The 288,358-nt window shown below is 44.9% G+C and overlaps 1 protein-coding gene and 1 long non-coding RNA gene across 9 annotated transcripts; both read left to right on the plus strand.

The window, feature by feature from the left end:
• Nucleotides 1-25,318: 25,318 nt before the first annotated feature.
• Mdr49 (Multi drug resistance 49) lies at nucleotides 25,319-203,594 on the plus strand. Of its 8 annotated transcripts, none has more exons than XM_076520292.1 (19): nucleotides 25,319-25,574; nucleotides 67,219-67,317; nucleotides 71,799-72,204; nucleotides 74,235-74,453; nucleotides 79,384-79,689; nucleotides 153,282-153,415; nucleotides 161,526-161,595; nucleotides 162,270-162,354; nucleotides 163,276-163,469; nucleotides 164,281-164,529; nucleotides 169,546-169,959; nucleotides 172,077-172,500; nucleotides 178,269-178,472; nucleotides 182,684-183,035; nucleotides 183,782-184,009; nucleotides 184,987-185,936; nucleotides 189,064-189,465; nucleotides 190,409-190,555; nucleotides 198,763-203,594. In XM_076520292.1, exons 6-19 carry the CDS (start codon nucleotides 153,304-153,306, stop codon nucleotides 198,964-198,966), a joined length of 4,035 nt encoding a protein of 1,344 aa, XP_076376407.1. In that variant the 5' UTR covers nucleotides 25,319-25,574; nucleotides 67,219-67,317; nucleotides 71,799-72,204; nucleotides 74,235-74,453; nucleotides 79,384-79,689; nucleotides 153,282-153,303; the 3' UTR covers nucleotides 198,967-203,594. The 8 variants fall into 8 exon arrangements, with proteins under 8 accessions (XP_076376407.1, XP_076376411.1, XP_076376414.1 ...); XM_076520296.1 differs by having other exon boundaries at nucleotides 71,804-72,204; XM_076520294.1 differs by lacking the exon at nucleotides 25,319-25,574 and adding an exon at nucleotides 54,959-54,979.
• LOC143259174 (uncharacterized) lies at nucleotides 130,308-148,621 on the plus strand. The gene is made up of 2 exons (XR_013032992.1): nucleotides 130,308-144,786; nucleotides 144,881-148,621. It is a non-coding gene; the product is annotated as an uncharacterized LOC143259174 (long non-coding RNA).
• Nucleotides 203,595-288,358: the final 84,764 nt, after the last annotated feature.

Below are 288,358 nucleotides of genomic sequence, written 5' to 3' on the forward strand. Positions count from 1 at the left end.
TATCGAAATAGCTGACAACAGGTGCGATAAGGTGTCCATTAAGGAAACTGTTATCGTCCGTCGAAGTTGCTAATTAATTATACAACTTTTGCTAACTCGCGTCGGCTCGATGCGGCGGCGCCCGGAACAACTTGTTTACGGATGATTCTCTCCGGTAAATTAGTCCCGCGGTATTCAGATAGCGCGCGGCGAGATTCAAAAAATCGTGCGAACGTGGATCGATATCTGCGCAATCGGTGTTGCATCATTCGAGACCGGCGATCTCGATGCCGCACGGAAAATCGAGCGAGCGTCGTGCGCTGCGAAAAAATTCTCGAGTCGCGATAGCCGTTGATTACGACGAGTCCTTATCAGGGGCGCGTCAATGGCACAATTCATCCGGAAACGTCGACGTGCACGCCAGGCACCCCGGCTCTGACCCTGGGACCGAGTATCGATCTGAATAAATTAAATAATTTGCTCGAAGTAAGTGGAAACGATCCGGGTTATCTTTGGGTGGATCGCTCAACCGGTCGAATTCTCGGCGGAAGGTTACTTGGTCAGGCGAGAACAGAAATTGCGCACTGTTGAGCGAAACGCTTTTATTTCTTGGACATCGTTGATCGAAATTTTCTACCACGGATTCGCGAAGTCTTTCACCCTTTAGAGACAGAACCCTTTGGATTTCTAAATCTAAAATAGCTTTTCCGAACTTCGGTACAGTAAATCCACCCTAATTGACCCTCAGCTCGTACACGAGAAAGGGCAATTAGGGAAGGGGAGGTATGGTTATTTATTTCTTATTTTATGTATATTATATATTTTATTTTATATTATAATATATTATAATATATATAATATAATTTATATTATATTATTATATATATATATAATATAATTTATATTATATTATTATATTATTTTATATATTACATATTTTATTTTTTTATTATATATATTTCTTTATTTTTACCGATTGTCAACAACTATAAAAACTACACGCAAGACTCGGATATTCGATAATCGATATTTTCGATTCCAAGCCGAGGGTCAATTAGGGAGAATTTAGTGTATCTCTATTTTCTGTGATTTTTAATCTAATAAATGAGTAAATCAATGCATTTTACCCGTTTAGAGAAATATAACAAATCATCGTGATATCGAATCGAGTCCTTTTTCGCCACCCTTGTAAAATGAGATTTATTTGAAAAGCGAAATTACTTTCCGTAGAATCCAATATGATAGGAAACGTTCTGTTGACGGAGCCTGAGATAGAGCGGCACGGGGATCTTATCATTCGATACGAAACGAGAAAAGATTTTAATTCGCGGCAGTAAAACGCGAAAGTGGTGCAAATAGAAACACGAGTGGTACAAGGAAAATTGGTTGAAAAATTACGATAAAGATAGATAGATAGATAGATAGATAGATAAATGTAGAAACTTCGGCCGATAGTTCCCGTCTCGGTGATCATTTCAGCTTGGACTTTTATTTCTTTTTAACAGTCTTTTCGCAACGACTTTCCAATCGACTTTAATTTCGATCACCTTCACAGTTTTCAATCGGAGGAAACTTCGATCCAGTTGGAGTATAAGACCAGACAACGTATATTCAGTTACGATGACACAGTCGCTTCTCGATTCGAAATTGTTAACGATGTTACATTAGCGATGTTACACCGCCAGGTTATTTTTTAATCAACGACCAGAAGAAGACGAAAATATTGTCGGAGTCGCTTTTACACTTTTCTCGGTGTTAAAACCTATGCGCGATAACTACGGACTGCTGGTTTTTCACGCATTCGCAGCAAAAATGGACGAACGAGACGGGAGCCCCCGAAAATAATGTCCGCAATGCTAAACGTCGTCGCCGGCAAACATAAATTCCGTGTTAATCTTCGGGCCGTGCATCCGCGGCAGGAATTCGAAATCAAAGGCCGCGCCGTCGTTTCGCGCCGGCCCGATTCTTTATTAATCAGATAGCCGTTAGGGTCGTCCCGGCGAGCACGGAGGAAGCCCAAAGCTTTGGCTCGAATTAGCGAGCATGCTAAGGAGCGCTCCGCGGCGAATTGGCTACGTGACGGGACTATCATGGCGTCCGATTCGGCCCGGGGGTTGAAAAGAGCCACCGAAGGGGCTGGAGCAACGGAAGAGACAGGGATTAAGTTCCGTCGATACAGCGGGACACGTTATTACCTGGCCGGGAAGGACGGCGCGGCTCGCAAGAAGAATAGGGAATTAGGCTGCCGGATCCTGAATTAATCTGAACGAAGGGAGACCGAGCGCGAGATTTAAATGGGAACGCGAGGGAGGGGGGGGGGCGATTTGTCGTCGGAGGCGACGCCTCCTTAATCGGTATATCGACTGCTCGACCGCGGCCCTGACAAATTGTACATTTTCTCGAACAATTGCGGCGAACAGAGGGTAAATCGAATTACAGTTATTCTTTCGGCGAGCTCGATGCGGTGCGAATTTAATATATACAGTAATGTCCCTCTAATTGACGCTCAGATTGCGCACAAAAATGGACAATTTGGGAAAAGGAGATACGATTATTTATAGCATTTTAATAATTGTTGACCAGCTGGTAACTATAAAAACGAGCTGCAAGGCTCGAATAACCGTATCTACTCTTCTCAAATTGTCCATTTTTGTGCACAATTTGAGCGTCAGTTAGGGAGACATTACTGTACACTGCTCGAGAAGATTATAACGTAGAGAAATTTTCGATAAAAAGATCGGTCAACTTCGACCGACTATAACTCCGCCGAAAATCATCGTAGGACGATGATTCTTTTTCTAAATCGAAGCTTGAAACCTTTACTTTAAGACGCTGTTTCTAGATTCTAAATTCGATACTCCCTCGCCGTTGCAACCCTTCAAATGCGAACTTATGTTTGTCACATTAAAAATCTTGATCTTGCCAAGTTTGACGAAATGCACGAACTTTGTACAATTTTTTCCGGAGATGCCATTTACCGTGGAACGAAGTTCGATCCTTCTCCTTTCATTTGAAACAAGAGAAACTTGGCTGCGATTTTTTTTCGCGAAGTTACAGGACTTTAAAGTAACCCTTGCAGTCTACGATGATTCCTCACGGAGTTTATCTTTATAATATAGTAATGTCTCCCTTACTGACGCCCGGATTGTCCACAAAAATGGACAACTTGGGAAGAGAAGATACGATTATTACAGCCGTCTAGCTCGTTTTTATAGCTGCTGAGAATTGGTAATTATAAAAACAAGCTGCAAAGCTCGAACAATCGTATCTCCTCCTCCAAAATTGTCCATTTATCGTCCGACGATAACTCCGCCGAAAATCATTGTAGGACGATGATTCTTTTTCTAAATCGAAGCTTGAAACCTTTACTTTAAGACGCTGTTTCTGGATTCTAAATTCGATACTCCCTCGCCGTTCAACCCTTCAAATGCGAACTCGTGTTTGTCACATTGAAAATCTTGATCTTGCCAAGTTTGACGAAATGCACGAACTTTGTACAATTTTTTCCGGAGATGCCGTTTACCGTGGAACGAAGTTCGATCCTTCTCCTTTCATTTGAAAAAAGAGAAACTTGGCTGCGATTTTTGTTCGCGAAGTTACAGAACTTTAAAGTAACCCTTGCAGTCTACGATGATTCCTCGCGGAGTTTATCTTTATGACATAGTAATGTCTCCCTAACTGACGCTCGGATTGTCTACAAAAATGGACAACTTGGGAAGAGAAAAATACGATTATTAGAGCCTTCTAGCTCGTTTTTTATAGTCGTTGACACTTCGTAACTATAAAAATGAATCGCGAGACTCGAATAATCGTATCCCCTCTTTCCCAAATTGTCCATTTTTGTGGATAATCCGAGCGTCAATTAGGGAGACATTATTGTATATTTTTCTTCTTCCCAAGATTTCTTTCCCTTTCAATGCGAGACCATGTTTGTCCCATTGAAAATTGCCAAGTTCGACTAAATGCACGAACTTCCTACGATCTCTTTCGAAGATGCCGTTCGCAGCCGAAAGAAGTTCGATTCTTTCTCTTTTCATTTAAAATAATGTAAACGCGGCTGCGATTGCAACCACGATCCCTTTATCTGACGTTTCCGAGGAACGTCAAATATAACCGTGTGCGGCCGATTGCAGAAGCAACGAATGCGACGGGAGATTTCGCGGCTCGAAAGCGGCTCTGTGACAGTTCTTCGGATTTTCGTACGATTTCGTGGACGGAGCAATCGATCGATAATCGCGAGATGGAATCGCGGATGTATCCGACGGGGGGCAGCCAGGACTCGCGTCGTTTCTGATTGACCGTGCACAGCCAAGTGTAATCTCTGCGGATCGCGGCGAAGTCCCGGTGGACCGTGCCAGTTCAAAGTATACGTCGTCCACCTTTGATCGATTACCGATTCCATCGATCCCTTTGTTCCTCGTTCCACCGCGTCCGATACCGTGTCGCTACCGCTTCGGATATGCCATTGGTTCATTTACGGTTCGACCTGGTTCGTTTTTGCTGCGGAAAACGATCACACGACTGGGAAAAGAACGCGTGTGCACCGCTTGTTTAATTTACGATTTCGATCAGCTTTCCATCGACGTTGATATTTCTGTTAGATTTTGCATAGATCGCAATTTTGAATACGAAATTTTATCGTACCCGGAAGTAGCGCTCGATAAATGAGCCGTTTATTTTGAAAGTGGCGTAAGTCACTTTACCGTAATGAAAAGCGGTGATTTTTTAGTGTTTATACTGAGGGCTCAGAAAAACTAAACTGAAAAGTATCGACTGTCCCCTTGACTGACTCGGGTCTCTTATTTATATTACGTCCCCCAAAAAGGCCACGCCTGTTTTGGGGGACTCGCTGTCTTCTTTTACCCCCGTTTAGTTTGGCGGGGGAGACAGCCATCGATGAACCCTCGCTGTAGGGGCGCGCTGGCCGTTCGGCCAGGTAGCGGTACGCGGCCGGCGGCTTTCTCCGCGACCAGGCATGCAGTACATCTGGCAGTGATAAAAAATAAAGAGACAAAGGAATTTCCGGTTCTTGCAAACGTCAAGGACGTTTTCTCTCCGTCGACCCCTTGACATCTGCAAGCGGACAGTTTTATGGTTATTACGGTCGCCGACCGTGTGCCGCTACAATACGAAATGATTTATACTGAGAAAAATATCAGTATGCTGAGATAACGAATACAAGTAAATCTTCTCGAAAGTTAGCATCCATATTTTGAAACGTGTTAAAACGCAAACCCTTAAATATATCGACTTCGAAACAAAGTGACTTATGCCACTTTCAAAATAAACGGCTCAAATCTGTATTTGCAAGGAGAAGGAGTTGTCGGAATTTCGTAAAATTTAGGTTCGTAGATCGATTAATACCGGAACTTCTAACAGAATTACCTTGAAATTATGTGTCGAACAAATGGACAAATATTTATTTTCCTGAAGATGATTCGCCGTTCGAGGAACAAGCGATCGGTAGACCGCGCGGATTTTACGTGTTAACGGCAAAAGTGAGTAGGTCAAATACATTATTACTCGCCCGTTACAATTATTAAAAGGGAAAAAACATTTTCTCGCCTCTTAAAACAAACTTCGACAATTTTTATTTCGCACGAAGATCCGCAGTCCAGCGAACGGAACTTTCGTCGACGATGTTTCGAAGGTGAGAAAGTAGCAGTCGCAAAGGAAATTGTTTGTGTTGGGATTATGGAATGAAAATGAATATGATTCTAATACTTTGCTTAAAAGGACTTTATTTATTCTCTTTAATGAGAGAAGGTATATGAGCGAAACCGATCGAGCGATCAAACTCTACTAACTGTCCGGTAAGAAGAAACGCTTCTTTTATACCCTTTTTGGGTTCGTCGTGTCCACCAATCAGAGACGTTTTATTTGTCGCGTCTTACATTGTATACGTGACGGTTAGGGCACGAAGTACATCAAAAGGTACCGGCGATGATGTATCGCGGCATCTAATATATACAGATTACGTCACCGTCGCTGCCCGCTGACGGAGCCGGCGAAATGTAAAACGATATCTTAACTGAAGATATCTTACTAAGTAAACTATAGATTAATTTTTGTTCGAGGCTAAAATTTCAACAGTTTGTTTGTTTGTTTTTTTATGAAATCGAACAGTTTGACCGGGAGCCTGGTCCGAGCCAATTCCGACGAATTTCCGGCGGCAATAATTAAACTCGAATTGCTAGGCGCCGCCGATCGGCCGGCAACAATCGTCATGTTAAATAACGCGCGGGCCCCCCGAAATGCATTATCTATTATGAACAGTCGTTATTAATAATTCAATATATATCGATAATTCGTGCGAGGACGCCGATTGTTCGACGCCGGTGGAAATAAAACGGTCCGCGGGCGCGACGGCCATTCCGCGTCGCTGACCCCGTTCTAATCACGGCCGCTAATGAATTGCTAAATAATCGCGGCGCATCGAGCATCGCGGCGCTCGCACGTTATTGCGAAATTTCGGGGCACAGGACTTCGCCGACATTTAAATCACTGATACCGGGGGCGTGTTGCTATCTCGATGCAACGACGGACCCCGCTGCGACCGAGCCGACACGAACAGTCGCCAGGTACAGTAACGTCTCCACAATTGTCGCCCAAATTGTGCACTATAATAGACAATTTGGGAAGAGGAGACGCGATTATTCGAGCCTTGCGGTTCGTTTTTTATAATTACCGATTGTCAAGGTTGTGTCAAGGTTATGTCTTTGACATTGACCTTTGACCTTGACATAACCTTGATATAACCTTGACATAACCTTGACATAACTGTAAAAACGAGCTGCAAGGCTCCAATAATATTGGGTTGGCAACTAAGTAATTGCCGATTTCAGTTACAGATGTCTCTCACTCCCATTTTTATGATATCCGTAAATGTTATATTATACAATTATTATTATTATTATTATTATATTATTTTTTATTATCCGTGAATGTTAGCAACTGGACAAATTGAATGCAGCGGTCAAGGAAAAGCGACCAGAATTGGTCGATCGTAAAGGTGTCATTTTCCAGCAGGACAATGCTAGGCCGCACACGTTTTTGTCCACTCGGCAAAAATTCATGGATATTGGTTGGGAATTGATGTTACACCCACCATATAGCTCTGATCTTGCGCCATCGGATTACCATTTATTTCGATCCCTGGACAACTCCCTTCGTGGTAAAACTTTTAACGACGATTACGCGTTGTAAAATCTCATTTAACTCAGTTTTTGGCCGAAAAGGATCAGACTTTCTACGAGCGTGGAATTTTCAAGTTGTCAGAGAGATGGCAAAAGGTCATCGAACGAAATGGAAAATACATTACAGATTGAACTTCGTTCCAAGTAAAAAAAAAATATTTTATTTCATTGAACAAATCGGCAATTACTTAGTTGTCAACCCAATAGTATCTCCTCTTCCCAAATTGTCCATCTTTGTGGACAATCTGAGCGTCGATTAGGGAGACATTGCTTCAGAATATGTTGCGTTAACAATTGTGTTAACACAAACCAGTCAAAGCGACCGGTTTCCGATTTTTGCTTCTATAATTGCTGATACTATGAAAATGATTTTGTTAGCAATTTTTGTACGAACTTCTTCACTGAAGCATTTATTATAATAATAAAAATTGTAGGAAGTTTAAATCAATCCAATCTCGTCATTGTTACGAAACAATATCGGTTCTAGCGTTAAACGCTAAATCCACAAAGTATAGCGTACTCTGGTTACTTTTAGATACAATAATTATCATGTGTTTATTTTGCAGCGAAAAATATGGGCGCGGAATTAAATGTCGGATGAAAAGAAATCTGATGGACGATCAACGATAATTATTAATAATATAATAGTATTACTGTAATTATTAATATATTAATTGTACGATAACGTTAATTTATAATAATTTATAACAAGTGACTTGATTAACGATTAACGATTATAACTCGTCAGTTATAACGAACAGATTATAACTAATTTATAATAATTTATAACAAGTGAATTGATTAACGATTAACGATTACAACTCGTCAGTTGTTATAAATTATTCACAATAAATAACGAGTACCAATAAATCGATGACGCGACGCGATCGTTCTTTTTAAATCCATGCTCGAGAATATTTTCGAAACTTCGTTCGACGAATTTCTACGATTTCGTGTCCTCTCGCTCGCGCTCGCGTTTCTCGTTTATACATATATCCGTAGATCCCGTAATTCCCGTGGCCGCCTTGTTCCACATGCACCGGGGCCAGCTTCGATCAAACTGGATCCCTTAATCTTTCAACTTCGCCGAGCCATTAACGGCCGCACAGTTTCAAACTAGTCCGCGGAATAGACAAATTATCCGCGTTCTTAACGACGCCGGACAGAATGATGGATCGATGATCGGCGTCGCTTGACTACGCGCCGCTTGACTACGTGTCGTAACGATATCAATTTGCCATCAATTTACACGTAATCGATGCAAGGGATGACGGGTAAGGCGCCGCGGTGACGGGAAACGTCCGCCGGAATAGATCTCGCGAAGTTTCCGCGTCGCGTAAAATTGCCCGCGCGAGAAATATGTATGCACGTATGTACGTAATGCATTTCGCTCGTTTATTTCGCGCAAAGTGTGTATATACTCGCCGAATGGATTCGACGATCACCGAGACATCCTCCGCGATCGACAAATCGACAAATCTTCGACAATCTTCTTTTCGCCGGTTCATTTCGGTGACGCTTACTCATTTACAGTCGTCTCGGAAAACACGTTAACGCCTTTTTAACGCATTTTAAGGTGCAAAAACTACCTGCTTTTGCTTGAAATCCGTGGAAAACTGCGATCTTCGCGATCTCTAACAATACACTTGCGGAGCACAAAAAACAGCTGTTTTGTATTAGTTTATAAAACGTTTATAGAAGACGTTTACCCTGATTTTTAGCAAGTGTCATAGCAACATTCGCCGCAAGTAACATGTAAATTGAATAAATAACTCATAAATGTATCTTTGCGATATAAACGATCGTAAATTAAAGAATTAGTAACCCGCCATTTTGTCGGGTACCGTGAATCTAGTGTTAATCGATTACAGCTCGTGCCCAGATCAAGCGATTTCGATCTACAAAGGGCATTCTTTAAATTTTCATTATGGGCTCGGATAAATAAAAGTTTAAAAATTATTTTTTAACACCTGCATCTATGCACCCTACCTCGATATCGGGCGATCCAGCGAATACAGAAATGTCTCCCTTACTGACGCTCAGATTGCGCACAAAAATGGACAATTTGGGAAAAGGAGATACGATTATTTATAGCATTTTAATAATTGTTGACCATCTGGTAACTATAAAAACGAGCTGCAAGCCTCGAATAACCGTATTTACTCTTCTCAAATTGTCCATTTTTGTGCACAATTTGAGCGTCAGTTAGGGAGACATTACTGTATACTGCTCGAGAAGATTATAACGTAGAGAAATTTTAGATAAAAAGATCGGTCAACTTCGACCGACTATAACTCCGCCGAAAATCATCGTAGAACGATGATTCTTTTTCTAAATTAAAGCTTGAAAGCTTTACTTTAAGACGCTGTTTCTGGATTCTAAATTCGATACTCCCTTGCTGTTGCAACCCTTCAAATGCCAACTCATGTTTGTCACATTGAAAATCTTGATCTTGCCAAGTTTGACGAAACGCACGAACTTTGTACAATTTTTTCCGGAGATGCCATTTACCGTGGAACGAAGTTCGATCCTTCTCCTTTCATTTGAAAAAAGAGAAACTTGGCTGCGATTTTTGTTCGCGAAGTTACAGAACTTTAAAGTAACCCTTGCAGTCTACGATGATTCCTCGCGGAGTTTATCTTTATGATATAGTAATGTCTCCCTAACTGACGCTCGGATTGTCAACAAAAATGGACAATTTGGGAAGAGAAAATACGATTATTAGAGCCTTGTTTTTTATAGTTGTTGACACTTCGTAACTATAAAAATGAATCGCGAGACTCGAATAATCGTATCTCCTCTTCCCAAATTGTCCATTTTTGTGGACAATCCGAGCATCAATTAGAGAGACATTCCCGTAGCAGGATATTTTAAAGGCGAATCGCGACGGGGTAAAAGACTTGTCGCGGCGTTTCGAATGACCTATCGCCGGGGATATTCGGCCGTGGCGGGTGGTCGACCTCTCGGGTCGGTCCATTTTGTTAAAATTCTGCGGGTGCCGAGTTCAGAGTTATCGCTAGCGTTATCCCACGGCAGGAAGGACACCGGCCTGAATGCAAGCAAGCCCCGCTCGCGAAACTTGGGAACAACTGTTGTCATTCGCAGATGCGCGCAGCGGCGCGGCGACGACGCCGCCAACGACGACGACGACGATAACGACGACGTTCTTGGAATACACATTTCTGCTTTGGCTTGAACGGGAACGCGAGAAACCAGGCTGCGTGCTGCGTTGGCAGCCAGCTCTGCCTCGAAGCCAGCTGCACGGCTGCACCAGGCTTTTTAACCATGGAACGGTCGCGTGGGGTGTTTCGCGCCCTCAAGATTCTCCGCGAACGAGAGAAGATCTGCGGCAACCTCGAGGATCCTAGGCGCGCAATTCGTCGCCGTTAAAACGAATGCACCTTGAGGAACGATTTGCTCGGGCCTCGTTTGACCCTCGGCAACGTCTGCGCGGCCGATCGATCAATAAGCGTCCTTTGACGGAGCAAACGTCGGGGACGCGAACGTTGATCAAGGGGGCTAATCGAGGGACCATTTATCCCAATAAGGTGGCCGCGGGAGCCGTTCGATCCTGCCGGCGACAGACTTCTTCGGATCGAGCGTTTTCACCGTCCTCGATGATTTCCGATCACCTCCGACGACGTCTCCCCCGTTGTTGCTCCGACGTCGAGAAGTCGTTAAGGGCTCCGTGTCGCGGAGCAGGAGGACACCGTTCCGCCGGACGCGGCCGCTCTATCAACGTTTCTCGAGCACCGTCTCGAAGATATCCCTCTTCATCCGGCCGGGGCAAGTTCGACGGACCCGAGAGGGTTAATCTCCCAAGGGTTGTTCCGCACGGGTCGTTGGCCCGCGCGGAAACGGCGCGGCGAGACGGACTCCGGAATCCCTCGATCCGCCAGTCGAGATCCCGCTCGTCCTCGAGATCCTCGGGACATTGGATTCGCGGACATTGGTTCTCGCGGCGGCCATGCGGCGCGCTCTAATTCGTGGTACACGGGCAACTTTTCGACGCGATCGAATTGATTCGGACGAAACGCCGGAAAACAATGACCGGGCGCGGGACTGGGCTGCGTCATGCGGCGGTTTATCGATTCTTCAGAAATCGTTTCGTGACCGTTCGAAAATCTATGCACGGCTGTGAACGCAGAAATAATCGCGCGATTTGCATGGTATATTTAATAATAATAATTATTATTATTTATGTAGTCGCGTGGGTAAGGGTAGAAAAATCCTTCGTTATGGAAGATCGTACGAGAGTGCGGATAAACAGAAAATACGTCGCCAGATATAATACGATCCAGGCTCTCGACATTCCTGGCTTGAATCTCTCGCGAAAACATAGATATTTCCCGGATCGGTCGGATCTCGCGATCGTTATCTCGGGGCCCGCGACATTTCGCGCGCGGTTCGTCAGCCGGCCGAAAAATGACCTCGGCAATTACGTCCAAGGGGGCGCCGAGGGTGCGCCGAAAATGTTCCGCGCGCAGCCGGGAAACTTCTCCGGCAACGAGGCAAACCCGTATTTCCGTGGAACGAGGCGCGCGGCGCTGGCAAAGTCGAACGGGAATCTACGAGAAGCAAGGGTGGCCGAATAAATTCGGCCGGTTTCAATTTCCGATAGTAATGGCAGCGTCGTCGTTGCCGCTGCCACCCTCCGGCCGGCGGCCGCCCCTAACGCGAGGAGCCCCGAGCCGCGTTTATTCTCGTTTCGTTCCGTATGAATTATTCGTACGGACCAGCGATTTCGCCGCCATAATTTTCGTTCGGTTTCTGGTCGCAGCGCAGCGCCGCGCCGCTCTCGTGCACACACGATTCCGATTCCCGACACCACCCCCGTCGCCTGTTCTCCCTCGCAGAGCCTCGAATTCGATGAAATTACTCTTAATTAAGGCCGGGGCCTCCTCGTTCGCCCAGACCGGTGACGAATTTCCGCTCGGCCGCAAGGAGAATAGGCTCCGATCTACGAAAAACTCCATTTTCTCGACCGGTCGGGATCGATCCTCGTGGACGAATATCGGCATTCCTGGCCATTCAACGGTCCAAATTAACGAGGCCACTTTCGTTTATTTCAACGACGGTCGCGATAATACGACGAAGAATTTTACGCGGCAACATTTTGTTGTAACATTTGGTACACGGGGTGGACCACGTGGCGGGATCGGCTTGATTTATTCTGCGGCTCGATCGGACATTTTTTCAAATAAGATAACGTGGTTTAAAGGAGACGCGGTTTAAATCTTCTTCACGCCACTTTTTTTCCTGAGTCGTCAAGGATTTTTATGGGTAAAGCTACAATTTCGTTTTTAGATTCGGTAAAAACTGTATGTTATGATGCTCGCCGAATTCGTCTCAGCGTCTCCTAAAAGATGGGTACTAAAAAATTGTAGGTAACTTATGAAAGATGACCTTGAAGGTGTCCTTGAAGGTGACCCTGAAGGTGTCCTTGAAGGTGACCCTGAAGGTGAACTTGATAACTCCGGAGGGAAAAAGGATTGGCCAAAAATTTGGCCCAATCGTCTTAAAGCTCTCCTTAAATGTTACTTTAGCTCGACAAATTTCCAATCGAACCACGAAATAAATTAAGCCGATCACGCTTTGTGGTCCACCCTGTACAGTAATGTCTCTCTAATTGACGCTCGGATTGTCGACAAAAATGGACAGAATCAACAACTATAAAAACGAGCCGCAAGGTTCCTCGATTAATCGTATCTCCTCTCCCCAAATTATCCATTTTAGTGGACAATCTGAGCGTCAGTAAGGGAGACATTACTGTATTCACAAAAATGGACAATTTAGGAAGAGGAGATACGATTATTCGATCCTTGCGGTTTATCTTTATAGTTATAAATTGTCCATAATTATAAAAACGAGCCGTAAAGCTCGAATAATCGTATTTCCTCTTTCCCAAATTATCCATTTCAGTGGACAATCTGAGCGTCAGTAAGGGAGACATTACTGTATTCACAAAAATGGACAATTTAGGAAGAGGAGATACGATTATTCGATCCTTGCAGTTCATTTTTATGGTTACGATTTGTCAATAACTATAAAAATGAGCCGCAAAGCTCGAATAATCGTGTCTCCTCTCCCCAAATTATCCATTTTAGTGGACAATCTGAGCGTCGGTAAGGGAGACATTGCTGTAGATCTTTGCACGATGCATCACTAAAATTCAAATATCTTCTAAACGACGAGGTATAATAATCGACTGGTATAATAAAAAAAAACATATGTTTCCATTTGAAAAAAATAACCGCTCAACCAGCGGTTAAGAATCCACGCTGTAAACCAGCAGCTGCAGCAGCAGCCCTGTTTCGTGCCCGGTTCGCTAAGAAACCGGTCGGAGGGAATCCACGTAAACGGTATCGCGTGATTAGGGCACGTCTTCCGGGCTCCCGTCCGACGGAATATCGTGCAGTGTCGTCGGTTTCCGTCGGAATCCGCGGAGAGCAATTGAATCGGGCTGGCCGGGATGGTCGCGTCCGACTGATAGGGGAGGATCGTCTAATTAGATCAATCCCGGGGAATGTGTCTCGAGGTGGCTTCAACGCGTACGCTCGGCTATCCATCACTCCGCTCTTGAATAGATCGCCGAGCCGAGCAGAGCCGAGCCGCGCAGAGCCGCGCAGAGCTCGCCGAGCCGGCCGTCTAATTCAATCCCTCTTTAACGAATCCTGCCTGAACTATAACGATCCATTTTAATCGCCGCCTCCCTTCCGCCTCCTCCCTCACGATTCATCGGATCTCGATCGCATGACTTGGCAAGGCTGCTCGAAAACCGACCGCGTCCCGACGGCTCTCCGACTGCACCGGGTGTCTCCGGGAAACCGGTTCGATCCGCTCGCGGCCAGGCGACGCGACTCGCGTCTAATTTCGACCTGGCGCACCTTGTCAGAATCCGCTCGGATCGGAGCGGACACGTGGACCGTCGACGATCTAGCGACGCGACGCGTCCTCGCAATTTTTCGCTGCGTATCGCAACTCGACGTTGTCCGTCGCTGGCTTCACGATGCCCGAAAACCGTCGAAATGACGGGTTAACTGTTTTATTAGACGTTAATTGTTTTATTAGACCAGTCGCTCTATCGTTTGTACGACACTCGAGTGATCTAGTCCAGTTCGAAGAAAGTTATGGCGCTTTTCTCTGCTAAGAAGGGAGCTTTTGATCGTGGAAATTTCATTGCAACGTCTCGAATGGTTCAAAAGTTAGAACAACGTGTCGCTGAATCTTTCGATCTTGTCCACCGTGCGACTTCCGGCGCACGCGTCGCCTGCCCCCACTCCGCACGCGTGACTTATTTCCCTAAGAACGCTGAGCCAAAGTCGCGCGCCGGAAGCCGCCCAACGCTGCCCAGGATTCGGAAGTCCGCGCGGTGTATCTCTCTAATTAGATCGATCCTCGCAGGTGGATTTGTCCGGCTGTAACCTGCGCAGGGCCGCCTAACGATCCATCATGGGCCCGGTAGGTATTCGCCGTTTAACCCGTGGTTCGACGACGGGGACGGGAGCATCCGAGGGAGCCCCGCTGATCAAGATTAATCGTATGCAAATTACTCGGACGCCCGCGGCAAGATCCCGCGAGATTCGGGCACCTGCGACGAAAGATCGGATACTTCCACGGGTGGCCGACCAGATTTTGGTAATTGAAAGGGGCCCGGGCCACCACTCGGAATCGTTTCGCCGAATCTCCGAACGATTTCCATCGTTCGACGTTCCGTGCGTCGTCGGTTTTCAGGGAAGAACCGCTGATTCGGGGGATAATTGATCGTTGAAGATAATTGGACGCTGTCTTTTCGATGCGTTCCGAAGTTTTGATACGGAATCATATTTGGTAAGAAAGTGTTCTAACGTTGCAGCGCAGATTTTGTTACAGTTTTCTTACTTTCCTTTTCTTTGCTCTTTTTTCCTTTCTTTGTCCTTCTCGACTCTCTTTTTATTATTATTATTATTATTATAATACATTATAATCTTTGTTGTTATTATAATATATTCCTATCTTTTTTATTATTACAATATTTTTTATAGTAATTATTATTATTATTATTATATAATCTTCTAATATATTATATAATAATATATATTAAATACTAATATATTATAATAATATATTAGTAATTAGTATTAATATATTATATAATCTATCTAATATAATCTTTGTTATTATTATAATGAAATATAATATTTATCACTATTACAGTCTACTATAATCTTTATTATTTTTGTAACAATCTACGAGTCGAGATCTCAGTAGGTTAACGCACACGTTTGTGCACACGGCTGACATTTCGCTGCCGCGTTTATCTAATAAGAATATCTCCGAGATAATAAAGAGTTCGTTTATTTATAACGACATCGATTTGCCAGCACCGTAAACTACCATCACGAATATTGCTGCTCCATCTTAACAGGGTAATCTTCGCTAACTTCGTTCGAAGAATATTCGCTGCCGCGGCGAAGTTAATAAGGGAGAAATGGCCTCGGAAATGATCGCTAATACCAGACTGAAAATATAACTTATACGACATCTCCTAGCGTGCAGAGAGCAATCGAACAAGAGATTGTTAAGAAAGCGAGCATAACCGTTCGTCGTGCCGTGGCGATGCAGAGTTTGTCACAGACGAAATAAATTTAACCTTTCATGCGATTCTCGCGAGCTTCTTCTTCGATCCGACCCTTTTCATCCTGGACAAGACAAAATGGGCGCCTAAATGTTTCGTCCTCGTTCGTCGATTGTTCGATTAAATCGACTTCGAGGCTCTTTCCCGTTTCGCTTGGCTCAGCACTGTCCTCCAGAACCTCGTTCTACACGGCGAGGTTCAACGCGATCGACCCTTTCACAGGATATTTCGACTCGTCGGTGCAAAACGACGAAAATCGTGCGTCTCATCCGCCTTGACAAAAAGTGAGCCAACCGTTTCAACCTGTCAGCGACAACGGCGATAAAACGCGGACATATTTGCAGCCAATGTGAGAACATTCGAAAGAAGTTTCCGTGAACCGGTCGTTTCTTTCGCGCGCGGTTTGCGAATAATCCTTCGCTGTCGCGCTGGGTTAGAATGACCCACGTTTTATCGTATACTGAAATAATAATGTGATAATAGTAATATTTATTTGATCAACGGGAGCAAGTCGGTGCGTTACAACGGTGCGACATTAAATCGCGCAGGAAGCGAGTTCAAAGAAATAAAGAAAAAATGAAAGAGCGAGATTAACAATTGATTAAAAATATATAGTAAATTCTGCTTAATTTTCCTTCAGCTTGCAAACAAATCTGGACAATTTGCGAAGAAAAATGAGCCGCGAGGCTCGATTAATCGTATCTCCTCTTACCCCAAATTGTCCATTTTTTTCTTTGTACTTGGAAGCGAGATATCGAGTTCTAATAAAGGAAACGATGCTCTGGAACAGGGGTGTCAAACTCAAAAGCTAACTTGGGCCAAATAAACGATGCTTAACTTTAGGTGGGCCGCAAAAAAAAATCAATGTTCATAGAAACAAATATTTTTATTTTGACTGGTACATTGTAATAAACATATATAAAGTTAAATTATTGTTCACGTCCTGATACTTGACATCAAAAATGTTCATCTCGGGCCGCGAGTTTGACACCCCTGCTCTAGAATGATCAAATTACATTCTCAAATTTTTGGGTCTCAATAGCGTCGCCAGTTTTTCAGCGACAATCTTTTCAAAAATTATGTGACTCGCCTGCTTCGTACAGGAAGTGGTAACAGCGAATGAAAAAAATTGAAACAAAATAAAGACAATAAATTAATAATAATAAATAATAAAAATAATAAATATAATATAAATAATTATATATAATATAATATAAATAATAATAATAAATAATAAACAATAAAAAATAAACAAAATAAATTAAATAGAAAGATTCGATACGTCCTATTCGATAAATACGAATAAATGGAAAAGGCACGGTGGTAATCGACAATCGCTCTCATTAACTGAGAAAAATCAGAAAATTCGCTCGCAACGAGCGGCAATCTGTCATCGTAAAAATGGGCGTTTGCCAGTCCCCTTAAATAAATGAAACTAAACCGAGTAAACCAAAAAACAGAATACGCGATGTTAAACGACCGAAAGTCTCGTATACGTTCGATCAAGAAAAAGTCGGCCGCGCTCGTGTCTCTGCTTGATTATTCTAAATACGTCGTTGATCACCGTCAACGATTACCAACGTACAATAAATTATGTGACGCGAATCATCGTGGATCGACCGAACGGTTCGCGCGCGCGGATCGTATTCGAGCAGCAAAGAGTTCGGATAACCGAGATTCTGGTGCCGCTAGTAACTTACCGGCGGCAGATCGTGCGACAAAAAGCGAGAGAAAAGAAAGACCCGGTAAAAGAAAGAGCGCGCGATCGCGAAGCGCGCGAGATCGGAGCGGCTCGACCGGAAAGGATCAGCGAGCGCGGAAATCGGTTCGCCGGGCGGTTGCCATAAATTCGGGAAGGATGCGGCAGGGCGGCTGGTTCGGGCATTTCGCGAGTTATTTCGAGATAACGATATCGGGCCGGCCGCTAAAAATAATGATCCCGCGCCGCGGCGTGGCCCGCGCGCGCTTAGAAGCGGCGGTCGCGCTTGAATTATTTCGCGAGCGCCGCGCCGGTTCGAGGAAAGCGGTCCGGTCCGTTCGGTCGATTTTATCGGCGGCGAAAGCCGCTTCCGAAAGAAAAGCCCCGGCGTGGCCGGTGATTTAGTAAGTTGAAACTCCGTTCCGAAGGCAATCTGCGGGGAATCGGGTTAAACGCGCGGGACTGGCCCGTGATAAATGAAACACGTATTCCGGACGGAGCGTGCGGGAGGTCTTAACTTTTCACGGGGATGACGCCCGCACCGCGCCGCGGCCCGCCATCCCCCCCGGCTTTGATCAGTTTTCCGTTTCCCGGCGCGGAATTAGCGCTGGAAGCGCCGCGCGCCCCAGGAAATGAGAATCGCGACAGCGCCGCGAGGAAAAGGAACGTTTCAAACGATCCTCGGTGAGCGAGCGCGCGCGCGGTTCTCATTTTTATTCGCCCCGTGAAATCGCGCGACGCGTCTAAACGCCGGGCTATCCGCGCCTTGCCGCGCCAACATTGCGTAACAAGGATGCAACCAGTGTTGCCAGTCTGCCGGCTGAACCGTGACGACATCGACGCTCGGATCACGTGACGAGATAAGGCGCGGCGAGTGGGGGAAGCCCGACTGCTGGCGTCGACTGGCGACAGCGTCGCGGCACTACGTTCCGTTTCGCCGAAGCTGGCGCGCTGTTACAATTACAGCAATGTCTCTCTAATTGATGCTCGGATTGTACACAAAAACGGACAATTTGGGAAGAGGAGATATCATTATTCGAGCCTTGCAGCTCGTTTTTATAGTTGTTGATTTTGTCCATTTTTGTGGACAATCTGAGCGTCAATTAGAGAGACATTACTGTACAGGGTGGACCACAAAAGCGTGATCGGCTTAATTTATTTCGTGGTTCGATTGGAAATTTGTCGAGCTAAAGTAACACGCGATTTAAGGAGAGCTTTAAGACGATTGTGCCAAATTTTTGGCCAATCCTTTTTCCCTCCGGAGTTATCAAGCTCACCTTCGGGGTCACCGCAGAAATAATCGCGCGATTTGCATGGTATATTTAATAATAATAATTATTATTATTTATGTTGTCGTGGGTACGGATAGGAAAATCCTTCGTTAAGGAAGATCGCACGAGTGCGGATAAACAGAAAAAAATATCGAAATAAATCGAAGTATATATATGTATATACAGTAATGTCTCCCTAACTGACGCTCGGATTGTACACAAAAATGGACAATTCGGAAAGAGGAGATGCGATTAATTCGAGCCTGGCGTCTCGTTTTTTTACAGTCACCGACATTCGGTAAGTATAAAATCGAGGTACCAGCCTCGAATAATCGCATCTCCTCTCCCTAAACTGTCTATTTTTTTGTGAACAATCTGAGCGTCAATTAGAAAGACATTACTGTATTTCTAATTGAATTGTCGGAAGCATCGTCAATGTCGCGATCGATCGAATCGATCGCTTAAGATTTACATTTCACATAGCACAAGAAAATTAAACGCCTGCTCTAATTAGTTTCATAATGTTCATATGCAAGCTTATGGCCACTTGAATCGGTTCTAGTGAAGAAATGCAAAATAAAAAGGGACAACCAATACAGCAATGTCTCCCTAACTGACGCTCGGATTGTACACAAAAATGGACAATTCGGAAAGAGGAGATGCAATTAATTCGAGCCTGGCGTCTCGTTTTTTTACAGTCACCGACATTCGGTAACTATAAAAACGAGGTACCAGCCTCGAATAATCGCATCTCCTCTTCCAAAATCGTCCATTTCTGTGGACAATTCGAGCGTCAATTAGAGAGACATTACTGTATCACAAATTACACGATGTTTATAACGATTCTGTGCTCTATTCGACAACTTGTACAAACATATATTTTCCAAGATATATCACCTAGATTTATTAATCTTCTTTCCATTGTTCCCAGAATAACACGCATTATATTTAATTAAATCGTAACCGCGGCCCGATGGTTAACTAACGTTACGGCAACCCGTCCGGACGACATTCGTTACCTCGAAAAAGTCCCATTCCCTTGTATTTTGTCCGCGGATCGAGCGTTTTTGCACGTCGCGCGGCGCGGCGCGGCTCCCTTGTCGACGCCGCTGAATATTTCATCGCGATAACGGCATTTGGATTAACGATTCTCCTTTTTTCCACCTCACCTTCCATTTCTCTTTTTTCCCCACCCCCTCTCGTTTCTCTGCCCGCGGCCGTTTTATTTTGTCGCGCGCGCGCGCGCGTTATCCGCAATCTGGTCGCGCGGGGCCGAAACCGCGCGGCCTTCTTTTTTGCCGGCGTTGTCGCAACGGCGACGCGTACAACGGCCCTCCTGTAACTCGTCCCGGTGTACACGGAGCTTTACATTTAATTACGAACCGTGTCGCGGTGCGCACGGTTGTTCCGCGAGATTCGTGGTTGCTCGCAGTCGCGGCGCTTTTTCAGCGCCGAGGCTCGAACGCCGAGCCGAGCGAAATCGACGCGCGACAGGACGTCGTCTTCCGGGGCACCGCCGTTTTCGACGAAGTCCGTCGCAGCGATCGAATTGCCGGTCTTTACGTAACCACAGATCCACGGAGCTGTGTTCAACGGAATTTTACGTAAGTACATATGCCCCGCAGCGATCCGCGATAATGCGAGATCCACGGCCGCGGAGTCTCGCGACCGCGCGTTCTCCGTACGCCTAATGTCTCTTTTTCTTTTTGTTCTTTCCATCTGGTTCAGCAGGTTTATTCTGTTATTCGCGGTCTTGCCGCGCGAATAACGCGAACCGTAAATGACACAAATATACCAGAAATAACGCAAACCGTAGCGTATTTTATGGCGATTGAAATGACGTTGACCTGACCGAACCCTGACCTATCCGTACCCTAATCCTGACCTAACTCTGATGTAATCTTGAAGAAAGGTTATGTAATAACCTTGACCATGATCTATCCTTGCCAAGCTCAGCTAACTCTGTCGTAGATTTTAGTTTTTAAAAAAAAAGCGGTTCAAAATATCTTGGAATTCCGGATAATAATAATAATAATAATAACCTATCTGTACCCTAATCCTGACCTAACTCTGATGTAATCTTGAAGAAAGGTTATGTAATAACCTTGACCATGATCTATCCTTGCCAAGCTCAGCTAACTCTGTCGTAGATTTTAGTTTTAAAAAAAAAAGCGGTTCAAAATATCTTGGAATTCCGGATAATAATAATAATAATAATAACCTATCTGTACCCTAATCCTGACCTAACTCTGATATAATCTTGAAAAAAGGTTATGCAATAACCTTGACCATGATCTATCCTTGCCAAGCTCAGCTAACTCTGTCGTGGATTTTAGTTTTTTAAAGAAAGCGGCTCAAAATATCCTGGAATTCCGGCATATTCGTCGGATAGTATATTTATACTATCTATCTATATATCTATATACTGTCTATACTATACTATAGTATTTTGATACTATAAAAACTTAACATAAGATCTGATTGTTCAATACGAAATAAACAAGAATCTTTTGCTATGAAATCATACAATTGTTTCATGCAGGCCAACGCGTCTCTGTATTTTCTTTGACAAATTATTAAGGCGTTTTGCTCGATAATTTGTTAGCCTAAAAATTATCTTTTTATGCAACACGCGTTGCAATTTGCATTGTTGAGTAAACAATGTTATCTGGAGCGGCGAACAGCGATTAAAAATTACTATTGTCGTAGGACCAACGATAGAGCTATATTACCGTTGATAACGATAGCGTTAGAAAAGATTTCTTGGTCGCCGAGGATCGTGTATTCGTTCCGTGTAATAACAGGAATTTGTTGGTTACAAAGGGAGCCGGAATAGTCGTGAATAATTGATTCGGCTGGAATAAAGTCGATGCATATTAATACGCGAAAATCTATATTTGCGCTCGAGCGTTCGCGACCGAGTCATTATTTTTTCCTGGTTTCTCTGTTCGTATTTTCGATTACAGTGACCCGCGTGTTTGCGCGTACGCGTCCGCTGTCTACCAACGCATACGTATCACGCACACACACATACGCGCGCGTGCGCGCACACATACGTATCTTCGGCGCGGTGCGCGCCGAATGTTTCAAGTTTTTGCAATAGGAAACACGTGAGATATTCGCCTGTATCGTGCTGTATTTAGTCACGGTAAATGTATCGCTTTCTCGGCACGAGAAACGTTAATATCGCGGCATTGTTGATAACGTTGCACGCGAAAGAAGCCGAAGCGTACGGCCTTGTGCAGCTGGAGAAGTTATTTCGACGGAAAGCATATTTTTACGTAATCGATAGACCGTGTAGATTTCATACGTATCAACGATGAACATGAGCGAGCGAAATTTCAGCCGGTAGAAAGATTAAAACAATTCGAGAAGCTCTGTATATTCCATGACGGCCGAACGCGATCGATGCAGAACATTTTCGTTTTACGGCACGATTATTGTTACCGGACTGCGGACAGTTCGTGCCAAATGAAAAGTTCTTGCGTCGGTCGCATGAAACGGAAACTGCCTGAACATTTAGTCCGCTCTTGAATCATTTCGACGACTCACGAATTGTTCGATTTCGATAAATAGGTTGAATACGGAAATCGATCTAGCGGATAGTTCTTTATTTATCGCTCGATACGATTTAACAGTGAGAAGGCATGTGATAATGCATTTTGTCTTTTCTAATCGTTACTTTTTTTTTACCAAGTTGAATCGTGTCAGTTAACGCAAACATCTCGTAAAGAGGGAGCATATTTTACACCTTCTTTAATGAAATAAAAGTTCTGATCTGAAAGTTGAAACAGTGAAAAGTATCAAAAGTTATTCCCACGACCAAATATAATTCGATACAGATAATATAATCGTATTTAAAAATTTTTCTAACGGTAACACTGTTTCGTTTTTCATCCGCCGAATTTTCTCATAAACGCGCGAAACCGCCGCAACAACAATTTGCAATTTTTATCTTCGTCTACGATCGCAGAAACTTACAGGCGAACGTACGCTTTCGTTCGATTTCTCGGGAACGTTCGCGAGCGTGTACTGTACCTCTCGCACAATTCGCAACAACGTGAAACGTTAACGATTCCGGCAGTGCTATAGAAAAGGACGCCTAATCGTTCGAGGCGATAAGACGGTGCGTTTTGAAAACTGTTGTCGCGATCGATGCGACATTGGTTTCGCGCACGGAACGAGACGTCGTTACGCGCGCACGTACCGAAACGATTACGATCGGACACGCACGAAACGCCGTGACGACGCCGCGTTCCTCGCGACGATTCCTTATAAATCATCGTAATCGCGAGGCCAGAACGAGAATCGGTCGCTTCTCGTTTCTGCTCCCGGCCGGAATGCAATCCGACGACGCCAGCTTGCGTTATACAGGGTGCCCCAAAAATGTCTCGCAATCCGAAAGTGACGGGTTCCTCGGGTCATTCGAAGCAACTTTTTCCTTTACAAAAATTTTCTCCGAGCCACCGTTAACGAGTTATCAACGAAAAACAGCGACCAATGAGTGGCGAGCTCGGCTGGCGCGAGGCGACCGAGCCAATGAGCGGAACTGGGCTTCGCGCGCTGGTTGGCTGGGCCGCCTCGCGTCAGCCGTACTCGATTCTTATTGGTCACTGTTTTTCGTTGATAACTCGTTAACGGTATCTCGGAGAACATTTTTCTAAAGGAAGAAGTTGCTCCAAATGATCCGAGGAACCCGACATTTCCGGATTGCGAGACATTTGTATAATTGCACGCGAATGCAGGCCTGCGAACTGCCGAATTCGCGACTCGCCGATTATCGGACGGCGCCGTTTTTTCTTCTTTTTTTTTCGACAAAACGACGCCTTCTTTCCTGGAACGCCGAGACCGTGGCGATGGTAATAGGCCTCCGAGAATCGATTGCGCCACGCTGGCTCGGCCGCGGCCGCGGCCGCGCGCCTTTATCGGCGACGGATCGCACGATCGGGTCGAATTTATTAGCTCCTCGAACGATTATTTTCTCAGGTATCGGCGCCGCGCTTTTTCCATTCGATCTCGTGCACCCGTCCGCCGCCCGCCGATTCTCTATCCAGATTATGCAATCGCGTAAGTGGATAATTGCACGTGCCGCCCCGATTATCAACCGACTTCGTGCAAACGGTCTCTCTCTCTCTCTCTCTCTCTCTCTCTCTCTCTCCGCTGGCTGCTCCGACAAATTATCTATACACCGAGCTAAACATTTTCTTCTCAAATTGGTACGCTCGATGAAGGCCCAAGATAGCAGTCCGATCGATCGTTCGTGGATTGGCAACATTGGATCCGACCAGCTATTAGCAATTACAACTCGCTCGTCGTTGCTACTAATTTATAATATTATAATTGGATCGAAGGTAGTTTGATCGACGATCAACAATCAGAAGTTTATTACAAGTCAATTTATTATGCATGAGTATTTTCTCTCGAAGTTATTCTTTCTGGCCCATTGTCCGGGAAATAAAGTTATCGGATCTTTTCATTCAAGAGCGTTCAAAGGTCGTTCAAAGGTCGTCGAATTCGTCTTGACAAAAACAAAAAAAATAAAACAAACAACTAGAAAACGATTCGCTCTATGAACCGATAAATTTCGCGCCGCGACCGATCGATACCTGGAATAGAAAATGATCTCGACAGAAGAAGAAAACACGAATCATGATATACAGGTTGTCCCGAAATCATGGCACTTCCGGGAAATTAGAGATTACTGAGGTGATTCGAAGCAACTTTTTCCTTTTCAAAAATGTTCTCCGATGCATCGTGAACGAGTTATCAACGAAAAACACTGACCAATGAGAGGCGAGCTCGACTGACGCGTGGCGGCCCAGCCAACGAGCGCGCGAAGCCCAGTCCCGCTCATTGGCTCGGCCGCCTCTGGCCAGCCGCGCTCGCCTCTCATTGGTCATCGTTTTCCCTCGATAACTCGTAAACGGTGCCTCGGAAAAAATTTTTGTAAAGGAAAAAGTTACTGCAAATCGCCTCAGGAACCCCTCATTCCCCGGAAATACCATAATTTTTAGACAGCCTGTGTATTCTTAACCTCGCTCTTCTAAATCGACAAGATTCGCCGAGGATGAAACGAGCAGCCTGCGCGGAAAACGATTCGCTCTACGAACCGACAAATTTCGCGCAGCGGCCGTTATCCTCCGGAGATCAGTCCCGAGTCCCCGGGGACCCAAGCACCGGACCGCCGGCGTCCTGCCGATCGAACAATTGGCGGCGATCGCGCCGAAGTTCCGGAGAGCCGAGTATCCCGGGAGCATCCTCGCTTTCGAATGCAGTTCTTTGTCGGTCGCGTGCACCGTGCACCGTGCACCGTGCACACACACACACACACACATAGAAGGAGAATCGGGAACCGAGGATCGCGCGCGAGAGCGTTCGTCGGTCGTCGTGGTACCGTCGCGTCGAGCAGACTATAGAGCACAGAGCTCGCACACAGAGGCAGAAGAAGGCGCTTGAACAGGGCCGTCACACCGACAGACACAAGGGAACGAAGCCACGCAACATGGCAACCGTGGCAGGACGTTGACGATGGTTATACGTAGAAGTTCCAGTGGCAGGGGGTCAGTGTAAAACGGCCTTCTGCCCGCAACGTGTCGAACGTCGTCCGGTGTGGAGAGCCGGGAACCGATTTCACGCGGATCCCGCAGCCTTAGGGGCATCGTCGTCGTCGTCGTCGTGCGAGAAACGAGTTTCACGGGGCCCCAGCCAGAAGATCGGTGGTCCCCTGCAGCCCGGATAGATTCGCCGAGCTGCATTATCGCCGCTTACCGTCGCTGATTCATTCTCGGCGAGCCCTCTTCAAGTCGACCAAGGTAAATCGCGCTCAGTCCCCGGGGAACGGGGACCGTGCCGGGGAAAAACGGCGCCAACGCGAGAGAGAGACCTCGAGATTTCGCCGAGGCCCACGCGATCGGTAAACGATATAGACGCCGATTCCTCGCACTTTAGAAATTCCTTCGAGATCCCCTCGGCCCGCCGTCCGTTCCCGGACTGGCTAAGCTCCGCTCCCGAGAGCGATCACTTTCGACGCAGCCGCGAGATAGGCTGCGACCATCTGCAATCCGCATCGGCAGATATCTTCGCGGCCGGTTCGCGGTTCAAGCCGTTTCTGCCGTTTTCTGGAAACGTCCAGAACCTTCGTCTCCCCGCCCGTCGTCGCTGGATAGGTGCTGCAGCACTCGCTTCTCGTTGCCACGCGCTCCGGTCTACGCAGTTATTTCTGGACGGAAACGCTGCGTTTCTTCGGCTGTTGCTGCGTACAGTCGTTCGCGTCCATGCCACGCGCATCTTTGCGGAAAGTTCGGCTATGCTGAACGGTCACCGCCGGGGGAACAAGTTCAATGGAAATGTATTTCCTCTCTCGGTACAGCTTCGGCCGTTCGAATCCTCGGGTCTCCGCGATTTTGTATTCTATGAGGTTCTATTGTCGATGCCCCGGATCCCCGGCTTACGTCCTTTTAAACATCGGGCTCGCTACCTGAAAACCGATTCCTTTGACGATTCTGCGGGAACATCCAGGTGTATGGGATCGCTTCGAATTTTAGTTTCTTCGACGCTGTGTGTTTGCATCAGTTTGTATTGCGTGTGATCGGTCTTTAATTGTTGCGATTTCATAGACGGTAGGCGATTTTTACAGATTTTTATTCAATTTCCACCCTGATCTGCTTCGGAGACATTTAAATTAGAAGACTTAGCTTAATCTACGACTTCAGAAATTTTCAGTAAAAAATTTCACTTCGTTTGAAAAACAGTCTGGACTTGGCAGTGTGTAAACTGGAAATAAATAGTTTTGGTCCCCTAAGGGTTAATTTCCATTTGCGATTTACGTAATTATTTACTACGTCAGCTGCGATGAATGCATAAAATCCGCGGTCCAGTAATTATATTCGCAAAATTCATTCGACGCTCTTTACGTAAAAAGAAAAATTGTGGTACAGTAATGTCTCCCTAATTGACGCTCAGATTGTCCACGGAAATGGACAATTTGAGAAGAGGAAAAACAATTGTTCGAGCCTTGCAGCTCGTTTTTTATAATTGTCGAAAATCAGTAACTGAAAGATCGAGTCGCAAGGCTCGAATTCGCAAGGCTCCTCTTCCCAAATTGTCCATTTTCGTGCACAATCTGAGCGTCAATTAGGGAGACATCACTGTATCATCTTTCTATAAAAGCGCGTCTCCGCAAGCGACTCGAGCGACAATTGTCGAAGAGGGTACGCGACGCGGCTCGCTGCAACCCCCGATTCTTATCTGCTTCCCTGTGCAAAGATTCGCTGCTTTTCAGAACCACGGCGATATTTATCTTCGCGATTTATCTAAACCGATAGCTTGCTTTTCAATGTCGTTGTAATTTCACGGGACCCCAAAATGGATAACTCTGTTCGTACCTTTTACGGTTTACATTATTTACTTTTGACATTTATTTTTACATTATTCAGTTTCCATTATTATTATTATTTACTTTTATCGATATTTATCGATGAACGAATTTCCGCGGGCATCGAGCGCTGACCTCTTCTGGTTGGCGACCCTGGCTTGTGTCACCTTCCTCCACCAACCGGTTCGATCGGCATTCTTCTAAACTCTAAGCGACCAGAGTCGCGAGGATTTCGCGAGTTTTATAGTTCGCCAGGAATCTCCGCGCGTCGTTGCCGATCGATCGGACGATTGTTGACTCTCGTGTCTTCCTCGAAGATTGCAAACAACTCTGGAATTGTTTGCAGATTGTTTTTCATCGTGTGCGGATCGCCGATAGCTTGTCGACGGTTGACGGAGGTGTGTAGCATCGCGTGATTTTTTTTGCTTGAACGTCGGATGAATCGGGATTATGACAACGTTGGTGGTTTAATCTCGATTAGCCGGAGTTGGGCAGGAAGTATAGTAAATTCTCTCCAATTGTCCTTCGACTTGTAAGCAAAAATGGACACTTTGGGATGAGGAGACACGATTAGTCGAGTCTCGCGGCTCGCGTTTTTATATAGTTACCGATTTCTACTTTATTTATGACTTCATTTAGACTTTTATACTTATTACTTATACTTTAGTATTTTTACTTTATTATACTTTATTATACTTTATTATACTTTATTATTTTTACTTTATTATACTTTATTATACTTTATTATACTTTATTATACTTTATTATTTTTACTTTATTATACTTTATTATACTTTATTATTATAGATTTTATAGTTACCGATCGACAACAACAATTGGGGAGAATTTACTGTCATCCGATTAACGATCAACGATTATAACTCGTTAATTATTGTAACTAATTCGTGATAATTTATAATAACAAAGTAATTAGGCAAAATGTAATCTGATTCATGATTTACGATTATAACTCGTTAGTCGTTATAAATTAGTTGCGGATTACTGTTTTTTACCCAATTCTACCCCGAACTTCACTTTCTTTCACCTTTCAACCCTCGAACGGCGGATCTTTTCGACAACGATACGAACCGCGTATACTTATAATTATTTATAATTTCGTTCGTCATATTGTGGCGCGTTAGTTACTCCGCGAACCTAAACGAATCGCGTAAAAATTTAAATCGTTTCTCATAAACCGGACACTCGAAGAACAAGGTTTACGCTCCGGGTCGAAATGGACCCTGCCGTTCGGTGGAAATATAGAAGATTGCTATATCTTCGTCATATATAATCACGAGTGACGTGATTGCACTTTGTCGCCTGTGTGTCCGAAGTCCTCCGAGTTCCACTATTTTTGTTCCGCGGCCGTCGAGTCGACCGATGCGAGCGGGAAGAAAGGAAGTCGTCCCGTGATTTCTGACCCGCTTGTTCCCCGATCGCCGCATTGGCGTCGCTCGCCACAATTTGGCGAGCTCCCGCGGATTTCGGAAAAACCGGCGACAAGTAGCGTTTGGTTCTGCCTGCGGACTGAATCGTGGTTCGGAACAATTTGCAGAGAACTTGTAAATTGAGTGCGGCGTACACGCGAGATGTACGTGTGCCACCCGGACGTTCGATGTTAAGCCGCGTTTCCGCGGCTTAAAGTTATTGGATTAAGGTCTTCCGTATCCTTTGCCGCACTCCAATTAATTCGGCTGCGATCCCGATTCTCCGCGAAGTTGTTATTTCGCGACGGTAACGGGAAGTCGCCGGCTCCCGTGCTCTCGTTGCGTTGTCGTTGCTGCGCGCGCGGTACAGTAACGTTCAAAAACACTTGTACACGATTTAGGAGAGAGAGGAGAAAGCGAGAGACACGGAGCGACGCTTTCGTAATCGTTGTGCGGCATTTCCTCCGTGATCGGAAAGATCGAGCGCAGGTAAAAGCTGACGCGTTTGTTTACACAGTAATGTCTCCCTTACTGACGCTCGGATTGCCCACTAGAATGGATAATTTTGGAAGAGGAGATACGATTATCCGAGCCTCGCGGCTCGTTTTTACAATCGTGGACAATTTATAACTATAAAAATGAACCGCAAGGCTCGAATAATCGTATCTCCTCTTCCTAAATTGTCCATTTTTGTGAATACAGTAATGTCTCCCTTACTGACGCTCGGATTGTCCACTAGAATGGATAATTTGGGAAGAAGAGATACGATTATCCGAGCCTTGCGGCTCGTTTTTATAATCGTGGACAATTTATAACTATAAAAATGAACCGCAAGGCTCGAATAATCGTATCTTCTCTTCCTAAATTGTCCATTTTTGTGAATACAATAATGTCTCCCTTACTGACGCTCGGATTGTCCACTAGAATGTATAATTTTGGAAGAGGAGATACGATTACTCGAGCCTTGCGGCTCGTTTTTATAATCGTGGACAATTTATAACTATAAAAATGAACCGCAAGGCTCGAATAATCGCATCTCCTCCTCCCGAATTGTCCATTTTTCTGGTCAATCTGGTTAATCTTAATATCGCGACGAGTCCACGTTGAAACGTGCCGAATTCCGTGCGGTCCCAAATACGGCTCGCAACAATCCACCGCATTACAAAAGGATAGCCGGTGCATTAAAAGCCGATTAATATTCGATACGAACAACGCTAATAGGTGCGCTGTTTAACGCCTCCGGCGACGTTGCCGCGTTTACGCGCAGCGGTGAACCTGACCCGTTGAAACATTCCGAGGCCCGCAATAACGAGTCACATAAATTATGCTAAACCGCTGGCGATGCGCATAAATCGGCATATTTCTTGGAAAGTGTTTCCATTTCCTCTCGAGTTTTTCTATGCGCGTCGTTATCGAGAAACGATCGACAGTCATTTTCGCGAGAAATTGCATAAGCTATTGTAGAACTTCCGAGGAGCAGCGGCTGTCGGCGCGAAGGTTATGGCATAAGGGTTAATTAGATGCAATGAAATTCCTGAATTTGTCACCGACCCGTGTCCGCCGGCTCAGATGAAGCACGCGGCCGTGTAATTTATCGGGGTCTTGTTTTTGACGCGGGCCTATCGGCTACCAGTGACACACATCGCTCGCGCGCGCGCGCGCGCCCGCGGAAAGTATTAAAACTGGCCGGTATAGCCGCAGTCTGTAACAATGACACATTTGCAAGTGACGCACACTCGTGAATACGATAGCGATTCCCGATAGCGGCTGAGGTTTCCATGCAGGAGCCGCTATCAACGGTTCCGTGAATTCGTTTCCGGGACACTTGTTCTTTTCGCTGGCGAGCCAAACGTTGCGGAAACCTATCCGCGGTATGCTGTTTTTATTAGCGCTGCACATTCGGTCACGATCCGCCTCGATGGAAATGTTGGATCATTTAATTGTGTAATGTACGATTGTTCGGATTGCAAAGTATAATAAAGTATTATATATAGTATAATATATAATATATATAATATATATATTTTATATACAGGGTGTCCCAAAAATGTCTCGCAATCCGGAAATGACGGGTTCCTCGGGTCATTTGAAGTAGCTTCTTCCTTTGCGAAAATGTTCTCCGAGGCACCGTTAACGAGTTATTAACGAAAAACAGTGACCAATAAGAATCGAGTACGGCTGGCGCGCGGCGGCCCAGCCAACCAGCGCGCGAAGCCCAGTTCCGCTCATTGGCTCGGTCGCCTCGCGCCAGCTGAGCTCGCCTCTCATTGGTCACTGTTTTTCGTTAATAACTCGTTAACGGTGCCTCGGAGAAAATTTTTGTAAAGGAAAAAGTTGCTTCAAATGACCCGAGGAACCCGCTACTTTTGGATTGCGAGACATTTTTGGAACACCCTGTGTATATATATATGACTAATAATAAGAAATATAAACGCTAAAAAAGAACTTAAATATAATTTCAGTAATTTCAGTAACCGCGAAAGAAAAAATCAGGAACCAGTAATTTCGACTTGTTTGGTAGTTTTAGTATTAAGATAACAAAAAATAAGATTAGAATAAGAGAAATTGAGGACGAAAAATTGCTAGTCGTCGGAGCGATTGAACCAAAAATCGTCGTGCAATTTTCCATAAAAGCGCGGCAACGAGAAAAAAATGCTGGAAAAAGCGTGTTTCGCCCCAGTGTCCCTTGCCGCGCGACTTTTCCAAGCGGCTCGCCGATGCCGGGGATGGGTGTCGAGGGCGGGAGATTCGAAAAGGAAGCCGTCGGGGGTGGTTTTATCCGCGCGGAAGCAGAAAATCGATATTTCTGGCACGGGCAAACCGGCGTCGCGTGCACCGAGCGATTCTTGGGGCAGAGCCCGCGATTGAAACTCCGCTTGCGACTGGCTGCGTTACCTGACGTTTACCTGCACAGGTAACCTGCGTTGGCAGGTCAAAGCCGACTCGAAAGCGCAACGGAACGAGGAACAGCCGGCGATCGCAGCCGAGTCCGTTTCACCCGCCTCGGCTGGTTTCGGGTTCGTACTCGGCCCGGACCGACCCGGCTTGACCCGGTTCTCCCGAAATTTAAATTCCACGGAAAATTAAATATAATTTTAATATTATATTATTAATATATATATATTATATATTATTATTATATTAATATATATATATATATTATATATTATTATTATATTATTATATATTATTATTATATTATTATTATATATTATTAATTACATATAATTTAAATTATCGGCCCGCGTAAACATCGCGTCGCCGGGAGCGAGACGCGGCCCAAATAGCGGGACTCGGTTCACCCTCGAATCCGATACCGTTTCCGGTCCGCTGATTTCCACCCCCGAGAGATTTTCCCGAGCGAAAGTCCGCGCGCGGCCGCCGCGCGTTGCCCGGAAATCGAAAGAAACCGCAGACGTTTTCACTCGACAGAGGACATTTTCTTCGAGACGTCTTCGCGAGTCAGCGACGCGCGGACTCCTGGAAGCTTCAAGCTCTTTTCACGCCGGATACATTCTCGGGCTCGCCGGTTCCGCGGATTCCTGCGGTTTCGGTTAGGATTATTCCGAGAAAATGGTCCGTTCGGCCGGTCCGAACGATTATGGCGATTTATCCGCGAACGAAGGTGCTGCAGCACTCGGCGGAATGAAACGGGAGCTCGCTGGATCTGCTAACGCGTAACGCGCTGAAAATCGGTTCACCAGTCGCCGGTGAATTATTATTATTATTTTCTCTCACAGTAACAAGTGGTTTATTCAGTCGATATATAAAGTTATTATCATTATTATTATTATTTTTATTATACAAAGTTTTGAGGAAACAGGATAAAAATCGGTTCACCAGTCGCTGGTGAATTATTATTATTATTTTCTCTCACAGTAACAAATGGTTTATCCAGTCGATATATAAAGTTATTATTATTGTTTTTATTATTATTATACGAAGTCTTGAGAAAACAGGATCAAAATCGGTTCACCAGTCGCTGGTGAATTATTATTGTTATTTTCTCTCACAGTAACAAATGGGGTTTATCCAGTCCATATATAAAGTTATTATTATTGTTTTTATTATTATTATACGAAGTCTTCAGGAAACAGGATCATCTCCGACCGTTCCTGCGTCGTATAATTACGAAGCGCGCCCGCGAAAATAGAAAAGGCCCGATCGCGGATTGATTAAATCGCGTCCAATCGAGCGGCGTTCTAAAATCGCATCGCGCGGTTTAACCCCTTAACTTGTACGCTCGAGTTAATTCGAGCGCGCTAAACAAGCTAAACTGTGCACACTCGAGATCATTCGAGCGGCGTTGTATTTTATGCTGCTACAATTTTTCACACTCGAGTATAATCGAGAATTGAAAATAACAATGTGAAAGCGAAGAAGAAAAAATCGTTTTATTGATATTTATCATTTACATGGGATTGTAAGCTGTAACACATATTTATTCGAGAATAAGATATAGCCTTTTTCCATGGAACAAAAGCACAGTATATCAAAATTCTCCAGCAAAAGAAAAGTTGTATCAGGGCCCGTAACGAATGAAAACCTTCGAGGATGTGGATTTGGTTGGATATTGCTTATCTACTTCCAGTCAACGGCTATATCTTCTTCTGTTGTTCCAACAATGTTCTAAATTGTGTTTTTTACATTAAAAAGATTGTTTTTTTTTGGCCGGTTTTTTCCAAAAAAACTATGCGTTAAGGGGTTAATAAAGGCTGCTAAGAAAAGACCCGTTGCAATTTATCGATCCGACCAGCCGGTCCCAAAACGAGGTTCAACGTACCGTGCGCAGCCTCGGAGCATCAATCCAGAAAACTCGGTTTGATTAGACAGTTACGATCAATTTGTACTCGTTCCGATCAATGCCGGGGATCGGTTTCGCAGTCTTAACGACGTCGATCCAATCTTCTTCGTGTGCAGCAGATCGCGGCGCGCACACCGGTTCACCAGAACGAATTATCCTCGCCGTTCAGCTTCAGGTAGGAGAACATCATCGTACCTTTGGCTGCATAACGCTTTCCTCAAGGCCTGGTCGCCGTGGCGCGGCGTGACGTCAGGTCATTAGCCGACTCGACAGCGTTGTTTCTCGATACAGAAATCAGACGCAGGGATGGACGATTCTTCTTTTTAAATTAAATCTTTACCCGCTGTCTGCGAGGTCAGGCATCGTGCTCGCGTAATAGCAAAATAAAGAAAAAAGCATTTTAATCACTGTCCAGCAAACTGGTCCCTCTGTTACTTAAACAAAAATCAAGTCGTTCGGTCCGATTTTAAAGAAGTTCGTTCCGTTGCTTCGTGAAAATTAGATTAGTTTTGCGAGAGCAGATTTTGTTAAGTTTTCGTTACAAAATTTGCTCGAACAGTGGTACAATTTATTCAAGCATTTTCCATGGAAGTGTCTCCGAAGATTGCAGAATTGCAAATTGTTTCGCACGTGATAGGTTTAGCGATAAAAGTGTACGAATACTTTTGCGAGCCACTGTACATATCGAATTTGCGCCTGTCTCTGCGAGTTACCGCTTGCAAAATTTACCAACGAGTATTTTTCTCGAAAAACAGCCTACTCGGAAGAATCAATCGATACAGTAATGTCTCCCTAATTGGCGCTCGTTTTTATAGTTGTTGACAATCGATAACCATAAAAAACGTGCCACGAGGCTCGAACAATCGTATCTCCTCCTTCAAAATTGCCCATTCATCGACCGACGATAACTCCGCCGAAAATCATCGTAGGACGATAATTCTTTTTCTAAATTGAAGCTTGAAACCTTTACTTTAAGACGCTGTTTCTGGATTCTAAATTCGATACTCCCTCGCCGTTGCAACCCTTCGAATGCGAACTCATGTTTGTCACCTTGAAAATCTTGATCTTGCCAAGTTCGACGAAACGCACGAACTTTGTACAATTTTTTCCGGAGATGCCATTTACCGTGGAACGAAGTTCGATCCTTCTCCTTTCATTTGAAAAAAGAGAAACTTGGCTGCGATTTTTGTTCGCGAAGTTACAGAACTTTAAAGTAACCCTTGCGGTCTACGATGATTCCTCGCGGAGTTTATCTTTGTAATATAGTAATGTCTCCCTAACTGACGCTCGGATTGTCCACAAAAATGGACAATTTGGAAAGAGAAAAATACGATTATTAGAGCCTTCTGGGTCGTTTTTATAGTTGCTGAGAATCGGTAATTATAAAAACGAGCTGCAAAGTTGTTGACGATCGATAACTATAAAAAACGAGCCTCAAGGCCCGAACAATCGTGTCTCCTCTTCCAAAATTGACCATTTTCGTGGACAATCCGAGCGTCAATTGGAGAGACATTACTGTACAGGGTTTCTCCGGATGCAAACGCTTGCGCGACGTGAAATCGATTCGATCCGCGACCAGGGGACGGTACGGAAAAATTTCTGCCGAAGCCTCGGCCGCCGAACTGAATGGAGCGTATCCCCGGCTCCTCCACCAAACCTATCTCAATGTCAACAGCCTCCGGCTGACCTGTTCCGAGACCTCCTCCATTTTTAAATATCGTCCCGTGACCTGGAACACTGTTCCCAGCTGCCGCGCGGTAATCACGAGTATATCGTAAACAAAATCAATTTTCCATTAATATAGTTATATTTTCGTACTATTGGCGACTCGGTCGTATTTGTGTGTTCGGCGAATGTAATTTTTAACATAATTTTAGACGTCGACTAATTGATGATGAATTGTAAATAACGGGGAAAACAACAGCGTCGTTGTCGATCGCAACAAACACGAGTCAAATGGAAATTTCTGTCTTTGTTTAATTATTGCATCGAGCCGGAAATAATACACGTTATTATTATTATTATTATTATTATTATTATTATTACAATCTGTTTATATTTTCAAGAAAAGTGTTAAAAGTGTAACCGTAAGTCAGGAAAGCTATTTTGGATTTAGTGTTAAAATGGCGTCGAGCGCCGAGAGTTAATACAGAGAAACAATTGCGGTGAAATCGTCCGTCATAAAAAATTAAGATCAGCAAAACGCGAAAGCTAGCTATCGAAAAGCGAAAAGTAACAAATCGAGATAAAAGTTATCCGAAATAAGTATGCGATAAAGTATCGAGCACGCGAACGTTTGAACGAATAAAAATCCGCTATCACGGAGGAAATAATCGTTTCGTCGAATTCGATTTCTATTTCATCGGCCACTCCGTTCCACCGCCGTTTCGAAAAAGACACGCTTGTAAGTTATAAATGCCGAAGATCCGCACTCTACTAACAATAATGGAGCGTATCCGGTCTGAAGGAAGTTCCGCCCTCGATACCACCGTCCCTTTTCCCTATAAAATTTACATGACGCCGTATTTACGATCGATAGACTGCGGATTTACTACATTTACGACAAAACTGACTCTATAAAACAGGCGACGGCAACGCTTTGCCATCGCTTTCGATGCGTTCGAAAGACAAACAATGTAAACAATTTTATAAGCGAGCTTCGCTAGTTGCAATTACATTACAAAATCTTGACATAACCTTGACTAATAATATAAACAATTTTATAAGCGCGAGCTTCGTTAGTTGCAATTACATTACAAAATCGATACACTTCGCTTAGAAATCTCTTCCACGGTCCATACAATGACATAATTCTTTCTTTAATTTTAACACTTCGAAATTGAATTCTTTTTTCCACGTATTGCTGATAGTACAAATATTACTCGAAATGAGATCAATCACGATGCAATTGAATAAATATTGGAAGAATCTCGCCGATACGTTGAACAAATTTTCACGTATAAAACATTAGAAATGAAAAAGTTAAGTCGCCGTTTTTATTCTAGCATTGCAATGCATTCATAGTAATCTATACCGGCATGATGGCCGCTGCCTTTCCAGGTAGTTTCTCTCTCTCTCTCTTTCTCTCTCTCTCTCTCTCTCTCTCTCTCACTCTCACTCTCGCTCTCACGAGATGTCAGCAACTATAAAGACAATCCCCGAGGCTCGAAGAATCGTGCCTCGCTATTCTCAGATCCGCGCGTTTCGATTCCAGCCTCCGAGCATTTCCGAGAGAAATTTCTGTAGTCAGCGGTTGAACGATCCGGCAACACCGTAAATCGGCAAAAATTCCAAGTTATACGGTTCCGAACGTCATCTCGGCCGAGAAGGATTCGTAACAAAGAATTACTGTCGTACGGGAACAAGGCTGCCGTAGTCAGCGGACGCGCGAGGAGCATTGGGGAAGTTATGGCAGGGAAACGCAGCCGTCCTCGGCACGCAGGTAAACGAATCCGATCACCCTTTCCTCGCGGCTGCGGCGCGGCGCGGCGCGGCGGCCGGGACACGTGGACGTCATTTATCTGTTCATTGTCATTCCCGGCGGATGAATGGCCGCATATTTTCCTCGCGAACCCGTTCCCATCCATCCCGCGGTACGTACCGAGGAAAACGTGTATCGCATGGGAACACGGTTTCCATGTATCATACATAGTACATGCCGGCATAGTTCGAGGGGGCTTCGGGGATCGGCTGGTTGTTCGACGGCATTGTATGAGTTGTTTCACGCGCTCGCGGAACGTTTTTGATCGACCGAAAGCAACTGTCTCTCTCACTCCTCTCTCTCTTTCTCTCTGTTTCTCTCTCTATTTCTCTCTGTTGCTCTCTCTATTTCTCTCTTTTGCTCTCTCTCTCTTTCTCTATGTTTCTCTCTCTTTCTCTCTGTTTCTCTCTCTGTTTCTCTCTCTCTATTTCTCTCTGTTTCTCTCTCTATTTCTCTATTTCTCTGTTCCTCTCTTTCTCTCTATATCTTTTTCTCTTTTTACTTTCTCTCTATGTCTTTCTCTCTATTTCTTTCTCTCTCTCCTCCCTATTTCTCTCTCTCTCTCCTTCTCCCCCTCTCTTTCAGTCTCTCTTTTTCTCTTTCTCTCCCTCTCAGTCTCTCTTTTCCTCTTTCCCTCCCTTTATGTCTCCCTTTTTCTCTTTCGCTCTCTCCCTCTTTTTCTTTCGCTCTTTCTATCTCTCTTTTTCCCTTTCTCCCTCTCCCTCTTTCCATCTCTTTTTCTGTCTCTCTGTCTCTCTCTTTCTCTCTCTCTTTCTCTGTGTGCCTCGGCCTGGGCGGCGCGGTGCGCAAAAACCGGAGGACGGAGAGACGGTACAAGGGGGGGGGGGGCAGAGTGCGACAGAGATTGAGATAGAGATAGAGAGGGAGAGGGAGAGAGAGAGAGAGAGAGAGAGAGAGACGCGTTCGTTCAGACCTTGTTCACGTGTCGGGGCCATCGGAAAGTTCCGAGATCTCGTTCCCGAGGCGTTTCATTTGAATGCGGATCGTGGCACGTCGAAAACTGCTCGACTCTTCGGAACTCTCCGATGATTGATACATTGAAAGCAGAAACGCCCGTCGGGGACCGACACCTTGTCGAGACTTTCGGGCAATCGGTGTGTCCCCGACGATAATGGAAACGGTTTTACGCGCATTTTTACTATTATTCTTATTCATTGATAAACGTGCTGCAATTCGCGTTTAAAAGATCGTTGGGATCGGTAGAAAGATCGACGACGTTGCGATCTATAGTAAATCGACTCGTTTTTTCATAGTTGTTGATAATCGGCGACTATAAGAACGAGGTGCAACGCTCGACTAATCGTATCTCCTATTCCCGAATTGTCGATCTTTGTGTACTAGCTGAGAGTCAATTAGGGAGAATTTACTGCATGTCGTACAATTTTCGAACAATTGTTACTCAAAAGCTAGCAACACTATTGAGACCCAAAAATCTTGAGAATATAATTTGAACGTTCCAAAACACCCTTTCCTTTATTAGAACTCGATATCTCGCTTCCAAGTATATTGAATTAATCGTTAATTTCACTTTTCCGAAAAATTGAATGTTGGTCGTTTCGACGTTGGTCGTAGCGTGACAGCGGAGGGTTGAATTTAGACAATAAATCGAACAGACCGAATGTAGACGATAAATATAAATCTTCTTAGTCTTCCCGAAAGAAATTATTACGATCGAGAACGTTCTAATTGTTGCAACCGCGATGATGCCGGTGCGCGGCAGGGCGAAGGAGGTGCATTGGCAATTTTTCATTTCGCATAACCGGTTCCGCAGAATTTCGTGCGCCGGTGGATAAATTGTCTAATTGGCAGTGGTCTCCCGTAACGTTTACTGCACGGCGGTAACGAAACCCGTTCCGCTTAATTGAAGAACATGGGACCCATCTCCATTTTAGCTTGCCGGTCACGAGAACGCGATGGCGGTAACAAAACTTGGAGAACGAGCCAGTTTAGCGTGTCCCATTATCGTCGATGGTTCTTTCTACGGGGGGCCCCCTTTACAACGACCCCGTGAAATAAGCAAATCATCCTTCGTTGGAGTCGCTTTGAACAGGTTCGCGTTTAGTTCGCGAAACTAAATCGGTTTATCTTGCTACAAATGATGAAGGCGGAACGATTCTATCGGTGTTCTTCGTGGCAAAGCAAAGGATTTGCTTCAATTCGACTCGGAGATATTAAAAAACAAAATACGTAATTTGGAGATGTTCTACGCTATTTCGTAGGAAACTGTATTATTTGCATAATGCAATATTGATATTCATCTTCAAATGTATAATATTGAGATTCTATAATATCTATTGTATTTATATAGATTTATTTTTTATATATATTTATATTTATATTTGTTTTGTTCTATTATACTATATAATATTTTATAATATATATTATAATAATTTTTGGACACCCTGTGTAATATAATATAATAACATTAACACAATAATATTATATAATATATATTATACACAATATTATTGTGTTAATGTTATATTATATTACACACAGGATATCCAAAAATTATTATAATATATATTATAAAATACTATATAATATAATAGAATAAAACAAATATAAATATATATAAAAAATAAATCTGTATAAATGTAGATATTATAGTATCTCAATATTATATAATAACATTAACACAATAATATTGTGTATAATATATATAATATTATTGTGTTAATGCTATTATATTATATTGCACAGGGTGTCAAAAAAAAAATTATTACAATATATATTATAAAATAATATCTCATTATTTCCGAAAACCAAATAATTATCGGGAAGATGAAACTTTAAACGTCATCATTTAGACGTATCTCGGTGTCGCGTTGGAGCAGCTGTTTATTTAAGCGACTGTTTACGCGGGCCGACGCGGGTTCCGCGGAAAACGAATGTGTGTCAGGAGCATTTCCAATGCATACGTACGTCCCTCGGATGCTGATCGACCGTTTCCTGTTGCATTATGTAAAAAAAATTCTCTTTGTCGCTACTTCCCGGTATTTGTAGCGTGTACAGATGTAATACACGATAGGCGTATAGTAGACACACGCTCTTGATTGAACCGGTTGTACGCGCGGACCGCAGAGGCGCGCGATTAACCGGTTAGCAACCGATTGTTCAGTTAGCACTCGGCCGGCCGCAGGTAACATTGTTACGGTTAACCGAATGCCCACGCACTACCGTTAACCGGATAATGCTATTTAACGAGTTACACTGGTTTTTCGTCGGGCTCTTCTGCCAAGTATAATTGGATCTTCGGCACGTAAATCTGCTCGCGTACAAATTGCGTGCAAACGCTCTCGGAGCAGCACGCCTTTCTGCGGTTTCGACGGTTCGTCGTCAAAATCCGATTTCTTTTCTCCGCGCAAACGGCTCGCGTATCATTGTTGCAATCGATTGCGCCTACAAGCCGAAATCCAATTATGCTGTTTTCTGGATAACGCGCGCCATTGTCTTCGCGGATTTCAATAAGTGAAACTTCCTCGTTGGCGATCGTTTCTTGCGCGAAGAAGAACGTTTATTCGCGACTGGAAATCTCCAGTTGAATGAAAATTGGATGCAATGATGGGACGAAACGCGAAATATATCAACCAAAATCGATCGAAAATCTAAAATAATAGATTACCCAAGCGGAAAGAAAAGATAAATGAATAGGACGCGAACAAAGTTGGGTGAAATAAATAGTTTGAGAAAGTGAATCATAAAAGATAATAGTAGCGAATATGAGGAAGAATTTATTGTACTAATTAATTAATAATTATTTCTAGAAATCCTGGCCCTTGTCAAATTCCTTTCGTTGAAATTTGCGACCAATTGACAACCCACAAGAGCGAACTGGTTTCTATTGTTTAAGAAAGAGGAAAACCTTGAAAAATTGTTATCACCAGCGTGCCGCCGTCGGAAAATGAGAAAGCCTGCTTATCATAAGCGACTCGCCGCATGAATAAGCGATGTTGGACCGATCAAAGCTTGCTCGGCAAGCAGCAACAGCTTTAGAAGTTCTTCGCCGTTCGAATATTAAACCGAGTTACCGTGTTTCGCGTCCGGTAAATAGGAGATAATCGAAATGTTCTCTCCAGCGCGATCCTCTCTCTCTCTCTCTCTCTCTCTCTCTAATCTCCTTAACATGTTTAATTGGTTAGCACTGCTACGCGAATTTTCGGACTTCCTATTTGCTTGCATCGGCCGTGTTAAGCTTGTTCGCCGCGTAGCCGCGAAATCGTTCGGTTTATTGGAACGATGAGCAACGCCTTATCGCGAGATCGTTGATAAAATTCTACCAAAGAGGCTTTGCAGAGATTTTCGTTCGCGATTGTACAATACAATTTATTAAACAGACAATTCGGCGAAGCTGTTTGCACGCGCGTGTTTGAAAAAGCGGCGACCGATTAAAACGCGCGAGCAATAAGAGCATAATAATGTCTCCGTAACTGACGCTCGGATCGCGCACAAAAATAGACAATTTGGGAAGAGCAGATACGATTATTCGAGCCTTGCAGCTCGTTTTCATATTTCTTAACAATTCGTAACTATGAAAACGAACCGCAGGGCTCGAATGATCGCATCTCCTCTTCCCAAATTGTTCATTTTTGTGAATACAGTAATGTCTCCGTAACTGACGCTCGGATCGCGCACAAACATGGACAATTTGGGAAGAGGAGATACGATTGTCCGAGCGCTGCATCTAGTTTTTATAATTGTTGACAATTGGCAATGTTGGCAAGAGCACTCGAATAATCGTGTCTCCTCTTCCCAAATTGTCCAATTTTGTGGACAATCCGAGCGTCAATTAGAGAGACATTACCGTACATTCGGATACAGCGGGTGTGTATTTATTTTGGTGGCGAGGGGGAGGGGGATATTAGAGCGATTAGCGTTACCAAGGAATTTCTAAAAAATTATTTTCAAAAATATATGATTTGTCGACACGACGGAAGAATTGAAAAATGATGGTTTTTTTCAATTTTTTTCATCCGAGCCTGTAATGAAAATTGTAGAAATGCGTTTCGCAGATCTCGGTAACTGCGAGCAATCGAAGATCGCGAGAATCGCAGTTTCACGGTTCTAGAAAAGTCCGTTCCGTCTTAAAAGTTGTACGAATACTTTCCACGCCACACAAAAAACACCGCTCAGTGTTTCTCGCTGATAACTCGTAAACGGAAGCCGCCGATTGCATTTTCGCCAAGGGAAAAGTTACCGCGAATAACCTCGTTAATCACCCCTTTCCGGGTGTTAACATAATTATAGGGCACTCTGTATGTATAAGGTTGCAAAGTAAAGCTACGCTCGCTCTGTATTAACGTAATAAAACGAACATGTTTGAACGTATACGTAATTGTGCGCTTCGCGCGGAACGCGTTGCAACGAACCGCCTGCTGATAAGAAAAAGAAACCAGAAAGATTACGCAAACCACGCTGTTCCATCATAGAAATCCAACGAGAACCTATCATTATTTCGGGCCAATGTACGAGCGTGTTAGCGATTGAACTCCTCGAGCGCCGATTAAAAAGCAGCACATTTTTCTTTCAGACAACGCGAGAACGCTCGACGGAAGTTCGCTTGTAAAGCGAAGGAAAATCCGAGCGATTCGAGATCGTTTCGCGGTTTTTCAGCGGCTCGATCGTCCGCGATATCTTGTTGTTGAAACGTGTTTCTCGAGACGTCTAAATTGGCGAAATTATCGTGGAGTTCGCGGCGGACCGTTGCCGGTCAATAAAATTCCAGTGGTCTCGCGCGCGCATTATCGGCGCGGCGATTATGTATTGTTACGGCGACTTGCCCGAATCAAGTCGCTGTAATGTGAAACTGCCCTGTTGCGAACATCTCCTTAAAGAATAATAGAAGACAGGGGTTGCCACGGAAGTGTGTTACCAACGGACAATCGAAGTGTCGAGATCGGACCGTCGAACGATCAACATCCCACTTCTGAAAGATCTGAATTGTAATTGTATCGAGTTGTGTTATAGTTAATATTCTTGATTGTAAATAAAATGCCGCGACGCGAGAGAAATGGAGTAATTCGCAACGGTATGTATATTTCGGATCGGGCCCGCGCTTCCGCCGCAATATTTCGCGCAACAACGAAAACTCGTTCGCGGGCCGGCCGCGATAGACCGGGTCCGGCACTCGTTCGCCAGCAAATTTATGTATATCCCGTGTTTCGACGGCGATGCATCATCTCGGCTCCGTGACAAGTAATTAAGCGACCGTTTCGCTGGAAAATAACGCGGGCGTCGCGCGGCCCGCGCTTTGATCGCGGCAGCGGCCGCGCCCGCGCGCGCGCTCGCGCGTTTAATTTGATTTTTCAAACGGCCGCTGCGAAAGGAATATATTAATGGCGACGCGATTACCTGCCTCCGACCCGCCGTAATCGATTCCCGGGTACAATTCACCCGTGGCGATCCCAGGAACCTCCGGGAAAATTGCGGGCACGCTATACGGCAGCCTGCGGAATCAATTCTCTCGTGTCGAGCCGCCGGCGGCGGCGCATTTTTACAGGGAATTTGGAAACGAGGACCGATCGCCGGTCTTAGATGGATTTACGACAGGGTCTCGGGTAATCCCCGAGGCCTATAAAGAATGAACCAGCGAGACTAAACGGACCTGGCGACAGCTGCCGGCCACGTTGGGTCTTCCTTCCGGCTATCGGGTGTCAAAAGGCTGTTTATCGAAAGAGAGTACAGTAATGCCTCTCTAATCGACGCTCAGACTGTCCACAAAAATTTGGACGATTTGGGAACAGGAGATACGATTAATTTGGGTCTTGCGCCTCGTTTTTGTAATTACCGATTCTCAACAACTATAAAAACGAGGGCGCAAGACTCGAATAATCGTGTCTTCTCTTCCCAAATTGTCCATTTTTGTGCGCAATCTGAGCGTCAGTTAGGGAGACATTACTGTATGTTCGGGGCAGTGTCGGGCATTTTTTCGAATATTCTCGATGAAATATTTGTCCAAAATAATTATCCGAATGAATTCTTTCTGGTCCAAGATTTTATTCGAAACACAATTATTCGTTATTCGTAAGATATTATTCTATCCATTTATTCGAATAATTCTTCATTTTTTATTGGAATAATTTCTTCTTTGTATTCGAACAATTCTTCATTTTTTATTCGAACTATTCTTCATTTTTTATCCGAACAATTCTTCATTTTTTATTCGAACAATTCTTCATTTTTTATTGGAATAATTCTTAATTTATTATTCGAACAATTCTACATTTTTTATTGGAATAATTTTTCTTTGTATTGGAATAATTGTCAATTTTTTATCCGAACAATTCATTTTTTATTCGAACAATTCTTCATATTTTATTCGAACAATTCTTCATTTTTTACTGGAACAATCCTTATCCGTATTTTTAAACATCTTTAACCCGTCCCGATCGTTCAGCGCTCCTCGCACGTTCGCTGTTAATTTCTTTGCTCGTTCGCAGATGGCTTGCATGTTGTTCTTGAATATACATATGCATGTGCATTCTGGCTCCGACTTTTACACTTTTCTAGACCGGAGTAAAGGTCGTGAATATGCAAGCGATGCCGTTGCGTAACGCGTCGAAACGTCATCCATTAACAGACGTTTTTGTTTGCCGCGATGAGACTCGAGCCTCTCGCGTGTATTTACACGAATTATCGTAATCTTGAGGTTAGATTTCTGACGATAGGGAACTGCGATTAAACGACTGCAGCTTCGCACGGAGAATTCTACGATTCGTTTTTACGTCGCGTGTCGCGAAACGCGCGTTCTGGAATCAAATTAATTATACTTTTAATTCTCGATCGTTCGGAGTGGATCGGTCTTTAATTCTTGCGATTTCATAGCCAGTAGGCAATTTTTACAGATTTTTATTCAATTTTTTTCGCCCTGATCTGCTTCGAATATATTTAAATTAGGAGACTTAGCTTAATCTTCGACTTCAGAAATTTCTCGCGTTTTAGCTAGGAAAAATTGTGCAAATATTTCATCCGGCAAGCTTGTTATTGGGTTGGCAACTAAGTAATTGCCGATTTCAGTTATAGATGTCTCTCGCTCCCATTTTTATGATATCCGTAAATGTTATATATTATAAAATTATTGTTATTATTATTATTATTATGTTATTTTTTATTATCCGTGAATGTTAGCAACCGGACAAAGTGAATGCAGCGGTCAAGGAAAAGCGACCAGAATCGGTCGATCGTAAAGGTGTCATTTTCCAGCAGGACAATGCTAGGCCGCACGCGTCTTTGTCCACTCGGCAAAAATTCATGGATATTGATTGGGAATCGATGTTACACCCACCATATAGCTCTGATCTCGCGCCATCGGATTACCACTTATTTCGATCCCTGGACAACTCCCTTCGTGGTAAAACTTTTAACGACGATAACGCTGTAAAATCTCACTTAACTCAGTTTTTGGCCGAAAAGGATCAGACTTTCTACGAGCGTGGAATTTTCAAGTTGTCAGAGAGACGGCAAAAGGTCATCGAACAAAATGGAAAATACATTACAGATTGAACTTCGTTCCAAGTAAAAAAAAACTTTTTATTTCATTGAACAAATCGGCAATTACTTACTTCGCGCACGAGAGTAATTTCAATATTTATTTTGAAATTGCTACTTCGTCGCTCGTTTATTATACGTAGTCCTTGGTATTCGCCGGTCACGGGGACACGTGACTTTTGTATAACCGTTTAAAAATCTCGGAAGAATGGAAGGTTAAATAAATTCACGAGCCTCCTCGTTAAGCTTTTTCCACGGAAGGAATGTCGGCGAACGGTAAATTGACTTTATCGAGGTCAGTTGCGAAAGAAGTCGCGGAACGGCATGTTAGACCAATGGTAAAAAAAAGCGCGACCGTCGCGCGTCATCCGAAAATTCGCTAATCCCGCGATCGAGCACTTGGCACGCGGTCCGCGTGCGAGCGTAATTCGACGTGCCCTAAACTAAACGGGCGCGATACATTTTCGGCTACGGCGGCGAAAGACGACGACGACGACGACGACGACGGGAGGACTTCGTTATCTCGACGGGGAACGGAGCGGGACCGTCGTTTAGCGGTAATTGGAACTTACGAGGCGTTGGTCGTAAATTAAAAGGCTCGCGACGAAGAACAAACTGCTTGTCATTTTCGCGACGAGCAATAAAGGCCGTTACCATTTAAGGAGAACGCGAGGATGCGACGCGAATCTTTCCAAGAGCCGAGCCGACCCGCCTCGAATTCTTCGGCTGCTCTCGACGCGATATCGTCGACCAGTTTTAGCTGCGTTCGACGAGTATACTCGTCGCGGAGGAGCGATAAAACTTGTTCAATTGGATCCTGAGAAACAGAAGTTTATTAGAAAAATGTTTCTACCGATGATCATTTTTCTAAATCGACGAGATTGGCGTGATGCTGTTAAATTCTTGTAGTATCTTTACAGTATGAAAATACGTCTCGTCAATTTTAGGCAGAATAAAAATTGCCTGCCTCAATTATAAGAAATGGTCGATGGAAATAAATGTTGTTCTTAAATGCTTGTAATATCTTTACAGTATGAAAATACGTCTCGTCAATTTTAGGCAGAATAAAAATTGCCTGTCTCAATTATAAGAAATGGTCGATGGAAATAAATGTTGTTCTTAAATGCTTGTAATATCTTTACAGTATGAAAATACGTCTCGTCAATTTTAGGCAGAATAAAAATTGCCTGTCTCAATTATAAGAAATGGTCGATGGAAATAAATGTTGTTCTTAAATGCTTGTAATATCTTTACAGTATGAAAATACGTCTCGTCAATTTTACACAGAATAAAAATTGCCTGCCCCAATTGTAAGAAACGGTCGACGGAAATAAATGTTATTCTTAAATTCTTGTAATATCTTTACAGTATGAAAATACGTCTCGTCAATTTTAGGCAGAATAAAAATTGCCTGCCTCAATTATAAGAAATGGTCGATGGAAATAAATGTTGTTCTTAAATGCTTGTAATATCTTTACAGTATGAAAATACGTCTCGTCAATTTTAGGCAGAATAAAAATTGCCTGCCTCAATTATAAAAAACGGACGACAGAAATAAATGTTATTCTTAAATTCTTGTAATATCTTTACAGTATGAAAATACGTCTCGTCAATTTTAGGCAGAATAAAAATTGCCTGTCTCAATTATAAGAAATGGTCGATGGAAATAAATGTTGTTCTTAAATGCTTGTAATATCTTTACAGTATGAAAATACGTCTCGTCAATTTTAGGCAGAATAAAAATTGCCTGCCTCAATTATAAGAAATGGTCGATGGAAATAAATGTTGTTCTTAAATGCTTGTAATATCTTTACAGTATGAAAATACGTCCCGTCAATTTTACGCAGAATAAAAATTTCCTGCCTCAATTATAAAAAACGGACGACAGAAATAAATGTTATTCTTAAATTCTTGTAATATCTTTACAGTATGAAAATACGTCTCGTCAATTTTACGCAGAATAAAAATTGCCTGCCTCAATTATAAGAAATGGTCGATGGAAATAAATGTTGTTCTTAAATGCTTGTAATATCTTTACAGTATGAAAATACGTCTCGTCAATTTTAGGCAGAATAAAAATTGCCTGCCTCAATTATAAAAAACGGACGACAGAAATAAATGTTATTCTTAAATTCTTGTAATATCTTTACAGTATGAAAATACGTCTCGTCAATTTTACACAGAATAAAAAATGGCCTGCCCCAATTGTAAGAAACGGTCGATGGAAATAAATGTTGTTCTTCCTTTAATAATCTCGAGATCGGTAGAAAATAGTACGACGATATTCTTAAATTCATGTAATCTTTCCACAGTTTGGAATTTGACTTGCTCATTTTTGCCGTAAACGCGTAAAATCCGCAGTCTAGTAATAACACGGCCGAGAAACGACGAGGGACCGGATCGTGTTGGGGTGCTTCAAGGTTCCCCTTCCTCCGGTCGCGTCGTTCGCATGCAAAAAAGAACAGGAGAAACAGGGATCGACTGGGCGATCCTCGAGCGAAACGACCGCCTTTGCCTTGGATCAACCACGATCGACCAAGAGTCTTGCTGCATCCGAAACAATTCCGTTCGGATAGTCATTTTAGCGAACTCGTCGTGGAGGAACGATGATGATAATAATAATAATAATTGTGGGACGAGGGATCTTAGCCAGTCGGTCACTGCTCTTCAGCATCCGAGGAACAGGGTCGTCCCGAACGACGGTTGTTTTATACGCGATTCCGTTTCTTATTCGAGTAATTTTGTAATTTTTCGAAATTGCAATTTTCTTCTAATTATTTTAGCCCTTTACATTCGAGTGGCGACTCTGGGGCGCCACTAAAAATTGCTATACTATATACTATACTATATATATACTATACTAAATAATAATATATAAAAAATAATATATAATAATAATAATATAATACTATAATAGTAATAGCATCGGATTCGTTTATATCTAAAAGACTTGTTAAAACTGCAAGTTTTGTACTTGCCAATAAGCTTTCATATGCATAAGTCGCAATAAATCATATAAGAAAGATTGTAGATCAGAAAATATGTTTAAAATATAATTAAAATAGCTTCCAGTGCAAAGGCTTAAAATTGCGATTTTCTTCGAAAAAATGTTTTTCTTCCTCCAATTTTCTTCTTCCAATTCTTCAAAATTGTAATTTTCTCCCAGTTCTTCAAAATTGTAATTTTCTTCCAATTGAACATCCCACTAATTTTCTCAGAAGCTTCGATCCCACGTTAACAATGTTTATTCGCCTACCGCGGTGATCTCTTTGTTACACAATACGATAAACGAGAGAAACGTTGCGACAAATGATTGCGGATACGATGTGACATAATAAAGTAAAGAGACGGAAATCCAGGTGTCTGGAGATAAGCGTTATTCAAGGGTATTAAAGGCGTAACGCGACGGAAAGAGAAAACGCCGCTTTGAAAACCGTGCTATAAAAATTAATAGAACCGGTCTAAATAATTTACGAAATATGAATCGAATTTGATTCGATTCGAAGGTGGGATCTCCTCCGATGTACATACATATACGGCGGACTAATTTTCGGGTTTGATTCTCTCCCGTTTAATTCCATCCCCCGTAAATTAGTTTGCGTTCGCGCCGGCGACACGCAATCTGGTTATTAATCACGATTCGGCGAACGACTCGCGGATTCTAAATTGAAAGTTGGACGTAGATAGCCGGCTGATAGCCGGTCATTTTCGTTTTACACATTGAAAGCCTCCGCGCGTTGCCCGCGGAGAACCGAATCGCGCCGGCCGTTTTATCGCCGCGAAGATTTTACAATCTGCTCGGTGTCACGCTTCCAACTCGCCGCGTTCTAGGCGACATGAGTCAAGGATGACCCATACGGTCACCGAGCGCGGTGTAACGTTTCGATTAACTGGAAACGATGACTCGCGATTCCATTTCGGACGAACGCGACGCTCTGTTCCAGTCGTTTCCCGCGATACAATATCGCGAGCGTATAATTTAGAGCGTCGATGCCGATAGAAACTTTATTATAGAACGATCGAATCAATATTAAATTACGAGGACTCCGCGGCACGTCGTTTCATAAACTGAAGCTAAAATCAGCCCGCGGTTGTAATCAGGTTATCCCATTAGAAAACGTACACGGCTGTCTGTCCTCCAATTTAATTAGAGATAGATTAATCCACCGTTTACCCGAATTGGGCGCGAATGTTAACACTAAAGCTACCACGGTCGATATGACCGATTTTTTATTTTATGATACTGCAAACTTTGGAGACTTCTTCGTGGAACATTATTGAATAGATTATATTATTGAAACAAGCCTCGTAATTAAAACTTTACAAAATCCGAGTGAATTCTATCTTTTCACTCTTGTGGGTCAATGCACGCTGATCATCGTTACAGATCGGTTGGTTTAGCGTTAAAGAAACTAAATTGTCTACGCAATTGTACCGTCTCCCTAACTGACGCTCAGATTGTCCACAAAAATGGACAATTTGGGAGGAGGAGATGCGATTAATTTGAATCTGAAAAGAGACATTACCGTATTTCTAATTGGTCGGAAGCATCGTCGTTGTCGCGATCGATCGAATCGATCGCTTAAGATTTACATTTCATAATGTTCATATGCAAGCTTATGGTCGCTTGAATCGGTTCTAGTGAAAAAATGCAAAATAAAAAGGGACAACCAATACAGTAATGTCTCCCTAATTGACGCTCAGATTGTCCACAAAAATGGACAATTTGGGAGGAGGAGACACGATTGTTCGAGCCTTGCGGTTCGTTTTTATAGTTGCTGATAATCGGTAATTATAAAAACGAGGCGCAAGACTCAAATTAATCGTACTTCCTCTTTCCGAATTGTCCATTTCTGTGGACAATCTGAGCGTCAGTTAGGGAGACATTGTTGTATTATCTATGAATCGTGCAGGCTCCAATAGAAACGTTTCGCTCCGAGTGAATTTGTCCCGAACATAAATTTCCGCTGCCGCTTTCGCTCTTAATTGCCCACTAGAAGACGTATAAATTCGTTCGATACCGCCGGTTCATTGCTACACCATGATCAGCGGCTGTACCCTCTAATCGACTGTCAAATTCGGGCAAGTGTGACTCGCAAAACATTAATCTCCGAATTGCTCGAACAGTTAAAGCCACCGTTAAAGAAATTAAATCCACCCGAATTAACCATCAATTGTCCGAGCGTTAATGGCGAACATTAGCGGCCGTTTCTGGCCGGCTTAACTATCGCAAGAATTACTGGACCGCTTCAGCGCTCGTTAACTAATTTCGTTTAACTAAACGAACGATTTATTTTCACAAAATATTGAGCTTCGTTCGTTCGGTATTTTCTTCAGCTTTTCAATAAGCTTCGCGAAGAAAATTACGCGAATTCGAATATAAAAAGAATCGAAAGAATCTTTGTGGTATTTCAAGAACTTCCGTCTCTTATGTGTTTAATCTTATAAACGATCGATTGAACTGAAATAAAAATTAATTAGGTGCATCTTGTAGGGATAAATAAAGGCACAGTAATCGGTCATTCCAACTGGGTCCACTACCCTAGGCGAGGCGTCAACCTGCAGAAACGTTTAACGATCCCTCGGATCGTGACAGCGATCGATCGATCGATCGTCGAAACGTCGCGCGAACACGCCGAGCCGCAGCTCGAGAAAAATGCAGAGCGCATCCGTCGGCTGCAGATTGCACCGCGTGCCGCGGCGCGGGTGCGTTCCGCGACGAGCTCGCCGGTGATTTCCGCCCCGAGGAATCGTATCGATTCAACAAGCCCTCCGCTACCCTCGAGAGAACTCTATCGATTTCCCGTTGCCGGTTACCTAAAATGCCGGCGCGGCGTCGCCGACGTTTCGATAAGCGCCTTCCCTGAAAGGCTCCCATCAATTTCTGCGGATTAAGCGGCGTTAAAATGAAACCTGTCACCCATCGTCCGGTTTTGCGTCGTTCCGACGTGTCCTCGTGACGGGCCGGCCCGCGGACTAATTGCTCGCGTCTCTTTCCGCGCGATTTTTTAGCACCGTTACGCTCGAATCGCGTGCCTCTGGCAAACAGTTTCGTCGAAACTGTCCAAAACCGAGCACGGCGACGATTTATTTCACACGGAATTTCCCTTGGCCCCTGTAACGAAGCGTTTTAACAGCCCCGAGGAATCCTGATGATATGTGTTCCTGTTTTAAAAAAATTATTCCATCGTCGCTGGATCCCTCTTGCCGGATCACGGTTTTCGTTTAACCCATTGACTGCCACGCGAATTTAGCGCGTCTTGCTCTGGGTGCCGCGGTTTTATTTTAAAGATATATATATATATATATATATATATATATATATATATATAAAAGATATATATATATATATATATATATATATATATATAAAAGATATATATATATATATATATATATAAAAGATATATATATATATATATATATATATATATAACATGAAGTTTTACAAAATATAATAATATTAAGTTACCGATACAATATTGCAATGGCATTTACAGTATTTTTTTTTATTGATAAGCAATATGTTCTCTATACTGTATTCATTTTTCATTCAACCTTTCTAGTAGTTTCTAACTCAAATAGCCATTTGTAGCCAATCTAAACTTGCAGCACCCACTACGAGATATCTCGTAGCTGGCAGTTTTGGTACAGACGCTTGTTTTTATATTTCTTGACAATTCGTAACTATGAAAACGAACCGCAATGATCGAATAATCGCATCTCCTCTTCCCAAATTGTTCATTTTTGTGGACAATCCGAGCGTCAGTTAGGGAGACATTACTATATTATAAAGATAAACTCCGCGAGGAATCATCGTAGACTGCAAGGGTTACTTTAAAGTTCTGTAACTTCGCGAACAAAAATCGCAGCCAAGTTTCTCTTTTTTCAAATGAAAGGAGAAGGATCGAACCTCGTTCCACGGTAAATGGCAGCTCCGGAAAAAATTGTACAAAGTTCGTGCGTTTCGTCAAACTTGGCAAGATCAAGATTTTCAAGGTGACAAACATGAGTTCGCATTCGAAGGGTTGCAACGGCGAGGGAGTATCGAATTTAGAATCCAGAAACAGCGTCTTAAAGTAAAGGTTTCAAGCTTTAATTTAGAAAAAGAATCATCGTCCTACGATGATTTTCGGCGGAGTCATCGTCGGTCGAAGTTGGCCGACCTTTTTATCAAAAATTTCTCTACGTTATAATCTTCTCGAGCAGTGTACAGTAATGTCTCCCTAACTGACGCTCAAATTGTGCACAAAAATGGACAATTCGGGAAGAGTAGATACGATTATTCGAGCCTTGCGGCTCGTTTTTAAATTTCTTGACAATTCGTAACTATGAAAATGAACCGCAAGGCTCGAATAATCGCATTTCCTCTGGGAAGACGAGAATGTCAATTTTTGTGGACAATCCGAGCGTCAGTTAGAGAGACATTACCGTATACTCGTCGTCGCTTGGTTCTCGCTACACACATAGCTGCGCGCTCTGGAAAGGAGGTGCCACAGCCAACTGGTTAAAGCTAAACCCGCCACGACCCCGTTTTACAATTATAAAAATTATAACGATCGATTTCGCCCGCGACGGACGTCACGACGCCGCTCCGCGCGCTCTGCTGCTTTCGTTCTAAACGTTTCTTTTTTGGTCGAATCGCTGCGAACGGATGAAAGATCGCGTTGGAGGCAGCAACATCCTGCGCACACAGTTCCTCGACGAGCCATCCATCTCGAAGATTATTCAGCCGAAGTGACTTGCCGCCGGGAGAATGTTCTCTCCAGTTCGATTCAACCGTAGTTATCCTGGATTCCGGAGAACTCGGTTTCCACGAAGGTCGTATTAAGTGGATTTATAGCAGCCAGATGGGAGCAATTAGATAAAACAATCTCATCGCGTTCGACGTACAAGGTCGCGCTCGACTGCGGCAGATGGAGATCGGCTGGAAAGCTGGTTCGCCGGTCGACGGGTACCAGATAACGGTTAGCCGAAAAATAAACAGAGTCAAGAGTATTCTAGACGCCTGGTACATTCGAAACCGTCGCTGAAACGAAATGTATGTAATCCCGGTGCCTTCGACGAGTACCTACCGTTTTCATCATCCCTTTTTAGCTATCTTATTTACCGTGGACGGATCGTCCAAGCACAAACAGGCTGCCTGAATTAAACGACACAATCTTGGATGGTAATCGAGCGATTTATTCTCCGATAAACATATTTACTAGACGATAGTAAATTCCCCATTTCCTGCAAACAGCTTCAACGCAAGCGTCCGCGTTATCGCGAGGCAACAACGTTTCGCTCTAGAACCGTCGTTCGGCAACGGAATAATTTATCGTCGAATAATGATTTGATAATTTATTAACTAGTCTTGAATGCGGACCGTTCGACGAGGATGAGCCTTGAATATCGATGAACGACCTTGGGCGATCTTCGATGATCAATTGTACTGTGACAAATGAACTCGCTGCGAAATTGTCTTTACAGCTTGTTGAAAAAGAAACTCTAGCCGCGGACAAAAATTAATCCATAGCTTACTTACTGTAAACTGAACTGTAAACTAGAAACTGTATACTAAACTGTATATTATAGATACCGCGATACATCATGGCTGGTGTCGTTAGAGCACATCGTGTTCCGACCGTTAGTGATCCCAGTTGGGTTCCTTAGGTCATTTGTAGCAACTTCTTCCTTTGCAAAAATGTTCTCCGAGGCACCGTTAACGAGTTATTAACGAAAAACAGAGACCAATGAGAGGCGAGCTCGGTAGGCTGGGCCGCCTCGCGTCAGCCGTACTCGATTCTTATTGGTCACTTGGTTTTTCGTTAATAACTCGTTAACGGTGCCTCGGAGAACATTTTTGTAAAGGAAGAAGTTACTTCAAATGATCCGAGGAACCCGTCATTTCCGGATTGCGAGACATTTTTACAATATAATGTAAAACGCGATGAATGATCGTCTTGGATTGGTGGAGAAGACCACACCAAAAAGACCACACCAGCAGGCGATTTTCAGTCGCCGGTCTCTTGTTGAATTTCGTCGCTCAGTCATTTCGTATATACACCTTCTCTCGAATAAAAGTAAAAATAACACTTTTCAGCAAAAGAATTAATATCTCATATTCATTTAAGAAATAATCCAAGCCATAATCCCAATACAGCTAAACCAGAAATCTTCTTTGACCATCTGGCTGAGACACTTGCGGTCTTCCAAGCAAAATAAACACTTCCCGGCTGTAAGAATCACAGTTCAAACGCGTGGACCGTTTTAATATGGAACACCCTGTCGTATATAGTTCAACGACAGCTTTAAATCGAGGAATTTTTCTGAAATCGAATTTCGACACCCATCGCGGATTTTTGGCGCATCGATCCTCGAGTGCTCGCCGTGTACTAATCGCGTCGGTCTGGTGCACGCGGAAGGGCAGCCCGTCCTTATTAGCATGGCGTTGCATGTGTGTGTGTGTGCGTGTGTACGGCGACGACCAGAAAACAGCCGGTGAAAGTCATCGGGCAGCGTAGTCGCGCCGGTGCTTCCGAACGAATCGTTTCTTGCCTGAAATCCTCGCGGCCTATCGATCCCCTTCAGGATTCGGCTTCCTCGGCCATCGAGCGGCCGACAGTTTCGTGCTCATCGAGGTGTGTTTCTCTTGTTTCGAACTTTCCGTCGTTCACAACGGTTGCCCTCTGTTTTTCCTATTTTCCTTCTCTTCGATTCCGTTTTTGTTGTTGGAACACGTTTACGTTAGCGCTGCGGCAAAAGCTACGAGTGCATTACACAGAGCCGACGACGGAGATGCGGTAATAACACAGTTTCGATCGTTTCTCATTTCCATCGTTTCAATTATTCCGGTTTCTCGGAGATCGAACATTCTGGAGAAGAATAGTTGTTAACGTCGAGCTTTAGATAGATAATATGGCATGTGGAAAGTGCGTTGCTGTGCTCGCTGCGGCAACGTTAACGCTGCCGTATAATCGCGGAATAATCGCAATATTTAGACGCCTGTTTAAAATATAATAACTTTTTCAAGATTGGAGGATTTATGTTTAAGCCGGAAACAATTAAAGATAGCGAAAATCGCGGTATTGCTGATACAGCTAGAAATTTTCGTTGGAAGCTAAGACAAGAAAGTTCAAAGATATTATTCTTTTATAGTCTTTGACATTTTCCAATCGATTGTTATTTTTGCAAACATTGTTGAATCACAACTGGTCAGTCTAAAATGTGAAAAAGAAACTCTAGTCTTTTTTCTTCAATTTAGAAGAACTTGTTGGGCGTTGAAAGTGGTTCGAATATTATTGTTATTCACTGTAAAACAATAGAATGTGCTCTCGTCGTTGCTCCTATCGTTTATTGCAGCTGCGACACAAGCGTACCCTAACGTATCAGGCGTCTAACCCCTGAAATTGCTTACGGATAATTAACCTAGTCAAAATAAGATCAGTATGCTTCGGTGTAGATTGTGTTTTCCTTGCTTGTAGTATTTCGTATCTTGCTACACAATTAAGTTCTCGAATGAAAATATTATATATGGTTTATATATGGTTATTATATAATATTATTATAATATAATTATAATGATATATATTATTATAATATTATTATAATAATATAAAATATTATTATAATATTATTATAATAATATATAATATTATTATAATATTATTATAATAATATATAATATTATTATAATATTATTATAATAATATATAATATTATTATAATATTATTATAATATTATTATAATAATCCCTGTATATTTCAAGAGTTCATTAAACATTATGGTCAGCTTAGAAATAATATAAGCGGTAGAATAATATTACCGTAGAACGTTGCTACGATTGCTTAATATTATACACAATGGAATTGTTGAAGACTGTACATCAACTTCGGCTGGTTTCTTGAAAATTCGAATCTCAATCACGGGGCAACGGTGCATCTGCTCGTAGAACCGACGATGCTCCCTTCCTCTGACAACTTGTGTTCGCGTCCCCGTCGGTAGCTGTCCTCTTCGTGTCACACTTAATGCAAACATAACACTGGGAACGTCTAAATCACCGTGGTTCACTCGAGCAACTTTGACATTTCAATTACACGATAATTAACGCATTTCCATTGTCTAATCGAGGAGCACTCGATGAAATCACCTTCTCCAGTGCTGGCACGGCCATTTCTAAATCTCCGATCACGTGACGTAAATATCGATAGATCGACAGCTTCCGCTCTCGGAGTTTTCCCGGCAAAATTGTTGTGTCACGTGTCCGGTAGACCAAAATGGCGGAGTGTTAGCGAGAAGGGTGTCTCGTGCTGCTCGATTAAATGATCAAAGCATTATTTGCATCGCGTTAAAGAAGTGTCGAAGCAGTTTCTCTAAACGGGTTAAGCGTTTGGAACAAGTGGAAGTGGTGTTTGTGAAAGCTGGATCGATATCGTCTTGCCGTCGGCTAACTTGCCAACCGTGTTGTTTGTTCTCTTTGCGGATTACGAAGGAACAGAGTTACAACAAGAATGCGCATTTTACGCAGTTGTCGCAATTAAGACGAACGCGAAATATTAAATACCGTGTGGAAGGAAGAAGATATATTTGACTCTACTTTTTAAGGTAATCGTGGTTGAATTCTTTTCATGGAAATTTTGTTTCGTTGTTTAAAAGATACAATTTTGGTACAAATGTTAAATGATTATGTTTAAATATCTGCATATTGTAGAATCTTCGTTGATGCTCGAACAATGTAATTATTTAATTATAAGACTGGAATAAATCCTCCTCTCTCTGTCTCCTTCTCTCTCTCTCTCCTTCTTTCTCTTCTCACTCCTTCTCTCTCGTTGTTTCTCTCTCTCTCTCTAACTTCTCTCTCGTTTTCTCTGCCTCTCTCTCTCTCTGCCTCTCTATTTCTCTCTCTCTCCTTCTCACGAGGTGTTGGCAACCATAAAGGCGAGCTCCTCTCTCTCTCTCTCTTTCTATTTCTCTTTCTATTTCTCTCTCTATTTCTCTCTTGTTCTCTCTCTCTCTCTCTCTCTCTATTTCTCTCTCGTTCTCTCTGCCTCTCTTTCTCTCTCTCTCTCTCTCTCTCTCTCTCTCTCCCTCTCTCCCTCCCTCCCTCTCTCTCTCTCTCTCTATTTCTCTCTCTAATTCTCTCGTTCTCTCTGCCTCTCTTTCTCTGTCTCTATTTCTCTCTCTCTCTCTCTCTCTATTTCTCTCGTTCTCTCTGCCTCTCTCTCTCTCTCCCTCTCTCTATTTCTCTCTCGTTCTCCCCGCCTCTCTACATTTCTCTGTTTATGCACGGGTAAATTGCTTCGGCGCGAACGATAATATTCGCTCGAGGGACTCGAGCGTTCGCGAGCCTTCGCCTCGAGTTTCGTCGCGTCATAGGTTTTCGGCAGGCGGGACGCAGCGATCCGCAATGTTTACGAAACGTCAGCAGTAGCTGATGCTATCCGAGAGACTGGTTCGCAGCGAATCTGAAAATTCGGTTCGCTCGGGAGCGCCCGAAATCGAGGACGAAAGTGTAGGCAGTATGTATCGCGGACGCGATTTCCGCGTGCCTCGCCAGTTAGAATAGCGCTACCGTCGCGTCGCGTCGGCGCTTCTCGTCTATCGAACGGTGACACACGCTCCTCTTCGTCCCCTTTTTCATTAAGTTTTTATGGTTAGCTCGCGTTCGAATCGACGCCGTAGGTTTCGCTCGTCGAACGTATTTTTCCCCCTTTAATATTCAAATCTCGCGCGAGATTTATTAATACGTTGCACGTCGCAAGTTTACAAAATATTACGGAGTATCGAACGCACCAAAAACACAGCGATCGATTGCATACATATATAGGGTGTCCCAGAAATGTTCCTCAGATCATTTGAAGCAACTTCTTCCTTTACAAAAATGTTCTCCGAGGCACCGTTAACGAGTTATCAACGGAAAACAGTGACCAATAAGAATCGAGTACGGCCGACGCGAGGCGGCCCAGCCAACCAGCGCACTAAGCCCAGTTCCGCTCATTGGCTCGGTCGCCTCGCGCCAGCCGAGCTAGCCTCTCATTGGCCACTGTTTTTCGTTAATAACTCGTTAACGGTGCCTCGAAGAAAATTGTTGTAAAGGAAAAAGTTGCTTCGAATGACCCGAGGAACCCGCCACTTTCGGATTGCGAGACATTTTTGGGACACCCTGTATACGTATTAAAGGATAGACAGTAGGATACAAAGGAACGTTGCGCTCCTATTATATTCGTCAATTTCAATTATTGAAGCTATAAATATCGAGCGAGCTGATTCCGTCGCGGATTTCATTCGATCGAATCGTTGCTGGGAAATTAACGAGAGCTCGCCGCAATGTTCCCTAGTCACCGTGTGTTTTGTAAAGCGAATAATTGTAGCGTCTGCACGATGGGGATCGTTCGATTCGATTGTCCCGTTTCAATTGGGAATTTATGTAGCCCGTGGAAGCTATTGAAAAATTGTAAAAGGCGAGTGCTGATAGCGAGTTTAGCGAGTCGGTGTAACACTGACGCAGAGCGGGTAGATACACGCGTCGTCCACCAAAAAGAGCTTTCTCGTCACCGCCTGAAAATGCGAACGCGGTTTATTCCGGCATGACAATGGAGAGAAACGCAAAATTTATTTCTTGGCGAAATGCGAGGCCGGCTGAGCGACAGCACAAAGGTGCTAGTTGGTTAAGCTAACGGGCAATGGAAAAAAAAGAGCAAAAAAAAAAAGAAAAAGCGGAGACATGAATTCTGGGCGGTATGGACAGGGGGGGAGAAGGACGAGCTGACGGACCAAGAACAATAGACCGCATCAGCAATACGCGAAAAAGGAAAAGAACATGTTTCGCGCGCGTCGCGTATATACAGTGTGGCCCGTGAAACACGCAGAATCTTTCCCGACTCGAAATCCCACCGACGATCCACCGGGAAAGCGAAAGAATTGCGCGTCAAATGTGTTCGATCCGCGAGTCGTTTTGTTTTATCGATTCACCTCGTGTGTTCGGTGTTCTTCTTCGCGGCGATGGAATTTCAATTTACAAGTATATACATATATGTGTATATTCAAATGAACCGCTCGGCCGTCTTCGAGTGCTCTTGGACTTCGCCGCGTTTAATGCCGTTCGCGTATCCGTCGACCGAACACGGTCGTTTCGCGATGCAATTCTCGAATGACTGTTACCTCTTTTTTTCCTCGCTTGCAGACCTTCGAGTCATAACCGGTAAACGATAGTGAATGAATCGTCACGCGAACGTTTTGTCGCCGGTCCGCGCGTACCGTCGCCTTGGACAATCGAATGCGATTTATCTTCTCGCGGAACGGCCGCATTCGCTCGTAATTAGTATTATTGTAATAATAATTATGATAATATAATATAATATATATAATATTATATTAATAAAATAATATTAAAATAATATATATAATAATAATATATAATATATTATATATATAATATATATAATATATTGTATATATTTAAAATATTAATATAATATTATTATTATATAATATTATAGCCTGTGTGCTCGGCATAAGGCACGATGACAATAATAATTCGCTATTTTCGAAAAGCAAATTATTATTGGGAAAATAAAACTTCGAATTTCCTTTTTCTTTAAACTTCGTTATTTATGGAAACTGGACTAGGTGACTCGAATCTTTTGATAGGGTTTCTTTAAATTTTTGTTATAGGCTCAGATAACAAAGTTAAGAAACGGGAGCTTTTTATTTTCCTTTTGTCATCCTAAATAATAGCAAAAAATTAAAATAAGACACTTTAGTCATTGTCTAAGACCACTAATTAGACCACTAATTTTTTTAGTGCTCTAATCCCGCTAAAAAATTCAAGCCACTTCAGTCAGTTTAGTTATAAAAAAGTTATAGCATTTTAACCCTCGATTTTGCGAGTATCTGTATCTCGGTATTGAATTAGAGCAGCGAATTGTATCGATACGTCGTCCGCGGGTTAATCAACGCGGCAGACGCTTCTCGGCTCAGGAATCGAAGTTGCTCCGATTTTTCCAAGAACCGCAGAGGTTGTCCGACAAGGTCACCGAGTAGGAACGAGGCCTAAGGTCCGCGAGTCGGGCATTTCGCTATGGTCGCGGATCGATCGGCCGGCGACGCGGGATCGGTGTGCGTGCACCTTTAAGCACACAGCAGGGAGATAGAAGATCGATCGTGGGCCGAGGTCGACGTACTCGCGTTAACTCGAACTTTCATGGAATTTATTGTCCTGTTCGTGGAGGGAACGATCCGCTCGCGCCGCTCGGATACTCGGCTACTCGAATACTCGGATACTCGGATACTTTGATACTCGGATCGGACGCGAGCGAGCGAGCGAAGCGGTCGCCGCGGCTCCGCTCGATTCCGTTCGGTTGATTGAACGGCCGGGGAAGGTCAATTAGCGGTAAAGTTCATTATGAAATGAGATAAAGCCGGGCTGGTGCCGGGTTCGCGCCGCTCTGTCCATAATTCCGTGCCGCGCGACCCACGAACCCCTATCTTTCCTGCGAATCCCGCAGCCGCGACTCAAATCGACCGATTCTTGTTTCATCGCAGGCCTCGCCGTCGTCGTAGCGTCGCCAGAAAGAGAAATCCTGCTTCGTTGCGATCCTATTAAACGTCGACGTTTCGTTGTTCAGAGGTCGAAGGTCCGGTTCAACAAGACGACGTTTTCTTTTGGTTGTCAAAAAGCCAATATTTAACCCTTAACCTTTAACTTAATGCCGCCGATACACGCGGCAGAAATCAATAAAACCGTAGAATCTGGCAGAGGAAACATTGGAAGAATAGGCACGATTGTTTCGATGAAAATGTATCAACGAAGTTTTATTTAAAAAATGAACATCTCTTCTCTATATTTGATACAAAAATTTTCAGTAAAAAGTTTCTCCTCGTCTGAAAAACAGTCTGGACTTGAACTGGAAATAAATAGTTTTGATGCCCTAAGAGTTAAAATATTGAAATAAATATTTATTCATAATATAATATACATATAATAATAATAATAATAATAATAATAATAATAGTAATAATAATAATAATAATAATAATAATAATAATAATAATAATAATAATAATAATAATAATAATGATAATAATAATGATAGTAATAATAATAATAATAATGATAGTAATAATAATAATAATAATAATAATAATATATACAATTTTTATTTTGTACGAAGGTCCCTACTTCACCGATTAAAAGCGACGGACAGCGGACTCCGTTTCTACGAAAGTTTCGGCGCGATCTCAAAATAATAAAATATGACATTTCGATCGGCTCGGTTCGCTGTTTTGAGAAATTTGGCGAACGAGAGTGGTATATTATAGTCGAGATATCGAGCTTATCGCGCACGTTGGCAGAGATACACGGTTCGGCAAAGGGGACCGTTCGCCGCGTTCGGTTTTGCGGCCGGAATTCGCCGTCCGAAATCGGCGACGTGGCTGCGTATACCGTTTCCCTTGAAAACCAGATATTATTCGACGGCCGCGGATTACGTTACACACGGAATTCCACGTATCCGGATACCTAGAGCGTGTTATTTTTATCGGGAATTGCCGGCGTCCCGATCGCGCGCTTTATCTCCGAGCCGATATACAGGCCGGCTTTCCGATAAGATCAAGGTTCCCGGGGCTCGCGATCGATTCGCCTCACGAAAACGTGCATGCGGCATGATTTTACAATGATTCCGGCTGCCCTACACCGTTTGCCGCGTGGCCGAATGACGCATACCGGGGAATGATCGATGCCAGTGTCGGCGAATCCTGGATATTAACCCTTCGCGGTCGAGCGGCGACTCTGAGACACCGTTCGAAATTGTTGCACCGTGTTTAAAAATAGTCGTTGAACCATTTTCAAATTTTTAAAAAATTGTTTAAATACTGTTGAAAGCGTAATTGTTGCACCAGTCACAACATTCAATTTCATATGCACAAAATGCATCAGGTTATGCAGGGCGTACATCCTAAAGGTCGCACCGATTTTTTAGGCATTTGAACTAATCCGACAAAAGAAAATGTTTGGAATAAAAGTGAACGAGCACTTCGAGGAGAACGAAGCGCGATGATAAAAATGTCGAGAAAACTTTTCATTCAAAGTTTATGCAAAATAGAAATTGTCTGCACGAATTGCAAGAAATAGAGACTGTAACAGCAGGTTCATTCTTTCATTAATCCTTTCAATGAATTGCTGATAAAAGATTGGCATTTTTCAATTCCTTCGATCTTTACAATAACGACGCAATTATTGACACAATCGTAACTACCAACAGGTTATCTGTATTTAGTAAATTACGTTAAGTCTTCGTAACGAGTTTGTCGCGTAACGCGATAGAGAAAGGGGTTAACTGTAATGGATCCGAGGGAACTTTTGCGCTGTGTCCAGAACGGAAGGACGTTCCGTTTTCAGGCTGGAAAGAACGCTCGCGACTTTCGCACTGTTAAATGCGGGGAACAAAAAGAGTGGCATTATAAAAGAAGAAGAAGAAGAAGGCCGGGGCAAAACGTTGAGACTAAGAGGAAAAGAAGTTGAAACATCGGGGCGCCTTCTTGGGCGCAGCGGTCGCCGATGAATTCATTAAAAAGTTCCGCAGGAGTTTTGTATCGGTGTCCGCAACTTTTGTAAAATCCTCGAGCACTAATGTTCTCGCCGTGGAAAGAGAGAAAGAAAGAGGGAGAGAGCGAGAGAGAGACAGAGAGAATGAGAGAGAAATAGAGAGAGAGAGAGAGAGAGACAGAGAGAACGAGAGAGAAATAGGGAGAGAGAGAGAAATAGGGAGAGAGAGAGAGAAATAGAGAGAGAGAGAGGCAGAGAGAACGAGAGAGAAATAGAGAGAGAGAGGCAGAGAGAGAGAGAGGCAGAGAGAACGAGAGAGAAATAGAGAGAGAGAGAGAGAGAGAGAGAAGAGGGAGAGAGAGAGAGAGAGACAGAGAGAACGAGAGAAAAGAAATGAGTGAGAGAGAGAATGGGCGAGGAGCGATCGAGGTCAACGATCCAAGAGAAAACAAGCGGTGGGCGTATCGCGTAACTCAATCGCGGAGAGACACTCGAACGAGGAAATCGCGAGCTTTTTCTTTTCGCTCGGTCTTCTTTTCTTGTTCAGTCTGGCGTCCGTCGGCCAGCCACTTTCTCCCGGTGCGACTTCGTGCCGGCGACGCGCACAATTTTCGAGCGATCGCCGGTACGATCGGCGGCGGCCGGCGCGAGAGGATCGCGACATAGCCGAAGCAATTAAAAGGATAACGCGCGCCGGGATATCGACAGGGGCGGTATTCGGGATTCTGTCTCATTAACCGGACCCGTAAGTGTTGCCGCGAAAATTCGGTTCCACGGACTCGGCGAAAGGAGAAGCGATCCTGCCCGACAATTCCGCGACGTTCTTCTCGTGTTATCGTTAAACTGCGGAGTTCTGTGCTAAAATAATACCTGCACGCGTTAGTTGCCGAAATTTTGATTCTTCTCTCTGCAATTCCACGGATTTATTCGTGCAACGAGATTCTAGTCTTTTCACTGTTTTATGGTGTCTTTGTTCGATTTTGACGCAACTACAGAATCTATATATTTATTCGTTAATAATGATTAACGAATGCAGAATCTATTTATTCATTATTAATTATCATTGTTTGGAATTATTGGAATTATTTATCATAATTTGGAATCTAGTTATCGTTTAAGACTAGATAATTTCTAGTAGATTTCTGGTATAAATTTTCTTTACAGTGGATTTTTAATATAAATTTTCATTGCAATTGATTTCTAATGTGAATATTCATTGCAATGGATTTTTAATGTAAAGTTTGAGTTCAATTGGATTTAAGTAGGGGTAAGTTTAATTATAACGGCTTCCGGCGGGAGTTTAAATTGCAACAGATTTTTAACATTTCAGATTGCAATAGGTTTTAATAGATATTTTAACCACCGTGTATTATTCAACGTAAATTCAGGACGTGATACATCCTTTATACAGTTCCATGCAATCTTTTCGAGGTAATTGCAGAAACGTTGCTGTTTCTCAAGATACGTGCATCAGTGACGTAAGGTCGATGCTATTAAACAATAACTTCGCGAGTGTAAGAGAAAGCGTACTCTACGTGCGAGAATGCTGCAATTTGGATCCCAGCAGATATTCCTCGTCTCGATTAGATTTCGACGACTTTCCTCGTCCCATCGAGAGAGCGAGTCGCGTTTCAAACAACCCGATCATATTTCCGCGATCGAAAAGAAGCCGATACAAAATCCGCTAATTATGGCCGCGAGAAAATTGATTTTTCGGGTAAAATATCAGCCTATATTACAATATATTAAAATATCATTCTACAATCCCCGGATCACGGCGCGTCTCCGAAAGACTCTCGACGTCCACAGGGTGTCGCAAAAATGTCTCGCAATCCGAAAGCGGCGCGTTCCTCGGGTCATTCGAAGCAACTTTTTCCTTTACAAAAATGTTCTCCGAGGCACCGTTAACGAGTTATTAACGAAAAACCGTGACCAATGAGAGGCGAGCTCAGCTGGCGCGAGGCGACCGAGCCAATGAGCGGAACTGGGCTTCGTGCGCTGGTTGGCTGGACCGCCTCGCGTCGGCCGCACTCGATTCTTATTGGTCACTGTTTTTCGTTGATAACTCGTTAACGGTGCCTCGGAGAATATTTTTGTAATGGAAGAAGTTGCTCCAAATGATCCGAGGAACCCGCCATTTCCGGATTGCGAGACATTTTCGGGACACCCGGTAGAAAATGCTGCCTCGCGAATTTCGGAAGGCCCGGGGCGCTGGTGTTCCTCGCTCGAAGCGAAACTCCGTTCCCTTTTTTCCTGCAGTCAACGTCATCGTCGCCGCGCGTCTTCATCGTCGCCGTCTTCGTCTTCGTCGTCGTCGTAGCCGTCGGGGAAGGGAAAGTTTCGAAACGCCGCCGCCACCGCCGCCTCCAGGTGATAGGGAACTGGATCCGAGTGATTGATAACGACGATCCTCTTCGTATCGCGGTGCCCGACGTGAAATATGAGCCGGCTCGAATAAAATTCCCGCCTGTTACCATGGGAAGGCCTCGTTCGCCTACGACTTCAACGCCCCGAAACTGCCTAACGAACTTTAAAGGTCTTCCGCGACCGCTGCCACTGGTGAAACCCCGTTCAACATTTCCTGTTCGTTCAAGACACGACGAACAACTTGATTGGCTCCGGGCACGTTTCGCCGCGGGATTTTTCCAGCGGAGGACCGTGGACTGGAAAAGAACCGGGCAGCGCGTGCGTTAGAGGATGATCTCTGAAGCACATTTTTTTTTTGTTTTGATTTGTTTCGTGTCGCGTTTGCATAAGCAGCAATTAGGGGACCACTTGTGGCATTACGAGCTGTAGGGTTACACGTGGCTGTAATGTATACGGTGGATTGTATATTATGTTATGTACGGTGAACGCTCTCTGGCTTCAATGTTATCGTCTTAATCTCGGTTCCTTGTGTTACTGTAATTGAATGTAATATAATTGAATGTAATATAATATAATTAAAATTAATTCGATTTAATTTAATCTAATTCGATTTCATTCAATTTAATTTCATCTTATTTAATTTAAGTTAAATTAATTTCGTTAAGCAATTTGCATTTAAGCATATTCTTCTGATATAATGAATGTCCTGAATAGGACGCAACTTTTGCTCGTGTTTGTAAGCTGTCTAAGGATTCTTTCACGGTATTGGACATTTTTACATTTTTTTCTGATATTGTTCTGCCACAGATAATCTATTAGAAGGTGCTTAATCGTAAGCTCAAGTAATTACAAGTAATTACAAAATGGTTCATCAGTTTTCAAGAGCAAATACTGCTGATTTATTTTAACATATCCTATCCTTTTTAAATTCTAGTCACAGTCTCAGATAAGAAAGCTAAAAAAAATTCTAGTTTCTTAATTTCACATCGTCGTTCCAAGGAATAGAAAAATTTAAAAAGAAGTATTTCAGTCATTGTCTAGTAGACTCACCCCTCTGTCACTAATATGTCTCTGTCTAATAACAATTCAAGTCATCTGGTCCAGGTTGATAAAAGTTACTATAATTATTCAATATTAATTGCACGTTAGTTAATAATATCCTTGTACCATGTCCATTTCCCATTGCACGTATTTTACGCGATTACCTTTGCCTTACAACATATTATGTTGTATATTATGTTATGTATATATTATTATATTATTATATATTATATTGTTATATTATTATATATTATATTATTATATATTATATATTATATATTATATATTATATTATTATATTATTATATTATTATATATTATATTATTATATTATTATATTATTATATTATTATATTATTATGTATATTATGTTATGTATTGCCTTACAACATTAAAATGACGCCCCACTTCGACACGAACACGAAGCGTCATCCGAGTGCAAAGGGTTGATAATAATACTAATTCCACCATACGCCAATGCATAACCTCGACCGTGTTCGTACGAATGCAACGGCAGAGTGCGAGAGCCTGCCTCGATAGGTCCCCTACGGTCCCCCGGGGGACCGACGGCGCTTAATTGTTCTTAAACACGGTCTGCTCGTGGAATTCGTGCCCCGGCGAGAAACGCGGGGGATAGAAAAGAGTTAATTAGACGGTGATCTCGGAATCGAGTATAAAGCCACGTTGACGGGAACGCGGGGACACAGTCGTGGCCGCAACGTTGCACGCGACGCACGTGCGTCGATTCGACGACTTCGCGATCGACCGAGCTTTTATTCATTGTCTCCCGCCGTTGCTGTTCGCCAAAAAATAAAAACAACCACGAACAAAAGTAAACACGGATTCGGTGCGCGTCCCGTTCCCGCCACCCTCCTCCCTCATCCGGCAGCGGATTTATTGACACCGGTATTTTTCTGTTTGTATAGACCGCCGTGCTCGTTAATGGCTGCCAGGGTCACCGGCTAGAGGCTGTTTAGCGAAGTTTCGTGCTGCTGGTGCGATAACACAGCCCGTAACCGATGAGTGTAAGTACAACTCGTTTGCGGTAATTTTTAACGCGGCCTCGGCCCGCCCGAGCGAGCTGTTTGTCTCTCCGTTCAGGATTATTCGACGATGCTCTCCGGGATGCCAGCCGCCCGGATTCGCGAGCTCGTCGCGTTCCGCTTCGAACAGTGCCGTAGATTACAGCACAGATTATCTCATCTGTGCACGCTCCGACAATTCGCCGTTTCTGGCGATCGGGCTGCCGAGACCTTTTTACGCGAATTCGAGCAACTCGGAGATTACTCGCGGGACCTCGTCTCGGGACGTTCGAGGCTTCTCTCGCGGATCGAATCGAGTATTTAACCAGTTAGCTGTGTCTTCCTTTTTTAGGATCCAGTTAAATTTTATAAAGTTTCATTTTGCACAAAAATCCGCTAGTTATTACAGTTAACCGCAGTTAGCCGGGGCGAGTTCTTTTAAAAACACGGCCTCGAATTTAAATCGTCGCAGGGGCGAGGATGCGCAGGAGTTGAAATCCAATAATGCTGTTTTAAAGCAGAGATTTCAAGGTTCAATTTGAAAGAAAAGTCATCGTCCTACGATGATTTTTCGCCGAGTTATCGACGGTCAAAGTTGACCGATTATATCGAAAACTTTGTCCACGATGTATACAGAAATTTCTCCCTAATTCGCGCCGTGATCGCGCACCGAAATGGACGATTTGGGGAGAGGAGATTCGTTTGTTCGAGCCTTGCGGTTCGTTTTTATAGTTGAAGATCGTCACCAACTATAAAAATGAGACTTAGGGAAAAATTACTGTGTACATCGTGGACAAAGTTTTCGATAATAATTGGTCAACTTTGACCGACGATAACTCGGCGAAAAATCGTCGTAGGACGACGATTTTTCTTTCAAATTAAAGCTTGGAATCTCTGCTTTAAGACAGTATTATTGGATTTTAAGTTTTACGCACCCTCGCCACTGTGACGATTTAAATTTGAGGCCGTGTTTTTAGTATATTTCGTCTCTTCCCAAATTGTCGATTTTTTTGCGCAATCTGTGAGCGCGAATTAGAGAAAAATTACTGTACTCTCGCGAAGGTCTCCGAACGCATGTAATTAATCCTCTGTCGATTTCCTCGGAAATTGTTAATATTTCGAGAATCTCGATGAGAAATTGATTTCTAAAGGCTTTCGTCGCGTTTTTTACGGTCGTCCGTGACATTTCCGCGGGACGAGTCGCGGTTAACTGGCTTAACATCGTCGGGAAATCGGTCACCGTGTGTGTGCGTGACGCGGAAAACCGAGGGACGACCGATCGGTTCGGTCAACGAGGCTGGCGCGTTTCCCGCGGTCGGACGCGTGTTTTTCCGTGATCGACGGAAACGCGTTCGGGAAACCCGGGCTCTCGTGTCTTTTCTCGCGAGCCGAGTTACCCCGGATCGAATTAAACCGAGCCGTCGAATTAAGTCCAATAAAACCGACCGTCGCGTCGACTCGGTTCTGCGTCCGTGGCACGCTCATTTGGACGCCGCTGTTAAACGATCGGATTCGGCAGGGAAATTAATTAGAGCTCTCGAGCGGGGTTCCGCGTCGGATCGGACACCGCCACGCGGCATCTTTCGACGATCCGGGCGAACACGGATTCGAGATTCTCGGTAAATAGAGATTCTAAACATTCCTTCTCGAGCCTCTTGTCAAGCATCTGCAAATGATTTTAGTTCTTTGGATTTTTATGGCGATGTAAAATGGCTGTGTCAAGAGGGGTTTTTTTTATCTGGGGATAATTCAATGTATTTATTAATATAATTCAATATTATTATTAATTATTATTATTAGTTATTATTATTATTATATATTATAATATATTATTATATATTATTATATATTATTATATATTATATTTTATTATTATTATTAGTATTAATATTCACGTAATAGAACGGTTGCCGAATTAAAGTGCTAGATTACATTTTTATTGAGACCCACGGTAAATCATTTTGCATACGGTTTACTTCGGACTGGGTCGATTAAACGCGAAACCTATTCGGACAACGGAGAATTCTAATATTGGAGGCATTTTACATTCGTAGATATTGTGTCGCTGCCATTTGCATACATATTGTATCGCAGCCGTTTACGTGGAGCGGCAAATTTGTGTTGAAAAAATTTGTTTAATGGACCTTCGTAACGAGGAAGCGATAAAATTATTTACTCAAATTATTAGAGTCGTTTGCACGGAACTGCAACATTCTGTCACGATGCTTCCTGCGGTGTACACAATTTTACAACGAAAACGAGAGAAACGTGTACGCTTTGCGGTTAAATTGTTACAGCCGTGTTCGCACGGAGCTGCAGCTTTGCATTCGAGAACAATTTTTGTATCGAGGATACGGAAAATAGCGAGCGACGAAGTTATTACGCAGCCGTTCGTATAATAAGTTCGCGAGTTTTCCTCGAGGCGATCGATTTTGAACCAAATCGATTTTTATACTATTCGCTGAATGCACATTTCGCAACATTACCCGTTACAAGGCCGGAAGATACACTTTTACTCGCTTCGACTTGAATAATTTGATAAACCGCAGATACAAGAAGCACGCTTCCTCGAGATGCATTCGCGTGGAACAATTGAAAGGCAAGGCGGAAGTTTTTCCGCGTATCTGATATAATTACCAGCGATTTATTCTAAACCGTCGCCGCGATAAGAATATTCAACGAAATATGCGTCATCCTTATCGACGGCCTTGCGGCATTTTTAGTAACGTTAACCGGTGCTTATTTTCGGCCGAATTGGGATCGAAGCGTTTCAAGAATTTAGTGGAAGGAGAACGACGTCGATTCCGGTTTAAATCGTTAATTTCGTCGAAAGATCGTTCCGTTATTCGCAGATACGCTAATTTCACCGTTAAATAACGCTGCGACAACGCGTTTTTATTAGGGTTGTCAAGTATGAAACGGAGCAAAAACGAGAGCTTCTCCGACGGTGGCGAACTTGCAAAAATAAGTCGCGGCGCGGAATGGAAGAAAATTTATTTCGTCGGAGACCTTTCGCTCCCGGAAAAAGTCTCGAGACTCGCGAAGTAAAAGTAGAAGTAGAAGCGGTAAGCCATGGACAGAGAGGAGTTCCGATTGCTACTCGATAGCTCGCAATTTAAACTCTCCTTTCTGCAAAACGAACTACATTTACCCCGTTCTTGTCCAATTTAGTTTTTCCAAGCGCGGCCAATCGGCGGACCGCGAGCCAACGCGGAGAAATAGAAACTCGTGGCGCGACGATTCGATGTCGGCACAGCCGTACGTTTCGATATTAAAATATGTTGCTAGATCGCAAATTTCCACGCCTTTGTGTTGAACGCGAGAAGCGCGTTTATTTAAAGTGCTTACACGATTGGCCGACAGTTGCGTCGTTTTCATTCGCAAATATTAAAATGTTGCGATCATCCGCGCGTGCAGTAGGGTAATTTAAGAGTAACAAGCAGACACTGAACGTCGTTCGTCGTTCATTTCGTTCGATGAGAACGCGAACGTGCGACGAACGAGAGACGCGATCCGACGAAATCGATGCAATTCTAGTTTCAATATTAACTCCTTTGATCTTTATGAAAAGTTTCATGTGCTATGATTTTTATGTTATTTACGATACGAAATGTTGCACAATATCAGATATTTTTCCACGTTCTCGGTTCGCTGCTTAAGATATTGAAATCGTAAAGTCTTTCGTTCGAATTTCTCTGCAAACTATCCAGAAAAATTCACAGTTCGATGATTATTTAAAGCGGGGCTCGGAATTAATGGCACGCGGCGCATGAATCGCCGAGAGCCGCGCCTCTTTGGCTGGTGTTTTCAGGAGAATAAGTCACGCGAGGAGTGGAGGCAAGCGATATTATGTCAAGGTTACTAACTATAATTACTGAACTAAAATTCTAATTAATATTAATACTTAATAATAGTAATACTCTTAATAATATTAATACTATAATATACTACTACTATATAATATATACTACTACTATACTACTATAATATTAATTAATACTAATTAATATTAATACTTAACTATAATCCTATAATTCTACGATCGCGACGCGACTGCGATCGCCACGCCGCTGTGAGCGAGACTCCCGGCGCATGCGTCGCTTATCCCCACTCCTCGCGCAACATATTTCGGAGCACATTAACTCGGAGCACCTCGGCCGCGTACCGCGGTCAAACTATACGATCACTTAGGCGACCGCGGAGAGCGAGACGCGGGACGGGAGCCAGAAGGCGTGGCCGGAGCGACTCGAATGCGGGGTGCCGGGTAATTCCGAGGCCCGACTCGGAGCGACACCGAAGCGACCGTCAGAGATCTCGTGGCGGTCGATACGTAATCGGGGACGCGCGTAAAAAAGGCGCGCGAGAAAGAATCGATAGGGAAGAGGTTGGATAACGGCGGCCGGTGTGCTGCAGTTATCACTTTTATTTACGATGATCGCGACGATAATCGGGCCAGTCTTAACCGGACGCTTATCTTCGGACAGGTTAGATCGACGGCCGGCCACATGGTGAAGCAGAGGAGGTTCATCGGCAACACTAACAACAAGATGATCAACATACGAGAATATTTATAGGCGGTTTTAGGCGTGCGACAAAGTAAACACGCTCTGAACGGGATCGATAGCGATCTGCATGTCGTTGGACATCACGGAGAAGGAAGATCGAGGAACCGAGGAAACCGCCACCGCGGCCACGTACATCGATAATATCGTTCGAAGTGAATCGGTTCGAATCGTCGACGTCGTGTGGTGAATTTGGTGGATTCGACGATCCAGGAGGATCCAGGAGGATCGAGCGGCGCGTGTCACGCGGCCGTACAGCTATGGTCAGACCGTCACCTGGTTTCCTGTTTTACGTAACAAGCCGGGAACGCTTGATTTTCTCGCGCAGGTGAGTGCCTGGAACGTCGTCGATCGATCGATCGATCGATCACGTCGAAAATCACTCGTTTCCTCTCGAATCGTTGCGCCACGATCGAGCGAAGTTCTTTTTATTCGCGACGATCTCTCGGAACTTGCGAACGTGGCGGCGCGAAAAAACGTGGTTTCGCGAGCTTCGTGTTTTCGTCGATTCGTCGTTCGGGGCACGGGGTTCAATTCGCGACAGTGGATCACCGGAAACAATTCACGATGTTATTCGGGCGACTTCGAGAATTTTTGCCGGGATAATCTTGTCAACGAGTTGATGGAGGACCGGTATAGGTCGGCTCCGCCGACTGATCCGCCGTTTCTCTGTCAAACCCGATCTGTTTTCGCAGCTCGTCGACGACCCACGCGCTATCTTTATATAGCGGGGCTTGAAAAATACCAGGTCATCGCGCGCAAATATCGCGTCGCCTTTGCCCGGGAAAGCACTAGAGAAAATTCGCGTTGTTCGCGGCGCGGTCGTTTCCTGGCTTCGGCGTTGCAGCAGCGGGCAGCCGGTGTTCGTCGAGCCTAACGGCTATTAATATTGTTCGCAATTCGGCGGGAACACATGCAAACGGTAATATCACGCTCTGGAATGCCAGATACGATGGCTTTTGTACTTGAAATTCGACGTTTGGGAATTATCTCGTCGATCTTATCGAAGTTAAATAGAGCCGACTTGCAACAGATTATGTGTGTGTGGCAGGCTATTTTAGACAAGTAGATTTACCTGTTGGCACATTCGATAGATGTTACGAGTTTGTTCGCAAGAAAAGTTTCCGTGAAAAGCACGCGATCCTTCGGTCTTTCTGTAAAATTTAATTTAATTTGTTTACAGTAATGTCTCTCTAATTGACGCTCGGATTGTCCAGAAAAACAGACAATTTTGGAAGAGGAGATACGATTGTTGCAGCATTGTGGCTCGTTTTTTATGATGATCGATTGTCAACGACTATAAAAACGAGCCGCGAGGCTCGAATAATCGTATCCCCTCTTCCCAAATTGTCCATTTTTCTGCGCAATCCGAGCGTCAATTAGGGAGACATTACTGTAATATGAACGGGACAAATGTCCTTTCGATTTCGCGACAAAAATTCAACGTAATAACAATTACGAGAATAATAGAATAATATGAAAAATGAGAATGTATATGAAAACAATATGAATAAAATATTCTTCCGATAACAGTACGTAGTTGATTTTTATATTGATTAAAATCATCAATGAAGAAGTCAATGTGCAAGTGTTAGTCAATATTCTTCCGATAACAGTACATAGTTGATTTTTATATTGATTAAAATCATCAATGAAGAAGTCAATGTGCAAGTGTTAGTCAAATCGAGAATCCTATTTTCACAGATCATTGTAGAGAAAAACGAGAGACATTCAAACTCTGTGGATCCTCGTGAAAGATCGCGGATCGATAAATTAGTCAACTTGGTAAAATGACATTTTTATTAGGAGGACGTAAAATAGATCATGGTTTCTGGATCATGTTTTTTTTAAAGAAGGTTCACATTTTTCTAGCACAAAGAAGTACATCAAATTTAAACAAGAATAAAAAGATGAAACTTTATTTAAGAACATCAACGTACCATTTTCTACCGATTAAGATGATCAAAGGAGGAATATAAAATTCATTTTCATCGTCTCTTTTTTAGAACTGAGACGGACAATTGTCTTATTCCGCCCAAGCATCCTCTGTGTCCGGTCGTAAAAAGGTGACACGATGCTCGTAAAATTCCGCGATTTCAAGTACAGTTGCACAATTGTTTCGGCGAACACTTGTTACCGTGTCGCGCCGCTTTCGAAACTTTCGATCGTCACGATTTCTTCGATGTAACAGAAACTTCTCACGAATTGCCTCGCACTCGTGCGTCGTTCAGCGACGAGTTTACCAACCGGGTTCATAAGTGCGAAGCGCGCGTTGTCCACGGGGAACAACAGCGAGTGATTTTCGACGGTGGAATAAATGTTGCTCCGACCAGCGATTCTAACGATCGATCCTTTCAGATCCAATTTATCAGGAGGTCGCACAAGGACCGGGTTTAAACGGCCGTCGGCGGAAGCGTGTTGAAGCGACAGGAGGAAAAGACAACGCTCTCTCTCTCTCGCTGCCCGGTGCGGGAGATATGAACCGCCGGCATTAAGCGCGCCGTTTCATTGGGATCGATGCAGCGCAATCGTTCACGCATCGGCCGTGTCAGTGAGCGATCGTACACCATCCGACAGGTACATCTGCCCGTCCGGCGAACGAAAGGACACTTTCTAAAACGAGGGATTAGGATTTTTCGCGAACCCGAACGGAGACGTCTCTCGCTTGCTCGTTGCTCGCCGTCGATTCCAGCGAAAGTGGTCGCGCTTCGAACGCGAATTACGCGATCGTTGTCGTACATTACGGTAATTTCTCTCAGAAGTGCTCGGAGGTCGGAATTGAAGCCGGCAAATCCGAGAATACTAAGTCGCGAGGCCCGAAGAATCGCGACTTAGTATTCTCGGATCTGCCGATATATTGTTTTTAAATTCAGTCGGCAAAAAATTATTGTACAATAATCTATACCGTCTAGATCAATTTGAGAAAGTCTCCACTATAATCTCCCTGAATCATTTCCAATGAAAAATATTTTTCAATTGGCAAAAGTGAATCTTCCACCTTCGGTTTCGAAGGTGGAAAATCTCTGCATTCGAACGTCTCTCCAGGGTCTGAAAAATTTTTCCCACGATTCCGATTACCACGATCTTCTAGATCAGAGTCTCCTCTTTCGAACGACGTCAAAATTTTCGATCTACGATTTTGTATTCCTTCTTTATCGCGGTCCGAAGCGACCAAGGTCGACGCTGCGGAAAATGAATTTTGACAAACTTTCGATTTTAATTGCAATCCTTGTTAGCTGACTTTTTTATTTCTAATTTTTTGCCAAGATTCGAAGGCAACTCGGAGGCCACATGTCACGGTTCCCAGCAGTAAATTACATAGGCGTAGGACTAGCACAGAGAAATTTGCAGCCACCCGAAATTTGGCATTTCCGGGAGAAATTATTGTATTTTCTTGGCGCTGTCCCGCCGAAAGTTTCTCTTTCGTCGAGAAGAAAGATCGAACAGAGTCGAACGATTTCACGAGTTTTTCGGGAACTTCGTTGCACCGGGTAATTTATAACACGTGCCCGGATACTCCGGAGATGAATATATATTTATGGAAATGCTCGTCGTCGACGTTAAAGCGCTCTCGACTCCTTAAGAAACTTTCTTCGGGAGAGTATTTATGACGCGATTTCGATCTTCCCGTTAAGCCGCCCGTGAATTATGCTCGCTTTCTGCCGAACGTTCTTGACGGGCCTGCCGCGATACAGGGGAGAACCGACACCCTGGATTTCCTGGCTGTTGCGCAACTTTTTTTTGCGCGCGTGTCGAGTTTTATTTATTCTTTTAACACTCGACGGGCGTAAACCTTTGTGCATATACAATGATCGTGAACGTACAGGAGTACAGTAAAAATTGTCTGCAATTGTCCCTCGGCTTGTAAATAAAAACGGACGATTTGGTTCGTTTTTATAGCCGTTGACAATCGGCGACTATAGAACGAGCCGCGAGGCTCGAATATATACTAAATTGTCCATTTTTGTTTGCAAGCTGGAGGACAATTGAGGAGAATTTACTGTACATGCAGCAAACGAACGAGAACGTTACCGAATACAGTGGGATAAAAAGGATAAAAAGGATAAAAAATGTAGCATAAAAGAGGAGAAAGTACAAATAAAGGAGAAAAAAAGATACATACAGGAACAGGGAAATTGTTGTAGGTAGACATTAAGAACTTAAGTAAGTCTGTTTTAAACGATGCCGTGTTGCCAGTGAGGAAGCCAATTTTCATAGATCGTTTGATAGCTAAACCAGCCGCTCTGTTAATTGACAAGACACTTTAAGTGGCAATGGACACTCGGAGCGTCTAGATGGAATGTTATAAAGTTGATCAAGGCTGTTAGTCTAGGAACATTCTTCTTGCACGATTTTATGTAGAAAGCTAAGGTGTAAAAGCTACGCTGTGATTCATGATCAGTGGAAGATACAGTAATGTCTCTCTAATTGACGCTCGGATTGTCCACAAAAATGGACAATTCGGGAAGAGGAGATACGATTATTCGAGCCTTGCAGCTCGTAATCGGTAATTATAAAAACGAGACGCAACACTTATTGTATTGGTTGTCCCTTTTTATTTCGCATTTTTTCACTAGAACCGATTCAAGCGGCCGCATAAGCTTGCATATGGACATTATGAAACTAGTTAGAGCAGGCGTTTAATTTTCTTGCGCCATCTGAACTGTAAATCTTAAGCGATCGATTCGATCGATCGCGACAACGACGATGCTTCCGACAATTCAATTAAAAATACTGTAATGTCTCTAATTGACGCTCGGATTGTTCATATAAATGGACAATTTAGGAAGAGAAGATACGATTATTCGAGCTTTGCGATTCATTTTTATAGTTATAAATTGTCCACAATTATAAAAACGAGGCTCGAATAATCGTATCTCCTCTTCCCAAATTATCCATTTCAGTGGACAATCTCAGCGTCAGTAAGGGAGACATCACTGTATTCACAAAAATGGACAATTTAGGAAGAGGAGATACGATTATTCGAGCTTTGCGGTTTATTTTTATAGTTATAAATTGTCCACAATTATAAAAACGAGGCTCGAATGATCGTATCTCTTCTTCCCAAATTATCCATTTCGGTGGACAATCTGAGCGTCAGTAAGGGAGACATCACTGTATTCTCCAGAATGGACAATTTAGGAAGAGGAGATACGATTATTCGAGCCTTGCGGTTTATTTTTATAGTTATAAATTGTCCACAATTAGAAAAACGAGGCTCGAATAATCGTATCTCCTCTTCCCAAATTATCCGTTTCAGTGGACAATCTGAGCGTCAGTAAGGGAGACATCACTGTATTCACAAAAATGGACAATTTAGGAAGAGGAGATACGATTATTCGAGCCTTGCGGTTTATTTTTATAGTTATAAATTGTCCACAATTATAAAAACGAGGCTCGAATAATCGTATCTCCTCTTCCCAAATTATCCATTTCAGTAGACAATCTGAGCGTCAGTAAGGGAGACATTACTGTACAATGAAACCTCGTCTAGTTCGCTTTCTCGTCGCAATATCGACTCGATGTTCGAGGAGCGCAGTCCTTGGAACTGTAAACTGCGTACCGTTTGCTTAGGAGACACTGCTAGAACTTTATAAACGATGCTACGGATGATTCTGTCTTCAAGATAAACTCGTTGGAAACGGACGAACAACGAAATGCCGATTCACGCAACACAGATTAGATATTCAACTTCGGGGGCACACAGGCGCCGCATCGTTGGAAAAGTTTCGAACGTTTCTCGCCGCTCGCGAGCAACGTCGAGGAGGCTCGAAACTTCTACCAACAATCCGGCAATAATATCAGGTCATTCGATAAGTAATGTCGCGACTCCTCTTGCTTGAAATCATCGATGAGGCAACTGTTTGTCGAAGATACAGGCGTAGGAACGATCAATGGAAAGAGCACAACGATGGAAAAACGCGATTACGATCGCGCGTCGCTCGTCGAAAGTCTCCGCAGAATGAATTATGTTCGCGCGAGGAAACAAAATTAATAACGCGCGTCGTCGGTTTGCGCAACGTTTCCCGGAGACTTCGGAGCGATTGAAATTAAATTGTTTTCCTCTCTCGACGATGCTTCCGACCAATTAGGAATACAATGAGCAGTAATAGCAGCTGTTTTATGTCGGTTTCGATGACATTTTCCGCGTGCACGGTCGATCGTCGTGGTCTACGAAACGCGTAGTTTAAATTTCCGTTTAAAACAATTGAGTAAATGCGAGTCTTTTATATATTTTTTTTTGGCATTCCAAGTGATCGCAAAATTATTTAAAAAATGTATCTTAATCGTTGTGCGGTGAAACAGTTCTTCTGACATCTTCGAAAGCTTCGAGTGATTCGGTTTGAGAAAAGTTATTGCGGTTCTACGGTACTTTCAAATACGTTTTCCAATACGTTCAATACCTTTTTTGTACCTTCTTTTGTACTTCAATACCTTTTTTACGCACTGTATGTACACGATCTTTCGACAATACGTTGCGATTAATTGAAGAGAGATCGTCGGCCGTGTTCCGTGAATTCGAATTTCAGCGAGCGTGCGAGCACAGCGAGCGCAGAGAAGCCAGGGATTTTCCCTGAAAAATGGAAACTGCGAAAAGGAATACGCCCGTCGGTATTTCACTCGCGCGCGCGTTCCATTCGCGCGAAGCAATATGTGCGTGGCGGCGAATGGCGGGGCGGCGGCAGGCCTTCTCCTCTAAATATTGGTTAACGTCGAGTGTATTCGAGAGTGCTTTGTCATCATTTAGCGACAAGTAGATTTGAACCGGCGAGCGTCATTCCGCGCCGTCCTCGTTCTACCGTTCCACGGGCGACCGGCTCGCGGATATTCCGCGCGGATCAATCGATAATCAGCTTTAAAAGGAAATTCGACTCCTCTGTTTACGAACCCCTCCGACGCCTCCACTTGTCAGCGGATCGGACGGTTTTTCCCGTCAACATCGAATTTTCCGTGTTTGAACTGCGAGAAAAGATCGCGATCCGAAATGTTCGAACCCGAGGCGCGAACCGAGCCGGTTAAATCCCCTCTTCGCGAGTTCGCGAAACCCTGAATCCTCTCGTTAAATAATTCTGGCTTTCTTGTCGGCTTCTCCTTCGCAACCGTTCGAATAATTTATTATTTGGAGCAAATATTCGAGGCTCGATCTTGGAAATGTACGCCGACAAATTTCAACCCTTCGCTGTCACGCTGGGACGAGGTTAATTTAACAATTAATTGAGTACACTTGGAAGTGAGATGTCGAGTTCTAACGACGGAAACTATGTTCTAGAATGTTCAAATTTTTGGATCTCTAGTTTTTTTAGCGAGAATAGCTTGAAAATTGCACGACACAAGTGCTGCGCGTAGAAAGCGTGACAGCGGAGGGTTGACGATCGAAGAAATAATTTTCCCAGATCGTTTCTGGCCCGATAATGAATCCGTTTCGCAACGGTTCCCGTGCTCCCGCAGGAAATTATTCGAAACGTTTGAATAGCAGAGCTAACCGGCGGGGGAACTTCTGTTGCAGGTTCTTTTTTTCTAGGTTTTCAGCGTTTGTGGTATTTGCGGAAGAGACGTGGGTCAAGCCAAAGTAAACCAGTGATATTTTTATGCAGTATTTTTCTTCCATAATTGAAGAGAATAAGAAAAGAGAGACGAAGGGATATAGAGGAAATCGTTTGATCGAGTCGTACCGAGAGCGCCGACAAACGGGGGGATAAAGGAAAAGAGGAGGAATATTTTATTGAAACGAATAGCTTACGTCGCATAAAAGAGAACCCCTGATTTGTTTTTACGACTCGAGCGCCGACATCGGCAGGTTTTCTTCAACATGGTAAGTACGAAACCACCGAGATACACGTAATTAGTTGTTTAAGGAGCTGTTCGAATTATTAGACTCCGTTTAAGAAGTAAACGACACACTTGATTTTTCAGAGATAATACCCCAGGGAGGGTTCTTTATCGTCATTTCCCTGCTTCGAGCATCGAATTTTGCTAAAATACTTTAAAAGCGAGGTACATAAATGGGAACGCTTAAATATTTCCACTAATTATGGAAAAAATGAAGGTAAAGTTGCGCTATTCCGAGTGCCACATGCAGTGTGACAAGAGTTTTATCTCTAGGTCTTGTCTCTGCGAGATTCAGAGGTAATTCGTACGTTTTAAAAGGAACTTTATGCTTCCCTTTTTGACGTTCCTGTGAAGTATAACAAGTCTAACCATTTTATCTCTCGAGATACTTTGTGTCCGAAGCGGAAGTATTTCACATTTTCAGATATAAAAATCTGGAAATTAAATGATCAGAGTAGATCAGGGGTGTCAAACTGAAAAGCTAACTTGGGCCAAATAAACAATGCTTAACTTTAGGTGGGCCGCAAAAAAAAAAGAATCAATGTTCATAGAAACAAATATTTCTATTTTGACTAGTACATTGTAATAAACATATATATAAAGTTAAATTATTGTTTACGTCCTGATACTTGACATCTCTTTTCCGATACTATCTTCCCTATTTGGGGAGAAATTTGATTGGCCGAGACTATTTTCAAAATTTCTAATCCACATTTCTATTTTATTTTTACTTCGCGTCGGATACATCGACTGGGCCGCAAAAATGTTCATCTCGGGCCGCGAGTTTGACACCCCTGGAGTAGATAGTCTTTTTATACTCTACAAGGACATCCGGGAAAGGACAAAAGGTTTCATTAAAAACAGAAGACCTTGAGAAAAGACTTCTTTATCACCGTCACCGAGTGTGCCCCTCGAAACAGTGCAACTGTAACAATTAATTTTTCCATACAACCAAGAGCAATAGAACTATTTAAACGTTTCTCCACTTTTATGCCGCGGCGATCAGCTTGTTCGGCTCTTTCAGCCACCTCGATGTCGATCGAACGCTCGCTATTGTGGATTATCGTTGAACGGCCTTTTGCCCAGCGATCACAGAGTCTAATAATTTGCGCACCTCGGTCGAGAACCGTCGAGAGCGCGGATCGCTCGAGAATCGTGGAAGATTTCGCCGGGGTTCCAGGCCAGCGGTCGCTTGCGACGTTCGCGTAAACGCCATCGCTGGAAGATGAAGCGGGCTTTAATTACGCGGAAAAGTCACGGGGCTCTCATCGGAGCGTTCAATTTATATCAGCGCGGACAGCGTCGCCGGTTGCGCAATCGTTTCGCCGCGGATCGCATCGACGCCGGCTCCGGTCCATCGCGTTTAATTATAATTAACGGACTCGATGGCGCAGATTGATCCTCGCGCATCGTTCCCCGACGATCGTCCGCTCATTCTGTTACATTTAACAATCGTAATTGGCGTCCGCGCTCGGCCTGGAATAAGTTCTCCCAGCGTCAGGTTCGCCGATCCCCGTTCTCGTCGATGCTCCCTCCTCTATTTTTCGCCGAGACAATTAATCATTTCGCGAACGATACGATTATCAGCGAAACAATTACGGCGATTTATTTGCACGTGTAATGAGGCGATTATGCCGATCGAACGGTTATCTAAGGAAATTGCACGATTAGAGGCACGGCTCTCGTTGTGTTCTTCATCGAATCCGACGAATTCGGATTTTGACATTAATTTGGAAAATTAATTTGGAAAATTAATTTAGATGTGTGACAAGTGCAGATGAAATTTCGATGGTCGCGAAGCTGCGGCGACAAACGACAATCAGGGAGGGATGATTATTTATATATGATTATATATGATATATATATGATTAACATTTTTTTTGCCCCATTCTGTGATCGACTCTCAATGATTTTATAGCATCAGGAATTGTAACGATAAAAAGATCAGACACCAGTCATTTCTACCGGTTTGATAATTCTAGTGTTAACTAGGTTTTAAGAAATTCATAATTTAAATGCCCAAGCGCAAAACAGCGAAACAGGATCGCGCTAATTCTGTTTTATGTCGTAATTCAATTTCGCGATTTAATTAAATGGTGTTTCAATTAAATAGTAATTTAACCACGTTGCACATAATACAGTGACGTAATTCGAACCTTTCGGTTCATTCGGTTGTTAATTATTTTTAATCACGAACGCGATTAAAGTACAATATAATTGAAACACAGTTCTTCGAAATTACAGTCCAGGTCTTCGATGAAGCGAGATACATTTTTATGTTTTTCACTCCTCCGCGTAATTCTCTTCTCTTATCGCCTATTAATTTCTTATCTTTTTACTTCGCGATTCTAATTCACTTACACCGTAATTCGTCGATCAGTGTAATTTAATTACTTAGCATTTCGTAAATCCACTCCTATCGCAATCGCGAATTACAATCGTAATTTAAATAAACGAAGATCCGTCTTACGACTCGATCGAATTATAATTAATTGAACTATTTCGTAATTACAATTCCTCGCGTAATTCAAGCGAGAGATTCCGCGGATCTGCGCGGCGATTCAAAGCGATGCAAAGAATTTCAAACTGCTGCTTGTAGTTTCGCTGAAAAATCCGCGGCCCGGCAAAAAAATTGCCGAGTTTCCCGCGAAACGAGCAGCTCTAGTCCCAGCTCGAGTCCCTAATCGCGGGCATCATGGCTTGGGCTCCTGTTTAAGACAACCACGCGAGCATCGGAAAGATATCCGCGTAGATCGTTCGCACCTCGCGACTTCGAAATTCCGACGACGGAAGATGGCGTCGGTTGCGGTTTCCGAATGGTTCCCGCTCGTCGCGATGCTCTCGCTGTCGCGGAAATGCTCGCGTGTACAGCGTGTTCACGATCCGCCGGCGCTTCCGGCTGATTCATTGGTTAATTTGAGCGGCCGCGGAATTCCGGCGCGAATTCCTCCTCGCCTTCTCCCCTCGCACCCCTCGCTCCGCGCTTCCGCCGGTCCAACGTCTTACCTTAGCCCGCCACCAAGAAAGTTACAGTTATTAGAATAGCCGTAGGGGCGTCGGATAATTGAGTTTCGTTGTTGTTGTTGTTGTTGGCAATCGACCGGCAGGAAGTTCGATACTTCTCGAGAGGCCACGCTTTGTTGTTCCGTTCGAGGGAAACCCCATCGCCTGCCTGTGATTCGCCTTTGAAGCTCCACCTGAACGATTGATATCGTTACGGGCTCCTAACTATCCGACGTATCCCCCCTCCCGCCCCCTCGTTCCGTCGGATATCTCGACGTGTCTCGCGACCGATCGACGTTTTAGCTGGACACAAACGTTCGTTCGACGATCGTCCCGAGTTTTTCCAGCTGCGGTAAATTCTCTCTAATTTTCTCCTTCGGCTTATAAATAAAGAGATCGGCAATTTGCGAAGAGGAGATACGATTGTTCGAGCTCATTTTTATAGTGGCCGATTGTCGACGATTATAAAAACCAGGTACAAGGCTCGAATAATCGCATCTTCTCTTCCCAAATTGTCCATTTTTGTTTACAGAATAGAGAAGAGAATTAATATAAATAAAAATAGTAATTATAATATATATAAATAATAATAAGTAATTATAATATATATAAATAATATATATAAATAAAAATATAATTATCAGCGAGAAATTAGGGAGATAATTAGCGATTAGCAGGGATAATTAGTATCATCTAGCAGAATTCAGCTTTTAAGCGTTTTCGATTTATTAACGAGGAACGCCGACCAATAACAGACGATCTCAGCTGGCGCAAGGCGCTCATTGGCTAGGCCGTCTCGCGTCAGCTGATCTCGTCTCTCATTGGTCACTGTTTTTCCGTTAATAACTCGTAAACAAAGCCGCGGATTGCATTTTCGCCGAGGAAAAAGTGACTTCGAACGACCTCAACAACCCCTCGTTTCCCGGAAGTACCATAATTTCAGGACGCCCTGTACAATGACCGATGCGATCGACCAGGATCTCACGTTGCTTTTATCGCAAGCACAGTCCGTAGCGTGTTATTCGACCAGCAGAATCGTGTTACGTCATCATTCTACTTCCGATGAATGCGTATCGTTCAGCCAGATCGTCGATTCGTCAGGCGGTGCGGTACGAGACGTTTCCGGCTCGCCGTTCCAACAGCCATTGTTGCAACAGCCCCGACCTGGAAGGGGCGGATTCGCGGGAACTCATCGGAAGTTTGCGTTCCTTTGTCTGTTTTCTCGGCGAAATCGTATCGGCCGCGGAACTTTTTCCTCGAAATTAACGGGTTCGAGTTGCTGGCAGGCGCGCGCGGCGCGGCGTGCACGCAGCATCCGGTGCACCGGGAGAGCGGATCTGACGTGCGAAAACAAAGCAAGAATGTTGCATGTTCGTTCGTTCGTTCGTTCGTTCGTACGTTCGTTCGTTCACAGCTACGGCTGCGGTAAAATCGAGTCCCAGAACGCGGCGCGGGGGCTTTCTCTTTGAGCAGCGCCGCGCTGGTTGCAGCCTCCTGCGTCTCTGCTGCACCGCTCGCTCGTTCTACCTGCGCCGCGTTTTCATTGCATTCTAACGGTCGTTTTCTATTGCCTTTGCGTTCTTCTTTTCCGAGATTGTAATCCCGGGATCCCGGCGTAACTGACAGCGGTGTAATTTCATCGACGTTTATAAGCGTTCTTTGGACCGCTTTCCTTTTTTTTTTTTTTATTGCGAACCTGTTGTCGCGTCAAGTTCTCCGCATCTTTCAGCGTTTAATCGATTCGCGTTGACATTTTCGATTTACTTTATTTACCCGGAAACCTGTCGATAGAGAGATTTAACCACTTAGCCGAGGCGCCTCCTTTTCAAAGCGCGCACCTGTGTGTGTGTCGCGAGAATCAAGCGACGACGAGTATAAAATATTGGATCGAAAAGACGATTTTATTTGATGAAATTAACCATTTTATTACCGATACTTATTTATTCACTTAATATCAATGTGTACTGAAAATACATGACAAACGAAAAACGCAGGAGAAGACAACTTCTCCGTTTTCTCTTCTAATCTTATTTTTATAACAATGTAAACTCCTTCGCGGAGAATCGGCCTCGAAGTATCTTTACGCACGACGAGTATACTCGTCGAACACAGCTGTCTGGTTAACAGCTGAACTCTGTCCAACAGAAGCTCCATAATTTTCTTTTAGAATAATTTCTATCAAATAATGCGACGTTTCGCGTATTAAATTATTGAAAATTCTTGACCGTCGATCGATTCGAGTGCGAAAGCACTGTCGACAGTCGTCGCAAAATGCGAGCAACAACGAGTCCGCTCAACAACTCCGTAAGAGCGAGAATCAGAGGCTCTTCTAATTAGCTTCTCGGGCGAGCTAATGCACCGCGTTTCCGTTGACCAATTAAACGGAACACGGTCGATGAACCGAGCGACGACGCGACCATATTATTAAGAAACACCTTGAAAACACTGGTCGCCGGCGCACAGGAGAGAACCGTCTCTCTCATTAGCATAACTTCGGAACGATATCCAATGGGAACGCGGTTCGGTCGCTCGGGGCGACGGATTTGCTGTTGCGCTCGAGATAAAATATCTAATTAACATTACGTCTGGTCCTCGCGAAACGAGACGGACACGCCGGCTCGCCACTGTTTCAGGAAACGACGCGGCGCGACGCGACGAGGACGCGACGAGGACGCGATTCGTCGAGAGTCCGCCGGCAATTCTTGTTACGGAAGATAAATCGAGCCTCTCCCGGCCCCGATGTTAGGTCTCTTAATTGCGTGTCCCCGGCTACTTATTGCAACGCGGCGGAAGAGAGAGAGCATCGCGCGCGGGCTGTCTCGCAATTAATCGCGTTTCGGTGGCCCGTAATTTCGAGACGACGTCTGAGAAACTCGAAACGGGAGGTCTTCATTGTTACGACGGCTCCTGGAAAGCCCCCCGCCTCTCCTCTAAAAATATCTGCCATCCGTCTAACGATATTAAAAGTTAGCGGTGTTACAGCTGTTGCGACTGTCGTGGCTGTGGGACGCGTTAAAGCGCGCCGCGATTTTGTAATTCGACCGCGACTATTAAAAATACTACCACCACCGACGAAAAGTATTTTAAACCGCGATCACGCTTTCGAAACTGGACCGAACAACAATTGGATCCTTTTCGAGACGTTAGAGAGACCCGCGAAGACGTCGCATCTCCGGGAAGGACACGAAAAACTATTGAAAACGCTCTCGCTTTGTAACATTTTTATCCGAACCTGCAAAAATTTTAACGGACGCGTTTCGTCCAGACGTTTTCGTCCGTGAAATTATTAATTATACGCGGTATTATTAATCGTGCTCGTCCATGAAATTATTAATTACACAGATTCCGGAAATACTTTATCCGTCGGGAGCGCGTTAACAATTTTATCAGCGGCGGAAAAAGATGTGATTTCGAAAACGCGCATTCTGTTCGAACTGCAACCGCGCGGTTCAACCCTTTGCACTCGAGAGTGGTGACCCTGAGGCACCGCTAGAATTGTTATACCACGTTCTAAGATCATTTTTATATCATCGAAGCTTAAATTTGAGACATTATTAAAAGTGTAACCGTTGTACGAATCACGAGACTCAATTTCGTACGCATAAAATGCACTTTGTCCTGCAAACTGGAAATACTGTAAGTCGGAAAAATTATTTTAGATTTACAGTTAAAACGGCGTTGAGTGCAAAGGGTTAAACGTCGTTCCCGCAGTTTCGTTTGAACGATCCACCGATTCGAACGTACAAAAACCGTTCCGCGCGGAATCAGGGGGTGGACTTGGTGCACGAGTCGTCCCGAAAAATGACATTGCCGGTGCATTTCTCTCTCGGTCGCGCGCGCGCGGCGTCATAATGAAGCGGCGCGAATCGCGCGAGCCGCGTGTTCCGTGTTTATTATTTCTGGTTCTGTTGCCGCGGGTATATACGCCATTGAAGCGGCGACGAGAGCGAGCAAGCGAGAGAGAGAGCGAGAGCGAGAGAGAAGCGCGCGACAATAAATGCGCCGGAAATGAGGCCGACCCCGATCCGAAACGCAAATGAACCCGAGCGAGCGAGGCAGCGTGTCGGGGCGCGACCACGTGGAAAACTCGCGTGCGTCGACGGTTTTCCATATCTCGGCCGCCCCCGCGTTTTCCGGGCTGTGCGCGCGATTAACTCCGGCCTGGCCCGGCCCGGCCCGGCGCGGCCCGAGTCGAGCCGCGACGAAGAATAATTAGCGGCGATGCTGGTCCACGGGACCGGTATTAATCGGTTCGGAAGTAATAGATGTAGCCACGGCGATTTACCAGCCCGGAAAAAAAGATCGAGCAGCCGTGACGCCTTGATAACGCCGTTTAATTACTCACACGAACACGCGCGCACACCGTCGAGCTGGACCCAGGCCGGTGCTTCGGCGAAAAAATGAGATCGCCGCGATTGCTTCGGGAAAGAAGTTTCTGATATTGTCGGCCACTGTTCCTTTATTAGCGCGTTGTCTATTGCCTGGACTTTTCCGGGTCTGTAATCCGATTACGTATTATTCGCAGGCGGCGGATTGTCGATATTTACGATGCCATGTTCCGGGCTCGTTTCAGAGCTTGGAACCTTCCACCTTTGTCAGCCGTGCTGCGTTTTTTGCTGTCGCGTTTTCACGTGGCACGGTCGCGGAACGAGTTACGTTGATATTTAAGCATAATTAACTTTATTAGCTTTGTTATATTTGTTCATCGTATAGGAGAGACGTATTAAATTCTTTCATTTAAATTGAAGTAATCTATTTGTTCGTATCAAACGTTGTAAAAGACGGACGGTTCTCGAAGCACCGCAAAAATGATTTGAATCTTTTGATGCCGACGTGTAAGCGGCGAATAATTATCAAAGTTACCGTATTTTCGTAAAGCCGGAGAGGTGCCCGAGATTTCCCGCTAAAATTCCGGACCCTATTTCCGTCGTAAAATTCTCCCGCAACCCGAAGCCACCGTGTGGACGCTAAAATTCCCCTTAAAATTTTTGTGGACCTTGAAATTTCCATGGATCCGACGGTTTCTGTCCGCCACAAAATTCTTGGTAGGTCTTAAAACCGATCGTAGAGGCGCCGGAAATTGGCTCGAATTTATCTTAATCGTAGGACGACTAAAATGGTTTAGCGGTCCAAACATTATGCATCGAAATTTTCGTTAGATTTGAACTCGTTGGGTTTCGTGTCTTCGGTAACTTCTTTTCAACGAAGAAGCAAAATGAAAATTGTCTGCATTAATTGCCGGACGTAGCAGTCGAGCACGATATTCTTTTTTCCTTTGATAATTTTTCATTTTAATAATTTTGATCATTTTACTCGTTTTACTCATTTTACTCATTTCGCTTTTTAATAATATGTTCAAATTAATACATCGACCCATGTACTTAGTTTCTATCATCCTCTTCGTCGTTTTAACCCTTATGGGACCAAAACTGTTTCCAGTTCACACACCGCCAAGTCTAGACCGTTTTTCAGAGGAAGAGAAATTTTCTACTGACAATTTTTGTATCAAATATAGAGAAGAGATATTCGTTTTTTAAAAAATAAAACTTCGTTGATATATTTTCATCGAAACAATCGTGCCTATTCTTCCGATGTTTCCTGCCAGATTTTACGGTTTTATTGATTTCTGCCGCGTGTATGGCGGCATCGGACCGTTAAGGGTTAAATCGCGCCTACTCATTTCTGCCATAAGCGCATCAAATCCGCGGTCCACCGATAATTCCTCGAGAGTGAACAGCAAACAAACAATTCGAGTGAAAACAAGCCCGGTTTAATCGGTTCGCGGTTCAAACGGAGCCTCGCTCCGTTTCAAATCAACGTCCCAGTTTTCGCGGACGATCGGGACTTCGAGTCGTCGAATCGGCTTCTCGGATAGCGTCGCCGATAAGTTGGCACGCGGGTCGAAACAAGCAATCGGGAGAAAGATCTTCGGCACCGATAGGGTGCGAGACGCATCGCCGGTCGAGGAAGTTCGACGAGACAGAGCCTGCGAGGACAGAGAGAAGTCGAGGCTCTGCGGCCGCGGATCTTGATTCTCGCTGTTCGACCGCCCCCCGCGCCGCCCGCCACTTAGAAAACTTGGCGCTGATGCTGAAAAACACATCTTCGAAATATCAAACTTCCGGCTTAACCAGCTTTCTGGATATTAAATGCTAAACTTTGAAGCCAGTTCGCGAAAGACTTTTCGACGGCGGCGGCGGCCGAGGTCGGGGCCAGAAGTTCCCGAAGATCTCTTCTAACTTTTCGAACCTAACCCGTCCCGTGTCCGCCGGATTTCCACTGAAAAATATTTTCGGTGCCCGAGGCGTTTCGTCTATAACCTCCGACCAATTAAAATGGAATCTATTCCGCGTCCTATTAGGCTATCACGGGCTGGACGAGATTAGGCTACTCGTTCCTTATCGGCGCTTCATCCGTTTCTCTATCGCACGCTTGTACAGTAATTTCACCGGGATTTGCCGAACTTCGGCATTCTGGGATTTACGCGACCGATATTGCTACGTAATTTGCCCTGTAATTTATCGACTTCTTTTTCTTTTAATTTTAACATTTTAAAAGTGATTCTTTTTCTGACATATCGTCGATAGTTCTCTGATTAAAATGAGACCAAACATGATATTGTTCGGACAAATATTTCTGATTACTGGAAATTAGATCAATCGCGATGCAATTGAATGAATATGGAGTAAAGCGTGTTGCGTTTGGTCTCATTTTAATTGGAGGAACCTCGGTGATATGTTAACAAAATTAGAAATAGAAAAGTTAAGTCATCGTTTTTATTCTAGCATTACAATATATTTATAGTAATGTACACTGGCATGCTGGCCGCTGCCTTTCTAGGTAGTTTCGTTCTCTCTCTCTCTCTCTCTCTCTCTCTCTCTTCCTCTCTCTTCCTCATTCACTCACGAGGTGTCGACATTATAAAGGCAAGCCGCGAGATTCGAAGAATCATGGCCTTACTATTCTCAGATCTGCGTGTTTCGATTCCGACCTCCGACATTTCTGGTAGAAATTACTGTATTTTATTCTCTGCACCTTCTAACGGTTAGTAATCGCTTAAAAATCGAAAAGATCGGCAGCTGACAATCTCATAAGAAACTGTTCAAATGCGACGATAAAGATTAATTCTATTAATCAATCTAACAAGTTATTCGAATCAACGTGATTGTAACATGTTCTTCCAGAATAATTATTCAAAGTGAAATTGTCGAGCTTCGTTTGCGAATAGTTTTCTAGTAGATAAAGCATTGAGGCTTGATGCGAGCGGTCTCAAAAAATTCCTCGGAACTCGTTTTTTTGTTTGTTTGTTGATCGGCTCGCGGTCTGCTCTTGTGTCCCGTCCATTTCATTATCGTATCAGGAACACCGGCCAGTGGGAAAATTACAGGGCCGCGATAATTCGGCCGATAAATTTTTCGGGGTCAACCACGAGACCGCGCGATACACGGCCGAGAGCGGATCTCGGTTCGGGCTATTTCTGAATTACTCGACACGGTTTACGAAATCCTCGCTGAAAACGTACTCCGCTGTATTTTGGGAGCCACACCGGGGTTTATTCGACGCCGAGGAAACGCTGGCGTTCGCCGCGCCGCGTGGCGAAGACGATGTTCGAAAATGTTCTCGTTCCCTCGCCACGTTTAACGACGTCCAGACGTTTCTCTTCGCGGACTGTTCCGCAACCGATCGCCCTCCTGCTGAAATATTGGGAGAACGAGCCACCCAACAAGAGAGCTCTCTCGCTCGATTGTTTCACAATCGAATTAATCATTTTGGACCGGCGATGCTGCAGTTGTATGCTTTATTTGCTTTACGTACACGGATAAAAAATACGTTTTTAAAATAAAGGACAAACATCGATATTAAAACGGACAGAGAATCAGCGTGTCAGCAGTCGAGCAAACAGTTTCCGCAAATTCGTTTTGAAGCTCTCTCTCTCTCTCTCTCTCTCTCTCTCTCTCTCTCTCTCTTGCTATATCGGCTGCAAATACGGCTACTTTTTTATATTTCGGTGATGTTACTAACAATGTGTACAATATTTAGCATTATTTGCTCGCGAGATTGAACGCCGGCGGTGCAAAGAACGGTCTCAATTAAATCATTTTTGAGATACTCGAGGATCGTTTATGCTTGTCGGAGGTCACGATTCAACGTTGATAAATTGAGATAAAGTTACAGAAAAGTAACATGATAGGTGCATCAAAATTAAATTAAAGTCAAACGTTAAAATGAATGCATAATAATGCTAGAATAAAAACAATGGCTTAACTTTTTTATTTCTAACTTCTTGCCACGGTTCGGAGGCGATTCGGAGGCCACGTGACACGATTCGAAGGCAATTCGGAGGCCACGTGACACGATTCGAAGGCAATTCGGAGGCCACGTGACACGATTCGAAGGCAATTCGGAGGCCACGTGACACGATTCGAAGGCAATTCGGAGGCCACGTGACACGATTCGAAGGCAATTCGGAGGCCACATGCCACGATTCGAAGGCAATTCGGAGGCCACGTGACACGATTCGACGGTCACGTCGCTCGCAGCTCCGCGATTTCTCTTACCTGACCGAACCCTTGTCGTCGACGCAGCAACAAGTTACATAGGCGTAGGACCAGCACAGGGAAATTCACAGAGACCCGAAATTGAGCATTTCCGGGAGAAATTGCTGTTCTCCGAAAGACACCGATCGCGTCCGTCCGACATCGTTGACAAGGCCAAAATCACGGTGTCGCGATAGACAGACGACAATGTGCACGACGGACGGCGAGAGCGTCACCGGTTTCAATTAACCGGCTCATAAAGAGCGTTTATGGCGAACCGTTTCCATCGCGCTGCGAGCCACCGATTACACCCATGCCGCGTCTCGCATGGCTATTTCGAGACCGGCGTAGGATCAACGCGTGGATTCTTCCGACGGCGAGGCGTCGTTAAACGATGTCAATGGAGCCCGACCCGCGACGGATCCCTCGCGATCCGTCGATCCCGTCGATCCGCACCGGAAGCGCCCCGTCGCGCGTCGCCGTCTCGGACGGTTCGCGTCAGGGTCCGAGCTCGTCTGGAAGACGCTGCCGAAGATCGCTGATCGAACTGTCGTCGAGTTCGAGGTCCCGAGGTCGATCCTCGACGGCTCGATCGCTCGGGATTGGCCGGGGGACGGCCGTCGGGACGCGTTCGACCTTCTATTTCCGTCGACGATCGCGTTCCCTTCGACGCGCGTTCGATTCTCTCGAACGATGGAACGAGATATTCGGGCTGACGCGACCAGGATGTTCGGTTTCTTGACGTTTGCGAAGCATTCTGGGAAGATCGGGAGGTAGATACTTCTCTGTCGTCGTTACCGAAACACATTTCTCCCAGTGTTTCATTCATAAAATCTGACTGGGACTCGTAAGTCCCAATTTTCGAAATCGTCGCACGGCTTCCAAAATCGACGCGCAATTGTCCCCAGCTTGACGATGTCGATTTCCAGTGGAAAGGTAACTGAAACGTCGATAGAAAAAACTCGAGTTGCAAGGGTTAAATACGATGCCGATACTCGGAGAAGTTTCGTCCAGGTTTTCGAGGCTGCGAGAAGCCTTCGCAGCGGTGTTCTCCGGGGACACGGTCTGCCAAACGGTTGAAGACCGCTGAGATTTCGCGGAAGATGGCTGGAGATGATTAAAAGGGAGCGGAGGTGGCTGCGAAGGTGCAGGCGGACGGTTTGGACGAGTGCAGGGAGATGAAGGCGGCCGAAGAAGCTGAAGAGAGTTGGAGAAAGTTCTGGGTAGGCGAAGACTACGTCGGAGATGATCAGAGATATTACGGCTCGCTTGAGAAACTCCGAGAAGGTTGGACGTGGAAGGGGATTAGAGATTGCCGAAGATGAAGACAGTCGAAGTAGGCCGCGGGTTTGAAGACAGGCGTATCTAGGAAGAATCTGAGAGGAAGCTGCGAAGTTACGGCAGGCAGGACATCGAAAGCAATCGAAGAGAGTCGAAGAGAGTCGAAGAACGGTGTATAGGACGCGGAGCAGAATCCAGCAGGAACGAGATAAGATATTGCAGATAACCCAACGTTCACGGAAAGAAGGTGAGAAAGCAGCATAGGACATATGGAGGTCATCGAAGGTCATCAGGGCGAAAGAAAGAGGTCATCTAAGAGGAAGCTGCGAAGTTATGGCAGGCAGGACGTCGAAAGCAATCGAGGAGAGTCGAAGAGAGTCGAAGAACGGTGTACAAGACGCGAAGAAAAATCCAACAGGAACGAGATAATATATTGCAGATAACCCAACGTTCACGGAAAGAAGGTGAGAAAGCAGCATAGGACATATGGAGGTCATCGAAGGTCATCAGGGCGAAAGAAAGAGGTCATCTAAGAGGAAGCTGCGAAGTTATGGCAGGCAGGACGTCGAAAGCAATCGAGGAGAGTCGAAGAGAGTCGAAGAACGGTGTACAAGACGCGAAGAAGAATCCAACAGGAACGAGATAAGATATTGCAGATAACCCAACGTCCACGGAAAGAAGGTGAGAAAAAAGCGTAGGACGTATGCAGGTCATCGAAGGTCACCTGGGCGAAAAAAAGAGGTCAGCCGATGGGGATTCGAGGAGGTTCGGAGGCTGTTCCTTGCTGAAGAGGCTCCAAGAAGGCCAGAAGCGTCCGAGGAGGTTCGAAGTAGGCTAAACAAGAATTCAAGGTAGTCGGAGAACGTTAGGGGCAGGCGAAGACGAGCAGGGTACTGTTTCAAAGGATCTTTCGAAAGTTCCTGAAATGTCTAGCTCGACAGAAACCGACCGATCCTTCCGTCCACGCGATTCTATTTGTCTTCCTCGAAAAGCGAAAACAAAAAGTGCACGCCGCGCCGCTCGTTTAACTCGCGTTCCGCGGACTTCACTGTTCGACCGTCTTTGCGGACCTGGACACCTTAAAGAGATCTCGATTACTCGCTGGAAAATCCACGAATCTCCGGATCCGCGAACTCGCGATTCCGGAAAAGAACGAAGGAACCGTCGATTTCGCTTTCAAATTCGTCGAATCGGAGATTGAATTTTCGTGGGCAGTTTATGCTTTTCGCTAGCCCTGTTCGATCTGACGTGTTTTTAGATTGTAATTAGACCGCGGATCTTCATGAAAGATACGAATTTCTTGCGTTAATTTCAAGAAATCGGAGCCAGACGGATATTTCATTCTTTCTTTCGTAGTTTCAAGTGGCTGAAACAAGTGTATTGATATTTTTCAATCGTTTCAATTCTCTCGCCGTTTCAAGTTGCATTTCTTTATTTCTTATATACTTTATTTCTTATTATTATACACATTAATTTCATTTCTCGCATAATCATCGAATAACAAATGTGCAACTGGTCAAAATGGCCGCCACGGTAGGTTCGCTGTGAACGACGAATAAGCGCTGATCAGCGAAGCCGTGGAAGAAGAAATCGCGGATCAAAGCGGTAACGAACGATTATGTACACTTTTTAAATGATCTCCGCACGTTCCGACAGGGAGTATTTTCCCGCGAGAAAGCATTTTCCTCGATAATAGAAACAATTTCGCACCGCACAGCGCGCGCGCGCGCGAGAGAGAGAGAGAGCTAGAACTTCCGCAGATATTCGCAGAAATTGCGCCCCGGGCAGACGCGTTTCCCGCGACGCAGAGCAGACACCGGCGAGAGGTTCGTGCTCGCTGAAACTTTCGAGAGTGCATCCGTCGATGGCGATCGCCCGCTTTTCGACTTTTCCCGGATTTTCCTGGCCGCGTCGCGCGAGAACGAAACAAAACGAGCGGTCTTTCAGCGACGCGAAAATTGTTCGGGGCGCCGTTTTCACAGCCGCGCGGCTTCCACTTCGCACCTTTTCCAGTGTTCTCGACCGGATTCCGCGGGTTCCCCGCCGTTTTGTTTGCCGTCCTTTGCCCGGAGGGCGAGCCCTTTCCCTCTCCCCGCGCCCCGCCGCGCCGCCTTTTAAATCGCGTTAAGCGGCCGCCTCGCGATTTATTCGCGAGCTCTGCGCGTTGCTCGAGTGGAAACGAAAACTGGAAGCGGCAAACAGAGAGAGAGAGAGAGAGAAAGAGAGAAAGAAAGAGAGACAGAGAGAGAGAGAGAGAGAGAGGCTTGCCAGTCGGTCGAGAGGAACGGCAACGAAATCGAACTCGAAACAATAGCGCCGCGCCGCCACGAGGCTCGTTCAATCCGCGAACCACCTGCACTCTTTGTTCAACAACACTTTTACCTGCGGCGAAAGTGGTCTTCAAACGTGGAAACACTTTTACCTTCGAGATAACACCGACCGTTCGCGCATTATTACGAATTATTGTTCCACGGTCTGCGCCTTCGATGGTCGATACATTTTCAATCTTTCGAAAACTTTGTTCGCCATTGTTCGACTTTGTTCGGCATTGACTCGAGCCTCGGACAATTCCGAGCTTTATTCGACAATCTTCCAAAAACACATTCTTCAAGATGTTACTCGCAGACTTATTAGCCTTTCTATGTCGCTGTTCCCAATGTAACGGCAATTTAGTTTATTTAAGTATCTTTAATATTTTTTAAATATCATATCTAAACAGTTTGCGAGGGTTAACTCTACGAGGGTTAACACTACGAAAACTGTTTCGAAGAAATCTGTTCCAGACGCCGATATTTCTGTCTCTTTTCAAGAAATAAATAGAAAGAATTTTTATTATTATATTATATTATAATTTTTATTATATATATATAATATTATATAATTATATAATAATTATAATTATAATTATATAAAATTAATATATAATTATATAATATTATATATATATAATAAAAATTATAGATAATATTATATATATAATATTATATAATAAATAATTCAGGTCGATATAAGAGCATTTTTTATCATGCCATATATAGTGCAGATCTTTTTGCTCGTGCGCTAAGACGCGTTTATTTAAACTAGTCGGTAAAAACACGAGACGAATGAAACACTTCTGTCAACCCATTTAATATCTAATAACGAAACTTTCAGTCGCCTCGCGGTTTCAGCTTGCCCGGAAAAGTTTGACCTAATCCTCGTGCGTTTATCTGGCTTAAGTTTCGTCCATTTTGTCGCCGCCAAGTACACATGTACTCCGAAACGTTTCAGTTTTTTTTTCTTGCTCGCGGTGTCAGATGAATCTTCAAATAATCGCGTGCGAAACAGGGAAACGAGCGACACATTATCTCGGGACGATTCGCGCAATTGTTTTCCCGGTCGTGTACGAAATGAAAGCGTCCATTGAAACCCCAACGGACGCGCACTCGCGCGCGCGCGGGCGCTTAAAGTTTCGACTACAGGTTGGGTGCACGACCGACAAACTTTTCATAATTCCACGCGGAAGTGTTTAACCGAAATTTCGTTTACGCGCGAAGCGCACGGCCGCGACAATGGAAGCGGCGAGAAGTCACTTACGCGCCACAAAAGCTCGAATCCATTTTTTCGCGGGCGCGCGGCGTATCAAATTTAGGCGAGTAATTCGGCCAACGTTTTGACACGCAATTTCACCCCGGCGAAACTACGCGGCCGTTAGAAACCGTAGAATTCCACAGGAAGCGATCGCGTTTCCCGCTCGCTGCTCGCACGGCGAAATTTCCTTTCGTTGCGATCTAATTACGATCACAAAAGCGGCGGCGTTACCCCGAATTTCGGAAGCGAGATTCGCGAGAACGCGTTTGCCACGCGTCCACGATTTCGCGTTTCTCGATGTTCACGCGCGATCTTTAACCCCTTGCCCCACGATTTCGGTTTCAATAACGCGCGCCGCGAACAACAAGGTCGGTCACGCGTCGAGTCTTTTCACGGTTGCGCGGAACGTCTGAAGTTCTGCCAATCGCATACGTCTTACGGAATGCAGATACGTGTCTGAGGTGCAACTCGTTTCATTTTGCAAGCTGTTCGATTAATAATTAAATAATAATAATAATAATAATAATAATAATAATAATAATAATAATAATAATAATAATAAGTAATTTCGAACGGATTATTGGTGAACAGGAAAGGTTTATTAGTTTGTGTTAGTTTTAATAGTTTTAATAGTTTTTACAGTTTTAACAGTTCTAACAATTTTGAGAGTTCTAACAGTTTAAAAATTGTATAAGCTGTAATAGGTATTAATTGCAATTTATAATAATATATTCTAAATTTTCATTAGTTTTGGAAACCAAATTATTATTGGGAAAATACAACTTTATATACCTTTCTCTTTAAATGATATTGTTTAGGTATATAATGTATAATATAAAATGTCTATAATGTATAATATAAAATATAAAAGAAATGTCTATACGCATATTATACGTATACAGTAATGTCTCTCCAACTGACGCTAAGATTGTGCACAAAAATGGACAATTCGGGAACAGGAGATACGATTAATTTGAGTGTTGCGCCTCGTTTTTATAATTACCGATTCTCAGCAACTATAAAAACAAGCTGCGAGGCTCGAATAATCGTATCTCCCCTTCCTAAATTGTCCATTTTTCTGCACAATCTGAGCATCACTTAGGGAGACATTACTGTATTAACTGAGCCGTCCATTCGCCAAATCGATTAATTCCGTAACTCTTATTTCCAAAAAGAAAAGTTAAAGTTTCGACTCTTTTTAGTCGTCCGAACGGTAATGCGTTACGAAAACTAGCGAGAAGAAAGGATTACAGTAATGTCTCCCTAATTGACGCATAGATTGTGTACAAAAATGGACAATTTGGAAAGAGAGGAGATACGATTATCCGAGCCTTGTAGCTCGTTTTTTATAGTTGTTGACAATTCGTAACTATAAAAACGAATTTTAGCGGTTTAAGCGGTTTATTTTTATAGTTATAAATTGTCCACAATTATAAAAACGAACCGGAAGGCTCGAATAATCGTATCTCCTCTTCCCAAATTATCCATTTTAGTGGACAATCTGAGCGTCAGTTGGGGAGACATTGCTGTATTCAGAAAAATGGACAATTTAGGAAGAGGAGATATGATTATCCGAGCCTTGTAGCTCGTTTTTTATAGTTGTTGACAATTCGTAACTATAAAAACGAATTTTAGCGGTTTAAGCGGTTTATTTTTATAGTTATAAATTGTCCACAATTATAAAAACGAGCCGCAAGGCTCGAATAATCGTATCTCCTCTTCCCAAATTATCCATTTTAGTAGACAATCTGAGCGTCAGTAAAGGAGACTACTGTATTCAGAAAAATGGACAATTTAGGAAGAGGAGATACGATTATTCGAGCCTTGCGGTTTATTTTTATAGTTATAAATTGTCCACAATTATAAAAACGAGCCGCAAGGCTCGAATAATCGTATCTCCTCTTCCCAAATTGTCCATTTTTGTGGACAACCTGAGCGTCAATTAGGGAGACATTACTGTATTAAATTTATTCGATTAATCGCAGCTATCTCGGCAGCTATAATGTTTCTCCTTCTTAATTCTCTTTCCCTTCTGTCATTTTTCTCCTGTTTTCTCATAACACGACCACTTGTTAAAGATTCAATGAAGCTGCGGCAGAAAATGCCGGCAATCGGCCGACGGAGTCCGCGAAAATAGGTGTTTCGTTCCATTGTGCGGCGCGCCTCGGTCCCGCGTTAACAACCTTGCCGCGGCAGCGAGTTCCGAACGAGCTTCAGCCTGATAATTGAAAAGTATTCGTTACATACAGTTCGCCGTTTCGAATCGGTTTGTCGGCGGGCCGGGTTCGTAATCCACTTTGGCCCCGGGAACTTTTAATACACGGCCGGCACTCGCCATTAAGCCGCGTAAGTAGGAAGTCTGGGCCGCGGGCCATTCGGGTCTCAGATTCAAATTCTGAAACACTGGAACCGGCGTAACGAGGCCGCGGCTTTTAAAAAATAATAACCGCCCGCCGGTGGTTTAACTTCCACGGAACTTTTTTCCATCCTCCGCGACGGAGAGAAAGAGAGGAGGGAACCTTACTTAAGGCTGCTCCTTTTCTCGCCGTTGAACGCCGCCGCCGCCTCGCGACATGGAAACGGACACAATTATAAATAATGGCGCACCGTCGCGCGTTTCTTCTAATCGTTGGTCAGCCTTGCCTTCGCGAGCTTCGTCGGGTTATCGTCGAATTTATTTGTCGCGACGGCGAAAGCTGGAATTCGTTTGTTCGCTAAAAAATGATTCACGTATGGGTGCCGCGCTCTGAAAACGAGGCGCCACGGCTAAAACCGGTTGAATAGAATTTTATCTGTATCGATAGCGTTTCGATTATATACTGGAAATACGTGTAATTAAAATTAAATTATTTAGTATTAGTATTAAATTAATTAGTATTAAATTAAATGCGTGTAATTTGATTTTTACTTGTACGATATCGAAGGAAAATTGAATAGGAATGTATACCTGTGTTGTATAATATTTTGACATCGTTAACAATCGCATGAACACTTCCGGTATACTTTAACGAACTCATTCGATTATTATCGAAGCTATCGTAAAGCAGGCTGGGTGCTGGAATTGGTCTGTTCGTCGTGTTAAAAATCATATGGATATTCTCTTCGTTTGCAGTGCAGCCTCTATTTGCATATTGTGAACGGAGAATTACATCGAAATTTATCTGCATCGATAACCCCTCAATTGAAAATCAATTCAACCGTAACGGAATTTTTATTTGCACGAGAGAACATCGAATAGAAATTCGTCTGCGTCGACAGCGTTTCGTCGTTGTAAACAATCGTACGAATATTCGACTTTCGCGAAACGATCGAAATATGTAATGCGATAATTTTCTTAGATCTCGACGCATTTTCTCGATTCTACTTCGACCGAAACACGATCCACCGGCCGAGCAGAATTACGCCTTCTTCGTCGCCGTCTCGAAATTAATTAGTGAAAAATAAAGCGAGAGCTCTATCAAGCTCAACGTTTTACCTTGTGTACCGCACCAGCAATTTCCGGCGTGGGAGCAAGCGGAAAGCTAAAAAGGCAGGACGGCCAGATCAAATTCTCAGCAGCAGCTGCGCCCTAATATCTGCCAAACAGAAAATTACGGCAAGCATTTTTCCCGAAGCTGCAAAGTCGAGTCGATTAAACATCGTGCCGCGCAAAGCGTCTCTTGCCCCGGGCACGCTGCATGAATTATGCAAATAGAGACGCTCCGGGTCTCTTCACTCGAACGGGAAAGATAAGTGAAACGAACCTTTTAATCTATTATGCGTTCCGAACAATTTTACGGAATTGACGCTTCTCGATACGACACTGCGATTCTGTGTTTCCTAGAAATTATATTTATTTGTTTATTTATTTATTTTATATGTAGCATTTTCAACAAACGCCATCTCTTTTTTTACAAAAACCGATATTAATGCAGTCAGAGAATCAGCGAGTCGGCAGTTAGGTAAACAATTTATATAAATTCGCTCTGAATCTTGTAATATCGTAGAATCTTGTGTAATATCTGAAAAATTTGTCTAGTTTTTGTCGTCATTAACAATATTTGCAATATAAATCTGTCTATTTTGTCTTTGTTGTCATTAACAATATTTGCAATATCTAACGATATTCACACGCGAGATTGAATATATCGGCGACTCGAAGAACTATCTTAATTAAAACATTTAAAAAATATTCAAGAATTGTTTATGCTCGTCTAAAGTCAGGCTTCAACGATGATAATTAAGATAATGTTACAGAAAAGTGACACGGAAGGTGTACAAATATTTCAAAGATGTTTGAAAAATAAAAAATGCTTCTTTCGATCCGTTCAAAAATCATGTAAAAATAATATCTGCAAAATGTTTATCAAACTGTAATCTCTAATTTTCAAGAAAATCAGAGATCAACGTGTCGCGAGCAAAGATAAATGTTCAAGTAAATCGATTGAAACACGGTGAACGATAAATTCGTCGATCAACGATTAAAAATGGCGGCAGTTCTGCAGCGGGTTCGCGTGGAATTCGTCGTCGATGGCCGTCGAATTACGAGCTCTCAGGAATCGTCGCGTCTCGCGCTCATAAATCGCGTAGCAGAAACATTTATCGCGCGATCGATCGTCAATCGGTGGACACAAAGGCATAATCCGTCGGATTGGTTGGTAAACAGGTCGCGTAAGTTCGGAACGCGCGGACGAACAATCGGCGGACCGGACCGATCAGCGTCGGCCTAATCGGTGGCCGGTTTACAAAGGACCGGTCCCCGTTTCACCGCGATCAATCCTTCGTTAGACTTCTCTGTCGGTGATTTACGAGTTCGAGCCTCTCTCTGATCTCCGCTCGGTCGGGTCTGACGGGCCTTTCCGACCCGAAATCCAGCGACCCTCGCGTCCCGTCGCCTCGAGGAACTCGCCAACGGTACTACTCGCACAACAGAAATTGATTTGTCCTCGTGGACTTTGCTGTCCGACCGCGCGGTCACCGACGATAACCAGAATCCCCGTTGGAACCGCATTGCTCGTGCGATCTTCCCGATTATCCCGTAATTCAGCCTTTGGCACATCATCGACCGTCTAATTAGCAGAAACACTGGTCCGGATAATACGAAGTCTCGTCGTTCTTATTTAACTTGTCGGTGCGCCGCGGATTTCATCGGAGTTCATCGAAGAATTCGGTGCGATTCGAGAACGGTAAAACGATTGAAAGAACAGTGGCCCGTAAAACCGAGATTTTTGCGATCTTTAATTTGCTGTAACACGTAGCAACGTGAACCGATTTCGATGAAATTTTCAACGTGCGTACAAGTTACCGAGATCTACGAAATACGTTCTTTAAATCTTCGTTACAGGCTTGGATAGAGCAGTTAAGAAACGAGAGATTTTTATTTGTTTTGTCATTCGAAGGAAAATTTGAGAAAAAAAGCATTTCAGTCGTCGTCCAATAGACTAGTTTCTTTATTATCTAAAGAAAACAGTTTTAAAATAATTATATTGCGTTTTAAAAGGTGTTCGAACACTTTTTTGTGTTCACTATACATCAATCGTGCGATTATTCCCGGCGAGAGCTTACATTTTCCGCATTCCAAGCAAAATTTAAGAAAAAGGAAAGCATTTCAGTCGTCGTCCAATAGACTAGTTCCTCTATTACCTATAAAAACAGTTTTAAAATAATTATATTACATTTTAAAAGGTGTTCGAACATTTTCTTGTGTTCACTATACATTAGTCGTGCGATTATTCCCGGCGAGAGCTTACGTTTTCCGCGTTCTAAGCAAAATGTAAGAAAAAGAAAAGCATTTCAGTCATCGTCCAATGGACTAATTCCTCTATTACCTAAAAAAAACAGTTCCAAAATAATTATATTGCGATTTAAAAGGTGTACGAACACTTTCTTGTGTTCACTATACATCAGTCGTGCGATTATTCCCGGCGAGAGCTTACGTTTTCCGCATTCTAAGCAAAATGTAAGAAAAAGAAAAGCATTTCAGTCATCGTCCAATGGACTAGTTCCTCTATTACCTATAAAAACAGTTTTAAAATAATTATATTACATTTTAAAAGGTGTGCGAACACTTTCTTGTGTTCACTATACATCAATCGTGCGATTATTCCAGGCGAGAGCTTACGTTTTCCGCGTTACATCGCTTTTTCCCCCCTCGCTCTCCCCGTTCTCCGCGTTCACCGCGGTTTCTCAGGTTCAAGCGCGAGCGATCGGAGATTAAGCAGACGTCGACGATCCCTCCAAGAATACCGTGGCTCGTCGAAAAGAATCGGCGAGCGGAACGTCGCTCCGGCCCCGTCGTCGCGTTAATAATCAATGAAGCGAGTGATCGTCCGGCGCGCGGCCGCCCCGCGGCTAATTAATATCCTCGTAAATAACCGAGTGTCCCACGGTGAACCGCGTTTATTTATGGTTCACCGACGCCCTATAAATTACAGACGTTCCGTTAATCGCGGCACGCACCGTTCACGCAATCTTGTTAAGTGATTACAAATTGGCCGAGGGGAGGCGCCGGCGTAAAACTAGCGCCCCTCGCTCGCCGCGATCCGACGGAGAAAGCGGAGCGAAATGGAAGGAGAAAGCGGGATCGGGTGGCTATATAGTAAATCTCCCCCTCTCCCCCCTGCCACGAAGGAGAATCGTTCGAGGAGGCGCGATCTTTATCGGCCGATGTTCAACCGGCACAAACGGCCGGGATATTAAAATCGTAATTTCCGCGATGTTCCTCTCGCACCTCCCCCGCCTTTCTTCGGCGCGCCCTTTATCGCCGCGTCTCGTCGCTTTAAATAAGATACCGTCGGCTTTCCACTCTGCTCTTGCGAAAACGAAATTAAACGGTTCGCGATCGCCGCGCCGAGTTTACGAGCGACACGAGTCGACCGCTCGATTGCTTAATTCGCTCTTTTGTCGCGCGTCGATTAACGTTCCAGCTGGCAGTGCTCTCGCGTTCGAGAGAATCCCGTGCACAGATTTGAAATTCGTTTCTCGTGCTGAATTTATTCGGCTGAATTATAGACCGATCGAATGAACCGTACATTAGAAATTATACGGAAATTAAGCAGTCTATAAACTGCATCAAATTTTTTGATATGCGACAAATTTTTGATAATACTCGGGCCACTTCGATCGGCGATATTTGCGCGATAAATCGTCGTAGGGTGATGACTTTTTTCTTAAATTGAAGCTCGAAATCTCTACTTTGAGACAGCGTTTCTGGATTTTAAGATCGATGCGCCGTCGCTGCTGTAACTCTTTAAATGCGAGGCCATGTTCGTCGTATTGAAAATTGCCGAGTCCAAAAATTTGTCTGTGCTTCGGTAAATATTGCACAAATTAGCATGTGCGGATAAATTTACGTCGATACAAACTTGACTAATCAATGAAGGATCGCACGAATTTTCAAAGAATTAATTCGGCTCAGAGTTAAACATCGATCGATCAACACTGAATTTCCGTCGATCCTCTGAAACGATCGTAAACGTTGACAGAGTCTTCTCGTTTCGAGAAAGTCAATTTACGTTTGTCGTTCGTCGCGAACTCTGCGCCGTATAAATGAGAACTGTCCAGCGATCGACGAGACCACGCGGAAGACAAATCGCCGGAGAATTCTCGAAAGATTCCTGCAATACTTCCCACGCGACGCGTTGAGAAATTTCTTAATAAAACTCGAGCAGAATTTCTTGGCGAACTTTTATGCGGCTCCCCTAGAATCTTCGCCTAGAATCTCCCAGAATCCGCTGGAATTGTTCGCCGTATAATTGTGCCTCGTGGAATCACGTTCCCCCGCGACCACGTGCGCATGGAAATTTCTCGCGGCCGCAGAACTCCGAGGTTGCAGTTCGCCGCGGCTCTGATAACGGTGACGCGTCGCAACTAGGAATGCCGGCTATTCTTTTTTTTTTATAAGCGATTACGTAACCTTAACCCTTTGCCGTACGATTTAAGTTTCAAGAACGTGCGCCACGGACGACAACGAAGCGAAGTTGAAGTTCTCAGACACGATAATCGTTTCTGGCCCGATTATCCGACCGCGTCTCTCAGACGTTGTTGCAGGACAAAGAATTGCGTCCTTCAGTCGAGATTGAAACATTGTCGGTTGATCCGAATATTTTCGCATTCTCACATATTTTGTCTTCTCTCGAAAGATGTAATCTCGAGGTTTAGTGCTTGCAATACTTTTTAAGTTATATACAGGGTGTACCATAAGTTACTCAAAATCGGGAAACGAGCCGAATCGGAGAAAAATATGCAACCCGACGCGACGCAAACCCGAAATATCGGATACCCGTCCACCTCTAATTGCAACCTGCGTAAAAACCTCGATCTAACCGCGAACTCAAAGAAAACCATCGGAAGGAGCAAACTTTTCCACGAAAAGGCGTAATTTTCCGTCCCGTGGGATCCTCGCGGAAGACCGCGGGCGGCCATATTGTCGGGGATTCCGAGTCCCCGTTCCAGAATGCTGGTGCACAGAGGCAGCATTTTGGTCGGCGGCGGTGCGCGGCCAATTTTAGGGTGATTCGGGGTCCATTGCTCGGCCCGCAATCTTCCCGAATGGATTCCAATTAAAACGGCCGTGTCCGAGGGGGGGTACGTACGGCTTCGGCCGCGGCCCGCGGCTTCGGTTCAAAGAGAGAGTCCCTCGGAGATCGCCGGATCCCCTCGTATCGCGGCACGGCGCTTTCATAACTGTTAATAGGAAACAATTGCCGTCTCTCGATTAAATTCCGCTGAACTATTACAGGCCTCCGCGTCGCGCGGACTCTCGTCCTCCGGTCCCTGAGACGACTGACCTCTCCGTCGCGCGACCCTCGGCATTTCCCAGCTTCTCGCGGACTCCCCCGCATTACCGTAATAATCAACCGGCCTCCTTCCGAGGCGATTTCGTGGCCCCCGGGCTCTCGTGATTTGTCGTGCCGGCGACAGGAATTTCGCGATTCGAACTTCCGCTCGCCGAATCGGCCGGCGAATGTCCTAGGGGGTTGAAGGGGGTGTACTCTAGGTATCCTTGCAATGGCGAGTCAAATTTTTCCGCAGATGGCTTCGTTCCTGGCTGAAGCAGGGGCGGAAGTTCGTCGATCACCGAAGCAGAGTTTAGTATAGTTGGTGGATGAAGTATTCGCACCCCCTTTTAAAATGGAATTACTTTTTCATAATTGGGAGAAGTGGTCTGTACTTTTTTGGGTGTTAGAGGCAGAATTGGGCAGCGTTCGAATAAAATTTGATTCGGATAATATATAGAATATATTCTTAACATAAAATTTTATTCGAATAATATTTCGAATAGATTCTTCGAATAAAATTTTATTTCAAGAATATATTCGATATATTCCTAAAATAAAATTTTATTCGGATAATATGTAGATTGAATTCTTCGAGCAATATTTTAATTGAAGAATACATCGAATATATTGCTGAAATAAAATTTTATTCGAACAAGATATGCGTAGATAAAAGCATAATTATATATTTATACATTTATATAGTTATATATTCTATAAGTATATAGAAGTACGAGTATATTAATTTTCAGTCTAATATATTTATATATTTACATAGTTATATATTCCATAAATATATAGAAGTACGAGTATATTAATTTTCAGTCTAATATATTTATATATTTACATAGTAATGTATTCTATAAGTATATAGAAGTACGAGTATATTAATTTTCAGTCTAATACATTTATATATTTACATAATTATATATTCCATAAATATATAGAAGTACGAGTATATTAATTTTCAGTCTGAACGTTCCAAGCACGCTCGAAAACGCTCATAATAGTTATAAATTGCACGAAGCAGACGCTAGACGAGGAAGCATTCGAAAAGAGGGCTCCAGGCCAAAAAGAATTAGGAAACATTCGAGTTCTATCTCGGTCGGCGCACGTTCCGCGCTACTTCGAGTGCCGATTGCCGCAAGTGGAGAGGAGAATACGCTCATTAGTTCTGCGGATGATCGATCCCGGTATCGGCATTCGAAGCGACAGTTTTCTGAACGCGCCATTGACGAGCACACCGACGAGCACGCACACGGCCGTGCCCGTTGCATTTGGGAGCATCGCCAAGGACCGCTGTCGAAAGGCGCTGCTTTATTTCCGGTGCTCGCTCGTCTTAATTATTCGAATACTTATAATTAGAATTTTTCGGTCGGTTCGACGACGCCGCAATTTCTTCCCCCGCGCGACGGTACGTGACATTTAAACCCGTAGAAACTTGGCATACGCTTGTTACGCGAGCGCTGATACATTCGCGCGAGTTCAGTTATTCGGAGAAATCGATGCTGCGTTATACAGGATGTACCAAAAATGTCTCGCAATCCGGAAATGGAAGGTCCCCGAGGTCGATCGAAGCAACTTTTTCCTTTACAAAAATTCAATCCGCGGCTTCGTTTGCGAGTTATCAACGAAACAACGCCGACCAATGAGAGGCGAGCTCGGCTGCCGCGAGACGGGCCAGTCAACGAGCGCAGGAAGCCCGGTTCCGCCGATTGGCTCGACCGCCACGCGTCAGCTGCTCTCGCGCCTCTCATTGGTCACTGTTTTTCCTTAATAACTCGTTAACGGTGCCTCGGAGAAAATTTTTGTAAAGGAAAAAGTTGCTTCGAATGACCCGCGGAACCCGCCACTTTCGGATTGCGAGACATTTTTGGGACACCTTGTATATTTCTTGCTGCTCTCGCGCCTCTCATTGGTCACCGTTTTTCGCTAATAACTCGTAAACGAAGCCGCGCATCGCATTTTCGCCGAGGAAAAAGTTACTTCGAATGACCTCAGGGACTTTCGTTTCCGTCTGTTCCGCCGCGATACTTGAACTTGCGGCCGCGGGAACGGATCTGACGCGGAGCGATCGTTGCGACGACAAAATCTTGCTAGCTCCTGCTTCCCAGATCATCGACAGATTACTCTCGTTGCGCATTCATCCGGCTTGTTTACCCGCCGGTGGTTAATTGCTGTTGGTCCAGGGTCTTGTTCGCGTGTTGATTATCCGTGTTGGTCAGTGTCCGTAGGTTTGTTGGTCGACGTTATCCGCACCGGCGGCAGAGTAATGTCTTTACAACGTCGTGATCGATGTGCAACCACCTGGGACCGATGAAATTGTCCCCTCGACTGTCGTCTTTACGCGTGCTTCTCCAAATCGTATTACACCGGTTCACTGTTTTCTGGAAATGGGAACTTGTTACAGGACCGATCTCGATTGCATTCGACTGCGAAGTCAGTCTCCGGGAAATGGGATCTCCCTACCGAACTCGTAGCTTTACCGACTCGTCCGTTCGGTAGAAATTACCGTTTCTTAGTCGTTGCTGCACCTTTCTTGTTATTTACTGTTCTTGCTATTCTTGTTCAATTTCAATTAGCTCCAGGCGACAGTAGACGTAGCCTAAATTGCTCATAATCGAAGTTACTTGTCTTCCTTAATTAGTGAAAAATAGTCAATTAGTTTATAATAATATAAATTATCAAAAATTAAAAATTGCTTAATAATTGAAGAAATTCTGTAAATTTTATTTATGTAATAAAGCTTTATCTTATTGGTACATATGTTCTTATAATTGTTTGTTATTTAAGTACCTTGAGATGTAAAGTATAATACTGAGAATATTATGGTAATCTTTAATTTTTTAATATTTATAAATATTAAGTATGTCAATTTTATATTGAAAATATAATGCACTTATAAACTATATGAAAAGAAATATTAATGATTAATTCGCTTAGAATGAGAATCAAAAGTTCCTTTCTATATTTCTTTAACTGGAATATAAAAGCAATATAATTATTAACAATAATGTATCTCTAATTTGGTTTCAATTGAAATAAGATATAAGTCTTAATTTAACTTTGAAATGCAATTCTAATATAATTATATTAGAATTATTACATTAGAATTATTATATTAGAGATATTTATTAGAGATATATTATTATATTATATATTATTATATTAGAATTATTATTAATTATTATATTATTATACAACCTATAATAATAATTGTATATAATACGTATTTATTACCACGTTATAGCGCAAGGGTCAAAGGTCAATTTCGCAACCCCTGTTTTCCAAGTTCTCGCGCATATTTCCATCGTTTCATATAATTCGCGCATTCTGCGAACGATCCGAGGGTGCGCGGGCCAGTCATCGCCGGTTGCGAGATCATCGACGGTATCTCGTCGACGGCCGTTATCACGATCGCGCGAAATTTCTGCAGTTCGGCGAAGCGTCCGCAGCTGTCGCGGAACATCCGCGTGGACGCGTGACAGGCGTGACTGCGCGAGGATCGCGAAACATCGCGCGTCGGCACACGGGTTTTCCGTGAAGCAAGCCGAGCCGAGCCGGGTCGGCGTCGCGTTTGGAGCGTTCTTGGAAAATTCCTCTGGCGTCGGAAATGGGTCAGTGTGTCCGCCGCGAGGCTGAGGTCGAGTTCTCGTTGCGGCCGAGCGCCGTGCATCTGCATTCTGCAGTGGCCGAAATCGCGACGCGCCGACTGCGGGCCGGTGCAATCGATGCAGGGCCGCAACAAGCACGGTGGGCCAAACCGGCGGGCAGCCACCTGCAAAAAGTTGCGGAAACCTTCGAATCGTGGCAGTTGCCTGTCGCGGCGCTCTCCGTCTTCCGTTCGTCCGCGGCCTCGAATCTCGACGAATCTCCGAACGAAATGCCACGCGCGCGAAACGATTCTTTCTTTCATCGTGTATCGTCCAAACTTTTTTGCACAAGCATAGACAAAAATTTGTGCAACGCGAAATCCGCGAACATTAATCACCGACTGGACGAATTTAAGGAGATCGATTTTTCTGCGACGCGCGAAACAGAAGTCTTCGAATTTCGAAGCGGAGAACAACCGAACGAGATCGTTTTGCAACGTCGTCGAATGAAAATGAAAGTCGTTTAAAAAATGTGATGTATAATAGCTTTGTGTGCGAGTTCGAAGCTATACGCCCGAGCTAATTTCATTCAGAAGCCCGAAGGTTCTTTCGAAATGCGGTGGAATGGCAGACTTATAAATTGGAGGACGGTCAATACAACAGTGCAAATTGGCCTCATAAAATGACATGAGTTATAGGACGATCTAATAGAACGGTTGGCAAACACGTGCACTTTATTATTACAGGAGCGAGAGAGCAGTTTTAGCGATTGCTAAAAGAAATTGCTAGAATAGATGGAATCGAGCGAGAAGATAAAATGAAATAAACTAAAATAGGATAGGATAAAATGACCGAAAATAAAGTAAACTAAAATAGAATAGAGCGAAGTACAATAAATTAAGCTCAAATAAAACACAATAATTTATACGCAACGAATTTGAAACGATACTATTATTAATACTATTAATAAATACTATTAATGCTATTAATAAATACTATTAATGCTATTAATAAATACTATTAATGCTATTAATAAATACTATTAATGCTATTAATAAATACTATTAATACTATTAATAAATACTATTAATACTGTTAATAAATACTATTAATGCTATTAATAAATACTAGTAATGCTATTAATAAATACTATTAATACTATTAATAAATACTATTAATACTGTTAATATATAAATACTATTAACACTATTAATACTATTATTAAATTATTAAACTATTATCAGCTATTAACCCCTTGCCATACGTTGACGTGTCTGAAACGTGACAGAGATTTCTAGGAAGAGCCAATAAATATAAATTGTCTTTTTTCTTAAAAATTATTACAATCGAGCTTTAAGATCCGAGATTTAGGAACAGTGCGAACCGGAAATTAAGTAACAAGAAAACCTAAAAGTCTCGATACGTTCGGTCCGTCGTGTTTGGCCAACTGTGTACACCATGTTTATGCAGGACGCTGACGCTGACGCTGACGCTGACGCTGACGTCGCTTCCCACGGCAGAAAACTCGGAACCGATATCGATACATTTATCGCGGATCGTTCTTCGCAAGTAAGCCGATCTGGCCGACGCGACGCGTCGCTTCCGACTCGTATCGCGTGGGAGAGACTCCCGAGGTTAAAGGCCATTCCTGATACAATGACCGTAATTTTGTTTGTTGATGCTACGGGGAACCGTGACGGTCCTCGGGTTAAGCCCTCTCCCCGCGAGGGAGCTGTAAACACCGGGTCTTGCTTCCGTGGAATATCTTGCCAGACACGGGAAAATAGTAGAAAATAGTCGCCCCCTCCCCCCGAAAGCAGGCGCGCGGTCGTGTCGGCGGCCGTCGTTTTCTATTAGTCCCGAGCTCTGTTTTTACTTTTATTACAGCACGGTTGCATCGGATTTGTCTCCGAATCTCGCCGCGTATTTTCTTTTCGGAAGCCCGGTGGCGCACTTCGTTTTCGGAATTCATTTTCTTAGCTTTCGCCGCACCGCTGATATTGCGTGTATTTATTTAAAATGGTTATCCGAAAATAATAATAGACAGAATAATAATTCTGTCGGGTTCCTCGGATCATTTGGAGCAACTTCTTTCTTTACAAAAATGTTCTCCGAGGCACCGTTAACGAGTTATCAACGAAAAACCGCGACCAATAAGAATCGAGTACGGCCGACGCGAGGCGACCCAGCCAACCAGCGCGCGAAGCCCAGTTCCGCTCATTGGCTCGGTTGATAACTCGTTAACGGTGCCTCGGAGGAAATTGTTGTAAAGGAAAAAGTTGCTTCGAATGAACCGAGGAATTGTATAAACATTTTTCTTAAATTATTCTATCTGCAATAAATTCTCCTTCATCCTTTCTTCAGCTTGCAAACGCAAGTGGGCGATTTGGGATCTCTTTTATAATTGTTGACAATCGGAAACTGTAAAAATAAGCCGCGAGACTCGAATAATCGCATCTCCCTTGTCCAGATGGTTCATTTTTGTTCGCAAGCCGAAGGAAAAATTAGGGAGAATTTCGAAATCGAGCCTTTTATTCTTTAGAATTCTCTAGAATTCACGATTCGCGCCGGGCCGCGGTGTTCCGTGAAATTTCTGACCCTGCGAGTCAGCAGATCGAGCTCGGTAGGGGCGCGCGGAGGGTCGCTGAGGGCCGGCGAAGCGATCCTTCACCGGGCTGCTGCCCGGAAAATATTTCATAGCGGACTTATTGCGAGCAGAGCGGACCCGCAACCGGCGGCGGATGAATATTAAGAGCCCGGCCGGGAAGTCTGCGGTATCTCGGATTTCGAAGGCGAGAGTCGGCGAGACCGCTCTCCCGATAGAGGGCCGATTTAATCCGGCCGGAAACCGGTGTCTGACAAATCGGCCGGATTATATCCATTCATCAGCGAGCAGGCCGCAGTCTGTTTGCGCGCGTTGCGCTCCAGCAACCCACATTTATCTCGTGCCAAGCCTGCGCTTTCGTATTTACGGCGCGCAGTGTACGGCTCGCCGCGCCGCGGACCTCGGTCGCTCGCCGGACGTTTCTCTCTCCCTGCTTTCGTTTTTTTTCCGGCCGCGTCGCGATCGATCGATCGAACCTCGAGCCTGCCTCGGCCGAGATCGCGATCGATTCCATATCCGAGCGAATTATTCCGTATCCCCTGTCGATCGATCGCTCGTCGGCGAGCTGGCTGACATGTGCGAGCGAACTTAGGTTGCTGGGCCGGCTTTATCGGATCGGCGGACGTCATCGATTGCTATTTTTGCGTCGAGTTCTCGGCACACGTGTCTCGCGGAGATTCGCGGATCCTATCGTTCGGCGATCTATTGCTGGCACAGCGTTATCGAGTTTAGGTTTTAGGCAGTTTCCCGTTGGATCCGCGGAGCCTAGTTTTCTCCCCGCATTTTGCACGAAGATGATGCTTGCATCGGGATCGGATATGTCCCTTTCCGGCTTCTTCTAGACATTCGATCATAGTACACTTGGTTAAAAGTGTTCGACCACCTTTTGAAACGCGGTAAGTTTTTTCAAACTGGTCCAATTGACTTCAAGCTTTCTTTGGCATTAACTCTTTCAGGCACATTTCTAGATCAAGATTTCTAGAACATTTCGATCCTCGAAATATTGCGGTATTTTAGTCCCACCCTGTAACAACAGATCGAATTGAATTATTATTATTTTATGTTTTTATACCATGCGATTCCTTTGTTAATAAAAATATACCATTTCTTTCTTTTTTAATTTAAAACGCGATAAAATTTCTGTGCAACGTGGGCCTATTTTATTTTCTGAAATCCCGTGCCTTAAAGAGTTAATTCGTAGCGACTATACTGTATAAATATAATGTATAATTTCATTTGTTATTTGAAAATTCTGGTGTGCAAAGATTACATTTCAAGACGCGAGTCAAAATCTTCGAAAATGGGACTTCGATACGAATCAAATGCAATTTCAACCCCTTCATTGGCAACAGTTATCATACATTGTTATCATATAATTATCGTATAATTATCATACAATTATACAACATGGGACTATTTTATTCTCTGAAATCCCGTGGCCCAAAGAATCAAAGGAACTGGTTTGTTCCGACCTATCGATCAACAGTGTCCATAATTTCGAGTTCGATCGACCTACGAGTCGTCGAACGCGCCTCTTCCAGGCAGAGAACGATCCACCCTCTCCTATCAACGTACCCCGAACATCCCCAGGAACACCGGATTCCGGCGAAAAGGAATATCCGCAGCGTTGACAGCAGTACCCATCGATCGCGGGCCGATCGTCGGCAGGGGATCGGACGAACTCTCTCCGGGCAGCTCGAATCCGAAGCGGTGTCCGCGTATTCAACAGCGTCACCGAAAAGAAAAGTGTTTGGCAAGCGGAAACGGGGACGTCGATCGTGGAAACAGGCTTGACGCCTTGTCGTCGGACGGCGGAGCGGCGTCGTCAGTCGCGAGTGTCTCGCCGCGCGTCACCGCGGCTCGGGCTCGGCTCGGGCTCGGGCTCGAGCACCGTCGAGCCGTTCGTCGGACGTCACCGTTCCGAGCCTCAGGGGCGTCGCGACGCCGCGGCGCGCCAGGCGGATCGGGAAATCGCGAGAGAGAGAGAGAGAGAGAGAGAGAGAGCGAGAGAGAGAGAGAGAGAGAGAGAGAGAGAGAGAGCCGCAGTCGCGTCGGCGGTCGGCGGCAGCCTCGTTCCCAGAATTTCGACGATATCCGGCTCGCGCCGGTTCCCGCTGGCTCGCTTCCGATCTCTCGGCTCTGCTCTCGAGGCGTCGCTCGGCGAAACGGCGTCGTCGACGTCGACGTCGACGTGTCGCGTCCCTTTTCGACGAGTCGCGTCCGCTTGGATCCGAGGGGATGAAAAAGAGGGGACACGGCGTCGTTGCGTAAGCGTCTGGACGCCGAGCCGCCGTTGCGTCAGTCGTTCGAAAGCTACTAAGCATCGCGGTCCACGAAAACTCGAAGCCCGACACACACCGAGAGACAGAGAGAAAGAGAGAAAGAGAGAACCGGCGGCCGCTGCGAACGCGTGAGTCTCGCCGATCCGGGCCGATCCGGGCCGGCTCGATCGGAACCACGGGCCACGAGAGGGGGATCCACCGTTCCACGTGCTCACGGGGTTCCTGCGCCCTCACGGCTGCTGGCTGGGTCTCCTCGGCCGGTTCAAGGTCGCCGCGTCCGACCTGCTCCCCCGTGTCCCGGACCTTGGCGCCGCGGGATCTCAAGGTCAATGCCACGGCGTCGCCTCGCAACGGCAACGGGCCGCCCAGCCGTCTCCTCAGCCTCCTCCGGAGATATCGGGATGGTTTTATGGTGACACGCGTCTTTAAAGGGACCGCGTCGAATCTCGCGTCCTCTCGATCCGTCGATCCGTCGATCCGTCGATCCCCGACGCGTCCACGCTACGCTTATCCGACCACCGCGCGGTTACGTAAGACGCGCGCTCGTTGCTCCTCGACACCGAAGATGATCCGCTAGTTCTCGAACTTGGGTTTTTCGGCGGATTTTCGTCGGCGCGATTGCTAGCCGAGATCTACGGCCAGATTAGATCCGAGATGGATAGGTAGAACACGTGTCGTCGACGGCCGGATCGTCGATACCGCGTCGTCGTCGTCGTCGTCGTCGTCGTCCCCGCTTTCACGATCATGTCGGCCACTCTTCTACAGTGTTCCACGAGTTCGGTGTTCGGCTACCCGGAGATTCGAGGTGTTAGTTTTCCACGTATATGTGAATCGATGGCCAGTTGCTGGAACCCGCCGTTTCAGGCGCTGCAGGAGAACAACGTTTCGGAAGTGGTGGTAGTGGGTGCAAGGTCGTTCACATAAGGGTTGATATTCCCGTCCCCACTCTCTTTCCTGGAGCCGCTCGGAATTTTCTCTTTGCTTCTTCCCTCCACGCGGTACGCTCGTCGACCATGCTTTCGCCGCGGACGAAAATTTTGAATCGATTAAAGATGACAGTCGGGTTAATTTTGTAGCTAAAAAAACGTAAATTCCTGTGCGAATGCATCTAATATCGATACGATTAATGTCTTTTTTTTATCGATTAAAAAATCTGGTTTATGCGAAATAGAAACAATCTGCTTCGTCTCGGAAGAACTTTATTAAATTGGTCGAAAAATTGATAAATAATGCTTGAGATGTTTCGATGCTTGTCACTGATAAACTGAATTTTATGCATTAATTATAGCAGCGATTTGTGCTACGCTTACTTTATATATTATTATATATATTTATTTATGTTATTATATATATTATTATATATATTATTATTCAATTTATTTCAATTACGCTTTATGCGATTGCGAACAAAAATTAGTCGACTTAAAATTTTCGACTCGAATCGATAATATTTGTGTAAAGCTTGATAGTTTAACGAACGCCTGTCTTGTTAAATTGAAAGCACGTATTACGGTGAAGCATGTAAAACGTTGTTTATAGTAAAATTAACCCTTTGCACTCGGAACAGATTTTGCAAACATCGTGATATTTCGTTGCACAGAGAGTCGAGTTGAAAGAAAAATCATTATGCTCGAAAATTGTACAGTAACTGACAAATAAAATATTTTATGTTGTTATTTATGCATTTCACGTTATGATCGCATTACAGTACAGTGTCGCTATATCGGCGACATCCGAGTGCAAAGAGTTAACATTTTTGTGCACACTATGCAACGATAATTCATTCTTCAAAATGTGATAACTTTTTTTGGAGAACTATTTATTTAGACTGAATATTTTTAAATAATAGAGCGAGACCAATCTGCTAGGCCATAGCTAGAATGCTTTCTTTAAGGGTTGCTACTGCTTAGAATGCCAAAAAATAAAAATAAAAAACTCTTGTTTTTTAACTCATCTATCTGAGCCTGCAACGAAAACTTGAACAAATTCTTTTGTAGATCTCGATAAGTTCTATGCACGTTAAAAATTTCACTCTCATTTCTCGAGCACGATTTCTCGATTTTTCGACCACGTCTCTCAGACGTGATTGTAGGACAAAGGGTGTGAGCGTCGATTGAAAGTAAAAAATCCACGAACAGAGATTTCAGTAAATCCTAATAAATTAAAGGGGAACGAAGTATCAAGGTATCGGTTCTGCACGCTGCGGCGTCGGATGCAGCGGTCCGCTTTAAGGTGGCGCGTCACTTTCCAACCTCGAATTTTTCCCCGACCCGGTACCCTCGTTAAACGTTAGTGGCCGAGTTCGTCGCAATGACGCAGGTTCGCCGGGTGCTCCGAATGTTTCCGTCGACGGATCGGCGCGGCGCATCGACGTTTCTGCGGGCTTATCGACCGAGACTCCTCGATAAAACCGGCCGCGGCCGATCGTGCCGATTCGCGAGCCTCGTCGCGGACACCGCGGTTCCGCGAACGTCGACGGAACAACCGAGATTCCGTTGTCTCAGAAATTGCATCTTTTTTCCCCTGGATCTCGCGACGTCTCGCGGCAGTGCCGTTCGATCGAAGGAAGACGGATTCTCGTCGAAGTTTCGAAGAACTCCGCCTCGGAGCCGATTCTCCATTGTGTTCTCCTCGCACGTGGCCGATGTTCGTCGATATCGTGCGAGCAAATAATAATAATATCCGGAAGACGTCGACGATTTTTTTGACATTTTCCCAGCGCTTCTGTGCTCTACGGATCGTAGAATTTTTCGTCAGTTTACAGTGTCACGTGTCCGAAGTCTGTAATTAGATGCACGTACCGGGGGACCAGTTCTCTCTGGAAATATTCGGATGACGCTATGTTTAGCCCGATAATTGGTTTCTTTTCGTGCCTAGAATGTCGATAGACCGGACCTCCTCCGGTTTACGAGGCAATCTCGTTGATTCGGTCGGGTAATAACAGCGTAGGGCGAACGCTAACTGAATTTTCACGTTTCGATCACCGCCAGCCGGCTCCTAACTTTCGTCGTTTCTTATTCTGTGATCGTAAAAGCTGCGCGGATGATTCTTACGCGAAAGTGTTCTTTAAACTCTTCCGAACGCGACGATGTACACTTTTCCAACATTATAAACATCTGAATATCTTTAAATAATTTAAGAAGAGACGCGTGTCCGAGGAGATTGGAGCGTCGGAAGCGTCTCGCACTCTCTCTTTAAAAATTATTTACGCGCGTTTAAATATTTACAATCTAACCGATATGTACAGCGTTGTATTCGGGAGAGTTCGCAGAATCGTTTCACGTAAAAATCGTTCGTATATCGTTCGTTATCGAGACAGGAAAACATATTTAAAATCGAGAAACGTCGAGCACTCGGTTTCCGTCGGACGGAAAGATTATGCGAACGATAGCGGATTAGGCGATTTCGACGGTACCAGAAACGATCGTGGATTGCGAAGTACTATCGGGTAGTATCGGGTCTAATTTTAGAGGCCGGGTCCTGTGTGAATCGTCCGGTATTGTGGCGCGCACGATAACGAAACACTCGAGTTGGCGCTGCGTTAACTGTTTTGATCGGTGTGGTAGTACTCGAAACGAACGCGACGATTGCGTATGATTTTCTTGTCTCCGACAAGCGTGGACGACAATTAGAATTTTGGGCGTTATTCAGGACACAATTGTTGGACCACGGTTAAATCTGGTGACCATTTAACGCGATCAGCGTCGAGCCAAGTTTCTTCTCTTCCCATTCATTGTTGCGCGCATCGTGTTTGTAAACAGAACCTCGGCGACGTCTTGCGACGCTTACGAGACCAAAGGGGTAATCGAACCGAGAGGAACATTTTGATTTAACCGGTTAGCTGTGGCGCCTCGTTTTCGAGCGACGACGAGTATGCTCGTCGAACGCGGAGCAAGCGCCGCGGTTAAAATATTGGATCGAAAAGACGGTTTTATTTGATAAAATTCACAATTTTATCACCGATATTTACTCATTCACTTGACATTAATATATACTGCATACGTAATGAACGAAAACCGCAGGAGAAATCAAATACTTGCGAAAGTTACAAATTCAGATTTCGCGATTCTTTTCTAATCTTATTTTTATAACAGTGTAAACACCTTCGTGCAGGCCTCGAAGTATTCGAAAAATCTTGAAATTCGAGAATATGTTTTTATTTTCACTGAAATTACAATTTAAATGGCCAATGATCGCTGCTTTTTACGCGCGACGAGTATACTCGTCGCGACAGAAAATACTGTCATTTCTTCGTGACGAGTATACTCGTCGAGCACAGCTAACTGGTTAATTCGAGCACGACGAGGTATTAGAAAATTGAACCGCTCGTGAAACAAGATAGTTGAGAGTACTCGAGTTTAATTTGTTCTCCATAGACTCGTCCGATGAAATTCACAGCCTTTACGCGAACTCGATGGAAACTTTGTCGAAGCGTAGGATGTGTAATAAGGATTATCTGAATACAATTGTATCGAGCCATCGGGTCGATCACGATTGGATAGACCGCGTTTCTTCGAAGCGGTCGCCGAAGAGTCCAATTTTGTTGACCAATAAGTCCCCCGCGGCACTCGACGCGTTCCGTATTATCGATAAATCTACGGCGATTGTCTCGGTGTGTACGCTTTCTCGCGCCATAGATAATCGGGCTTAAGCCGGAATATATGCAGTATCATAGACGATAACTCGATAAGACGTCACGATATATAATGAGTAGCGAAATGAGAACGGCGGCAATCTATCATGTAAAACCATTATTTCGTACAGATTGCATTACTTGCAAACCCGTCGGAATTCCCGTTGTTGTTTAGCCGCGAAATCTGTACGCGATATCAAAGCTATCCGGGATTATATAGATAACAAATGTAAATTTTCCCCGAGTTGGTAGCGTTAGGCGGGTTTCGACTCTCGTTTGACAGTGCTTGTTTTAACATCCGGGTATCTGCGCTAATATTTACTTTCCCGACGTTTACACACAATGATGCAAGTTCCCAAAATACTTGCGCAAATCGGATCTTCCACGTCCGATCGTTCTTGATTAACCCTTGCTCCCCTACCCTTGACCTGACCCTTCTTTTCTCGTTCTCATAATTTCAGTGCCTATTTTGATCGTTTCAACGACCTCGTATCATATCGTTCTGTTTTATTTTCCTAATTTCTATTTTATATTTAAATATATTGATCGCTCACTTTATCTTCAATTGTATCTTCTCTTTACTCGTATCATCTCTTTTCCTTTTTCTTTACTTATTCTTTGATATGCTAGTTGTACGGCATATTCTCATATTATAACACTGAGACTGTTTCCCTTTGATCAAATAAATATTATTTTTATCATTATTATAATCTTGAAATAACCTTGACCGCTCACGTTATCTTCAATTGTATCTTCTCTTTACTCGTATCATCTCTTTTCCTTTTTCTTTACTTATTCTTTGATATGCTAGTTGTACGGCATATTCTCATATTATGACACAGAGACTGTCTCCCTTTGATCAAATAAATATTATTTTTATCATTATTATAATCTTGAAATAACCTTGATCGTTCACTTTATCTTCAATTGTATCTTCTTTTTATCCGTGTATCATATTTTTTCCTTTTTTTTTGCTACTTGAACGACATGTTCTCATATTATAACACAGAGACTTTCTCCCTTCGATCAAATAAATATTATCGTTATAATAAACTATTCTTGGACAGTCCAAAAAGACCGTCCAAGTTGCAAAAGACCGTCCAGAAGACTCGACGGAAATCCAACGAACTCCAGTAGAAAACAAGCCGCGGCAAACCCAAAACAAACCATCGAAATTTATCGCAAAAGTAGATAAAGATCGTCCGAAAGAGCGTCGATTATCAATCGCGACGCGACTTTCCAAAGCGAACGAACGCCCTGAAACCGCAACAAGCCCGAGAGAATCGCCGAAGAACGATCGCGGAAGCGATATCGATGACGGCACACCTCCGCCGTGCTCTAAAATCGATCGTAAACCCGCCCCGATTTCAGGATCGTTCGAAAACATTGAATGAAATCACCGTAAAGCACGCCGAACCGTAGCAAAAGCTCCCCACCACCCGTATCTCCGAAAAGCATCGTCGAAATCTCCGTTGCTGACCCGAGGAACCGACTCTATCTCGTTCCGAAATCGATCGTAAAAACGATCCACGTTCCACGGTTTTTTCCGAAACGTTAAATCGAACCGAAATGCGGCCGAACTCTAGCGGGCCGCAATAAACCGCGGCGAAATTCCGAAAATAATCGTAGAAAACAGGACAGGCGCGCTCGCGCGGCACCCCGAGGAGAAGTCCGTCCTAGCTTCGGCATCGATCGTAAAAGAATTTACGTCTCGCGACTCGCCGAAACGTTCGATCAAACCCGCGCACGAGGCTCTAGCGGATCGTCGTAAAGCGTGGCGAAACTCCGAAAACAATCGGGAAGATCGGCGTCGGCGGTCCCGACGGATCGCCGCGATCACCGCCGCGATCTCGCTCCGGGATCGATCGCGGTGCACCGCCGCTGTCCGGCAGGAGGGCGCGAATCGACCGGGTCACTCGGCGGGCTCCGATGAATAATTTATAAATCACCGAGGCGACGATCATCGGGCCTAGGATTCGGTGTCACGGGGGGGCCGGTGGGCCGCGGCGACGGCCGCCACGACCGGCTACGAGGAAGCCCGGCCGCGAGTGAATTCCGGGAGCCAGCCTTATCTCGTTGATGTCACCTCGAGCGTATAAAAGACAGGCTCTTTCGACAGGTGGCTTCAGTAATTCGTACTCCCGCGAGGAAGCCCGTGCCGGGACCGATTCTGTCGGCCGCGTGTGTGCCATCCCCAGCTCGTCGTCCTCGTCGTCAGCGTAGTCGTCAACGTAGTCGTCGGCGTAGTCGACAACGTGATTTACCGGTGATCAACGTCGATCGCGTACGCATCCATCGTCATCCCCCTAAACGACCGCAGCCCGAAGCAAGCCCGAGTCCGGTCGGTCCTCGTCGTCCATCGTCGTCGCCCCTGGCGAGTCCTTCCGCTCGAAAGGTAGACAGCCTGTGCTCCCGTGCACACGACCTTCGGAGACTCCGCGCACTGTCATAGTGACCCGCATAGTGACGCCCGGTGAGGTCGCGAGGGACACTTATGAAGGGGTCCGTCAACGCACCGAGGCCCATCGTTGATCAGAACAGATATATTTGGGATAACGACTGGAAGCAGTAGACGCTGACAAGGTACGTGTCGTTGAGACCCCCCGGTGCCGTGTTCCTAATTAGTGACAGATCGTTCATTGTAACCGAGGCGACAATGACCGTTCGACTCGCAGTCGAGATCGACCGATGTTTCCGCTGCTTCTCTGTTTCTTTTTTCGTTTTCTCTGCCTTCTCGCGATCTCCTGTTTTCGGAGAAAACGTGCGAAAAGCGTGGACACTTTGTTGCTTGATTCTACTTTTGTGTCGTCGATTTCCTTGCGCTGTCGAACCGAGGAACGTTATTATTTATTAATCGAACGGGCGATAAATTGTTACTAGACTGCGGATCTTTGTGCAAAATAATATTTGTCCGTATCAATTGCAAAACGTAGGAGGATCTTGTTTTTATTGTAAATAATTTTTATAAGTTGTAATTAACATGTCTTTGGTTTATTTTAATTTTATCATAATTCTATGTTTCGTTTATACATTTTCCCCTTGAATGAATAAAATTCGCAGTTTCTTTAGACTGCATATTATCATTATAACCCTGTATACAGTGATTCAGTTCGAAATTCAATTAGAAATTCAATTTGATATTGAATTCGAAATTCAGTTCGCGAAATTCAGTTCGCGAAATTCAGTTCGCGAAATTCAGTTCGAAATTCAATTTGATATTGAATTCGGAATTCAATTCGAAATTCAGTTCGAAATACAATTCGGAATTCAATTCGGAATTCAGTTCGAAATTCAATTCGGAATTCAATTCGAAATTCAGTTCGAAATTCAATTCGGAATTCAGTTTGAAATTCAATTTGATATAGAATTCGATGTTGAATTCGAAATTCAGTTCGAACACAGCATCACCGAGATTACATCTACGAATTCAATGGTTCCATTTGAACCCCGGCAATTTCATCGTTCAGTTAGTCGAACGTCGTAATACTATAAATGTTTGGAACACGTCAAATAGTAATATCTTAGCCCTTTCGTTACGGTACCGAATCCTGCTGTAGTACAACGTGTACCTGCCGTATAATATTGTAACCCCTTAACTACTCTCGGATAGCGGGCAAAGGTATGAATCGCGAACAGAGGCGCAAGGTTCGAAGTTAGTTCGAAGCCGGCAACGCGAACGATGAATCAGGGGCAAACCAGAAAATAGACTTCATCACGGGGATGAGTTTCGGAGAGCTCTGGTCGGCTATCGTTGTTGCGTTACACTCGGAGAGAAGATAGGAGGCGAGCGTGTCTACGCCGATTCACTCTTGACGGTTGTTGCTCTCGGATACGAGAGGTAGAACTCGCGGGGAGATACACACTTCGAAGTTTGCCCTGTGTCAACAAGTTGCGTTTAGATCGAGATCCGCGGTTTAAGGCGGAACTCGAGTCATTGTTAGCCGAACGATCAACGACAGCGTCTACGTAATCGCTTTCGGCCGGAGTTCGGTGATTTATTAATTTATGGGGAGAACCGACCGAAGAACTTCGTTCCGTTGTTGTCTTTCGCGGCTTTTAGGTTCACCGCTTCTACCGTTTACCGTAAACACCGGCGTTAGAGCGACTGTCGGCATTCTACGGAACGCTTTGTCGCCATTGTCTGACACGCGCGAGAATCCGACTTCGCGTCCGACTTCCCGTTCCGACGAGTCTATGCGGATAAACTCGAAAAGACGATCGAAGAGAGCGATGTTAAAAATAACGGCGTCGGGGACGAACAAGCGTTAATTGTTAGATACAGCGAGTTCGATGTTCAACGAGCTTCCTATTGCCGTTGCGAATAGTCGACGACATTTGAGCCGTTTATTTTGAAAGTGGCATAGGTCACTTCTTTTTTTTTATTTAAATGAAAAGATACCGTTCAATTGTAATTAGTGTTACCATTTTGTCGCAGGGGTTACTGCGACGGTTTATATAAAATAATTCGAGAGAGTTTTTTTGGTTTTTATATAACGAGAACTTTAATATAACTTGTAACAAAAGGCGATGAGGTACAGTGTGTAGAAGGTAAAGGTAAACGAGTGACGGAAATATGGACACGTTGAGAGTCGGAGGAAAACTTGCTAACTGACTTCTCTCGGTCGAGAGGTCCTCGTATTTATTGGTAAGGGAAAGTCCTTGAAATTGGTAAGGGAAAGTCCTTGGGAAGGGCGAAGGCCTTTCCCGAAGATTTTCCGACCGGGGTGATCCGGGACCTATGGTCCGAAGCTGTGTCCCAACGTTTTTATTGTTTTATTGCGGGGTGTACGCCTTGCGTCGGGAAAACCCGAAAAAGGCATATGCACACCCCGCTTTTGAAGGACGTGTCTTTTTATGTCTGGTCCGCCACACCATTAACTCGATCTTTTTGAAAAAGTGACTTATGCCACTTTCAAAATAAACGGCTCATTTGTCCTCGACGCGACTTTTATCCGTCGATCTAGATTGCCTCCGTGATCGATCGTTGTTCATTTCTTTATTTAGAAGGTCTATTAATAGCCGCTAATTCCAGGCGATCGATGCATTATTCTCGATACGCTCTCTTCGGTTTCGCGGCAGGTCGTTTTCGTCCGATCTCGCTGGTCCCGCAACGTGTATCGTTCGCAACCATTGGTTCGTTGATCCCTGGCGAACGCATCGCTTGTTAAGAACACTGTGCCGGCTAGCGTGATCGACGGAAAACGTCAAAAGCACGTGCTGCACCGAATGCAACAGGGAAGCCGGATTTCTGCGTCGGTCCGACCTGTCGTCCACGATTCGCTCTCTCGGATTAACTTTGCCCTTTTGCTTGCAAGCTTGATCCGGACATCGTGATTATGTTTATCCTGATATGTCTGCAATTTATTAAAATTTCGTAGATTTATAATTTACTACAATTTCTTCGATTTATAATTTATTAAAAATTCATAGATCTTTGATTCGCTAAAATGTCTTAGATTTATAATTTATTAAAATATCTTAGATCTATGATTGATTAAAATTTCTTAGATTCATAGTTTATTAAAATTTCTTAGCTCGTGGAATGTTCATAGAAACAAATATAATTTCGAGTCGAGAATTTAACTTTTTAAAAGCTCACGGTCGAAAATGTTTTATACGGTCTGGATTTGTGTGCCAAATAAATTTATGATATTATTAAAGAATGGACGAAACGTCTATGACTACTATTAAATTTATTTGGCATACAACTTTATGATATTATTAAAGAATCGACGAAGCGTCTATGACTACTATTAAAGTTAAAAATATTTACGTCGATTCTCTAAATAAAATGAAAATAGTAATACCGATAGAAATTCCGTCCACTCTGTAATAATAATATAAAGTTTGAAATATTTCGTTGACACCTGAAATTCGTTTAATCTTTCCGCGATTGTATGACACACCTCCTCGTGTTTGCTATATAAAATCTGCCGTCTCACGACGCTAGTTCCAATCTTTTAGGGTTAGAGCATCGATAGTGGACGCACTTCTTCGGAGCCTCTGCGCCGAGAATAATATTTACCCACGGTCTCTACGGAGCGAGAGACCAACTACGGAGTTGTCATTGCGAGAGGAAAAGCGAACCGCGCGACAACGCTCGCCGCTCTCGCTATTTTAATTTCGCTCCGAAATTTGCCCGCCTCTGCCTTCCCCGGCTGCTATTTGCCACCGTGCCGGAGGCGTGCGCCGGATGAACACAGTGTTTGCACGCTCCGATCATTTACAATAATAAATACACCGAATGTAGTCGAGGTTCGCATCGCGCTGTACACCGAAACACGAATGGCCGGCGATTTTTTTTTGTTTTTCAAACAAAAATTCCGCCCGGCCTCGAAGCTTTTTTGCAGTTACTCGAAAGATATTTATTGCAACACGCGAAACGAGACTGTTTCCCCGTGAAACAATTTTTGCAAATAATTCTTCCAACAACAAAAAAAAAAAAAGTGATTCGTATTTGTCCTTTGCCAACCATTGGATCGTTGTTGCGAAAGTAATTCCGGTATTTTTGTAAGCTGTCTATTTGCAGAACCGAGATCACTTTTGCAACGTTACTTTCGATATTCTCGATGTTTCGTCGATTGGATCTGCGACGCTTCGCTCGGAAATCTCTTCGGAAAATTTGTCATTAGCAGACTTGCGGATTTTTGTGCGAACTTTTACGATTTGAAAATCCGTTTTGTACAAATTTAAGCAAGAAAAAGATTTTTTACAGCAACTGGAAAATAATTAATGAATAGAATAGAAGAATAATGCGCTTAGTTCTCGTTTTAATATATACGTTTAATTGCATTTTAAAAACTTGCATATACACCATAAATGCATAAACAAGCGTAGCGTAGTCATTCGAGAGCATTTTGTATATTTATACTGAAACGGTCGAAGCACCGAACCGCATCGCAGGAACACGTGCGATTTTATAATCACTGATAAGATTCGCTTAGAGAGAGAGAGCGACAGAGAGAAAGAGAGAGAGAGAGAGAGAGAGAGAGAGAGAGAGAGGGGAGGGAGAGAGCCGCGAGCAGCGCATCGCAAGCAAATCTTCGGAAACTAATTTCGCCGCCGTGCCAAAAAATCGTACGCCGCCGCTGTTAAGAGCGCTGGGCAATTCGATTAGCCTCGTCGTTTCGGAAAGCACTCTCCAATCATCTGTCCATCGCGCAAGAAAATTCCGTCGCGTCCGCAGGCGGACGGCACGCATGAAGCTCGGCGGAATCCGATCGATTCTCCACTCCGCCGTTAATTTTGGTCGGGAAGTTTGAATTCAATCACGCCCAGCTAGATTGCTAAAAAAAGGGGGAGCACGGTCCGCTAATCAACGAAGTTTTCGTATGCATCGAAGCCTCGGAATTAAAATTCAAAGGCACGGATCGGCTCGGCTCGTCGCGGGTCGGAGCGGGACGGAGCGGAGCCGACGCGCTAGGAAAGCTCTTGGGGCCGTGCTCCCAAAATAATCATCGTCCGTGTATAATGTTTATTAAGCGGGGCTGCAAACTGGCACAAGGTTCGGCCAGAGGATAGCCGTGTTCGTTGACCCAGATGGGCCGGGACCGGCCGGGACCGACGGATTTTTCGCGACGGGCCGCGCAAATCCGCGCGACCATTTTAATATCGGCGAAATGAAGTCCGATCCCGGGTCCCCGCACGCCGCGACAGCCCCCCGTTAATATCGTTCGAAATAAAGCCCCGTTGATCTCTGTCGGCGACGCGGCCGCAGATTTGTGTCGCGCCAAAATTTCGAGCGGACGGAAACGCTCCGCGCGGCTGGAGAACGCGCCGCGCCACGCCGCGTCTCGCGAGCTGTCCGCGCCGGAAAAATGTAATCGGGCGAAAAGTAATCGTAAAATAATAATGAACGATTATAATTCGTTAAATTGTTTCAGCTAATTTATAATATTTTATAACAACCAGCGAATTGTAATCCCGCACTGACGCTCGGATTGTCCACAAAAATGGACAATTTGGGAACAGAAGACACGATTATTCGAGTCTTGCACCCTCGTTTTTATAGTTATTGAGAATCGGTAATTATAAAAACGAGGCGCAAGACTCAAATTAATCGTATCTCCTTTTCTCAAATTGTCCATTTCTGTGGACAATCTGAGCGTCAACTAGAGAGACATTACTGTACTTATTTATTTAGAAAGAAGAAACGACGTCCAGAACAGATCTCTACAAAATTGTGTTAATACTTGTTCGACGTTTCTTGAACATCAGAGTTCCAGTAATTTCACAATTTTCTCTGATAAATAATCAGGACATCTTAACACTTCCACGACCGCGCTAGAAACCTCAAAAGTTTCATAAAATTGAAGTATTTCACTCAATTAAATAAAAATTATAAAGCGTACATATATTGCATCAATTACTTCTTCAACGTTCGTACATCTTGCAAATCTTAATAAAATTAAGCAGTCATTTTTAATCAGACGTGGAAGATTTCCCCAATCGGTCATCGATCGACTGAGTTTAAAACGGCGAGATCTCCCCATTCGGTTGGCTAAGTATTAAATAGTCCGATTGCGAATAACGAAGTGTTCGACTTCGTGTCTCGAACGACAAGTTAACTAGACTGTCCTTGTGCACCTGCAGCACCTGCAAACACGGAAACACGGGAAATTATGTCTACAAAAGTGCAATCCATGACTGCGAATAAACTAAGTTTGGACATTTGCAGCAGCCTAGTGGCTGCTTCGAAAGGCTTCCAAGAGAAAATTGCCGACTTATTCCGACTTCGGTCTGCATTACTATCATCGTTGTACTTAGGCTATCGGCGCATGAAGCATACAGGCTAATTAATAAGGTTGCCAGCGAAGCTTCTTATTCGAAAGTGCACGGCTGTTCGTTGACAGGCAGGCTTAACGTTAATAGAGCCCGACTGCTCCCAAAGCGGGAACCGAAGAACTTGCCGTATTGTGCCGGGTTATTAAACTTGACACGGAACTTCTGGTTATTAGACTGCCGGTGTTTACTCATTTATGGCGCCTCGCGAGATCTAATCAAAGTTCGCCGATGTTTCGCATCGACCAACGGAATAAAAGTTCTCCGCCGCGTGTTCGCGTCTGAATAAACCAGCAGCAGCGTTTAGAATTGTGGGAACAAGAACTAACTTTCCGATATGCTCCCGCGGTTTATCGACCGGCGCGGACCCGCGCGAGTGAATTAAAAAACGCGGGATTCGCCCGCGGAGCAGGGGCAGCGGATCTTTACGCGTTTACGGCACGCGCCAATTTAAAAGAGAAAAGAGGAAACAAGCGCGATTGAAAATCTTTTAGTCGACGAAAGAAATTTTCCACTTGCTCGATTCTTCGCGAATTTTACGGATGGAAATGCAGAACGAAGATCGGCGACCTACCGCAAACGTAAGAAGCCGGAACAATGTTTTTATACTTTATTTCCGCCGCGAGAAATCGACCGTTCGATTGCGCGTTCCGCGTTTCAACAAATTCGAGACCAACCGGCTCGAACGACTCCTACAATTGCCGGGATGAAAATGTTTCTGCCGGAAATATTTGGGTTAATTTTTTTGGCCAAGCATAAGATAATATAATATAATATAATAATATATTATAATAATATATAATATATAATATATAATATAATAATAATAATAATAATAATATATAAGAATATATAATATATAATACAATATAATATAACATAACATATGCAGCAATATTAACAACAATATGATGTAACATGTGTAACGATAAAACAATATAAACGTATAAATGAACGTATAAATAAATATCGCCGAAATGCTGGCGATGTCGGTCACGGAATTTCAGATTGAAACGAGCGTCGCTATCGCGTATCGGAGCAGTGGGACAAATAGAAAAGTGATCCTGCAAACACGCGAGGAGGCCTCCGTTTTTTACAAAAGTGGAACAATGCCCCGAGATAACGAAATCTGATGACCAAGCTATTTGAAACGACGCCTCGCGGTGCGCAAGTTGCGCCGCCGAGCACAGAATTTTCAATCGCTGTTCGCGATTCCGATCGGTTCGAAACCGAAAATGGCTGATCCGAAAACTGCGCCGCCGCTTTTTTTTTTGTTATTTCCCCTCCGCGACAACGGCAGCGTTCAAGTTTTCATTGCGGTTGTTATCGATGGCACAGCGCATCGAGACGACACCCGGGTCTATCCGGCGCAACGTTGTCCACGTTATTTCGACGATCCCCTGTGCATCCCCGTTTCTTCTTTTTTTTCCTCCCGCTTTTAAACGCCGCGCCGATTCTTCTCTGTTGTTCGTCCAATTGACACCGACCGCTCTCTGTCATCTATCCTAAAAAGTTGATCCGCCACGTGGACTCGTCTCCGCTCTCCGCATTGCTCCCCGCCCGTTCTTCTCGTTCATGCAACGATGCAACTTTTCCAATGGACGATGCAACTTCTCCAGCGGACGATGCAACTTCGCCAGCGGATAACGCAACTTTCTTTGGTCGATTTCAAATTTTGCTTTTCGACGCCGCGACGACAGATGCTCCTTTTCTGTTTGCTATTTTTCTTCTTATCTTTTAGCATTTCTTCGCCGTTCTCTTTTCACTTTGCTGAAACAAGTTCCGTTACGTCGAATGTAAAGATTCTTTTCCTTTCTCTTTCTCTGGTTTTTATCTTTCTTAGCTTCAAGTTTTTCCGTTTCATCCGTCCTTATGCGATTGATACCTTATTATTATTCTCTCTCTCTCTCTTTTCTCTGTCTCTAAAAAAGGGTTCATCCCGTTAATAAATAAAATTATTACTATTATTATTAACCGTTTGACTGCTGAGGAGCGCTATCGCGCTCTTCTTATTATGAAAAAATACGTCGGTAGCCGAATGGTTAATGTCTTCTTACATTCTGCATCAGAGTTTCATTCGATTAATTTTCTAATCTCAGAGCGATTTCTTGCTAGTCACAGCTCCGCGGAATTGCAATTGCATTCTTAACGCTTTATCGATCGGAAGTCTATTGATAGAATTTGTAATTACTGTGACGCATTGTAAGAAATCCAATGAATCTTTTCCCTTGCGACAAATCCAAACGAAATGATTAGATAACGTCGCTGGAAACAACTTGTTTGCGACACACGATAGGAATAGTTAATTAAGCATTTTTAACTGTAAACGATAGACTTCCTGCAATTATAACATTATCGCCGGTAGATAACGCGTTAAAATGCGAATCCGAGTCTGCGCCGTCGACGCAAACATACTTTTGCGTCACTTGATGCCTGGATCGCTGATTATTTATGCAAAAATAAAAATTGTCCGCGTCGATTGCTAGAAAACAAAGCGTCGTGCGTGCCTTTCATTCTGTCCTTAACGATTTCAACGAGCGGAAAATAGCACATCGATGTTCTATATTTAAATAAATGATAATTTCAATTTACTAATTTGAATTCGTTTCGAATTGTTTCCTTTCGCTTTTGCCAAAAAAATGCATAAAATTCGCAGTGTTGCCATAACCGTTCCGTGTTTTATCGGTCAATCGAACTCGTGCACCGTGTTTAACAGCAATGATTCGATTAGGCAAAGGTGTCATCGGACGCAGCAGCCCCTATCTCTAGAACAAGGACGATATAACCGATTACGAGATCGTAGATCGCTAATTAGCGTCGTCTGTGCCCGTCCTTATCCCTTCGAAACATCTTACCTGCTCGGTTGTCTAGCCAACGCGCGACGTCGACTGGTTTGACAAATAGTTGCTTATCGTACCTGTCCGATTAACACGGCCACACACGTATCTATCCTCGTGTTCGGCTCTTCTTCTTTCTCTGTCGGATATTTTAATGGGCATTTAAACTGCTCGGCTCCGAGTGACCAAAGTTCGGTCGACCAACGATCTGTGATTATCGTGGCGTAGATTTCGGCGGTAACACGGAGGCAGTGAACTTCGATAAAACTAGAAGATTCGAGAATCATTGGGAAAAAGAGAATTATTAAATTCTCTTAAAATTTTCACAAAAGTCTACGAGCCATTGAAAACCGCTCAGCCTTGATCCATTCGATCTTCTTCATTGGCGCGAGTAGTTAAAAATGGAATATTTAAATTTTCCTGAACTGTTTAAAATAACCTAATTTACTGATCCGCTGATCTCCCGTCGGGGGGATAACTATATAACTATATAACTATATAACTATATAACTATATAATTATATAACGATATAACTATATAACTATAATATAACTATTATATATATATATATATATATATATATATATATATATATATATATATATTGTATAACTATATATATATATATATTGTATAACTATATAACTATGGTATGTTTTTGTAAAATTAAATATAATAATCGTTTTCTAAAATTAGATATTGCAATTTGATCTTCCACCGCAAGCATGATAAACGAGACGACATAAATCGCGCGATATTTTGATTAGAATCTCTGCGAGCTAACAAAGTTTCCGAACTATCGATGTATTGTTTGTAAATAAACAGAAAGAACGAAACACAGCGCGGCAAACGCGGCCAGAGCAAACAATTGGCTCGATCAGAGAAAATAAATCTTCCGTCGACCTAGATTCTTGTGAAATCGCGACCGGGAGGAATCTGTGTAAACATTCGCGACCTCTAACGATTACGAACCGTGCCGCAGGCCGAGATCGCGTCACGAGCCGAATCCAAAAAAGTTTCCGTGTTTGCCAATCGGACGGATCAGCCGCGAAATCTCGCGAGTGGCACGTCGACGGGAATCGGCAGACCTCCTGCCGTCCTCTTTTCGCGTTCGACGAGCTCGATATTATATTACAGTTGTCTTCCAGACAATTTGGGAAGAGGAGGTACGCGATTATTCCAGTCAATTCTCCCTAGAAGTCCCGGAACTCGGAATTGAAAACGGTAATCGGCGGATACGGACACGATTATTCGAGCCTGCCGTCCTCTTTTCGCGTTCGACGAGCTCAATATTATATTACAGCTGTCTTCCAGACAATTTGGGAAGAGGAGATACGCGATTATTCCAGTCAATTCTCCCTAGAAGGCCCAGAACTCGGAATTGAAAACGGTAATCAGCGGACACTCGGACACGATTATTCGAGCCTCGCGGCTCGCTTTTATGGTTGTGTCAAGGTTATGTCAAGGTTATGTATGTCAAGGTTATGTCAAGGTTACGTCAAAGTTATGGCACGATAATTCGAGTCTCGCGGCTCGCTTTTATGGTTGCCGATTGTCAACGAAACTTGTCAACATAAAAACGAGCCGGCAGACTAGAATAATCGTATCTCCTCTTCCGAAATTGCCCATTTTTGTGCGCAATCTGAGCACGAATTAGTATCGAATTAGTATAATAGTATCGGCGCGGATTTACCGAGGTATCGCCAAGGCCGCCCGATAATTTTCGGCCGTCTCATCCGATGCCCACTCGGTTCAACAAACACGAGAACGGACCGTTGCGTAATTAAACCCCACCAGCTTCTGTTGCGCACAAACGTTTGAAATTTGCATAATAGCGGGAACATCGAACCGATCAGCGGCTTCGAATGCCACGCGTAAACAGTGAACTTTAGTGTACCGTTCATCTGAATTGTTCGATTCGGAACTGTTGACATTTAAACTGGTCTTGACTCCAGCTGGTCTTCTGATCGACACAGAATTTACGTAATTCGATCTTCTCGAAGCAGGAGCTTTTTGATACGGAGTCAATTTGACTTCAAGTCATCCTTTAAGTGATACGGGGTCAATTTGACTTAAATTTACCCATAATTAATACGGAGTCAATTTGACTTCAAGTTATCCTTAATCGATGCAAAATCAATTTGACTTCAAGTCATCTGTAAGTAATACAGAGTCAATTTGACTTGAAGTCACCCATAATTGACACAGAGTCAATTTGACTTCAAGTCACCCATAATTGATACAGAGTCAATTTGACTTCAAGTCACCCATAATTGATACAGAGTCAATTTGACTTCAAGTCACCCATAATTGACACAGAGTCAATTTGACTTCAAGTCACCCATAATCGATGCAGAGTCAATTTGACTTCAAGACACCCATAATCGATGCAGAGTCAATTTGACTGCAAGTCACCCATAATCGATGCAGAATCAATTTGACTTTAAGTCACTATGATTGATACAGAGTCAATTCGACTTCGAGTCACCATTATCGATAAGTAATTATCTCCGGCACCAAGAATACGACTTCCTGTAATTGTTGTAATACCGTTCGCCACTGTGCTCACATATTTATCCTTTTATCAAGTCACCCATAATTGATACAGAGTCAATTTGACTTCAAATTCCTCGCGGATTCCTCTGGTTCCGAAGCAATTGTTTTGAAGTACCGATTACTTGTTCGGTAGACTTCGCGAGGACTGATCGATGACCTCAGCTACCACGATTGCTTCTCCGTTGTACTACCGATTACTATCGATTATTTTGGCGCCTAAGCTCGAGCCTCTTGTTCGGGGATCAAGCGATAATCTAAACCACTCAGCGACAACGATCTTCGATTTTCTTTGTCTCGAAAACGATACGAACGATATTGCGTTGCTCAAGAAATTGCAATGCGAATTTGCAGCCCGTATGGTCATTTAAACGAACGAATGGTGTCATTATCATTGGGTTCACGGAATCGTAAACACACATTACCGGAGAATTAATTCAACTTAAATAAGCGAAAGCTTTGGAAACAATGAAACGTGAAACGAACATACTGAAATGATGAAACAACAGAAAAGTTCGATCGCGTTGCATCGCGTCGCGAGGAGAACTTTTCGAAGTCAAATAAACTCGAAGATGATTTTCGTCGCTCCGATGCTCTTCGTCGTAGCATCAGAGGCCGATACAAAATCCCCGAATGAAACAGGACATCCCGATCATCGTTAATCGCGATCCAAAGACGTCCCTGTCGTTGTTTCTTTCCGCTGTTTTACAAGATGGTTCGCGTTCGTGCCGCTCGAGGCGTAAAAATTCGACGGCGATCGACGAGGCAGCGCCTCGGATTTTTCGAAAGTCGTAAACCGCGATTGGAAATCGTGCGGGATCGTTCGCCGCGGGGGCGAGACCGGCTTCGGGAACGACTGGGAACTTCGTATCTTCGCAGATTTCCCTCCGGCCGCTTTATTTTCCATCCCGGCAACGATTACTCCAGCAGATCTTATGCGGTTCCGCGAAAAGGAATCTGTCCTCCGATAATTCTTTCCGATTCGCGCTTATTAATTCCCCCCAAAATAACGTCGCCCGATCATCCGACCGCGTCGCTCGGACGCGATCGCAGGGCAAAGGGTCAAAACCCGCGATCAAATTTCGCACGAGTTTGGCCCACCGGAGGAGATCGTGGATATTCCGGTGCAACGAAGTCGACCGGCGGAAATGAGCGCGATTAAATAACAAAGCTGCTAACCAGACGTCGCGCAATTGGCAATTCACCGATCATCGATCGCTCCGCCGTCGCCTCGAGCGTCTTCCGACGGAGACTCGGTCAGCTTGCTGATCGAAAATCCCCGGACGTTATCTCCGTCGAAGAAATCAGTCTCCTTCGGGTATCCAGGATTCCGCGTTATCTGTCGGAACACCGTCGAACAGGACGACACTCGGTGAAGATGATCGGACCGAGCGACTCGCGAACAGCCTCGCGTCGCGTCGCGTCGCCTAGATCGGATTACCAGGAGGAGCCAGCTATCCAGCCAGCTACTCCGTCGATCGGAATCAAATTTTCTTTTATTTTTCCACGGTCGAAGATCGAAGTTCCCGGGGACAGAGCCCGTGGAGCCGGAGAGAGAGCCGCTCGTCTCTCTGGTTCCCGAAGTCCATCGAAGTTATCGTCCCGCGGGACGGCGGCTTCCCCGGGTGACGGAATTAATGTTTAGAAGGGGATTAAGTCGGTTCCGGCGAGACATCGAGAAGATACTGGGTGTCGCGCGGCGAAATCTTTCCATTTGTCACGAATCGGATTACCTTTCCGCGCGCGGAACCGAGTTTCTCATCCGACTCCCTCGGCTTCCGCCTCGACGCCCCAGCACCCTCGGGTCTCTGTTTCCCCATGAAAATGCGACGCCGGTCTCTCGTACGTTGTCGCTCGTGTACGAGGAACACACGCACACGCGTATATGTATTATACTTCGTTTCAGGATCGAAGATGTCGGGCTGCAGATCGATCGACTTATCGCGCGGTCGATCGGTGCCTCATCGATCTGGCGTTATCGCGCGGCAATATCGCCGCGATTTCGAGCACGCGGATGGAATTTCCAACCGCGCGAGCCCACTTCGCGATTATTTTTGGATCGACGCGACGGGCCACGGATCTACGCGCCGCGTCGCGCCGCTTTTCGAATCCGACGCTGCTATTTCGATCTCCGCCGAGAGGCGATCGGCGAAAATCGGCGACACGCGCGCCGGCCTTCGGCGACTTTATCGACGAACTCGCCGAGATTTAACCCTTTGCACAGCCAGAAGCCACTTCAACTGTGAATCTAGAACAATTTTTCTGCCTCGCAGTATTTCCATTTTATATAACAAAGCGCATTTTATGTATATGAAATTGAGCCTCGCGATCCATAGAGGAGTTACGCTTTTAATGATTTTCAAGAGATCTTGAACTTTGACAATATAAACATGATCTTGGAACGTGATACGACAATCTCAGTGGTGCCTCGGAGTCGCCACTCGAGTGCAAAGGGTTAATCCTGCCTGCGACATCGAACGTTGCAGTTTTGCTTTCTTTCTTTAACTTTATTCCAACGAATTATAGTCGCTTCCTCGAGGAACGACGATCGAACAGCAAGATCGAGCGAGTTGTCGGAAGCGTTTTTTATTCTTTTTTCGAACCGCGTTCGATGTATTGTTGCCTCGAACTGCGTTTAAATTTCTGTCTAATTTGCCTGAGATTGCGCACAAAAATGCACAATTTCGGAACAGGAGACACGAGATTATTCGAGCTTCGCGGTTCATTTTTCTATTCGCCGATCGTCGACAGCGATAAAAACGAACCGCGAGGTTCCAGTAATCGCATCTCTTCTTCCCAAATAGCCGATTTTTGCTTAAAAGCCGAGCTGTTTAAATTGCAGCGAATTTACTGTGTTCACCATTTGCCATAAACGCGTTGTAAATTCTCTGGACTAACCGCGAGTCGAAAACTCTACAATAAGACATTTATTCCCTTCGTTAACACATTGACAACCGCGTCTATGACATCTCAAAAAATTTCATAGACTTAAAGTACTTTAATCGATTAAAAATTGAGCATGCAAATCAAAGTTACATGACGCATCGATTACTATTTCAACATTCTTACCTCCCGCGAATCTGAATAAAATCAAGAAATTTCTATGGATTACCACGAAAATAAAATTGTAAATAATTTCGACATCCGCGTACCGGTCAAAGCGTTGCAGTAATGTCTCCCTAACTCACGCTGAGATTCTGCAGAAAAATGAACAATTTGGGAAGAGGAGATACGATTATTCGAGCCTTGCGGTTTATTGTGACAATTATAAATTGTCCACAATTATAAAAATGAGCCGAACAATCGTATCTCCTCTTCCCAAATTATCCATTTTTACTGGACGATCTGAGCGTCGGTAAGGAAAACATTACCGTAATCGTTTCAACGTGTTACAAACGATAGCACAACCGTTTCTGCTCCTCGTCGAATCGTGGCGTTTCGATCGGGCCGCAGGAAGGAGGCGTAAAAATTCGATGGGGCCTTGAACGAGCATTAAGCCCGGTTTATTTGCGGTTTCGCGTACGGCGCACGTGATCGATATACCCGGTGGCAGTGTTTCTCGAAAGATTCTCGCGGCGGTAGCGGTATCACGATTGATCAGCGTCGACTGGGTGCCAAGGCGCGGCGAGGGGCGGCGGGCCGAGGGAAAGATACGCTGGTTGACGGGGGATAATTCGGATCCGGCGCCGAATCACCTCGCGATAACGACGCCGCCGCGCCGTCGTATCGGCCCGATCCTCAATTATTTCTCGTATCATCGATTAATCTCGGGACCCGGCCGCTCGTGTACCCGGACCGCTTCTCATCGGTCAATCTGTCCGCAATTACCGGCTCGCCGCTTCGGGACCGTTCGGGATACGTTCGCGTTCCTCTTCCATTCGCGAGCGATTCTCTTGGCAGAGCACCGGAAGGGAGCGCGCCTCTTCTATTCGGCCCTAACGAGATTATGCTCCCTGATTCCGTTCGTTGCGATGATTTCCCGTTCGCGACTCCGAGCTCTCGATAGGAAATGCGGGGAACGAGGGGGCGGGGAAATCGGCTTCTTAGGAGATATATTATTCAACGAATGACCAACGAATATGGCATCCGGTGTGCGTCTTATAGTCTATACACTTTTATAGAATGCTTTGAAGATCCACGTGAAACATTTTCAACGAAAATTGCGACTACGGTAATGTCTCCCTAACTGACGCTCGGATTGTGCAGAAAAATGGACAATTTGGGAAGCGAAGATACGATTATTCGAGCCTCGCAGATCGGTTTTCATAGTTCTTGACAATTCGTAAGTATAAGAATGAACCGCAAGGCTCGAACGATCGTATCTTCTCTTCCCAGATGATCCATTTTTATGAACGATCTATGCGTCAATTAGAGAGACATTACTATAATCCTTTCTTCTCGCTAGTTTTCGTAACGCGTTACCGTTCGGATGACTAGAAAGAGTGGAAACTTTAACTTTTCTTTTTGAAAGTAAGAACTCCTCTCTTTTTAAGAACCTCTACGCGCAGAACGGTTCGCAGAAACAGCCAGGATCGTATTTGCGTCAACTTCGACCACTTTCGCTTCAGCGTGAAACATTTTATTATATCCGAAAGTGGGACGGCAGCGACGAACACCGTCTTTCAAAGAGCGAATTATCCGCGTAATCGCAAGCCGCTATGACCCTCTTGCAACTCCGATCACGCGCCGAAAGTATCAAACGGCCTAAAAATACTTCAAGTTCGTTCTCCCTCTTCCGATCCAAGAACGCCGGTCGCACAGACGTTGACATTAAACTTCCCGTCGACGACCACGAAAAACCGCCTGTATAGGACTTCGCGTTAATTGAACGCGATCTGCACTATTCATCATTCGAATCGTTCCGAATTGTATCGAGTAAGAGACAGCACTCGTTTCCTCGTATCCCAGATGTTTTTCCTGGCAGAGTCGCGGAAGCTGTCGCCGCTCTAAGAGGAGAGAGGGAGAGAGAGAATCTGCTCCTGCGGCGTTGTTCTTGGCACACGCGGCTGGCCCGCTGTTCCTGATCAACGCTCGGAAAGCGGATGATTCCGATCGTCGCGCGGCGACAGCATTTGATCCCGTTCGGGCGCTTGTTCGTGCATTTTTTTCGAATATATTTTCGACGTTGCGTTGTCTAGATCGCTCCCCGAATAATTCATTCATCGATTCCTATAAAAATTCGGTACAACTTTGCGCAGCAAAATCACAATTGCCGTAAAATTTGTTCCTAATCGCCGGTGTCGGAAAAATCTTTTGATCGCCAAGGTGAATGCAATTCATGGAAAATTTGTCTGTCCGATGCTCGAGTCTAACCTTCGGAGAAATGATTTTCCCGAAGGGAAAAGGGTGCGCGGCGTGCGTCGGTATTTCGGGTGGCGCGTTCGCGAAGAAAAGGAAAGCAGGGAGGAAGAGGAAAGAGGAAGACGGAGACGCGAAGGCTCGGGACAGGGTGCCCACACGCTTTCTGCCAACGTCGGAGATGCTTCCGCGGGATTGACTTGGCAGAAAAGTGGGCGTCGCTGGCCAGACTCGCCCAAGGTTGCAGACGATCTCGTCTGTCAGGGGCCGCCGCGAATTTAGCCGGCGCGGTCTCGCGAGTACATCGAAATAAAATCCAAAGAGAAAACCGCGCGTTCTGGCCGCCTCGGGACTCGGCACTCGGCACTCGAGAAACCTGTGGTTCATCGTCTGCTGAATAATACCGGCGCGGCTGCCGCGGCGCGATTTCACGATGCTCTTTCGACACGCTGGCTGTCTGCCTCGTTCCTTATTTCTCTCTCTCTCTTTCTCATATCCTCTCGCTCTCTCTTTCTCATATTCACTCGCTCTTATTCTTTCTCTCATATTCTCTCACCCTCATTCTTTCATATTCTCTCTCTCTCTCTCTCTCTCTCTCTCGTATTCTCCTCTTCTCATATTCCTTCTCTCATATTCTCCCCCTCTCGCTCATATTCTCCCCCTCTCATATTCTCTCTCTCTCTCATATTCTTCCCCTCTCGATCATATTCTCCCCCTCTCATATTCTCCCCCTCTCATATTCTCCCCCTCTCATATTCTCTCTCATATTCTTTCTCTCTCATATTCTCTCATATTCTCACTCTCTCGTATTCTCCCCCTCTCATATTCTCTCTCTCTCTCTCATATTCTCCTCTTCTCATATTCTTTCCCTCTCATATTCTCTCTCTCTCTCATGCACCGTCTTTCTTTCTCTCCTTTCCACACTCTCGTCGTCTCTCGCACGAGCGATTAGTCGCCGTTGGTCGCGGTTCCGCTCGCCAAAACGGGAATGGAAAGATTTATCTAGACGTGATCTCGCATTCTGGTGCCAGCGTCGGAAGTTAGCGGTCATCGGATAGACGGTAGCTATTCGCAATATCGTAGGATCATTCACTGGCTGCATGCACAACACCGCCTGTCCTCCCGGATCGCTCTTCGTTAATCCCCCATTAATCCTTTTATCGTCGCCCCGACCGTCGCGCGATCTCTCTCGTCTCTGTCGTTCGTCTTTCGGCCGGCATTGAAATCGGTCGAGAATCGCCGGCGATCGACGCTTTTATCATTGCATCGGAGAACCGTCTGGGATTAGGATGAGTTCGCCGGTTCTGCCGGTGATCGATGCATCGAGAAATTTCCGCGGCGATCGAGATATCGATCGTTAATCTCGCGATTGATTCGTCGAGCCGTGAAATCTCGCGCGTCGTTTGCGTCATTATTCGACCGCGATTTTTATGGACCCGTAGCTTTCCAGTATTTTCGTGGATCGACCTCGATCGAACGGAGATCCGATCGTAAATTCGTCCGAGATTTCTTTTTTATTCCTTGCTCGCGTTATGTTTGCACGGCCTTCGGACGTCGTTCAGAGCGTCTTCGGACGCAACGGGCGCGGTGTACGAAAACGTTCGACGATTTAGGAGCTCGATAGGATGCACAATTGGCAACGCGCACCGCCACGTCGGCTGTCGGACGAGGAAGAGCGACGCGTGTACGACAGGACCTTTCGTGGCCCGTAACAAAATGAACGATTCACTCGGGCCGGAACAGTCGTCGCGAATAGCACCGCCGCGATAAATCAGCTCCGCCTAGCTGTGAATGAAGCTAGGTGTCCACGCTCGCTTCGATTTTTCTTATCGCGGCCACTGCCGTCGCGGCGGCCGTTTTCTTCGTGCCCGCTGGCGTTCAAGGCTTCCCGGCGAGCATCGTTGAATCGGCATGCACGACCGCGCCGACTATTTCGATCCGCTTAACAACAAGGAAGCCCCTAAACAGCGCCGGTCATTAAGCAGTCTCGTCGCTCGTAAATCAAGCGGACGGTGGGCGACGGTGTCTCCGCACGCGATTTCTAGGACGGATAAAATTAGACGGACGATCATAATCCGGCGAGTCCGAGCCGCTAGACGCTGCGTGTCGCAACCGAGAGATCGCCGTCGCGCGATCCCCGCGATCGACGATCCAACCGCGCGATCGGTTTCAACGATCGAGACGCTCGCTCTTCGCGACGCAACGGGGTTAATCGATTTGGCGAATGGACGGCTCAGTTAACACATTCAGGACCGCGCTAGAAACCTCAAAAATGTTCATAAAATTAAAATATTTCATTCACTTAAACAAAAATTACGAAGCAAACTTATATGGCATAAATTACTTCTTCAGCGTTCGTACCTCTTGCAAATCTTAATAAAATTAAGCAATCGTTTTTAATTTTTCATTCATCAGCCATTCTATCATCAGTCGACTGAATTTGAAACGCGGATATATCCCCATTCGGTTGGCTAAGTGTTAATACAGTAATGTCTCCCTAACTGACGCTCCAGATTCTGCACAAAAATGGACAATTTAGGAAGAGGAGATACGATTATTCGACCCTTGACATAACCTTGACAATTCGTAACTATGAAAACGAACCACAAGGCTCGAAGTAATCGTGTCCCCTCTTCCTAAATTGTCCATTTTTGTGAACAATCTGAGCGTTATTTAGGGAGACATTAATGTACATTTTATTCGCAACGGTATACAGTAATGTCTCTCTAACTGACGCACCAGATTCTGCACAAAAGTGGACGAATTTGGGAAGAGAAGATACGATTAATTTAACCTTGCAGCTCGCTTCTATAGTTCCCGACAATTCGTAACTATAAAAACGAACCGCAGGTCTCGAATAATCGTATTTCCTTTTCCCATACTGTCCACTTGGACAGTTTACTATCTGAGCGTCAATTAGAGAGACATTACTATAATGCGAAAGCAATATTTCTACGAAAAAAATCTACGCTTTAATCTCGTAAAAATCTACGCGTGTTTTAGATCGCGCTGCGAGAGGATTGCCAACGCTTGGCTCATAGATTTTTTTTTGTCGCGACAATCGGATGTCTCGCATCTTTGCGGAGCACTGTTTTCACGACTCCTGAGGAAAATTATATCGTTCAAGCCGCTTCAACGTGCACGTTTCCGTAAACGAGACACTCTGACACTTTTGTGGAAACAGGCACAGAGAAAAAAATTGCTATTGACGCAAGATGTTTTACGAACTTATCGAGATACCGGCTCCGCCGGTAGAGAGCGTTAACCACGCTCGAGTGTCGGCCCAGGTATATTGAATTCGACGGGACCCACGTGTCTCGACGAAGACGTTCTAAAATATACAGTATGAGGGAGAAAAGTGCTCGTTCCCTGTTTACTTTCGGTTTCGAGTGTTGATACTGTTCCTAGAGTAACGCCTAGCGTAAGATCTACAGCGCGAGGAAGGAGAGCGCGCAACCATAACCGCCCTAGCGAAGTGGTTTTATCAAGTTTTTAAATGTACGTTACTTTAAGTCTGTCCGCGGGAGAACGCCGAACAATCCTCGAAATGGCAATTTCATGTTCGATTCAACGTTTACTTATTTGTTTCGAGTACTTGGAAAAGTCGAATCAAATGCTTGTAAAAGTTAACAAGAAATTGCTTAAAAATTGCTGCTGTAGAGTGGTATTCGGCGAAGTAAGGGACGATTATTTATATTAGTATTCATAGTTTTTATTCGTTTGTTTTATTCTGGCCTGGCCTCAAAATATTCGAATCTTGAAATTTGGGAATATGTTCTTGTTCTCGCTAAAATTACAATTTAAACAGCCGATGGTCGTTATATTTTACGCACGACGAGTATACTCGTCATGGCAGAAAGTAGTGCCACTTCTCCAGGACGAGTATACTCGTCGTGACAGAAGATACTGTCACTCCTCCACGACGAGTATACTCGTCGCTACATAAAATACTGCCACTCCTCCACGACTAGTATACTCGTCATGACAGAAAGTAGTGCCACTCCTCCACGACGAGTATACTCGTCAAACACAAAATACTGCCACTCCTCCGCGACGAATATACTCGCCGAACCTAGCTAACCGGTTAAGATGCGACACCCAGAGCAGAAGGACAATCGATTCGCAGAGCCTGGGACAGCCGAGGAGACAGCGATCGAGGTGTCCCCGGGTGCACAGGAGTACAATCAATCGAGCAAACATCGTCCTCGAAAGTTTCCACGTGGAATCACTTAGCCCGGCGCCTAGCCTAAACAGCGATCGATAACTCATCGGAAAGAGGACACTCGAGCAGATTCGGGCTCGCGAAAACAAACGTCAGCGATTCAGGGGGACAAGATGGCGTGTTCCACCCCGGACCGACGTCTTCGTTTCCGTCGGCCGACGGATCGTTCGAACGTGAAACACGTTCCGGTGCCAGTTGCCAGTTTCGTGGGACGATTCGAGTGTAATAACTTCGCCGGGGATCATTTAAAAAAAGAAAAAAAGGGAGGGATCAACTGGTGGCGACGGTGGCGGCGGATGAAAGGTGGTTTTGGGATCGGAGGACGAAAGTTTGGTCGGTCCTCTGTTCCGGTCTGCGAGCCCGTTCGAGCATTTATCATTCGCGGATGGGACGAGCAGGAGACTCGAAGCTCGTTCGAGCTGGTTCTCCGAGCGGGACAGAGGACCCGGAAGCGTAACCGAGAGTCGTGTCTGCCTGTCGGCCGTTTTCAGATACCATGGAAATTAATTCGCCGGGCTTAACGAACCTCCGGCGGGGCACAAAGCGGTCCCGCGCGATCTCTTTAATTACGAGTCGCGCGCTGCGCGGACCGCGATTCGACCCCGCAAAAAGATTCTCCCGGCGCTGCCCTTTCGGTATCACCGACGCCGGCATTTTTTGCGGTCTCGGCGTTCTGTTTCTAATTAACGCGCCGCGTGTTCCGGCAAACCGCGCGCCGATTCGCGGGACCTCGGACGCGCGCGCGCGCGTTCTCCGTCGGAAATCGCGCCGCTAACGAGGGATTCGTAAACATTTTGCACGCGACGTTCGTTGTCTAATTTCGAGAGCGTTTCGACCGCGACTCGCGAGTCGGCGATGGATCGATTCGCGTTTCATTTCTCTTAGCGCCGCGGTCGTCGAGCTTGCGAGTGTTTCTTTCAAGACGACGTTTCCTCGATCGTGGCTGTAACTTTGAACCGGTTGACCCTTTGTTATTCTGTATTTTAAAATTGGAAGGAAATTCTAATCGCTTGTCGACGATATTTAAACATTCGAGTGAATTTCGACACACGATGAACATCGATTTTCTTTCCGTTCTAAGAAATTATTGCAATTGAAACGTTTCTAATCGCAGCAACTGCGAAGAAAGTGGTACGTTAAAGGGTTAATCGCGACTGAAATCTTTTGGAATCTTAAAAAGCGTTGGGACACAAATTGTACGCAAATTGTATATAAATTGTACGCAAATCGTACGCAAATCGTACACAAATTGAAACATTTCTTTGAGCACTTAGCGTCGGATCTGTCGATCCCTTCTGAACCAAATTTCGCGCACATTTTGTCTACGGATTCGCGAAGACACAATTAAGCGACCGAAATCGGAAATTAGTTCCGTCTACCAGAAACAATTTACGAATGCGATCCGATTTCATTCCAGCGCTCACTTTCCGCGAGAAAGTCCGCTTGTTCGCAACGCTCGCGTTCGTTCGATTCGCCGTGAAATCATAATCAGGCTGCCGTGACGCGGTTGTAAATCAAAGGGTTATGGGGAATTAGCATATTCGAAGTGAATCCGATGATCGTGAGACAGCGCAGGTGAGCATCGGAGTTGATTAATTCGTGGCAGACGCAGGAGAATGGGACTGGCTGCCGTTAGACGCTTACAGGGAGGATCGTGCAAGGAGAATTGGACCGTATGTAGTCAGACGTGACTTACATTCGCAGTCGCGCGGGGATCCCTGTTCGCCGTTCGTCTCCTCGAGCATCGTGTGGCAGCCGAGGCGGATCCGGTCGGACGCGGTTTCGAGCGGAAAATAATCGTGAGAGCGTTCGTGATTTTTTGGTGCACGGGGCGTCGGCGGCGTCATTAATAACATTTGCAATTAGGCGGTTCGAAGGACCTCGTCGTTCGAAAATCCTTTCCGCTTCATTTTTCTTCCGCTTCTTCTACCGCGGGAAGAGTTTGACATATCGCATAAATTTCAGCCGTGAGAAACGCTCCCGAAGTTCATGAGCGAACGATTAATCTCTTCTCGGACGCTTCCGAACGCCGCCACGGCCGTGCACGACGCGAAACAAAATCTTCCGGCTGTGCTCGTACGTCTCCCTCGTTGCGTGTGCAACGGAGATAAGCGCGTTTCTCAAAATTGTAAACAGTTCGCGGAAGATCGGGAACAAGCCGCGCCGATAATAATAAGCTCGTATCGCGGAGAAACATTTGACTTGTGCAATTGTAATCGTGAGTCATTTGTTTGACCGATACCGGCGCGTTGGCTGTCGTCGCCATCGAAACGATGCGAGAGCGTCGTTCCGTCGTTTCGCACCGACGATCGTCCCCCAGCAACGCGTCCCAGCGACGATAAATTCTCCCGAAGAAAAGAAACAAGCGGGGCCGCGACACCGGCACGGAATTCCCATCTGCCGGCAACTTTTGCGGACAAACTTCTCAAAATATCTAAATCTTCCGTGTTTCCTCGACTCGCAGACGTTGATGAAACCTCTGACAGTCAAGATTCCATTCTTTCGTTCCATCCTCCGAACGTTTAATTTAACTTTTTAATCAAATTTCACGCACAGCTGCGTATTTCTTTCCTTTATCATTTCAATCAAGTTGACAATTAATCGAGATAATAATATTAATGTTAGCTTGCGTTCTCTCTCTCGATCTACCCATTTTTATCGTAACTCTGTATAAGATGATTAACGACCGTAATTATCCCGAAAGTGGAGCTTCAGAAACGAAACGATTCGACGAGCAACGATTTAACGCGGTAATAACAAGTAGAAACGGTCGACGATGATCAGACCTCGTTCGGACACGATTACTTCAAACTGTGGATTTCTTTAAACAAATCAGAAAGTAGTTTCGCATCGATTGAATCGCCTCTATGTATATTTAACTCTTTGATCTTGCCGATCCAGCGGCCTCGGAAATTCTGCAGAATCGAAGCGATTTATTTAACGACGCGAGAATTCAACCGCGAACCGAACAGTTTCTCGATCCTTCTGCAATTTGCAGTGCCAAATCTTGCGCCGTTGTTATGTTAACGTAAAAATTGATTTCGAAACCTTGACAAATAATTTTGCCTTTCGTATTGCAGATGTTTTGTCTGAGCACAGTGAACTATCCCGGAAACGGTTATGTCAAGGTTATGTCAAGGTTATGTCAAGGTCATGTCAAGGTCATGTCAAGGTTATGTGAAAAAAATTGCAAAAAGAAATGTTAAGTGTGAAAAGGGCAAGGTTATGTCAAGGTCATGTCAAGGTTATGTGAAAAAAATTACAAAAAGAAATGTTAAGTATGAAAAGGGCAAGGTTATGTCAAGGTTATGTCAAGGTTATGTGAAAAAAATTACAAAAGAAATGTTAAGTGTAAAAAGGGCAAGGTTATGTCAAGGTTATCTCAAGGTTATGTGAAAAAAATTACAAAAAAAATGTTAAGTGTAAAAAAGGCATGCATCTTTTTATCGGTATTGCGACTGCACTCGATCGGACGAAACATCCGCGTTGGATAAGCAGCTTCGCGAAAATGCTGTTCGCAAGCGTCGTCGCAACAACTCGACGATGCCTCCGTCAAGCATGGAAATCGGAGACCGCTTCGATTGGTCATTTTCGCGTAGAATTCGGCGACCACTTCGAAAATTAGCGCAGGCCGGAGATAATCGAATCGCGGTCGACGCGCCGACCGATTCCGCTCAAAGTTCCAGGGATCGTCCCCGCGCGGCATCGAAATTTATGCGACCCTCAAAAGGATTATGCAACGTCGGTGCGCTGGCGCGCGCGCGTGCACTCGCACTCGCGACGCGCCGGCAACTCCGTTGGAAATTAGTTTCCGAGCTTAATGGAGTTCCGCGACTGCGAAAGGTGCCGCGGCAAACGACGAAAGTCGCCGGAACTTTCCGTGTAACTTTAGCAATTTTTCCCATTAGCCGCGATTTTTCAGCGGCGGGACGCGCGCCCCTGACGAAGTTACCACCGAGAATAGGGACGGGGGTGGGGAAGGGGGTTGGCGAGAAGGGCTCGGCGAATGGAGCCGGGAGCCAGGATGGATACCCGCGACAACCGCGCGAATACATTAGCGGCGCAAACTTCGCGCGGATTGTTTTCCGCGCCGAAATTCGTTCGCGAACGATGTTAACTGAATTTCGAAAAGATTGCCGCCGCAAACTTTCGAAGATTGCGTCCGCGGACGTGGATTAAATGGAAACCGCGGGCTTTCCCCGGGCTCTCGTTCCCGGCCCGATTGCTTCGCCGGATTCGCCGCCGCTCCCGCTTTTCAATTCGATGTCGCGAATTTTCCGCGCGATCGAACGCAACACCACGTTATCGTTCGGTATCGAAGCGTTATTGTGTCCGATGAACAGATTTTGGTAATTACGAAATAATTGATTTTACGACATTATATCGTTTCGCTAACAGTTCGCGAACTTTTCGGCAAATTTAGAAATTGTTCGCGTTAATGACAAGATACAGGAGCCACGTAGACATTAATTTCTTTGCCGAATGATTTTAATAGATCGATGGCAATGCTACAGTATTTTGACTCTTCGAATGTCTTCCACAGTTTTCCATTTCGGTTTCTAATTTTTCTCTTAAATGCAAGAAATACGCGATCTGGAAATAACGTGTTTGAAAAAAAAAAAGATATAATATATAATATAATATGACATATACAGGATGTCCCGAAAATGTCTCGTAATTCGGAAATGGGAGGTTCCTGGGGTCATTTGAAGCAACTTCTTCCTTTGCGAAAATTTTCTCCGAGGCTACGTTTACGAGTTATCAACGAAAAACACTGACCAATAAGAGGCGAGCTCGGCTGGCGCGCGGCGGCCCAGCCAACGAGTGCACGGAGCCCAGTTCCGCTCACTGGCTCGGCCGTCTCGCGCCGAATGATCTCGCCTCTCATTGGTCACTGTTTTTCGTTAATAACTCGTAAACGAAGCCGCGGATTGCATTTTCGCTAAGGAAAAAGTTGCTTCGAATGACCTCAGGAATCCCCTACTTTCTGATTGCGAGACTTTTTGGGACACCCCGTATAATTTAATATATAAAATAATCCTCCTAAATAAATACAACTAAGCACCAGTTCTGTTATTCGAACGTTCATATCGCCGCGCATAGTTCGTATAATCGAAGTTCCGTCGTATACGGCACATTCGTCAGAGAAAACGAGGACCGAATTACCTATTAAACGAAGCAGACTGCGGAGATCCGGTAGTCGAGGGGAAACTTTCGCGCGATAATAGTTTCTCCGGAAAGCAAGCTAATTCTACAGTCAATTCAACGGAGCTAATTTCGGTGGCCACGAATGCATAAAGATCCGCGATCTAATCATGACGACTTTACTCCGCGCAAAGATCCGCATTAAGAAGTGCTTAAGTAAGATCTCTTCGCAAATTGGTTGCGCTGCCGTTCGCAAAGATTCGCTCGCCATTCCCTTATCTCGAACATAGGCTGATACTTTGAGCTTCATTATCGGGGCAATGATTCATTGTTACGCAGCAGCATGTTGTTTTGATTTGCATGGGCGATTAGGACACGAGCGCAGCTTGCGTCGAGCCTTCGTTATGCAAGATCGTGTTACAATTGCAGTATCAATCGACTGGACGCGTTCGAAATTGATTTTATTGAATTTTTTAATCTTCCGCGGAAGCAACTGTACAATAATAATTTCGAGGCTGCTGATTTGCCGACGAAGATCGCTATGATCCTTTTAATTTATTATACAGTGTCTCTCCTTATTCTACATCGTAAAACCTGCAATTAAAATTCAAAATTGGCGCACGCTCGTTCGAGTTGCATTTTTCTGCTAATTAGGCTAGATGTACCGGTTATGATCAGCGCATCTGTTTTGGTTATCGGTATTATTATTATTATTATTGATATTTTTTTTATTTGAAGTTGGCTACGATTCCCAGCGATCAACGGACCTTCAAATTCCAAACTATTAAATATTAAATATGTAGTTTCCAGTGCGTATGTGCAATTAACGAGAAAGAAAATACAGTGCAAATGAAATTAACACAAAAAAGTACAAACCAAGAGAAAGCAGAAGGAATGAAGAAGAACAAATAAAAATTTCAAGAATATATTTCCGTCGAAATTCCTATAAATCCTTACCACGGTCACAAAAGGCACATCTACCCTACTCGCGGAACGAACCCTTAAATTCTTCCCCGTGAAAATACCGGAGCAAACGTCTCCATTATTTTCTCGCGACTGGAACGCGCGAATCGAAGAGTCGGACGATCCTCGTGGACTCCGTGGAACGCGAAAGCGATCAAGGCCGCGACGAAATGGGGGGAAAAAACCACCCTCGCAGGCGCCGCCGATAAATTAAGCCGGGGCTGACGTTTCGATTGTCCGGCCGGCCTATATTTGTTGCGGTCAATATTTGCTCGTGCGATCCGTTGTCGGCGTTCGATTCACTGCCAGACACCTATTTCGTTGATCCGTGGAGGATTCTGGCGGGGCAGGGGGCGAGAGTGTCGCCGGCGAGGACTCGCGCTCGTGCAAACTGCAATTAGCAACGATAATACACGGACAACAAACTGTATTTGCTTCGATCGTTATCCGGTATATCATACGTTGACAATGCAGGATATCCAATCTAAGCGGTGATTAGACACTATCGTAATCCGCGTTAATTAATCGATCGACCAGCCGAAGGCCTACGCACGCGGAAAAACGAGGCAATTTTTAGGAATATTTTTTTTCTCGAAAAATCGTACTTGGTGTTTTTTTTTTACTTTAGGATACAATTTTTTCGTGTTTTTGGAAGCTGCGAACATTTTTCTTTTTTCGAAAATTCGTGATACAATTTTTAGGAAAATGGCGAGAATACTGAGTCGCGATTCTTCGGGCATCGCGGCTCGTTTTTATAGAAATTCGGGGCAGTCGGCGAAAGAAAGACAGCGACTAGCATGTCGGTGTACATTAATATGAATGAACAGTAATGCTAAAATAAAAACGATGGCTTAACTTTTTTATTTTTAATTTTTTGCCACGATTCGAAGGCAATTCCGAGGCCATGTGACACGATTCGAAGGCAATTCGGAGGCCACTTGAGACGATTCGAAGGCAATTCGGAGGCCATGTGCCACGATTCGAAGGCAATTCGGAGGCCACGTGTCACGATTCGAAGGCAATTCCGAGGCCACGTGCCACGATTCTACGGTCGACCCTATGAAATAGGATTAAGTAGAGACCCTATTAAATTCCACAGGCGTAGGACCAGCACAGGAAAATTCACAGCAACTCGAAATTCGGCATTCTAAGGAGAAATTACCGTAGCTGCCGATGAAATTGAACGCTTCCGCAGGTTCGAAGGCGGCGCGGAGCCCCGTATTATGTATAATCACTTTCCAACCGACCTTTCACATCCAATTAACGCGCTAATTGCCGAATGAAAGGAATAATGAGAACGGCGAATGGATATCACGGCGACACGACAAGCTGACTTTATAGCGTGGTTGTTCGTTAACCGATGGAGCACCTCTCCTCTTTCCTCTGTCTTCGCCGGCTTCTGCGACAGCGGACAATTATCATCGTTAACAGAGGGAACACGGCTTTCTCATTGGTCGCCATCCGAGATTAATCTCTCGAAAATTCGTAAAACGCGTCCGAAGTTTCGCGAGCCGTTCCAGCAAAGATAAAATGCGAGATCCAATTATTAGCGGAAGCTTTTAGAAGATTCTCGCCGAGCTTCGTTTCGTTCGGGGAAACGAGATTTCGATTAGACTTCGGACTTCTTTAGCGGCTCGTTAGCAGTTCCACTGCCCCATGACAATCGTCTAAAAAAATTCGTAAAATTAAAGTATTCTATTTAATCGAATTGAGATTGATACGTGTTACGTTGCCCGTAATTAAATTTAAAATTGCGCGACATCGAATTCTTATGTTTTACGGATTTTTGCACGATTAGAAAGATACAATGGATCAATGTAAAAATTATTTCTCAAATCTGAGCGAATTATTCGATCTGGACATGTTGACCGAAGGTTCAAATACCTGGTATACGTAAAAATAGACGTAAAAATATTGAATCCTTAACTGGACCATCGAAACTGGCCATTGGAACGGAAATATTCCAATAATCTTAGCGTATTACACATCGAACGAGATCCACGCAAGTAGAAATAAAAGCCGACTGTCCTAGATAAACTCGTTAGCTTAGAATCTGCAATAAAATTCGGCCATTTTCGTGCAAGAAATTCCCCAAATTGAGGGCCGCATTTTCCGAATCGGCCAGGAAAGGATCGCCGAGGATCTAATTAACCGAATCACGCGCAATCTCTTAAAATAACGGCCAGTCGATTTCCCATCCTTTTTTTCTCGAACGACGACAGAAGGCTCGGAATCCTTAATGAAGATCGAAAGCACTCTAAACGAGACTCCGTCGAGTAAATGAGAGAAAGCCAATAAAAAGCACCCGCCCTTTTTATCCCAGGTCCCGTATCTTTCATTACTTTTGCGCTTTGATCAGCCGTTCCTTTGTTATGGCGTCTCGTCTTTCATCAGGGAACCGGGTTGAGGAGAACAGAGGGAGAGGGAGAGAGAGTGGGAGAGAAAGAGAGAGAGGAATGGGGAAGCAGAAAAAACGTTACCGCACCTTAAGTAACTAGAAGTAACGACGCCACGCGTCTGCGTGCCGATGTCTCCGGGCTCTTATTTCCCTTCGATCGTCCTTTAAAAAGAAGCTTCATCGGAGGACGGAGCGCTGCATCGGAGAAATTCCTGTCTCCGAATAACGAAAGCGAGCTTCATTAACGAAAGCGATTTCTCTCGTGTAATTTGTTGTCCGAGGATCTTCTGCTTGCTATAGAATGTTTACGTTTCGGCTCGGATCGATTCGACATTGATTTTCGCGGATTCTCTAACTCCGACGACAGCTCCGCGAAAAATCATCGTAGGATGACCATTTGTTTAAATTAAAGCTTGAAACCTCTACTTTAAGACGATGTTTCTAGGTTTCAAGTTTGACGCACCCTCGCAACTGTAACAATGTAAATGCGAGACCATGGTTGTCATATTGAAAATTTCGATGTTCGTTAAGTTTGACGAAACGCAGGGTCTTTGTAAAATTTTTGTCGGGGATGCCGTTCGCAGCTGAATAAAGCTTCACTCTCCGCCTTTAATTTAAAAAAAAAGAATCGTGGCTGCGATTTTTTCTCGCAAAGTTACAGCGCTTTAAAGCAACCCTTGCACCTTTGCCGGTGACAAAAGTTTTAGGACAAACATGATCTCGCGTTTAAATTGTTACAGTTGCGAGGATGCGGCGATCTTGAAATCCAGAAACACTGTCTGAAAGTAGAGATTTCGAGCTTTAATTAAAAAAAAAATTCGTCATCCTACGATGATTTCTCGCGGAATCGTCGTCCGTCGAAGTTGGCCAATTTTTATTGAAAAATTTTCGAGGTCGCAGACATTAGCAAATTTCCGGAAATTTCGAGACTCGAGAATGCAAGGAAAAACTTCGACAACAACCCCTGGAAGAGACAATGGCGTTTGAATTTTAACCCCGAGGGACCGTAGGAAGGCTAAATGTCGTTACGAGGCAGTTATTGTTGAAGTTTCCAAGAAGCATAAACGGCGCGCCATGCTAGAACCGGCACGCCGACTCGCCCTGTTTCCAAGGGGTTAATCAATCACTCGGCGTTTCCAGCGGGGCAAATATTTATGAAAACATTTGCCTCGATTCCTCAAAGGCGGCCGAGCCCGACGGGAGGAGCGTAAATAATGAAACGGTAAATAGAAGGGAGGCGACGCGACGGGGTCCTTTCGCGAAGGACCACCCTGCGCTCCTCGGAACGGAATTGCCGTGCGACCGGGGGCCGAGAGAGGGGTCGCAGGACGACGTCCTCCAGTCAATTTCGAATTATCCTATTTCACGAGCGAGCTCTGCACGATTTCATTTGTCTCCTTTCCAATAACCCGCCGTTGCACGCCGAGCCAATTTCTCCTTCATTGGCCTCCCGGCGAGCAGTTTATAAAATTTCCCGTTCGCTGCGATCGATGCAACAATAAATTGTCTCCGCGGAGCCGCGCGGGGGTGGCTCCCCGGTGGCCGTGGGACACCCTTCGCTCTCTCCCGCACGCGGATCGTAAATCATCGGGATCGCGGGACCGGAAATCGCGCCGAAGTAGTTGCCAACTCGACCATGAGAACGCTCTCTTTCGCTACTTGCCAGACATTTTTTTTCCTCCGAGCGAGCGCCGTATCCTGCGAAGCTAACACTTTATGCTTTCAATCGTCGACGTTCGGAGTATCTGCTCGTAAATCAATTTTGTTGTATTACGATCTTTAGGACGAGCAAGCGGAAACTTAAGAAACGCGGAGAGCGTCGGTACAAAGTGTCGGTTCGAGAAGCGTCGTTTAATTTATGATTTGGCAGTTCTAATGGATTCTTAGCGCGGACGAGATTCGAACGGTCTTAGAACTTAGGACACGCTCTTCTACGATTGGCATTATTTATTATTAGACTGCGGAGGTTTGCGCAAATGTACAGTACTGCGAAGGGTACTTGAAGGAACCGACGAAGAGTCTGTTCTCTACTCTAAGGACAATTTTGACCGATCGGCTGGGCCCTTTACGAAATTAATTATTCATCGCTCCATCTTATTCGATCACTGCCATTGCGCCAACTCGATGTCAAAGGACAGATTACACGCTTCGGATACGCGGGACAGATTAGGATTAAAAATGGGAAAATACAAATTTCAACGAAACGATACAGTTTCGGTATCATTTTTATGCTCGCCGATGGCGCAGAAAATTCGTCTCGGTCCTCGTGAAATTGTTTTGCCGGAACGGAAATCTGCAAAACATGTAATTACGTGGAAACACAGATGCAAACATGCGAAGTGAAGCGGAACATTTTAATGAAACATTAAACAGTTCGCATCCTGTTTTTCATTCGCTGTCCACCACCGGATAAAATTATACGGTGCAATTGTGCAGCCGAAGTACAATATGTATACCGTTTTCAATGCCTAATTATAACACACAATTATTCTCGCCGCGTATCGCCGGACTTCGGTTTCTTTTCGCGGTTGAGCGAGCAGAATCGAGAAAGCCGAATGTACAATAGCCGGTAAGACAGGGGTTGTGTTCGCTCGGTTCCCGCATCCTCTATATAACCGATATATATATATATAAAATCTGTATTTTGCACGATGCGCGTTCTATTAGGTCTACCGGAAAGTTCTGTCCGATAATGTCATTGCAAATTTCGATAGATATGCACATATTCATTTGAGACGCTCACGAATTGCCATCACGCTGGCAAGAGGTCATAAGTAATGACGGAAATTATATTGTACTAAATATATATAATAATATAAATAAATATAATATATATAATAATACAATAATATAAATATAATGTATAATATAATAATATATAATATATAATATATAATATATAATATATAATATATAATATATAACATATAATATATATTATATAATAATATAAATATAATATAAATATTACTAAATTTATGAAAAATCTATTATTTCCTTTCATTTCTCAAACGGACAGAACTTTCCGGTAGACCTGATATAGTGCATCGCCGCTGTTATTTAACCGCGACGAAACGCACTCGTCTCAAATTGTAATTGATCTTCTTCTGATTGCAGAGTTGTTAATTAAGAATGCGCGATGACACGGCGAATTTATCAGTGGACCGGAAACCCGCGCGAGAAGGCGCAGGGTATGGAAATGGAACCCCCCAAAACAAATTCTCATCGACAGGAAAAAATATTCTTGAAGTGTAAGTAGACGAATCGATCTCCCCCCTTCCCCCTCCGTCTCGTCCCAGCGATCGAACCGGCGCGATCGATTCCGGTCGCGCCGCAACTTCGTTAACTTCCGCGTGTTTAACGCGGCCGGGCTGGCCGCGTTTATCGGAAAATTTCGGCGGATTAATCCGACGCGAGCTTATATCGACGGTCCACCCGCTTTTCGAGCAACGATCGCGTTTAAAAGCCGGCCTTCGGGTGGTTCGCGCGGCAAAAGCTTGCCCGTCGCCGATCGATGACTGCAACGCTAATGATCGATGGCCCGCAAAATCGCAACTCTTTCTCTTTGTTGTATTTTTTTTTTGCTCGGCCCGCCCGGGCCCGGCACTCGATCACCGGGTGATAGATCGGGAACTAACGGCGATCGAGAACTCGCGAAGAGACGCTGGAAACCCGCGCCCCGCCGGTTTCCCGCCGGATCGTTAAATCGTGTAAGCAGCCTGGATCGCGTTGTTTAACGGAGGGTGATCGAACGATCGACCGATACAATGACGGATCGCCGAGATTCCTGCGAATTAGCGGACACGGGCTGCAACATGCCGAACAAATTAAACGACCGGGCAGGGACGATCCGGCTTCGTTCGGAATTATTCTCGGCGGAGAATAAATATTTGCGGGAACGGTTGCATTTCGAGGATAGAACAGCATGTTCAATGATTTGATCTTCGATGATCTCTATTCTCGGTGCTAGACAATTTTCGAAAATTTGTTTCTAATATTAACAGAGTTCTCCGACTTCTAGAGTCGCGCGTGAAAGGCTCAACTTTCTTCGAAATGCTCGACGAAGTTCCTTGTTTTAGACGATCAGAATTATTGTAATAATAATCTTTGTTTAACCCTTAACGGTCCAATGCCGCCATACGCGCGGCAGAAATCAATAAAGCCGTAAAATCTGGCAGGAAACGTTGGAAGAATCGGCACGGAGTTTTATTAAAAAAACGAATATCTCTTCTCTATATTTGATAGAAAAATTTTCAGTAAAAAGTTTCTCTTCGTCCGAAAAACAGTCTGGACTTGGCAGTGTGTAAACTGGAAATAAATAGTTTTTGTCCCCTAAGGGTTAAAAACTGAGAATTAGGGAGAATTTACTGTGAAACCGTCTCGATCGTCCAAAACACAGAATCTCGTCGCGCGTCTCCGAGCGAGTTGCGAAACGGCTCGTCGACGCGATCCCGTCTCGACGTTGAATTATCTGTTCGAAGATGCTCGCAGTGTTTTCACCGGTGTGTTTGTTCCGCCTGAAGATGTGTCGCGGCCGAATGATGCAATGACGGATCGGCGACGGTGACACGGCGGAAAAAGAGTTCGATCGCCGCGTCGATTCGGAGCGCAGCGTCGCCGCGACGGAGCTCGCGCGCGTGGGAGGACGGGAAAAAGGGTGGCCGGTGCTAAATTTACAGCCGTGCGTCGTCGTCGTCGTGGTCGCGCGGCCGTATTATAATTAGTGACGCAAATGAGACGGAAGCGTTCTCGGAAAGTTTTCAATACGCCGGCTGACTCAGGGGAAATACGGTCTTATAGAGTTATTTCGGAGAACGAAATTGGATTAGAGGTGGTGGGCGATCCTCGGCGAATACGCGCGCGAACTATTTTCGCCCGGCCGTCTGTGCATCGTTTTACCGTTCAAAACGGAAATAACGCGCGGGCCAAAGCTTCGATAAATAACTTTCGAGCGGTCTGTCGCGTCGCGCGTCTAGATTGTTCTCGAGAGCGTTCTCTCAAAAATCGAGCAACGCGCGTTTTACCCTCGTAAGAACGACGAGACCGAATTTATCTCGAGCTTCCGCTATTTTCGCTAACGACTCGAACGCGACGATTTCGGAAGAAGAAATCGTCGAAATCTGTCGTTACGAGCGGCGGCGCGCCGGTAGATTCGGCGTTGATCGCGTGGATTTCATCGGGAAAGAATTACGCTGTTCGTCGACCACGCAGAAATTAGACGAACGTTGATCACGCTCTGCACCGTTTCCACCGACGCGTCGCAATTGTTGCGCGATCAACGATCAGCGTGACCCTTCATTCGCTTGCTTACGTTGCGCAATTTGCATGACCGATAAAGAATTGCTCGTTGATTACGTTCTCATTGGCGGAATCGATCGAGGATCGATTAACTAATCTATCCCGGCGATATCTCGTAAATAACATTTTTTACGAAGAACTGCAATAACGCGGGCTAATTGCAGTTGTGATCGGTTGTCATTCTTAATCGACGTGTTCACAACGGTTCCGTTCCATCGCGGCGGTAAACGAATGATAACGCGAAGAAACAATCTTGCCGTGATAATCGAGTGCTCGATATATCCGAGAACAATCGTTGCATCGATTAATAATTGCGCAACAGCGATGAGCCTGCATTAGTTGCACGATCGACAAGATAAACTGGCGAAAGCAATTAGCCGGCTCGACGTAATTATTTCCCATCGAGGTGTACACGTCAAGTTCCGTTAATTCTTCGCTCCGATTGTCGCGAACGCGTACGCGAGCATTCTCCGCTCGAAGAATCACTTTTTCTAGACTCTTTCGTTAATTGATAAGTAACCGGAAATGGTCTTCTTTAACTCCTTGCGGTATAACAACGAGTCTCGTACTAAATATCAAGATCATTCGTTCCGTCAAAATCGAAGCAGAATTTGATTATTCTGCTATCAAAATCTTGGACCGAAAGCCGTAAAAAGCCATAAAACAAATCGTAGCGCAAAGTGTGATCGCTAGAATAATAATTGCTAGAGATATCAGCAATAGGTAAATTAGAGAGATATTATATTATATAGATATATATTATATTATTATATATTATATTATTATATATTATATATTATAGATATTATTATTATAATTGCTAGAGATATCAAACTACAGTAAATTCTCCCTAATTGTCCTTCAGCTGCTAACCCTTTGCACTCGAAGCCATTTTAATTATAAATCTAAATTCATTCTTCTGACTTATGGTATTTCTATTTATATATTATATATATTCTATTTATATATTTCTATTATATTATGGTATTTCTATTTATCAATGTGCATTTTATGCATATCAAATTCAATTTTGTGACTCGTACAACAATTAGACTTTTAACAATTTTTTTATATCTAAGCTTTTATAATATAAAAATTATCTTGGAACGTGATGCAACAATTTTACTGGTGCCTCGGGGTCACCACTCGAGTGCAAAGGGTTGAACAAAGAGGGACAATTTGGGAAGATTATTCGACCGCCCTCGCGGTTTATTTTGATTATTTTGATTATTTATTTTAATATCGTAGTTGTCGATCGTTGATAATTGTAAAAACGAGCCGCAAGATAATCGTATCTCCTCTTCCCGGATTGCCCATTTTCGTGCACAATCTGAGCGCGAATCGGGGAGAATTAAATGCATTTCGTATCGCTTCGGGGGTCGCGTCGCGTCGCGCCGCGTTTCCGATCAATCCGGCGGAACGTTTTTCGGACAATCGAACCGTTTCAATCGAACTGTCGCGGGGCCGCGGAACTTTCGGCTGGTTCGAAGTTGAAATTGAACACTTCGCGCCTCTTCCGCGAGGTGTTAGGTGGCCGCGGGGGCGTGAGCGCGCCGATCGAATTAATTCGCGAACGTGTAATCCGTGCAGCTGGCAGCCCCGCATAAAACGTCGATCGTAGATTTGTCGCAGGAGTTCCGAACAGCAATTACGAGGCTAATGGAGCCCCAGCCGGCTTCCGGCACAGTCCATCGGGGTCCCGGCTCTTCGCAACTTCCTTTATCGTTCACGCGCCGACGACTACGTCGACGTCGACAGGGACGAGAACGACGACGACGACGACGACGACGACGACGACGCCGTCGGCGACGATCATCACGGTTCGCGAGCTCCCGTCGATCCGCGATCCAACGATTTACCGAGTGCTCCGCGGTGATTTATGACACGGCGACGCCTCGATCGTTTATTACCTCGCGGGATAATGGGCATCGATTAGTCGAAGGAGATCGACGATCGGAAATTTCGACCGGAAACGAGCCTCGAGCGCCGCCTCGTCTGAATTTTCGCCGGAATTTTTGTCCTACGAATCTTGCCGGGACTCGATTTAAAGAAATCCTCGAACTTAGATTAATATAACAATATTATTATATATATGGTTATAATATGGTTATAGTTATAATTATAATATGGTGGTTATAATAATTATTATAATATGGTAATAATAATAATATAATGTTACAATTAATATTATTAATATGATAATATTAATATATATAATAATAATATAATATTATAATTAATATTATTTTTTAATATAACAATATTATTATATATATGCAATGGTTCAATTTATTGAATCGATCGAGAAGTTGGTGTCGCTTTTATACAATAACGTTTTTAGATTATTTATTTTTATTATTATTATTATTATTTTTATTATTATTTTTATAACGAAAATGGTGTTAATTTCCCGATTAAACGGAAACTCGATTTAAAGAAATCATCGAACGAGTTTCCGTTTAATCGGGAAATTAAGACAATTTTTGTTATAAGAAAACGTAAAACGTACCGCAACGTTATTGTATAAAAGCGACACCAACTTCACGATCGATTCAATAAATTGAACCATTGCATATATATAATAATATTGTTATATTAAAAAATAATATTAATTATAATATAATATTGTTATATATATTAATATTATCATATTAATAATATTAATTGTATCATTATATTATTATTATTATATATTAACATTATTATATTAATAATACTAATAGTATTAGCGGCAGCATGAACTAATTACGCCCTATAAATCGAGCCCGTCCCCCGGTGCCGCTCCGAATCCAATTACTTTATTTCTCCGCTTTCCGCGGTGCAGAATCCGTCGCGAATCCGCAGTTTCGCTGCGAGCAACAGAAATTACGTTTCGCCGGATCGTAACACCGTTATGCAACACGTCAACAACGATTATGTATTTATCAACAGAGAAAAATTGACGGAATTATTATTTATCTGCACGCTTGTCTGATTATTTTTTAATTATCTGATATGCAATTTGTGAATTCCCGGAGTTTATCGAGCAGAAATGTTTCTTTAATTAACGCGAACGAGATAAGGCGATTTAGGTGTCTGACGTATGGAATTTCGAGAGATAATTGGTAGTACACGCTTCGCGAAATATTTTTAGCGACCCGCGTATGCGTATTTTTCGACGATCGCGATCGCTTCGGTGCCGGCGCGTCGGCTCGGGGTTCCTTGATCGATGGGCGAAGGAATTTCGGCGTTTAGCATTCTCGCGAAAATGCTAACGGCGAATGACAGGTGCCACGCGCAAAAATAGTACGGGAACGCGTAGGTACGCACAGCCGCACCCTGTCTGGCACGCGCTCAATCTGGCACACTCGAATCCGGTCACACCATTCAAAGGGTTAATCGAACCAGCCTGCGTCGATATTTGCGCGTTCTATTTCTGGCGTCGTTCTCGGTCGGCGTTGGTATCGTTGTTATGTTTCTCTCCGTCGTCTGCCGCGAGCATAAATGCCGTGTGTTCCAAAAATGTCTCGTAAACCGGAAATGGGGGGTTCCCGAGGTCATTCTAAGTAACTTTTTCCTCGGCGAAAATGCAATCCGTGGCTTCGTTTACGAGTTATTAGCGAAAAACGGCGACCAATGAGAGGCGAGCTCGGCGGGCCAGCCAACGAGCGCGCGGAGGCCAGTTCCGCTGATTGGCCGCTCGGCCGTCTCGCGCCAGCCCCTCGCCTCTCATTGGTCACTGGTTTTCCGTTAATAACTCGCAAACGAAGCCGCGGATTGCATTTTCGCCGAGGAAAAAGTTGCTTCGAATCGCCTCAGGAACCTCTCGCTTCCCGGACGTACCATAATTTTCGGACACACTGTATTATTACTTGTTGTACCAGATCATCGTTTTCTATAGAAACGGCGCAAGATAAGAGTCGAAATTCGAGTATCGAGAGATGCTCCGAAACAATACATTTTTGAAACAATAAGCGCATGTAATCAGCCGGTATCTGCTCGCGACTCATGTACGTGTTCTTCTCACGCACACTCTCGCCGGATTGTTTCGATTACCTAAATCGATACGGAGCAGACAAGATTCCGCGAATCGTTTCTAAACCCGCATCTAATTTTAATCTCTTATCAAATTGTGCTCCGCGATCGCGATACGCAATCATCATTCCCAGTTGGTTCCACGAAATCGTCGGCGTCACGATGCAACGAACGATCACGCGGTCGCATCCTCGGTGTTCCGACGGTTTCGCGGAATCGTCGACGAATTTCGTAAGACCGGCGGGATCGTTATCGACGCCGCGCGAGGAGCACACGCGTTTGTTTAAGAAAACGATCGCGAGCCTTCGTTAAACCGGCGAGTCACAACTCCGTTTCCCAGGCATGATTTTAACGATCCAGCGACACGTGTCGAGAACCGAAATCGTCGGCGCGCAGTTGCGATTCCGGCCGATTTCGAGTAATTCCTGAGCGACGATGCGACGTCGATCGTCCACATTCACGATATAATTGATCGAGGACGCCGCTCCGACGAGAACGGAACATTAATTTCTATCTCCGATCCGTCGCGGTTCGAATGTTTTCGGTCGTCCGTTCCAAAACTTGCGTCGACGTCGATCGATACGTTATCGATTGATTCTATTTTCATGAGATATTACGGTAAATTCTCTCCGATTTTTCCCTCAGCTGGTAGAGGAAAATGGACAATTCGGGGAGGATTTATTCGATTAGATTATTCGAGCCTTGCACCTTCTTCTGAAATTGTCCATTTTTGTCCACAAGCTGAAAACTGCGGATTTGATGCGTCTGCGATAAAAATGAAGGGAGTGAAATGAAAAATTTTGGGCACGTTATATATAAACTATATATATATAAACTATATTTTCACTTCGTTTCTATTTCTGACAAGTCACTCTGATAAATTTGGTTCTTTGCATGAAGTCCGCAGTTTAAACGTGAATCTGTGACACGCGTTGCAACGAGTAGATCGTGCATCTTCAACAGAATGTGAAAGTCATGAATCTAAATGGAAATCATTTGCGACCCGACTTGATCCATTAAATGTTGCATTTTGTAATGGCTTTTGTACTGCGATCCTTGATCGATTAAATATTGCAGTTCTCGATAGATTAAATATTACAATTCTTAATGGATTATATATTGCAACTCTTGATGACTTGAATATTGCAGTTCTCGATAGATTAAATATTACAATTCTTAATGGATTATATATTGCAATTCTTGATGACTTAAATATTGCAGTTCTCGATGGATTAAATATTACAATTCTTAATGGATTATATATTGCAATTCTTGATGGAACAAGTATTGCAATTCTCAATGGTTAAATATTGCAATTCTCAATAACTTGAATATTACAATTCTTAATGGATTATATATTGCAATTCTCAATGGCTTAAATACTGCAATTCTTGATGACTTAAATATTGCAGTTTTCGATAGATTAAATATTACAATTCTTAATGGATTATGTAATGCAATTCTCAATGGCTTAAATACTGCAATTCTTGATGGATCAAGTATTGCAATTCTCAATGGCTTAAATATTGCAATTCTCAATAACTTAAATATTACAATTCTTAATGGATTATATATTGCAATTCTCAATGGCTTAAATACTGCAATTCTTGATGGATCAAGTATTGCAATTCTCAATGGTTAAATATTGCAATTCTCAATGGTTAAATATTGCAATTCTCAATGGCTTAAATATTGCAATTCTCAATGATTTAAATATTACAATTCTTAATGGATTATATATTGCAATTCTCAATGGCTTAAATACTGTAATTCTCAATGGGGCTTAAATGCTGCAATTTCAAATTCTGAGGAAGCTACAACAATTCTATTCGACTGCGACACGTATGTTTCGATGCGCTTGGTTAACAAGCGCATGGCTGATGAATACGTGAAGATGCACCGTCTAGTCTAGTGACAAGAACATAATCGAACGTCGAGCCAGGCTCGGCATGGGACCGGGAAAGGTTAACGGTGCGCCCGACGCGGCGCACGCAAAACAATTGTCTGCAGGATGTTCTGTGTTACGGTACCATCTATATTTCATTTCAGACACGCTCCAAGACGCGGAGAAGGATAAAGAGGAAACTGAGTATATGCTACAAGAGAATGGCAAACCGATGTACGAATAAGATTCCTTACAGACGAATGTTTAAATAATAATTGAGAAATAGAAGCGCAAAAGTCCCAGTACCGAATCAGGATTCTCGTTAAAAATATGTGGGAATTGTTGAGCGAATCCTCGTCCTAGAGACTGGAACCAATCGTATCAACTTATAAACACTTTCTTTTATCCTATTCACACAATTGTACAGTTGCTGGAGCACTTCCGGAATGCCGATAGCTTTCGATTCGATTAATTATTCTTCGAATTCGTTGTTCGATCTAGAAACGGGTTTAGAATGTTATTTCTTGCGCGAATTTTTTATCCGACGTGAAAAACGTGATTTCGGCGTCTCCTCGGAATCTTTGCACGTTTCAAAGCAGAAAAGAAAATGTCGCGAGGCGTACCGACTTCGTTTCTTAATGTCGATTTATTCTTTTCATCCGCCATGTTTAACTCTTTATGGCAATAATTCATCAATGCTCAAGAATTCCGAGCGAATTTCGTATTTCGATCCGACGAAATATTTCGGTAACGAGGTCGCCGATGCGCCGGAAGTGCTCTTCGACGGAGATCTCTGTATCCACTCAGAGAGCAAATGCTCCATTCGCACGATTTTCTTGCCGCGCAAGGATGTTAATTGGTGCGAAGGGCGATCTTAATCGAGCGTACGAAATGATCTCTGTCCACAGTGAGTTCGTGCCACCGCAAACGAAGGAGGACGACAAACCGGTCGCGCCGGAACCTACGCTGCCGCCAGTGCCTTACTTCAAACTCGTAAGTTTTTTTCGCGGGGGCACCCACGGATCCCTTTGTCTCCGACCACGACGAACACGGTCGGCCGTCGATCGATCGGGGAGCCTGTTTTTGTTTCGAACCGTACGAGCCGCTCGTTAATCATCGAGGCCGGACCGACATTAATTTCCCCGGTCAAATCTCCCGGAAAAACGGAAGCTCGCCGCATTGAATCATCGGAGAATATGTTTCTGAAATTTTCGACCGGCACGCGACAAATTGCCGAGGCGAACGTCTCTCGGACCGCGGTATCGATAGGGCGACCCTCGTTAAGGCCCACGCGCCCGGTTAACAATCTCGGGAACACCTCGATCCGAACGTTGAAAAATCGTGCTTCTTTTCGAACGACTATTACTGCACGAGACTTTGACTCTATAAAAAGCCGTTTCTTCGCTTGCCGGAGTCAAAAACCATTGTATACTGCTAAAAAGAAATTATGACAATTTTTGGACAGAAATTGACCAACTTTGAGCGACGATAACTCCGCGAGATATCATCGTAGGACGTTCACCCTTATTTTAAATTATAGCTCGAAACCTCTACTTTAAGACCATGTTTTTGCATTTTAAATTCGACGTATCCTCGCCACTGTAACAATTTAAACGCGAGGGCCACGGTCGTCGTATCGAACATTTCGATGTTCGCCAAGTTTGGCGAAATGCACGGCCTTTGACAAATTTTTCTCGGGAATGCCGTTCGCAGCCGAATAAAGTTTCGCTCTTCCCCTTTAATTGAAAAAAAAACGAAACGTTGCTGCGATTTTTTTTCGCGAAGTTACGGCGCTTCGAAGCGACCCTCGCGGTGTAATCCGTGAAACGCGAACCGACGAATTTGCGAAATTGTGAAAAACGCGAAATGGTGATCGAGCGATTCTCACGCGAAACGCGCGATTGAAATTCGCAGTTTCGATTTGCAACATGCGGGGAGCTGATGCTGGTCTTCGGTGGCCTGATCATGGGAACCCTGACAGGCCTCTGCATCCCCATCTCAACGATCCAGTACGGTGAATTCACCACGCTGTTGGTGGATCGTAACATGGAGAATATCACTAGTACACCGACCCTCATCATGGAGTGGTTCGGGGGAGGGAAGGTCCTGTAAGTATGCGCGCATATGCTACCATTATGTTTCATACTTTTCAAAGATGTATGTAGTCTGCAACTCTTTGGAACGTTCGCCTGTACCAAGGAGAAGAATTCGATTATTAATAGGAATCTTGACATTTCTCTTCACCGAAATCTTGCAACTTTCGATTAGAATCACAGTAATTTCTCCCTAATCGAGGAGACACGATTATTAGAAAGATTTATAGTATTATAGTATTATAATATATTATTATAATATTATAATATTATAATTATATATATATATATATATATATATATATATATATATATATATATAATATAATTATATAATAGTATATTATAATATTATATTATTATAATGTTATAATAATATATTTATTAATAATCGAGGAGACACGATTATTCGAGAGATTTGTAGCATTATATAATATTATAGTATTATAATATATTATTTTAATATTATAATAACATATATATATTTATTAATAATCGAGGAGACACGATTATTCGTGAGATTTATAGTATAATAATATATTTATTGATAATCGTGGAGACACGATTATTCGAGAGATTTATAGTATTATAGTATTACAGTATTATAATATATTATAATATATATATTATTATTACAATATTATATTATATTATAATATTATTATTACAATATTGTATTATTATAATATTATTATTATAATGTTATTATAATATTATTATTATAATGTTATTATAATATTATAATATTTTTTATAAATTCAATTATTTTTGCGATATCATTATATGACAGAATATTATAAACGATTCGCGGCATTTTCGGTTGCAGGGGACCTAACGCGACGCAAAAGGAACGATTGGCCGCGCTCTACGATGATTCGGTAGCTTTCGGCGTGTCCTCGGCGGCACTGTCCTGCCTTCAGTTCGTCTTCGCCGTGTTCACCGTGGACTTCCTGAATGTCGCGGCTTCCCGTCAAATTGTGAGGGTGCGGCAAATGTTCCTGCGAGCCGTCCTCAGACAGGACATGACGTGGTACGACATCAACACGTCCACTAACTTCGCTAGCAGGATTACCGAGTGAGTATCATTCGCCGAACGGAACTCGCCTGTTCCCGAGACCTCGACGAAATTGGTTTATTTAAATTATATAAATACTAAATTTTATATATATATAATATAATATATTAAATTATATCCGGGATCCACGTTTTCCCGGAGCGAAAACGTGGATCGACACTTTTTCAGCGAAACAAATGCTTGTTCCGTGGTAAGACACGTTTCCCTGATCTTCGCCCCGAGATAATTCACGCAATCGCGGTAATCGCAACACGTTAACGGCGATTCTTAGTCCGTTTCAAGGTTCAGAGAGGCAAAGTTTAGCGAACCGAGGACGACTCGTCACCGGCGTCGACGAAAGCTAGTTAAGTAGCCGTATTTTCGCAGGATCCGGTGATCCGGCTTCGAAGCCACCCTCGAGGGTGGTATATCGTGTGTTCGATCACGAGGTCTGCGCGGGTGTAAACGCGGGGCTGGCAGGCTGGGGGAGGCTGAAGAGAAGCGGTGGCGGGCAAACTTCAGTGAACGGGATCGCGATCAACAGGTGGTCGTTCTCCGCGAGCCTCTCCTCTCCTCGCCCGATACAATCTCTCTCTCTCTCTCTCTCTCTCTCTCTTTCTCGCTCTCTCCCGCTCTCTCCCTTCGTCTCTTTCCACCTTTCTCTCTTATCCGGCTGCTCGTGGTCGCGCCGACCCGCGTAATTATCGAAAAGTCAAGAAGGCGGGATTCATAACCGGCTAATTAAGACGCGGCTGGGGACGTCCCACTTACGCAACCCCGTTTATTCCGAGACCATCCGGCCCTGCTACAATGAACCGGGTTGCACAAGCGTTAATAAATCGTAATTGCGAAATCGAATCAGAAGCTTGGGGATTGACTAACCAACCGGCCGGCTGAAAACACCGGTTTTCATGGTACAACGAGATACAACGGAGCTTCCGCGCGAGTTGTCGCGCGTGCTTTGCACACCGGGTGACGGAAACGTACCCGCGGTTCGTTGGAACCGTTGGTCAGCTTCGTTTCTATCGACCCTTTGGTACGGCTTTTGTCGATTTCTCAATTTATTCTTCGGACGGCGGACATTTTTGAGAATTTATGGCAGCCACGGCTAGACGAGATCCGTTCGAATCGATTCATTTTCATTTGTATATCATCATGACTTCTTCGGTGACACCAAAGTGTCAATTATTTTAAGTATTATTATTTATTAAAGTTAATATTGTTTTATATTAATTAATACTTAATACTTAAAATTATTTATATATATAATTTATATATATAATATAAATATATATATATATATATATATATATATATATATATAATTTTAAGTATTAAGTATTAATTAATATAAAATAATATTATATATACATATTATAATTAATACTTAATATTAAGTATTGCTATTTATATTCGATATTAATAATTAATAATTACATATGACTGCCGCATAATTAGAATTCGAATGGACCGTTCGTAACTCTGGGTTAATTACTGCGTGTAATTAGCTGTATTACATACATCGTGCAGTAAATTCTCCCTAATTTATAGAAATTATTATTCGAGTCCCGCGGCTCATTTTTATGGTTGCCGGTCGCCAGCAATTATAAAAAAAAAAAACGAGATGCAAGACTCGAATTCCCAAATTGTCCTATGTAGGAAAATTCGGGAGAATTTACTGTAACGACGTCCGACGGTGTTCACAAGCAGTCTGGACGTCTGAAACGTTCGCGTCCGTCGCGACGGTGAATCCGTCGGCCGTCGTTTTCCCATGCCGGAACCAAAGCGTGCAGAGGCGGCGCGACTCGCGTCACCTTCGATCACCTGGTAGAAAGAGACAATAAAAGGCGGCCGTAAATAGCATCGCGGAATATGTATATCAGGCTGCTAGCGGATCGTCTGGCATTAGAAACGTTTTGGCTCGCAACCGGCGACCCGCGTGCATTTATAATGGCAATTACGTAAATTTTATTTGCGCCACTGCGGCCCGCGCGGCAAAGTTTTATGAACCTGACACCGCGCCGCGCGAATTAAAGGTTCGCACGACCCATTGATGAACGTAGCCGTGAAAATGCTGACTGTGATCCCCTTTCTCCTCCCCTCTCCCCTCTCCTCCCGTCATGATTTCTTAATGCAATCTCGATCGTCGCGCAGGATCGTTGGCCGCCGCGTCAGAATGCCGTCTTTCACCGCGACGACGTCTTTATTGGAAGTCAATGAGAGACGCGGAGTTCAATAATTCAATTGATCGCTCGATCAAATCACTCTTAACAGGGCCAAAGGTCGATCCTACCGTTCGGTTACGAACTTTTCTATGAACGGCGGCGACCATCGCATCGCGTTTCGAGCGCCGCTATTATCCTTTCGGCTCGCTATTCGTTCGCTACGATCAGGCATCCGCGGAGATTTCGACAATTTCGACTGCTTGAAATTAGCTGTAATTATTTCTACGTAAAATAAAAATTGCCCGAGTCAACCGCGAGATTCGAGAACACTGTGACAGCATGTTGAAATGCTCGAAATGATTCTGTTGTCTTGCATTCGATCTGCGAAGAATTCGGTCTGGTAAGAATTAAGAGGAGTGTAATTGGAACACGTGTTTTTTAACTCTTCGCTTTGGTATTTCACGTGGTGATGATTTTAACGAAGCGTTCAAATACGCAACGAATGAATGACACAGAAAATTCACCCGATTTTCGTGGAGTAAAAAATGATTCAAGTACGGAAAGATCACTGTCGAGGATATAATACTACGGTTAACACTGGAACCAAGCCCTAAATGCAACTTTAAATGCAACTAAAGTTCATCCCAAAATTCTTCGCAGGAACATTTTCATAGCATCGGGAATTGTTATAGAAAAAAAAATCGGAAACCAGTCATTTCGACTGGTTCGATCGAGTTCTTGGAAATCCGTTTCGATCGAACGGTTCAAGGGATGTTCGCAGATCGAAGAGCAGAAACCTTTTACAAAATCGAATCGTTCGACGGACGAACAGGGCTCGCGAGACGCTCCCGCCTTGACATTCGCATAATCAGCGCGGATAAGTGGGACCCGTTTGTCGGAACGAAAACAGCGAACGCCGCGTTCCGGTTCCGTTCCGCGTTATGCGACGGTTAAATCGCCGGAAGACTTTGGCTCCGCGATATCGAAACCGAATCGACGCGAGCGTCGTCGGACGAATCTTCAGGTTCGTAATCGAACGCGGGGTTTCTAATTCGAGGAGCGTGGCGTGATGTCAAGGTGACCCGAGCACGGCCCAGAAGATAACGCGAACGTTAATTAATCCGCTGAATGGCTGCCCTCGGCCCGCGTTATTTTCGGCCGCGGCAACTTTCGATAGAACTGGCAGGAAGTTGTAGGAATAGCTTCTAATTGCGTCCGTGGACGTGCAGAAAATGCCAGAAGGCCTCGGCGTGATCCCGACGTGTGTGTGCTCTAACGCTCTAACGCGGGAAAAAGTGAGATCGTACGATCGGTCCACGCGGTCGTAGAATGCGACGCGAGAAACGAGCATTTCGTAGCAAAGCACAGTAATGTCTCCTTAACTGACGCTCGGATTGTCCACGAAAATGGACAATTTGGGAAGAGGAACCTTGGGAATTCGAGCCTTGCGACTCGTTTTTAAAGTTACCGATTTTCAACAATTACGAAAACGAGCTGCAGATCTCGAATAATCGTGTCTCCTCTTCCAAAAATTGTCCAATTTTGTGGACAATAATCCGAGCGTCAATTAGCGAGACATTACCGTATATGTTTCGTTTATATATATTTCAATAGATCAACGTTGGCCGAGCTCTCGCCTCATTTGGCGAAGCGTCTTTTAAAAGTGATTGTTAGGATACAGCTTGATACGAACAGTTCTGAAAAGTTCCGAGAGCAAACATCAGCATATTATCTACTGAAGTCGTACGATCGATCCACGCAATCGTTCGCGGTCGTAGAATGCGACGCGAGAAACGAGCATTTCGTAGCAAAGCACAGTAATGTCTCCCTAATCGACGCTCGGATTGTCTACAAAAATACCCAAGACAATTTGGGAAGAGGAGCCTTGGGAATTCGAGCCTTGCGACTCGTTTTTATAGTTACCGATTTTCAACAATGACGAAAACGAGCCGCAAATCTCGAATAATCGTATCTCCTCTTCCAAAAATTGTCCAATTTTGTGGACAATCCGAGCGTCAATTAGAGAGACATTGCCGTATATGCTTCGTTTGGATATTTATATTTAAATAGATCAACGTTGGCCGAGTTCTCGTCTCATTTGGCGAAGCGTCTTTTAAAAGTGATTGTTAGGATGCAGCTTGATACGAACAGTTCCGAAAAGTTCCGAGAGCAAATATCAGCAAATTATCTACTTTTTATAGTTTCTATTATCTTCCATAATTGCTCGGGTATTTTTAGACGAATGGGGTATGAAACGATGGTAGAAGAAGCATAAAATAGCAATGCAATGACGTTCAAGTTTGCCGAGAGTTCGTCCTTTAATCTGAGACTCCAGTTTCATCGACTCCAAAGATAATAATGAAATTCATCTGCTGATTCAAGATTATATACTAAAAATGATGAAAAGGTTTATTCTAAGAAAAATTTAACCGTTAAGTATTATAGACCGTAAGACCACTTTTCATTCATCCCCGTTTCAATCTCGTTAATACCTGATAAAACGTTCTTCAACAAAGTAGCAACTTGAAACTCTTAATCATTAATAGAGAAGGGAAGAACGATGGAGTTTGAACCTGATTCGACGGTCTATAAGTCATTCAAGATTTGCTCTAAAAATCATCTCCGCGACTATAACAATTTAACCCTTAAGTATCGTAGACTGTAAGACCGCTTTTCGTTCATCCCCGCTTCGATCGCGATAAAACGAGTTAAAGCAAGATAAAGAGTTAAAAGTAGCGACTCGGAGCTCTTAATTATTAACGGAAAAGTTAAGAGCGATCTCGTTCGATTCGATCTACAGTACCCGAAGATTGACGAATCGACGAGGACCACCCGAAACATGCTAAAAATCCTGTTCGCTTTGATTTCGCAGGGACTTGGACAAGATGAAGGACGGTATCGGCGAGAAGCTCGGCGTGTTCACGTACCTAATGGTGTCCTTCATCTCCTCCATCGTTATATCGTTCATTTACGGGTGGAAATTGACGCTGGTGGTGCTGAGTTGCGCGCCAATTATCGTGATAGCCACCGCGATCGTCGCGAAGGTGCAGAGCTCCCTGACCGCGCTCGAGCTGAGCGCGTACGGCCAGGCCGGTACTGTCGCCGAAGAAGTGTTGGGCGCCATCAGGACCGTGATCGCCTTCAACGGCGAGCAGAAGGAGGTCGACAGATACGCGGAGAAGCTGGTGCCTGCCGAGAGCACCGGCATACGGCGTGGAATGTGGTCTGGAGTTGGCGGCGGCGTTATGTGGTTTATCATCTACATCAGCTACGCCGTGGCCTTCTGGTACGAAATCCATCCACCATGCTCGATCTTCGACCCTGTTGTTCGAAGCCAATTTTCACCTTAACGCTTATATGGTTATGTCGAGGCTGTTTAGGGACATACGAGCCGTTTATTTTGAAAGTGGCATAAGTCACTTTTTCAAAAAAATCGAGTTAATGGTAACGCTAATTACAATTGAACGGTATCTTTTCATTTTAAAAAAAAAGTGACTTATGCCACTTTCAAAATAAACGGCTCATATGTATCAAGAATGTATTGGGTTGGAGAATAAGTTCGCAGCGTTTTTATCAAGCAATTCGAAGGCGATTTTCTTTGTTGTTTTCGTTAAGCTCGCGAGGCACCCAGGCTCCCAATTTTTCGGCAAATCCCATTGAACGAAGACGATCGAGAATCGTTTTACGATCGCAGTTCATTATTTCGGCCAATTCCACGACTCGTTTGGTGACCGTCCTCCTTCGAAAGTGCTTCGAGACGCTCTTCGTCGACTTCAGAAGGTCTTCCGTCGCGGGGCGTGTCGTCGACGTCAAAATCGCCGTTTTTGTACTTCGCAAATCATTTCCGTGCTGTTGACTCGCCTATGACACCTTCTCTTTATATGTTGCAAATGTCCCGGGCTGCTTCGGCAGCTTTTTGGCCTCGATGAAAAGCGAAGAAGAGAAGGTGTTTCGAAAATGTTGCTTTTTACCTCCTGGATATTCCATTTCTAAGCCTCGAAAGTAATAGAAAATTAAATTACTCAGAAAGACGATTAGCACAGTTTTGTAGAGCAAAAAATAGCTGTGTCGAAACTTTGTCGAACAGCAAAAAATCTCGTTGTAAAATAAAAGAAAATATAAAAACGCTACGAACTTATTCCCCAACCTAATATAAATATAAATGTAGAAATTGCTTGAACAGTGCGCAAGGATCGACCTCGAGTCGTCGAGAAGTTAAAAAGCAGAAGGACCGAAAGCAGAATTGATCTTTAAATGGCGGAGCTGTTGGATCAATTTTGATCGCGAACGTTCCACCTGTCTAATTTCCTAGAAACCTAAACTGTAAAGAAGCTAGATAAAAAGTATTAGATATTGTAAAAAATAGATCGAAAGATGCCGGGTCCACTAAGAGCATCAGCGTCGATTTCAATTGATTTTGTACCCTCTAAAATCTAGAAATATTTACAGTTAAATATATGAGCCGTTTATTTTGAAAGTGGCATAAGTCACTTTACCGTAATGGAAAGTGGTGATTTTTTAATGTTTATACGAAATTATTTATACTGAGAAAAATATCAGTATTCCGAGATAACAAATACAAGTAAATCTTCTCGAAAGTTAGCATCCATATTTTGAAACGTGTTCAAACGCAAACCCTTAGATATATCGACTTAAAAACAAACTGACTTATGCCACTTTCAAAATAAACGGCTCATATGCAACCAGGAAACAGAGAGGGTTTTTATTAACCACCCCTAACTCCGGCGCGATATCTACGTATACAATGACCGAGGAATTAATAGTTCAGTCCGCATTTCAAAGAGAACTTTTCCGAGCACACAGCACCCCCGAGATCCAATCTTTTTCAGCTCTCGTTCAGCTCTCGTACTCATCGGGGATTAGACGTGTAACTCTTGATAAATTCACCGAAGTTACAACTATATTTTTAAAGTAGACGCCCTTGAGAGGCGGAGACAAGTCTCGAGGGTGGTTGCATCGGGTTAGTTGAGCAACTTGCGCAGTGTCTAGGGATAATTTCTTTGCAAACTTGTTTAGCTTCCGCCTGTTTAGCTAAATACTCCTCCTCATCTGCAGCGGAACTTCGACTATTCGGGCTAAACGGTGTTACTCGAATGTTCGGGTAATTGTTGCTTAGTTACCGTGTCAGATTTCATCTGGATTGATTTCTATAGTAAATCGTTCAACGATTCTCCCCGATTTTCCATCAGCTTGTAAGCAAAATTGGACAATTTGGGAAGACGAGATACTATAAGCTCATTTTTATAGCCTTTTGTTTACATATTAAAGGAAAATTAGGGAGAATTCACTGTAACTTGTCCGTTTGTCTGCGCGCATTCGACTAACCTCGGCTCTCATAAATTCACCGGGTATCTAACGCGCCCCTTTCCTTTTCGATATCAGGTACGGCGTGCAGCTGATCCTAGATGACAGACCCAAGGACGAGAAGGAGTATACACCCGCTGTGTTGGTGATCGTGTTCTTCGGCGTGTTGGCCGGTGCTCAGAACATGGGTCTGACGTCGCCTCATATGGAGGCGTTCGCGGTCGCCAGGGGCTCGGCCGCGGCCATTTTTCAAGTGCTCGATCGGCAGCCGGCGATCGACAGCCTCAGCAAAGAGGGCCAGAGGCTGCCGAAGGTCACCGGGGAGATAGAGTTCAAGGGCGTGCATTTCCAGTACCCCGCCAGGAAGGACGTGAAGGTGCTGCAGGGCTTGAATCTGAAGATCAATCATGGCGAAACAGTGGCGCTCGTGGGCGGTTCCGGTTGCGGAAAATCGACCTGTCTGCAGCTCATTCAACGCCTCTACGATCCCATGAAAGGACAGGTGAGTGGAGGAAGAAACCGTCTGCAGCGCGTTTCTTCTAAGATGATCCAAGTACGGTAAATTCTCTCTAGTAAATTCGCTTGGATCGCGCACGAAAAAAAGGACAATTCTGGGAGGTGGAGATACGATTATGCGAGCCTTGCGGCTTATTATTCGTGATTATTAACAACTGTAAAAACGAGCCGCACAAAAGTGGACAATCTAAGCGCGTATTAGAGAAGAATTGCTGTACAATCTGAGCGTCGATTAGGGAGAATTCAGTGTAGATCGATGGTTTCGGCCATCGTGCCGGTTGTAGAAAAGTTAGGTAGACTCTAGCTAGGAGTCTCTTTGACCTCTCATTTCGGTAAACCGGCTATTAATATGCGAACTGAAAAAGTGGACAATCTAAGCGCATATTAGAGAGGAATCGCTGTACATTCTGAGCGTCAATTAGAGAGAATTCAGTGCAGATCGATGGCCTCGGCCATCGTGCCGGTTGTAGAAGTTAGGCAGACTCTAGCTAGGAGTCTCTTTGACCTCTCATTTCGGTAAACCGGCTATTAATATGCGAACTGATCTACGAGGAATGCGCACAGTATCTTGTTTGGCGCAAGAAAATTGTTTCCGCAATTTACAGTGCTTTTGAATGTTTCAGAGAACACACGAAATATTTCAAGGTAGTATTATGTACTAGCCTCCCCGGAACTAGAGAAACGACAGAATTATGTGGGTACATGTTTCTAAAGGTACTCCTTCTAGACACGTTGCAGAGGGAGACTGTCTACAGAATTTAACCCCTTAACCCCGTACCATTTCCTTCATAGTTACAATGATCAGAAGTTTGTCGACTGTAATAATTTTTAAGAAGAAAAACGACAACTTATATTGTCTACATTTACTCAACGACGACAAGACTTACCGATGACAAGGAATCAGAATATTATTCGGACTAAAAGGAACGAAATAATATTCAGAATTGAGCCGTTTATTTTGAAAGTGGCATAAGTCACTTTGTTTTTAAGTCGATATATTTAAAGGTCTGCGTTTCAACACGTTTCAAAATATGGATGCTAACTTTCGAGAAGATTTACTTGTATTCGTTATCTCAGGATACTGAGATATTCTTCTCGGTATAAATAATTTCGTATAAACATTTAAAAATCACCACTTTTCATCACGGTAAAGTGACTTATGCCACTTTAAAAATAAACGACTCAAATACAGAATGCGCTTGTTCGCGTGAAATCTGCCCCGTTCGGAACACGCTATAAAAATGTAAGAACATCCCCAGAGAAGAAGTCTCGGCTCGAAGGACATAATTCCCCGGACCAGCCCAGTGGCGGAGGCATCGAAATTCAAGCCGCGCTAGCTTCTTATTAAGACTTCCGGAGTCCCGTTACCCCCATTTACTTGACAAAATTACGCGTCGTCGTGCCTGTTATTATTTTCGTCCCAATGAGGCGGCGATAACTCGCGAAATATCTGCCTCCCGTGTTTCCCGTTCCGCGGCGCGGCGGCGGTGCGGCGCTCCGTTCGACATTGTTTATTAACTTATTCGATCGTGCGCGGTCGTTACGGTAAATTTACCGTCTTGTATTCGTCGTTCTGCGCTCCCCGATGCTGTTTGTTTACCGGGGACGAGTGATTTATTCGGGCGCGGGAACGCGAGGTATTTCCGCGCCGACATTACGCAACGAGGCGGGTTAATAACCGAGTCATGAATATCCGCGCGACGTTTTTGTTCCGGGAATTATGGCGACGTCGAACGCCGCCTGACAAACCACCTCGCTGCTGCGCCCTCTTCATTGAAGAAGCCGCTCTGCGCGCGGTTTAATAGCTTCTCCCTTTCTTTTTTTCAGCGGCCGCTGTCGGCGGAAAATATTTGCCCGGATTCGAAGCTCGAGGAAACTGAAGCCGGCTTCAGTTTTAGCCTCTCGGAAAAGGTCGCAGGCTGTTCAGTTAATTGAGACGTATTTGCATCCGCGCGCGACGATTGCCAACTGTCGCGAATTATTTGAGCCGAGTCGCGGTCGCGTAACGCGATGCTCCGCGAAGCCCCTATGTTTTATATTATTTTATATTCTCTCTTGTGAAACAATGCGGGCTAAAGTAGCGAGAAACTTAGCAATAAGTATAATTATGTTAGAATCCCATGGTACACGATTTGTGCAAAGACTGTAGCTATTATACTGTATGTATCTGGATTTGCAGAATACCCTCTTTATGGAGGTGGAAAACTGTTTAATAAAAAAAGGAGGTCGAGCCATAAATAACTTCTGATGCAGCTAGGTAGAATCTATTGTTCGTATCTACCCACCTATGAGTCACCAGGACGAACCAGTTTTTGCTTTCACTGAGTACACGAGGGTTCGAAATAACTAAAATAAATGAAGAGAAAAGAAAATAAATGTCTGATAAAACAATGGAAGCTATTTACGACTTGACCTAATAGCTAAGTATCTTTAAGAGAACAGTAAATTCTCACCAATTTTTCTACAGCTTGCAAACAAAGATGGAGACATTGAGAAGAGGAGATACGATTATTCGAGCCTTGCGCCCCATTTTTATAATCGTTTGCAATCGGCATCTGTAATAATGAGTTTTTGTTTACAAGCTGATAGATAATTAGGGAGAATTTACTCCAGTTGTTAACCACGTGTTACAGCGAACAAGCGCGGATCGTGCGGGCTATTCCGCAATCGGTGGAATTTGACGATCGTCGAACTGGATAAATTATTGCTAAAAAAAACAGCTGCGCTCGTTTCGGTCGGGTTCGCCCACCCGAAGTGTCCCATTGCGCGCAGCGGATATTTAAAAAAATTATATATATTTATTATTATATTATATTATATTATATCATATATTATATTATATTATATTATATTATATTATATTATATTATATTATATTATATTATATTATATTATATTATATATATTATATTATATATATTATATAATATTATATTATATTTTATTATTTATATATATTATATATATTCAAAATTATCGCGAAAGGGTGCAACCCGGCCAAATCATCGGGAATTATGATAGCGCGGCCGCGGCTCGCTGGAACTCTTGCGCAAGATCCGCCGAGCGCTGGAAATTCCGCACGCAAATATTATTGTTGGTTCGCGGAGGAATGCACGCGTTGCAAGCTCCGCCGTTCGATCGCGACGATAAACGGGAACACCGTGCTAAGAAAGCAATCATGCTCGATTCTCCTAATCTCCGCGCGCGTTCGACATATTATTCCGTCGATCTATGTCTTCCTCGTTCGGGAGGTGTTCGATACCGCGGGGGGCAAACGATCGCTTGAACATTCATGAAAGCGGAACGCGATTTCGACACCGGAAACACCGTCCTCCGGAGCGGGCATTCCGCAAATTTTACGGGTCGTAAACAAACTTCGAATTTTTATGTAAATTCGCAGCTTCACGTTCCAAGTATCCCGAGCAAAATGAAACGAACGTTTACTCGCCGCCTTCGACGGCTATCCGGGGCACTTCGGAAACAATATAAAATATCTAATTCTATAAAAATGTCCGTCCTGTTCTTCGTCCGACGACTTTTATCGGCTATAAATGCATAAATGCATCGCTCGTTCTTCGGCAAGACGGCCGGCCGTCCCGGGATTAAAAGGGCCGCATAAAATAACTTCCGTTCCGCTGACTCTTCTACCGTTCCGCGCTTCGTAGTCTCTGCGTTCAAGAGATAGAGAGGGAGAGAGAGAGAGACGCGTCTCCTTCCGAATATAGTCACAATTTTTTTGACCGTCTCTCGAAGAGACGGCGCGAGATTTACGACGCGACCGAACAGAAACGAACTTTCGTTCTATCCCGCGGCCACGCGCGCCGTTTTTTTTCTTTCCGCGCGATTAAATTACCGGCGGATTCGGGGCCGACCGTAAACCGTGAATTTATTTATTACGCCCGGGGCTTAACAATATTCCGGGCGCGAATATTCCATTATTACATCTGTACCGGGCACGGGAATTTTACGGGGGGGAACAAGTTTGAAGCGGTTCTCTCGTTGGAGATACAGTGCCTCGAGGAGTTTTCCCAGCAGTAAAACTTTTACGATTCCCGCGTTCCGCATCCGTCGCAGTTCCCCATCGCCGAAGGTATTACGCCATATATTTGGTATACTGATTTCGGGGCCGTCCGCGACAGATCCGAGACCCTTCTCTGCCGTCTCGCGTTCGCGTTTTCCACCTCGTCGCTGCGCCGTCGTGTCGCTTCGTCGAGAAAAAAACGATATCCGCGACCGGAAACTCGTCCTCCCGACGGAACAGTCTGGTCCGTCGATGTCTTCTCTGTTTTTCCGCGGCCGCAGACTTTTCCGCGATCTTTGCTTCGTCGGCGGACCCCGCGAAACACACCGACGATCCTCGTCGACGGTATTACGTGTCGGAAGTTCTAAACTGTGTGTCGTCGCGTTTACGACTCTCGCGTTCCGACGATTTTCCGCGTCGCTGGAATCCAATCACGACACACGCTGTCGCTCGCGAAAAGCTTCTGCGTGAATAGTCCCGCGATACAAAGATTATCTGTGTTTTACCAACAGGTTGTAAGTGGGCTGCGGATTTAGTGCGTTTACGGGAAACATGGTCGAATATAATATTCTAGGGTTGTTAGAAGAATTCGACGACATTGTCACGTCAGTTTTAATTTGCTGTAATTATTAAAGGAGGACAGATATTTTCAACCAGCTTATGCTTCTTACGGTTAACTTGAACAATTTTTATATTTCACATAAAAATCTGTGGTCTTGTAATAATAACCCGGAATATCGGAGGCGATTAATTTTTATTTCCACGTGTTTAGTTAACATCTGTAGACAAACTGACGCTTCTAGACGGAATACCTTAAGAAATATAGTAATTACTCTCGGAAATGCCAAGTTTCGGGTTGCTGTGAATTTCCCTGTGCTAGTCCCACGCCTATTGAATTTTATAAGGTCCCTATTTAACCCTATTTAATATCGTGGCATGTGGCCTCCAAATTGCCTTCGAATCGTGGTAAAAAAATTAGAAATAAAAGATTCAGGGATCGAAATTAAAATCGGAAATTTGTCGAAATTCATTTTCCGCAGCGTCGACCTTGGTCGCTTCGGACCGCGATAAAGAAGAAAGACAAGATCGTAGATCGAAAAATTTGACGTCGTTCGAAAGAGAAGACCCTAATCTTTAAGATCGTGGTAATCGGAATCGTGGAAAAAATTTTTCAGACCCTGGAGAGACGTTCGAATACGGAGTTTCCGAGGAGCAGAAACCGAAGGTGGAAAATTCACTTTTGCCAATGAAAAAATATTTTCCATTGGAAATGATTTAGGAAGATTATAGTAGAGGCTTTCTCAAATTGATCTAGACGGTACAGATTATTGTACAATTATTTTTCGCCGACTGCCCAGAGTTTCTGTAAGAACGAGCCGCCAGGCCCGCAGAATCGCGACTCGGTATTCTCGGATCTGCCGGTTTCAATTCCGACCACCGAACATTTCCGGGAAAAAATTACCGTATGCTGAATAGGATCGACGAACAAAACTGCAAATAGTAGTTTTAAAAGTGCACCCACGATATGTTTGTCGTTTCTCCGGTACCAGGCTAGCACATAATACTATCTCGAAGTACTTCGTACGTCCTCGAATCCCGAGGAAGCACGAAAAGTGGGGGGGATGGCGGGAGGAAGCGTTGTCGATAAAGACTAGCCGCGGAATCGTCCGGAGATTCCGAGGCGCATCGACGGGTCCAATTCTCACGTGATTTCCTCTGGTCCGGTCACGTAGGTTCTGCTGGACGGCGTGGAGATATCGAGGCTGAACGTTCAGTGGCTGCGCTCGCACATAGGCGTGGTCGGCCAAGAGCCGGTGCTCTTTGACACAACGATACGGGAGAATATCCGGTACGGAAATGAGAGCATTACCGAGGAGGAGATGATCAAAGCCGCGAAGGAAGCGAACGCTCACGACTTCATCAGCAAACTGCCCGAGGTGAGTGTCGGAACCTTTTCTCTTATTCCGTTCTCGTTCGCCGGCTGAGCGGAATTTTCGTTCCCGTCCGTCTCCCTTGCACCCTCCCCCCTCTCCCATTCTCCGGGAGCTTTTTCGCGACAGACACCTCCCGATTGATTCTCGGTCACCTTTCCAGCGAGCCGTGTGTCCCTCGGACCCGCGGACCGCCTCGAAAACTTCCTCTCTTTTTTTCTTTTTTTATCTCTCATCATCCCGCAGCTCCCTCTCCGTCCGCCGGGCCCCTTTTCCGCGTCGATACCGAGCAGAATTCCGGTCACCGGGCACAAAGGACCGTCTAATTAAAATTGTGATCGCGGACCGTGAATCTACTTTGAATTTTAATCTCGACCCCTCTGTAATTAGCGACTGTTTCTCCCCAATAATCGATGCCGAAGTTATAATAAGTCTGCCGAAGCGGCTTCGCCCCTTCCGACCGGAGACCGACCGTCAACACGTTTCACCGTGTACCCAGACCTCCGACGAGCTCCGGGATTTTTTCTTTTTTTGTCAAGTTAATCACTCTTGATTAGATTTTTTTGTCGGACGCGCTACACCCTCGATTCGTTTGAAAGTTGAACGTTGGGTCGTCCGAGGAGTGTAAGCGCGCTTAAATCGGTGTCAGCTTGGAAGATAATGGGACACTGATTAGTAGACCGCCGTCGTTTTTTATAGAAAATAAAGATTGAATTGTTTGCAAGATGGACATTTCTTTCGTTCTTCGATTATTCTATCGAGTTGAAAGCAATGCAATTGTATTTACAAATTCTTTAAATGTTTCCCATTGTTCCGCATTCGATCTACTCATTTTTCCTCGTAAATAAATAAAATGATAAGTCGTCTACCGATAAAATAATAAACGCATTCTTCTATGTCCAAAGAATAGGTTTCGGCCAACTTGAATTTAGTTCGGAATAGATCTTTTTCTTCTCCGGCCTTCTTAACTGTTAAATTAGTTGCGAAGCCCGAGAGGGTTCGATATTCTAACGTTTATCGAGCTGTTTATAGAAACTATCAAACTTCCCAAGACTCGTGGTACCGTTCTAGAGTGAATAATGAACACACTGACGACCAGAACACGTGATCCAAACCGTTCGCAGCTTATCGAAGTTTATAAAGTAATAATTAGTCGGCGGACTTTTATGCGAGGTAAAAATTTTCCGAGACGATTGCAAGAATCAGAAATTAAATGAAAAGATATTGTTCCTTTTAATAAGTTTAATAAGTTGCAAATAGCGTAACATTTTATATTGTGCAAAATTTTATATTTCAGCTATATAATATATAGCTATATATATAATATATATATAGTGCAAAATTTTATATTTCAGCTATATAATATATAGCTATATATATATAATATATATAGTGCAAAATTTTATATTTCAGCTATATAGTATATAGCTATATATATTAATATATATAGTGCAAAATTGTATATTTCAGCTATATAATATATAGCTATATATATAATATATATATAGTGCAAAATTGTATATTTCAGCTACTCAATTTTGCCGTAAATGCACCAACTCTCTGGTCCAATAATAACTTTGTTAAAATAAAAAATCAGAAACCCCTCCTGTCGACTGATTTGGTAATTTTTCAGCGTCAAATACCGAACATATCAACCGCAAAAATTCCCGCAACATCGAGGTCATTTAATTAATAACACCAAAAATATATGGTCAAAAATGACCTGAGCAACCGTTAGCTTTTATCCGCGTTACATCGTAAAGATCCGCGTAACAATCAGTTTGCCCGCATATCTCGCGATAAAAACGACATTCGAGTGCCCGGTTAAAAATCGGTGTCGACCATGTGCGATCGACGCGGCGCGGCGTTCGACGCGTTAACGATAGTCTCAGGTGTGATCGTCGACCGGGCGGACACGCGGCCGTGCAAACAGACGATAAAACAAGCCGCTAAACCGCGCGCGCCAGCAAATAACAGTATCCGAGATTACGGTTGCGTCAACCATTAGGCGTTTATTACCGAATTATCGGCGGCCGGCGCGATATTCGCGACGGGGCTCGCTCTCGGGCCCTCTCCCGTGTGCCCGGTTCGACACGTTTGCCACCTGTCCGTTGTCCACGGCGATGCGTTTAGGGCCGCGGGAACAACTGGACCGGACACTTGCCAGTTTATGGAGAACCGTGGATCGGGTCGATTCACCGGACGCCGGCGATCACGCTCGTGAAATTTTATCCGGACGCTGGGAACCGTTTGGCCGGCGATCGCCGATCGAGCCGGGATCTACGGTTAACGGCGCATCGATCGGGACGCGGCGGCTGCTAGCCGTGAAAAATGTGGCGACGCGGTACTAATTTCGTCCTACCTTCGGCCGACAATTTGTCGAAAGCACGTCCGTATTTCAAAGCACGGGAATCGACGAAGAAACGGGGGCGATTCTGATACTGTCAAATATTATGGAACTTTGCGGACAAATTATGTAAATTTGTAGATTACAGGATGTCCCAAAAATGTCTCGCAATCCGAAAGTGGCGGGTTCCTCGGAGCATTTGAAGCCACTTCTTCCTTTACAAAAATGTTCTCCGAGGCACCGTTAACGAGTTATTAACCAAAAACAGTGACCAATGAGAGGCGAGCTGAACTGGCGCGAGGCGACCGAGCCAATGAGCAGAACTGGGCTTCGTGCGCTGATTGGCTGGGCCGTCTCGCGTCAGCCGTACTCGATTCTTATTGGTCACTGTTTTTCGTTAATAACTCGTAAACGGTGCCTCGCAGAAAATTTTTGTAAAGGAAAAAGTTGCTTCAAATGATCCGAGGAAACCGCCACTTTCGGATTGCGAGACATTTTTGAGACACCCTGTATAATTATTTTGTATAATTATGAATATAATATTAGTATTATATAATATATTAATATTATATAATTAATTTATTACGTGTAAATTATCGTGGATTATTACGACCATATTTTGTTGCGTCGACGCGCGATTTAAGATAGAAATTGAGATAATAATTGCATCTTTTTATCGTGTCTACGAAACTGTTGTATCTTCTGCGAATTGAACTCGGAATTAAATAGAATCGAAAATAATTTTATTTAGGCAGTTCTGTACACATACGATAAAACTGTCCAACGTTTGATACAATTTCTTTCAAATACGGCCGCCCGTCTTCGGCTTAAATCCCTGTTCCTGAGATTTCGCTCGCGAGAAAGAAAATGGGAGAATTTTCTCAAGGGTGGCGAATGAGTTGGCAGCGAACGGACGGGGCTGTTTTCGGAAAGAAAATATCGTGGCTTCGTTACCGCCGGGGAGAGTTACACGAACGAGCGCGGAGGTGGAGCGGCCGGTGAACGGTGTTACATCGATGCGGCGCAAAGTGCTCCTCCTCGTAAATTTATTAAATCTCCGCTACGCGATGCAGCGTAGACGCGACGCGTCGCGCCCACGGTTAATTAAATAATCGTTATTTCATATCGCAGGGCTTCGATGGCCTCTTCCGCGAGCGGCGATCGAACCGAAAAATGGCGCCGGTTGCTCCACCGTCGATGATTACCAACGAATTCGAGGATCTAGCGTTTCTGTTTCTGCATTGTTGCGTTCTACATTCGCCACGCGAAAAATGCGAATCAAAAATTTGTCCGCTTCGATTGCAAGAAGCAAAAGTTATATCAAAATTTATGTCTTTATAAGACATAATCACTGATATATCAATGTCACGTCGATCAATGATATATCGTTGTCGGGTGCACTTTAGAAAATATATAATATTTGTAGGCTCAATATTTTTAATAAATTACAGTTTCACTTATCTCGTTCCTTGTTAAATGTTCTAATGGTTCATCGCTTGAATCACGATAGTATCGAGTGCAATATTTATATTTTATACAGTTGTTAAAAGATGAAATTGAAACGAGATCAGAATGATTTTTTGTAAATGATCATTGCTAACAAGATACCCGGTAATAATGAAAACATTGAGAACTTATAAACTAATACGATCTAGGAAATCGTTATTTAAAGTGGATCAAATAAAAATAAAGGGAACAGAAACGGAATTTTTGTAACAATCAGATTCGCTTTTGGACGCTTTAGCGTCGACGATAAAAGGGTTGATAATTTTAGCATGCTAACGTTTGAATATCCGGCAAGTTCGTTATTCGAAGGCGGACGATCTCGCGAGCAAGGATAAATTAGTGACGAAAGCACGGTCTGCTTCAGGGTTACGACAGCCCGGTAGGAGAGAGAGGATCGCAGCTGTCCGGCGGTCAGAAGCAGAGGATCGCCATAGCGCGAGCCTTGGTCAGAAGACCCGCCATACTTTTGCTGGACGAGGCCACTTCCGCTTTGGATCTGCACAGCGAGGCGACCGTACAAAGGGCTTTGGACGCCGCGTCAAAGGGCAGGACGACCATTGTCGTCACCCATCGGCTCTCCACGATCACCAACGCCGACAGGATAGTATTTATTAAGGAGGGACAAGTAGTCGAACAAGGCACCCACGAAGAGCTGCTTGCGCTTGGACAACACTACTACGGTCTGGTTTCCGCCGACGCCAGCGCCACTGCCAGAGGTACTCCATTAAACTTGTTACCTCGATGCCGATTTCACCGAACATTTCCATTCACCTCGAAACCTGCGCCGAAATATTTCAAACTTATTCTTAAAACTTCTTCCGGAACTCGTCTCTTCTATTTCCGATCAAACTCTTGCAAACCTCCCGAAGGTCGAGTTCTTCCGCTTCTCAGAGTCGTGGAGATTTTGTTAACTTACTCGAGATTTTCCTAGATTCCGATGCTTCGGATTAATTCGCTAAATTAGACCGATCTCGATTTTTGATATTGCACCGTGACTGAAATATAAAGCAGGGGATTCCTGAGGTCATTTGAAGCAACTTTTTCCTTAGCGAGAATGCAATCCACGGCTTCGTTTGCGAGTTATTAACGAAAAACAGCGACCAATCAGAGGCGAGATCATTCGGCGCGAGACGGCCGAGCCAATGAGCGGAACTGGGCACCGTGCCGCCGCGCGCTAGCCGAGCTCGCCTCTTATTGGTCAGTGTTTTTCGTTAATAACTCGTGAACGAAGCCTCGGAGAACATTTTCGCAAAGGAAAAAGTTGCTTCAAATGACCTCAGGAACCTCCCATTTCCAGATTACGAGACATTTTCGGGTATATATAGTTTTTCTGTATAGCTTTATTCTAAAAAAAATCGTCGACGCCTCTAAATCGACGTTTGCTTAAACAAACAAGATGTTTCGAGGCTTGTTAATGCTTGTTGCAAATTGATCTAACGCTGGCCGATTTGTGTTGGATTAGTGAAAGCGACGGCGTCAGCGGCGAAGACGGTCACAGCAGCGATACCGAAGCAGAAGCCCCCATTGAAGAGACAATTCTCCACTCTGTCGATGCACTCCCATCGCCTGTCGCTGGCCGGCGCCTCGGAGACCTCGGTGAATCAGTTGGAGGAGCACGAGAAACAGTACGACGCGCCGATGATGAGGATATTCGGACTCAACAAGCCGGAATGGTTCTTCAATCTGATCGGTCAGTGTGCACTGTACGAGAGAAAAACCGATTGTCCGTCCGGTTCCCGTCGCGACGACGATCGAACACGAGCGGACTTCGTTTCTCCTTTTATTCTTCCTGGCCGCTATATTCATCAGCGATTCGATTGTGCACCTTCGGGCCAATTTCCACATGCAACAGTCGTTTTATAGAAATCCGAAATTATTTTGACCGTTGGAAAAAGTACAAGGAAATCTTCGTTAGACGATATCAGCATATTTTTAGCAATTCTAATTCCTTGGTCATTCTCTCTCAGAAAGAACTGCGGTTAACCCTTCTACAATAAGGCATCCTATATTATTATCCTATAATATTTTTGTACAACACTGTGCATGCTTCTACAGCACTGGGTAGCATGATTTTTGTTCAACATATTTAAGAGCTAAATTACCTTAAAATAGTGACAGGATGGAATAATGAATTATAGTGCCTTTACATGAAAATATAATTATTATAATAAGATGATTCTATAATATGTTATAGAATCAGCAAACAAACCAAAATTGCAGATTTCTTTTTAAAGAAGATAGAAACGTTCTATATATATACCTATAACATATTATAGAATCATCTTATTATAGAATCATCATAATGATTCTGTAATAAACTGATTCTGTAATAAGCTGATTTTATAATAAGATGATTCTATAATTCTTATAATAATTATATTTTCATGTAAAGGCACTATAATTCATTATTCCTCCCCCTGTCACTATTTTATAAAATTACAGATTTCTTTTTAAAGAAGATAGAAACGTTCTATATATATCTATAACATATTATAGATTATATTATCGTTTCGATTATATATATATTGATTATATATATTTAATTATCGTTTGATCGAACTAACCGTGTCATAGGAGATTTACCTGTATTTTAAGTCCTCGAAACGAAGCTCGTCCTCCACGCACCCGAAGCGCAGGGCGCTAAATTAAAGGATCCAATTGTTGCAGGATGTTTCGCGGCAGCGATGGTCGGCGCTTCGTTCCCAGCGTTCGCGGTGTTGTTCGGCGAGGTGTACTACGTGCTGGGTCTGCAGGACGAGGACGAGGTGCGCCACGAGGCGGTGAACTTCTCGATCCTGTTCCTGATAGTCGGCATAGTGACCGGGGTGGGCACGTTCCTGCAAATGTACATGTTCGGGCTGGCCGGTGTGCGGATGACCACGAGGTTGCGGAAGATGACGTTCGCGGCGATGCTGAAGCAGGAGATGGGCTGGTACGACGAGGACACGAACAGCGTCGGCGCCCTGTGCGCCAGATTGTCCTCGGACGCGGGCGCCGTCCAGGGCGCGACGGGCACCCGGGTGGGCGCCATCCTGCAAGCGTTGTCCACCTTGGTGCTGGGCATCGGCCTCTCCGTATACTACACCTGGAAGATGACCCTGGTCTCGGTGATCTCGATACCGCTGGTGCTGGGCGCCGTGTTCTTCGAGGCGAGGGTGATGAGCGGCCAGGGCCTGCAGGAGAAGAAGAAAATGGAGGCCGCCACGAGGATCGCCATAGAGGCGATCTCGAACATAAGGACCGTGGCCAGCTTGGGGAAGGAGGAGGCCTTCCTGAGACGCTACTGCGTCGAGATGGAGCACGTCGCGAAGGCGACCAGAATCAGGAACCGGCTCCGAGGGCTCGTGTTCTCCTGCGGGCAGACCACCCCGTTCTTCGGGTACGCGCTCAGTCTGTACTACGGTGGGTCCTTGGTCGCCACCGAAGGTCTGCAATACCAGAGCGTGATCAAAGTGTCCGAGGCGTTGATCTTCGGATCTTGGATGCTGGGCCAGGCGCTCGCCTTCGCGCCTAATTTCAACACCGCCAAGATCTCTGCCGGCAGGATATTCCAGCTGCTGGACAGGGTGCCGGAGATCGCCTCGCCTCCGGACTCGGAAGAAAAAGATCTGGATTGGGTGAGTACCGTTCGCCCGTCTCCATTGGCTCGTCGGGTTCGCACAGACGCGGCGAGATCGAAGAGTTCGTGGAATTTGGATTCGTTTCGAGCACAATTCATGTTACGATATTAATTAGATGATGTTACGATACGAACGCCATTGAATTTAGTCGATTAAATGGAATTGTTATTGTAAATTTGCTGATCGATTCGGAAAGCTGTGAAATTATGAAATCGAGTAATTTTGGTTTTAAATTTGGAGGATGAAATTGATCTTTGTTTCGTAGGAGTAAAAAAAGTCATTGAATTTGTGAAGCTGATTGGGTAGATACTCGAAAGCCGTATAGATGTGGAATTATTATTGTAAATTTACTGATTGATTCGAAAGGCTATAAAATTATGAAATCGAGTAATTTCGGTTTAAAATTTAGAGGATAAAATTGACTTTTGTATCGTAGGAATAAAAAAGGTCATTAAATTTGTAAAGGTGATTAGAGGTAGATACTCGAAAGCCGTATAGATATGGAATTATTATTGTAAATTTGCTGATTGATTCAAGGGACTATAAAATTATGAAATCGAGTAATTTTGGTTTAAAATTTAGAGGATAAAATTGACTTTTGTATCATAGGAATAAAAAAGGTCATTAAAGCTGATTAGAGGTAGATACTCGAAAGCCTCGTGAGATACATCGTAAAGATACACACCGTCGAAAGGTACTCTACGCGTTACATTATCTTCCGGAAACGGAGACGGACCTTTCAGCTGATAATACAGCAAAACCATGGTAGCTCTCGAGGCCCATGCGTAACGCGTTTGGTTAATTCGGAGGTAGCGCTCGGGGCTGCGGGATCGGTTCGTCTCTGGCGTTTTATGGACCGCTGTCGGTCAATTTCCTTTCGCGTGACGGGCCAAATATCGAATAGAGATAGCCGGGGTCGTTCAACCCGGCCGAGGCCCCACGCGCTCCTATGTCGTCGCATTACGACTGTTTAGCAAACTATCGAATTTATGACGTTCGGACAGCAAAGCCTCCGGCAACACGTGTTAATTACGCAGAAAACGGGTAACCGTGTGTTTGATCGGGACTGTAACCACCTACCGGCACCCGTGGCACCCGTGTCTACCACCCCGCGCTGCCCCCCTCCGGCACCCCCTGCCCTCCGCGCTACGAATTTCAAACCGTTTAATGAAGCGATACGAGTGAACGACGTTTCCAGCTCGCTGCAGCAACGCGCTCGAAACGGCGCCGTTCGCCTGTAACGCGGCCGTTTCACCGCTAAAATATCGTTCATTCGATTAACCGGCCACGCCACCGTCGACGATAAATTATTTTTCATCGGCGGGCCCGTGGATCCCGGCCCCTGCACCTTCCCCCTCGACACGTACAAACGGCATAATTAACTGCGACACGGAGATTCGTGGAATAAAGCGCGCGGAGGGTGGGCCCACTCTCTCTCCCCCCGCGACGACGAAAACTTGGAACGACGCGATGTTAATCGAGCCGATATTTAATAACGTCGAATGTAGAGTATCGGCAGCCCGATAATTTGATTCCGCTTCGGTCACGTTACAGGCGACACCGTGATTATTTCGCGTGGACCGAGCAATTTAGCCCGGAATTCGGCGCGGTCGAGTCGATCGGCGGTCAATTTTCAAATATTGATTCTAATTTGCGGCGCCGTTAGGATAAATAAAAAGGGACCGTGGAATTGTCCGGCGAACCGATCGCTGTTAACGATTCGATTACGGTTGCTCCCGACTCCGCAGATTCCGAGGTTTCCGTCTAACTAACGAACGATCGAACGAATAGTTGCGCTTCGTTCGTTGCAACGCGAATCTTCAACGGACGTTCGATAAATTCTTCATCGTGCTCGAAGGAAATTCTGTACCGCAGATTTGATGTCCAAAAGCGCGCAGGTAAAGCACGAAACGCCGGACGAATCGTAAAAGTTTATGCTCAAAACGAGCACCGAAAATTGTTCTTTCGCGCGAAGATTCGCCGTCTCCAAATTCCAGTGAACTCGTATAAGACTCTTACAGGCTCCTAATTCATTTTAACAAAGATTTCACACATTATCCGCTAAATACGAATGCTAGCTACAGTAATATCTCTCTAAATCGCGTCTCTTTTCCCCAAAATGTCTATTATAGTGCACAATTTGGGCGAGACAATTGGGGAGACATTACTTTACAACGAAAAAATCGTTATTAATTTTCAAATACTTCCGTGAGATTAATGGAAAAATATTTCGGACGAGACTTATCCAGTATTCGACTAACAATAAATTATGTTAACGACGATCTGTAATGTCTCTCTAATTGACGCAAAAATTGTCCATAAAAGTGGACAATTTGGGAAGAGGAGATACGATTATTCGAGCCACGATTCGAAGGCAATTCGGAGGCCACGTGCCACGATTCGAAGGCAATTCGGAGTCCACGTTGCCACGATTCGAAGGCAATTCGATGGCCACGTGACACAATTCGAAGACAATTCGGGGACTACGTGACATTATTCGAAGGCAATTCGGAGTCCACGCGACACGATTTGAAACCAATTCTAAGGCAATTTGGAGGCCACGTGCCACTTTTCGAAGGCCGTCTACAAATTCCAATGAACTCGTGGAAGACTCTTCTGATTCGTTTGAACAAAGATTTCATACATTATATCCGCTAAATACGAATGCTAGCTACAGTAATGTCCCTCTAATTGTCGCAAAGATTGACATAACCCCTTGACAATTCGTAACTATAAAAAAACGAACTACAAGGTTCGAATAATCGTATCTCCTCTTCCCAATGTGTCCATTTTTGTGCACAATCTGAGCATCGATTAGGAAGACATTACTGTATCTCGTTTCTTCTAAATGGAAACAATACATGATCCTTCTGTTTAAAAAAGCACAGGAATGACGACGTAAATAAACAAATGATTACTTTTAAATTACATACAATAGTTATTCAAAATGAAAATCGTCTCGTTCTGTCGGATAAATTGTTCAAAAACGAAGAAATTCTAATCACAAACGTAGTTAACGAAATTGTTGCAAATACAGCGATAGAACGATGGCTCGGTTGTTGCTTTAGACGAGACGATTCGCGTAACGAACAGCGAATAACCAGAGGAACGACAATGGTTTCAGAAAGCGGATGGTTTGATCCAATTCTCGAAAGTGGAGTTCCACTATCCGACTCGGCCGGAGATGCACATCCTGCAAGGATTGAATCTGATCGTGAAGCCGGGTCAGATGGTCGCGTTGGTCGGCCAGAGCGGATGCGGCAAGTCTACCTGCATCCAGCTGCTGCAACGTCTGTACGACCCGATTTCTGGGACGGTGACGATGGACCGCCGTGACATCTCGTCGGTCTCGTTGCGTAATCTGCGCTGCCAGCTCGGCGTCGTCGGCCAGGAGCCGGTCCTCTTCGACAGAACGATCGCGGAGAACATCGCGTACGGCGACAACTTCCGCAGAGTGCCGATGGAGGAGATTATCGAGGCCGCCAAGAAGTCGAACATCCACAGTTTCGTCAGCTCTCTACCACTAGTGAGTAACGATCCTTCGTTTCTAACCGGCACTCGCCGAATACAGACAATTTCATTTGTTTCGGTCTTCGAAAAAAATGAGCCGTTTATTTTGAAAGTGGCACAAGTCACTTTATCGTAATGGAAAGTGGTGATTTTTTAATGTTTACACGAAATTATTTATACTGAGAAAAATATCAGTATCCCGAGATAACAAATACAAGTAAATCTTCTCGAAAGTTAGCATCCATATTTTGAAACGTGTTAAAACGCAAACCCTTAAATATATCGACTTAGAAACAAAGTGACTTATGCCACTTTCAAAATAAACGGCTCAAATCTTGCCACGATTTTTCATTTTTAGACTGCGGATTTTATGCGTTTGTAACGAGAATGAATAAATGAAATATAAGTATAGTGGAATTGAGAATGTAAAGAAGCTGAGAATGTAAAGAAGCTGAGAATGTAACGATGCAGTAATTTATACCATTTAATAATAAATTATGTAATAATATATTCATTGATACCAAAAATGAATAGGTGAAATATCAAACAGTGGGAAGAAAAATGTAAATGAAAATATGAATGAACTAAGAATGTAACGATGTACTAATTTATAGCATTTAATAGCAAATGATGTAACAATGATGTAAAAATGACGTAAAATTGATATGAAGATAGCAAAAATGAATAGATGAAATATAAAATAGCGAAGAAATTAGAAGAAGCTAAGAACGCTAATGTAATTATTTCAGCTCGCTAAAATTATTTAACGAAGAACAAAAATTGCACTGAAATTGCACTTTTGTATAAAAAAACATTATGTATAAAAATCCGCAGTCTAGTCAATATATAATCGTTACCAAAGCCGTGACTGAATTAATAAAAAACGAATTAATAAATCAAAGCCTCTCGGATGCTTTGCCGTCAAGATATTTAACAGTGTCTGGTTGCTTTTGTTGCAGGGGTACGATACTAGGTTAGGATCTAAAGGAACGCAGCTCTCCGGCGGGCAGAAGCAGCGTATCGCGATAGCTCGTGCACTGGTCAGGAATCCGCGTGTCCTGCTCCTCGACGAAGCCACTTCCGCTCTTGACACTCAAAGCGAGAAGGTAAGGAGCTCTTCGTTCGCCATTTACCATCGCTCAAGACGCAAACCACCGGCCGCCCTAGATCCTAATCGTTCCCACAATTATGGAGACGCCGTTTGCAATTCTTGTCAAGGTTGAATACTAATTAACATTGACAGGGAACATCTTTTTCTCGGGCCATCGAAATGGGCTGAAAATTTCTGCCGATTCGATGACACTAATTTTTCTTCTAATTTTCAACGTTCATCTTTATTGCAATGTACAGGGCGTCCCAAAAATGTCTCGGAATCCTGAAATGGCGGGTTCCTCGGATCATTTGAAGCAACTTCTTCCTTTACAAAAATGTTCTCCGAGGCACCGTTAACGAGTTATCAACGAAAAACAGTGACCAATAAGAATCGAGTACGGCCGACGCGAGGCGGCCCAGCCAACCAGCGCGCGAAGCCCAGTTTCGCTCATTGGCTCGATCGCCTCGCGCCAGCCGAGCTCGCCTCTCATTGGTCACTGTTTTTCGTTAATAACTCGTTAACGGTGCCTCGGAGAAAATTTTTGTAAAGGAAAAAGTTGCTTCAAATGACCCGAGGAACCCGCCACTTTCGGATTGCGAGACATTTTTTGGGACAGCCTGTATCGAAACGAACCGAATTTAACCGCGACGTTCAGAACGCAAACGAGGTAAAATACAATCCGCTACGATAAATGTAAACTCTTTGGTTTCAGTTGCATTCAATTAAATAATCTTGATTTTGCGAAAATGTCTCAGACTGATTTTCCGGCATGTAACTCTGCGTCAAAAATGAACATCGATAACACGGTATCTTCGGTTCGCTGCATCGAATAACTGGCGAGATAAAAGTTCGATTTGATCAGCGCGCGTCGAGCGGCTCTATAAAAATATTGAAACATTTTAATACCTTTAGACACGCGCTATACGTCAAACACCGACGAGCGATCCTCATTGTCGCAATTTACTGCAGAAACATTCGCGAGATCGTTCGGAGAGGATTTACAACGTTGCGCAGCGATCGAAATCCTGCGCGGTATTAAATCTTTTAGCAGCGTTATTGATCATCGAGCCTTAGAATACAAGCAGTAGGACGCGGGTACCCCGCCTCCCCTCACCCCCTCTGTCCGCGTAAAAAGGAGACCCCTCGTTCGCCATAAATAATCGCCGCGGCCCCCGGACACAGAACGCGCAGTGAATCTCGCGGAATTTCAATGTTAGGACGCGACGAAATGCAGTAACGGAACGCGGCAACAGACGCGATTCGGCACCGGGATTCTACCGGTAGATCACCGCGGGGGAGGCTACGCAAAAATGGGTCAGGGAATCGGGCTGCAACAGACGCCGCCAGCTTTCGGTGATATACTGGGTGTCCCGGCCTGCAACGGACACCTAAATACATCCCCCCCGTGCGATACGAATCGTATGAAAAATATCTTAAAAACGTTTCCAAGCGTTCGCGATATTTTTTTGTTCAGATTTCGTCGGGTTGCGAGCGAACTCGATTCATGTTTCTGACAACGGATGCGGGCGATTTAGTTTTGGCAGGAGCTGGGAATATTTGTGGGAAAATCGAGAAGTCGCAGTTTAAGATAGTGGGGTATAATGGAGCCCTGGTTACCGAGAGGTGACCAATTACTGTGCCTTTGATGTGTATTAAATCATAATTAACTTTATATACATCGAACACATTTCTATATTTTTATTCATATTATTCACTCATTTTATTATTATTATTTTACATGTATGACATATTTTCGTATATTTATGTTAATATTATTGTTTTTACTGTTTTATATATAATATATATAAAACAATAAATGACATTATTGTTTTTACTGTTTTATATATAATATATATAAAACAATAAATGATATTATTGTTTTTACTGTTTTATATAAAACAATAAATGATATTGTTTTTACTGTTTTATATATAATATATATAAAACAATAAATGATATTATTGTTTTTATTATTATTTATATATATTTATATTTTATTTTATACATTCTATTATTTTACATTTTTATATCTTATTCGGTAAACGTAAAGTTAATATTATACCCGAAACGAATGGCGCAGCAATTGATCACCGCACAGTAACCGGCTCCACCACCCTATTCTATCGCAATTATCAATGAGAAAAAGAACTTGCTACTTAGCTCCCGTTTCTCGCAATTGACCGCGGACAAATTACATTTTCCAGAACGTTTTGCATCATCAGTAAAATAATTCTTAACGTCCAAGTTCAATTTGTATGGAATTCCGGAACGTCTTCGTTCTCTTCTCATGCTTACATCCCCAAGAATCGAAAAAGCGGTTACGAATTAAAAACTGAGAAGATATTCAGGCGTTGTTCGGAACACGGGGTATGGCGCGGGGGTGGAAACGCGAGGCCGTTCTTTTTCCCGATGGCGTGGGCGTCCTGGATCGCGTTGAAGGGTGGGCGAGGGGTGCAGCAGGGCGTTGAAGAAACGAGCGCTGCTGTCTCTCCCTAGAGAGAGAGAGAAAGAGAGAGAGAGAGAGAGAGAGAGAGAGAGAGAAGGAGAGAGAGAGCGAGATAGAGAAGGAGAGAGAGAGAGAAAGAGAGAGAGAGAGAAGGAGAGAGAGAGCGAGATAGAGAAGGAGAGAGAGAGAGAGAGAGAGAGAGAGAAGGAGAGAGAGAGCGAGATAGAGAAGGAGAGAGAGAGAGAGAAAGAGAGAGAGAGAGAGAGAAGGAGAGAGAGAGCGAGATAGAGAAGGAGAGAGAGAGAGAGGCGTGAAACAGTAGACGGAATTCTCGCGGGGACAAAAGCGTCGCATTCGGGCTTACCGCGGCATTGTGTTACACCCGCGACCAATTAACAACCCTCATAATGCCGGCTCGGTGTCGGGAAGACGGCGATAACGCGGACGTGGACCTCGGCGAGCTATACCGCCGCCGATCGACGAAACAAGATTGGATTCAATCGAGACGCCCGACGATGGAGAACCGCCCTCAGTCTCTCTCTCTCCCTCTCTCTCTCTCTCTGTCTCGCTCTCGTTATCGACACACCCGAGATCCCAGAACGGTCAATCGAGTTAATGGCCTCTGAAAATGCGAGTCCGACGCCGGGCAATACCCTCGAGCCGCGATCCCGGAGCGGTTTCCTTCAGGATTCCGACCGCTCGACGGCTTCTCACGGACGCGTTAAGAATTCCTGCTCCTCCCGGCCGAGAGGAGGACGCTAACTTTGTTTCTTATCGCCTTCTGTAGAGACCCTCCTCCAGTCGAGAGAGTCTCTCAAATGTCCGACGAGTGCTTCCGGATCTCCTCTCGAAATCGTCGCCGAAAGCGACCGGATCGTTCGAGACCGTTCGCGGCCGAGCCGACGTCGACGCGACACCGTCGCTAATCTTTAACGCCGACGCGAGAATCTTTAATGGTTTCTTTCACGAGCGAATCGTCCCCGTTCCGGGATTTATCGAGCCCTCGGGAATTGCTCGTTCCTTTTATTTATTTTGCGTACGACGATTTGCGCGTTCGCGGACTCGTTGGAGCCGCCAGATTCTCCTCGACGTATAAACTGGATTTTAATAGGCTCGTGGGCTTCGCGCGCTCCTATTTGGCTGGGACAGCAGAGCCGCACTCTTATTGGTCGACTGCTTTTCGCTGATAACTCGTAAACGAAGCCGCGGATCGCATTTTCGCCGAGGGAAAAGTTACTTCGAATTACCTCGTGAATCCTCCATTTCCGGATTACGTGACGTTTTTGGGACACCCTGTATGGGTCCTATTCGATAGGGCACGCTATTCGATGCTCGGCATCGTTAGGCGCCGATTATCGAACGGTCGACTGGCAAAAATAGGAAATTCGAACGCGGCGTTCGACTGCCGCTTTCGAAACACCGCGAGCCCGAACATGTTTATAACCGCAGAAATTCGCGGATAATGCGATTATGTATATACACATATATAATATATATTTAAATCCATGTATATGGTATGCGTATATATATATATGAATAATCCGATAACATAATAATAATAATCCGATCTGTTCTGCAGCGGAGCGGTGTCTGACAACGGCGCGGGAAAATATTTTGTCGCGGTGACCGATGAATATTAGGACACTCGGTTCTGAATAACTGCGCGCGCGGTGTAAACTAGCGGTAGCTTCGCGAGCGTGGCCGGTTGATGAATATTAATGGACCCTGATGGATTTTAATGTACAATGCGAGCAAAAACACGCGGGACCGGGCCGCCGATAAAAGATATCGCGAGCGACGGTGCCCGGTTAGCGCGTCACGGGACACCATGGACACACTTTGTATGGTAATTCCCGTCGAATTAAAATTCATCTGTTTACCTGTGGCCCGGTCTTTTGCTATTTACTCGAGCCATTTTTACAGGAACCAGTTATTCCAACCCTTCGCTGCCTTCTTCATTTTTGTCACCGAAACGCGGCCGATATATGGATTTCGTTGTGTCGAAGCATTTCGTTTCCTTTGGAAACGAAAATCGTGATGGAAAAGTTGTTAGCGTGGTTATTTAATAGGACCGAATTATTTCTATTTCTATTTTCACGTAATTTTTACGTTAACCCTTTGATTCTGTTTCAAGTGTTTCGTTTTCGATCGATGGAAATCATGGAAGAATATTTATTTGCTAACAGATATTTTAGAGTAAAACAATAAAGTGTAATAATAAATATAGAAATAAAATAAGAAAATAAAGTTCGCGTTAAAGCGTGTAACACCAAATGATAAATTCGTTCGAGAGTACTTCAATTCTTTTAAAGCAGAATGAACGACTGTTGCCGTCCGATTGGAATAAAAGTTTAACAATAAAATATAGCAACTGAATATAGCAAATAAAAGCAACTGAAATTTTTCGTAGCTTCGTTCAAGCTTCGTTAAAAATTGATTCATCTTCGGGAACATTTTTTTAGACGCATTTTGGTTTCGCGGTATGAGAAAGATATGATGAACCTTTTGTATGGAGGAGGAATAAATGAATAATTACTAATAATAGAATAATAAATGGTATAATAAAATGTATAAAGTATATAAAATCGATTTAATGTAGCATTGTTGATAGAAAAGCCCCCTCAAATTCATTCTACTAATATTGGACCAATATAAGGGATAGCAGATAATAATTAGGTTAGCGGATAATAATAGATTAGTAATTACAGTTGCACCTGAGAATGATATTTGGCCTCATGGTAAAACATATCCTAAAAAGGCTGTTGCTATGGATATAATAAAAATTAATACTCCGATAATTCAAACATTTGTTAATTTAAATGAGTGGTAATAAATTCCTCGGCCGATATGAGTATATATAATTAAGAAAAAAAATGATGCTCCATTTACATGGATTGATCGGAATGGATTAGGCGGAATCAGGAGCGATCGAGGACGACGGTATTATCCACGGTTTTACAATAGGAAATCCTCGGTTTTGCCGGTATTCAATTGTTGTTGCCGACTCGACCACCGAACGAATTTCACGGCAATTATTGCTTCGCGGTTGCTTACGATCCCTCTGCGCGCCCCGCCCCATTGTTTACTCGGTTCGCGTGTTGCGGGACACAGAGACGTTCGCCTGTGTTGAACCGCATTGCGCGCGACGTCCATTTCCCGTCGGGTTTATTCAACATTTTTTTTTTAATCACGCTCGAAAAATTGTGTTACCGAGGTTGGTTGCGCGCGACGTATCTACGTGCAGGGTATTCGGGACGCGGAACGTTCTATTTCCACTTCAATACCGCGATGTAACTGGCGGTTAATAATTCTCTGAAAGATATTTTCGAAATATTTGGTGCAGCTTATGAAACGAAAAAGATAATTAGAAACATTAAATATATATATATAATATATATTAAATATAAATATATATATATATATATATATATATATATATATATATATATATATATACATATGTATATTTTTTAATGTAACTTTATCATACGTAATAAAATTAAATTAGAAACGTTTAATATACGAAAAAATCGCATTTAATGTGCGAAAAATGATTTCTGAGCTTAAAAATACGCTGTTGCCGTTTCCGCGAACGCACTGGGTTACTTCTGTTAACCCTTTCAGGCTTTGAAATCGCACCCAGACGTGTCCGGTGTTTTAATTAAATTTAATTTTTAACGCGACCTTTTTTTAAACTTCCGAATTTCTCGTTACATAAATTTTGTATGCCCGTATAAAAAATTAGCATCGCAGAGGGTTAATTTGCGTACGCGTACAGATATTTTTTTATCACGACACCCTCTTCCATTTCAATTAAACATTTCAATTATGTAAGCTCGGATTTCAAATTTTCATTATCTTTTTCAAAGAATATTACGAGCACGTGTTTCGGAGATTTAAAATTTAAACACGTCTCCAACACCGTGCTTTATAAAATCGGCAATTATTTTCGGCGGGTAAAAGTGTCTTTCGCGGTACAAGCACGAAGACGCGACAAGAGTTTTCGTTAACACGAAGGTCTCCTTTTCCATTTCGTTGATATGCCGCGCGCGTAGACACATTTTCGCGTAATTTTTACGACGAATCCAACAGTGCCCGAAATGCATTTTTCTCCACGTCCGGATTTGCCGAAATAATATATGGAAATGAGAATTTGCAGTGCAGATATCAGTGTCGTCCGCCTCGCCGGAGGAATTAACCGAAAAAATTCCCCGCGTGCTCGCTCCTCTCCTCGCGTGTGTGTGCCGGAGATTTTTCCGTGCTTTACTCTAACCATAAAGAATCTTTTAATCCGCGCCGTAAGTTTCTTCGCTGGTCCGCGCCCGATTCTTATAAAATAATGTATGAAAATGAGAATTCGCGGTCCCCGCTATCAGCATTCACGCCGGAGAGGAATTGATAAAATGCACGGTGGTCCGGTTTCATCCTCTCGCCGATTTCCGCTAGACATTTCCGCTGTACTTTCAACACAATGAGGATCTTACGCTCCGCGGAGCGAATGTTTCCGTTAACCCGATTTTGTAAAATAATCTACTAAAATCGGGATTTGTCACCGTATATAAGTAGACCTCCGGGGATTTACGCGTCTACGGTAAAAATTTTCGAAAAGATTCGGACGGTGAAAAATTTAATCCCTGCGCGGAATTTGCGATTCAAATGGTGGCGGGGTGGTGGTGGGGGGGGGCATATTTTCAAGGAACAAGAATAATATTCGGTGTACTGAATTTTAAACCAGCGGACTTAAATATTTTAATATCTTATTCCCAGAGCGTACCTTGTTCGACGAAAATAAAGATTTGATGCGGCTCGATGCCAAAATCTGGGAATACGTAATAAGTCGCGATTCTTCGAGTCTCGCCGCTTGTTTTTATAGAAACTGTTGTGAACAGGCGGCAACAAATAATTGTACAATAATCTGTACCGTTTAGATCAATTTGAGAAAGCCTCTACTATGGTCTTCCTGAATCATTTCCAATGAAAAATATTTTTTCATTGGCAAAAGTGAATCTTCGGTTTCGAAGGTGGAAAATCTCTGCATTCGAACGTCTCTCCAGGCTCTGAAAATTTTTTCCCACGATTCCGATTACCACGATCTTCAAGATCAGAGTCTTCTCTTTCGAACGATGTCAAAATTTTCGATCTACGATTTTGTATTCCTTCTTTATCGCGGTCCGAAGCGACCAAGGTCGACGCTGCGGAAACTGAATTTTGACACATTTTTTTATTTTAATTCCAATCCCTGTTAGCTAATTCTTTTATTTCTAATTTTTTGCCACGATTCGGAGGCAATTCGGAGGCCACGTGCCACGATTCGAAGACAATTCGGAGATTACATGCCACGATTCGAAGGCAATTCGAAGGCCATTTGACACGATTCGAAGGCAATTCGATAGCCACGTGACACAATTCGAAGACAATTCGATGGCCACGTGACACAATTCGAAGACAATTCGGGGAGTACGTGACACTATTCGAAGGCAATACGGCGGCCACGCGACACGATTTGAAACCAATTCTAAGGCAATTTGGTGGCCACGTGCCACGATTCGAAGGCAATTCAGAGGCCACGTGCCACTATTCGAAGGCAATTCAGAGGCCACGTGCCACGATTCGACGGTCGTCCCTATTAAATAAGGTTAAATAGGGACCCTATTAAATCGCATAGGCGAAATTCAGGGAAATTCGCAGCAACCCGAAATTGGGCATTTCCGAGAGAAATTACCGTAATTGTCGTGAATCGTAGCTGATCGTTGCCGTGCGTTTCTGCATTACAGGTCGTGCAAGCGGCGCTGGACAAGGCGATGGAGGGCAGGACGTGCATCACCATCGCGCACCGTCTGGCCACTATAAGGAACGCGGACGTGATCTGCGTGCTGGAGAAGGGAACGGTCGCGGAGATGGGCACTCACGACGACCTAATAGCGGCGGACGGCCTCTACGCTCATCTGCACGCTCTCCAGGAGGCGGCGATGGAGTAGGGAGGGACGCGGGAGGCGGCCGCGAGTCCTCGAGACATTTCCCGGGACGTTCCCGGGGACGTTTCTCGGCCCGAGAATCGCTGAAACGAATGTCCCGGCTCCGACGGAGGCGAGCAGCCGAGCAACAAACAGGAGGTCGCGACCGACGAGAACGGAGTAGAAAAACCGCGGACCCCTCGAGGCCTCGGAAACCTCGAACTTTACGGAACAAGAAAGTCAGTCGAACGCAAAGGAGAGGGTGGGTAGGGTTGTTCCCGCAAATTCGTCCTTCCCGTTTCCAAAACGTTCCCGCAGATCGCACGGGCGAATTTCCTTGGACTGTTTGGACTTTCTACGCGCGTTCGCCTGCCTCCGAACATTTCTTTTTATTTACCATAAAAATTATTCACCATTGAATGCTCCTTAATTCGAACAACCTGTCAAAAGCTAGCTACCCCCATTGCTTTCGCGTGCACGGATTTCCTTGGATTTTCTACGCGCGTTCGCCCGCCTCCGAACATCTCTTTTTATTTACCATAAAAATATCGAATGCTTCTTAATTTGAACGACCTGTAGAAAGCTAGCTACCCCCATTGTTTTCGCTCATCCCTCCAGAGTCTCTCGCGGACAAGCTGCCGATTCCTCCACGCTGATCGGAACACCGCTTCGAAATCGAAAACTGTCGGCTCCGTCTGTCCATCGAAGCCGCGAATCCCGTCGGCGACACGTCGAATCGTTATCCGCGTCGAATCGACAATTTCGTCGGGCCATTTACGCCACGGCCCCCTTGTTCCGGAAGAGAAAACGCGTCGTTTTCTGCTACGCCGTCGATACGGACACCCTCGCGACTGGACCCATTCGCGACGCCGATTTTCACGCCACCCCCGACCACCCCCGTTCGATCGATTTCGCAGGAACGATCGAGAGCGGGCTCGGATCGGCCGCGGTTTTCGACGACTGCCTCGGCAACGGCGACCGGCTGCAGAATATTCCGCGAACCGGGAAGCTCTCTGGTATAATGATGGAACACGTTTAGCTGCGGTTTTTGACACTGCTGCGTTGATCGTCGACGCTTCGATTCGTCGAGCTCTCGATTCGTTGAGCTCTCGATTCGTTCTATTCGAAGCCGGGAGGTATAAAAACAAAGCGTGTAGTTTCGCGAATAGAAAATTCGGAAAATTTCGAAAGATGTGCCATCTCTAGGCGGATTGGTGCACAGAATCGCTTTATCGAAGACTTTGAGAATTATAAAAATCGTATTTTTCACTTTGTTCGGATTCGTAATTGCCGAGGAAGAATGGCTTCTCGCGCTCGAAACTGAGAGGTATAAAAAAAGCGTAGTTTCGCGAATAGAAAATTCGACAAATTTCGCCGTCAATGAAAGATGTGCCATCTCTAGGCGGATTGGTGCACAGAATCGCTTTATCGAAGACTTTGAAAATTGTAAAAATCGTATTTTTCGCTTTGTTCGGATTCGTAATTGCCGAGGAAGAATGCTCCTCGCGCTCGAAGCTGTTCAAATCTCGAAACTGATAGACCTCTGTCGGTTTGCTCGTTCTCCGAAGTGCCTCGTTCCACTACAAAAAGTTCCGTACAGAAACGTGTCCGGGAGAGTGTTAAGAAAAAATAGAAACGTCGTCTCGGCACGGCCGCGTAACAATCCGCTTGTACCATTCGAACCGCTCGACGCTCTCTCAGGCTCGAGTAGAACGATACAGAAATCTCCATTCGCGAAAGATCAATCGACGTCGAGAGCAGATTCGAATCTCCCGGCTCGTTCGCTGGAGACATGTTTCGTACACCCAATGGACAAGAGCCCTCGTGCCGCGCGAAAGTAACTCGGTCGGGACGGAAAATCCCCGGCGTCGTCTCAATTAATCGGCTCGCGCGGGGGGGATGGAAACGCGAGAAACGAACGTCGACAGGTGTCCGCGTAAGCCACGGGTTCCCGTCCGGACACGAAAGGATGTGTTCTTTTCACCGTCTGCCGGCCTAACGACGTCCCATGAAAGATGTATGAGCCTTGGAAACCAGCCCTGCCTTTTCCCAGCCACCCTCCACCCTCCTCCGCCCTCCGCCGACGTTCGACTTTTTGCCGCGAAGCTTCCGGCTCCTCGTAAAACATAACGAATTCGAGAGTCCATCGGCCGGGGATCGTAAATCCCTCTCTCGCTCGGTGCCTTAACGATTGCGTGCTTCGAGAATCTGGGGAAAAAGAGGGGCGGAGTGATTAGAAACGGGATAAGGGGACGCGATTTTAACGAGAGCTGGCCCGCGTACGGCTGGATAAAGCGAGGGATGATTGCGTGCCCTGCGAACAGGTGTACAAACAAGCGGCGATGATAGATCGAGGGGGGCGGGCAGGGGGTGATTATAACAGGAGGCGCCGGAGCGAAAGATACGAACGAGAGGCGGATTGCGAACGGATAATACAGATAACCGAGAACCTGTGATGGATAAACCGAGGAGCGATACGTACACACCTCTCCAAAATTATTAGGACAGTCGCAGAAAGTTGAATAAATTTTGGGAACTGGTAGGAAGTTGTTATAGAATTTCTTCAATTTATTTCAAAGTTAATTGTACGAAATTGTAACAAGTGCGTAAATATATATATATATATATATATATATATATATATTTTTACGTTGTAATAATAATAACGTCAGTTCTATAAAAGAAAATTAAATTTTCCTCCGGCCGATATATTCACCGCGTTTTTTAACACGTTCAGTGCCGCGTCACATATAGGCGACGTTAATTTTCAACTAGGTTTATGAAATTCACTTGTATCGTAATGTATTGAACAAATTGATTGTTGTTAGGATTTGTAGAACACAAAATGGCTGAATATTTCCTATGGCAAATTTTCACTTTCTAGTTTCGGTGCCTCTAATCGAATGACTCTGATATCGCGTGAATTTTTCGAGTTAATATTTGTCGTTTGTCGCGCGAAGCGAACCGATTACTTGATACTAAATACAGAGAACATTACCGGAACCTAATGATAAATTAGAATTAGAATTAGGAAAAGATTTGAACGTAAACGAAGACGCGGCCTGCGAATAGCTGGAGTCATAAAGGGGTTGCAAATCTCGGGAAAAGTATTAGCATCGGCATGATTCGCGGACAAAAACGTAGCTGGATAACGAAGAGAGGGCGGGAAGATTGTAACGAGAGATAGAGGAGAGCGATTCAGAGAGCAAGATGCGAGATCGCGGTGCCTCGTTCGTCGACCGAGTACTCCGCTGCCTATGCTTTAACAATTACGTGCCTAACGAACAAGAATGCGGGAGAGGGAGAGAACGAGAGAACGAGAGAGAGAGAGAGAGAGAGAGGAGCCGGAAGCGTTTTCGCCGGTAGATCGAGCGTAATCCCGAATGAGAAGCGGGCGGAATTTTTCGCGAGCGTTTTCCGGGGCCGAGCTCCGCGACAGATTCTTTCCCCGAACTTGTGCCTTCACTTCGTATAATTAGCGATAAGATTACCGTGTCCTCGAGGCGTGTCGACCAGCTTCAACGACAGCGCACGAACACGCTTGGCGAATTCACGTTCCATAGATTCCTCTTTCTCACGCGACGAGCCATCGAAACGACGCCCGCCGGGAATCATTTTCTCGATCCTTCGTTCGCTTCTCGGGCCGCCGGACGAATATTCTTCGCGGTCGTTGCCCCGCTCGCCCGTACTTAACCGCCGCCTCGAGGCACTTAGTCGAGACAGACAATTAGTGCTTTTTATCGGCGACGACAATACGAACGTAGCGACGTAGACGCGTCTCCCTTGATCCAGGAACGAGCGTTCGGCGTAGCGTTTTACCGCGTTCGCCAAGCCGAGTAGAGTTTAAGCGAACCGAGGCCGGGCCGCGCGACCCTGCCCGGGGCCCGGCCCGGCCCGTCTTTTCTGCGAACCGGAAACAAATAGAGAGAACAAAACAAGTACAATCAGCGCGCGGCCCAGGATTCGCGATCCGTCGATCGGATTCCGACTTTCCGTGTTAATTTTCCGAACGGTTACTCGCGCGGATTCTCAGAGCGTCCCTTTTTCTCCTCGCCCGCGATACAACCCGCGGCGCGGTTCCACTCGCTCGAGCGAATCGCCCCGGGGTCCGTACACCGCCTGCGCGCTGCTAATCGTCCGCGAATCGGAATTCGAGTTCGCAACTCGGAACGAATCGTGCGAGACCAACGGGGAATAACGGATGAAACACGGGGCGCGGGTTTCTTTATTTCTTTCTTCTTCTTCTTCTTCTTCATTTTATCTTTCTTTCTTTTTAGTCTAGCCGTAAAACGGATTTTCGAGAATCGTTACTTAAGGCTATAAGGCTGCGGCCAGCGTAACTTAAGGACAGAGATCTTAATTAATCGATTTAACGCCCGCGAGGGCGCGCGGCAACAGCAAGCATCGACGGCGTGTTTCACTCGATTTTCTTCCGTTTCTGTTTCCTTTATCTTTTCTTCTTCATATATCCGCAAGCGTGTCTAAGTTGTAATTGTACAAGCGATACTAGACAGTATGACGACAAAGAGGAAGTATTAACTATTATTTTTTCTCGTTTTTTTTTTTGTTCTTGTTACGAGAGGGAGAGACCGAGCAGACCGTACTGCTGTCATATACAAAATAAATGGAAACATAGTGGAGAAAAAAAACAAGGCCGAGTATGCGACCCAGAGTGTTGGCCCCCCTCCCCACCCCGTCCTGTTCCCGAAAAAATTGCGAAACGCACGCGTCCCGTCCATCTGTTCCCCTGCGCACCCCATATTTCCTCCGTGACGCGAGGCTTAGCCCGCGGCGCGGCAATTCGTTTCGCGCGGCGCGGTAAGTAAACTGTTATTTTCACTATAAAAAACCCGCGCGGTCTTAACGCTCGAATTGTGAACGGTGTACCGAACTGTTATCTGTTTCGCTTTTGTCGTCGCTGGACCGCGGATCTTCGCGCGTTCGTTGCGCGCGCGGATTCCTAAAATGTAAGAAAGCGCGTTAGTTGACGAGGTCTGATTTATTTTATTCTCATCTAATTTTATTTTATATTATTTTATTTTATTTCATTTTTATTTTCACAGTCGACGATGAAAATATTCCCGTCGTTCTAATCTTCGTAGAACAACCCCCGAAAACGGGAATACGCATAAAAATCCGCAGTCTACTCATCGCCGATCCTTCTTCGCCGTTTCTATCAATTTTTCTGTTGCAATTCAAGCATCGCACAATGTTCGTACGAAGCGTGCAAAAAATTCTGGATTCCCGCCGGCGATTTAACATTGGATATGAGAGATCCTTTTCGCGACTACCCTTCCAATCGCGCCGAAGGGTTGAATTCAGATGTCAAATTTTGTGTTCGCCGCGAGCTACCGAATTTCGAGTTAAATTCAATGCAAAGGGCGTGCTTTATCGCTCCACAGGCTCGCGCCCTTTCTAAAATCGCCGATCATTCTTCTCACGTTTGCCAAATGACTGAAACATTTTAAGATCGGTAGCTGAGGCACGTTAAAATTTTTCATAATTTTCCCCGGGGTGATTTATCATAAGAAACGAGAGATCCTTTCGACAACTGCCCTTCGAATCGAGAGTTAAAGATTGCAATTGTCTCCGCCGCGAGCTACCGAATTTCGAGTTAAATTCAACGCAAGGGCGTGCTTTATCGCTCCACAGGCTCGCGCCCTTTTTAAAATCGCCGATCATTCTTCTCACGTTTGCCAAATGTTCGCGACTGAAACATTTTAAGATCGGCAGCCGCGGCATGTTAAAATTTTTCAGAATTTCCGCCGGGGTGTTTTACCATAAGAAACGAGAGATCCTTTCGATAATTGCCCTTCGAATCGAGAGTTAAAGATTGCAATTGTCTCCGCCGCAAACTATCGAATTTCGAGTCGACGCGAGATCGTTTCTCGTCCACTTACCGAGCCGCGCCTCTTCAGAACCACGTTCGCTACAAATAAATAAGCATCGCCGTCGAGACGTTAAATATCCACGAAACAACCGGACGCGGAAACGCTCCGGAACGGATGCCGCCGCGATAATCGTTCAACAGAGCCACCGCAAGTACAGCGAATGCCGTCGGAAGCGGCGATAATCTATCTCGCCTGGCGAACCGCTTAAAAGGCAATCGCTTTGAATCATCAACGTCGCCGGGCGCGTCGAAAAATACGGAACGTCGCCGCTTCCGCGACAAACTTTCCGCCGCATATGCAACGGTAAACAGCCCGCCGAGTCGCCTGCGTATCCCCGAAAGAGGATCGCGGGGGTGCTTTAAGGTGGGTGCGAGTGGGATTGACGCGGAGCCGAGGGACAGCGTGAATGCTAAGTTCGATGAACGGCAGCGAACACTCGGCCCGCTCTGAGTTTCCGGAAAGTTCTGCAACGGGGTGCGGCGCGACGCGGCGCGGCTCGGCACTTTTTGAAGAAACTTTCGCGTAGACGCTACAGCAACGTAAATAGGAGGCGGGGGGGTTGCAAGGGGCGCGTGTCGGGGGTTGACAAAGGCCAGCCGCGGATGGTTCCATCGGCGGGGGCGAATAACCGAAGCGGCGCGCCGGAGAAAGAAGTTTGCAGCGCGGAGGAAAGCTGATTTATTACTGCCGGCGAACCGTCGCGTCGCGCCCCGCGAGGAAAATCGTGGCCGGGGGAGGGAGGGTGCGGGGACGGGGACCGCCGGAAGAGTGCACGCTGTCGGGTGTATAACGCGTCGGAACTTGCAAAATTATTCCATCGAGTTTGGGCGCGAGTGAAGGCGGGACTTCCTGTCAGCGTCAAACGCGCCGCCGCCCTGCCTCCGCGCCCGTCGAACGGATAAACCGTCGCGCGAGAGAGAAAGAAAGAGAGAAAGAGAAAGAGAGAGAGTGCTGCCACGGTTTTGAGTGGTTCCCGGGAAAAACAGAAGGAAAATATTTGCGCGAACTTTCCCGATGGCTGCAGTGCTCCCGGAAAGTTTCGCAGATTTTAAGCGTCGAGAAAATGCCCGGGCGAAACGCGGAACGCACTCGGCCCCCTCCCCGAAGTTTCGGCGCTTATCGACGGCTCCGGACCTCGGCGAACGCGATCGTTCATCGTCGAACCGAATTAGGGATAATTTACTGCAGTTCGAAGCGTCTTAATCGGTCGGGGCGCACAGATCGCCGCACCGGGACGATAATTGCGGGGGGTGAGACGCGGGTCGTCATTAGAGCCTCGCGGATCCGATTAGCCTCCATGGCCGATAAAACGGCGCTTTTGCCCTTTTATCGAGCTGTCAGCCGTGCGCTATGCACGCGGGAACGGTCCGCTGGGAATAATTCATGCCCTTTGACGGCGCGAGTGCACGCTTGTACGGCGGGCTTAATTTAATCCCGCGTCGCTCGATGTAAACGCCGCTGAACCAAGTGGCGAACGACTCCTGTTCGACGGGAACGATTAACGGGAAATATTCTGGACTCTCTTTGTGCCCGATCGTCGGTATGGAAATTGTAAAAATTTCATCGCGGTAGGGGGGAGAGGTGGGGCTCGGCGCTGTCGATGCCGGCTTCCGACGGCTAACCCGTCGCGTCGTTAACGGCGAGCGTACTTCCTGTTATCCCTTCAACTTGACGTATGCTGCCAGATTAAATCTATTAAAACGCGCAATCCTTTTATACAGTGCAATAGAGATGCACGATGCGCGTTGCTGTTGCGGCAGGAGCGCACCGCACGCATGGCGTACGATAAAATCGGCAAGTGCGTGCCGATTTTCCTATCAATGTCGCAGAAAGATTGGTATATCCTTCGATCGAACCGATCGATCTTGAGGATCCGTCGTCCAGACTTTCTGCTGCAGGAATGTTAAGCCTGTAGTCGGATACTATACGAAAGTTCGGCAGCATGTCCGCATCGAGCCAGCAGCCTCGCAGACAAAAGGCTGGGAGACGGAGAGCAGCTATACTTCGGCTATCTCGTTACACGTCAAAATTCTTCGAGCCGATGCGACGACACGTACGTACATTGTTATCGAGCGGATTACGGACCGTCGAATCGTGGCAAAAAATTATAAATAAAAGAGTTAGCTAACAGGGACTGGAATTGAAATCGGAAATTTGTTAAAATTCATTTTCCACAGCGTCGATCTTCCTCAGCGATAAAGGAGGAAGACGAAATCGTAGATCGAAAAATTTGACGTCGTTCGAAAGAGGAGACCCTAATCTTTAAGATTGTGGTAATCGGAATCGTGGAAACAATTTTTCAGACCCTGGAGCGACGTTCGAATGCGGAGTTTCCGAGGAGGAGAAACCGAAGGTGGAAAATTCAGTTTCGCCTATGAAAAAATAATATATTTTCCATTGGAAATGATTTAGGGAGATTATAGTAGAGGCTTTCTCAAATTGATCTAGACGGTATAGATTATTGTACAATTATTTTTCACCGACTGTCCAGAGTTTCTGTAAGAACGAGCCGCCAGGCCCGAAGAATCGCGACTCGGTATTCTCGGATCTGACGGTTTCAATTCCGACCTACGAACATTTCTCGGAGAAATTACTGTATTTACTAGCTGCCTTCGCCCTAACCCAGTTTGCGTCTCGGTTTCACCGGGAACTACGGTCCGCAGTAGTTACCCAGTTGGCACGATCCCGCGATTCCGGGTCCAGGTTGACTGTCGACACAACAAAGACCGAGCTGCTTCCGTGAATGCTAATCGGCTGCAACTTCGCGGATTAAAGTGACTGCCGTGGATACACCGGTCGCACGAAGACAAAGCCGTCACGATGATCGAACGTGACGGTCCTTAAGAGGACCGACTATCGCCCACCGAATCCACTTTTACGAAACGCGGCGATCACCGTTCGATGCGAGTAGCTGTAACGAATTGTAGTCCAGCGAACTGCGATCGAATCTTTCCATTTTATAGCAAGTGTTTGGCATTTGGAATCGAAATACTCTGTTCGCTGCTTGGCGAATTGTTGTTCATTTTTCTAGATCTCGGTCGAATAGTAAACCCCTTCGCGTTCTCTTGTAAGATAATATAGTACCGCGCGGTAGTTGACGCGAACGGACTTATTATACAATTTTAGCTTAATCTACCCTGTCTTAAAGTAGACACTTTTAGCTTTCATTTAAGCCGAGTTGCATAGAAATAGCTCCACGGGAACGTATTTTAAAATCCATCTGAGCTTTTCCTTTTAAATCTTGCAAACTCCACGATGTCAGAGGTTGAGAGGTTGATTCCTTTTAATTTTTCAGAATGATCTCGCCGTTCTATTGTAATCTAATTTACCCTGTTCCAACGCAGACACTTCTAGCTTTCATTTAAGCTAAGTTGCATAGAAATAGCTCCACGGATACGTATCATAAAATCCATCTGAATTTTTTCTTTAAAATCTTGCAAACCCCACGATGTCAGAGGTTGAGAGGTTGATTCCATTTAATTTTTCAAAATGATCTCGACGTTCTATTGTAATCTAATTTACCCTGTTCCAACGCAGACACTTCTAGCTTTCATTTAAGCTAAGTTGCATAGAAATAGTCCCACGAGAACGTGTTTCAAAATTCATCCGAACTATCGCTTCGACTTCGCGTAATTTTCATTTCTCCGGGGACCTGGACTTTTTATAAATCTATTTCATTTTTAATTTCATTTAAATCGTTTCCTGGTTCCAATTTAACCATCAGTCACGCGACGCTCGTACAATGCGAAATCAATTCAACTCTTTAATAAAAAGAGTCCGCGAAAATGTTTAACGATCTAGAAGCGTCTACATTCGTTCACGAAAACGTTCAATGATTTACAAGCACCCTACATTCGTTCACGAAAATGCCGAACAATTGACACAAGCACCCGCGGCACTTGTCCAGAAAAAGTGTTCAAATTTGCGCGCATTTTCCGCATTCCCCAATTATAAAAATCGCGACGTCCCTACGCCGGAACACCGCGCGTCAGATTTATTTCCTCGGGCACTCGTCGCGATGAAAGCGATGCGGAAACTCCGGTTCTATAATAATTGCAAGGCGACGCGAGCCAATTACTTTTGTCGAACTCCACTCCGTCGACCGTCGAAAAAAGAAAGAAGAAAAATAAAAAATATAACCATTTTCCGGCTCAAGTACCGCCCCCCCCCCTTTCAGTGTCCCGGGCGCATCGTGACCTCGACAACGTTCGACAACGTTCTCGTACACGCGTGCACCCACGGAAACGAAGAAAAATGGAGAACGAGGGCTGAAAAGCGGCACGGGGGAAAAAAGGAAGGACGCGCGCGGCTCGGTTGTGCATGTGCGAGACGACGCGGCGCGCGGCGCTCCGCTCTCGGGCGCTCGGCCCGCCGGGTGCATATAAATCAGCATAAATTGTAATGCAGAATTCCGTAGTCGGTATGCGTCGGAGGTTCGCGTTTAGTCAACATGTCCGCGCGCGTGTGTACACCGCCGCGTCGCGCCGCGCCGCGCCGCGCCGCGCTGCGTTTCCCGTCTGTCCTCTGTCAAACGAGAGAGCCGGGCGCTAGAGAGACGCGGAACGGCCACGAATTCACTTTGGCCGTGCGTGTCTGCCTGTTTTTCCAGTTTTTCCTTTTGGCAGCGCGGCAAAGATTTCCGTGCCGCGGAAACGAAGTTCCCCAGCGCGCACGAATAATTCCCTTTGTCGCCTGTGTTTTCTTCCGGAGAGAACGCGCGCGGTCCGCCGGAATTTATTTACCTACGGCCTGGGACCGGCGTTTCCGTCCATTCCTGCCGCCCGATCGACGCTTATCAACGGGTCGAGGATCGTGGGGCGATCTGTGCTGCACGCGCAGAGAGCTTCGGCAGCTTTTTTACAGATTGGAATCTCGATGTAGTCGCGCACGCGGCTGTATTTTACAGTTGGATCATCGGAGCGGATTGGGGAGATAAGAGAATTCTTTCGGATTTGACTGTTCGGCGCTGGATTTACCGACCGCTAAAAGCAGCTGTTTCGTGTATTAATTTGTGATAGATTAATTTATTCGGCATTTATTCCGATTTTAAGCGAGCGTTATTGCAATTTTCTCTAATTTTCCTTCAGCCTGGAAATGAAAAGTGGGCAATTTGGGAGGAGGAGATACGATTATTCGAGCCTCGTGGCGCATTTTTATGGTTACCGATTGTCAACAATTTAAAATCGAGGCTCGAATAATCGTATCTCGTCTTCCCAAATACTCTATTTTTGTTTTCAAGCTGAAGGAAAATGATGGAGAATTGACTGTACTTTTCAATGAAAATGCAAATCCGTGAAAACCGACGAATATTCCACAGCAAAAGTTGACGAATTGCTATTGCAAATTCTCCATTTTTGTTTCCAAGCCGAAGGAAAATTATGAAGAATTGACTGCGCTTTTCAACGAAACCTCAAATCCGCGTAAACCGACGAATATTCCACAGCAAAAATTGACGAATTGCCATTGCAAATTCTCCATTTTTGTTTCCAAGCTGAAAGAAAATTATGAAGAATTGACTGCGCTTTTCAACGAAGCCGCAAATCCAAGAAAACCGACGAATATTCCACGGCAAAAGCTGACGAGTTCCCATTGCAAACTACACAACCTGTGCATAAACTTTTAAAGCAGAAGTATAAACTGGCCAGTCGATGCCCGGCGAGATCACCGATATAAAAGCAACAGTGTCGAGCGTAAAATGTTGTAGATCCAGCGACGCGTAAGATCTAAAGTTTCGCATTTGCGCGAGCTATGCAACCGTGCGATAAGAATTGGTTTCGACGAAACGTTCGCGGGCGCGTCGGCGATAAAAATTTACACGGCCGCGAGCCGGGAGCCGCGCCGCGGAGAAATATATTCTCCGCGATCGCGCGGAGCCGGTTCGTTTGTTTCGCGCCGAGAAGCGAAGGAGCGTCCGGCGATAAATTCGACGGCCCCTTGGACGGTTTATCACGCGTGGAAATAGAAAAATCTGCGAGTGTCGATTACACGCGTCACGTCCCGGACGACCGAGATTCATTGAATCCGCGTTCGGCGCGCGCGAAGGAGACGAATTTGATGGAGATTGCGCGGAGACCGGCCCGCCCGGCAATTTACGGGCCGCGCCTCGATCCTGAAGCGGCCTCGTAATTCTTGGGATCTGTTTCGAGGACGCTGGCGCGTCCAGCGTCGCGACGTTCGAGCTCCAATGCACTCGGTGTACCCGTGATTATAACGATATTATATTATAATCAACGGAGAATGCCCTTCTCAGTTTCCTCGAAAATAAAAGTCCCGATTCCATGAACATCGTTCGATGAAAACGCGAATTTAACCTTGACATAGCCTCGATCCAGAAGCGGCCTCGTAATTCTTTGGATCTGTTTCGAGGACGCTGGCGCGTCCAGCGTCGCGCCATCGGAGCTCAAATGCACTCGGTGTACCCGCGATTATAACGCTATTATACAGGCTGTCCCAAAAATGTCTCGCAATCCGAAAGTGGCGGGTTCCTCGGGTCATTTGAAGCAACCTTTCCCTTTACAAAAATTTTCTCCGAGGCACCGTTAACGAGTTATCAACGAAAAACAGTGACCAATGAGAGGCGAGCTCGGCTGGCGCGAGGCGACCGAGCCAATGAGCGGAACCGGGCTTCGTGCGCTGGTTGGCTGGGCCGCCCGCGTCAGCCGTACTCGATTCTTATTGGTCACTGTTTTTCGTTGATAACTCGTTAACGGTGCCTCGGAGAAAATTTTTGTAAAGGAAAAACTTGCTTCGAATGATCCGAGGAACCCGCCATTTCCGGATTGCGAGACATTTTTGGGACATCCTGTATAGCATATTATAATCAACGGGAGAATGTCCTTTTCAGGTTCCTCGAAAAGAAAAGTCCCGATTCCACGAACACCGTCCGACGAAAACGCGAACAAAAATTTCCCCCGTATGCAAAACTCGCGGGACACCCTGTACACGGTTCAGAATCCCTCGAAGTTGCGACTGGTTTGCGGTTTCGCCGAAATTTATGGGCTTTGTCCGTTCTTTCGATAGAGCTGCAGCCGGAAATCGATCGACTTTGTTTATTGCAGAATTCAGAGAGTTCCGGATGTCTTTTTGCGCGCCTAATGTACGAAACGATTACGACGCCTGGCTCCGTAAAACTGTCCCAGAAAATATACAGATATAACAAGTTTTATATGGAATTCTTATATCGAGCTTCTCTGTTGAATTTTTACATCGAAACTTTAGATTGAATCGTTAGGCGTTGAATTTTTATGTCGAGTCTCCGATGAAATTTTCGAACACTGTTTTATTTGTCGTCGGAAGCACGAACAACGAGTAACGTTGTGAAAAAAGTAACTTTCTCGATGAACAACGCGTTAGCTTTAAAAATCATTCCTTCGGATGGAAACCGGTCTCGAACGACTGCGAGTAGTATAATCAGACTTTAATCGGGCGCGCGGTAAATCCGTCCTCGATCGTTTCGAAACACGGATCGATAATATTCGTAACGAAGAAATCGCTGCGGCGGTCGCAGGGGTTAACAAGAGTCGCAGTTTCCGATAAAGAAACAAAAAAAAATAAAACACGCCGATAAAAATCATCGACAAAGGCAAAAAAAGCAACGCGTGGAGCGTTATCGAGCCCGGACTCTTTTTATTCGCAGCGATTCATCGTAATCCCATTGGCGACGTAAAAAGCGAATTCGACCGTCCGGTGAAAATTTTGATGGCGAACGTATCGCGACAGCGTCCGCGGACCGTTAATCGGCTGCAGTATTTTGTCGTTCGGTAAATTGTGCGAGCGTAGGACCTATGAAAAATCATGGAAACATCGGCGTGATCCGCGGTGGCCGCATCGTCCGCTCTCGGGAAAAAACCCGTGCGGCGCGGAACGATCCCATTGTCGTCGGTCCATTCGTCCCGGTTCGAGATGAACGCGGTTGTTAATGCTCCTAATTGAACCGGTCCCGCTAATGATACGCGCGTAATGCACGCTCGCGCGCCGCATTCGCGGCAACTAATGCGAGCATCGTGCACGGGCTGCTGATCGCGGCGCGCCGTGTCGGGTCGCGGCGGGCCGGGCCGGACCGTGCCGGACCGTGTCGGGCCACGCCGGACCATGTCGGGCCGCGACGGACCATGTCGGACCTTGTCGGGCCGCGGCGGGCCAGGCCGGACCATGTCGAGTCGCGCCGGATCATGTCGGATCATGGCGGGCCGGGCCGAACCATGCCGGACCGTGTCGGGCCGCGGCGGGCCAAGTCGGATCCGCCGACATGGAGCTCCTGTCGATGACTTCCGCGTCCGCCGACCCTCTCACAGGATTACCTCGCATCTGTTGCCCCAACGTGCAAGATGCTGCTATCAGCGACAGCGTTCCTCCCTCGAAACTTGTCCCGCTACTGCGAAACTTCGTCCCCTGTTCGACTATCCGTGTACTTTGCTAGATGGCCCCCACCAAATGACGCTGTAAACTACGCTTCTTTTTTTTTTATTCGCGTTGCGCCCCAAGTTACGAAATTGGCGGCGCAAACGGACAAATTTTTCGCTCTACGGGACGCAGCGATCGTTTCTCGAATTAGATTCGGCGCCAGAATTGGTTATTTTACGTCGGACGGGGAAATGGATGTTGAATGTAGATGAGACCGACATGGCTGCGATCCCGTCGGCGCGGCTTTTTTCGGAATTACGGTGCCAGATTCTACTGGAACATTGTGGCAATCGTGACTGGATTCGGTAGAAAACTTAACATTGGTTAAACGTACTTTAAATGATCTCAGAAGCCCCTCGTTTCACGCAAGTACCATAATTTTGGGACAGTCTTATAATCTTTATTCTTCACAGATTTAAAAGCTACGATAGACTCGAACAACAAATTCAAATAACGGAGAAGCCTCGAATTTTCATCCGGCATCGCATTTTCACCCCAAAATCCATCCAGTGGCATAGTTCCACTCGCTGAAAATAGTACCCTAATTACTGAAAATTCTATTTGAGAATTGATCGCAGCATTCCGAGGGTATAACAAAGAAACAACTCTTCGGTCTAATGCGCGTCGAACAATTTATCGTCGTTCGTATATTCGAAACTGAAAAATTCGTCGAAAGCAATCGTCGCTGGATTCTAGTGTTTTTATTTCGCTTTGTATCGGATCTAGCGACGCTTGCGTAAAGTTTTCGACACCGAAAACCCTCGAGTCTTAATAACCGTAGCGAAGATCGATGACTGCCACAAAATTTGTTTGGGAATCCCGTCCCTGTCTCGGGTAGTTTCCAAGTAAACTTTAAACGTAGTTTCATCCCTTGAACCTGAGTTATGCCGGCTAACAGGCGAGACGCGCGCGTTCCACATTTTCAGCTCTTCTAAAAGCTTCCGGGAACCTTATCAAAATCCGTCTGCTACCGCTCTTTCTACTTGCTGTAAATTCTTCCTAATTTTCCTCGAACTTGTAAACAAAAATGGGCAATTTCGGAAGCGACGATACGATTGTTCGAGCCTCGCGGCTCGTTTTTATAGTTTGCCGATCGTCGACGATTGTAAAACCGAGGTGCAATGCTCGAAAAATCGTATCACCTCTTTCAAAATTTTTTTGTTCGCAAGGAAATTAGGGTGAATTTACTGTGCTTGGAGTTTTCTAAGCTCTGCAATAATCTCCGATAAGTAACGGACGAAAGCAACAACGCAAATTAGAACGCCATCGTTAAAACGATCGACACGATTTTCGCGAAACAACTTTTACTAAACGAGAATACAACGAGTAGAATGCTCGTTCTTTTAACGTTCCCATCGATCTGAAGTGCTCGAACGATTTTTGGTAGAACTGAAATTCGTTGCTTCATTTTCCACGTTGTCCTCGATCGTCCTCGTTGAAGAGTCGGAAGTCAAATTTCGTTCGTTTGTCGTTCGATCTTCGAACGAAAATCCAGCAATTCCGCGAAGAAAATATTTGAAAATCTTGCGCCCATAGAACGAAGGATACTATTACAGTATATCGCCCTAGTATCGCCATAGCTCCAGTTGATCGCCTAGCCTTGGATTCATTTAAACCTCGTACGATTTCAACTGTAACAACTCGAATGAAACAATTCGTCTAAAAATGTCTCTCGGAAACATTTTCATAATACCGGCGATTTTCAATAAAAAACAGAAACAGAAACGAAGTCATTAAACGAATGCATTAACACGTTCCGTGCCGAGCTTTTTTTACTCGAATCTTCACACTTTGATATTTTACTATAACTTGATGTATTACGTGCAATTATTAATTCTCGTACACATAACAACGTAACAAAAACTTATCAACGCCCATTCTTGCGGTGGAAATTGATTCTTTGGTTCTAAATTTCTTGTAAACAATTTGTTCAGTTCACTAAGTAAACATGCAAGCGTGTACCATCGATGGTACACGTGGCACGGAACGTGTTAAACGATAGCTTGCAGACCAGTGCAAATGTGCAAAAATCCACGTGCGAAACGTGTTGCGCGAACAGTGCGCTTTTTGCTAAGAAACCTGCGCCCCGAGAAATCCAATAAAAAGCCCAGCATTAATCGTCGCCGTCGAAGATATCATTTTCAATCGCAAATCCGATCCGATCCGGCGAGAATGAAAGAGAATCATTTTCTCGAACAATTCCGCGGAGCAACGTTATCGCCGGGTGATTACCGAAAGCACGGTCTCCTCTCGTTTCCCGCAGGAAAGGAGGGACCCGCGCGGCACGTATTTCGGCAGACTAGACGAGGATCGGGGCACGGGGTGCGGCGTGGTGGCACGGCGCGCAGCGAGCATCCCGTCAACAGATACTGCTCGCAAACTACAGGGAAGTTTGCTGGTCCCCCTCGGAGCGAAATCCGGACCTAACTCAGGCTTAGCTGGGGCGGAATAACCTCGACGGTAAGCCCCATCGAATCGCGAGCAAATGGAGCGCCAAGAAGTTCCGAGAAATGCTCGGGAGCCGTCTCCTGATCCCGGCCAGGGAAAAATAGCGCGAGAGCGGGGAGCCACTTCCGGCGGATCTGTTCGTCGCCGGTTTCTGGCCCGGCCCGATCGCCGCCAGAATGCCGAAGGATCTGCCAATTAATTGAAGCATTCACGGGTGAAAGCTGCGCCGCTTCCGGGATCGCGAGGCTGACAGATGAGAGCGAGACGCAAAGAGAGAGAGAGAGAGAGAGGGGGCGCGATCTCGCCTACACAGAGCAGTTACTCCTTCGGTCTGGTTGGCGCGCGTGGGCGGACCAGGTGCCGGTAGATACCCGGGAAAAGGTTTCGACCGGTCGACGTGGCCATCGAACCGCGAAATGAAAATTTTATCGGCGCATCGGCCCGGCAGACCAAATCTCCCGATATTACTTAATAACGAGGCGCGATGGATGGGAACGGTCGATGCTCTCTCTCTCTCTCTCTCTCCCTCTCTCTCCCTCTCTCTCTCTCCCCGAGAAAAATGAAAGGGACCCCGGCGAATTATGTACCCGATCCCGACGCCTCCCGCGTTCCCTTCCGCGTCGAACCCCCCTCACACCCCCGCTCCCTCGCTGTCTTCGTTTTAGGACCGTTTCGATTTATCGAGCTCTGTGCCCGCTCGCGGCTCCGGTATTCCTGAAACTTCGATATTGCTTTTGCCGGCGCTTGCCGGTGCGGCTTCGCGGCAAATCGAGGCTATAAGACGACCGCCGATGTGTCTTCCTTTTGCCGGCGTACCAACGAGATCCCGACGCTGGGAAATGGTCACTCCGCGGGACAGATGCCGGTTCGAGTCTCGGATCGCGCCCGGTCGTTTGCGGACACTTTACGGCCGACGCTCGGCGATTCGTTTTCGCGAGACGCGCGGACTGCCGCGGCTCTTTTCGGTCCCGCTGGACTAAACAGCGTGAATCGATCGTTCAGAATGGTGCTTCATTTTGAAAGCGTCCGGCTTTATCGAGGTTAAATATCTTAGGAAAGCGGAGAGACGAACTGCGGTGTCCGCGATCGTATTATCCTAGCGGAGCTGTTTTATCACTGTCGTATGTTTCTCGACACGATTCCAGCATGTTTGCGCAGCTAATCTTTGGACAAGATCTGGCGAAAAGTATAAATTTGAACGTGGAAACCGGTCGATGAACGTTACTTTTTCATAGAATAAACGTTTATTCGTTTTTGACAGTTCTCCGTGTGTACAGTAATGTCTCACTTACTGACGCTCGAATTGTGTAGAAAAATGGACAATCCGGGAAGAGGAGATACGATTATTCGAGCCCTGCGGCTCGTTTCTATAATTATTGACAATCGATAACCATAAAAATCGAGCCATAAGGCTCGAATAATCGTATCTCCTCTTCCTAAATTATCCATTTTTGTGGACAATCTAAGCGTCAATTAGAGAGACGTTACTGTATTCTCATTTCTTTTAATTTTCGTTACGGGGCTCGGATAAAGAAGTTAAAAACGAGAGCTTCTTATTTTTTTGTTTGTCATTTCAAATAATAGCAAAATTTATTCTAGGACAACTCGCCGAAAGGAACTGCAATCAGTATGATCGATGAAACGCGTACAAAATTGATCCTAAAAATAGATCGACGCAGCTAAATGGTTATATTCTCTTGATCTGTCTACCGTTTCAACTTCGATGTACTCTAATCTTTGCCACGAATGCATAAGATCCGCGGTTTACTCGTCGTCGTGACGTAACAGCCAAGATCGAGCAGAAGCCAACGATCTCGTAGCGATCATCGTTCGATCTCGAGTACGAATATTGACCCTTTCGCTACTACGGGCCACTATAGTGGCCCTCCATAAGACGCCACTGAGGTACTACGGGCCACTGTAGTGGCCTTCCATAAGATGCCACTGAGGTAGTACGGCCACTATAGTGGCCTTCCATAAGATGCCACTGAGGTATTACGGGCCACTATAGTGGCCCTTCATAAGACGCCACTCAGGTACTACGGGCCACTGTAGTGGCCTTCCATAAGATGCCACTGAGGTATTACGGACTACTATAGTGGCCTCCCATATAATGCCACTGAGGTACTACGGGCCACTATAGTGGCCTTCCATATGATGCCACTGAGGTACTACGGGCCACTATAGTGGCCCTCCATAAGATGTCATTGAGATACTACGGGCCACTATAGTGGTCCTCCATGAGTTGCTACTGAGGTACTACGGGCCACTATAGTGGCCCTCCATAAGATGCATTATATTGCATAATGTTATTTCCTCTCATACTGCAAATTAAAGAGCGCATGCTAAGACGTTATAAATACCCTGGAATACCCTTTATTTATAAATATGCGTCGCGTAGCGTGCAGTGACGTCGCGGCGCTCCGTTCAGCGAAAGGGTTAAAACGCAAACGCAGGACATTTCTCTCCAGCTCGCCCGAAACAGTTGTAATCACAAGCGACAGGCGACATCGAAATAAAAAGGCTCGATTTACGCGCTCGAACGGCGGATTCAATCGTTCCATGCGCAAGCGCATCATCGTAATTCGAACGATCCGAAAATAAAGAACACGAAACCAGTCGTTTGACCAACAGCGATAAAATGATTCGGTTCGTTCGATTGAAAAATGCTATCCCGCCGAGGTGTCGGTTTTACAACGAAACCGGGCGCCCGGCCTGTAACCAGCCAGGAACAAAGATGATAAAAGGGTAAATTGGAACAAGCTAACCCGTGATTCGATCGCCGGCAAGGGTGGCAATTTACAATTGCGACGGGGGATCGAATGGATGCGCGGCATACAGGATCGCGTAAATGCCGGTACCGTAAAGTGTACAATAAAATGAAATGACTCACGAGCACACGGTAAACAATTCCGCGTTAACGCCGCGCCGCGCCGGTTTCTCCGAATTAATGCATAAAGATCCGTGTTTGCGCGAACGACCGGCGGTCTATTTGCAGACGGGCCGAACGTGTTCGATGCACTGGAAAACCGTCGATTTCCCGTCGATTTTTCTCGACCGGTTCGACGAAAAAAAAAAGCGGTCGAATCGCGGTGATCTCTATCGGGCGCGGACAGGGGATGAGAGCGGATCGAAAAAACCGGGGGGACGTGGGGAATCGTAAAAACCGGCTCGTTAATATAATTCGCACTTCGACCGGGCGGATCAACGAGCCTTCGTTCGGGCGCTCGCGCGCGTTAGCCTCATTTCCATCAAACATTACCGCGAACGATTGGGAGATTTCGCATCAAAATTAAACGCGCGTTATCTCGGCTCGCGGCTGATAATTTAATTTCGTTGTTTCGCATAACTGTCCCCCGCGCACATTCCCGCGTTCCTTGCAGTTTTTCGCGTACAGCCGGCTCCAAAACTGTGTCCGTTCCGATCTCACCGCGGCGCCGTGCGTCGAATCGAAGCTAAGAGCTGTAGCGTTCAGTCGTGCAATGGAAACTTTAGCCTCGTGCAAACGACCTGCGTAATTTACCACTCTCCTTCGAAGAAGCTATTTTTAAGATGATACGTCCCATACTTCGACAACGTATGCGGATGACCCGAAGGAGAAGTTCCACGCGTTGTCACGCCCAACTCATTATCCCCTCCGATTACCACGCCGTTCCGAAAATACGCGAAGGGCGTAAGGAACAAGCGGTAAAAAGGGCAAATGAACAACGCCGATTGGGAAGGCCCAACGCGCGGGGTTAGCCAATCAGGATTGTTCAAGAATTTTACCAGGGCAAACGGCGAGTGTAAAAACGAATACTCGATCACTGCACCGCGATCCGTCGGAAGACAAAGTTCGCGAAAGAATAAAGAAGTATTCTACACCGTACAACGAGTACACAAGTCCTTTCGAACCATCCTATCCAAAAAGTCGTACAAATGCGGCGTCGCGGGCGTCGAATTCGCGAGCGTTTATCGAGTTTAGCCGCGACGTACGAATATCCGCGAAATATAAAACAGGAGACTATAGTGGCCTGTAGTACCTCAATGGCATCATATGGAAGGCCACTATACTGTCCCGTAGTACCTCAGTGGCATCTTATGGAGGGCCACTATAGTGTCCCGTAGTACCTCAGTGGCATCATATGGAAGGCCACTATAGTGGCCCGTAGTACCTCAGTAGTATCATATGGAGGGCCACTATAGTGGCCCGTAGTACCTCAGTGGCATCATATGGAAGGCCACTATAGTGGCCCGTAGTACCTCAGTGGCATCTTATGGAGGGCCACTATAGTGGCCCGTAGTACCTCAGTGGCATCGTATGGAAGGCCACTATAGTGGCCCATAGTACCTCAATGGCATCATATGGAGGGCCACTATAGTGGCCCGTAGTACCTCAGTGGCGTTATATGGAGGGCCACTATAGTGCCCCGTAGTACCTCAGTGGCATCTTATGGAGGGCCACTATAGTGGTCCGTAGTACCTCAGTGGCATCTTATGGAGGGCCACTATAGTGGCCCGTAGTAGCGAAAGGGTTAATGTTCGTACTCGAGATCGAACGATGATCGCTACGAGATCGTTGGCTTCTGCTCAATCTTGGCTGTTATGCCACGACGACAAGTAAACCGCGGATCTCATGCATTCGTGGCAAAGATTAGAGTACATCGAAGTTGAAACGGTAGACAGATCAAGAGAATATAACCATTTAGCTGCGTCGATCTATTTTTAGGATCAGTTTTGTACGCGTTTCATCGATCATACTGGTTGCAGTTCCTTTCGGCGAGTTGTCCTAGAATAAATTTTGCTATTCTTCGAACGCGATCGAAAATCGTCGAAAGAGGAAACAAGATCGCGCGCTGAATCGCGGTTTGTCCGTGTTCTCTCGGACGACTCTGATTTCTCGCGAAGATTTTATCTGCGACGCGCGCGCGCCAAGACGAGAAATTCGCGGTTTTTTTTAATTAATTGCCGCGGACCGTCCTCCCACCCCGCGGAAAAACAAACGTCGGGCTTTTTTAATAAACGGGAAGCCAACGGAACGATATTCGCGTTGTATAAAACTAATTTAGAACGGCGAGTAAAATGAAACAATTAACTTTCCTGTTTTTCTATATTTTTTTATGCCGCGCCGCGCGTTGTATATTGGATGCGAACGGCGTAAATAAAAGAGTGTATCGTACCGAAATTTTGTTACATTCGTGAAATAATGGCAACAGCCCAGCGGTGCCGCGCGGCTGTTCATTTTTCACAACGCGGAAACTTCGCGGACCGTTCTCGGACCGTACAAATGTCAGACATTTAGGAATTCGCAACTTTCGGGCGAACAATTTTTTTTTACAATCTCGCGTGATCAAAAAGTTTTTTCCCCGCGGAGCGTCGCGTTGCCCGACCGCGGCAGGGCAGGCCTGTATCGGCCGGGGTTGTTCTCTCGGAAATACCGAATTTTCCGGGGCCGGGTGCGCGGCCACCGTCCAGCCCCATTAAAATAGATTTCCATTTCGATAATTAATACGCGAGAAACGGGGGGGACAAAACGAGCGGGATCGCGGCACTATTTCGCCGTTCCTCCGGTGTCGCGCCCCCTCGCCCCCCCTCGTTATTCCGAACGGCAACGCCGGATTCGTTATGCCCCGTATCATAAATCCATTTCCACCGGTTACGAGCCGAATTGCAATCTCCGTGAAAAATAAAATGTTGCGGCGGACAGAGACGTTCTGTTGTCCGCCGATTATGGGACGAGCGTTTTCCGCGCGGCCCGTTCTCCCTTTTTTTTCTCTCTCTCTCCCCTCGTCCCGATCATAAATCGCGTTGGAATTGGTAATTGGCTTTAAATTGGACGAGCCGGAGTCGCGTGACGATACAAATTCCAAATTTATCGACGCGGCACGATTATTCGGCTCGCGGTCGCCTCTACACCCCCGAGCTTTCCTTGTCACGAATAACCGTTTGGAGCAAATTCCAAGATGGTGGGCCCAACGCGACCGCAACGGCCGCTGTCGCGAGTGCGTGACTTTTGCGATCCGACGTTGCTTTTGCGATCCGACGTTGCTTTTGCTATCATTAGATGCATTGGATGCATTGACAAAATTTGATCGATGCATTTACGACAAAAGTGAATTGGACAAATATCAAATTGCGGGGTCGTTGGAAGGATTTCTTTTTTTTTGAAGATATTGTCACATTATTTTCAACTTATTATAATTGTTAAAGAAGAAATGACGCTTTCAACCGATTCAAGTTTCTTACAATTATATAAAATAATTTTTAGAAGAAAAAGATCAGGATTTTGTTTTTGAGGATATTGTCACATTATTTTCAACTTATTATAATTATTAAAGGAAAAATGACGCTTTCAACTGATTCAAGTTTCTTAGAATTATCTAAAATAATTTTTAGAAGGAAAAGATCAGCAATTTCTATTTAGATGCATCTCGAGTACAAATTATTACTAATTCTTGAAATTAGAAAAAGATCCGCAGCTAGTTACAAAACGATATAGTAATTCCAGGATTAATAAATTCAGAAAAATGCCAACAATGTCCCTAAATTCTTCTACGGTATCTGCCAGTTTACATTTCCTGCGTCTAGCCCTGTCATAAATGCATAAAAACCGCGATCTAATTCCAAATCGAACCACTCCACCATCAAAATCCCATCCTAATTTCTAAGCAAAAGTAGAACCTCGCGCGACGAAGATACGCAACGGATGACTCGATTCGTTTGTTCGCAAGGAATCGTCATCGGGTCACGGATGTTGGCAGAAGTTAGCGCGCGTTGAAGCGGCCGCGAAAGAGCCGCGAGCGTGTTCGTCGCCGATGGACGTAAAAACGCGGCGGGCGTGAAATGCTTTATGCGTCTCGCACACGCCGTGGCGTACGTCGCTGGCATGGTTTATGCAGTCACGTGGAAACGCATAAATATGTTCGCCGACAGCGGCGCATGGTATTCGCGTCCCGGGGAAACCAAAAGTGGCGGGTGCTCGCGTGACGATTCCGCGGCACCTTGCGGAGCCTCCGTTCCGTTCCGTTTCGTTCCTTTCGGACGCCGCTGTCGCGATTTATGAATCTTTAAACAGTTAGCCGTGGCGTCTGCGCTTCTCGTCGCGAGAATCAAGCGATGACGGATACAGTCGGACCAAGTCGAACGCGGAGTAAGCGTCGCTGTTAAAATATTGGATCGAAATACAGTAATGTCTCTCTAATCGACGCTCAGGTTGTCCACAAAAATGGAAAATTTAGGAAGAGGAGATACGATTATAGTTGATCCTTGCGGTTCATTTTTATAGTTACGAATTGTCAACAACCATAAAAACGAGATGCAAGGCTCGAATAATCGTATCTCCTCTTCCTAAATTGTCCATTTTTGTGCACAATCCGAGCGTCAGTTAGGGAGACATTACTGTACTCGATTATGTCATGAATAAATAAAATAAAAAAAATATATATATAATAAAATAAAATAAATAAAATATTAATATCTCATAGGAAATAAATTGATGGCATTCTATTGTGTGTGTGTGTGTGTTATTCTACGACTTGTATTTAATCGATTGCGAGACAAACCATGTTGAAAAGTAGTGTTTGTGTAGTATAGTCAGTAGATAGCGGATTTTATACATTTATAGTAAAAAGCAGTGACCAAATTTCAATAGAATAAAGATATCACAATAAATTAAAATTATCAAAATAATTTGTACGTTTCTTGCAGCCGATGCAGATCATTATTATTTTGCATAACGATCCGCGGCGTAATGATAATTTAAAGGCAGCAAATGATCTGTTACCGCGTTCATTAACGTGCACGCACGGCAAAAGCAGCGGCGCGATCGTTAGATACGAAGATATGCGATTTCTGTGATAATATAATTAATTGCGAGTTGATATTTGTGTTTGCAAACGAGACGTAAACGTGGAACGAATTCTCGTCGAATATCGAGAGATTTTTCAGAATCGCGAGATCGAATTTATAGCAGGTACGTTCTATTTTCGAGGAAATTTCGAGATCGCGTCGGGAAATCAATGCAAATCCTGAACTGTTCGGTAACCATTCCGCGCGAAGAGTATGCTGCAATCAGTCCGTGATGGAACCTTCCAAATGAATACATTAAATATAAATGGTTGAAATTCGCGATAAGCGCGACGTTCTAGATAAATGCATTAAATATAAACGGCTCCAGTTTCTACCGAGTGGATCCTTGTAAGTAATATAAATTTATTGTAATATAAATGATTTCATGTTTTAGCAAACAGAATCTTGCGAACAAGCGCATTAAACGCGAACGGCTTCGCACTCTGCGAAATGAAAATTACTTCGCGTTCGACCGAACGAAAGCTCGCGAATAAACGCATTAATGCGATCCGTCTCCGTGTTCGATCGTTAAGCATTGTTTCCATTGTGCATCTCGAAGCTTTTTTCCCGATCGGCCGGCTATCGAGAGCGTACAGTAATGTCTCCCTAACTGACGCTCCAGATTGTGCAGAAAAATGGACAATTTGGAGAGAGGAGATACCATTATTGGAGCCTTGCGGCTCGTTTTTATAATTGTTGACAATTCGTAACTATCAAAGCAAACCGCAAGGCTCGAATAATCGTATCTGCTCTTCCCAAATTGTCCATTTTTATGGACAATCTTTGCGTCAATTAGAGAGACATTACAGATCGTCGTTAACATAATTTATTGTTAGTCGAATACTGGATAAGTTTTGTCCGAAATATTTTTAATCTCACGGAAGCGTTTGAAAATTAGTAGCGATTTTTTCGTTGCAAAGTAACGTCTCCCTAATTGTCGCCCAAATTGTGCACTATAATAGACATTTTGGGAAGAGGAGACGCGCTTATTCGAGCTTTGGCGGCACGTTTTTTATAATTACCGATTGTCGATACCTATAAAAACGAGCTGCGAGACTCGAATAATCGTATCTCCTCTTTCCAAATTGTCCATTTTTGTGGACGATCCGAGCGTCAATTGGAGAGACATTACTGTGCTCTGCCAGAAACCGTAGTTGTGACGCGTTCTACCGGGTCTCGCTGTCGATATTAACGATGTTTAATATTTGTAGAATCAACCGGAGATGGTCGGATTTGTAGAATCAGCACACGTGCTCGGCAAACATTCGGTGTCTGTTTCCCGCGTAAACGCGGTCGCGCATCGTGCCGGCCGATGTATAATTTTCGCCGGTTTACCAAATTAATCGTCGCTAATAAATCTCCGTGTGAAATAAAATGCGCGTACGGCAATCAAATATTTATCGCCGTCGATACCCACGTTCAACACAATTGATCAGGAAGGACTGGTGCAACCGTTCGGCCGGCTTCGGCTGTCAATTAATTATACGTAGACTCCGCGGATCCGTGCGCGAATTCCGCCGGGAATAAATCGTATAAGAGCTGTATTAAATAAACGAACGGTGCAAATGAAAATTCGAAGAGAGGCGAAATATTCTCTGTTCGATGAAACATTCCTTTCGTGGCAGAACGAAACGAACGTTTCGAAACGACTTTTCGCAAACTTCCGCGGGGCATAACTGCGCCAAACACGAGCGCATTTTATGCATTTGCAACGAGAACGAACGGCTGGAGCAAAAAATTGCGAAGACGGATCAATGATGTTGTTCGAAGCCGTTGAAACGGAAATGTGTATTTTTATTTAAATTTTGATTTTATAAATTAGCATCGAGAACGGTTCGATTGGCAGAAATCGTCGACGGAAGTCGATGAGAAGAAATACAGTAATGTCTCTCTAATTGACGCTCAAATTGTCCATAGAAATAGATAATTTGAGGAGAGGAGATACGATTACTCGAGCCTCGCGGCTCGTTTTTATAGTCAACGATTATAAAAACGAGGCGCGAGGCTCGAAATTGTCCATTTTTGCTTACAAGCCGAAAAAGAATTAAGGAGAATTTACTGTACTTGAAAGTGAGATATCGAGTTCTAATAAATGAAACTATGTTCTAGAACGGTCAAACTATATTCCCAAATTTTTGGGCCTCAATAGCGTCGCTGGTTTTTCAGTGACAATTGTTTGAAAGTCTTTGAAACAATTTGGAAACGGGTGGAACAGTTTGGAAATACGTGTTCTTTGACGCTTTATACAGTAATGTCTCTCTAATTGACGCTCAGATTGCCTACAGAAATGGATAATTTATGGAGAAGAGAGACGATTATTCGATCTCTGCGGTTCATTTGTATAGTTATAAATTGTCCACGATTATAAAAGCAAACCGCAAGGCTCGAACAACCGTATCTCCTCTCCCCGAATTGTCCAATTTTCTGCACAATCTGACATTACTATAGTTGATTTCTGTATTCCTTTCTAGACCTCGGAATTGTTTTTAATCTCTCCGTCGATCGAAATCTCGCTCCCGGCAGAAACGCAGAAAATCATCGATTACGATCGAACCGAAATTTCGTCTTTTCGCGAAACGCTCGCGGCGCGGCCTTTCCTCCGGAAACGCGGCGAGACGCCGACGGCACAGGGGCGGGGCTATTGATTGAAATGATTCCGAAGCCTCGATTAGCGTGTCCCGGCGATTGGTTCACGTACCAGCCGTATAAACAGCACCGTCTCGTAAACCGTACGAGCGGTCCAGGTTGTGACATAGCGCGGTACGTGCTCGCGCGAACCCAAAAATGGCCGCTCGTCGGCCGAACCCGAAGACCACTTGACCCGTATACCCGGTCTTATCTACGTGGCCAAGATTCCCGGCCGATTTACAGAGGTCCCGGCAAAACTACCTCGTGAAACAGTCGGCCAGGATGTTAAAAGAATTTACATCGGAAGACCGAGCGTCATCATTCGCTGGGCTTACAGCGAATAAAGTACCGGCGAATCAACGATCCGTTCGGCCGTAAAATCCCGGGCAAGGATATTCGGGCCGTATCAAGATCGACCTTCCTGCGCCATTTAATTGCTTCGACGTTATCGTCCCGGGCGAAGAGGTAGTTTCATCGTCGAACTTCCCGTCTTTCGAAATTTTAGACCGCGGCTGCTCGAACTTTTCGGGACCGTCTTTTCGAAGCTCTCGAGAGCAAACTGTCTCCGCGTTATCGGTATTTATTTAAAGAAACAGAAACCGCATGAGAGCATTCGTTTCCGTCTCGAATAATTTCAGCGAAATAATATAATGAATTTGTCACATTTTGTTTTTTTAACAGCGTCAACTGTGCATTTTCAGCGTCACTCGTTATCGTTACAAATGCATTAAATCCGCATAAAATGCACGGGAACGGTATTTTATTTGTATCACGGGCAGATATAAAGAGGCAGGTATGCAAGAGTGCACCTAAGCTTCCCGAATCGATGCAATTTAATCGTCACGGCTCTCTACACTTCTTCCCCTCCTCCTCCTCCTCCTCCCCTTCCATCCCACTGTGCTCAGCGCGGCTTTTCCTCCGTGGCGTATTACAGACGTCGTTACCATCATCTTCGCTTCCTCGAATCGCCCATAATGCAGCTTTCCCCGTGAATGTACATCCATAAGTAAATAAATGCACGCTCGCGAAATACCTTCTTCCATGTGTACCCGCCATTTCGGGAACGTTTATCGACCGACGCGCGACGTTCCTCGGCGTTAACGCCCGTGGAAACTTCTCTGCGATGCTCGTTTTCACTTTTTAAACCGTTCCCGCGTCGATGGCGAACGACGTCGACGGGAAAAACGCAAATCCGTTTCTGGCGGAGACGGTCTCTGACGAAACGTTCAGACCATTTTTTAGACCGTTATTTAGAACAGTTTTTAGAACATTGTTTGGACCATTGTTGAGACTATTGTTTAGACCATTATTTCGACCATTATTTAGACTATTATTTAGACCATTATATTTAGACTATTGTTTAGACCATTGTGTTTGGACCATTGTTTAGACCATTGTTTAGACTATTATTTAGACCATTATTTAGACCATTATTTAGACTACTATTTAGACTATTGTTTAGATTACTATTTAGACTATTATTTGGACCATTATTTAGACTATTGTTTAGACCATTATTTAGACTATTGTTTAGACCATTGTTTGAACCATTGTTTAAACCATTGTTTAGACTATTATTTAGACCATTATTTAGACCATTATTTAGACTACTATTTAGACTATTATTTAGACTATTATGTAGACTATTATTTAGACCATTATTTAGACTGTTATTTACACCATTATTTAGACTATTATTTGGACCATTATTTAGACTATTATTTATACCATTATTTAGACTACTATTTAGACTATTGTTTAGACCATTATTTAGACTATTATTTAGATTATTTTTTAGACCATTATTTAGACTACTATTTAGACCATTATTTAGACTACTATTTAGACCATTATTTAGATCATTATTTAGACTATTATGTAGACTATTATTTAGACCATTATTTAGACCATTATTTAAACCACGTTTATAACCCAGTTCCACTGGATCGGCTCGGCCGCCTCGCATCGGCAGATCTCTCATTGGCCACCGTTTTTTGTTAACAACTCGTAAACAAAGCCGCGAATTGCATTTGCGCCGAGGAAAAATTCACTCCAAATGACCTCAGGAATCCCCCATTTCTCGGAAGTAAATTGAATGCATGATAACGCGGCTTATAAATGTCAATGTTACAGCATTCGTGTAATATTTGCATCACAATGAAAATGAATGCTATATTGCATTCACGTCCACGAACGAGTTGACTGAATATTGACCAAAATGTGCTATATAACTCGATTCCCGTTTGTCATTCAAATCCCGCTGTCTCGCCGGAAACATCGGCATGAATAAAAAAATAAGCCTAACGACACGGTTCCGCGAGGGTTAGATTCCGTATCTGCTCTCTCTCTCCCTCCCTCCCCCTCTCTCTCCCCCCCTCTCTCTCTCTAGAAGTCCTTCACGTGGCTTATTTCTAGGTCAAGCGGCAATCTTAGATGAAAAAGCGGCGGTCTTTGACGCGCGCCGCGCCGCGCCACGCCGCGCCGCGGTTTGCACAATGGCCCCAGCCAGCGCGCAAGAAGCACCCAGAGCTCTCGTTCACGATACCGCGGGTTAGCTGGCCCGAATAGCGGCCGGCGGAGAAAAAAGGTCCCGCGACCTTTGTCTGCCGGCGAAGAAGCGGCCATCCTGCTCGGGGAGAGAGCCATCCCGCGGGAACCGCCGCGCTATTGTTTCAGCAGCCGCGGCGAATATTCCCGCATTGTTTAGCTTTCGGAGCGCGATGGATTCCGCGATATAAGCTCGACGGGGAGCCGTTTCCGCGAGAACATATCGAACAGCCACGGGATCGGCTTGCATAGACTTTGGTTTCGCCAGAGACTACATATATAGCAAGTCCGTTCTTGCTTCAATCGTTTCGATGGACCGAAAATAATTCGTTAACGTTCTTAAATCCTTTGCATCTTTTTCACTGCTTTAAGTCGCGTCTACGCAATTCTGTCATAAATGCGTACAAGGTTCTACGTTTATGACAAAAATGGGTACTCGAAGCGATAAACGGCTGAAAGTTTTGAAACATTTAATGGTGCCGACACGTTACTTTCGATCATCAAAAATTATTAAGGAAAGAATACGACCTTTTATGTTGCTCCCATGTTTTGCAACAGATGCGAACAATGTTTATTTCGCATAAACGTCTACAGTCCGATTGAAACAGAAACCGTACGAAGTTCGAACGAACGCGACGTCGCCGTTGTCACGTAGCAGAATGCCATTAGTCGCGTTTAGAGGGTCGGCCGTTCCAGCGTTGAACAGAAAACGATGCTTCCAAATGAGAAATGGTTCGTACCGTTTCGCTGAAACACGCGTAGCCGCACAGATTTCCGCGGGACGGTGCGTTTCTCAGAGATCTCCGCCGATTTTTACGAGCTACAACCGCGTCACGGCATCCGGCCGGCAGCTCGCGAGACCTCCGAATCGAGCGGCTGGAAAAAATTTGTGGCGTTCTAATGGACGGAAACTCTTGGCCGATACTCGTTACGATTATCATCGACGTCGGTACTGCGAACGGGCACGGCCGTAGATACGAGGAACGTCTCAATGTAGAATCGATACCGCTATCCGGCTCGGCTCGGCGCGTCGCGGCTCTGCGATAGTGGCGAGCAGCGGTTATTTCTTTCATTACGGCGAGCACGCTCGAAGTATTCCGGGACAATGGTGGCGGGTAAATGTACTGTGCCGGAGAGCTCACGGAATAACTCGGTATCCCCGGCGCGCCGCGCCGCGCCGGCCCTCGGGATGAGCACTCAATGAGAGCCATAAAATTCGCGAAAAACTCGTCGGAGCATTCGCTAAAGTAAATGGCTCCTAAAGGGACCGGGGATGGGACTGCGAGATATCCTCTCGGAGGTAAACAGTGGGACCGGAGAGCCCCGGGATCCATATTGGGCTGCGACGAGGACGCGGCGAGACGGGCTGCTGCTCGGAACGTTTTACGAGGACCGGTAGCCCGCGGGACTCCTCGCTGTCGAGCGTCGCGACCGCGACGTCTCCGCGTTGGCAGCGCGTCAAATTCCGCGCGAAAACTCTTCCGGTAATATTGCTCGATGGCTCCTGGAAGTTCGTCCGGACCGAGGCCCCGCGCACCTTCGGTACACTTATTTTACCCCTTTGAACGCCAGTCGGTTCTGTTTCGCTCGAGAGGCAGCATTTCGTGTCTTCTTCAGCTTGTCCGAACACAGCTTGTCACGTGATACGAGTACTAAACATATTTTGCTTTCAGCAGTCCCTATTTTAGCTAGGACGTTGACTATGCTACTTGGCCGACCATAGGCTGACTATAGTAATGTCTCCCTCACTGACGTTCAGATTGTCCACTAAATTGGATAATTTGGGAAGAGAAGATACGATTATTCGAGCCTTGCGATTGCGAGCCTAGCTTTATTTTTATAGTTATAAATTGTCCACGATTATAAAAATGAGCCGCGAGGCTCGCATAATCGTATCTCCTCTTCCCAAATTATCCATTTTAGCGGACAATTTGGGAAGAGGAACGATTATAAAAACATGATGCAAAGCCGGAATAATCGTATCTCCTGTTCCCAAATTGTCCATTTTTCTGTACAATCTAAGCGTCAATTAGGGAGACATTACTGTACTTCGGACTACTACGGACTGTTCTACTTGTCCGGCTACAAGCTGGTCATGTACTACTTGCTTAATCATAGCGCTTCGTCCGTTCTACAATACTTGTCTGATCATGCATCGTTATTTATTACATTTACTTCGTCGCAGATACATGCAATTTCACTCGTCCAACTGTACAGACAGCTTCGACTTCGTTTGCCTGACCATGGACAGTCTCGATTCCACTTGTCCGATCATAGATCGTGTCTATCGTACATATTTCTTGACGGGGCGTCCCCTATTTCATTTGTCTGGCCACGAGCCAATCTTATTCTACTCGTTCAATCATAACGTTTCACCCGTTTTGCTCGTCTGGCTGCAAGCCAATCCTATTCTACTTGCCTGACCGTAACATGTCTGATCACGAGCTAATCTTTGTTCCACTTGTTCAACGGTATGCCAAATTATTTCAACCAGTTCTACGCGATCAAAAGTAGACCGTCCTTTATTTCTTTTAACCGATCGATTTTTGCAAGCTTCGCGCTTCTTCCGAACGCGATCCAAGATTTTCAGAAGCTCCTGGGAGATGGCCAGCATGTTTCCCGCTTTTGGAGACATCGTAGAGCCCTTCCTAAGTAGGAAGTAGTCATTTTTGTTGACTACTCGAGAAATGGCGGTGACTAAAAGTAGTCGTTTCCTCGACTGCTCGTGCAACGCCGGAGAACTAAAAATAGTGTGAACTTAATAAAAAAAGCTCGATAGTTAGAACGTTAATTTTTCTTTTGTAAATAAGGATTTCTACAGGCAAAAGTACGGACCGAATTACGATAAGATTTCTCTAAAAATAAAGGGTCGAAAGAGCTCGAAAGCTCGAACGTCGCATTAACAAGTCGCCCCTTCAAATTTTGATCGGTCCGCCAAACAGGTGGCCTCCGATTCGAATTTTCTTGGCATCGGAACGTTCCGAACTCCGAGTCTTTAATATCCCGAGCTAATTCTGACTCGGCAGGTCGCAGAACCGTTCGACCTCGCCGGAGGCAACTACGGCGCGACTGTTCGCGCCGCGCCGCGCCGGTTTTCTCGGCCGCAGAGACCGCGCAACCCTGGATCAAGCCAATTAATTAGGGGGCCGAGGATTTCGCGGCAGTTACCCTATACGATACGGTTCCTCGTTGAACGATAAAACGGGATCGCGGTAATTAATTGAGAGACTGCAGCCGCCGGTCGCGTTGCAGAATTTATTATCGCAGCCGGCGAGCACGGGGCTGCGCGAGAAAGAACGCCTCTGGCCCGCGACGAGCAGTTTTTTTTTCCCCTCCCCCGATTAGCCGACCGCAATTTTATTCGGCCGGCTGGCCGGCCGCCAGGATTTCCGAAAAGCCTCTCGGTCTCGGCCGCCGCGAAAAATACCAAGTCGACCGGCCGAGCCGAGCCGGGCCGGGCCTGGGTTGGTCCGCCGGATTTAGCGCGCCGACTGTCCGAACTTTATCGGAACGTCCCGCTGACCCACATCGGCTCCTTTCCTTCCTCTTTCGAAGATAACTTCCGCCCTGGCAGAGCGAAAAGTTCGCCGTCCGATCGATCGCTCGCTCGCGAGTCAACCTTTCTCTTCTCTCGATCGCTGTGCGCGTCCGCGGTCGAGGAACGCTTCTCGGCTGCATTCGCTCGCGTTTCTTGTGCTACAAGTCTCGGAACGGAGATTTTCGAACTCGAAAATTCGAAGCTTAGTTCAATTATCAGAGAAATTATCAGAGAAATACGATTACCAAAGAGTCTATAAAAAGATAAATCGAACTACTTCACCGCGATACAGACACCATGAAGCGTGTTTGCAGCAGGCGATTCGCCAGCGTAGCTTGGAACTCTTCGAATTAGCGGGTCCCTCCGCGGCGTCGATAAACCGTGGCGCAAACACGGCCGAAACGGCGGCAACGCTGCGAAAACGTTGAAATCTTAATCCCGAAAACGGTAGGTCGGTCACGTCGTCGTCGTAAAGCTGATCCGAGCCCTTGTATCCTTAACAACGGCCGTTTTACGTCTTATTTCCCGGCGCGGTTCTGAAACTGCCGAGAATAATGCACGGCCGTGCCTCCGGAAATCTGGAAACCAATTCCAGGTGTGCAACGGCGGCCTCCGGCGCATCCAGTTCCGGTGTCAAGTGGCAGAAATGTGGCTCCCGCGAGTCCACTGTTCGTTCTCCCTTTAAGGCCGCTCTTCTCCGCGGCCCGACCCGGACCGTCTCGGCCCGACCCGACCCGGCCCGGCCCGGCTGGCTTACGCGAGAAAGCAGCGCTCGAATAAATCCGCGGGATTATCCGGGACGGGAGAGTGTCCCGGTTCCGGCGCCCCGTTCCCTTTTCTTCCCCGTGGCCTCGGCTCGTAAAGGGACCCTAGGCCAGTGGAAATGGTCCGCGCTGGTCAGACAGTAAAGAAGCAGTCCGCGGCGGGCGCAGCTCGCCTCGCGGCCGCAATCATTTCAAATCCCTTTACACCTGTCCGGCTTTCTTCCTCTATTTTTGTATCCCCGCGTTTTTTAGTTGCCTCCGCGACCGCTCGCTCGTTCCCCGCATCGTTCCCCGGGATTAAACCGACGCCCTCGCCCGAGAACCCCCAGGGGCTTCTTCTTCCATTCGCAACGTGACGGCATTAACTGTTCTTATCGGCGGTAATTGGCCCGGGAAGAGTGCCACTATTTTCGCGACGGTCGTACGTGGACGGAAAGGTTGGCGAGCGCATCGATGTTGCTGAATTAATCGCTTGGCATTGGTTGTAATTTTGATAACAACGGTATGAATTATAGAGGGTATGACTATGCAAAAAATTGTAACCGAACGAGAACTTGCGATTGTATTTTTGACGGTTGTTGTCTCCAAGAATGCTTAATTTCATTCGAATTATTATGATGCTACGATAGCAGCAGATCATACTGCAAAAATAAAATATATATGACAGCAACATTTTTATGCTTTGTTGAATGAGATCATTTCTTATAATTCATTCGAGATACGAATATTTGAAATGCAAAAAATATAGTATAAAAATCAGCGCGAATAAATTCATTTTTGACAATTGATTTACAATTGATATGGGCAGTCAATTATGCGCATTTTCGAGCAGAAGAAAAATTGTCTGCATCGATTCATGGAAATAGAAACTAATTAGCAAGTTTAATCCTTGTTCAGTTGCTTCAAACGATCAAGAATAATACATCGACATCATCAAATTCTTTTAATCTCTAAAAATTCACAGCAATTGTCTCTTTTACTCTTTTTAAGCTACCTTGCGTTCAAACGATGATCGCTGATCCTCCGTCCTCCTCTTTCTCCGAAAATCTTGCGCGATTGACAGTCGCGCGACAGGAGAAGAATGGAATCGATCGAGAAAGAGAAGTTCGGGATTTTGTAAGAAATTCGTGCGGAATCGTAGAAGAGGGGTAAGAGCGCGGATCCGTGGGTAATTGTTGGCGGGGGGTGCGGTGCGGTGATCGTACTAAAACAGTTTGCGCCTCCAGCCGCGGAATCTGACAGGTTTTACGGGGATCGGGCGTCTCTTTCCGTCGCGTCGCGTCGCACTCGAAACTTTTTAATCCCTCGTTTGATCTCCCCAGACAATTCCCTGGCCGGGAACCAGATTTTTATCCACCGACGGTTGATCCAAATGTTCGGTAATCCCGGCCGCAAACATTCTTTTTCAGATTTCATGCCTCGTTTAACTTCGGCTTTCTGCTATCCTCGGGAACAGATGCCACTGTTTGTCTTTCCGTTCGCGATCCGCTGAAACATTTCTTTTTTTTTAACCCTCCATGGGTTAAAATTCGCCGAAAATTCGATATTCCGCGGAATAACTGTTGCCTTCGGATCGATAGCGCATGAACGGCGCGATCAATTACAGATTGTAATTTTTGTACGAAACGGACGTCCTTCTGTTACGATACCGCGTCGATCCAAGGATAAATGTTGCTCCAAGCGATACAGAATTTTCTGTAGAATACGCGGCAAGCTCGGCCGAATTTTTTTAGCGGATCACGAAACGGAAAGACAAGCACCGGCATCCGTTCCCGGGGATTCCAGATAGCCGAAGTTGAACGAGGCGCGAAATCCGTGAAAGAATGTTTGCGATCGGGATTCCCGGGCATTTGGAACAACCTTTGTCGGCGGACAAAGGCGAAATAAATACAAGCTTGTGACTTTTACAGGATGAGAGAAATCAGTCGCTTTCGGCGCTCTGTACGTTCGGTGTGAAATAGATTTTGCATAATGAGAGAGAGAGTTAAGCGGTCGACAAAATCGGTCGAAAATTGAGTCGTTTATTTTGAAAGTGGCATAAGTCACTTTGTTTTCAAGTCGATATATTTAAGGGTTTGCGTTTGAACACGTTTCAAAATATGGATGCTAACTTTCGAGAAGATTTACTTGTATTTGTTACCTCGGGATACTGATATTTTTCTCAGTATAAATCATCTCGTATAAACATTAAAAAATCACCACACTTTGTGCCACTTTCAAAATAAACGGCTCAATTGTTCACGATGTTGAAACGTTAGGAAGCGAAAGATTGTTCAAACCTTGTCGATCAAGATCCGCGAGTTACTATTGCGAGTGTTGATTTCACGCGTGTATCGAGTATGGATGAATTTAGCGAGTGAGAGTGCTCTGTCTAGAATAACTCTGACATAATTTATGGTAATACGAATATGAATATTATACGAGCGACATCCATCTACTGTATGATACGTATTATGTGTGTTATGAAATGTGTTCGTAATTGTCAGCTGTTGAGAGTAATTGATCGAGAGAGAATGTAAAAGCCTCGCTAAATATTTAATCGTTTTCTATGATTCGTCGTACGTATTTGAATAAACAATTGCAGCAAATTCTCCCTAATTTTCCTTTAGCTTGGGAACAAAATTGGACAATTTGGGAAGAGGAGATACGATCATCCGACCCTTTGTGGCTCGTTTTTATAGTTGCCAATTGTCAACAATGTTTAAAAAACATCATTTCTTTATATTTTATCATTCCAATCAACTGTAACTTAAAAATCTGTTTGTATACTAATTTCATAGAAAAACTAGCCACAGAAAAACTATTAAAAAATATTCGAGTCCTTTGAAGCAATTTTAAAAAAGTTATTCCGATCGAAAAAGCGTTGACGCGCTTTCCGAGGCGACTGTATTTTCCGAGGGCTCATGTTTATCATTTATCGTCCTATTCTACCTAGAATTTTTTGTACGGTTCGACTCGTTTCTCAAACACACCTATGAATTAGCTACACCTAAATCAGAAATTACGTCTCGGCACCACGGTCGTCCTACTTTCTCCGAATAAAGCTGTCCGAGGACGCCCCGAAGCAAGACGGAAACTGCAAAATCAGCGTGAGACCGGGCGCCACGGGGAGCCGGCTCGTTGATTTATCTGTTTACCGAGCAGCAGCACGTTCCTTAGCTCTTCCGAGAAGAATTTCGTGGATGAGCAACGATCGTTCCGCGACCGAAATTTCTCCGCGAACAGGAGCAACTTCCGAAGGGCCCGCAAAGCCGCGAACCTCTTTCCACGAGCCTTCTTTAAACCTGTAGACAAATTTGATGGCTCGCGAACGAATCGTCGGGACCGCCGACCAAGTTTTAGGATCTCCGATGAACGTTTTCGCCCCGTTCGAACGACTTCGAGCCCTTCGAACATAATGTATGCTACACGGAAACAATCGCGAAACGTTGCGGCGAGTGAAAAGCATCGTGCAAGATCTAGAGAAACAATTGAGCAAGCGATAAGAGACGCGTGAAATCCGTAATAAAATTATTAAGCGTTGTACACGTAAGGGAAAGGTACTTTGAGAAATACGAAAATATTGTAGGCGCTAAGGAAAAAATTGCGAGGCCTGCAGAAAGATTGCAGGGCCCGTAAAAAATGATAAAGCCCATGAAAACGTCGTTGAACGCGAAGAAAAAAATTGTGGAACTTACGAGAACCTCGTAGAATTGAGAAAGAAAATTGCGAGAATATAGAAAGATTGTAGAACGTGCGAAGAAAACGACGAGTTTGACGAAAATGTTGTGAGATTCGGACAAAGGATCGCGACACCTGCGAAAGAACTGTAACATCAGAGAGAAATCATAAAGTACGATGAATCGTACTTTATGATTAAATTAATAATAATTATATTATATGATATGATTTAATATAATATAATTATATTATATTATATGATTAAATTAATAATATATTAAAGTCGTCGTCGCACCTGAAGAAAAACTCGTAAGAGGTGCAACAAGAATGCAAAGACCCGTGCACACATTTCGAGGTCTAGCGGAACATCGTGCGAAGACGATCCAACGTCTAGAAGACAATGCCGAGTCGTGGTCGAGAAGAAACGATAAAGTCCGATAAAGAATTATGCGAGTGAGAAACTTGTCCATTAGCCGGAAGAAGAATTAGGTCGACGCATCGCATCGAATCGCAAGCAGAAAAGCGGGAAAATAGGAAACTGTCCGGGGTTTTAGGAGGCCCGAGACACGAATTTGCATGACGGATCACGCCGCGTCGTTCGGTCCCGCGAAAAGCAAGATTTATCGGTCGGTGGGATCGCGATCGTAACCCAGTTAGAGCCGGTTGTCTTTCTCCGAGCGGATTCTCTTGCCGCGCGTTCCCGCAGTCTCGCTGAATATCTGTAATGGATCGTATCCGGAACTTCCATTAAGTACTCGAGCATTCCCCTGCCGCCCGGCGCTCGGCGAAACAAAACTACGGTCCGGAGCGGAGAGGTACGGTTCGAAACTTCGCTCTCTCCGCTTCCTAACTGGTACAACTTCTGAATCCCTTATTCTTTCCCCTGATAAGGCACGTTCCTCCGCGGGGCAGTAAGCCGCGCGGGATATTCCGCGCGCCCCGATTAGACGAGAGCGCGCGCGCCTGTTAAAATAGTTCCAGATAAAATTTCACTGTCGGAGTTCTTCTAGCGTCGATAAACATGCGCCGGAATCGCCAAACTCCTCCTACGATTGCTCATTTCCTTGGGACTGCTGCTTCTGCTACTGCTGCTCTTGCTGCTGCTCGCGACAACTTGGAACTTCCTCTATCGATCCGCCATTAGGTCGGCTCTCGCAAATTTAGTACGAACAAGCGAATCGATAGCGTCGGTATCTTCCTTTATGAATCTTTTCGTTATCGTTGTTGGAAGAAGCGAAAGCTTAAATATTGCCGTTCAAGCATGTATTATTATAGTAGAAGATCGTACGAAGCTTAAATCGCGATTCGATCTTGTCATCGTTGTAAAACAATTAGTCGCGTTTAGAGCTCGGTAGTTCCAGTATTTTCTAAAACGCGCGGATTTATGTGATATAATTGGCCACGGAAGAGCTGCAATTTTGCATAAATATTAACCTTTTTTCGTGCAAAATTATATGCATATTTATTTTGCGCGAAGCTCTGCCAACGATTATCCACGAGTCCCGACGAGTCCAAGGCCCAAGGATGGAATATTCTTAACCATCTAATTTCGAGGGAGGATCTGATTAGGGCGGGCATGGAAGCTCGAAAGGCTGCGTGTTCGCATAAGGAAAATCGAAAAGCGACAAGTGCGAGAACACGGGCTTAAGCTCTCGTCTCGCCGGGGACTACATTGACTTATACGTGTCCGTGTTCCGGACGGAATGCAAAATGAGATGAGTAATCCCCGAGCGAAAGGAGCCGGTGGAACAGTTCCGTACCACCTCGGAAGCTGGGTATATCGCGGCAAACTGCACTCAACGGGCCGCGGGCAATTTAATTAATCGATGACAACTTAACGAGCCGGCAACTGCGTCTAGGAAGCGTTTCCGGCACGGCTCGCGATCGGCGCCGAGGATCGTTTAAAGTGCGGGACCACCGCTTACGAATGGTCAGTGATTCCTGCCGGTGCGGAAGGAGTCGAGAATATCAGGCCGGGCCGGGTCGGGCTGGATTCTCGAAAGTGTCTCGTCGCTTCGCATCGCCCATATTTCGGAATATTTTTGAATTTCGTGAACGAAGACCAAACTATTATCATTATTATGTACAGTATTGTATTGTTATATACATTTTATATACATAACAGTTCGTCGAAATTTTGGAGGATCGAGAAGTCCTCGAATTATGAGATATCTCGGTCCGACCTCGGCCCGACCCGATTATTTCACGAGCTTCCATTCACCTCTAGCGACTACTAATACAATAATTTTGTGCAGTGTCAAAATCCATGAAAGATCTGCCGACTTTTCCGAAGCTAAATCGACCGGCAAGCTTTTTCGGATAAATGTGAAGTGTTTGCAAATGATTTTTCACACTATGCCGTCCGGCGGCACCACGCCGGTGTCATGCAAAAACTATCTGTCGTATGTCGGTGGTACCACAAAAACTGAAGTAACATTTGAACTATATTTCTTGGGTGTTAAAAGGCAGCAAACCAACTATAGCATTGTGCTTACTTAACTAAGAATTAAGTACGAAAATTCTTGGACGACTTATCTTAATTTTAGGAATTTATATTACCGCCATCTTCGAAATTTCTTTTTAAATCTAAAATTTCCAAGCTATTACGCCGGCGTCAAACGAAAGAATCGTATCTAAGATCTGCGGACGGCATAGTGTTAATATGATTTTGATACGATACAACGCGCAAAAGTACATCGTCCTCGCTTCAAGAGACGATTAACCCCTTGCCATACCATTATCTTCGCGGTTGCAACGATTTGAACATTTCCGATCGCAAGCGTTTCTTCGAAGAGAAAGGAAACGTTTGTTTCTCCTGTTAGATAGAGTTCTATCACGATTTAAAACAACGGAATAAAATACGACCGGAAAGCTCCATCGCGGAGTCGGTCTCGCGAAAGTGCGGCAAAGGGTTAACGAGGATCGGCCGCAAACATTTGGAGCACTCTCTTCGCATCGTATATCATCGCGCGAGCGACGGTATTCTAAAAATCCGTCATCGATTTTCGTAGATAGGTTATTCGTCCGCGTCACTGTAACAAAGCGGAACGTCGGCAATTGGCAGGATAAATAGTCCGGAATCGGTGCACGGCAACGTTCTCGCTTTCCGTTAAGTAATTACGAGCCCAGTTTCACGCTGCCGATCTCCGAATCAGGTTAACGGCTCAACACGATCCACTGTACCGGGCCCGTTCCACGGGAATGTCTTCGGCTCGCACTGTCCGGGGGAACATAATCACCGTAACGCAAGCCTCAAAGCTCGGATTTGGTTACCGCACGCCGGGATCCCCGCCATTGACCACGAAAAATCCCGACAGCCTGTCGACCAACGGGGGAACGCCTCCAACAGGTACAATTTCAGCTGGATTCGCCTTCCCGGTGAAATTCTCAGACGTCCGGGATCCGCGAACACCCTTGTCTGCACGGCGAACCTCGCAACATTATACCCCGGTACTTGTTAGATTTATCGTTCCGTTCTCCTTTATTTCCACGGCGGATTTCTAGCTGTTTCTTTCTTTCTTCTTTTTTTTTTTACTTTCCACCGTAAGAAAACCTGAATAATACCTGCACCCTTTCGCATCACGAAAGAATCCTGCTTCCGCTCTTTCATTTCACGCGAGCATATTCTCTCCGACCCGGCGGAGGAATTTATTTCGTTGCGCGATTTGTCCGACGAAAGACCGGCCTTGTTGCTCCCGATTTATTTTTCTCGATTTAACGCATATTCAAACTTTCGCAAACGGAACGACTCGGCGATACTTGACAATTGGAGCATTCATTTTGAAAGTGGTGCAAAGTCCATTTTTTTCAGTTATAAATAAAAAGGTTACACTGAATTAATCACAGATTATGTGACTATTATTATTATTATTATTATTATTATATATATATATATATATATATATATATTACATATTATATATATATTACATTATTATTAATATATTATACATTATTATTATATATTATTATTATTATTATTATTATTATCATTTTTTTTAAATGGACTTACACCATTTTCAAAATAAAGTTTAAGTTTGTCAAAGCAATTAAGTGGAGATCATTAAAAATGAAGAGAAATTTCGTGTTAGCAATGGATTGTGTGGGAGAGAAAAATGTATTCGAGTCGAGAGGTCTTTAAATACGATACAATAAAGAATGGCCGAAAGTTGAACGGTTTACGGAGCATAAAAGATATTAATTCCAAGCTGGCAGCATGCGTGGCCGTTCTCTTAAGCTCCGCACTCAGAATTTTGAAAAGAGACGCGTTAAAGGCGCGAAACACCGCGGGCGCGAACCATTCCGTTTTCTTGCTTTCTTCTCCCTCTCGTTCTGGAGATTTTAGCGGGTTTTTCTGGTTCCGCAGTACAGTTCCTAATTCAGCTCCATTTAAATACGAGAACCCCGGGCACGCTCCGCACACAAGATTCTTAAATTCATTATATCCGAGATTAGGTCTGAAAGCGGCGTCGTTAAAACGCTCCGAATCCCGCTCTTCCACATCATAATTGCTCTCATTACCTATATAAGATAATTCACACGTTCGCTCGCCGGCGTAACTATCCTTTCTTTCATTTCTCCAGCTCGCGTTTTCAACGAGGGGAGGAGAACGCGGCGCGGTCAGTTGTCATTATCGTCGCTGTGAACGAATTCCCATTAAATACGGATCGCCGATTATCGCGGTGTATTAAAAAGTCATGCTTCGACGCTTAAATAAAAGAACATTGTTGAAATCATTTTAAACAACTTTTCTATCGCACGCTTCGAACATCCAATATCATTTTTTATTTCTGACGGACACTCGAATAATCCTTCGAAAAAATCGCAATCTCTGCGGCTTTTCGCGAAACGACAGATGTACATTTTTTAATAATACTGCAGCGTTCGCTTTTATCTCAGCGTTATTGCTTAACCGTCGAATACAAATTCGTTGTATTCTCTCTATCCCTGTAACAAAAGCCGTAAATTCTGACTAAATAATAATAATCGATCTGTTCGTAACGGCGATATTTGCAAAGATAGACGAAGGCATCGCCGGAAATCGGGATTAAAAAAGATTATTCGCGGCCGAGAAGTTGCTCGGTTTAATCGAGTGTTCGGCCGGCGCGGCGGTGCGGCGTTTCTATTAAAATTAGCGTACATCTCGGCATATTAAAAAGCTCCGGATAATCCGCAAGATTCCGCCGCGGAACGTTTCCATTAGCAGTCGGACAGAGGCAACCCGCAAAAGCTGCGTCCCTCAGCCCCGGCTGCTCGTTCCGCTGGCGCGTCTCCAGAATTTTTAGGTATCCCCGGCATCGGGGACAGCTTCAACCTACTCCGACGCTGCCTGGTACCTTCTCCGACCGTTTTACGGATAATTACGGCCGAGTATATTATCTAGTAAGAACACCGCGATTGCCGTCCAGCGAGACTCCCTCGCCAACCGAGAATTCTCTTATTATCTCTCCTGCCGCTGGCATCCGAATATTTTTACATTACGCGCGTCTCAACTTACTCAACCAACTTATTCGACTACTGCTACTACTACTACTACTACTACTACTACTACACCGGAATTCCTGCCGCAAAATTGTTTCGCCAAACAGGAAAAAGAGTCGAGATGATACTCTTTACAATAGATTCTGCGACTGTCGGACGTATTTTTCAAAAGATTTTTTTCGTAAGATTCGTCCAATGTTACGAAAATCTTTCTACATTTGTCAAGGTTTCAGGAAACTTCTCTAGCCGAGCATATATTACAATAAAAAATAAAATATATTATAATGATATTATACATTTTGTCCCAAAAATATCTCGCAATCCGAAAGTGGCGGGTTCCTCGGGTCATCCGAAGCAACTTTTTCCTTTATAAAAATTTTCTCCGAGACACCGTTAACGAGTTATCAACGAAAAACAGTGACCAATGAGAGGCGAGCTCGGCTGGCGGGAGGCGACAGAGCCAATGAGCGGAACCGGGCTTCGTGCGCTGGTTGGCTGTGCCGCCTCGCGTCAGCTGTACTCGATTCTTATTGGTCACTGTTTTCCGTTGATAACTCGTTAACGGTGCCTCGGAGAACATTTTTGCAAAGGAAGAAGTTGCTTCGAATGATCCGAGGAACCCGCCATTTGCGGATTGCGGGAAAAATAAAATATATTATAATAATATCGCGTCTCAGTATTCTCAGATTTGCCGGTTTCGATTCCAACTTTTCCGAACATTTCTGGGAGTAATTACCGTAGTTCTGTTTCGTCCTGCAACGACTTGGAATACGCACACAGCCGTTCTCCAATTCACGGAGCGTATCCGTTCCACGTGGATTTATTTAACGCGAATGAAAATGATCGTGGAGCCGTTCGAAGAAGTTCCGAACCCACGAGGTCCATACGGAGAGAGGAAAGAGAGGGCCGGCCATCGAACGCCGGCCATGAAAATTTAATTCGCGCGCGGCCCTCTAAATTTGATTCGGGTCCGGGAAGTTTTAGCGTGGAAGCTGCGGAGCCCGCGATAAGATAACATCAGAAAAGAATTCAATTTTGGAGTTTCGCGTGGCTACGGGTCCAGGGATCCGCGGGGCCGGGGAATCGAATCAGGCTGGATCTCCGGTCGGAAACTTTCCCACTGATCTTCGTCGTTTACGTCTCCGCTGGAAGAAGATATTCGGATCTCGGCCGCAGGACGATAGCGAGATAGCCGCGGCGCGGCGCGGAGCGGAGCGGAGAGGGCGAAGGTGGCGGGCAGGGGCCGAGAATTTCAATCTCGACGAGTCGATAACCGGAAGCCGCCATCGCGACCGAACTTCCGGGGCCGTGAAGGCGCGGAGACCGCGCTCGCTCGGAAACAATGGCCGCGAACCCACGGAACTTGTCGCGGCGCCTTTGACAACTTGGACAGTTAATACTGCGAACGTTTGGGCCTCGAGTGTCGGCTACCAACCCACACCGAGCCTGTTGTTTCTCGCGGCAGCCGGTCGGCTACACCTGTCACGGCCGCGACAATTATCGCGGGACTCGCGAACGCATTCTGCGGACGAAATCTCTCGATGATCGGGCTTCGAGCGGTCCTGGAAACGAATTCAGCGAACTCTCCCTAATTACACGCTCAATTTGTGCACAAAAGTGGGCTATTTGGGAAAAGGAGGTACTATTATTCGAGTCTCCCGGCTCATTTTTATAATTGCCGATCGTCGACAATTATAGAAACTTCTATTCCCAAATTGTCCATTTTCGTTTACAAGCTGAAGGAAAATTAGGAAAAATTTACTGCACGGTGGAACCTCGATTATCCGGGCTAAGCGACGCGAGTATTCGGATAATTGAGCAGTTACAAATCTCCCGAATGGTAAACAATTTGAACTATATTAACATTTTTTGAAATACGAAAATCGATATTCTATTGAAAAATAGCGAAGCTTGCAAATGAATGAGGCATCGGTAAAAAAAGTTGTATAGCCTATACAAACACGTTCTCGGTCTTAAGAAAAGGGTTGTGAGACCTAGAGACGGATCGTAGGATTCGTAGAAAAGTTATAAAGTTTACGAAGACATTGTTAGACCTAATTGACAAAATATCTGCCCATTTTTAAGAAACGCATCTGAAGCAGTGGTCTGTCTAGTGGCGGTCTTAGTCTACTGAACGAGTCACTGCACTCGATAATATAATCTCACAAAATCTGTTCATATTACAACGTAATTTATAATATATTTTGTCATATTTCATGCAATTATCGAATTATATTTCACGCAATGTATTTTTATTCGTTTTATTACATCTGATTTAATGTATTTTAATTTACCGCATCGTATCGCATGCATTTCAATTTCTTCGATAACTTACATATTTGAAAATTCTTCTGATATTTCTCCTCCCTCATATATTTCATCTATTTATCTCGGCAACGAATAGCATCGAGGTCTAACGACAGAGTCTACGAGATTCGCGTCGAAGTTTTCGGCCACTTTCCCTCGTCTTTCGACGAATACAACGCAGAAGGCGGAAAAGGGGGAGGACGGAACGAGGTCTCGAGGTGGGTGGAGGACGTCGGCGCTAGCATGAGCGCGTTAAGCGAACTATTTTCGTAAGTTTAATTGCGGCTGAAGATGACGAGGAGAATGGAGTAGTCGGGGGTGCTCGCGAAACTGCCGCGACGATTATCACGAACGAAGGCCGTCTTACCCCAGGGATTTTTTGCCCGGCACGCCGACTAGTCTCGAATTTGTCTGGTTAATGGAGACCCGGTTGCTCATTAACACACTCCGGCGCTCGCGAACGAGATAATGAACGCGATCTACTGTTCTAGCACTCCCCCGGATAGGGTGCAGCTATTGAAAGGGGAACCGAGCGTTCTCCATGGAAGATTAGGTGATTTTCTCGACTTATTTCGTGTCCTTGCGCCGCTTTGCGTCGAACCGAATTACGTTCTGTTCGATGAAGTTCGCTGAAATATTGGCTCTTCCGTTAGTTAATTCAACCCGACGTTTCAAACGTTTTCACGTTGATAAATTATAGATGAAACACGTTTGATCCGAGAATCTTGCGTTGGTCGAGTCTCCCGGATTTGTTTGGCAAAGTTTGAAAGCGAATTTTTCCGCATCGATACAATTTGTCAATTATATATTCATTTGCTTTTTTATAAAGCTTTTTTCTTGTCGATTGCGAGTTAACATCTTCGCTACACGTTGTATCGTTGTGTCTAGTTCGAAGAGGTTCGAGGGCAAAATTTTCGTTTCATTTTTCTCGCGAAAAGATGGCCATCGTATGCGAGAGATACGAAAATATTTGACACGATACGATGAATTTTTTCCAAGAAATTCATTCAGCGACGAATACAGGGTGTCCGTTTCAAAATAGGTCCTGCAGTCGCATTTTCCAGCCGAGTAAACGGCCGAATGTTTCCGCGCAATCGGAATCCTGTTATTCCGGCGACAGCGGCAGAAATTCCGCGATCTTGATCGATGTCGATCAACATCGTTTCCTGTTTAAGGAAGCGGGAAAACTAACGAGCCCAGCAATTCGGGTCACTGATAAACGACACCGGCGCGTAGATTATCGTATCGCAATCACGGGACTCTTCGCGCGAGTCGGTCGCGAGCCCGAATTTACGTTCATTTACCGAAGGGGGCTGTTTGTTAAATGATTTTCAATGTATGTTTGCGAATGTTTATTCGGACGCGCACAATTGCCAACCGGGATGTTTGCGGAGACGCGTCGGAGGGGCCGGGACGGAACGGGGCCGCGCGCTATCGGCAAAGCTAGCAAATTAGAACGGTAACGAGAATTTATGGGTATAATTAAATGACGCGTGAAGCCGCGAACGAATTCCGCGTAACAGATATCGAACTTTCGAAATATCGCCGCGTCATATCCGCGGGCCGAACGACGATAAGCATCGTTCTTCTTGTCAATCTTCTCCGCGATTAATCACCCGAACCGCGAAAATGTATCCGCGAATCGCTAATTTTTCCCCCGTTTCATTCTCCGAAGCTTCCCTTCGTGCCGAACGAAATGAAATTTCGCGTCGAATCTCCGTCGACTGCCATATTTATGCCAAGATAAATATTTATCCACGCTTCGACTTCAAGGCGAACAACTTGAAAAGTTTCATGAAATTAACGCAGTCTGTTCGATTAAATTAAATTAAATTCGTAAAATTAAGCTGTATCGGATCGATCATTCCGTCGATATTCTTTTAGAATAACTTTTGATCACTAACTCCGTTTCAGATTTCCAGAACGAGAACCATAAATCGCGAACGAATAAAGCATCCCCGATCTATCTATTTTCTATCAGCATCGATCTCCCGGCGGCGATTAATTCGGCGATACCATCCGAACACATGTATTCTCAATGCGCAGTAATTAGCGGCGACTAATCGCGTAAATAAATGAATAAATAACGATAACGGTGTGAAATAAATCAGAGCGTGCCGCGTCGGTTCTGGTCTCGGCCTCGCGATCGCTGGGATCGATCACGGTAGAATAAACACGGTGTTGCTCGGCGAAAAGAACGAGGGGCCAGGCGGCGATCAATTTGTCGCATGGCCGATAGCCGCGCTATTCGCCGCGCTATTCGCCGTGCTCCTCGAAGCGAATCGAAACGCTGATAATTGAATACGTCTGTAATTAGAACGCGTCGTCGACGCTGCCCGCCGCGCCGTTTTTCCCGGGCACAGCCAAGGGCCCCGTTTCACCGTTCGTTGGGCCGGCCGCATCCTCGTCATTATCGTCGTCGTCATCGTTATCGTTATTATCGCTCGGTCGTTGTTTCGCCGAAACTCGACGCGACGCGACGCGACGTTCCCGGAACCAGTCGTGGCAATTACAAGCTCTCGCGAGCGAGAGAGAGAGAAGGAGCAACGTGCTCCTTCGCGGCAATGTCGGCCGTTCTCCCGTCCTAATTCCGCTGGAATTTAATATTTCGATACGCCCCGGGCATGGCAAATATTCCGCCGCGGAAAGACAGCGGCCACCGCCGGCGACGATCGAAAATTTCTTGCACAGACCCGGATAAAATTGTGCTCGCGGCTATTTGGTGACCGACCCGTCTAATCATCGCGATTCTCAGCAATCTCTGCGGACTTCGAATGAATCGATCGCCCGCGATAATTTCGTTCGCGATTTCGAACGCCGATTTCGGTATAAAAACGCATCGAATAGGTACTGTTGCATCGTAAAAGCGGAAAACACGTGCGAAGATAAGGTCGAAAGTTAGCACGAAGTGGTTCCGTTCGAAGTATCGTTTCCGAGACAAAAAGGCGATCGAAAAATTCTTTCTTCTCGACTTATTTCGGCAGCACAGCGACGACGAACGAAGCGAACGTCGTGACATTTCCACGAAGAAATGCGTAGCTCTGGGTGGCTCCTCTGGGTAACTCCGAGGTGCCACGTTTAATTTTCGCAGTAGTCGTAGCCCGTGACCGGTCAGCCCGGATTCGAATCAACGGCAGAGCAACGCGGTCGTTGAACGTCGTCTAAATTACCGAGGCGCGGAGGTGGGACGCGACGAAGCGCGGAGAATAACAGCGGCAAGAATGTCATTAGCGGCCAGGTGGATACGGAAATTAGGAATTCCGCGCGCGGAACGCGGGCTCCTCGTCCCGTGAAATTGATCCGCGGCGACCGAAAGGAGCCGCGGGGTCGCGGACCGGTGTCGTCGCGACGCTAAGATTCGGCCACGGGTTAACGGCACGTAACGATGGAAGACGGAGGATCCGAATGGGCCGTCCATTAAAATTAAACCGCCATTACGCGAACGCATCCCGCGTAATCCCTCCGAGATACACGGCGCTCTGCGACGATCCTGATCGGCCACGAATATAATCGTAATATGGACCTGATCCGCTACTATTCTCTACAGCTGCGTGAACGCTTCCGACGGAAATCCGATTGTGTCGCCTTCCATGCACGTACGCGCGTACACGCAAATACACATACATACACGCTGCAGAATAAATAACTCTGCTGTCCGATCGCATTTGCTGCGTCTTTGTCCTTCGCGCGGAGCCGTCGTCTTTCCCTGTCGAATCTCGACAGCTGCTTTTTATCGTAGAAATTGTTGCAATTACAGTAATGTCTCTCTAATTGACGCTTGGATCGTCCACAAAAATGGACAATTTGGTAAGAGGAGATACGATTATATAGTTAGGAATGGTCAACAACTATAAAAAACGAGCTACAAGGCTCGAATAATCGTATCTTCTCTTCTCAAATTGTCCATTTTTGTGCGCAATCTGAGCGTCAGTTAGGGAGACATTACTGTACTATCAAATGATTTTCCGAAAATTTAAGGAGATTAACTTCGTCTTCGAACAAAGTTTCTGGCAATCCGATGCCTCGTTCTATTTCGTAGATTCTACAATTGCGACAGCTATTTGTTGTTCCAAAGGTTGCCGTAACTAAACCAGATGATCTTAGGAAAAAACCGTCTCGTTGATTTCGTTCACCGATAAAGTTTCGACAACTGCTTTCTCGTTGCAAAGTTTGTTACAATTTAATCGGACTAGTTTGAGGAAACCGAATCATCGATTCCGTCTTCGGGCATAGTTTCCGATACCCTGATGCATCCGATGCTATTTTTCAGCTCACAGAATTTCGACGGCTACATTTTGCCGCACAGATTGTTACAATCGGTCCGCGGATTTTTCTGCGAAATAATTGCAGTCGACCGAATACGAATGCCTTCTTTCCTACGAGTTTCGCAGTCTATACGATTTAGTAGTTTCTCGAATTGCCTCGGCTGCCTGGATGTCCGATCAATGCCTAACTCACTCTACTTCGATAATTGCGAAACTTCGTCATCGCTGAATTCTCACTGTTCAAGGTTTCCGCGTTGTTCCGTACGGCTTTCCGTCCGGTTTCGATAGTTGGTCCTGTAGATTAAATACGATTCGATGGCGAACGAAAAGATGCGTACTTAGAAAATGCAGAACAGCGTTCAGCGTTTTATTTACGATCTCGATCTCGACTCCGATATACGAACAGTGAAAATATCAAATCGGATCTAAGAGAACGGAGGAAACGATATTTCGGACGCATCGAAAATACGAGATCGTAAAGCGTCATCGAGATCATAGAATTCGAAACATTGGCGTCGATTGAAAGATCGTTCCGATTGGAAAGCTGTCCGACCGACGCAACGCCGGATCTACTGCGCGAGACGAAAGCGCCGTTCTAATTCGATATTTTCTGCACGACGATGCATTTCATTTCCGCGTCTGGCGTTCCGAGAGCGGGGCATAGACAGCGACAAAAGATTTCCCATTCACGCGTCCCATCCTGTCCCGCATAAATTATGAGCACCTTTGTTCCTGTCGACACGGTGTGCAGCCCGGATCACGGTGCACGGTGATTGGAAGTCGATATTCCGCCGATATTATCGATTATCGCCCTGTCTGTGGCAAGATTAATGATAATTAGTGAGCGTCCCGTGTATGCTCGCCCCGTTGTCGACTCTTCTCCCAGGATACTTTGAATTTCTTCCAACCGCTTGCCAATACCTGTTAACAGATACGCGTATCGACGCCTGTCGTTCTTCATCTTTCGCCGTCCTTTCCTAACGTTCGAACGACGACGATCGCCGATCGACGGAACATCCGCGAGATATCGACCCGGTTGACGGGACATTAGCAATCGCGTTAACGTTAAACTGGTATTAAAGCGATATCGAGGTTCGACGAATCGAATTCGATCGCGATTGGACGCGAAGCCCGTTTCGCAACGAGACGAGCGGAATTAGAAAATGAAAAGCTCTAGTCTCCCAAGCGTTCGGACTCTACACCGATGGAATACAAATTTTCTACGCTATTTGCAACGAATCGGATCGATATAGAAATAGATTTCCTTTCTTAATAATTCGATCGTCTATCCTATAAAAAATTCTCCGCGACCGAAATAATTTATTCGACGAAATCGACGAGGTAAAATATATTGAATTTCGTTCGTTCCGAAGCTGCGATTAAATTGCAATAAAATTATTGGCAATATAATTACAAATTTTGCAGTTTAGACGCGTCTCTTTTCTAATTTCGTCCCTCGACTCGATCAAATCTTTTTACACGTCGCTGATGATTCGTAGAACGATCCGGATCAACCGTTGTTCGCGATTTCTACGCTCGTCGCACCCCTACAGCGAGGCTGCTGGCGGGTTTAATTGCACGAAATTTGTGCTGGCCGTGTCAACAAGAATCTCTACGGGGAATTGATACAATCGCATGCAACAGTCGTTAATTTGCGGTGTCGAAACACATGTCATGTTCACGCGGGACTTGCCGTTTTTTTTTTTATTAATTACAATCGCGCCCGACTGCCTTCAAATGGGCGACGCGCGACGATCGCTGTTTATCCCCCCCCCCCTCGTATACGGTGGAAATTTACGCCAGCGACGCGATCCGATATTAATTAAAATTTTAAAACGGTAATTGTGATGCGCGACCCGCAGCCCAAACAATGCCGGCGCGGCGCCGAACGCGCGAGCCACCGATGAAATACGAAACGGCCGGGGACTCCATGAACCGTTTCCCTAATCCCGTCGGCCTCCATATTTTCCCATCCTCTTCGTTCCTCGTTCACCCCCTCGTTCCCGCACTCGGTGTCCTGGTATCGTCCAACGATTATTTAATTGCTGCTCTGGCATTTCCGAATTAACCCCTTGCCCTACGATTTAAGTTTCAATAACGCGTACCGCAAACAACAACAACAAGGTTAGTCACACGTTAGTCACGTTTTAGTAGTCGGTCGTTTTTAATTCTGTCCTGGCAAGTATATAGAAAGATCATTTAGACGCTCAGATTTATATATATAGACGATCAGATTTTAGACTATATTTATTTATATAGACGATCAGATTTAGACGCGAAGATCTGGAAATCATGGAAATTGTTAGGAAGATTCGGAAATGATTAAAAATGATTTGGAAATTACGTTGATTATTCTAATTAATTTCTGTAAAGCTTAACCGTTTGAGTCCTAAGCAGCACGATCGCGCTGTTTAGATCTTGTGTCGCGATCAAACTTTAGTGACGCACGTACATCCTATAACTCTACCTTTTTTCTTTTTTTTCTTTTTGTTTTGTTTGTCAATCTCGACGAGCGCTATCGCGTTTGATTTTCTTCGCAATCAATTAAGAATCACTCTAGTGCAGCTTACTCGCTCACCGTTCGAATCAAATAATCGTCTTCGTATGCATTGTTTCACACTTATTTTGTCTTCACATCGATTTACAATACAACAGTGTTAACAATATGCAGACGGAATATGCAGTATCCGACTCTGTACTACAGCACATATCAGACTCTGCCGTCCAGGAAAATAGCCTCGCGCAGAATTCAGCCGTACCTAAAAGGAGAAAGAAACGTTTTCTTATACAACGCTTTCATCATAGTTTTACTTGTAGAACACAGCGGCGAGGAGCGCACCGATATATGCGGGACACCGTGTACGTTTTATCGGCACCGTGACTCGTTCGAGAAGCGCTTCAATCAGCCTTACCGGTTCTCGTCGGTGCACCGCGGGCCATATCCTGTCGGAAGAAAGGAAACGCCGTGGTTGAAAAGACACACGCGGCGGGCCGTGGATGTAACGTAAGACGTCGGCCCTGCACGGGAGCTTGTAATCAAGTTAAGCCCACCCCAATTCGTTACGAGGCGGCAGCCTGCTCGGAATTTCAAACGTGCTCCGGTACGTTGCGCGACGGTAATCCTTATCAATCAAATTTGCTCGGCGAACAGGGTTCGGGGCGCCTCGCTCCGCCTCGCCTCGCCTCGCCAATGCCGCGCGCCGCGCCTGTGGGATTTCGTCGGAAAAACGTGTTGCTCCGCCGGGAATGGGTCGTGGCTTAGCGGGGAAACTTCCGGCAAGCTGAAAGCTTTATAAGCTCTCGATACGCTCGAACCGGCGCGGCGGGTGCCGCCACGAAACCCTGCGAAAACTTCGGGTCGCGGTGATCGCGAAATTCGCCGGTGCAACTTTCTTCTCCCAGCCATCTTTCAATCAACGGATAAGATGTTACCGCTAACAAGCTTTCGGCGGCGCGCGGAACAAATATCGCCGTGTTTTCATCGTTCCCGAGTCAAATCTGCTGGAAAAAATGCTTCCGTCGGGCGACGGGGAACAATTACATTGTCCAGGTCACTGTCGCAACGCTGCTTAATATTCTTAGCGATCGTGAATCCTAAGCAATTCCAAAAAGATCTGAAAAAGACAAGGATGTACAAAGAGTGCGATCCCAAAGTTAACGCCTCCAATTCCCGCAGATCGAGTTCAAGAGCCACGTATTTTGTCGGCCACGTGTGTTTTCCCGGCGAAATCGATCCGGTCGAAGGAGCCCGGGGGCCACTCCATTAGGCTGGAGCAAAGGGCCGCGGCAGCAAAGGGCTAATACGGTGAACAATAATTCCAAAGGAGCCCGGCCCGGACAGCTGACCAAACAAGCTCGTTGCCGGTGACACGAGACTTATGGTAATTTTATAGGAAATCAATGGGTCGACGCGACGGTTTGCTCGTCCCTCGCCGCATAACGTCGCGTCGCGTCGGTACACGTCGACGAAAGCACGAATCGAATATTCGAAAACGTACGCGAGTAGGTTCGCGGGTACGCACGCGGGCCGCGTTGTTCCACCGGAAAATACTGTTCCCGACGTCGGCTCCGGCCCGCCGGAAAATATTCCCGGCCTCTTGTTTTCGTTTCGCCGGACAAACCGCGGACTCGATACGGAAAAATCTGTTTCCCAAATTGATCGTGGCCGAGTGCCGGCTCGTTCGCCCGGCTCGAGCCGGATAACGAAGCGTATTAAATTCGACTCGCGCGCTCTTTTCCGCTTTTCTGTTCCGCGCGAAGCACCGCGACTTCGAGCTCGATGGAAATCTGCTGCGACCTGTTCCAATAAATGGGGAGGAACGAGAAGCCGGCGTGTCTCTCCTTTGTGGGAATCCGGAGAGATCGAACTAACAAGGAGGAAAGAGATTCATTGTTACCGTTTAACCTTTGGTATATCGTGTCCAGCGTGATACCGCTATTTCATTCGAGATTATTTTATTCGAGAAAATCTGGACGATTTTCTTTCGGGCAATTTTATCTTTGAACCGCGTCGATCGTACGAGCTGGCTTTCTGTGTTTAATAGCAGTGTGTAATAGACTGCATTCTGCTTGCATCATGTCCGACCAGTCGCGAACATCACTGTGCGAATGATTAGAAACTCCAAATTAAAATAGAATTATTATAGAATTAAAATATAGAAAATAGCACGAATTTATTCGCGAAGCCGTAATTGAACGGAGGCCTGGGCATTTTATTCGGATTGTTATTAAATATTTATCTACGATAGTTGTCTACTCTTTTTGGTGGAATATTTTATTCGAAAATAAAAAACATCCTCGCCGACAACCGTCGATGAAAATAAGAATTCGGCGTGAGTATAAAATAAATTGTGCCGGAGCGAACGATGTTCGTTAGGAAAGGATCGTTTGAAGCGGCAAAAAAAGGCGAGCGATATGCTTGGGCAAACAGCGAAACGGCGAGTGAAGGTTAGGCAAAGATCGTGATCAGGCTGCGGGATCGGTCGCCGCTCGGCCGTTTCATTGGATCGAAGGCGAGCCGGCACGATTTTCATCGAATTTCCGCGGCGCTTACCAGCCATCCAATCCGCTTTTAATTGGGTTATTAGGCTCCCATTAAACCGGACACGCGTGGCCACCAGCGCCGATCACCTCTACGCACGGGCGTTCGCTTCAAAACACCGAACCTAACGCAATTAAGTCGGCGATCAGGAAATCGCAATCCGGTTGCTCGAGCACCCGACCTAAATAGTTAATAATTGCGCCGGCACCGACGCTGGCGCCGGCGCCGCGGGTAAGAGAGAGAGAGAGAGAGAGAGAGAGAGAGAGGGTGGTCCGCTTCGTTTCCGATTCCCCTTCGCACGGAAAATTGGAACGATCCGCGGGATTTCGTTTTCGGCGTGTTTCGGGCGCGCCCGCCCAGCAACGCTCGGCTTTTCTTGTTGCGATTTCTTCGATGTCGGATCAGCTTTTTCAAGGGCTCCGAATTGCCGGGAAAATGCCCGGAAAAATATGGAACCGCCGGGGCTTTTTTTTCTGCATGGAAAACGCGCATTGAAATTCCCGGTACGGAAAAGCCGTTTTTCAAGCGTCAGAGAATTTTCGTGCGACCGGATTTCCGTGTAACAATAAATATCCAGCCATTTTTTTTCCTCGATTTTGAAATACCATTTATTGCGGGAGCCGCGCAAGTAATTCCGCGTTTTCCATCCTGCGGAACGAGGACTCGAATGGAATTGCACGGCCAGCGGAAATTGTTTTGCGCGCGTTCGATGGTCAAGGTTATGCGTTTTGCAGAGAATCGTGTAAATATCTTTATCAACGACGGATACAACAATTATCGTAATCATTCGTGAACGTTAACGATAAATATCAATGTCAGCGTGCATATAAATTACCGAGATATGTAAACAGCATTTTCACGATTTTCGTTGCCGGCTCGGATAAAAAAGTTGAATAAGACCATCATTTTTTAATTCTTCTATCCTGCCAATAAATGGCAATTTCTGTAAACAATTTTTCTAGCCATTATCTAGCGAAGCTAATCCCTGTAACATTCCAACAAAATTTAGACCGTTTGGTCCAATTATAAAAAAGTTGCTCCGTTTTAAAAGGTGGACGAATACTTTCTACGGACACTGTACGTACATCGAATAAATAACTCATAAATGTATCCTCACGATCTGAATAAACGTAAATTAAATGATTAGCGACAAAAATAGTACACCCAGTGTTAAACATCCGAATATTATAAACCACCTTCAATCGAGTTGCACCTCGACCCTGCTGTGGGAACAAAATGGTCGCACGCTGCGCTTCACGTGGTCACCGGTGATACTTCCTGTCCCCGCGTCTTTCCGCCCCGTGCCCTCCGCGCCCATTCGTGGCGGAAATACACGAAATCGGAAATAGTGATGGGGGTGGAGCGGAAAGTTGATAGTTGGACGCGAAAAACATTCCACGAGCGGTTCACGGACGACCAATTACGTCGCGGAAACTGCCATCCATTAAAGTCCCCCCTCCCCCCTCATACTGTCCCTATTAGTTCCCCGTTTTTTCCCAGCCTGTTCCCAACCCTTCACTGTCGTTCTTCCCGCTCCCCCCTCGCCGGGCACGCTATCGTTTCATCCGATCGAACGGATTAATTGCGAACTGATAGTTTGTTACGATACAGCGGGCGGAAATTACGCGCGTCCCGTAATTGCGGAGAGAGATCATTTCTGATCGGGACGCGTCGCATGTGTCGCGGATTTCTTTTCCGTTCGCGTCGCTGCAAAAATAATGCGATCCGTTCGCTTTGCAAATCGATGTTCCGATGGAACTGTTGCTGGGTGAATTATCTTAAGACGTAGGAGTAAGTAATAGCAGCAAATAAATAATAATAATAAATAATAGAATAAAGTTAATAGTATAATAATATAATAAGAAATAATAATAAGCAGTAAATAGATAATAATAATAAGAAATAATAGAATAATAGAATAAAATAAATAGTATAATAATGTAATAAGAAATAATAATAAGCAGTAAATAGATAATAATAATAATAAGAATAAATAATAGAATAATGTAATAAGAAATAATAATAAGCAGTAAATAAATAATAATAATAATAAATAATAGAATAATACAATAAAATAAACAATATAATAATATAATAAGAAATAATAATAAGCAGTAAATAAACTGAAATCCTAATCTGAACGTGTCGTCGATTTCCTAACCGGAAATTCCTGTTCGAGACAGAAAATGTAACTTTATCGAATGCCCACCCTTTTTAATTCAATGTCTGGTCGAACGCACGGATTTTCCCGATTTTCGCTGCTACGTCGCGAAAATATGAATAAGCGGCGTAAAAAACGCGCACGGAATTTCCAGAAAAATCGCGGCGGGAGAAGAATTTCGAAAATATGAAATTCGCCGAGCGCGCGTCGGAATGGGCCGGGTCAATGATCGAATCAAATAACGTTTTTAACAGAAGGGCATCATCGATCGGATCGGACAAATGACGCTCGTAATTGCAAATATGAACGTTGTAATGAAAAATGCCGATGGCAATCCGGTCAGCGCGCAACACGCGTTGCGGTGGCTCCGCGCAACGCGCAGCCGTTCGCTCGAATGCGAACCGCGTAAATGGGTTTCGAAAGTGCGATAATTAATTTCGCCGGTCATTCGAGCTATCGTATTACCTCGATATTCGCCTCGGGGATTTTTGTCGCGCGGCGCACCTAAGAGCGCTTCAAAGGTAATTCGCCAACGAGCGACTCGCTCGCGGGGATAGTCGTAGGGGAGGAAAAAAAAGCCGGATAAACGGGGCAACATAGGCGTGGAAAACGGCCGACTCGATTGAAAGTGTTCGAAACAGGTCGATTTCGAGTGAGCCATTCGAGGCTCGAGTGGAAACTCGATTCGTCTGTCGGAACAGAATCAATGAGTGTGCCCGGTAAAGAGTTCATCGTAATTACGGTGAAACCGGGAAGGGAGAGGGGAGTGATAAGGGGGACGGGGTCGTCGAATTCGCCCGGTAACGAGGGAAAATATTTCCTAAAGTAAGATTGCCTTCCTAGCCGTGCCCTTTTCACCGTTTCGATTTTTAATCGCACTCGCGCCCGCAAACGCTTCGTTCCGCGTTCGACCTTTCACCGACGATTCTCCTAAATCGGAATCGAAGTCGGCAGATCCGAGAATACTAAGTCGCGATTCTTTGGGCCTTGCGGCTCGTTTTTATAGCAAACTCGGGATAGTCTGCAGAAAAGACAGCGGCCAGAATAAAAAACGATGACTAATTTTTTGCCACGTTTCGAAGGCAATTCGGAGGCCACGCGACACGATTCGAAGGCAATTCGGAGGCCACGTGCCACGATTCGAAAGCAACGCGGACCAATTAACATTATGTTCTACGGTAGATGTATCGGTAAAATCGTTCGCTCTTTCCCTTGCAAAAGAAAATACGCGGCTACGTTCGACGATATTTACGACCTCCGTCGCGAATGAATTTAATTAGCAATAAAGTCGGGAAGCAGCGTCGATTCAATTAACAATTTCGCGCGGAGGTATCCACGCGTTTCGGTAATAGTATTAGAAACGCCGCAAAAGCTTCCGGAGTGAAACCAGCAAACTTCATACATTACAAAATTTAATTTCGCGAAGTGAAGTTTGATTCTACGTACCGAGGTACGCCGTTAGGTATAAAATAGCGACCTCGACTTCCTCTTCTACCAGGGGTTTCACGCAGAGAATTATATTAGTTCTATAGAATTTGTATAGACTCGAAAAGATCGAAAGAACGAAATAATTTTCTGAAATTCTTTCGAAGTTACTTCATCATTTTATTTCTCGGGACGCTTAAATCTCCGGAGGAAACTTCGTTTCTTTGAATTCTCGTACACGATCCTTGTCCCTTGAAATTGCAGACAACAAGGGAACTGGAAAACGCTGTCACATTTTTCTAAACTTATTAACTCCGCGCTGGTCCGAATTCTTTGTACGGGCATGCAAATGCCAACCTCCGGACATAAATTTTACAAAGAATTCGCGATCTAAAAGAAAATGAATTTCCTCTGATGCAGAAAGCAGGAGTTGATAACCTCGACCCATAAACTTCTCGACGACGACGAAGATGCAACGGAACAAGATGCTTCTTTAGCCGCATCGTGGCCAGAAATGAAATTATTAAAAAATACAAAGAAACGCTGTTTCACCGCGGAAGTTACACCGAAGCGCTGTACCGATTTGAAACGAATTTCTGTTCGATTCTCGTCGCATGCGGCGAGAATAAAAATATAACACCGTTATTCTTTGCGAATTCTATCGGTTCGTAAAAGCAACAACGAGACATTTCCTCCAATACTGATCGAATTTGTAATATTTGGCGCGAGTAACGCACACTTACATCGAATAAATAACTCGCATATTAATCTTTGCGATCCGAATAATCGTAAATTAAACGATCGGTGAAAACCTGGCAAACTTAGCGTTGAACAGCCGGGTATTAACCCTTTGCACTCGAAGCTCTATTTTAACTGTAAATATAAAATCAGTTTTCTTACTTATAGTATTTTTATTTTATACGATAAAATGCATTTTATGCATATGAAATTGATTCTTGGGACTCGCGCAATAATTGCACTCTTAACAATTTTTTAAATCTAAACTTTGTCAATATCAAAATTCTCGTAAAAGATGATACAACAAATTTTAGTGGTACCTCAGAGTCACCACTCGAGTGCAAAGGGTTAAATTACCTTCGCCTCGCATCTCGCACTCCCACGCGACGCGTGCTGTGCGATAGCAAGCGTTTTGGACGCGCCGCTCCGGCGGCCGAGGATTAAAGCCGAGTGCAGCCACATCCGGCAAATTTGCCGGAAAATCTCGAAACAATCTACCGTATTAGCAGCCGGAATGTTCACGGCAAATCCCGAGAGAAATCCGCGATCAAACGGGGCTCCGCGAGCCGAACGATTCAAACGCTTCGGCGGCTCGGCTCGGCTCGGCTCGGCGCGGCGCGATTTAAAGTCGGCGAAGACGGCGAGGCGGCGCGCAGATGTTTCCACGGCGTAAATCCCAGATACGGAAAATGCTGGAAACCCTCGGGGGCGTAATTCGCAGCGGCAAGACCGTGGTTCCGGTGCCGCGGAGGTTTGTTCATCCGCGCGAACGGGACTCCGGGCTTGGCTCGCTCGTTTAAGCGGAGTTTAAGTGGCTGGTCGGCCTCGGTCGCGCGGCCACACCTGCCCGTAATTGTCCCGATATTTGCCTCCTGGCCCCGGGGCCGTTCTCCGCGGTTCCATCTGGAGCTTATTTATTAATTGACCCTAAATTCCGGCACCGAAGTGCATCCAGCCCGGCGGTTCTCAGACGCGGAGCCGGGCCGAGTCGGGCCGAGCCGAGCCGAGCCGAGCGGAGCGGAGCGCGCCCGATGTTCACCGGCTCGTGAAACGCTCGGAGAGGAGGAACACAAGTTGAATGGGGTGATAATGAGCGTGATAAAAGAGAGCACTCTCGGGAGCCGAGTGCTGGAACGCTCTGATTTCGGGATAGAACCGGGACAAACCGGATCGCGGTCCGCGTTTTTCGATGCTTATTGCGGCTCGGCTTCGGAATAATTGCGATCCCAGGACCGTTAATGACTTTCTTACGACGCGCAAGTCCTGCTACCATCGATCCAGACGAGATACGTCGCCTGACATATTTTCCCGAGAAGACTGCTTCACGCTTTCGCGGTACTCGAGACCGGTTTGGTCCTGCCAAGATTATTTATTGTTCTAGTTTCGGGTAGCGGTGCGGGTTACTGTGGGGTCCTTTCGGTTCGTTTGATCTTTGTCTTTGTATTTATCGAATTCTGCGAATATAATTAATTATGAATACATCGATATTACATTCATTTACAAGACAAATTTGATATATTTCATTCGATAAATATAAAAACGAGTGTGCCAGAAAACAAACGATCCAATGGATCAGCTCGAACGTTGATTTTCAAAGCTGAGTAAATTCTAGATACAGTAATTTCTCGAAATTGTCCATTTTTGTTCCCAAGCAGAGGGACAATGTGGGAGATTCTGATCCTCTTATGATTAAACCGCGGATCTTTAAGCAAAATAAAAGCTTTTCAACGCGATTGTAAGAAACGGAAATGAAGTAACAATGTATATTTCCTCTTTTAACAATTTTAACAAACCCAAGAGAAGATAGCGACGTTATTAAATTTTTTCACGCGCGTTTACATTTTGCTATCCTCTTTTTCTCGGATTATTTCTATCATAAATGCATAAAATCCGCAGAGTCTACGTACGACACACCATTCGCAAGTCTTCAATTCGTTCGTTACAAATGTTACCATATTATTTCTGTCGATCAGCCTCGATTGGATTTATAATCCTTCATTTCCGTCGCGAACGCATCGAATCCGCAGTCCATTTATCCGCAGTTCAAATAATACACGCTGAAACGAATCACGTCCGATACATTCTCCTCCGGTGTTCCGCGTTCTCATCGATTTAAGAGGATTCGCATAAATACCTGCAATTTGCTTACGATTCGTAACGTAAATATTTCTCTTTGATGCTACATCGCTTCGCGGTGGAGGAAAGCGCGATTTCATCGAACCTCGATCTCCGGTTAATTGCCGTTCCCGCGAAGAAGATATCGATTACGATGAAAGATGGAACATTTGCTTCGCCAACCATCCCGCGTGTTTCAATTCCGACGCGGCAACGGCCGCCCAGCAAATGAGCCGTTTATTTTGAAAGTGGCATAAGTCACTTTACCGTAATGAAAAGTGGCGATTTTTTAACGTTTATACGAAATGATTTATACCGAGAAAAATATCGGTATCCTGAGATAACAAATACAAGTAAATCTTCTCGAAAGTTAGCATCCATATTTTGAAACGTGTTAAAACGCGAGCCCTTAAATATATCGACTTGAAAACAAAGTGACTTATGCCACTTTTTCTCGTTCTCTTCCACGCTTATCTCAATTTTCTGCGGACGCTGTCGCGTAGGGTTGAATATTTCAGTGGACCGCGGGGGCACGGCGGCGCTTTCAATTTCGCCGGGGGTGAGGCGAGGATCCGACTCTGGGTTCCTTGACGGATCGCGGTTTTGACTTTTCAATAATCGGGGAGTGGCGTCGATATGCAAATTCCCCAATTTCGTCGATGCGGCAAGATGAAGTACACCGGACCGGGATAAATCACCGGGGTCAGTTTCGAGCGGACAGATTTATCCGGATAAATTCGGCTCGCGCCGGCCACACGCTGCCGCTACGGTTTTATCGGGAAAGGAATCGCCAACTTATACACCGAAATCCCGCGAAAATGATCGCGCTCGCAAATTAATTCGCCCCCCCCCCTTCTTTCCGACTTCGCCGGTAATTGTTTCGAGACAGCCGTCTTTGGAACGCGTCAACAATTTCTGCGGATTCGTCGCACCCTCCAAATAATTCACGTTCTTATAATAATTCTAATAAAATAATATATAAAATAAAAATAATATATAATATATCAAATAATATATAATAATTCTTCGATACCGCAGGAAAAAGATTGAATCGTCGACGAAACTGCGATCGATTAAATAGACTCGATGGAACGAAAATGTCGAGAACTTCGATGTGTAAAAATATTCGCGGAAACTTATGAACTACGATTTGTTACATAGACGACACGAGGCAAGAACGGCGATGTATCACGGAAATTCATTCGGTGATGTATGCTAATACGGTCGAATTTATAGCATAATCTCTCCATAGCTGAGAAAATAAAATTATCAGGATATACAGCTGAATGCGAATGTTTCTATTAAACGACTTAACGGCGCGATTGCCATGAATTATTGCGCGTTACGCGCAGCCGAATTATCGGCTTTCGAAAATTCATTCCAGTCGAATCATTAAACCTTCGAGCGCTCGGCACGTACCTGCTACGATCTACTCTGATTTTTATAACACTAATACAATACGAATGCATTATTATCTATTAAATATAATATAATGATAGAGAGATATGCTTCCCGTTAAACTTTCTCGTTTCAGTCGACGCTTAAAAAATTAACGCGAACGAAGAGTTTGCTTTTAGTTCTGTTGCGGAAATTATGCACCGAGAATACAAAAACGACGCCACGGTAAAAAGCGGAAAATTTGCATAAGATGCGAGTGAAGAAGCGCGTTCGCCATGACGAAACGAATCGAAGTCCTCGTTAACTCTTCGAAGCACGATGCGACGTTTTTAGACCCGCGTGGCCCGGTGGGAGTATTCGAGTCCCGCGAATTGAACTGAATTATTATTATTTTCTATGCTCTTATATTACGCGATTCCTTCGTTAATAAAAGTATACCGATTTCGTTCCATTTAAAACGCGATAAAATCTCTGCGCAACACGTGGGTCTATTTTATTTCCCGAGATCCTGTGCCCCAACGAGTTAACGCGGCGCGATGCATTATCGCGGCAGCGAGGCTCGCAGGCGATTTAATTAAAAAGTTGAACCGATGTTCGAAAAATTCGGGCACGCGGCCGCGAATGAATGCGACGCCGTCGTTCCGTTATCCGGCGACGAGTTTCGACGAGCGAAACGGCGAAGCCGATGGAACGCGTGAAATCCGAACGGATCGCGAAACCTCCGCGATTTTCCGGCGAAATTTTCGCGCGGGCTCCGCGTGCCGGAAACGGAAAGTTTGCGAGGCTCGCGAGAGATCGCGCCCGTCCTACAATTATTCACCGGCTGTCCCGGCGTCGCTTCGGACCGATCCGAGAGACGCGACTCTGACATTTTCCGCGAGAATCGAGATTTTCCGGCGTCGTTTCCGCCGCGTTCCGTTCTCGTCTCGTCTCGGCCGTTCCGCCTCGCTCTGTTCTCCATGGAAAGGAACTCGTCGAGCCGTGGATAATCCGCGAGCGAAATTATGGGAAACATCCTGCAGATGTTCTACCTAAGATTCTGGAACGACGCGCGCCAACTATGCGAAACACTTTGCCGTTGCCTCCGGGGGCTATTTAGCGGCAGTCGCTAACTTTGCGGATAATCAACTATTCGAAAATAATATTAACGCGCAGTTCACGGTTCCGGTGCCTCCGCGGTTCACGGAAAAATGCCCGTGGATTAATCAACAGGCTCGTTAAAATCGCTTGGAGGCTGGCCATACTTGTTGCTGGTTGTTCTTGTCTAGAATCAACGCTTCGACTGCCGCGTTATCCATACATGGCCGGCGGAATTGCTCCCTCGAATTATACTGCGAAGTTACGAAAGAATTTTTATCGATTCGGAAACGTATTCCGTCCGATATTTCTTCGAAGACGACTTCTCCTGGACCGTACCTATCTTTATTAAATATATTCATTCCAATTATTACGGTTCTAGTCCACAGACATTGTGCTTGGTTCAAAGAAGAACTAGACGGAAACGTTTCTTTCGCACGATTAAATAAGTGACGTTCGAATGCGTCGAACTTTGTTATGTCGTCTCCAATCTGCGAATTTTGTATCGCTTCGAAAAAGCAAGAAAAAGAAATGGCACCCTCGATGATCGTTAAATGAATGCCATTATTATATCAAATAAATGTATTGCTCGTTAAATAAACGTCATTATTATATTAAATAAATGTATTTCTCGTTGAATAAATGTACTGTTCGTTGTAAAAACGAACCGCTCGTTAATTAAGTCTAATGTCCATTAAGTAAATGTAACTTTCATCAAACAATAATTCGATAATATTCGTTAAATAAGCGCATTTTTCACTAAATAAATATAACGTTGATTAAATAAACGCGTCGATCGTCGAATGGAGCCATAAATAATATCGAAGACGACGCGAACGTTAAATTGATTCGTGAATCGTGCACGAATTTCGGTCCAGATTTCTTCTTCGGCGCTTCAAAGGGAAGCACTCTCGTCGGAGGCATCTCTTAGGAGAGACGGCATCCAGGCAACAACTTTTCCGTTTCGTTAAACGGGCTGCAGCAGAAACCGATTTCCTCGGAGTTACGCGAGCAGACACGCAATTCCGTAAGTGGTGTAAGCAAACGCGTCTCGAGAAACTCGGCGCGCGACACTCTTCCCGCGAAATCCGCGATTCTCGGGACACCCCCGCCCGCCGAGGGAGGACACATGCAAACAGCCTCTCGCCTTATCCCAGACAGACGACAGAGCGCGTACTCTCCGTCCCGGAAGGATTCGTTTATCCTGCGAGTAAATTCCGCGATACGGTTCTTTCTCGCAGCGGTCCTCGAATCGCTGGGTGCCCCGCAACCCTTGTAATCGAATACCCGTCGAGATTACACAGGTTCGCACTTAATTCGCTTGCCACCGTCGCTGCGCGCCCCTTTGGGCTTCCTTCTCGCCGGAAAAATCATCGATCGTGCTCGCTGGAAATCGTTCAGGCTCGTTTTTGCACGCTCGCTGGGAATTATTCGGCCTCTTCTTCGTTCATCGACGGCGAGAACTTTCTGGACGAACTTTTCGAATCCGATGCGGCGTCGTTCGACCAATTTTTACACGATCAAATTATCGTGCATTCTACGCGGTTTTATGGGCAATCTTATAAGCGAGTTTGACTTTCTCTCGCTCATAAGATCGTCCGGATCGAACGATATTCTTGGACACGAAACGGCTTTAAGTGGAATGAAACATTATTTGGCGATAAATTAAACACACCGGCTAATCGTAGAAACGTAAAAGAGTAGTTATTAGTCTGCGCAATTGCCGAAAGGTGTCCACAAGGTGTCGGAAGACTGAAACAGCGATGCTCGAACGATCGAAGACATCGACCGCAGCAAACGCGACGAAAGACGCGCGTCGACGCAAAATCTGCTTTTCAAAAACTACATCAATTTCCGAACAAATGCCGACTGTCTCCTGACTGGACCAGAGTCGAATCACGCAGGATTTCCGCGAGCGGCCACCGTCCGGCCTCGACGAGGACCGGCGCAATCAGCGCGCGAGCAGCGTATCGTGGAAAAAAGCGCGTTCGCGGGCTCGCACGGACAAACGGGGGAAAAAAGAAGGGAGAGAAAGAGATCGATCGGGCACGATCGGTTAACGAATTTCGTGCGGAGCCACGCCGATTGAAAAATTCGATTCCGCGGCGCGGCTCGCGATAGGAAGAAAAATAAGCCGGCTAAACGCCGCGCCGCGCCGAGCCGGCGGCTGTGCTCCCTCTTCGTTTCCCACCGGAGCAAGGTTAATCACTGGACGCGACGCGCGTATCATTTTTCTTCTCTTCCTGCTCGCTGTTTTTTTTTGTCTTTCGTTCTCTCCGCCGCACAGATAAAAAATTTTCAACCAGCGGCGTTCTATCCCGCGATTTCGCAGAGGACCCGACGCGGCGCGCGCGGTGATTCATTCTCGGCATCAATCGCTGCTGGCACGCGCGCGAACACGCGCAGCGTATCCCGTGTTACCAGTTTACACCTGAGACAACCGGCTCGGCTCGGTCTGGCACGCGGAAACGCGATCCTTCGCAGGATAACGGCGTCGTAAGATGACGTATTATCCGACGCGAGCTGCGGCCGACTGACGAACCGCGCTGCGATTTCACCGATGAAGACTCCGCGCGGTTGCTATTCCGTCGACAGATAACCGGTGATTTTCCGGGACCCTGAACGATGGGGATTGCCAGGATATGGATTTTAGGTATTTAGAACGGAAATGAGTTAGCGGAATACGCGACAGTGAAAGATATCCGAGAATTGAAAAAACCGCATTCTTTGCTTTCAATTTACCGAAATCGTTAAGAACAGATTCTCGAAGCAGAGGGATCTGTAGTTCAGAGTTCAGAGTTTATTTCGCAGAGGGATCTGCAGTGGTCAGTGATCATGCTTTGAGAGTTTAGGGCTGCGTTCAGTGAAATTTTAATGGATTAATCACATTTTCGAGGGTCACGTTATCTTGTTCGTAAATCCCACAAATTTTCTCCATAAGTCTCACAATTTTTTTCGTAGGTTTCAATGCTTCATAGAAGGCTCTACAATTTTTTTATGAACTCTGTAGCTGTGACATTATGGATAGAATTCACAAACTCACGTTAGAAAATTAATTTGGAAATATTGAAACACAAATTAGTAAATAGTGTTATTCGTTAGAAATCTTTACCACAATTCTCCCACGAGTTCTACAATTTTTGAAGATCTCAGGCACTGTAGCTAAACAATAACTGCCCTATCTGCGTAACTATAGTTAGCTCCATAAACTCCTGTTAGAAGATGAATATCTACCGAATTAATATATACATCAAACAATTAACAGGGCGAAGCTGCAGTAAAAAAAAATATTAGGCTGCACGCGCTGTTGTTGCCATTATTCTACTTACTCGAGTACGTGGGGTTGCTGCGGTTAACGTGACTAAGGTCGAAGTTTCATGAAATACAGAAACGGCGGCGCAGTTTCAGAACGGGAAACTTGGCTAGGGAAGAGGCGGAGGGAGTAAAACCGAGGAGGTATGGTCGTAGAATGGTCTAGCTTCTTACGAGGAGCCTCTACGTAAGCCGAGGGTATTCAGAAGACAGTTTCATTCGATACAAAACACGTGACCCCATTGGAGAACCTCGTGTTACCCTCTGTTCCCCCGAGAACCACCCTTGAAAGACTGCAACACACTTGGGACTCGGGAAGGAGCCCTTAAAACGCTCCGAGATTTATTCTGCGGAGAACGTTGCGTACCTCTCGCGCCTCCCTTTCTATAGTCGAAGCTAAATGCTTCTCCAGCTAGATTCATGGATCCCCGAATTGCAAATTAGTCGTACGTTAAAAAACGGAATAAGACTAAATCTACGATTTTGTTCAGAATACGATTCGCATTGCTTTTCGTGGTCTCTGTTAACCCGTTTCAGACGGGTTTTCGATATCAAATATATCGAAAATGTTTCTCTCTTAACCCTTCTATAGTGTTTCTAAACAGAATTTGGTATAACGTTGCATCGATGATGTAGCTCGCACAAAGGGAAGATATTTAATCTTGAATGCACCCCCTCGGAGGTCATCCCAATGCAAAGGATTGAATTATCGAGAAAAGTCTTAACTATACTAGAGGAGAACAATTGTTTGTTCGCGACTTCAGGAACTAGATGAAAGGGTTAAATTTTGCCGCAACACACGAGTTTCTTCGCTAGCTGATTTCAGAGCATTGAATGCAACTAAATCCGAGTTGTTACGAAGTTGTTTGAAAAATCGTCCGAAGCCGCGAATGTGCCGAGTATCGTTTCAAAAAAGGAAGACGGGCAGCAGAGGGGTAGGGGGTGTGTGCGTCGAAGCCTAGCAGTTTCACGAGAAGTTCAGCGGATCGTGGCTGAAACGCCTGGGGAGAAGTTTCGGAAAAAAATCACCCCCCACGGAATTTTTCGATAGCTTCCCGATACCTGGAGCAGCCAAGGTACAAGGGTCGCGGATAAATATTTACCCCCGACACGTTCCGACAACAAAGGGTACCGGGCAACAATGAATAATGCATATTCGATGGAGCATCGCGTCATAACCGTTCCCTGCGCGCCGACGATCGTTCTGTGTCTCTCGGCCCTGTGCGTTCACCCCCTACCCCCCTACCGGTTCCCACTCCCCCTTTATTACGTCCGTGTACGCCTGGGTACTCGCGGGGGACGAGGTGCGAACAGGGGGGTGAGTAGGCGAACGCGTTCCGCGAGGGCACGATTGTGTACCGGCTCGTAAATACCCCGGGTTCGCCCTTAAAGGAATCGATCGCGACGATACCGACCGGCTCGATTCAATGCAACATTATCTCCATTCGGATTTTATTATCCTCCCGCATCCCCCAACGCGCACGGTTTCCCTAAACACCGTCACGGCGATGCAGCCCGGTCGTTGTAAACGCTTGTACGCGGCTTCTCGTATCTCGGGCCGCTGATCTGGATACCGTGAAATATACGACGCGACAGTTTTTTCCATATTTTTGTACGCTTTTAATCGCGATTTTTGGTTACCGACGAAGCAGACCTGTTCGTGCAGTTTTTAATCCCCTCGCTGAAGAAGATTCGATGTTAAATTAATAGATCAAGGAGTCTTGGTTTCGATCATTGCGTAATTATGAGTGATTTACCGAACTGTGTTTCGAGTGCAGAAAATCTGAATAATGCGACAACATATTTTTTAACACGATCGTGATACTTTTATTGCAACAATAATCTTCTATTCCACAATTTTCATACTTCTATGCCACTAAACGTTGACCTTTTCGCGAATATTTCCAAGGCACGCGTAGTTGAAAGCATTCGCATTGGAGATATTAATTACTAATTCCTCCGTCGACCCTTGTCATCGGCGTAGCACTAAATTACACAGACGTAGGACCAGCACAGGGCAATTCGCGGCAACCCAAGAAATTTGGCGTTTCTTAGAGAAATTACCGTATACCAGCGATAAGGTAATCTAATTATGGACTCGTTGTATTCGGGTTCCATAAATTGCAGGGGGTGCCGGTTCAATCCGCCGACGTCGAATAAAAGTAGCGCAGCCTTGCGCGCGATAACCGTAAACCCGGCGAGAGCGTCGATGCAACGGCATTTTCGTCCGCGATTAAGAACATCGACGCGGATCGGGACGAACGCGATCCGCGTGCATCGTGGAATATTTCGATTTCCGTCCGCGACTATAAAGCGCCGGCAATCTACCCGCGGCGACTCGATCGCCTTCCATCGAAGATCCATTTTGTAACCCGATTTCGATTTACCTTGCAGTTTCGAATAAGGAAATTACCGTCGGGCGAGACGGTTTAAGAGCGGCTAGGCGTGATTGAATTGTATCGGAGAGATGGATCGAGACGAGAGTTCCCTGGATCAGGGGACTCGGAAAAGCGCCGGATGAAACGGAACGTTGTGCTCCTTTTGGACAAGAGACTGGAGTGTCTCTCTCTCTTGGCGACATTTTTTTGAGCGAGAATGTTTATTAAACATTAATCCTCGTAATCCTTCTAGTCGGTACGCGAAGGGCCAGTTTCATCGAAGCCCGTCGTCCAGTAAATAAGCGTCTCATCCTCTCACGGAATAAAATTCTGTTCTCTTGCTATCGAGGTTTAAGCTGTTAGATAAATGTAGACATACAAGAAATATAATATTATTAAAATTATATATTATGTTATAGAAATATGATATTATTAAAACTATATATTATATTATAGAAATATAATATTATTAAAACTATATATTATATTATGGAAATATAATATTATTGAAACTATATATTATATTATAGAAATATAATATTATTAAAACTATATATTATATTATAGAAATATAATATTATTAAAACTATATATATTATATTATAGAAATATAATATTATTAAAACTATATATTATATTATAGAAATATAATATTATTAAAACTATATATTATATTATGGAAATATAATATTATTGAAACTATATATTATATTATAGAAATATAATATTATTAAAACTATATATTATATTATAGAAATATAATATTATTAAAACTATATATATTATATTATAGAAATATAATATTATTAAAACTATATATTATATTATAGAAATATAATATTATTAAAACTATATATATTATATTATAGAAATATAATATTATTAAAACTATATATTATATTATAGAAATATAATATTATTAAAACTATATATATTGTATTATAGAAATATAATATTATTATGATCGAAGAAGTTCTAAGTATTGTAACTATAAATACCTGATGTACCTTTCGACGTCTGTGATAAATAAAGCTACCAATTACCTGAATGGTTATAAAGAAGAGTCCATTGCTCGACTATTTCGGAATATCCAAATTCTGCAAATATACAAAAGTACAGTGAAAGGAATCCCATTTAATGGCGTTAATCGTAGTTAAATACCTTTGCGCATGAATGAAATACCATTGCGGTTACAAAACAAGGTATAAAGATAGAAATAATCTCACGGAACAAAGAAACGCCATCGAATCCCTAATTTGCATTTTCTTTCGCAAATACTCCAGCCACCTGTCCTCGATCAAAATTTGAAGCTGAAATATTTCCGCGAGAAGAAAGAAATAAAGCAATTACGAGTATTAATTTCCGAGAGAGGTGCAGAGATTATCAAATCCGCCGCAGCTTTCTGTTTATTTGTTAACGCGAAGCAAAAATAGCTTACCTTGTACGCTGCCCTTTTCCCGCAGTCGTCCAATTCCGCTTTCCTTCTCTTTGCGCAAATAGGTGACCACGGACACTGTAATTTCCGGCGGCACACGTAACCACTTTTCGTCCCGTTTCGTAACTAAACATTGCTATTTGCATCGTGTTCTCTTGATGCCCGATCTTCCCTGGAATTCCGTTACCACCGTATCCCACCATTTAATATGTTAGGGCAATAAGTGCGCTAACCGTTCCAATTTGTCCGCTGAACTTTTGTGGTCTGGCAGTCATTGAATTCTATCGACTCTACAGTCTGGAACGCGAGCTTGCTATAGTTGATAAAATTCGCTTGAGAAAGCGAGGAGAAAGACATTTTTTTTCGTCGAATTGTGTTCTACCACGGGGACCATTGTTGCGAAAGGAAGCATGGATCGCAACTCGATCGTTATCTCAAAAGACGATGTCGAATTTCCTATCATTTCTGCAACAGTTCGAATCGTCTGCGCTATTCTCAAAATATTCCATTGCATTCCTCGCATAAAGACGATGAGCAGAAAGTCGAAACTCTACGCTACAAAAATACACGCGCTCGCGAAAATATTTGCATCCGATGAAATCAGATCGAACGCTTAAATTCCATCGAGACGTTAGAAAGAATTAATTCTTTCTACAATGTCTAAATAAATTTTTGGAAGAATTGCGACTGGTTGGAATGGCAGAAGAAGAAGCTGAAGACATCAGTTTCCAATTAGTTCATCGTTCAAACCAATTGCGATTCTTGCACAAATTTGTTTCGACTTTGTCGAGCAAGCTAGCCTCTCCGACATCTCAACAAAATGTAACAATGAAGAACAAAAATTTAACAACACGTAATCTGTCGCCAACGACCTTGCAGTCGATGCGACATAGAACCCAAAAGAAGGAAAGAAAAAAAGAAAAAATTCAATGAAAATATCCAAAAAATATTTCGACGAACAATTAACACTTAGGCAACCGAACGGGGAGATCTCCCCGTTTTAAATTCAGTCGACTGACGACCGAATGGATGATTAATGAAAAATTAAAATTGATTATATATTATAATTTATTATATAAATTATATATACTATTATATATTATATAATATATATTATAATTAATATATATTATATAATATATATAATTTATTATATTAATTAAAATTTTATTAAGATTTGCAAGAGGTACGAATGCTGAAGAAGTTTGCTTCATAATTCTTGTTTAATCGAATGAAATATTTTAATATTATGAAAATTTTTGAGGTTTCTAGCGCGGTCGTGGAAGCGTTAATTAATTTTAATTAATTAAATACTACTCACCGCTCAAGAAGAAACCAGACTGCCCGGATTCGATGGCATTTCGCGTTGGCTGATCGCCGCGCCGAGCTTCCCATGGTTCCATTATTTCCCGGAACACGCCATCGGCAATGTGCACTCTCGAAGACGTCCGAAACTGTTCCACAGCTCGGCCCCTTCGTCCTCCACGGCCCGAGGAAACTTGCCGAGCCTTTTTCCCGCTCGTTCCAGCCGCCCCGCAACGCCTCTGTCGCCGATACTACCGACGTCCTCGGCTACTTGGAAATAATAAAAGAGACAAGGAAGTTTAGGGGAGGGGTCGGATGAACGCGAAGTTTCCCGATATCGTTCGAGGACAGAAGGTACGGCGCGGGGCGTTGCCCTGTAACTTTCCCTTGTCTTTATCGGTAAACAATGTTTCCGGCCCACCTCCCCGAAGCCATTTCTTCGCGGTTGTCTCTTTTTTTTGTCCTCCCAGACACCGCGCTTTTGTCCTCGAGGATTCAATTTACTCGTCGCGTTACCCTGCCCCGCCGAGTTTCTAATTAATACCTGAAATTTATACGTGCAGCCTGGTATGTCCTTCGAGCCCCTCCTCGGCGACCTGTTTCCATTCCACTGGCTCGAGAAAACGCGTACGACGAGAACGGCCGAAAATGTTCCGCGCGCAACACGATACGTTGTAAATTCTCATTCCGGTTTCGAGTGTCGCTTCGATCGAGCCGGAAGTCGAGCCGTAAATCCTCGTTCCTTCCACTTTGGTTCGTTAAACGTCCGAGGGCAGAGCTTTACTTACAGCGCCCCCGTTTCCGGTTCCCCAGACGCCGATTTCTTTTACCCGCCAGTTTGCAGTCCCTTCCTGATGGCCGATTTTCTTTTTCCTTCGGTGTTCGGTGTTCAATGTTCTGCCGGTGTTCAAGTGGATCATCGGAGAAAAAGCGGACGCGGAAATCCCGAGAGATGTAAGTAAATGATTCATTTAATCTATCCGTTGCGGGAGCATGATGGTGCACGGTGGCGATTGATCCGTAACTTAACTTCAACCGTTCGAGTCCCAAGCAGCGCGATCGCGCTGTTCAGATCTTGTGCCGCGATCAAACTTTAGCGACGCACGTACATCGTTTAGCTGTTTTTTTCATTTCTTTTTCTTTTTGTTTTCTTCGTTAATCTTGACGCTATAGCGCCGCTTGGTTCTCTTCGCAATTAATTAAGAGAAGCGCTATCACGCTGTTCGGCATTTTTGGACCGTGTTTTCTGAATAATTGCTGGGACTCGAACGGTTAATGGCTTCTAGTCTTCGATTCCTTCTATGAGAAGCAAGCTGCAAATCTCCGCCGAATCTTTCGTTTCGTAAATTATTTCCATTTCGAATATTGACCTCTTAGGCACGACGCGCCACTATAGTGCCTCGCTCTAGTAGCTCACTCGGTCATCGTTCGAATTAAATAATCGTCTTCGTATGCATTGTTTCACACTTATTTTGTCTTCACATCGATTTATTGGGTTGACAACTAAGTAATTGCCGATTTGTTCAATGAAATAAAAAATTTTGTTTTACTTGGAACAAAGTTTAATCTGTAATGTATTTTCCATTTTGTTCGATGACCTTTTGCCATCTCTCTGACAACTTGAAAATTCCACGCTCGTAGAAAGTCTGATCCTTTTCGGCCAAAAACTGAGTTAAGTGAGATTTTACAGCGTCATCGTCGTTAAAAGTTTTACCACGAAGGGAGTTGTCCAGGGATCGAAATAAGTGGTAATCCGATGGCGCGAGATCAGGGCTATATGGTGGGTGTAACATCGATTTCCAACCAATATCCATCAATTTTTGCCGAGTGGACAATGACGTGTACGGCCTAGCATTGTCCTGCTGGAAAATGACACCTTTACGATCGACCAATTCTGGTCGCTTTTCCTTGACCGCTGCATTCAATTTGTCCAGTTGCTAACATTCACGAATAATAAAAAATAACATAATAATAATAATAATAATAATTGTATAATATAACATTTACGGATATCATAAAAATGGGAGTGAGAGACATCTATAACTGAAATCGGCAATTACTTAGTTGCCAATCCGATAGAACAGAGGTCCCACCGTGGCCACGCGATCCAAATTTTCTCCTAATCGCTGACTCGATTGTTCAAGTATTTGTTAGTCCATGAAGTATGATCTCTGAATCCCGGTAACCTGATTTTCGCGGCACAATTTACCTCAGCGACCGCTAAAAAAATCTATACCGTTCGGAACACCGGTCGAAAGCACGGCAGAAAGCACGATCGAAAGAATGTTCGGAAAACAAAAGGTCGAACAAAGCTCTGTACACTTTGTTCGGCGAAACTTTTACCTTGATATTTCGCTGAATAGGCGTTGTTTAAACTGAAAGCGCAGCGGCGAATAGAACGGGCACCGCGACATAATGTGGAAACCAAGATTGAAACGCGAAATTACATTTTCCAGCCTAGCCATTATGCGCGGAACAAATAAAGTCCTAAAGAGCTTTCGATGGAGCCCGGCAACCAGTCGCTAAATCGAACAATTAACCCGTGCCCATTATCAGACGCGCTAAAACACGGCCGTGAGGTACGCGCCCCAGCGTTTCGATTAACGATCTGTAACGACTGTTTAAATTGTCGCTTATCCGCCGGAAAGTAATCGACGCGAATCGTCTCGATTAGTGTCTAACGCTGTCTCCGCTCGAGATTTCCCGTTGAAAATCTCCTCGACATTCTCCGGGGCTTGAATTAAAACAGTGCCACCGAAATTAAACTACTCTACGAAATGAAAGCAACGCTGAACCACCGGCGAAAAATTCCTCCGACTTCGAACCGCCGCGTTCGAACTTCCGTGCATGCTCGTTTCGCAGAGAAAAGTCTTCGTTTTCGCGCGATCCGAGCACGCGAAATACCGAAACGTTCTTTCGCTCCGAAAATGCGTTCTCGAACGAATCGGATTTCGGCGCGACCGAATAGGAGCGCCGCGCAAAATTGCGACGGCGAACGTCCGTCCGTTCGAGCGTTAAATTGAAAAAACGATCCGTCCCGGGGACGTTTTTCTTGTCGACTAATTAAGCCAGCCGTTCGCGCCTCCGCGTTTCTCATCTTCCCGACCGAAGATTAATCTCCGAAGGAGCCCGGGCAAACTTTAAAACTCCCACGATTAACCGACCGACGCGACGGGACCATCGGTCTTCCGCGTTTCGGGGCTCGATTAAAATGCGAATTCCACCCGTTCTTGCGAGGAATCTCGCCCCATCCGTGCCATCTCACTCTCCTCTCCTCTCCTCTCCCCTTCTCTTCTACCGGAAAGCTGTGCTTTTCTCCTGCTTACCGCACAAGGGATGCCGGACGAAGACGCTCCATCGAGCTTCTTTTCATTCGATTTCTATGGCATTTTACAAACACGGGGTGTTCCATAATCGTGTCAACACCCGGAAGGGGATGATTCCTGAGGCCAATTGGAGCAATGGGGCCCGAAGTTATCGGAACGGGTCCTATAAAATATTCCCGACGGAAGCATCCGAGCAAAATCATCTCAACGAAGCCGTCGCAACAAAATCATTCTTATGAATAATCCATAATCGTGTCAACACCAGGAGTGGAATGATTCCTGAGGCCAATTGAAGCAATGGGGCCCGAAGTTATCGGAACGGGTCCTATAAAATATTCCCGACGAAAGCATTCGAACAAAATCATCTCAACGAAGCCGTCATACCAAAATCATTCTTACAAAATCGTTCTAACAAGATCGTCCCTATAAAATCTTTCCATAAAAGTTGATCCTAACAAAATCATCTAAACGAAATCGTTTGAACGGAACGCTTCTTTTAATTCGTTCCCAACGAACGTGTCTCGACGAAATCGTCCCAGCGAATCCGCCCAAAGAAAATCGTGCTAACAAACTGGTCCCCAGAAATTCAATCGTCTCGACGTCAGAGGAATTCCCTTTAAATATTTTACTGCGACGAAGGCGTTGCGGAGAAGATATCCCGACGATCCGAGAACGTCTTCATCCTCGAACTCTCCCCGATCGTAAAATCGAAGATCGGATCGGAGAGGATCTCGCAATTTCTTATAAGAACCCACGCGGAAGGATGTCGAGGATCGGTTGGAAGGATGGACGGAGCCATCTGTATCCGCCATCGAGTGTCTTCGGCCGCGTTTTTCCCTCGGTCCCGAGCCCTTTTGTGGGCGACGTCAAAGGGAAAGGGAAAGGCCGTGGGCGGCCTTCGAGAGCAATTCTCGTTTGGAAGCGCATTTTCGTAGCGACGGAATTTATGATCGGCGAGTTATCGAGCACTGATAACAGATTGGATGGTCCGCGGTATCCGTGCGAAAACCGCGAGAGACGAGCACGTGGCCAGAAACGACTCGATCGAATGCGATCCCCCTCACCCCTCCCATATAAGACGAGTATGCTCGTCGATGACAGGGTGACGAGAGCGACGTCGGTGAACCGGTTACCGCCTGCCGGAAACAAAATTTCTGCCCCGATATTTCGGGGTACTTTTCCCTTGTCGCCAAAATTTTCTTCGAAAAGGAATCGAGAGATCGATATTTTTTGGCGATTTTCTATCAACTATCGAGTACTCTTTGGTTCTGGATATATTTTTCTTGGCTTTGGAGACGCATGTTCATTATTAATGTTTATGCAAAAGTCTTCGTTGCGGTATTCGTCTATTTTTGCTTTATACCTTGATCAATTTCTTTAAAATATGTACGAATAAATCATTTTTAGAGTTAAAGTATGAACTATGTTTTTGAGGTTCGCATTGCAAAATCAATGTAGAAGCTTGATACGTTATTTTGGGATACGTAGAAATAAATAATTCCTCGATTTGAATTTCTACGTTGATTTTGTAACGCGTATTTAACAAGAGAGAGTTGGTATCAATTAATATCACGTAGAAGATAAGAGTGCAACATTTCCTAAAATATTGCGTTAAATAATACATAACATGTACCATTTATTTTTCAAAAATAGCTTCGTGTATTAAAACCGAACAACAATGCAGTACAATATATAATTGCATTACATATGCATTACATGCATAATACATTACAATGCATTAAAATGCATCGCAATATGTACTGTTTGATATAATATTTTAACGAACATTGTTCCTAGTCGGTAGACGGGAAAACTTTCCTTAATATTCTGTTTATTAACGTTGGATGTGGCGAAGTATATGCGAAACAGTATTTTATTCTTTCCCCCTTCGAAAAAGAATCTAGAGCAGTCTTAATTGCGTTCCATACAAAATGAAACAGAAGCGTGTACGAACAAAAATGCTTTTACGTTCCTGTTATTGTAAACAATACTTTTATCGCCGTATAAGATTTTCCGATATTTCAATTTCTACAGGGTGTCCCGAAAATGTCTCGCGATACAAAAATGTGGGGTAGCTGAGATCATTCTAAGTAACATTTTTCTTTGCGAAAATGCGATCTGCGGCTTTGTTTACGAGTTATTAACGAAAAACACTGGCCAATGAGAGGGAGGGCGCGAAGTTCGAGAGCCCGCAGCACGAGGCTTTGACGGAAGGTCGGGACGGACTCGAGCCGCGTTCGAAGTATAAGTGTAATTGCATTGGGTTGGCAACTAAGTAATTGCCGATTTCAGTTATAGATGTCTCTCACTCCCATTTTTATGATATCCGTAAATGTTATATTATACAATTATTATTATTATTATTATTATTATTATGTTATTTTTTATTATCCGTGAATGTTAGCAACTGGACAAATTGAATGCAGCGGTCAAGGAAAAGCGAGCAGAATCGGTCGATCGTAAAGGTGTCATTTTCCAGCAGGACAATGCTAGGCCGCACGCGTCTTTGTCCACTCGGCAAAAATTGATGTATATTGGTTGGGAATCGATGTTACACCCGCCATATAGCTCTGATCTCGCGCCATCGTATTACCACTTATTTCGATCCCTGGACAACTCCCTTCGTGGTAAAACTTTTAACGACGACGACGCTGTAAAATCTCACTTAACTCAGTTTTTGGCCGAAAAGGATCAGACTTTCTACGAGCGTGGAATTTTCAAGTTGTCTGAGAGATGGCGAAAGGTCATCGAACAAAATGGAAAATACATTACAGATTAAACTTCGTTCCAAGTAAAAATAATTTTTTATTTCATTGAACAAATCGGCAACCCAATATAAGTTCTATAAGGCACGAGTTCTGTCTTTTTAGTCCACGTTCATCGCGCTCCACGAGATCATTAACAAAGATCTTCGATGCACCGGCACTCTCAGGAGTAATTGTTTCAAAAGCATTCGTCGCAACCAAAGCCTGGACGCGCGATCAGTCTGCCAATTTTCGCGATCGTCGACATGCGGCCCAGCAGAGCCTCGACGGATCGAAACACGATTTCGAGGCACGCGGAGCGTCGAGAGCCGGCTCGGCTCGTCATCGTCAGAGACGCGGAAGCGTGGGCGGAGAAAAGTCTGGCGAAGAAACGCGGCGATGGAAACTGGAGCGCGACGCTCTCGAGTGTTCGCCGATACGAGCCGCGCGTCGCGACGCCGGGCGCCCCGTTCCCCGGTTTACTCGATGCAAATACCGATCGGGTTTGCACACGTGTAAACCGGCCAGGGACGCGCGACAGGGAAACGGCCCCCGGTAATTTTGATTACAAGTTGCAACGTGAACGAGGCCGCCTCGCCTCGCGTCGCGTCGCGACTTGACGCGATGCAACTGGATGCGACACGGAATGGTGCACGAGGGGAATTTGTAAGGGGCACTGACGCGTAATAGGCCACTCGAAATCCGCGTCGGTGTTAACGTTTGCGCCACGGGCAAAACGCTGGGCATACCGGGGATCCGGGACACGGGATCCCGGGGCACGGGACACGGGACGCGGGACACCGGAACGGACAATACGCCACTCGGTGGCGCAATTCCGAATTGCGACACGGCTTTCGCGAGGATTCGCGTGGCCGCCGAATTTCCGCGGATTTCCGAGTCCCCGCCGACGAGTCCCTGTCGAGAATCCTTGTACCGACCGGCGCCGACAATGCGAGGCCTCGACGACACACAATCGGCCGCGAATTATTGCCGAAGCCGTTGCTCCGAGTTCTCGCTACTACTTTAGTCGCAGCCGTACGCCGCCGGTCGGGCTACCAGCTCGCACACACCGGCGGGACAGTTGTCCAGGATTTCGATGGTTACGCGATTCTTGTCACGTACCGGTTGCTCAACGGGTTCGGGAGTTTGTTCGTCGTTAACGGTTGTCTTTGATTGAATATTCATGCGTCGCCGGCCTGCTTTTGATTAGATGCGCCGCACCGCGACGCGACGCGACCAGTCGGCGTGCCGCTCTGCTCCGCCCGGAACCTGCTGACGGTTTCGGAAAACGCGCCGCAAGGCGACTCGAAGTCCACGGGCTGTTTCGCTGGTCAGCGTTTACTCCCGAACGATAAGCGTCCGCGACAAATTAGTTTCGCGAAGTAGAAAGCTGACAATAGTTTCCGTATCGTTGACGCTGGAACTACCAAATCGGTCGAAATGTCTGCTCTCTGATCTTTTCTTTTACGGTTTCATACGTTGTAAAAATGTTTCTCGCAATCCGAAAGTGGCGGGTTCCTCGGGTCATTCGAAGCAACTTCTTCCTTTACAAAAATCTTCTCCGAGGCACCGTTAACGAATTATCAACGAAAAACAGTGACCAATAAGAATCGAGTACGGCTGGCGCGAGGCGACCGAGCCAATGAGCGGAACTGGGCTTCGCGCTCTGGTTGGCTGGGCCGCCTCGCGTCAGCCGTACTCGATTCTTATTGGTCACTGTTTTTCGTTGATAACTCGTTAACGAAGCGTCGGAGAACATTTTTGTAAAGGAAGAAGTTGCTTCGAATGATCCGAGGAACCCGCCATTTCCTGATTGCGGGACATTTTTGGGACACCCCGTATATATATTTTATTATACTTCGTCGTGACGAGTAACCGGTGAAATAATAGCGTTGCATTACATCGGGGTCGTGTTTCTGGAACGTCGCGAGAGGGTCGACCGTGCATCTATCATTTCCGTTCCCAGAGGATCGCGGCGGGATCCGCGAGATGCGTGCAGGAAGCAACACGGAAGAATATTCTCCAGGCTCGCTCGGGAAATCGTTTAACGTCTCGAACGCGGGGATAACATAGAATCGTGCGTGGCAAATGTCGCGACGTTTGCCAGGGATTCGCGGAGGCTGGCGTTGCTGCTTCCCGGACCGATTCCGCTCACGTCCGGCCGTTTCTTCGCGTCAAAATCGCCGTGATTCGTCTCGGCCGTGCTCGTCCCGGGACACGCGGCGGCGGCGGCGTGCCGCGCGCGGGATCGCGGCTGACTCGAAGAATTTGCAAGGATTATTCCTTGGCGGGTGTTTCGCGAGGAGACGGGTGCGCGGCGCGCCGGATCAGCGGGACCCGATGACCTCGTTCGCGGAACCTCGTTACACGAACTTCCCGGCGAACTACCCAGGGAAGAACAATAATTTAATAACAACGACTTAGCGAGTCGGGAAATCGAAGCGTGTTATCGGTTTTAAGAGGCCGCCCGCTCGAACAATGCCGCTCCCGGCTAACGAGCCGGAACTTTCAAAGATGATGCGACCGATAAATCCAATTGCCGCTCCTCTCCTCTCGTCTTCTGTTCTTTTTCCCTTGGAATTCGTTAAAGTCGCAGCCGGCAATTTTTCTTCGACTTCCAGGGCACACTTCTGAACGATCAAAGAAATTTCTTAATTGAAGCACGCGTTGCAACAACGATAGCGAGAAGTCTGAACGAATGCGGTATCGTCGTTTATACCAAGGATATAACAATCGATTTTAAAACTCGGCGGGTTTCACAGGAACGATCCGATTCTTAACGCAGGGACGATAAACAATTACTCGAAGACTGTAGAACTTCGTGAAAGATTTCTCTTCCGATGGGAGAATTTCCATTTTCGTATCTCAACGGAAATAGATCAAGATACGCGCAGCGATCGCTGGATACGCGTCGCGATATCTCCAGTCTTTCTCCCGCGTTTTGGCGAAGCATTAGAACGGATTAATCGATGACCCAATTTCACCGTGAGGCGGTTAACGAGGTTCTTATCGCGCTCGGGATCTAATGAATTTCTCGGTATGAACCTTTGCGAGCTTCTGTTTAAAATCCGGTATCATTACTTCGATAATACAGCCCGGTTCTTTTACCATCTCGATACGAATGAAACAAGAGCACGATTCTGAATGAAGGCTGGGACGAAGGCGAAGACCTTCGGGATCTATGAAAACGAGGGGGATCATTGATCGGCGTAATCGCAATTATCGGCGGAAACCCGAAATTAGAGACTGAAGTAGACCGTCGAGAGATCGATACGCGACAGCGCGGGCCGGCTCTCGTAATAATTGGTTCGAAAGCAAACCAACGATCCAGCCAGAAGGAATTCAGCCGTGCAACGAATATCCGACAATCTTCCGCGGCAACTGTTGGCCCGAATCGAGAGGTACATTAAAAATCGTCGATGAAACCGCACGGACTCGGGGAAGATGTCGATTATCCTCCGACAAACGCTCGTGCCGGATACTTTAATCTGGGCGCCGGTAAGGGAGACATTATTGTACGCGGAACAACGTATAGTCCTCGCGCGACAAGAAGGCGCATTTGCGCTTATATTCCCCCACCATCACACCCTTATTAGCTGCCCCACTGTCGCGGCACTCGATCGCTATTGGTCAAGAACGGCGGCGAAGATCGTCGTCGGTCAATTCGTATTATTCGGGAAGCGCGAAGAGATTCGATTATTTCATAATTTTTACAGGAATTTCTCTCTAATCGACGCTCAGATTGACCACAAAAATGGACAATTTGGGAAGAAGAGATACGATTATTCCAGCCTATTCGAGCCCTAATTAGAGAGACATTATTGTACTGCTGTTTAGAGCTCGACGAATGTTCCTTGCCGATTGTAAAAACACTTGGACGATTTCTCTCTAGTCCATTGATCGACGTCGGCGATCGATGTCGGGCATCCGATGCCTTTATTAGAAGTAATTTGCCCGTTACACCGACGATTAATCAAACTATCGAGCGAAGGAGCGATTTCGGGGCAGCTGTTATGGTGACCGACACCACTCGAGGCTAGACGGAGGATGCAAATTGCTTGATCGTTGCAGGGAAGTTCCGCGGGCCGAGTCGGGTCGGGCCGGGTCGGGCCGGCAGACATCGGCGTGCAACCATAAAATCGCGTTGCGTCGTCCCGACGCGACGGCGGACTTTTGCAAGTTCGTTCTAATCGCCAGGATGAGCTGATTCGCGAACGCATGCCTCGTCTAACTGACGTCATTAAGTGGCTAATCGTTGACAAGTTTAGCGAACCGCTCTGCGTCAGCCTGACGATCTAATTATCGGGCCGACAGAACTTCGTCTATCGTAAAACAGTGTCATTAATATTTATTTAGATTTGTACAAACGGTTGCGCGGTTTCTCTTCGATTTATTCTGGAAATTTATCGACGATCTCAACTTTCTTGGATCATTGTAAACCAACCCACGATCCTGGCACCAAAATAGACAATCCCTGAAATTACGTACACTTCGAAGGAAACTTTAAGTATCGTTAAAAATTGTTGTGTTACGTTCTAAAATAATTTTATAATTTTTTTATCAGCTTCTACTTAAAAAATCTGTTGATAGTGTGACTGTTAGACTCGATTGCATATTCGTGGAACGCGATGAGAGAAAACTATTTTGAATTTGGAGTTAAAATGGCATCGACTGCAAAAGATTATAAAAATCGGGATTCCACTCGCGCAGTCGCCATATCGTATCGTAGAAAGAAAGAACCTAATGGATGAAACGGACCCGCAGAGATCTGAATCCACCGTGTACACGATCATCGAGAACATCCAACTTCCGGGGATTGGAAGATCCATCACGCGTCTCCAATCTCTGTGACAACACGTACGAACATCGGGCCGACAGGAGTCGTCGATGGAGGGACTCGTGTCTCCGCTCGCGTCATTTCCTAAGATGATTTCCGGAATGAATTCGGAAGTCTCGTGCGTCACGGGTATCTCGAGGGTTCGATCTTTAATTCAGCGTCCCTTTCCGACGGAGCCAAACAACGCGTGAATAATCGATGCCTTTCCTTCGGTGCATATCGAACGTGCTTGGAACAACATCGGCGACGGTAGGGCGCCCTCCGCGCTCGCGCGCGCGCGCGACACGCACGTGATCATTAATGCAAATGACGGAGAGCATCCGGCGCCGAGTAAGATTACGTTCTTGTCGCGCATTACATACTTCCCCTCGAGTCGGAACCAGCTGCAGGAAATATGTATAGTTTCGGAAGAGTATGTATACTTACACGAAATAAAAGAAACTTTTGGTCGAGAATTAAATAATTCATGCATCCGCAGATCGCGAGTTTCGCGCGTTTGCGACGAAATGTAGCGAAATGTAGACAGACCGTGCTGTTTGTACGTCTTGCAACCGAAGCAGGTAGTTTTTACCTGGCACGAAGACCCGCGATCTAATAATGTCGCAGAACGAACGACAAGAATTTATTTTCGACATCGAATTGCGTTACAGGGCAAGAGAGAAATCGTGTACAAAAACATAAGAGCGTATTTTCAGATTAATTGCTAGAGATATGAATTAGACGAAAGTGTATTTGTTCCTTTAATAACTATAATAAGTGGAAAATTATGTGGCGATATCTTTTAATTCTTCTAATGTCTTCAGAATTTCGTATTTGATCTATTCATTTCTCTCGTTAATTGCATAAAGTCTTCTGCTTAACATTAAACTACGGATGTTTGTGCAAATATAAATATATCATTATAACTATTTAAAGTATTCCAAAGAGCGCGCAAATCCTGCTAAACAAATCCGTTTGTCTGCGCTGAGAATCCGAAGGTTCCAAAATGCTACGAGGGCATAAAATGTGCAATTCTGTCGCAGCCCAGGCCAGGGCCCTGACCTTAAAGTTTCGCGATCAGGTTTCGCCAACTTGGATCGGATATTCCGGCGTTGGACGTCCTCGGAATTCTCCGACGATGACGAGCGGTCGAGTCAAGCGGCGATTACGTTCGGCTAGTTTGCCGAAGCTCGCGCGCGCGCGCGCGCCATTGAACTCGTTAGCGGTCGAGCGAGTCATTATCCTCGCGAGTAATTGGCCAACGCTGTACGTGTAATCGAAACTGAGCGCAATCACCCCGCTCGTTCTCCGGATCAGCCGATTTCGCGCGAGCTATGCCGGAGATTCGCACGACCGACGCGTTTTCTTGCTTCGGAACCGTTTTCGGCGGATCCGACGGAATTTATGAAGTAGGCGAGTGCTCTCTGGCTGCTGCTGGGGGTTTCATTGGTCCTCGGTCGTTCCATTATCTTCGAGTTATGGATTTTATGCGTTTCTGATAATACTGAGTAGGCGAAATGGAAGACTGAGAAGATATCGGATGTTGGACTGATTTCTGACTTTCTACATAATTTTTCAATTTTTCCATCCGTTTCTCAATTTGTTTATCGAGTCTCGATTTGCGTATCGAGTCTGTATAGTGCTAGTACTATAGTGCTAGTACTATAATTGCTAGTACTATAATTGCTAGGGATATCATACTGATTCGATCAAAATTCTTGATTTTATTTTCATTGGGTTCAACTTTCTGGAGTACTATCGCGAATAAATTGCCCCGCTCATACTCTTACTAAAATAAAGATTAACTAGATTTTGAAATTTTCAAGTTCCCGCGACATTTCTAGCGTTGGAGTTCGCGTAATTTAAATTCCAGATCTCCGAGCGTGCGATAATCATAAATGCAGCATTTTTTGAATACACTTTATTTCCTCTCTAGCCAATGCCATATTAGTATTTGTAATAATTAGTACCGTTAATGAGGAAAGCTTTTCGACAATGAAATTTAGATTTGAACCGCCGTCGTCCTAGGGTCTCCGGTTTTAATTAAATTTTATTTAAAACGCCACCGCGTGACTGCCTCACACGTATTACAACGTAGCTGGAAAAGTTAACGCGTTTCTCTACTTCGTTTTTAATTCCGGCGCAGCCTCGCAGAGAGAATATAAATGTAGCTATTTCACGAACAGGATACGAGTGTTAATGAAACCTTGTAAGGTTGTGGAATACGTCAGGACTCTACGGGAAACAATCTCCCCGCCTCGTTAATATTCTCTCTCATCCGGCGAAAATCCACCTCTAACGTTGATAATAAGCCCGTCGGTATTACGCGAAGGACAACAAAGTTTCGCAGTTCCCCCCCCCATCAGCGCCTAGAGGAGATTTGGGAAAGAATCTTTGATCAAGAATCGGACGGTTCGTTGTTTCCCGGCAGCGCGAATTAATATGCGCGATCCCGGATACACTCTACCTGTTGAGCTTCGAGCTTTTCGCTTATCTCGGACCCGCTTCAAAGTCGATAAAGTATTACTTCCTTCCTTAAAGCCGGCTGCTGCCACGACGCCTCCAACTATAATACGCACGGTTGACGTTGTTGAAGAGGGCAACGGTCGCGCGAAGGCTACGAGCGTTTTGAGTTCCTGTCGGGCCCGTGATCCACGAGGCCGTTCGCCGGTGATTAATTGCGTTATTAATCATTCCCCCGCGAAGATCATTTCCTCCCGTCATTTTAGCGTGAACGCGATTAGAAAATAATCGAGCACGGGGTGTACGTGGTAATTAGACCGCGGACTTTATGCACTCGCGGCAAAAATAAGCGAGCGCAATTGCGGTCAAAGAAATTTCTATTCGGATGCTGCCGCTTGCAATTGATGCTAATGTTTTTTCGTTTATGCGCGAATGATCGGAGACAGAATTTAGACTCGATCCTGCCTGCGAGTAATTTTAATAAATTTATGAACGATATATGATAGCGTTTTAAAGCATATCCGACGTTCTTACGCGAAATGAATATTCGCTGCATCGGTTGCTAGAAACTCTGGAATTAGGTAAATATTAATTTATTCCCTGCGTAAGTTCAATGAGCTGCGATCAAAGCATTTTAAAATGTGCCTGATGTACGATCGTTCGTCGCAAATTTATAATACTTTCGATTAGTGCGATGAACGTGAATTAAATTTGAAAAATCGGGGGGTAGAAAATTCGAGGAAAATTCGATTTAAGTATAGAAATCTCTTAGTATATTCCGGCGAGAAGAACGGCGATGTCTCGAAAAGGTTCGAACGGGGAATAAGTCAAGGTATTTATGATATTAATAAGCGTGGCCGCGTCGCATGATTTATTCCATAGCTCGAGTCGAGAGGCTTGCAGGGCTCGAGCTATGTGAAAACAGACTGTAGTAGTCGGACACCGAGGAAGAAAGCCGCGCGCAGGGAAAAAGGAGAAGCGCGGAGAAGGGGCGAACGCAGCCGTGAAGAGTCGCATAAATTTCCGTTTTAGAGAATGAACGAAGGGAAGAAGGTACGCCGAGAGAAACGCAATGATTCATCGCGTGTTTGGAACGGGATTTCCGAGATATAAAAATTGTAATTTCTTTTCGCGCGGTGATTAACGACGCAGGCTTCGTAACACCGAGTAAAAAATATTGTGATCTCTTAATCGCTTTGTCTCTCGTTCCGATCTTTTTGGCGTGCTCTTCCGATTTGGGAAGGTATCGCACAATTAACGGTAATGATGGTTAAACGTTGCGAGATAAAGTGAACGAAACGCTTATATTTTATGCAGCTTGATACAGTAAAAAGAATTTTTAAATCTTGAAATCTCTGATAAGAGTTTTTCGAGATAAACTGTAAGATTTTTATGGTATATTTTAGGTGTGTCCCAAAAATGTCTCGGAATCCGGAATCGTTCAGATTTCTGCTTACCGTATGATTTCGCATTATTTTTCTGGAACGTGTATCTAGTTCTCGGCGAAAGCGAATGATTCATGAGAGAGTGGTTCAACAAGAAGTGGCTCGGTTTCTGATTACAAATTTCCCGTCCGTAACCGGAACGCATCTCTGCAAGCTTTCTTTCTCCCTTGGCACGTAGCGCTAAGTAATTAGCGTAATGAAACCGGCTAGTATTTTTTGCCGACCGTTTAGGATAGAATATATTTACGGGCTGTAATTAATACAGGACCCGTGGCCTGCGCGGGACTGAGCGGCCCCTGAAATTTCGTCGAGCTTTTGATATTAGTTCGTGATTAACGTACTTCGCGGCCAGCGGCTCGTTAATAAATATATCGTAGCTTCAAACAATGTCGCGGATAAACGCGGGTGCGGTCGAGGGATGCCGAATACAGCGGAAAATAGAAAAGCCACGCGGCGAAGTTTCGAACCGGCAGATCTTTTCTTGTTTTATTCGTAGCTGCGGGCCTTTATAATTGCAGCGAAATTCCGCTTGAGATTAAAAAGTTAAACGGACGCGTGATTCGATAGAAAAATTGCTGCTGGGTTCAGCGACATTCGGATTCCGGTATACACCGATGAAATCTTCGTTGCGCTATCTTCTAGTCGTCTTAATTATTTATAAATGAAGACGGTTCATGACACAGAGCAAATTCTTTGATCGCATTACGTTTATCGGAGCACAGATTTTATGCAACAGTTAAAACATCAAAAGAGTTTCGAAAGCTATATTATTCACGCGTTACCGTAATTATTAGAAGAATAAATAAATTCCCGTCTAACGGTCGCTCGTTGCCATCGAGGCGGGACATTTTATATATTTACGATGCAATTTAGCGCATTTTCTACGGGATATTTGACGCCGGCCTGCGGAAAAGGTATTAACACCTCTACCGCGCGTAACGCGTTAAGTGCATTTAATTTTGTTTATTCCTAACGTCGACGCTAATATTTACGTGACATAATTCCGGCTGAAATGTGCGCGCCGATCGCGTCCGAAATTCGTTGCCGATGACGCTTAAACGGTCGATCGTGGTTCGCGCGGCGTTGTAAATCAACGAGCAACAAATTTTTCTGCAAATCCCTCCGGGCTGGTTAAGAAAAGTTGTCGCGATTAACATTCGTGATGCGGCTTAATTCGAACAAACAGCCGACAGATTCGGTGAAGCGAAAGCTAAAATTGCCTCCAAGAAAATGTTCAGTAAATTATAGGATAAAAAGACATATAATAAAATGCAAACATGCAGCAAATTATACAGCAAAAACTTATAAAAATTATAGAGCAAGAAGAAATATTCTGTTGAATGATCTCTGTTCGAAATCAGAGAATCATAATTTAAATCTCTGTGGTAAAAATGAACGCAAATGAGAAATATACTATCAATAATAGCCTTTTCGAGGCGAATCATTAATTTGCTATTGTTTCGTGCGTCGCGGCGAAACAATTCGTCCGGACAGGATTCAGTGTGAATTGAGCCGTTTATTTTGAAAGTGGCATAAGTCCCTTTACCGTAATGAAAAGTGGTGATTTTTTAATGTTTATACGAAATTATTTATACTGAGAAAAATATCGGTATCCTGAGATAACAAATACAAGTAAATGTTCTCGAAAGTTAGCATCCATATTTTGAAGCGTGTTAAAACGCAAACCCTTAAATATATCGACTTAAAAACAAAGTGACTTGTGCCATTTTCAAAATAAACGGCTCAATTAGTGTGAACTAATCAGCTGATAGATTGCACCGAGGCGTCTCGGACGAGGATGACAAAATCAGGCGATGCTTCCGAACGGGGCTAAACAGATAATTGTTCGATAAATCTCCCGGAGGCAGCGTCTAACTCGCCGTCCCGACGTTGTTACTCGCTGCAACAACAGTGTTCCCTCTGTTGATTCGTTCGGGCCGAACAGCGGATCAAACAGCACGGCGGCTTTTAGGAAAACGAGCGCTCTGACCTTCCGGTTCTGCTTCGGTTACAGCACGCTCCTCTTCCACCGTCCGACCCCGAAGATTAGGTTTCCACGGTCGGGTTTTGTTTCAGCCGTCTGGCTTCATTAGCCCCCGAAGAGGCTACCACGCCGCCGGCGCTCTCCCCTTGCGGATTCCGGAAAGGTATTACCGTTCGAGTTGCATCTTAATCGAAGTCGGTTCACGCTGAAACGGCGCGAACGTCTGACACGCGAATGCGCTGATCGAAGGACCGCGAGAACGTCATTTCGACGGATTTATTGGGTTGGCAACTAAGTAATTGCCGATTTCAGTTATAGATGTCTCTCACTCCCATTTTTATGATATCCGTAAATGTTATATTATACAATTATTATTATTATTATTATTATGTTATTTTTTATTATCCGCGAATGTTAGCAACTGGACAAATTGAATGCAGCGGTCAAGGAAAACCGTACCCGTAACGATCGCATCGTCGTTTCATGATCCGAAC

The sequence above is a fragment of the Megalopta genalis genome, chromosome 3 (genome assembly GCF_051020955.1).
Source record: "Megalopta genalis isolate 19385.01 chromosome 3, iyMegGena1_principal, whole genome shotgun sequence".
In the NCBI taxonomy this organism is placed as follows: domain Eukaryota; kingdom Metazoa; phylum Arthropoda; class Insecta; order Hymenoptera; family Halictidae; genus Megalopta; species Megalopta genalis.

Excerpts from the sequence above, each read along its gene's own strand:
- Mdr49 (XM_076520292.1), top strand. The coding sequence starts at position 153,304 with ATGACACGGCGAATTTATCAGTGGACCGGAAACCCGCGCGAGAAGGCG. Across the intron at positions 162,355-163,275 it reads CAGTGCCTTACTTCAAACTC|TTTCGATTTGCAACATGCGG; the intron begins GTAAGTTTTTTT and ends TGAAATTCGCAG. Across the intron at positions 169,960-172,076 it reads AGCTACGCCGTGGCCTTCTG|GTACGGCGTGCAGCTGATCC; the intron begins GTACGAAATCCA and ends TTTCGATATCAG.